At 40.9% G+C, this 288358-nt stretch overlaps 1 long non-coding RNA gene across 1 annotated transcript; it reads right to left on the reverse strand.

The window, feature by feature from the left end:
• Positions 1 to 109690: 109690 nt before the first annotated feature.
• On the reverse strand, positions 109691 to 226197 carry LOC140908143 (uncharacterized). Its single transcript, XR_012157776.1, has 3 exons — positions 226132 to 226197; positions 172869 to 172930; positions 109691 to 109832 (listed from the first exon to the last, which is right to left on the reverse strand). It is a non-coding gene; the product is annotated as an uncharacterized LOC140908143 (long non-coding RNA).
• Between the last annotated feature and the right edge of the window lie 62161 nt (positions 226198 to 288358).

Below are 288358 nucleotides of genomic sequence, written 5' to 3' on the forward strand. Positions count from 1 at the left end.
ATTGTCAGTGGATACACAGTCAAATCTTTGTTGTATGATCCCGTAAGACTGGAGTATGGGTAAGATATAAATTGCTGTCTTTCTTAGCAGAAAACCTCTTGTTCTTTTTCAAGAAAAATTTAAATGCATTTTTGCAGGTTTTTAGAGATTTTGTGGGACAGGAGAGAAATACTGTTAAGGACACAGAACAGTTTTGATACGTAAACTTTGGTACAATGCAATATGGCGTACTACTATAGATCTAGTACTAACTGTGCCCCAGTAATCTAATATTTCTGTGGGAAGACTGCTAGGTTGTGAGGGGATATTTGTCTTGTGATTTCTTTGTGGCAAATCAGAAATTAAAGCAGTGCTCAAAGGGAATAGAAATCCTAGATACTCATGACCTTCACTGAAACCCCTTTCCTCACTTGTCAGTTCTTTAAGGGGCGATTTAATTGTGACTCTGGTGGTGACAAGGTAAGTGCTGGCATTTTGGCACTGTCATTCATTAGCAGCATGCAATGTCAGCAGCAGAGCCTCAAATATGTCACTAGGGCCCCAGTGATGGCAAGCTGACTTTTAGGATATATGTTATTCCCGTGATGCCTCCTGCATGCCTGAATGCTTCACATTCTTATGTACTAGGGCATCATTTGTGAATTGTTTACGGAGTTGAAAAGCTTCAAGAGTGAAACCATCTTTTTCACATGCCATGAAAAGAAAATCATTCACATACCATGAGAAAAACATGCTTACATTATCACAGTCATAAAGAAAAAACTCTAGTCAGAAGGAAAGGCAACAAGGATCTATCAGCCATGGTGTCTGTATGTTCAGGGTAGTCATTTTATATGCACTTATCAAATTACCATGATACAAAATATAACAAATGCCAGTGTGTCAAGCACACAATATGCATTATTATTAATTTTGTGTTTCCAGCAGCAGTTTCCACCTATAAGAAAACCAGCCAATTAAAAATGGCTAGGTTGAGAGGCAAATGATTATCTATTGATAATAATTACAGATTAATATAAAAATTGCATATCTTTGATTGCATCCCTCCTCAACTCGCCCTTCAGTCAGACCCTGATCCTGACTGAGGACTCTGGACACTACTGTGATGTAAGTGTTAGTAACAACAATTACAATAATAATAAGACAAGTTTTGATTTGCAAATTTGACAGTTTGCAAAGTACACAGTGTGGAGTTTATAGATCAACTCAAAAATAATGTAGGTGTAACCCACACACCTCGTGGGAGTGGCCTTCTGTCCCATCTAGTGACACTGAGATCACTTAGAGATAAAATGAGTCTGCTCTATAGACTTAGCTAACAGCCAGTCAGATTTTAGCTCATGCAGTAGAGGCTCATGCACTAAGCTCCAGAGATCCCAGATTCAATCCCGCCCACTGATGAGCAGGGTGTGTTGGCATTACATAGGCATCATCTGAAGACACGAAATTTAGGTCTAGATTTCAAACACCTGAATTCAGATACAAAGTTTTGGTTCAGCCCACTTACAAAAGCCTTTTACAAAATTTGGATCTAAGCAGAGTTTGGATTTCAAACATTCCCAAAGTTCCAACCACTGCAAAAGCCCTGAGGCTGCTCTTATTTTTCCAACGGCCTGAATAAGCCCACTGGCACCAGGATCAGAGTGTAGAGTTGTGTGGGGCAGAATGTTGGCCCACACTTCCTACCAAATGTAGCAACATGTAGCGGTCTGGCACACCTGAGGATCAGACCCAATTTCTCCAGCTCTCTGTCCATAGAAGCTTGCAGGCTAAGTTGGCTTGGTACAATTACCCATAAAAGTGTGAGTGTGGGAGCACATAAAAACATAGGAAGGCTAGGTAAACTAAGGGCTTGTCTATACAGTGGGATGATGCATACTACAGGGGGTATGATTTCTAAAGCACATTAATTGGTCCATGCAGACCCTGCTGGTGTGCTTGAACATAGTGCTGTTTGAAATAATGCTATGTGAAAACTCACTAGGGAACCTTTTGTGTGCACCAGCAGGGTCTACATGGACCAATTAATGCGCAACACATTAACGCACCCGAGAAATCACATCCTCATAGTGCATTATCCCACCATGTAGACAAGCCCTAAGTGGTTAAGGAAAAGTTTGGCAATTCAGAGTGAGAATTATTACAACACAAGGAGAGGGAGGCTATTATAGGAATACTAGGTGTTTACTCTCAGGAGATAGCACTTTCTGCCATCAAGGGATCTCATATGTAGACAACACCTGATTTAGGGTAAACATACTATTAGATGTAGCTTGGAGGTGCAGCCAGAGGGATACATTTTAGCCATATCAGTTCTATTCAACAGTAATCATAAGAAAATGAATTTTCCATCCCATGAAAGATTGAGGGCTTTTTAAAAAATGTGGACCAAATAGGGACAAAGTAAAAGTTTCAATTTTTTGTGTGAAAAAATTCAAATAAATAATAATTTCAGATACATCAAAATATTTTGTTTCAATACATTTGAAACTGTTTGTTTTTCACAATTAAAAACGGTATGCAAAATAAATTACATTTTACAAATAGTTGTTGCATATAAATAATTGAAACTTTTTTCTGAAAATGTCAAAATACGATGTTTTCACATTTGAGACTTCTCCCACCAATTTTTTTTAAAAATTATATTCTCAAAATCAGTGATTTCATGAAAAAATAGTTTAATCAAAATGGTATTTTACAATGGAAAACTATTTCAATGACAATTTTCCAGCTCTCCTATTGGCTTAAATGGGAGTTATATGTTAAAAGCCAGAACACTGAAAATATACACTATAACTGACTATAGGCAGTATGTACAGAATGGTTAATTGAAACTCTAGGCTGATGGAAGTAAATTACAGAAGAATTGTACTGAATGTTCAGGGGCAAAAATTAACTCTTCAATCCACTGCTGTGGTATTCCCGATTAAGAAATAACAATGGTTTCTGACTATTTAGTTAGATGCAATGGTGTAAATTATACAGAATGCTACTCTGTAATCAGAATGCTATTCATTCTAAAAGAAATGTTTACAGAACGTTAGGATTATCATCATCTCTGAAGGTGCAATAGCTGTACTCAGAATTTCTGGCTCAGATGAACAGTGCTAGCCATTAAGAGAAATATGAAAAAAAGTGTTCAATTAGAGAGTTAGCATTCCATTCACCAGAATCAATTTCATGGTGATGAACAGAGCATTTGAATGGATTCCACTATTTTAAGAGATAGAATTCCACTAGATAGCTGCAACTTGGGCTCATAGAGAAAATTGCATATTGCTAGCCTACCATACGATGCCCGAAAGCAGGTTCTCGCCAGTCGCAATCATTGATCCCGAAATATTTGCTACAACAGTTTAAGACAATTTAAATTGTCTTTATTTTTTATTCTCCCCTAGGGTTGACAACTCTGATGAGTGATCTCCCTTCTGCTACACTGAGACTCAGAGACACTCCATTAATTGCTGTCATGGCAGTTCTCTTTTTGACCGAAGTGTGGGGGTGGGGAAATAAAGTGCAGGAACAATTTGACAGCTTATTATTATTTAATTTTTCAGTTTGTCTTATGCCTATCCACACCTTAGACAAGTTCCAGATTTTCAACAAATCATTAAAAAACACACTAACATTTACTGGTGTGAAATTTGAAGGAATATCTCCAGTTGCACAAATACCTATATATAAACTTTCTCACAAAAGAAAACCCAATCAGCCAAAACCCCATTTCATTATCCTTCAGTCTCAACCCTCCTAAACCTCGCCAATCTCCTAGACTGCCTGTGTTAAAAGAGGAGTTTGGCAGCATGCCCTCCGATCTCAGCTGTGTTATGAGGAATCAGGCGATACCTCGAGTAACCAATATCAAATCTTTCAGGGATTTGTATTAAGAGCAGCCCCTTAAATGCTATCTGGAAACCTAGGGCAATTCTTAGGGCTTGTCTAGACTGGCACTTTACAGCGCTGCAACTTTCTCACTTGGGGGTGTGAAAAAAAATCCCCGAGCACTGCAAGTTTCAGGGCTGTAAAGCACCAGTGTAGACAGTGCACCAGCTCCGAAGCCGCGCTCCCAGTACTGGTAGCTACGCCCCTCATAGAGGTGGGTTTTTTAGAGCACTGGGAGACCTCTCTCCCAGCGCTCTGCCGGGACTACACAAGCCACAAGTGGCAGCGCTTTAACGTTGCCAGTGAAGACATGTCCTTAAGGTATTTGTCAGGGTTCCTTCTCCACTCTGAACTTTAGGGTACAGATGTGGGGACCCGCATGAAGGACCCCCTACGCTTATTCTTACCAGCTTAGGTTAAAAACTTCCCCAAGGTGCAAACTTTGCCTTGGCCTTGACAGTATGCTGCCACCACCAAGCGTTTTAAACAAAGAACAGGGAAAGAGACCACTTGGAGATGTCTTCCCCCAAAATATCCCCCCAAGCCCTACACACCCTTTCCTGGAGAAGGCTTGATAAGAATCCTCACCAATTTGTACAGGTGAACACAGATCCAAACCCTTGGATCTTAGAGAACAATGAAAAAGCAATCAGGTTCTTAAAAGAAGAATTTTAATTAAAGAAAAGGTAAAAGAATCACCTCTGTAAATCAGGATGGAAAATACTTTTACAGGGTATTCTGATTCAAAACACAGAGGATCCCCCTCTGGGCAAAACTTTAAAGTTACGGAAAACAGGAATATACTTCCCTTTTAATACAGGGAAAATTCACATAAAACAAAAGATAAACTAAACTAATCTGCCTTGCCTGGCTTACCTATACTGGTTGCAATATTGGAGACTTGGATTAGGATGGGTTGGAGAAGATGGATTTCTGTCTGGCCTCTCTCAGTCCCAAGAGAGAACAACCACGTAAACAAAGAGCACAAACAAAAGTCTCCCCCCCCCCAGCCCCAAGATTTGAAAGTATCTTGTTCCCTTATTGGTCCTTTGGGTCAGGTGCCAGCCAGGTTAGCTGAGCTTCTTAACCCTTTACAGGTAACAGGATGTTGCCTCTGACCAGGAGGGATTTTATAGCACTGTATACAGAAAGGTGGTTATGCTTCCCTTTATATTTATGACAGTATTAGTATCTCAACAAGCGGGGAATCATATTCTGCTCTAGTTTACATTTCTTAATGATCCTACTGTGCAATCTTAATTAAAGGGCATTTTAGCAACCTAATCCTCAAGATACAAAGGCACAATTGAATTGGATTAAGGCCCACATTTCAAAGAAAACACCTCCCTCTTCTAGCTAGACATAGGCAAGAAATGATGTTTGGGCTGCTGCTAGTATTTTAAATCTTCTAAAAGCAGCAATAGACATAATAAAATTCAAGCATTGCAAACTTGGGTCACAAATGCAGGACACACTCCCTCAACCAGCAATGTATAAATCAACTTCCTGAATTTTGCCCACTTGCATCCCCAAACCTTCCAATTACTTCAGTCTTACCTGGGTTAAACCTCAGTGAACTCACCCTCATCCATCATTAAGCTTCAAAACAATATTGGGTTATATGTTCTATTGCACCAACTAGGTTGGATAAAAAATAAACAAAAGACAGAGCTTAGTACCATCAGTACAGTGAATACACTGCTGCCCATGTTTGGCCATGTCTACACTACTAAACACTGCAACCCAAAAATGTCAACACATACTACAGCGACAGAAGCTAGCTACAACATTGCTGTAGGAACTCCATCTCCATCTCCTTGAGAGCTGGTAGCTAGGTCGACTATCAAGCTAGCTGCATCTATACCTGGGGTTAGGTTGGCATAGTTATGATGCTCAGGGGTGGGAATTTTTCACACCCTTACGTGTTGTAGCTATGTTGACCTAAGTTTTAAGTGTAGACTAGGTCGAACTCTATTAGCAATCTCATATACATGTTGAGCTAGAAAGGTGATAAAAATCAGTCTATGAGGTATCCTGCATGAAAGAACTGGCAGGGCAGACGAACAACCATCCAAAACCACCCCTTGAGATATCCCCAAAAAAGAATGAACGGAACCGTTCAAGAGTTATTCCAGGCCTTCCAGGAAAGTCACAGTCAACAGTATCAACGCAACACTGGGCTTCTTACATGTGAGGAACTCAAGACATTTGACAAACATGAATTTGTTCATTCTCTCGATACCCCTGAGATGCAATAGGTGTTATTATTTCCATTTTACACATGAGGGGAGACAGAGCACTTCATTCCCATTTACACTAAGGCTCCTTTACTCCACCCTGTTAGTAAATATAGTGTATTCCCCCTTCAAGCTCCATTTAGACTGGCAGAATGGTGTAAAAGGGTCTTAATATAAATGGGACTTGGGGCTAGGGAGAGTAAGTGACTTGCCCAAGGTCAGACAGGATGTCCTTGATAGATCTAGCACTAGAATATCCTGCCTCATAACCTTGCACTTTAGGCAAAAGACCAACCATACTCTTATTATATCCCAGTTATACAAAAACTAACGTTTAAAAAAGGAATTGTACATATCCCATAAACAAAGATATATAGGAACTTCTACAGTTTAGTGCATATTAAAACTTTATGTAATGACTGAGTTTGAGAGCACTCAATAAATTCTAGAGTATCCACTCACTATCCCTCGAAAATGTTTTACTTTTATGCTGCAATGTCCAATCTCATTTTTCACCCATAAAAATCAATATACCATTTTTCTGAAGGTATCTTAAACCTATGAGATACAGAAGAAGACAGAGTCTTACTTGTAGGTTTGTGACAATGTGAGAAGATCCACCTCACAGGCAGCCTTCTTTAAAAGGGAAAGTCCTCATATTTGCTAAACTCCCATCATGAGCTTAGTTTGAGGTTCTCGCTGAAGAAGAAAATGGGTGTAGAGCTTACTGACCATAAACAACTCACAAAATACAAATAATAAACATTCTGTAATTTGCAATCATCACATTTTTCTTGTCAGTGTTGTTTTTACTCATTTCATGCTCTGTGTTTTAGTCTCTTGGATGTTTTTATTTTAAACTCACAAAGTGCTATGCTGGTGTTTAATCCACACTTCTCATTCTCTAGCATATGATCAAACAGAAACCCACTTTAGATTTTACATGTCCACTCAAACCTTTGCAATGAGCTCCTAATAATGCATCCTATTTGGAATGTAACTTTGTACTTCAGTAGCATTTGCTCTCTCCCATAGTGATGAAAGGCTGCACTTGATCTAAGAAAATATTGTGCAATACAGACAACCTGACATTCTCGCAGAGTTTATCTGAAATTCTTTTGTCCCCTGATTCCAAAAACATGTATAGAAACCTCACACTTGAAACCATATAGTTGAATATTTCCAGGGGAAGAGAGTTTACTTCATAACGGGCCAGATCCTCAACTAGTGCAAATCAATGTAGTTCCATTGAAATCAATGAAGGTATGTTGATTTACACCAGCTGAAGATTTGGCCCACTGTATGTAGTGCCTTTCACCTAAGGATCTCAAGGTACTTTGTAAACACTAAGCTCAATTAACTCTGACAGGGGCAAGGAGGTGCAATTCCCTGGGCTCCTGTGTCCTAAGAACCAATGTTTGCCTGGGGATGTGTTGAGGAAGGGCAGCTTTCAACCATGATTGGAGCTCAGTAGGAGGAAATTGCCATAGGCAATTGTTAAACCAACCAGTGTTGGCTGACTCCATGTCCCATGTAGGTTGCAGATATTTTGTAGTGCCACAACTCTCCCCCCACAGGTGAACTTTCTGCTGCCACTGTGAGCTTGTGTAAACACAAAGAGACCCTGGTTGTCGGCAGGCAGGATCGAACCTGGAACCTCTGGAGCTTAGTGCATGAGCCTCTACAGCATGAGCTAAAAGCCAACTGGCAGGTAGCTAATGCTGTAGAGCAAACTCATTTTCTCTCTCTCTCTCTCTCTCTCTAAGTGATCTCGGTGCCACTAGATGGGCAGAAGGTGTGTGGTTACACTTGCTCCATTTCTCTTTGCAGCTAGGCCTGAATCTACCCAGTCAACTAAGCTACAGAATACTTCATTTTACAACACACACACACAAACTGCCAGACTTCCCACTGTCTTCTGTAGTCACTACACCTACGCCATGCGAGGAGCAAACACTATGTATGAAAGCCTGGCCAAACTGAAGGAAATTGTAATTTGACTATTGACCTCTGTCAAATAGTCAAATTACAATTAGGGTTTGATCCTAGGAGTGTGAATGGAGAATACTGATCTGGTAACATTCTACACCCACTTTGCACAGATATAAATGACTATAGAAGGTACAAGGCAGTGGAGAATCAGGCCCAGAGTGGTTAAGTGACTTACCTAAGGTCATCCATTGATATTACCCAGAAGTCCCACTCATCAGGCTGGTGTTCTAGCTCTAGACTACATTGCCTCCAGCTATTTACCAATTGCATAATAATATTAGTCTTTTACCTATATTTATTATAATTTTCTCTTTGTTATGATGAACCCAATGGATAAATCAGGACTCACAGGCAGGGGTAACATTGGTGACATACCAACCCTGTAAATCTTGCTGCTTATAAGCTTTCAAAAAATCTCTTCCCTGGACTCTGGTGAACAGTTTGTTGAAACTCACTTGAAATTCATCTTAAATATTTTACCCTCAAGATGCTCAAAATTTAACACTCCAGTGGAAATATAAAGCAAACCATTTACTTTTAGTCCTCAACATCTCAGTTGTATTTTCTTTTCTCATATATATTTAGAATGTAAGACCAGCAAAGAATTTGACAGCTTTGTCCATTTAGGGAAAAAAGTATTTTAATTTGTTGTCCTTGACTAGATTCCATACACACATGGAATAATGTGCCTAGAATCTACAGGAAACAGGTCTTCCCAAAACTGTCTATTATTCTGCAATATCCTAGATGGCATTTTGTATTCAAGCCCAACTCGTCCTGATCTCTCTCGTTATTCACTGTTGAACTGCTTAATGCCTGAATTGTAGGCCTACTTGCAGGAAGAATGCAGGGAAAGAATTATTTTCTTATAACTTGAAATTGGATGTCTCGCTTTAACTGTTATCTTCCACACCCCAAATAAATCCTGCATTACATCACAATGGTCAGCACTGAAAGAAATCCTAAAAAGATATAGGCTACTGACAAGCTGCATAAGAGAAAACCAAGATACTCCAGGTTAAAAGTATCTACTCTATTACAATTCCAGGTATTTGTTAAAGGGTTAAAGAGAAATCCTGGTCCCAGTGAAGTCAATGGCAAATTTCCCAATAACTTCATCCTTAATACTCTTATCAAATCTTTTAAAATGACTTTTTGCTAATCAAGTACACAGCTTACAGGCAGTCCCTTGGCAATCAAGCAATGTACTGATGTGTCTAGCATACTGTGATGGTATATATTTCAATATTTTTTCCATGTTTATGTGCACCTGGGGCTTGATGCAACACAAGTGAAGGCAATGAGAGTTTTGCCATTGACTTCAATGGGAGCAGGATTACCCTGCTAGGCTCCTCAAGGAGCTTCTCCTCTCTGCCAGGCACACCTTTGAAACTTCAGACCAATGTTAAAAAAACAAAAACAAAACACAACAAAACAACAACAAACTTACTTCTGAATTCTATGAACAAAGATGACAGACTGAAACCTGAGTTGGCTCAGTATATTTGATTATTTGCATATAGCATATATAAGCATGGCTTTACACGTTAAATTAGGTGTATATTTTAATGGGAGTTTGATTTGTTTTCCGGCTTGCACTTAGTGTTGTCATCTATTCTCCAGCATGCTAATTAACATAGCCTCCATTTCTCCAGAATTCCTTTCTCCAATTTCCTGTACCTATGCTTGGATTCTTTCCCCGGATGCTTTAGTTCTAGACTTTTTCACTTCACTGTGACACTATGAACAGAAATCTGCCTTCAAATATTTTCCTCTTGTGATAGTCCTCTCTTGTCTAACATAACTTTGGCATTTATATGCAAGAAGTTGTCCCTTTCTTTCTCTTCGCTCACAGCGTTGATGTCATGGGGTGAGATGGTGGTGGTATATCCATTTGGATGTACTTGTGGTACAGTTACCAATAAAATTCTTCTACTTTTTACATGACCCTGATGTGTGCCATAATTATTGTTCCATCACTGTCCTGAAGAGTGAACATCTGCTGCTATCCTGTCACAGTTTTAATCTTTTAGTATCATAGAATCATAGAATCATAGAATATCAGGGTTGGAAGGGACCTCAGGAGGTCATCTAATCCAACCCCCTGCTCAAAGCAGGACCAATCCCCAATTAAATCATCCCAGCCAGGGCTTTGTCAAGCCTGACCTTAAAAACTTCTAAGGAAGGAGATTCTACCACCTCCCTAGGTAGTTCCTGTATCTTTGAAGAATAGCCCAAATGAGACTGACACCATCTTTTACTCTCCTCTAGGTTTTGAACAGCTTCCCCAACTCCACCAGAGCCAAGTGAATACCTCAAATACATTTCCCCATCAATATTCACTTAAATAAAAACCTGCATTCCCTTTTGCTGTGTCTATGCCTATGAGCAGCCAGGAGAGTGAGGTGTTAATCCAACTTGCTCACAGGCACAAACACAGCTACAGCAAATTCAATTAAATTGCTGTTTATTAATGAAACTCAAACTGCATAGTGAAATGAAGCATCAGTCATAACTTCACCCCCATAAATTAACCTTTCTGTGTAGTCAGCGGTGGCAGCTGTCTACACTTGGCAGGTCTCTGCGATGCTGCGGGGCACTTTACTATACTCTTTGGAATGATGTTTGTCTCTCGCCTCATGATAAATATTATACAACATGTTTAACAACTAGACAAAGAAATAATTCCATTGAATTTTTCATCATCAAAATCATTTGGTTTTGTAAAGATTGAATCCAAGGTGCCAGCCATTGTAAATTAGGAATAATTCCAGAGGTGTTTGTTTCTGAGGTAACTGGGCCTAAATTACCCACAAGAAAACTTACAGGAACCTGTTTGTTACTTGAAATTAAAAATGAACTGAAAAAGGTTTCCAAAGAAAAAAATCTATTTTTTAAAAAATTATTCTAGAAGAGGAAAATAAAGTGCTAAAGACAGTTTGGAGCCCTGAGATTGTAATGAGACCTGCACTTGGGGGCAGTTTGGCACAGCACTGCTCCAGGGGCAATTTAGCAAGACAACACATCTGATACTTCCTGTTTTCCCTACAACAGAGTGTCACATCACCAAACACCAGAAATCAGACCTTCAATTCCACATTAGAGCCCATCAGTAGTAATTGTAACTGTACGTTAAAACGTGCCTGATACTTAAGGAAACATTTCTCCCCTCTATTCTGCTGCTACTTGCAAATAATTTTTAACTGTTTCAGTGGCAACCACCTGTCAGATACCCAAGAGTCATTACAATAGCCAAGTTCTAGTACCTTTTATTTGGTGTAACTATGGTGCATATATAGTACAGGACATTACGTCAGGTCACATCAGAGCATGTTGTTAAGTCATGGCATAATCTGATGCAACATGACATCAGCATGATTTACTAATGATATTCTGCATATTTTTAAACATACTTGTAGAAATAAGTGCATCTCTGATAAGCAACCCATGTTGCCATGGTAAATGGTACATAGATAGTCACAGAACCTGAATTTCTAGAGGCTAGTTTTGTGATTAGTAAATAAAAGGATTTTAAATGCTCAGGAATAGATTCAGCTCTCCAATATGGTAGAATAAATCTAGAGTAACTGCAGTGATATCTTCTGAATTACTCTCTCATTACACCAACAATACCCTGGTCTTCAGACTAACATGGTCTTGATTTTACTAAACATTTTTCCTAAGGAATCATTCACAATGTCTGCAATTGACTGAAAGTGTCAAATTAATCTTAAAAGATTATTTTTTTCATATTGTAAACAAATGTCTTTTCCCCCCAATATTCAGACTATAAATGGAAGAATACACAGAGTATGGCCAAAGTACATCAATAGCTGCACAGAGAAAGCTTGTATTTCCCAATAGCCAACAAGCTACCCTAGTTTAAGAGGAAATCATCTGCTTATGATCCTAAAGTAAAGAATCCACAAAAATTGACATATTGTCAAAAATTTTACACAGTTACACTGAAATAATTGTGGAGCATTGACTTTCACTGAATTAGTCCATCTGTATACTAATATGAGAACAGGGTTTGTCTCATTGCGATTAAAATGGTTCACTATAGAGAAGACAGGAGAGTATACACATTTCATCAGTTTCACATTGGAACTAAAAAAGAGGGGGGGAAAAGTCAAATGATTAAATATTTACCTACATGTATGAAAAACTTGAATTTAGTTGAAGTCACAACATTTGGAGCTGTTTGGAACTGGATTTTGCTTGTGGCTCAACTCATGAAAATCCTGGCTTTCAATGGGCTAGATCAGAGGTTCTCAAACTGATCCACGAGCTCCATTCAGGTGGTCCGCGGACAGCTCCTTCTAAGATGCGTGCCTGGATGGCCACACACAAGAGAATGAAGGGCCACCCACCTAATTTGTGGAGCCACGCAGGCATGACTCCACTAATTAGGTGTCTGGACCTTGGAGAAGATGCACAAGTAAGGTGAGGTGGTGGCCTTTGGGGGGAATAGAGGGCAGGTGGGAGGAAGAAGTGGGGTGAGAAGAGGAGGTGGGGGGAATTTGGGATGTGCAGGGCTGTGGCGGACAGAGAAAGAAGCAACTTTCCCCAGCTCGGGTGCTGCCGCGGAGGGCAATCACATCCAATCTCATCAGAAAGGTAAGACTACGGATATTAAAATATGAGTTGTGTGCTTTTATTTGTAGAACAAAAAAAAATTATTAGTTTTTTTATATAGCGCTTTTATCCAGAGTGCTTTACAATTAGTTAGCTAACATTTGGAAAGATCATTAAAAAGTGGCCCTCAGCAATTTTCAAGTGGTCCATGAAAAAAAAGTTTGAGAACCATTGGGATAGATGATCAGCTATTATATACACAATCAGCCATTATCTCCATTCCTTAAACCCCCTTGCAAACATCAGAATACCCCCTTATTAATTTTTTTCACATTACATTTTAAAAAATATTCAGGGCATATTTAGTCTATCAGTAATTGGAATTAATGAAATATTCCTTCTGAGCGAAGTATCTATTACTAGCTGCACCAGATTTCAGACTAGTTGTGCCAGATTCATACCTACACATTCTACCAGGGCAATATAAAGGAGCAAGTGGGAATACTTCACTGAACAGCACAGCAACTACAGCAAGAAACAAACAAACAAACAAACACACACCTTCAAATGTGCCTTTAATTAACAAACATCTGTAAAGTGATGGAATATACATGGTCCCACCTGAAATTCTGACCGACATCCCCCCACTGCCAACAATGATTATCTCTTTGAAATTGCTGGAAATGGATTGTGCAGAATATATTTGTCTGATCCTAAGAGAAAATTTCCTCTACAATGCTGCAAAATGAGGGATAAAAATCCTCCCAAAAATCTTTTTCAACATGTCATGGGGAACAATACCTTCCTTCTTTCCTGATTACAAATTTGTTGATCAGTTTAAGTTGTTGTGTCTGAGGAACTAATAAATACACGATTTATGTATTTATTTTACATCAAGAAAAACATTTTAAAAATATAAAAAGAAATAATTTCAGATGCACACTTTTGGTTTAAAAAAACAAACAAGAATTCAAGGGAGGGATTGGTTATAGTGAAAGGCAAAGAGTAATGGTTGATGCCAAGGGAAAGGTAGTTATCAGAGATAATCAAAAGAAAAGGAGTACTTGTGGCACCTGGGAGACTAACAAATTTATTTGAGCATAAGCTTTCGTGAGCTACAGCTGTAGCTCACGAAAGCTTATGCTCAAATAAATTTGTTAGTCTCTAAGGTGAAACCAGAGATAATCAAGTTATCAAAAGAAAATGTGGGCAGAAAACAGATTTGTTGTGGCCATTCACTTCCTGTTCATCATGTGCTTGTATTCTACAATGGCTGACTATTATATACCAGTACATAGAACTGTCCAGAATGTGCCATGGCCATTTCACACTGAACAAGCCAGGGCTCATTTATTTTTAAACACATAAACATGTTGGATCTCTTTGATGCTCTCTAAATTATAGTCTGCAAAAGATTTGCTTGCTAAAGCTTACATGACGTGTAAGCCATCATGCTGGGTCTAACTGGGTAATGAAACTGGATTCTTAAATGTCTGCATGCTCTCTTAAAAATTGGGGCTATGGGGCAATAAAAATGTTCTTAAGTGTTATGTGTTACAGACAAACAAGCATTTGCCAAAGACTTCGGGCTTAGACCAGCTGAACTTAGCATAGACAAGCACGGCAAAAGCTAACTTTGAAAATTAGTGGTGCTTCACAGCATTGGAAACTAAATTAAATTCTATGAGAAAAATCCTGGTTTTAGAATATACACATTTCATGCCACATTCCCCTGAAACAGAGTTTTAGGCGTGATCTTTAACTAGTATAAGGGCTTGTCTACACTGGCACTTTACAGCGCTGCAACTTTCTCAGTCGGGGGTGTGAAAAAACATCCCCCTGAGCGCAGGAAGTTTCAGCGCTGGAAAGCGCCAGTGTAGACAGTGCACCAGCGCTGGGAGCTGCGCCCCTCGTGGAGGTGGGTTTTTGAGAGCGCTAGGAGAGCTCTCTCCCAGTGCTCTGCCGTGCCTACACAAGCCATGGCAAAGCACTGCCACTTTAACTAGCCCTAAATGGATGTAACTTTACTGAAGTTATTGTGCTGTGTCTACTTACCATAGTTAAGGATGAGAACTTCAGGTTCCCAGTGGCACAAAAGGATACAACTAATATAAACATGATGTGTTTGATTCTGGTTTTTTAGCCAACTGCATAATATTTAATGCACCCACATCAAGTTCTGGAGTAAGGGACTTGAGTTGAGATGGTTAAAAGAAAAAGAGTCAAGATAGATACAACATTATTTTCAGGAAACCCCTCTGGATCCAATGTTGTTCAAAACTTTGAAAGAGCTGCAAATATTTTGGTTGGTAGGATTATTATACAGTATAATTTAAAGGAAAAGTCTGCCCAGACAAATTGTTTAAAAGGTTCACCTTGCCATGTAACGTAATTGTTTCACAAAGAAAACCAAAACCCATTTGATTTAACTAGATGAAGACGAGCAATAAATTAGTAAATCAAGCATTTCCTTACCTTAAAATCCATCATAATCTGTGTGGATTGTAATTTAAAGGCTTTCACAGTTCAAAGACCAAGCATACATATGAATAGGCATAAGAGTAGCAAATGTAAGCTACAAAAAGTGACAGGTCCATAAAATATGCCTAAACATTCTCATGTCACAGAATTGTCCTGCACTTCAATTGAAATCTAAAACCTAACACCTGCTTCCTTTAGTCCCCTGTAGTTTTCTCTATATGCTGTGATAGGCTCTGTTCTTTTATCTCCAGAAACACTTCCCTTTTCCATGTATGCCCTACACTGAAGAGAAGTATCTGTCCATTCCCTCCCACATTTCCTTTTATAATACCTAGTATTAGTCTACATTAAATAGGGACAGGACGCACAGAATTGCACACTTGTTATATTATTTTAGCTAGTTTGTACCTAACAATTTAGTCCCTGATTAAGCAAGGTACTTTGATACCCTTTGCCTTCAAGGGGAACAATCATGTGCTGAATTGGAGGGTTTCTCTTTTCAGATTATTCAGTGTAGTCAGCCAAGCTTAGAAGGTTGTCCTGGTGAGCCAAAGAACTTTAGGGCTGTAAAAATACTACTGGCTAATGAGGGATTTAAATGGATCTGAGAATAATAATAATTGATTGATGTTATGATTATATAGTACCTTTCAGCCAGGAAGATCCCATTGTACTTTATGAGCCATCATTCCACTCACCAATGAAGAACAGCTGCTTTGGGGGAAGACTATAGCAATTATATACCACCAAACACCAAAGCGATACAACAGTTTAGGGTTGGAAGTGAGGGACCATATCACAATCATGTGAAATTATTGGGAGAATTTAGGTAATCTGTATGCAGTTAGCCAAATTAGACTTTGGTCAGGACATAGGAATAAACCTTATTCAATGCTATATGTAGAGATGGTCCCAAACCAAAACCTCCTATAATCTAGGAAAGTTTGGATTGTCATCCAGATTTACAGCTTGTCCATATATGTTTAAAAGAATGAACCAAAAGCATGGATCCCTTGCCCTGAATTTTGGGCAAGTTATGATTTATTATCATATTAATTATCATATCATACCTTGTATTAGAGGTACCTTTAAAAGTACCTGCACTGAATGATGTTCTATACTTACATTGACAAAATTTGTCAAATTTGCTCGTCTGTCAGTCTATGGCAGAGGCATTTGTATTGATGCTCAATGGCCACCCAGGATTAGTATCATCTCATGTGGCTTCTGGCCTTTGACCTATCTTCTCCCTGACCAGGATATCATGTCCTGTGTTCTTGAACTGATAGCACTCCAGCATTTCTGTGTTGTTTTACCAAGGCAAAGTAATATTCTGCTTTGATTAAATGAGGTTCCCCCATTCTCTCATGAGTTTAATATTAGAGACCTGTCAGAACTTTAAAGAAACCTGAACATTACTTCAGTGGTGAGATTGCATGGTGTGAAGTGCAGTGTCCCCATGAGACAGAAATAATATCATAAATCCTGTGGCAGGGCTTTGTGCCCCATAACCTTTAAGGGGCCTTCATAGAACATACACTTGGAGCTCATTGCAGGATTGGGGCCGTAGTTAGTTTGGAGAATTCTGCTAAATCCCCATCCTAAAAATAGGTTGATAGGTGTTCCTTGCCCAGTCAGCCGGGAACACAGAGTTTGTGTGGTTAGAGTAAGTGTGTGGTGGGGAAGTGAAAAACCAGGCTGATGGGTGGAAGGGGACTTGTAGAGGAATATAGAGTGATTCTTCCAGACATGTTAACAAAAAGGGGGTGCAAGGCTTCCTCACTCCCCACTCCAGAAACAAATTCCCCACCATTACAGGCGGATTGAGCATTGATGGCTCCTCAGTTTCTCCTGTTCTCTGCCTGAGTCCTACAACAGTTTAATCTCCTGAGGACTGAAATGCCTTAGTCTAACTAAAACCACTGGACTCAGAGGGATATTTGTTTGAAATTTAACGGCCTGTGATATACAGAAGGGCAGATTAGATTAATAGTCCCTTCTGGTCTTAAACTGTACAGAACTAAGAAGTCAGATTGGTTTCACATTGCCTGTATACTATACAGAAGGAATTCTTGACCCATTTCATATTCAATTTGGATTTGATTTTTTTTTCAGTCCAATTGTGAGACTTCTGGTCACTAAATTCCACTCTCACTGGGACTGGATTAATTAACTGATGGACTTTAGTCTGAAACTATATGGGCATGTATGTGGCAGATGCACATTTATGACTGGATGGTGTTACCAATCAAACTGCTGAGTCAATGGTTTGGAAAAACAGTAGGAAGTTGATGGAGAACATTGATGGTAGGGGGCTGTGTAGTTCCACACATAATTGAGCATAGAAAATGGTCTCCAAATTTCTTTTAAAAACAGCAACAGGAAGATAGTGATGTGTAAGGCTGGGTGAACGTTTTTTCCCCCTCAATGGAAAACTGGGGTTTTGAGAAAAAAAATTGTGAAAATTGTCAGCTTCCCATAGGAATTTTTTTTATTTAATAAAAACAAAAACTGAAATATTTTGATTCAAAATGACAATGTAGTGCTTCATCAGAGTTGTATTTCGGATGGTGCATACTCCCATTCTCCTCTACAGGTCCATTTCTGATTGGCTGTGATTCATTATGGGGGATGTAGACCTATCTCCTGTGATGCAACCGCTCTCCTCCCCAAGAGATGAGATAGGAATACATCACGGGAGAGGTTGTCCAGTGAGTAAGCCTGGCCCATAGAGGAAAAATAGGAGTATAAGGCACTCATACAATACCTCCCAGGAGGCACCGCAGCACCAGCTTGAATAGAAATATTTCATTTTGGCCCAATTATTTCATTGAAAATAAATCAACATTTTCTGCAGATAATTTTGACAAAAATGAAAAAAACCCTTAACTTTTTAATTTAAAAAATTCCCATTTTCTGACTAGTACTAGTGATGTGGCTGGAAATGATGGGGACGTTGTGTGCAAAATTGTCTGAAGCAAAACTCAGACCCAATGTTAGCTGTCAGTCCTACATGCTGCAGTAGAGTAGATGATAATCAGAACTAAAAATGCAATACTCTTCAAATCCCCAATATTCTCTAAATCTGAGTATTAAAAGCACACATGATATGAAGATACTACAGTCACTATTAGAAAAAAAATCAGCATTTAACAGTTGCGCCGTGTAAAAAGTTACACAAAAGAAGCCATGTTGCGCACCACTGCCATCTTTACTGGTCCTACAAAACTCATGAACAATGTTTTATGTTCTTGAGCACAATCTACTGGCACATTATTCATTAACTATTTATAGATAGTTACAGGAGTACTCTATAAAAAGAACTGTTACCACACACTGTTGTGGTATCGGATGCCAAATGCTAGCCTTTCTAATAGCACCTACTATAGGTCCATATGAATTACAGGAAAGGGTGATGACAATCAAATCAATTCTTCTAATTAGCAGTGGGATGTCCAAAGACTGACTTGCCATGCTTTCCATGTTTTACCACACACTGCTTTAGCGTGTGTCCATTCTGTCACCAAACATAATACACAGGGTACAGATGTGATTCTGCAGAACTCTGACAAAATTGTACTGGCCTTATGTTATATAAATTATATTTTCCTTTGCAGAAGTCAGCTGGAGCACTTCATTTTAGCTCACTAACCTTTCAGCTTTTGGAACATCTGGACCTCATCCTACTCTTGTTTAGATATTACCAAGGGGGTGGATAAAGCCCACACTGGGCCTGAAACGATTAAAGGACAGCAATGGGCCCAGATAGCCCTGCCTCTCCAGACCTGCACAGCATGCTCCAATTGGAGAAGAAGCTTAAAAGGGAGCAACCCAGCTCTGAAAAAAGAGGCTGGGGAAAAAGACAGACCTACCCTGAAGGATCCCTCCACACTTCAAATGTGCCAAAGAAGCCTCCCCGTGAGGACGCTGAGCCCAGTTGGGGCTGAAGGGTTAGTTGTCTTTGTTACCTTATATTGGTCTTGGAGCCATGGGGAGAGACAGATGGTAAAAAGTGACCCGGGGGGTAACTGATAAAAACTCCAAGGTGCCAGACCTTCTAGAGGAGCCTGTTAGAATGGAAGGGCCTGGACTCCCCTACCTACTGCCCCTGCTGCAGGAGTGGCATAAGCCTCATTCCTACCCCATCCTCCTCTGGGAGGACAAGGACGTTGCACACCTGAGGTGAAGCAAAGCCCATGTATGGGTAAGGAGCTAGACTGAAAGGCCTTCCAGCTGGAAGGTGAGGCTAAATACTGGATGTGCTACCCACTGGAACACCTGGCTCTCTGAGAGCTTTATTACAGGGATGGTCTTTCATTTCCTCTGGAAACTATTTTTAAAACAATGATAATCCCTTGCACTTAAGCCACAACTCAAAGTAAAACATTTTGAGACACCTCTATTCACCTTCTATTTGCACATTAAGACCCAGATCAGTGTCCTGCTGTTTGGTGAACTCAGCATCACTCTTCCCCTTTCTTCCCTGTGTCCACTGTTACAGAGCCTGGACTAGCCAACAAGCAGCAATTTACAGAAAGTTACATAGTAGTGTAAGTAAACAAAGGATCTTTTAAATGCTTCCTTCTGAGACCGATTTCCTGCTTCTGACGGAGTTTTCAGTTGTTGCACTTAATCTAGAGTCATTTAGTCTTGGTCTACGCTAACAATGTTGGTATCACTACATCGCTCAGGGGTGTGGAGGGTCATGTGAGGAGGTCATGTGCCCCCCATTAGCGGCTGCCTCTCCCTTCCCGTACCAGCAAGAAATGGATTCCACTTGCACCACTGATGGGAGGGCTCCTCCTGTCGACAAAGCTATAGCCTCTCGGGGAGGTGGAGTACCAACCCTGATGGGAGAAGCTCTCCCGTTGGCGTAGACCGCATCTTCACTAAGTTGCACCACTGCAGCATTGTAAGCGTAGACACATGTAGAATGAACTAGCAAGTGTAGAATGAACCAGTAAGCAAATTAAGTGGTCTAGTTTTCTTGTATTCTACAAAAGCATGTTATTAATTTGCTGACCTCGGTGATTTACTGCAGCTTTTGAATCAGATTCTCATCTCAGTTCCACCAGTTTAAATCTAGAGTAACTCCTCCCACTTCATGTTACAGCTGATCCCAATTACACCAATGAGCAATTACATCAACAAGCCTAATTCTCCATCCTGTTACCCAGTGCTGTGACAGTGTAACTCCGTTTAAACCAACTGATTACACCAGCGTCAAATGATGACTAGAACAGAATCAAGGCCACTGATGTTTTTCTGGGTTTATACTGGTATAACTGAGATCATTATCTGGCCCTTTTGTGATTCACATTATATTCAGTTGTATATTTAATAAACGATAAACCAGATTCTCTGGCATAAATTGACATTGCTCCGCTCATTTCTATTTGGCAATGGGCTCAATCCTCCCATGTGTTCAGAACTCTCAGCTTAAAATAGTGCTTAAAATAGTAAACTCTGAGGGGCAAGGACTGTCATTTATACTCAAAATATGTTTGTACAGTGCTTAATACATAGTAGCTCTTCTGGTTGAGGAGTCTAGGAACTGTTTTGATATAAATTTTGTAGCTTGGCCCATAACTCCTAAGTTAAGGACACCCCTAGATTGGTGGAACTGGCTGAATCTCAAACTCCAGCAATTCACCTGCCAGTTGAAGCAGTGTAGAGCAGCCTATAGGCAGCTCTAACCTGTGTCAGAGCTGGTGCAGAGAATTAGAGAATCATAACTGAAGGGTGCTGGACATGGCAGAGAGTCTGGCCCTTTATATTAATGGATATTGCATATAGGTACTAACTGGAGGATATTACATTTGCTTGGCTATAGTAGTGCATCTAACAAACCTGTGGGGTTTATTATGCTCAATAAGCTACATGGCAAAACTGGGTGCACTGCTCCTTGCAGACAAAGCCTCATTTAGAATAATTCATCTGTGCTTGTAAATTATTCATCTTTCAATTGATGAAAATATGCTAATTAAGGATTTGCTGTTAAAAAGGTATAAATATCTTTCATTGCTGAAAGTAATTAGAATAAGTAATTACTAAACATTATGATTCTGAAGCTAAATAATTTCTCTGAGAGCAAACTCAGTAAGGAGTAGATATAATTGAAACTACTAGCAGTATTTTTATGTTGTTTACATAAAATATACATAAGCATCGCAAGATTTGAGTGTTGATTTTTGTATTCTACAGGTTCATCTTTTGCTTTGTTTGCTCATCTTGGGCTCAGTCCTGCAAGGAGCAGAGTACTCTAGCCCTGGGCCAGGGAAGCAAGTAAACACATGCCTAGCTTTCAGCTTATGAGTTGTTTCATTGACTTTGACGGGATTACTCACATGCTTACAGTTAGGCACCCACTTAAGTGCTGGCTGGATCAGGGGTGGGGTGATCAGCACCTAGCAGGATCAGCACCTTTCAACCAATTAAAATATTGGCCTTTGCCATTCTCCCCCAGAATTTGCAAGAAAGTTCAGATTTTGTCAAGGATGTGTTCCATCCAGCAGGCAGGCAGGGTCCCCTTGCCTACCCTGACCTTGCAGCAACCTTCCTCACCCTGCAGAGGCCTCCATCTTCAATCAGGTGCAAAAAGGCTTTCTCCCCCAGTTCCATCCTAGGAGTCCCTTTATAGACTCCTGCTAAAGTCACCTGCTTCTTTTGTTTTTTTGTTCTACCTTTTGTTCAGCATGGATTCACCAAGGGCAAGTCATGTCTGACTAATCTAATTGCCTTCTATGACGAGATAACTGGCTCTGTGGATGAGTGGAAAGCGGTGGACGTGTTGTTCCTTGACTTTAGCAAAGCTTTTGACACAGTCTCCCACAGTATTCTTGCCAGCAAGTTAAAGAAGTATGGGCTGGATGAATGGACTATAAGGTGGACAGAAATTTGGCTAGATTGTAGGGCTTAACGGGTAGTGATCAATGGCTCCATGTCTAGTTGGCAGCTGGTATCAAGTGCAGTGCCCCAAGGGTCGGTCCTCGGGCCGGTTTTGTTCAATATCTTCATTAATGATCTGGAGGATGGTGTGGATTGCACCCTCAGCAAGTTTGCAGATGACACTAAACTGGGAGGAGAGGTAGATACGCTGGAGGATATAGCATACAGAGGGCCCTAGACAAATTAGAGGATTGGGCCAAAAGAAATCTGATGAGGTTCAACAAGGACAAGTGCAGAGTCCTGCACTTAGGACGGAAGAATCCCATGCACTGCTACAGACTAGGGACCGAATCGCTCGACAGCAGTTCTGCAGAAAAGGACCTAAGGGTTACAGTGGACGAGAAGCTGGGTATGAGTCAACAGTATGCCCTTGTTGCCAAGAAGGCCAATGGCATTTTGGGATGTATAAGTAGGAGCGTTGCCAGCAGATCGAGGGACGTGATCGTTCCCCTCTGTTCGACATTGGTGAGGCCTCATCTGGAGTACTGTGTCCAGTTTTGGGCCCCACACTACAAGAAGGATGTGGAAAATTGGAAAGAGTCCAGCGGAGGGCAACAAAAATGATTAGGGGACTGGAACACATGACTTATGAGGAGAGGCTGGGGGAACTGGGATTGTTTAGTCTGTGGAAGAGAAGAATGAGGGGGGATTTGATAGCTGCTTTCAACTACCTGAAAGGGGGTTCCAAAGAGGATGGATCTAGATTGTTCTCAGTGGTAGCTGATGACAGAACAAGGAGTAATGGTCTCAAGTTGCAGTGGGGGAGGTTTAGGTTGGATATTAGGAAAAACTTTTTCACTAGGAGGGTGGTGAAACACTGGAATGCGTTGCCTAGGGTGGTGGTGGTTCACCTTCCTTTGAAGTTTTTAAGGTCAGGCTTGACAAAGCCCTGGCTGTGATGATTTAGTTGAGGATTGGTCCTGTTTTGAGCAGGGGGTTGGACTAGATGACCTCCTGAGGTCCCTTCCAACCCTGATATTCTATGATTCTACCTTTTGGTAATTTCCCACTGCTGTGAAACCCTGTCCCTTCAGACAAGAGGAGGAAGTGTCTTCTCCCAGACAGAGAAAACCCATTGTCCCAAGGTGTTTTATTTTAAACAGATAACTGTTCAGTGCCACTCTGGCCTGGCAGAGACATGAGACAATCCTGTTAACTCAGGGTGAATCCACATATATACAAGCTTTTCATGACATGGGGATTTCATGATACAATTTCATAATATCATCCATCAGGCAGAAATGTTATAGACAGAACCCCCTATTTGTCACAGCCATGGCATCTAAAACGGGACTTAGGCACATAAGTACCTTTGTGGATCTGGGCCACCATGCCCAAAATTTACTCTGATCGTTTTATAGGATAAAAATTTCCTAAGCACCTAAGTAACTTAGGAGCCTAAGTCTCCCTGAAAGTCAATGAGACAGGCTCCCAAGGGCCTGACTTGAAGTCAATGGGAGTTAAGAACCTAACTTGCTTAGGAGTTTTTATAAATCCCACAAGGCACCTATCTGTATCTTTAGGCAGCAATGTAACTTTGTAAATCTGGCCGTAGGTGCCTAAGTCCCATTTGCCACATAGGCACTTTTGGAAATTCTATCCATAGTGGCCTATATGAAATGAGTGGGCAGACCCCATCCAGCTCCTAGAGAACAGGTGCCCACATCACTAAAGGAGGTATCATAACCGGCTGCACTTGAGTGAGTGAAATGATCTCTGTGGATATACTTTAAAAGTATCTGGTGATCAGCTGAGCCTGAAGATGTTATTTAAATGTAAGGTGCTATTATTCTCCAGCAGCATATAGGTTCTCTACGTCAACGATGAGTCAAAGGAAAATGCGGGTCAGGAGGGCAGAGCAGCACAGAACCATCTAACCACGTGAAATACTGCAAAGGCAACCACGAACCATCAGCAGAAATACCTGTGGAGCTAATGAGGCACAACGTCTTCATTCTGAATTACATTGGGGTTCCATGCTGGGTCACAATACTCTGCTACTGGTCAGAGAGCTGACCCTGCCTTTGAAAAGAGAAAACGGGATTTGCACTTGTCATCCATTAACTAGAACAATGCACACAGAATGCCCTGATAAAATCGGTTTGTAATTGCAAAAATTAATGAGGGATGGACCCTCAGCCAGAGTAAACCAGCACATATCTATGGATACAATATGGGAAATACAAAACATCTATTTTAGGTGCTAATAATAATAGCACAATGATCAAGGGAATCTGTATTTGCCTTATCTGCCTGTGTGGGGGCATTTTAATCTCCTAATACACACACACTTCCAGCTGTCCGTTAGGAATAGAATGAATATTGTTCTGCACCATACCTGTCTATTTAAGACTCCCTCCCCACCTGTCTGTCTCCACTCTCAACATTCTCTTTTGTCATTGTGGTGAAATTCACCATCTGCAGAGGGCCAGCCCAAGACTCTCACACAACTTCAATCCCTGTAGCTCTGATCCTGTAAAGGCTTACGAACATGTTTAATGTGACAATTGTTTATTTTGCTCTTCGTAATTGTCTCACCGTTATCTGATGCTTCATCGACCTGTTTCTTGTAGGCATGTGTTGTCTCTCATCCTGGACTGCAAGGTAGAAACCACCTTCTTTGTTCGGTGTGTAACCCCCACTTGGAATTAGCCAGCTGAGCTCTTGGAGTTCCAGACTGAGCCTTTAGTGGGCCTACCTGAGCGACTATGACAATAATGGCTATCAAAGCCCTCTGACATTTCCCAGCGTGCTTGGAATCAGGAGTAGAGTCAGAATGGACAAAAACCCCTGCTGATACCAACAGGGAGGAATTGCACGGGATGTTCTAGATAAGCAGTTTGCTGGCCCAATGATGAGACAGGGCTGTTTAGCCCCCTCAGTGGGAGGGGACAGCCTGACTCAAGTTTCAGATTTGAGCTGAGGATGGAGATGGGGCTGTAAGAAAGAAGCAGAACAGCTCAGGGAATCTGATTAACTTTTCCTTCCCACGCAGGGAGTCTATGAGTTGCTGTGGAATCTAGTGCATGGGTCAGGCAGTTCCAGCCCTGCAGAGACCAGTGTCAAGAGTGGTGGAGATCTGAACTGGTGCCAGCTACTGAGCCAGCTGAGACCTCTACAGGACTCCAGACCACAGAGTCAGGAAAGGACCCTGCCCCATCCAAGGGCAAAGACACAGTAAAGTTTAAGCTGAACAACAGTCACAACCCTGTAGCACTCCTCTCCAGACTCATCCACAGTGGGCCACTGAGAAGGTGCCAGAAAGGGAGCTCAAGGTTGGGAAGAGTTGTGAGTGCTGGGAGGTGGGCAATAGACTGATTTGTGAATGTGTTCGTACTTCTTCATCTTAACCCTTTCCTTCCCCAGATCTTATTTTCCTGCTCTCAATAAAGTCCCCTTGTTGTACTCCTATTTGGGGTAGGTGTCATTCTGTTGTTGGGGTTTGTGCTGATGTACTTTATCATGCCTTTTGTACCAGGTCTCACACTTCCTGCTGGTTAGTAGTACTAGTCTTTTTCCCCAGGGATAGCACTTGTGTCTTGGGCACAGTGAAGAATTACCTTGTGTGTGGAGGCACAAGGCATCACAAAAAGAATCCAGGACCCAGCCCACATGAGGAGAGGGGAGCAGCTGCTCCAAATAACAAGTGCCAGCACCAGGCAGTGAAAAGGCTTGAGCAACACCTTGGGGGTAGGGTTGCCAACTTTCTAATCCCTGAAAACCGAACACCGCTGCCCCACCCCTTCCTCCAGAGGCCCTACCCCCTGCCTCTTCCGCCGAGGCCCTGCCCCCTCTATCCCCCCTAATTGCTCGCTGTCCAGCCCTGCTGTCCTGCTCTCCCTGCCCCCCTCCCCCCCCAGACTCACCTGCCACTTGCAGAGCCAGGCTGGGAGGCGCTGACGTGGAGCCTGCCTGCCTGTCCAATTGGGACACAGCAGGGCACAGCAGGGGTCAATACCGAGAGTGAATCTGGACTGGGGAAATCGGGACACAGCGGGGTTGGTTCCTGGAATGAGTGGCTGGTGAGAGGAAATTGGGACATAGCGGGGGCGGCGGGGGGCAGATAGGTTACCTCCCTGCCTCCCCAGATGGTGCCAGTCCCTACTTTGGAGCCCAGTCTGGGAGCTAGCCAGTTCTCTCTGTCAGGCTGGGGGGTGGGAAGAGCAGCAGCTGCTAAGCAGAGCCACTCCTCCAGGCTCCATCAGCAGCTGCTGCTCTTCCCACCCCCTGATGGCAGAAGCTGGTTATTGCAGGTGACTGGACTTTTAGCATCCGGTCAGCTGAGCTGACTGGACGCTGCCAGTTTACCTTTTCAACCGGAATGTCTGGTCGAAAACCGGACACCTGGCAACACTACCTGGGGGAGGGGTTACATGTGTTGAACAGCACACAGCAAAACGTCCAGTCCCTATCTGGGGTTCCTAGGCATTACTGAAATGGTAATAGTATTGAACAAGACTGGGGTCTTTGAGTTTAAGTGGTGTATATGCCTTGTGCTGGCCTTAAATTTCCCCCCTGTGATATGTTCTCCTTTCGTGTTACATCAGCCTTTTAAATCTGTATGAGATATTTCATACATACTTCAAGACTGACAGGGTCACATTAACATGTTTTGTCAATTTCCTAAAAAGATGAACATTTTTGCCATGCAGCTGCTGTCATTAGACTGAGGTAACCATGAAAACTGAAGATTTACATGGCTTTTACTAGATAGCAGCTTAAAAATGGCAATTCTGATGGATATCTTCAGTCTGAGGTTTGTTGAAACCTGAAACTTAAGTCTTGAAAAAAAAAAAAAAAGCATACAAACCAAAACTGAGAAATGATTTCATAATCATTGGTAGCTAAATGACTGGGTTTTTCTGAAATCTAGTTGATACCCGCAAACATCTTGGGAACAACTTTGTTTCTAAAAAAACAAAAATTTAATTGTGATTTTAAAGGTTCATTTTTTTTCTCTATTGCAAACAGGAAACTAATTAATTTCTAAGCCCTTGCATGCTACTGAAGCATGTATCATTCAGTTATAGTCATCTTATATCCTGGTTCTACACAGACATTTTGTTAAGATTGAATCTTTCCTAACCTCTGAAACAGGATTTTCTCTTTCTAAATGAAACACTGATAGTGTTCGGTTTACCATAACACAGTTAGATTTAGAAAGTCACAGGTAATAAATATAAATGAGGGAATTCATAAAAAATGTACCAGCCACTGCTAAACTCCTAAGATATGTTAAAATTCTTGCTACAAAGCCATAATCGCACCTTTTTTTGTCCAGCATTGCGAAAAGCAGATCTACTCAGCAAACTACACTATCACCAACAATTAGAAGCAGTAATTAGACAAGCAGCTCTGGAACTGGTGACCACAGTAATCAAATGGCTTGCAGATGTTAATCATGCTGTAAATGATTTGCATTGTGACTGTTCTCTGTAGTTAAGAAAAGGATAAAAATGTGGGAGATAGTGTAGCTTTTCTTATAGAAATAGCTTTTAGAATAAACATCCGAAGAGACCTACTTTTTTTAAACAGCAGTGACATTGAACAGAGACATATATGGTCTCTTTGCCAGTAGGATATGACCATAAGAGTGAAGTTTTCTATAAAAGAGGGACACTGGATCCTTTGTAGGTATCATCACAATCATCATTGTACATTCTTATCTCCAGAAAGCCAAAACTTAAAGTTGTCAGCACTCCTCATAAACTGAGTGAGGTGAAAGATGGGCTAAAAACGTAAGAATGGCCATACTGGGTCAGACCAAAGGTCCATCTAGCCCAGTATCCTGTCTTCCGCCAGTGGCCAGTGCCAGGTGCCCCAGAGGGAGTGACTAAACCATCCAGTGATCCATCTCCTGTTGCCCATTCCCAGCTTCTGGCAAACAGAGGCTAGGGACACCATCCCAGCCCATTCTGGCTAATAGCCATTGATGGACCTAACCTCCATGAATTTGTCTAGTTCTTTTTTGAACCCTGTTATAGTCTTGGCCTTCATAACATCCTCTGGCAAAGAGTTCCACAGGTTGACTGTGCACTGTGTGAAGAACTTCCTTTTATTTGTTTTAAACCCGCTGCCCATTAATTTCATTTGCTGGCCCCTAGTTCTTATATTATGGGAACAAGTAAATAACTTTTCCTTATTCACTTTCTCCACACCACTCATGATTTTATATACCTCTATCATATCCCCCCTTAATCTCCTCTTTTCCAAGCTGAAAAGTCCTAACCTCTTTAATCTCTCCTCATATGGGACCCGTTCCAAACCCTTAATAGTTTTAGTTGCCCTTTTCTGAACCTTTTCTATTGCCAGTGTATTTTTTTTGAGATGAGGGCACCACATCTGTATGCAGTTTTCAAGATGTCGGAGTATCATGGATTTATATAAGGTCAATAAAATATTCTCCATCTTATTCTCTGTCCCTTTTTTAATGATTCCTAACATCCCGTTTGCCTTTTTGACTGCTGCTGCACACTGTGTGGACATCTTCAGAGAACTATGCACGATGACTCCAAGATCTGTCTCCTGATTAGTTGTAGCTAAATCAGCCCCCGTCATATTGTATGTGTAGTTGGGGCTATTTTTTTCAAATGTGCATTACTTTACATTTATCCACATGAAATTTCATTTGCCATTTTGTTGCCCAATCACTTAGTTTTGTGAAATCTTTTTGAAGTTCTTCACAGTCTGCTTTGGTCTTAACTATCTTGAGCAGTTTAGTATCATCTGCAAACTTTGCCACCTCACTTATTAATCTCTCCTCATATAGAAGCTGTTCCATACCCCCAATCACTTTTATTGCCCTTTTCTGAACCTTTTCCAATGCCAACACATCCCTCTTGAGATGGGGCAACCACATCCGCACACAGCATTCAAGATGTGGGTATACCATGGACCCACACAGAGGCAATATAACATCTTCCATCCCATTATCTATCCCTTTCTTAATGATTCCCAACATTCTGTTCGCTCTTTTGACTGCCACTGCACACTGAGTGGATGTTTTCAGAGAACGATCCACGATGACTCCAAGATCTCCCTTCTGAGTGGCAACAGCCAATCTAGACCCCAGCATTCTATATGTATGCTTGGGATGACGTTTTCCAGTGTGCATTACTTTGCATTCATCAACATTAAATTTCATCTGCCATTTTGGTGCCCAGTCAGCCAGCCTACATCCATTAGGCCTTTATCTGGTTTCACTGGCAAAAGCTAAAAGATGTTCAAGTCAAAAAAAGACACTGGGGGAGCTCAAAACAAAGTATTCTAGCTGAATAGTACCAAAGAAACTACATTTTCAGACAGACATTTTGGCTGGCTGCCTGCCCCAGTGTTTTAAAATGTTTCATTTTACTTTTGTTCAAATCTGTAGCTGAACTCTTGCATAATTGTCTTCTGTGCATTAGCTGGTTGCCTTTATCTCTTTTTTCCAGATCGTTCTGCTTATTCTCTGCAAATTCAGGAAAGCACTTAAGTACACATGCTTAAACTCTTTCCACAGTTGGCACTGAAAGGCAAGATCACTGTATGCCACTCTCGTGTGGGCTACTCACCATGCAGGGAAGGAGGAGAACAGCCTCAGCAAGGCAGCTACTTCTCACAAAGGTGAGCAAGGAGTGGGCAGAGCCTTGATTTCACCCCTTTAAACACACCAGTCAGCACAGCTGAGCCATGGCAGAGAGGGAAATTAGCAAATAGCTTAGGCATGCAGCAATTCTCCCCAAATGGCCATATTTTTGGAGTTTAATGTACCCACCCTACACACACCCACATCATATCATATGAAAGCTTTGTATTTATATTTAGATGAAGTAATGATGTGGAGTTGTCAAGTGGTGCTGTAATTCTTTAGGCGAGGTAAACTGATACCCAAAATGAGAGTCATTATTTGCACAGGTCTAGAAATACTGCAATGTGTAAAGTTGGAATTCATTTCAACACTTATTGTAATGTTTATTGACCAAACCTAACAAATGTTAATGTATTAAAGATGGCTTTGCTTGAGCAAGATTTGGTTTTTGCTTTTTTTAAATGATGAAGCTGTTGAGCATGTGGCAAAACAGCAACATTTTGCAGTACAGACACTTCCCAGGTTACGCAAGACCCGACTTACTCGAATTTGTCCTTACGGAAAAAGTTCCAGAAGCCAGAAATAGGATTTTCGAGTTGCAGAAATTTTTGCGTAACGTACAGGTATACGTTGCCGACTTACGCAAAACTCAAGTTACGCAAGGCTTTCCAGAATGGAATGATTGCATAAGTCGGGGGGGGTCTGTTTTCTTAATTGTCAAAGTTTCTCACCAGTGACCAGGTTTCTCACCAAAGTTTCTCACCAAATGTAACATCTCCATTCATAAGGTTTTGTACATGTAATATAGCACCTAGTCTGCCAGGTAGAAGGTGTTAATTTTTAATTGCCTCTGCATGCAGTACTAGCCTTTGAAATACTCTAGAAACTAGCTTTTTCATTCCGGGACGCTTATGCCTAGGACATTATTTGTGTTAGAGATAACAATAAACAGCATCATATTGGGCTTCAAAATGTCCACTAAATAAAAGTGGCAACCTAATTTAGCACAAGTCTGTATGCTTGTACAAAAATAAAAAATGGTGGTGGTGGTAATGCTAACAATATGCTTTGGGAATTTAACCTCTGCAGGGAAAGGAGGACTTGTGGCACCTTAGAGACTAACAAATTTATTTGAGCATAAGCTTTCATGAGCTACAGCTCACTTCATTGGATGCACACAGTGGAAAATACAGTGGGGAGATTTTATATACACAGACAACATGAAACAATGGTTGTTACCATATACACTGTAACAGTGATCAGGAAAGGTGAGCTATTACCAGCAGGAGAGAAGGGGCGGGGGTGGGGATAATCAAGGTAGGCGATTTCCAGCACTTAAGAAGAACGTGTGAGGAACAGTACGGGGGAAATAAACAAGGGGAAATAGTTTTACTTTGTGTAATGACACATCCACTCCCAGTCTTTATTCAAGCCTAAGTTAATTGTATCCAGTCTGCAAATTAATTCCAATTCAGCAGTCTCTCATTGGAGTCTGTTTTTGAAGTTTTTTTGTTGAAGAATTGCCACTTAGGTCTAATCAAGTGACCAAAGAGATTGAAGTGTTCTCCGATTGGTTTTTGAATGTTATAATTCTCAATGTCTTATTTGTGTTGATTCATTCTTTTACATAGAGATTGTCCGGTTTGGCCAATGTACATGGCAGAGGGGCATTGCTGGCACATGATGGCATATATCACATTGGTAGATGTGCAGGTGAACGAGCCTCTGATAGTGTGCCTGATGTGATTAGGCCCTGTGATGGTGTCCCATGAATAGATATGTGGACACAGTTAGCAACGGGCTTTGTTGCAAGGATAGGTTCTTGGGTTAGTGGTTTTGTTGTGTGGTGTGTCGTTGCTGGTGAGTATTTGCTTCAGGTTGGGCAACTGTCTGTAAGCAAGGACTGGCCTGTCTCCCAAGATCTGTGAGAGCGATGGGTCGTCCTTCAGGATAGGTTGTAGATCCTTGATGATGCGTTGGAGAGGTTTTAGTTGGGGGCTGAAGGTAACGGCTAGTGGTGTTCTGTTATTTTCTTCGTTGGCCCTGTCCTGTACAGGTAACTTCTGGGTACTCTTCTGGAGCTGTCAATCTGTTTCTTCACTTCAGCAGGTGGGTATTGTAGTTGTAAGAATGCTTGATAGAGATCTTGTAGGTGTTTGTCTCTGTCTGAGGGGTTGGAGCAAATGCGGTTGTATCGTAGAGCTTGGCTGTAGACAATGGATCGTGTGGTGTGGTCTGGATGTAAGCTGGAGGCATGTAGGTAAGTATAGAGGTCAGTAGGTTTCCGGTATAGGGTGGTGTTTATGTGACCATCGCTTATTAGTACCGTAGTGTCCAGGAAGTGGATCTCTTGTGTGGACTGGTCCAGGCTGAGGTTGATGGTGGGATGGAAATTGTTGAAATCATGGTGGAATTCCTCAAGGGCTTCTTCTCCATGCATCCAGATGATGAAGATGTCATCAATGTAGCGCAAGTAGAGTAGGGGCATTAGGGGACGAGAGCTGAGGAAGCACTGTTCTAAGCCAGCCATAAAAATGTTGGCATACTGTGGGGCCACGCGGGTACCCATAGCAGTGCCGCTGATCTGAAGGTATACATGGTCTCCAAATGTGAAATAGTTATGGGTGAGGACAGTCACAAAGTTCAGCCACCAGGTTAGCCATGACATTATCGGGGATACTGTTCCTGACAGCTTATAGTCCATCTTTGTGTGGAATGTTGGTGTAGAGGGCTTCTACATCCATAGTGGCTAGGATGGTGTTTTCAGGAAGATCACCGATGGATTGTAGTTTCCTCAGGAAGTCAGTGGTGTCTCGAAGATAGCTGGGAGTGCTGGTAGCGTAGGGCCTGAGGAGGAAGTCTACATAGCCAGACAATCCTGCTGTCAGGGTGCCAATGCCTGAGATGACGGGGTGTCCAGGATTTCCAGGTTTATGGATCTTGGGTAGCAGATAGAATACCCCTGGTCGGGCTTCCAGGGGTGTGTCTGTGCAGATTTGTTCTTGTGCTTTTTCAGGGAGTTTCTTGAGCAGATGGTGTAGTTTCTTTTGGTAACCCGCAGTGGGATCAGAGGGTAATGGCTTGTAGAATGCGGTGTTGGAGACCTGCCAAGCAGCCTCTCATTTATGCTCAAATAAATTTGTTTGTTAGTCTCTAAGGTGCCACAACTACTCCTTTTATTTTTGCGGATACAGACTAACATGGCTGCTACTCTGAACTCTGCAGGGAAGTTACCTTATATGAAAAGAGGGAGGATACAAGCCCCTTAAAACTTACATCAAAGAGAAACATTATTCAAAGTTTGCGGAGAGTTTGTTATTTGTCAACAAAAAAATCCAAAATGGAAAAAACTGTAAAAACCATCAGCACTGGACAGAATTAGGTTACAGTTTATCAGTCAATGTGTCTTTCTTCCTACTTGATTAAGACATATCTTAAAGCAAAACCATCTTGTAACACTACAACTGTAAGCACTGCATCTTATGACATGGTCTCTCTTTTCAATCGGCTGATAACATGCAATGATCGTAGGAACAAGAAAGCTCTTCTCCGGTCCAAGCTGCTACAAAGATATAACACGCTACTTCCTTCACATGTGGAAACTACAAGCTATTCCAGTAGCAAATTACAGACAAGATTAGAAAAACACTATGGTTCTGCAATTTCATTCCATGCACAGCATGGACAAGGCTAATCTACCATTGTTCTATGCAGTGCAATAACATTAGCTGATGCTATACAAGCTGCTAGTAATTTAAAGCCGGAACTTAAGTCATCAAAATGTTTTTTTGATATTCTTCAGGTGAGTGAGCCTGATGAACAGCTTTCAAGTGAACAAGTAGTTTCGTACAATACCACTTCAAGCCTTTGGTCTGTAATAGCCAAAAAGCAAGTGTCAGAATATTATACAAAACCAGATGATTATAGTTTACAGAGGTCAACTACTTTTGTTCCCCGGTTCATGCAGGAGTTTGTCCTTTGCTTGATTGATAAAGAAGCATCTAATTCAGCCAGCAAGGAGTATGATCCTTCAGAAGACATTTAAAGAAGGTGCCTCTCAACTGAAGTACAGAGTATTTAATAGTTCCAAAATGATCACACCATTCCATATTAGCTTTGATACACAGCTGCACCATAAGTTTGGGTCTCAATTTAGTTGACATACTGCACCTTCATGGATTTGCATCAGTTCTGATGAGGTGAGGTAGTTCAACACTAGTGCTGCAAACATTGAAATAGGAAGAGTCCAGGGAAGTATATGCATTCCAAATGGAATTGTACCACTTCATACTGGAGGAAATTTCATCCATAAAGGAGATTATAGTATAGTCAATGTAGAGACCATTGATGGAAAGTATAGTAGAACCTCAGAGTTATGAACACCAGAGTTACGAACTGACCAGTCAGCCACACACCTCATTTGGAACCAGAGGTACGCAAACAGGCAGCAGCAGAGACAACAACAAAAATACAGTACTGTGTTGACTACAAACTGCTAAAAAAATGGGGGGGAAGCAGTATTTTTCTTCTGCACAGTAAAGTTTCAAAGCTGTATTAAGTCAATGTTCAGTTGTAAACTTTTGAAAGAATAACCACAACATTTTGTTCAGCGTTACGAACATTTCAGAGTTACAACACCTGGGGAATGGAGGTTGTTTGTAACTCTGAGGCTCTACTGTATACCTTCCATTAAAGGGTTAGAGTAGTATTTCAAGAACAGTCTGCAGATAGTCCAGCATTACAAGAAATACCACTGAAGTACGGGAAGGGAAAGTCACTTACTCTCCCTGGACATTCAGAGTTTCATATGCAGTGTGTAGCATCTGAAAAACTTAGAACACCTCAGAGTTAACTTCCCATGAAAACGTACTTGAGAAAATCAACTCTGTAGTCAGAACAATCTTCCCTGCAAAGAACTGTGTACATGCCAAGGCAATGAAGACTGTGGTAATCCACTCACACTCGATACATCATAACGAAGAACAAGATTATGATGTTGACTGGAAGTGTCACCTGCACTATTACATTTCAATTATACCCATACAAATTTGCTAGATTGTTGTGATGCTCTGAGGTCACAAAGAAATCCAATTCTACATCTTGAAATAATAGTCGTTAAACAAACAAACTTATGCAAATATTTCCCAGTGATCATTTTAATGTGTTCATGGTATTATTTTTTATCCCTGTTTCTATGGTAACAGCACCATTTGACAACTTCACATCATACTTCATCTTAAACTATACATAATAAGCTTTCAAAATTATATATAATGTGAGTGCGCATAGAGCGTATATTACGTTGACCAAATCAGAGTTCCTTTTTTTTTTTTTTTAAAGGAAATGGGGCCTTTTTTGGGAAGAATGCATCTTGAGACTATGATTAACCCCTTGGGAGCTGCCCAGCTTTCACCCATATAACATACGTATCATCACTTCTGAAGAGGCTTTGTAAATTAAGGATACATGAGCCTGCCTTAAGCCACAGCCTACAGTTCTCTGTGTGGGTGCATGAAACCCTGAAATGCAGAGGAAATATTACATGTTCCATGGCACAAAGGAAGGGTTCACAAAGCAGAGAGCATATTCTGGGGATTGTGCAACCCACTGTGTTCTGCAGAGCAAAGGTCTGATGTGGCACTCCGTGCTGGAAAGTAGAAGGTGTAAAGAGAACAAGGGATCATTTGCAGTGCCAAACAACTATACGGAACCAAGTAATGAACAGATAATGCTAGATGTCCATGACTCTATACTGCTCTTTCTACATATTAGACATATTTTAGAGAACTCCCATAAGAGGAGAGAGTTCCAAGAGGGACACGGGCACAACAGGAAGATGGCCTGTTGTCTGCACTGTTCTGTTCTGCAGGGTTGACTGCCACTGTTAACCACTGAATGCCTCTGTCAAGGTTCCTCCCCCACTCTGAACTCTAGGGTACAGATGTGGGGACCTGCATGAAAACCTCCTAAGCTTACTTTCACCAGCTTAGGTTAAAACTGCCCCAAGGTACAAATTAATTTTATCCTTTGATCCTGGATTTCCACTGCCACCACCAAACTTTAACTGGGTTTACTGGGAAACGTAGTTTGGACACGTCTTTCCCCCCAAAATCCTACCAACCCTTGCACCCCACTTCCTGAGGAAGGTTTGGTAAAAATCCTCACCAATTTGCATAGGTGACCACAGACCCAAACTCTAGGATCTGAGAACAATGAAAAAGCATTCAGTTTTCTTACAAGAAGATTTTTAATAGAAGTAAAGGAATCACCTCTGTAAAATCAGGATGGTAGATACCTTACAGGGTAATTAGATTCAAAACATAGAGAATCCCTCTAGGCAAAACCTTAAGTTACAAAAAAGGTACACAGACAGGAATAGTCATTCTATTCAGCTCAGTTCTTTTCTCAGCCATTTAAAGAAATCATAATCTAACACATACCTAGCTAGATTACTTACTAAAAGTTCCAAGACTCCATTCCTGTTCTATCCCTGGCAAAAGCAGCATACAGACAGACACACAGACCCTTTGTTTCTCTCCCTCCTCCCAGCTTTTGAAAGTATCTTGTCTCCTCATTGGTCATTTGGTCAGATGCCAGCGAGGTTACCTTTAGCTTCTTAACCCTTTATAGGTGAGAGGATTTTTCATCTGGCCAGGAGAGATTTTAAAGGGGTTTACCCTTCCCTTTATATTTATGACAGCCTCCCAGTGAGGTGAACTAAAGTTGAGGGTGTGACGGGTTGGATCACAGAACCCTCCTGGGGGCTGCCAACTGATGTGCCAAGACTACCTCTGCTTTCCCTGCCAGCTTGGGACTCCAGAACCCTGCCTGGCTGTGCCAGACATGCTTGCCAGCCAAAAACACAGACCCAGGTCTGAACCACATCCCATAAATTGCAAGCTTAACTGAAAGCAGTTTAAGAAGTGCTCCTGTCTTTAACACTCAGATGCCCAACTCCCAATGGGGTCTAAACCCCAAATAAATCCATTTTACCCTGTATAAGGCTTATACAGGGTAAACTCGTAAATAGTTCACCCTCTATAACACTGATAGAGAGATATGCACAGCTGTTTGCTGCCCCCCCCCCAGTATTAACACATACTCTGGGTTAATTAATAAGTAAAAAGTACAGAAAGTAGGATTTAAGTGGTTCCAAGTAGTAACAGAGAGAACAAAGTAAATTACCAAACAAAATAAAATAAAACACGCAAGTCTATGCCTAATACAGTAAGAAAACTGAATACAGATAAAACCTCACCCTCAGAGGTGTTCCAGTAAGCTTCCTTTTACAGACTAGTCTCCTGGTAGTCTGGGTCCAGCAATCACTCACACCCCATGTAGTTACTGTCCTTTGTTCCAGTTTCTTTCAGGTTTCCTTTGGGTGGAGAGGCTCTCTCTTGAGTCAGCTGAAGACAAAATGGAGGGGTCTCCCAGGGATTTAAATAGATTTTCTCTTGTGGGTGGACACCCCTCCCTCCCCCTGTGTAGAATCCAGCTACAAAATGGAGTTTGGGCAAGTCACATCTCCATGCAGGACTCAGTTTTTACAGGCAGCAGCCATTGCCCACATGCTATCTTGAATGTCTTCAGGAAGACTTCTTATGTAGATTGGAGCCTTCCAAGATCCATTGTTTGTTAAGTGTTTCTTGACTGGACACTTAAGTTGCACATTCCTTTCTCAAGAAGCTGACCAAATGCTTACTAAGGCTACTTAAAAATCAAGCAAGTACACAGCCAATATTCATAACTTTGAATATAAAATGATACATGCATACAAATAGGAGGAATAGATTCAGTGGATCATAACCTTTACAGAGATATGTTAAATGGCATATGTAGCATAAAACATATTCCAGTTATGTCATATATACATTCATAAGCATATTTCCATGAAGCCTTATGGGGTGCACCGTCACAGAGGGTTCTCAGCACCATGCAGGATCCTTTGCACATCCACTAGTTCAAAACCTTGCAAAGTGGGTGGAGCAGTAGGCCACGCCCTTTACTTCATCCCATAATCTGCATGGAACAGCCCTGCAAAATATAGTAGCTTGGGGCTGAGGAGTCCATTTTGCAGCCATGAGTACATTTCCCTGAGTACCCAGCCTGCTTAATTTGGACTGTATACCCTGTTGTAGAATTGGGCCCTAAATGTACAGGACCAGATCCTCAGGTCAAGATTCTTATTTACACTAATGCCCCCTTATGTGGCTAGAGTGGTATATAGGGGTGTTTGTGTTAATGAGAATTCAGGCCTTAGCTAGCATATATTGGTATAGCTCCATTGACTTCAGCGGAGATACTCTATTTTACACCAGTTGATGATTTGGTCCAGAATTGTGTATTTTAAAATGTGATTAAAATCATGTTGGGCCAAATCCTTGATTGGTATGGAGCTACACCAATTTACACTAGATAAGAACATGGCCCATTTTTGCCAAAATGTGGAGATCATATTTACATAGCAAAGAATAATCTAAGCTTTTCTATAATCACTGTGCTTGTATTACGGGTCCAATAAATCTCTTTTCCTCAACATTATGTTGTTAATTTTACTGCACAGCCACTAAACTGAACAGTACTTCAATAATTATATCAAAACCAGCATTTCAAAGGGAATAAAAACAAACATTGGATTTCCTCATAAATTGCCGTGTGACACGCTTTCAGCAATAAAAGTCACTAAACCCAAGAGGAGGCATGAAAAGACTTTTTTTGTTAAATACCTTTTTAAAAGAAAATTTAATTAAAATACGATATGAATGTAGTGGGTTTTCAAAAGTGTTTAAAGGACACTGGGGTATATTTAATGCAGAATAATTAAGACACTTACTAACTTGTGCCTAAATATTTGACTTTCAGATTCTGAAATGGATTCCTTGCCTAAAATGTATTCATTAAAAAAAACCCCACACACACACTTGGAGTTAGATTGAGGTTTTTAGCATGAGATTTGTGTGTGAGGCAGCATGTTGGTACATTGTGAACTGCTCCAGAGACAGGCATAAATCCCTTCTTTCACCAAAGGGGTAATAATCTGCTGCTGGTCCAAACCAGTAACAGTACTCGCTTCCTGGTCCATACTAGTAGAAAGTTATTCCTACCTCGGACATCTCTGTTGACTAGTGCCCATGGTGGGCGTTGGGGGCAGGCAGGAAGAATCCACCCTTTCCCAGACCCTCCCCACCCACCTACTCAGTGGCAATCAGAACTTGCTTACCTGTGTATGGCCAAAGCCAAGGTCTGGGCAGACAGTGCAGAAACGTAAGAAAGGTGCATAATCCAATCAAAATGTACCCATTAAAATACTGGGGCCCGATTCTGACACCCTGAGTCAGAGTAGTAACTTACTATGTAAGTAGTCTTATTCACTTCAGTGTAATTACTCATGGAGTAAGGTACAACTGAACATGAATCAGTGTAACAGATCCAGGCCCTTGGTGATTTGGCTTGACAACCCTGTATTCTGAAATAGTGAGTAATGGGAAATGAAGGATACGGGGGGCACCCAGCAATGACAAAGAGCAACTCACTATAAATTATTTCAGATATAGAGATTACCTTAAAATGTACTAATAAGCAATGTACACCAAATGGCAGTTACCAATAGAAAGACTTGATTTAGTCCTAGTAATAAAAGACATGATTTATATAATTCATGGTGTCGCTATCTCCTTGAAGTAATTTGTATTAGGTTTCCAAAATCTCTTTGGCTTAAAAACATTACTTCTAGTAGTCTTACAAAAAGGAACACAAAAGAGGTATTTTAAATGTACCTAGAATGCAGCTTCTGAAGGGGCTATGAACGATCTTCTGAGCCACCATGAAAACATATGCTATGTCCAAATCTATACTGATTTTCTGGGACAGAAATATGATTTGTTCTTGTTTTCTAAGATCTGTTTTCATATAGAAAAATATTCCATCATTTATGGGAATATGTCCTGGGAACATTCTTTTAAATTATGTAGTATTACTTTAAACAAGAGCATAAAAATCTTTGCCGTAGTGAGTGAGCCTGTACATAGTTAATTTTTCCAGACTTCATTATAATGTTTCCCATCAGACTACTGTATTCTCTAACACTTGCGAACTTTAAGGTTCTGCTCAAGGAAAGGATATAAACAATAGTAATTCTTTACTCAAGTCATTAGCATTATCAAGGATCTTTATATGCATGGAGGAAGGAAGGAATGTGCTAGAAGACACCCTTTACTTGTGTGACCTGTGCAAGGACTTATTCCAACAACAGTCTTTATTCTTCAGCTCAGCATGTCTCCAAAGGTAGCAAAAAGTATCAGGAAGAAGGTAGGGGTTGCAGCATCCTTTAGGATGATATAGCTGGTGCTGTTTCTCTGCATAGTGGGTTGTTTGAACTATCTAGTTACTGAGGGCCACCTAAGTATATTGGCAGAGCTCTCTTGGAGTCAATGGAATTAGATAGACTTATGCTGGAAAAGGAATCTAGTCCAATGATTTTAACTGAAGTGCCTCAAAGTATTTGAGAAACATGAATTAGTCCTCTCGAGACTGCCACAAGGTAGTTATGGCTATTTTACATACAGCAAAGAGCAGAGAAGTTATGTCGAGAATTGTCAAATTTGAGTGCATAAAATTAAGCACTTAAATCCATATTTAGGCAGAAAAATCAGAGGAGATGAGCACCTGCAGCTCTCATTGTGTTGCAGATGTTCATCAACTGAAAACTGTGCTTAATCACTTGATACACTCCTGTCAAGGCTGAATCCCCACTCTGGCACTTCGAGTACAGAAGATGGAGGCCCACAAGGATATTAAAAATTAATACTTGCCACTCCAGGCTTGTATTACACTCCCAAGGTTACAGCTTTTCTCTGATCTTGGCTTGGTAAATGCTGCCACCACCCAAATGCAAAAAAAAAAAACAAAAAAACCCACAACCCAAAAAACCCTTTGAAGACAGGAAGGAGCACTTGGGAATTCCTCCCTGTGGGGTACCCTCAAGCCCTTTCGCCGCTTTCAGGGAAGAGCTGAGAAAGAAAACAAAGGAAATTAGCTATGGCTACCAGCTAATGATACAACATTCACAAACCTCTTAGGACACCAAAAATCCAATCCTGTTTTTAAAAAAAGATAAATTTTATTAGAAAAAAATGAAGAAAATACATCTGGAATTTAGGCTTTTGCTAGATTTTAAAAGAACAATCCCAAAAATTAAGTACGAAGAATAGCTTTCTTGGGGTCCAGCTTAAAAGTTACAAGCAAACAAAAGCACCTGGGGTTTACCAAAGAGCCAAAATAAAGAAATAAACCTGATAACATCTATTTAAACATTCCCTGTCCAATGATTTCTTCTAGGTATGGAAGATGAATTTTCATACCTGGTTCAAGCCTTACAGAGCATTCCTGCTTATAGCATTGCTGCTCCATGTCTCCTTCTCCAGAGAACAACAGGCAAAGGGGAACTATTTCCCTGCCCATTTTAAAAAGTTCTAGCCTTCCCATTGGCTCTTTTGATCAGGTGCCCACTCCTTTTCTTTTACCTGTGGGCTTGTTAACCCTTTACAGGTAAAGCAAGCAGAGAACAGACACCAAGAGGGATTTTAAAGCTAACTGGCTGGCTGGGTGTCCATAAAAGGGAGCTCCCCGTCCCTTCTTTTATCATAACTCCATACAACATATGAAACTTCAAAATGAGTCACACAAATACTGCTCCACCCATATATGAAGGCAAGGTATCTTAGCTCTTTGACCCACCACAGTAGCATTTAACTTCAAAAAGGGGAACTACACGAACATGAGGAAGCTTGTTAAATGAAAATGAAAAGGAACGGTCATAAAAGTGAAATACTTGCAGGCTGCATGGAAACTATTTAAAAACACCATAATAGAGGCTCAAATTAATGTATACCCCAAACAAAAACAAAACACAGCAAGAGGACCAAAAAATGACACCTTGGCTAAAGAAGTAAAAGAGGCAGTTAGAGGCAAAAAGACATCCTTTAAAAACTAGAAGTCAAATCCTATGATGGATAATAGAAAGGAGCATAAACTCTGGCAGGTCAAGTGTAAAAGCATAATTAGACAGGGCCAAAAAAGAACTTAAACAGCAATAAGAGACAAACACTAACAGAAAGTTTTTTGTAATTACATCACAAGTAGGAAGCCTGCCATACAAGTAGTGGGACCACTGGATGATCAAGGTGCTAAAGGAGCACTCAAGGAAGACAAGGCTGATGTGGAGAAGCTAAATAAATTCTTTGCATCGGTTTTCACTGCAAGGGACGTAAGGGAGATTCCCACACTTGAGCTAATTTTTTTAAATCTGAGGAACTATTCCAGATTGAGGTGTCATAAGAGAAGGGTTTGGGACAAAGTAATAAATTAAACTGAAATAAGTCACCAGGACCAGATGGTATTAATCCAAGAGTCCTAAAGAAACTCAAACATGAAACTACAGAACTATTAGCTGTGGTATGTAACCTATTGCTTAAATCAGCCTCTGTTTCGGATCACTGAGGGGATAGCTAACATAACACTGTATTTAAAAAAGGCTCCAATGAGATCTTGACAATTACAGGCCAGTAAGCCTAACTTCAGTACCAGAAATATTGGTTGACACTACAGTAAAGAACAGAATTATCAGACACGTAGGTGAACACAATATGTTGGGGAAGAGTCAACACAGCTTTTGTAAAGGGAAATAATGCTTCACCATTCTATTAGAATTAGCTGAGGATGACGATGAGCAGGTGGACAAGGGTGATCTAATGGATATAGTGCACTTGGACTTTCACAAAGTCTTTGACAAGGTCCCTATAACAGGGTTGCACTCACCTCTCATGAGCGCCCCCTGGCTGAGCACGTGTGCCTGCTCACTCTCTCTACCTGTTTGTGGTAGGTCTTTGCTGACTCAGCCCTCCAGCCTAGTCACACAAGGTCTGTGTGAGATCAAAGTAACGCAAACCCCTTTCGGGCTACATGTCCAACAGGGGCCTCTCTCAGTGCCCTCTATAATGTCTCTCTGTTTGTCCCTGCTCCAGAATACAGCAGTCCCTCAGGGTTCCTTACCTGGAGGCAATGTCTTCACCCTTTCAGGGTTTTCTGGCTGTAGCTCTTCAGCTGGGCCATTACAGTTCAGTACCCCTTCTGGTGTGCCTCAAAGTCCAGGCCACTTTCCCAGTGGCTGGTGGAGGGGACCACAGCCCACCCTCTACTCCAGGTCCTAACCCAGGGACCCTATAGATAGCAGCCATCCACAATGTCCCTTTAAATAAACTGCATTGTAGCTATAATTCCTTGAACCACTTCCCCATGGCTTTCACACATTCTTCACCTTTGTCCTCATGGAGTCCCAGCAGCCAGACTGGAGCACCACCCACTGTCCTCCAGCTCTAGCAAGGAACTGCCCTCACTCTGGCCCTGCAGCTCTTCTTATACTAGCCTGCTGGGCCCTGATTGACTGCTGCCCACACGGATGCTCTAGGCAGCTCACAGGACCTCTGTACTGTCCTTTTCTAGGGCACGGTATAGCAGGGAGTGGCAGGGCCACCAGGCAACCAGCAGGGGGCCTCAGGGCCTGGTCCACACCATCACAGTCCTTCACCAAAAGCTCTTAAGAAAACTAAGCAGTCATGGGATGAGAGAGATGGTTCTGTCATGGATCAGTAACTGATTAAAAGATAGCAAACAAAGGCTAGAAATAAATGGTCAATTCTCACAAAGGAGACAGGTAAATAGCAGAAACTTTACTGGGACCTGTGTCTTTTAACATATTCACAAATGATCTTGAAAAGGGGATGAACAGTGAGTCCAAAGTGGACTATGAAGTGTTAGAAAGGGATCTCTCAAAACTGAGTAACTGGGCAACAAAATGGCAGATGAAATTCAGTGTTGAAAAGTGCAAAGTAATGCACATTAGAAAAACATAATCCCAATTATACATACAAAATAGTTGGGTCTAAATTAGCAATTACCACTCAAGAAAGAGCTCTTGGAGTCATTGCAAATAGTTCTCTGAAAGCATGTGTTCAATATGCAGCATCAGTCAAAAAGAATATTAGGAATCACTAGGAAAGGAAGAGATAATATATAGGGAGGAATAGAAGAGATAAATAATAAGAAAGAAAATATCATAAAGCCACTATATAAATCCATCATATGCTCTTCTTGAATACTACATGCAGATTAGGGGATGGCTCACTTCCATATGTATCAATATATAAATATATAGAGCCATACCATAAATAGCTAACTAATACAATAACATATGGTAGAGGAACTCTTGACACTGAGTGAACTCAATTGCATGTTATTTTTCTCTTTCATATGAAGTTTCCAATTCACTAAAGGTAAACATCAAGTCATTATTTCTAATGCAGTTATCAAAATTAATATCCGTTGAGTTACTAGTCATAGACGTTGATCTCCAGGAGTAATCACATTAATTCAGATATTTTGGATAGTTCATGAGTCCCAATTTAAATGCTGATGATGTTCATGGGGAAAATATTTGTCTGTGTGTGTGTTTTTAGGGAGGGCAAACCTTTAAAACAGTACTTTTCAATATTCCCAGCAGCCAGGATTTGGCCCTTTTGTGTTTTTATATCTAATGAGATAGATCAATAAGGGAATTTTTTTAAAAAAGAGTGAAACATGAAAGAGAGTAGGTTTATCATTTCTACTGGTATGTCTACACAAGGATAAAAACCCTACAACTGGCCCAGGTCAGTTGACCTGAGGTCATGAGGCTCGGGCTGTGGGGTTGAAAAATTGCTGTGTAGACATTCGGACGCAGGCTGGAGCCTGAGCTCTGGATCCTGAAAGGGCTGAAGGTCCCAGAACTTGGGCTGTGAGAATGAGTCAGCTGACCCAGGCCAGCCGTGGTCAGGCTGCATGGCTTTTACCACCGTGTAGACATACACTTAAAGGCCTTTGTTGGAAGGGCTTGGTTTCTTATGACATACTTTTGGTCTGGTGAGGTGGATCACTGCTGGTATCTCCGTTTTTTAAAATATCAACCCAGTACCTCTTCCACTACACTTTGTAATGTTATTATTACAGAAGACAGAGTGGCTTTTGAGATGCCATGACAGAGGAGTAGGTAACAGCAGGGTGCAGCACCTAAGTCCAGACTGCAGGAAGGCACATACCTCTGCTTGAGATCCACAGCCAGGAACTGCTCTCCTGGAGTCATACAGCTAAGACTTTTTTTTTTTTTTTTGCAAGAGATGTTTGAGGAGGCAGTGGTGGTTCACACTTTTAGCTCACTGGTTAGCACACTCACTCTTTCTGCTTGATGAGGAGAAAGAGACCTATGTTTGAATCCTCCCTCTCATCACTCGGCTATGGGATATTCTAATGCAGATGTCCTTCAAAACTCTTCTGTTGAAGTTGTTGCATTTTGGCTAATTGAGTCACTGGACCAGAAAGACAGTAAGAATGACCCTATAGCCTGGTGGCTAGAGGATTTATCTGTGAGGAGGTAGGAAACTCAGGATCCAGTCCCCCTGCTCCAATAAGTCCCAACCCTTTTCCTAGTGGGAAGATTCAGATGACTGGAATGTTGAAAAAATAAATGGTTAACCTATTGAGGAATAACCTATTTAGGAAGGATCAAGTGGGCAAAAGGAGAGTGGGTGTGGTACTCTATGTCAGAAATGGCTTTACCTTTTTCTGAGTTACTGGTAACTCAGAAGCAAATAATCTTGAATGCTAAATGGATAAATGTTCTAACAAATAAAGAAGACGATGGGGTACTAGTTTGTGTCTGCTACAGACCATCAAATCACACTAGGGAACAGGTTTACTGGCAGGTTAATTTGATCAGCTCTATTTTTCATAAATCCTTATCGATTGGCATTAATTATATTACCCTCCTTTGATTCTTTATTAATTGAGTCCCATACCAGTCCTTCCATTATTTTGTCAGGCAGGTTGAATTTTAAATTATTACCTTTCTTCCAGTCTTCTGGAACTTCCTCAGTGTTCCAAGACATATTGCAAAACGATATTAATTGTCCAGGTTGTTACTCAGCCATCTCTTTTAGAATACTTGCATATACCTGGACCTGCCGATTTAAAAATGTCTAGCTTTAATAGCTGCCATTTAACATACTATATAGTTACTGTAGGAATGGAGAGTATTTAATAGAATCATAGAAATGTAGGACTGGAAAGGACTTTGAGAGATCATCAAGTCTAGCCCTGCACTTGTCTTTATTGAATTTCATCTTGTTGATTTCAGATCATTTCTCTAATTTTCAAGGTTATTTTGAATTCTGACTCTGTTGTCCAAAGTCCTTCTAATCCCTCCCAACTTGGTGTCATCTGCAAATTCATAAGCATATTCTCCACTCCATTATCCACGTCCAATGAAAATATTGAATAGTATCAGATTCAGGACTGATCCCTGCAGGATCTAATTAGATATACCTGTGATGTGGTAAACCAGGTCCCAGCTCCTGTCAAGTCTGTAGGCATCAGCCAAGCACTGACAAATTCATAACTGGAAACCAGATCAGCTCACCTATATGCTATTATTATTTGGAATAGGTGTTAGACTTGTAAGGATGTTTTTATACTCTATAAAATTCTTCTAAATTGCTGAATGCATTAATCTGACTTCTAATGTCTGTATTTCATGCTACAAGGTAACATATACATTTGTTTTAAAATTGTAAAAATGCCTGCTCTGAATTTGTGAACTCAAACAGGAAGGGTGGCTCCCCACTGCCATCCCAGAGGACTATCAAAATTAAGTGTGGACGTTGTAGGACAAAAGTTTTGTTTATTGTCCCATCCACCCATGAAGAAGTATATGCAGAAGGCCTTGTTCCACCCATCTGAATTGTGGAAGAGGGAAATAAAGATAGTTGATATAAAGATTTGTTCTCTCTTTTGCTGTGTGGACTCTTAAAAGGGCTGGAACTAAGAAACAAAAAGCAGAGATCCCCAGGGTTGACCTGGGTAAAGCTGACAGATTACTACATCTCTGTCACCTTTTGTAACCATAGACTGAATTCTTTTGTGCATATGTGTTGCCTGCTTTACCCTGTAAATAACTAATTTCTTTTCCCTAGCTAATAAATCCTTAATTAGTTTACTGTAGGATTGGCTACACTGTCTTTGGTTGAGATCTGAGGTACAAACTGATTTGGGGTAAGTGACTGGACTCTTGGGAGAAATCTGAATATTTTGTGATCTTTGGTGTAAGAGACCATTTATCACTAAGTGCAGTTTTCCTGGGGAAGCAAGACAGACTGGAGAGCCTAAGGAGACTGTCAGTGACTCCCTGGTGAGACTATTACAGTGATGCAGGTGTTCACATCTGTTACTGGATTGGTGACATCTAATTAGAATTTGGGGTGTCTGCCCTACTTTGGACAGTCTGTTCTGAGGTTGGCACACATGGTTATGAGTCACTCCAGACAGCAAAAAGAAAAGGAGTACTTGTGGCACCTTAGAGACTAACCAATTTATTTGAGCATGAGCTTTCGTGAGCTACAGCTCACTTCATCGGATGCATACTGTGGAAACTGCAGAAGACATTATATACACAGAGACCATGAAACAATACCTCCTCCCACGGAATAATGAATATGAATAATGAATAAAGAATAATGTCTTCTGCAGTTTCCACAGTATGCATCCGATGAAGTGAGCTGTAGCTCACGAAAGCTCATGCTCAAATAAATTGGTTAGTCTCTAAGGTGCCACAAGTACTCCTTTTCTTTTTGCGAATACAGACTAACACGGCTATTACTCTGAAACTCCAGACAGCATGACAATGCCCTCCCAGTCTGCTGGTGAACCATTGATAACTACTACTCTTTGAGTATGTGTTTCACCCAGTTGTGCACCCACCTGACAGTAATTTCATCTAAACCACATTTCCCTAGTTTGCTTTTTAGACTCTTACACAGGACTGTGTCCAAAGACTTACTAAAATCAGTTTTCTCCTCTGTGCACTAGGCCAATAGACCTGTCAATGAAGGAAATTAGGTTAGTTTGGCATGAGTTGTCCTTGACTGGTTATTTCCTTATAACCCCTCTAGGTGCTTACAAGCTGATTGTTTAGTAATAATTTGTTCCAGTATCTTTCTGGGGACTAAAGTTAGTGTGACTGGCCTATAATTCTCTAGGTCTTCTTTGTTCCCCTTTTTAAATGAAAGATACTATGTTTGTCCTTCTCCAGTCCTCTGGGAACTCACCCATCCTCCATGAGTTCTCAAAGATAATTGCTAATGTGTCCAAGATTGCTTCAGCTACTTTCTTAAATATTCTAGGATAAAGTTTATCAGGCTCTACCAACTTGAATACATCTAACTTATTGAAATATTCTTTAACCTGTTCTTTCCCTCTTTTGACTTTTGTTCCTTCCCACTTGTTAATATTAATCGTGTTAAATATCTGGTTACCATTAATGTTTTCAGTTGACACAGAAGCAAAATAGGCACTAAACACCTCATCCTTCTTGATGTCATCCATTATTAGTTCTCCTTCCCTGCTGCATAGAGAAGGCCTACACTTTCCTTCATCTTTCTCTTGTTCCTAATGTATGTAAAGAACCTCTTCTTATTGGCGTTTATGTCCCTTGATAGGTATAACTCACTTTGTGCGTTAGCTCTCTGATTTTATACCTATATGCTTGTGTTATTCTTTTGTGCTCTTCCTTATCAATTTGTCCATGTTTCCACTTTTTGTAGGATTCCTTTTTGATTCTGAGGTCATTCAAGAGATCCTGATGGAGCCATATAGGCCTCTGACTATTCTTCCTATCTTTCCTTTGCATTGGGATAGTTTATAATTTTGCCCTTATTATTTCTTCCTTGAGAACCTGCCAATTCTCCTGACCTCCTTTATCCCTTAGACCCATAGACTTTAAGGTCAAAGGGACCATCGTGATCATCTAGTCTGACCTCCTGCACATTATCGGCCACAGAACCTCACCCACTCCTGAAACAGACACCTAAACTCTGGCTGAGTTATTGAATTCTTCAAATAATAGTTGAAAGACTTCAAGTAACAGAGAATTCACCATTTACACTAGTTTAAACCTGCAAGTGACCCATAACCCATGCTGCAGAGGAAGGTGAAAACCCCCAGGGTCTCTGCCAATCTGACTTCCAGACCCCAAATATGGAGATCAGTTAGAGGCTGAGCATGTGGGCAAGACCTGACAGGAAGCTCCCTGGGAAAAATTCTCTGTATTAACTCAGAGCCCTGCCCATCTAGAGTCCTGTCTCCAGCAGTGCAGATTTTTGCTACTGGCAGTCGCCAATAGATCACATTGCCAACAGTCTCATCATACCATCCCCTTCCATAAACTTATCAAGCTCAGTCATGAAGCCAGTTAGGTTTTTTGCCCCCACTGCTCTCCCTGGAAGGCTGTTCCAGAACTTCACTCCTCTGATGGTCAGAAACCTTCACCTAATTTTGAGCCTAAACTTGTTGATGGTCAGTTTATAGCCATTTGTTTTTATGTCCACACTGGCGCTTAACTTAAATAATTCCTCTCCCTCCCTGGTATTTATCTCTCTGAGGTATTTATAGAGAGCAGTCCTATCTCTCCATAGCTTTGTTTTGGTTAGGCTAAAGAAGCCAAGCTCTTTGAGTCTCCTTCACAAGGTAGGTTTTCCTTTCCTCGGATCATCCTAGTAGCTCTTCTCTGCACCTGTTCCAGTAAACAGTGGAGACCAGAATTGCACACACTATTCGAGCTAAGGTCTCATCAGTGCCTTGTATAATGGTACTAATACTTCCCTGTACCAACTGGAAATACCAAGCCTGAAGCATCCTAGGCATTAGCCTTTTTCACAGCTGTATCACATAGACGGTTCATAGTCATCTTGCCATCAACCAGTACACCCAGGTCTTTCTACTCCTTTAAAAAGAAAGGGAGTACTTGTGGCACCTTAGAGACTAACCAATTTATTTGAGCATAAGCTTTCGTGAGCTACAGCTCAAAGCTTTCATGAGCTACAGCGCACTTCATCGGATGAAGTGAGCTGTAGCTCACGAAAGCTTATGCTCAAATAAATTGGTTAGTCTCTAAGGTGCCACAAGTACTCCTTTTCTTTTTGCGAATACAGACTAACACGGCTGTTACTCTGAAACCTTTCTACTCCTTTGTCATTTCTAACTGATAAGTCCCCATCTTACAGCAAAAATTCTTATTGTTAGTCCCTAACTGCATAACCTTGCACTTTGCCCTATTAAATTTCATCTGATTTCTATTACTCCAGTTTACAAGGTCATCCAGATCTTCTTGTATGATATTCCGGTCCTCCTTTGTATTGGCAATACCTCCCTACTTTGTATCACCCACAAATTTTACTATTATACACTCACTTTTTGTGCTAAAATCAGTAATAAAAATGGTAAATAAGATTAATCTGAAGACGGATCCCTGAGTAACTTCACTAGTAACCTCCCTCCAGCCTGACAGTTCTCCTTTCAGTATGACCTATTGTAACCAATTAACCAATTCCTTATCCACCTTTCAATTCTCATATTAATCCCCATCTTCTCCAATTTAACTAATAATTTCCCATGTGGAACTGTATCAAATGCCTTACTAAAATCCACATATATAAGATCTACTGCAGTGGTCCCCAACCTTTCTGTGGGGATAGTATATTCCTATTCCCAGAAGACTGTGGCAGGTGCCAGACACCCCGCTGCCAAATTGCCGCCGAGAAGTGGCAGTAGCAAGAAGCGCCACCACTGAAATGCAGCCGAGAAACGGCAACGCTTCTCAGCGGCATTTCGGCTGTGCGGTGTCCTGCGGACGCACACAACTGCCCCGGCTGGTGCCATTGTGCCCGCTGGCACCGCGTTGGGGAACCCGATCTACTGCATTTCCTATGTCTAAAAAATCAGTTATCTTCTCAAAGAAGGATATCAGGATGGTCTGGCATGATTTACGTTTTGTAAAACCATGTTGTATTTTATCCCAATTACATTCAGCTCTATGTCCATAACTACTTTCTCTTTCAAAATGTGTTCCAAGACCTCACATACAATTGAGGTCAACCCAACAGGCCTGTATTTTCCTGGATCACTTTTTTTTCCCTTTCTTAAAAATAGGAACCATATTAGCAATTCTCCAGTGACAGGGTACGACCCCTGAGTTTACAGAGTCATTAAAAATCCTTGCTAATGGCCTTGCAATTTCATGTGCCAGTTCCTTTAATATTCTAGGATGGAGATTATCTGAGCCCACCAATTTAGTCTCATTGAGCTGTTTGAGTTTGACTTCCACTTCCACCTCAGATGTGGTAATTTCTGCCTCCATCTATATCCTTGTTGTCATTAGCTATCGTGCCACTACCCCTAAGCTCTTCATCAGCCTCATTAAAAAATGAGATAAAGTATTTGTTTAGGTGTTGGGCCATGCCTGGATTACCTTTAATCTCCACCCTATCTGTACAGGGAGATGCCAGCAAACCAGTAAAGTGCATGAAACTACTATGGCTTATTGCTAAAAGCAGCCAAGTCAAGAGGCTGTAGAGTGGCCATGTAGCAAACTTAGCTTGACCAAGTCAGGAGGGGAGGGGGTTTGGAGTGCCACAGAAAGGGCAGCTTGATCCCTCATCCTTCCTGATAAGAATTGTGTTGAAGTTGCTGATACATGCATTTTAGAAGAGCAGGATGTGCCCCAGGAATGTCTATTGGGGCCTCAAGGCTGCAAACTCTGGAAAAACCCACACCTGGTTAATCAATAATCAGAAGGAGCCTCTTGCTTGACCATTGGAACTGCTTGCTTAACAAGTTTTCTTTAAGGGACATGTCATTCTATTATTAAATGTAATGTATAAATAAGGGAGAAAAGTTTGAGGTAGGGGGACTCTTTGAGACTGGACTCACCCTCTGGATGCATCTTGTGTTCCCCACTGGCAGACGGGATGCCGCTGTGCCACTTGAGAGCCACACTCATCTTCAGTAATTATCGAGGGTTGGGGGTGTTTTACTAACTTGCTGCAGACATGTGTAAGTGCTTGTGACTAAGTAAAGTGTAGCTTTAAGTGAAAGCACTCTTGTGTTGTCCTGTTTGTGCCAGCCATCTATCAGTCGGACGGTCGTGTCTCCCCGGATTTATTTCCTGACACCACCTCGCACAGAGTAAAAGTTACCAAGAGCTTTGGGTTGAAAGAACCCAGATAACACATCCTCAGTGCTTTGTGGTCCCACTTCTTCTTTTCTTGTTTTCTTCTTATTTATATGACTGTCAAACCTTTTACTATTGGTTTTAATTTCCTTTGCAAGATCCAATTCTGCTTGACTTTTGGCAGTTCTCACTTTATCCCTGAACTTTCTGACCTCCAAGAAGTAGCTTTCCTTGCTGATCCATCCCATCTTCCATTCCTTACAGGCTTTCTGCTTTCTCTTAATCACCTGTTTGAGATGCTTGCTCATCCAGCTTGGTGCACAACCCTTCCCTACATTTTTTTTCTCCTTGCATGGCATGCAGGCTTCAGATAGCTTCTGCAACTTTGACTTAAAGTAATTCTAAGCCTCCTCCACATTCAGATCCTTGAGTTATTTGGTCCAGTCCACTTCCCTAACCAATTCCCTTAATTTTTTAAAATTAGTCTTTTGAAATCAAAGACCCTTTTTGCAGATCTATTTTTGTTTTTTCCTTCCATTTAGTTTAACTCCCTGATCACTAGAACCAAGGTTGTCCCCTACAACCAGTTTTTCTATGAGGTCCTCGCTACTCACAAATAACAAATCTAAAATGGCATCACCTCTTATTGGTTCAGCATCTATTTGGTGAAGAAATCTGTCAGCTATCACATCCAAGAAATTCTGGACTCTACCATTATTAGTAGCACTTGTCCTCCAATCTATATCTGGGAAGTTAAAGTCTCCTATAATCATACAATTCCCAGTAGTATTTATTTTATTAAAAACTTTATAAGTATAATATCCAATGGCTGAAAGTTGAAGCTAGACAAATTCAAGGTATAAATAAGGTACGCATTTTTAACTGTGAGCATACTTAACTATTAGAACCACATGCCACGGGTTGTGATGGATTCTTCATGACTGGAAACTTTTAAACCAAGATTTGATGTATTCTAAAAGATATACTCTAGTCCAAACAGGAATTAATTCAGGGAGGTCTTATGGCCTGTGTTATATCAGATCTCAGACTAGATGGTCGCAATAGTCCCTCCTGTCTTTATAATCTATGAATCTATAATGTATGAGATATCTTAAATCAGTACCGAGATTTAAATAGTTGACTGGGCTGAACAGAGAATTTAAGCAAGTGATTGAAAGTTATGTGACCAAACACCTACAATATTAGACACAAGCCAAATTTTGCTCTCTGTTATATGCATTCATTCCTGTTAAATTTTACATGGCAACAGGTATAAAGAGGTCAGAATTTGCTCCATAAGGGTGTCAATATTCCTAAAGACACTTTAAGGATGACAAATTTTGGTACCTAAGTAGTTATACATGATTTTGCACATGTCGACATGATTTAGCAACACACTAATATGAAATAATGTATATAAGTAAATATACTGGCTCTAATCCATGTTGCTAGATAAGATGAAGGGAATGAATCCTTGTAACGCCGTTATCTTAAAATGAATGCAGATGCAGACAAATAGCTCTACAAACAGTACAATTTCTCTTGGGTCTATCTAATTATAGTTCAATTCAGTTAAATTTTAATCTAAAATTATTTGCATTATGGATATATTTAAAATAACTTGTATGATATGATTAACTCATGTTCTACAACAAAACTGCTCTAGCAACAACAAATGTGATAAGCCTGTCTGTCATTCTCCCATCAAAACATGTCATTCATTTGCATAGTATTTTCCCTGCAGAGGTCTGAGATTGTTTCTTTCTGATCAATTTCAGAAAAGGAGAAACAGATCATGAATAGACTAATCACATACAATGAAAGTAACAAGGCGAAAAAGAAGCTATTTCAAAATTCTATAAAAAGAAATTGGCTTAGAATTACACTTTTGCAATAAAAAGGTAATTGAAAAATTAAAGCTTTTTAGCACTAGGAGAATACTGCAGACTATGAACAAATATAATTAAGTTTGGACAAACAATGGAGAATATTGGACATTTTGTAACGATCAGATATCAAACCCCATCTTTGGGATAGAACTGAGGTGACCCCATCACCCCAGTTATACACACAATGATATTCAGTTACCTAATTTCAACATAGGCTGTGGACTGCCGATGCTTCCTGCACAACAGCCCTTGGTAGAGATACCTAGAAAAGGGCAGTTCTGTTCATGCTTTACAGGATAATAAAACAATAAATGAAATAAAGAGGTTATCTGAGGGCATACATCTAGTATTGCTCTGCTAAGTCTTTAATCATAGGATCCAATGAAAATAACCATAGAGAAAATGTCTTGCTATAAACTCAAAACTTTAGAGTAGGGGAAAATCCTGCCAATAATTGAAGAGCAGAAATCCTTAGTACTGGCACAGTCCTCCTTTCCCTCAGCCCAGTACAAGCACAAACACATACCACCCATTTGCTACCAAATGATTTTCAAGTGGTGAATATTTAAGATTGGGGCCCAAGAGCTAACAGCTAAATTGTGGGAAGATAGGAACTGAAAGGAGAAAAAGGGCAAAAGTTGGTAAATGGCAACTAGAACAAAGAGAAAATCTGTAAAGATTCATAACAGGGCCTAACACACTTTTTTTAGGGCCTTTGGACTAAAGTTATATCACATATTCCACTGCCAGTCTACATAGCTTCAATTTTAAGAGGCAATAACTCTTTCCAACTATTCAGCTTCCTACACTTGACACTTCATCTCAATGTCAACAGGACACATTGACAACTACATTTTCCTCTCTCCATGACAAAACAACAGGAAAGGTGGAGCCCGAGCTCCAACAACTGAATGGCAGCATAAGGAAGCCATGGTGGACTGAAGATCGATGTCACCTATAAGGTCACAAACAACAGTGTCATGCAGTTCTAAGAGCCCTGCACCACATGCGCACACCAAACACACTAACCAGAGCACTTGCCTCAATTCTCCATATGCTTCCCTCTGATTGCTGCCAGCAGGCTGTAGCAGAGCTGCTTCCCCAACTGCTCCTACCCTATTCCCTCTGCTTGGGAAAACTGCACTAGGGTTACACCTGTTGGCCTCCCAGTCCATGTGGAGAATGGAAGTAAAAGGCAATGGAGTTGGAGGTTGGGACAGGACATCACAACCTGAGGAAAGCGGAAGGCAGGGCTTAGCACCCGGGATATATGGCAATGTGGGGATTTAATCATAGGTGGCAAAGGAGCCAGTTTGGACTTCATAAGTTTCATTTCATAGGGCCTGCAAAACCTAGAGCTGTCCCTTTAAGGAAGGATGTAGCTGGAGTGATGCAAAAGGAATTTAAAGAAAGTCTAAGGATGTGACCCTTGGTTTCAAATACCTATGATCCAGGCTATGCAGGAACATTTAATGTGTTAAGCACTGTCAAGGTTCCTTCCCCACTCTGAACTCTAGGGTACAGATGAGGGGACCTGCATGAAAGACCCCCTAAGCTTATTTTTACCAGCTTAGGTTAAAACTTCCCCAAGGTACAAACTTTGCCTTGGCCTTGAACAGTATGCTGCCACCACAAACATTTTAAAAAAGAACAGGGAAAGAGCCCACTTGGAGACGTCTTCCCCCAAAACATCCCCCTAAGCCCTACACCCCCTTTCCTGGGGAAGTCTTGATAAGAATCCACACCAATTTGTACATGTGAACACAGACCCAAATGCTTGGATCTGAAGAACAATGAAAAAGCAATCAGGTTCTTAAAAGAAGAATTTTAATTAAAGAAAAGATAAAAGAATCACCTCTGTAAAATCAGGATACCTTACAGGGTAATCAGATTCGAAACATAGAGAATCCCTCTAGGCAAAACCTTAAGTTACAAAAAGACACAAAAACAGGAATATAAATTCCATCCAGCACAACTTATTTTACCAGCCATTAAAAAAAAGGAAATCTAACGCATTTCTCGCTAGATTACTTACTAACTTTACAGGAGTTGTAAGGCTGCATTCCTGATCTGTTCCTGGCAAAAGCATCACACAGACAGACCAACCCTTTGTTCCCCCTCCTCCAGATTTGAAAGTATCTTGTCCGCTCATTGGTCATTTTGGGTCAGGTGCCAACTAGGTTACCTTAGCTTCTTAACCCTTTACAGGTGAAAGGGTTTTGCCTCTGGCCAGGAGGGATTTTATAGTTCTGTATACAGAAAGGTGGTTACCCTTCCCTTTATATTTATGACAAGCACCATGCAACAAGACCCATTAGCAAATATTTCTTTGAATTCATAGCAGCTCTCTCCGCACAAGGACTCTGAGATTTGATCTATAGTGAAGGCTCAAGATGACAATAAACAAATTCCTCACGATGATAAAAAGAAGGGCACTAAAATGTGTCTGTAGACCTGGTTTTGCTCCATGGGTGAGACGCTTGAGACGCTTATCTTTGCATCTAAGTTAACCCAGCTACAAAATGGGGATAATGATCCTTGACATCTTTTCTAAAGCCGTTTGCTGTCCTGGGATGAAATATGCCACAAACGTGTAAAATAGTATACATTATTTGGAGAGTGATTTCTAGTTAATGCAGTTGTGTTATCTGCACTTCACTAAGCAGCACTTACATGTAGTTGAACGGCATTAACCACACACGGAATGGCAGATGAATATATGAGGCCCAAGTCTTTTGTGCCTGCTACTGTACAATGACACCATTGCAATTTGCATATTCCTGGGGGTAGAAGAGACATTTAAGGAGGAACAAAATAACCTGGAGTGCACTGTGTGATGCCTTTAAAAAGAGATCTATTCTTTTTATTCAAAGATTTTCTTTCCAGTTAAAGTGTAAGTGGGTGGTGATTTTTTTTTTATTTTTTTTTAAAATAATGTAAGGAAGCTCTCAGAGGGTGCAGGGGTCAGGGAAAGAAAAGAGGCATCCAGAGACAGGACCTAAAGCAAACCTGACTAAATTATTTTTAAGTGAGTTTTTTTTCCCCACCCTAGTTATTTGACAGCTTCCAAATTTTCATCATCAGCACTGGAGAAATGAGAAGTTGTGGTTTTGCTGGGTTTTTTTAAAAAGAAAAACACTTGTTTAGAATACATATTCATAAGTGAGCAAAATATGATAAACACTAGCTCAAGCAGACTGCTGCTGCTGTTGTATATAAAAATACATAATCATACTATTTAAAGTAGCTGACTGCAAGCAGAAGAGAGTGGGTGTAAGCAAGATAAGAGGAACTGACATAGGACAACTTTTTTTTATATGCAGATTTCCCCTCCTCACAAATATATCTGTCCCTCCAAATATACTTAGTGTTTGATATTCCAGCTTTTCAGATTTCTCCATTATTTCCCTACCCATGTTGCAAATGGATCCCAGAACTCTAGATTCAATAGCATTGTTTTAAAGTTGAAATCTTTTAGTAAAATAGTCTATACCCTAGATATGGCCTGATTTCCTTTAGTGCTGGGCAATCCCTTCTCTCGTTAAGTCAACAAGAGTTGCAAACATTCAGCATCTTTATAAATCAAGCTACCAAGTCAATGGAACTGGTTGGAAAAAAACTAATGAAAAATCCAGGAATGTCAGAATTCTTTCCATTTGACAGGGTATGAAACATATCAATTTTTTCATTTTTTCTTGACATTTTTAATCGAAAATTCTAATTTTTTTACAAAATTATTGAAAGTTTTCATTTACTAACATTTTAATAACCATTTCAGTAACCATTTTGATGAGAATTTTGATAACCGTTGCTAAAATGTTATGAAACCATGCAGAAAACCTAAATGTCTCAGGAAAGTCAATTGTATTTTGTAAATTAAATTATTTTTCAGTGGAAAAAAACTTTGTTAGCAACTATTTGCTAAAGTATCCTCACAAGATAGAGCCCCATTGAGACTTATTTAGTAAGAGTACAAAGTAGCTTATATCTATTTAGGGTTTATCTAAATGGAAAAGTGATATCACTATAAATTGCTACAGTTCTACCTTTATAATCCCCCCTATGGGCACTTCTTAGTCTCAATTAAGAGGGACTTTTTTCCGTTTAGTTTAACCTCCTTCCAAAGCAACCTAAGCTACACAACAACAACAAAAGAGCCCTCTTATTCTGCAATAAGAATATCCACATGGGGAATTATATAATGCTATCAGTTTAACTTCACACCTTAGCTTATGCTGGTATTATTTTCCTGGGGTAGACAAGTCTTCTATAGCCCAATGTACTTTAAAGACTAGGTCCCTGATCCTGTAAATCACTGCACCAGTAGAGCCCCACTGAGTCATGTAGTGACTTGCAGGACCACAGCCTATATAGGAATCAATTTTCACCAATGAAAATCAGCCACTTCCCTGGTGGAATGTGGAGGATGTATAACAGTATTACAGAGCAGTATAACAAAGATTGAGAGATATACTATATCCCACTGGGCCTACTGAGTGTGGGGTTAAGGCAAGAATTTTAATAGTCATAATGCAAACAGAGTAGGTTTGGGGAGCTATTATCTTTGCTGAAGAAAAAAAAAAGGCTATGGGATCCACAAATAACAATGTTTTGTTTTATCTCTCATCTTAGAGACAAAAAGACTGTCCAGCCCACCAGAGCATTCATCCAGAATAGTGAAAGACTCAGCTAGGGCCAGACCAACCATTAAATATCCTAATTTTTCCCATCATGAAATTCATGCAATACGTTTTCCTGAACCAACACTTTGAAACTCCTTTTGGCAGGTATCATTTCTGAAAGGGTCCCCATCTTTAGTCACAGGTCTCTATGGTCTCAGAGATTCCTGAATTTACAATGTTCTGTCTCTGCATGGGGGCAGAGAGATGTTATTTCTGATTATGAGAAACAGTTGTTCCTCCAAAAAATAGCTCGTTTGCCAGGTTTTTGAAATCATATTTGCGTTGCTGGAATTTCATGAAAAATACTTATCTTGTATTTTTGCCAAAAATTCAGTGCAGCAAATCTGATTGATTTTTGCTCTCAGCTCTAATTCTCTGAGGATGTACTTCAGAGGGGAACAAGTATGATGTTGCAAATCGTATTCTTTTCTTCCCCCAAAGGATCTGTCTCTACGTATGTTATATATATAACATATTCCAACTTGAGGTACTGTTTCTTAAGTCCTGCAATAAAAATCACATGCTTATCCTAGAATCATACAAGCTAGGGACTGGAATTACCTATTCTAGTGTATGCCCCGTCCAAGTGCTGGCTGTTTCTTACTTTGTCCATCTTGCTTTAAACCTGAAATTGGATAGTCTCTCTTCTGGCTGCCATCAACTGCTCAGACATTTGTTACCTCTCCCCTGCCACAGTACTTGGCAAACTTTAACAATCACCATCTTGACCATCGTTATTGGTCCACAGAGAATATGAGTCTGCTCTAGCTGCCAGCCAGGGCCTTTAGTCCTTTAGCAGCTCATACTGTAGAGGCTTATGCTTTAGTTCTGAAAGTCCTGGGTTCAATCAGTAGAGTGGGTTATGTAACACACACTGAAGAGTGAATTACACCAGCTCTGTCAAGTATTTTATGTACCACTTATGGAGATGCTGATAGTTTAGGATCAAGCATATTCCCATTAGCCTGAAATGAAGTTCAGTGGTTTGAGCATTAGTCTGCTAAACCCAGGGTTGCAAGTTCAATCCTTGAGGGGACCATTTGGGATCTGGGGCAAAAATTGGGGATTGGTCCTTCTTTGAGCAGGGGGTTGGACTAGATGACCTCCTGAGATCCCTTCCAACCCTGGTATTCTATTCTATGAAATTTCTCCATTCTTTGCTATTGCTGCCAGTGCCCCTCACACTCCCTTCACTATCAAAACAAATGTGCAGTTAAGTTTTTCTAGCAGAAAATTCTATGCTGTTTGAATTAACCTTGAGCTGTGTGACCATAGGATCATTTCAGTAGTGTGGAATCCTTGTACAATCAATGAAGCAGATCATTTAAAAGCTGTCTGCATGCATTGTAATGCCAAAGTAAGCAGAGGCAGAAAAGAAGGACAATTGACAACTAGACGTGTAATTAAGAGGATCTGCCATCTGCAGTTCCAGGAAGAGCAATATACTTCTGATGGAAATAATTTTACTGGTATTGGAGGAGGGGAGCAATGGCAGGGCTGTGTGAAAGTATCAGATGGGATATACATGTTCTTATTCAAAGCCTGATTCTGCAACTCCTGGGCATGATTTGTTCTTGCCCTGCACCTCCTGTAGTCATTTACACAAGCGTGAAGTAACCAATATCAAAACAGAATAGTAGCATTTTACACACACTTTATATTGCTATAAGCAACTACACTGGGTGCAAGAAAATGATGAATCACACCTATTGAGCTGAGGATGATTAGTTTTGTGAGTACATAACTAATCAACATGAGTCGACCAACTAGAGGAAGAAAGGCTGAGGCTATATGTCTGCACTGCGGGCTCTACAGAGGCATAGCTAGTGTCATAGCTGTGCTCCTGTAACTTTGTAGGGTAGGCGCAGACTACAGCAACGGAAGGGGTTTTACTGTCACTGTAGGAACTGCACCTCCCCAAACAGCAGTACCTAGGTTGACAGAACCATCCTTCTGTCGACTTTACTGTATCTACACTGAGGGTTGGGTTGGCACCGCTACAGCACTCCAGGGTGTGGATTTTTCACTCCCGTGAGTGCCATAGCCATGTTAACCTAAGCTTTAAGTGTAGATCAGGCCTGAGTGGCGGTAGGGTTGGAGGAAAGAGACTCTGAACAAGGCAAAGAGGATGCCAGGGCAGAGGGGGAGGAACGCTGTGCAAGGCAATCTCCGATCCCGAAGACATCCTTAGATTGCTGTCCCTATTGCTGCTGCTCCACCCGAAAGGCATGCCTATATCACAGGGGAGCAAGGTTTTTTTGTTACGGTTAATTTGCTTGATAGAATGAAGTTCTGCTTTACTTTTGCCTGGAAATTTTTTTTGTACTTTTTGTGTGATGGGAACTAAGTAGCTTTGTCATTTATTACATTTTGCACAACAATGATCGATAAATCTCTTTAATGCATAATTTTGAAAGATGTGGTGTTCAAAACAAAGACTGCTTGGTTTTGGTCACAGCTCAGTGACATCTGATCAGGCCAGATACCAGTCTGTGAATGGCTGTCAGATTATAGATATCTGGAGTTTTCAAGCAGTTTCTGTGATCAGCATGCAGCTCCATTCATCTATCCCTTCCCATTCTTTTCATATGTCATATAATAATGATAATGAACCAGGAAGTGCATATTTGCAGCCTGCACAATAGACAAACAATTTATCATTTTCTATTTAATTAAAGAATAAAAAGAAAATTACCCATAACAGCCTAGAGTCTTCTGAAGGATTCATGATTAACACATGGCTGAATGACACTGAGGCCAGCAGTGCCTTCCACAGATGAGCACCAGGGGACAAATTTAGACATGGTGTAAGAGGGTGCAAAATCCCTTGGAAGTTTCTGGTCCAGTTTGACCAATAATGGATACAGTGGGGTAAACTGTGTGTCAGGCTGTTGATGTAAAGTGAGTATAACATAAATATTGAGTGGTAGAAGCGATACAGAGGAAAAGCAAATAGCAGAAGGTGTAAAATAAAGCAGCTCGTTTTTGCTTGGGAGAGCAGTTAGTTTCTTTAGCCCATACACATACAGGCTGCATTCTGTGAAGCAAATTAACCATTTGAACTAGAGATATTGAACACATTTTCCAGGCAGTTTAAGTGCAGGCACAAGCCTACTCTTTCTGATGACACCCTCCAATTGTTTTTAAGTGGGCTCCATTGTGTCTTGGAAGCACAGGCCTGGACTTGCATTAAGCTCAGTGTGGAGCCGTCTCTCACAGTGTGGAGGCATTTTGAAGAGGAGCATGCCTTCCCATTGGCCCCTATGCAGCTGGCCAGCACTGCTTGCTGGTGCATGTTAACAAACAATCTTAAAACAGCTGCAGGAAGGGGTGCTACTCTGGTTCTCTTCCAGAACATAATGTTCCATCTTCCCTCAGCAGGTGCTCAGCAGTAGGAATAGCATAGTTTTAAACTGAATTTATTTCAGCACCTCTTGGTTGAGCAGAACTTTATTTATAGCGTGCACCATGCAGTGAGGTTATACACCCCATGATGTATGGGAATGCAGAGCACAGTAGTAATGCTTAGATTTCCTGGACTTTCATGAGTCTTCAGTTCATTTCACTTGTATTTGCATTATATTTACCTTTGTACAGGCCACTTTCTACTGGGGGAAAAAATCACAGAAGAAATGATTAAACAAATTGTAAAAATAACATAGAAGAATGCATTAGTCTTCTGGCTGCTATGGTTTAAATTCAAATACACAGTTAACATAATGATCTATCATGAACTATTTCACCGAAAGAGAGAAGAGAGAGAGAGCGCTATGTAGCACAGAACATTGTAACAACATTAAGACAATTATTTCATGAACTTTCAATTAATTCACATTCAATTAATATTCCTTTCTAATTAAGAGGAAGGATGGTCTTGTGCTTAAGGCATAGGAATTGGACTCAGAAAATCTCTGTGACTTCAGATTTCACATTTTTGTGCTCGGTTTCCTCACCTGCAAAATAGGAATATTACTACACTACCTCCAGGGTAAATTCATGTTTTGTAAAGTGCTTTGAGAGTCTCTTGTAGAAAAACGAAATGTTTTTTTTATTAAAAATGTGTATCAGACAGAATAGAGACGGTTAAGAACTAACATGCTCTGAAGGACACGTACTTGGACAATTTCCCAAATGAGGCAAGGTCCCAGCAACATCCAATTAAAATGAAACCAATCATACCCACCTTCTCTATTGTCCTTAACTAGCTACAGAGTATCTTAATAAAATGACATTTAATGCACCTTTCCATTACACTTGAGCCAAGATTTTTATTTTTTCTCTTTTATTTTAAGTGAACACTTTCTGATCTTTCCCATGTCTTCTGCTTTCCCCATTGCCACAACATCTGTATTTCTTTCTCTTTTATCTTTTCTAGAGCTCTTCTCATCTCCAGCACTGAATTTCCTTGTAATCCCAAATATATGCTCTGACATCTTGGAGTTGTTTTACAATAATCTGCTTACTCTACTTTGCTTGTGATATACAAATTAGGGCAAAATTCATCACTATAATCTGTATTGCAGATCTCTTGTTTGGACTGTGAATCTTTCCTAGATATTCTACACTTGTTCCACACATGAAATAGCTCTTTGGAGCAAGAAATGTGCCTTGCTCTGTGTTTTGTAAAGCATCACATTTGGGCAGAATTTACAATGAAGACCCTTAGTGCATACCCGCAGAGAGATGTATTTCTCCCTAAAAATTCTCCTACCAAAGTTTTCCTTCTGGTTTGTTTTGTTTCCCAATCCCCAGACTTTTGAGACTACAATATTCCATTTTAGAATTAAATATGAGAACTTTTTTCTTTTTATATTCCATGAAATCAAGTTCAGCAAGATCCTTAACCTAGCTCTGAAAACATTGAGACTACATGAGCAGATTAAGAGAGCCCCAACAGCAGCTTATCCTGTAGCCCACTGACTACAGCACTGCCTTGTAATTAAGATTCACGTTCAAGTCCCTTCTCTGCAGATGGGAGGATTGAATGTGGGTCTCCTACATCTGAGGTGAGTGCCCTAACTACTGGGCCCTTTACGGAAACTACAAATTTCAGGACATATTAAACATTTTGTTCAGCCCAAAATGGACTTGGCTGAAATTTTTCAAGATTTTCAAATTCAGTTCAACCTGAACCAATTTTTCCCTGTTTTTTGGAACTGCCAGAGGACTGGGTGGGGGGAAATCAATTATTTTCCAAGCTCTACTCATAAGTTTAAAGTAAAGCAAATACCTTGTGGAATCAGGTCCTAAATCCTGAAATACTTGCTCTCTTAAAGTCAATGGGAGTTATTTTACCAGCGAAAAGGCTTCATAAGTTAGACCAAGTGGTATCTGTTGATCCCTGTTCTCCCTTCTGCTCAGTCTCGGCTGGTATAAAAATATCTTCCAGAATTTTTCTAGTTATACCAAGTTGGAACCAATGTTAGTTTACAAAAGCAGCTCTATTTTATTCTTTAAAATTTCAGTTTTACCTTTCATCATCTCAAGTATGTGGTCCATACAGATAGCCAATCATTAATTTGAAACTTAATTATGTCATGAATTTAACATCACTCTGTGTTTGCAAATTGCTTATGAAGTATTCCTGATTGCTTCTCATGGAATCTTTATTCTTATGTATCCAGTGGATAGTTTGTGATCAAATTCTAGCCTCAAAGTTGCTTGTATACTGTTTATTTTAACTCTGTTACCTGTGGTGTGTGATCACTAAAGTATGTAGTAATGTTTCTGCTCCCAAAATGGATAATTGTAACTGTAAGTGGGGGAATGGTAAATATCAGAAGATAAATAATACACTGTTATGAATAATCATTCATTCAAATCAGTGAAACTTTGGGAATTTGTGAACATTTTCACAAATAGTGGTCATTCAAATACAACTCTATGAAGAATGGCAGAGTTAAGATGAGTTAGTTTCTTCAGGAGCAAGCTACAGTTATACTATGACAAGGAAAACAATGCATTTTGAAAAATAAAATGTCCATTATAATCAAAATCAATAAAGCAGGAGACACCTGCATTTAAAAGGCTTGGCCAACACGTGCTGTTAAGTAGATTTAAAATTCTCCTAATGAACTAGGGAGGGAATGTACTTTAAATCCTCCAGTGTCCAAAGCTTTTACAGCTAGTGCACTCCTTCCTTTCCTTCTGCTTGCCTGAACTTAGCTATTTAGTGGTTCGGTCTTATAAATCAACTCCTATATATTCCTGTAAAGTCTACAGGGCTGATGCTACTTGGGGGACATTTCTCACTGTCTTCAAGAAAATAACTTTTAGCCAAAGTCCTAGATCACACAGCACAGCCTGAGTAAACAAATTAGGCATATGGGAAGCTTACTCAGGTTGGGGTGGAAGAAGTCCCCAGCACATTAGGGTGGAGGTCTGTGGTTCACAAAATGAAGATCCTTTATGCATGGCTCCCCATGCACCCAGTGCTGTGGAATCAGACTGTTCCCACTGCCTTCCATAGCAACAGTTTTGGGGATGGTGGTGGTACGATTTCGTTCTTTATTCTTCCACTTCTCTGAAAGAGCTTATTAAATAGAAAGGCGCAATAGTTTAAAAAAAATAGTTCAAATATCTTATTCCTTACGTCATTTTGAAAAAGTTAGTGCTAGAATGCTAGGAGAAGTGGCCCTGTAAAAATTCTAATATTAATCATAGTGTACATAGATTGCAAACCAATGGGGATTGGGGATAATGAAAACAATCACCTACAATGGGAATACTATCCCCTTAAAAATTACTGGAGTTTTATAGGAACAGAAATATGTTCCTCCAGTTTTCCTTTGAGTTTTGTTATAATTTGTCCCTATTACTAGCTAATAATATAAATGCAGACTATGCACATGCTGTGCTTGTTGTGTTGTTTAAAATACAGGTGATTTTGCAAAAACAATGACCATCAAAACATGCAAATAGATTGGCATTCAAATGTGGTATAGTCAATAGGATGCCCTCATATATTTCCTTTTCTACTTTGTATACTCCTTGACCATTCTGCAAGCTGAAACAGTAACTCTCTTTAGCATGCTGGGGATCATATTACAAAAGCATTACTTGGCTGCTTTCTTCCACAGGAGCATCTGCTCAACTGACAGTCTCTAGTGTACCAACTTTGTTTTGTCCAAGGCACCAAATGTGAGTAATGGATCTGGCTAAGCGTGATAATGAATGACGTAACTGTCAAATGGGTTTAATTATCAGAACATTACATGTGGGATTATTTTGTAGTACAGTTTTTTAGTTCACTTACAGGCAGTCTTGAATTTTCACAAATTACAGTGAATTGCATCCATCAAAGTAGTCACCATATAAACATATTTCTCCAATGTCCAGAAGAGTGGAAGGATGGCACTGAAGCACAGTTTGCAAATTCTAGAAGGAGATGATCTATATTGCTCTATAAAACGACCATCAAAGCACTTCTGGGGATAACGTATATCCAGATATCCTACAAGAAGCTTTTTAAATATCTAAGACTTCAAAACCACAAGGCACTCAAATGCGTAGTAAAAGTTTTACAGTTAGTGAAAGTGATGATTACTCAGTATCCCCTTACACAACTCTTCTTGGGTTCAGAGAAGTCTGAATAATATACAGTAGTCTGAGAACAGCTGTAACAAATGTGGGAAAGCCTCAAAGTGAGAATGCTCTATTGTGTTCTGGACCTGCCCTTGAAATAAGTATCCAAATACAAAGGCTTCTATCATACAGTAACTTCACAAGCCATACTTAGCCCAAAGGCTCTCTCTAGGCATTTTTTTCTCAGGAGCATGTTGTGAACATTGGTGGGCGGGGGGGGAGCATTCATAGGAGACATCACGAGTCACTGGATATATTTTCTGAGGGGCACAAAACCAGGCAAAATACAAACAGGGATGTTGAGCAGATAGTACACTTAATCATGGCTTCTGGGAAGCATCTAGCACAATGGCTCTCTGATAGCGGACTGTGGCCTTTAGTCATTACCACAATACAGATAAACAAACAAACAAATAAATAAATAAATCCGGTATGCTCCCCTTCCTCCCAGCCAGTGTGAATGAAAAGCAGAGCAATCGTTTATGAAGTATCTATTGTAGCTTGTTACACTAACACTCCCTTGGTTCTTATACTCAGGAAAATGCAACAGCTGGGATTGTGCCATCTCTTGCTCATGCATGTCAGCATGTGAAACAGCCCCAAGCAATCTTCTTCCTTTGATTAGATGGATTAGTACAGTAATTTGAGGGATATTCCATGGATGCAGTAGCATGTCTGGAAAAGGACAAAAAGAACGAGGAGTACATGTGGCACCTTAGAAACTAACAAATTTCTTTGGGCATAAGCTTTCGTGGGCTAAACCCACTTCATCAGATGCATGCAGTGGAAAATACAGTAGGAAGATAGATAGATATATACAGAGAACATGAAAAAATGGGGGTTGACATACCAACTCTAATGAGACTAATCAATTAAGGAGAGCTATTATCAGCAGGAGAAAAAAAACTTTTGTAGTGATAATCAGGATGGCCCATTTCAGATAGATGACAAGAAGGTGTGAGTAACAGTAGGGGAAAAATTAGCATGGGGAAATAGTTTTTAGTTTGTGTAATGACTCATCCACTCCCAGTCTTTATTCAAGCCTAATTTAATGGTGTCCAGTTTGCAAATTAATTCCAGTTCTGCAGTTTCTCATTGGAGTCTGTTTTTGAAGTTTTTTTGTTGAAGAATTGAAACTTTTAGGTCTGTAACTGAGTGTCCAGGAAGGTTGAAGTGTTCTCTGACTGGCTCTTGAATGTTACAATTCTTGACGTCTGATTTGTGTCCATTTATTCTTTTGTGTAGGTTTAGCAGTTATAGAAGGGGACGGGGAGTCAATTGTCTAGGGTTTCTTTCCAGCTCTGCCACAGACTCCCAGTATGATTTTGATCAACCAAATATATACTAAAAGTAAAACCATGAAGTGATCCTGCTGACACTGGTAGCCAGCATAGTCCAGAGATCACAGCTATCATTGGTTCTCCCAGGGGAAGGTCATACCCCTGTGTTCCGCAATGGGGCAGAATATGACTGGTTTTCAAGGTTACCTTCCAACAAAACACATACCAATAGCTGATCCTAAAGGTAAAAAAAAAAAGAAAAAAAAAAAGAAATGGATCTCCTGACAAGGTTTACATTCAGAAAGGACAACAAATTCTAAATCTTTTATATATATACAAGCCATCCTTGACGGCGTCTGAAAGCTACGCTTGCAGGATCAGCTCTTGGTCAAAATGACCTTCTTGTTTCAAAGCTTATCTTTCTGCCGAGGGTAGACTCCATCAAGAGATGGAGCTAAAAATGAACAGGCAATAGTCTCCACTGTCTTATCTGCATTTTGCTTCAACCTGCCAGGGTGGGCAATTTCCCAGAGAAAAAAACTAGCATCAGCGTCCAGCAAGTTCAGCAAGCATAGAACAAATCTTGTTAAACTTTAGATACATCCATTCAAAACTAAGGAATAGGCTTGGTCTATTCACTGCATCAGTGCTGGTCTTCTGCTACAGAATGCTGCATGGCCAAATGGACCTGGACTGGTAGACTGAAACTCTGCCTGCTTCTCATTGCTTAGTGTGTTAAGCCTACAACTCAGCCGTGTCATTTTCATATAATCGAATGTTTGTGACCTTTGTTTATAGAAGATTGAAAACTGAAATGAATCATGACATATATAACTTACTTGAGAAAATACCAAACCAATGTATATCAACATCCCAAAGTCCAATATTATAGTTACAGATATTAGCATTACACCCACTGCAGTTTTACTTTTTATCTGTAAATTAATGAATCTACAAATTCACTGCCTTATGTAACCACAATTTGAATATGTAACTAAAATTAAGTGTAAGGTGGTGCACATTATTGAACCAGCTTTTAAAACAAAAAATGCCTTAAACTGTGACTAACTAGTTTTTCCCAGGGTGGTAAAAACTGTAATTTTATCTGGTAAATACCATGCCATCCCTGCAGCAGGAGGCTGTAACTGACTCACCTACTTTATGGATTGGGCATAAAGGGGGGACACATGATACATACTTACCCGTAACATATATCCCTTGGACAGAGGAAACTCTTATCAAGTGTCTGAGGCCAACAGCAATTAAAATCCCAGACAAGCCCCCACTTATGTTGTGGCTAACAGACCAGAGATTCCCAGAGCTATAAACATAAACCTATGGCTAAGAAGCCAGGGTCTCAAAATGAGAGCTGTAACAGATCCACATCCTCTGTGGACTGGGCACAGAGGGGGACATGTAACTCAAACTGACCAATGCACTATACACACACACATGAAGCAACTAATAATGTGTGTAAATACTCCATGCATATGCTCACAAATTTGTCATGTTTTTTAATTGTGTACTCATTTTGTGGAAAATGTGTCATATTAATCCCTTGTCTAACTACTGACTTCAGAGAAGCTGCAGGAGAGCACATTTGGTCCAGTGTCATTACTTGGTTTTTGTTGTTAAAATTAAAATTTTGGATATATATGTGAAAAAATGACCCCTCCTTGCCTCTCTGAGCCATATGATATATTTTACTTCTTCTCAAAATAGGTCAGAATGAAAATTTCCATGTGCTTTATAGTTTGGGGCACAGCACTGACTTTTGTTTTTGCCAGTAGGTCGGGGTGGGCAAACTTTTTGGAACAAGGGCCACGTCAGGGTTCCAAAACTGTATGGAGAGCTGGATAGGGAAGGCTGTGCCTCCCCGAACAGCCTGGCCCCTGCCCCTATCCACCCCCTCCCACTTCTGCCCCCCTCAAAACTCCCAACCCATCCAACCCTCCCTGCTCCTTGTCCCCTGACCACCCCATCCCGGGACCCCCACCCCTAACCACCCCCCCCCAGACCCTACCCCCATCCAACCCCCCCTGCTCCCTGTCCCCTGACTGCCTCCCCTGACCCCTATCCACACCCCTGCTCCCTGACAGGCCCCCCCGGGACTCCCATGCCCTATCCAACTGCCCCCTGATCCCTGTCCCCTGACTGCCCCAACCCCTATCCAACCCCCCCGTTCCCTCTCCCATCCACCCCTCCGCAGAACCTCCGCCCCATCCAACCTCTCCCTCCTCCCTGACTGCCCGATGGGACTCCATGCCCCTTATCCAACCCCCCTGCTCCTCGCCCCCTTACCATGCCGCTCAGCCGCGCTGCCCGGCTGGAACAGAGCGCTGGTGGTGCAGCGAGCCGAGGCTGCAGGGGAGAGGGGACAGCGGAGGAGGGGCTAGGGGCTAGCGTCCTGGCCGGGAGCTCAAGGGCTGGGCAGGATGGTCCCGCGGGCCAGATGTGGCCTGCGGGCCGTAGTTTGCCCACCTCTGCAGTAGGTGCTCCTCTCTGCCCGCTCCCCCCCCATGTGGCAAGTGGTAGGGCCCTCGGGGGAAGAGACCGAGCAGGGGCGGGCCTTCAGGAGGGAGTGCAGGGGAAGCAGGGGGCAGTGTCACACAAAAGATTAATCCGGCCCTCCGGGTGCTGAGTACCCCCTATTTTTTTCAGTGGATGCTTGGGTCCCGGAGCACTCACGGAGTCCACGCCTATGGTTTGGGGGAAATAAATACATTGCTCAATCTTGCTTTTGCCCGCCTGCTCCATCTCACACTCACAAATTCATTGTCTTTCATACCACCGTAGAGTGGAAGAAGCTACTTGGAAGAGGCCTTGTTTGATCATCTGAAACTGTGCGACAGTGTCAATTTTGTATTATAGCTTAGCTCCCAGCCAGCAGAATGAAAATGAAGGAACAATTCAGAAGCTAAGACATAGTCCCCCAAACTGGGAGATCCTATTCTGAGTCAAACAACTATAAATATTACTTTGCATTTACACTGGTATATAGAACAGTGCTATTTGGCCCTTTCCCTTGCCCAGCATGGTTCAATGATTACGGCAGAGAACTAGGATTTAGGTTCTAGCTCTTGCCTCTGCACCTCAATTTACCCAGTGGTAAAGTGGACATCAGAAAGTTTACTCGTGTTTTTAGAGCTTAAAGTTGAGACATAAAGATTAAGCGAACTAAGTATTTTTAAGCATCATACATATAGCAAAATCATGAAGTCCATACTCATGCAAGACTCATTTCTTCCATAGGGCCTTGCCTGTGTAAGGGAATGAGTTATGATTTAAACCCCAGATTACAAACTCTTCTGGGGCAGGGAATACATGGCCCCAGTTCCGCAAGGTGCTGAGAGCCCTCAACTCTCACTGAAGCAAAGAGCACATAGCACCTTGCAGCAAGCATTGAACACCTGATGGGATCAGGCTCATTCTCCTTGCATTCTCTCCTCTGGAGTGCGCATCGAGGAGATACCCCATTCCCCCATTTTTTCATTTTTTTTCTCCACAAAATTATACTAGAAAATGAAAAATCACCAGTTCTGCAGTCAGTGCATTAGGAGAAAGCACCAGAACTAAACAGACAATCAAATCTGATAACACTTAACAGTAAAACACCCTCCCACTCACTCTCCCCGCACCTTCACCCAAGTTGTAGCAGTGGGGAGGGTGGGAATAAAATGGTTTTTAAGTGTTTTTCTCCTTCAAAGCTTTTACAAAAAGCTTTTAAAGTGAGCTTTATGGCTCTCCACTGACAGGAACATTATCTTTATCTGCTTCACCCTATTGAATGTAATAAATCACTGTACACCACTTTGGTGATTTCTAAACTCAGATTATGCCCTGTGAATTATGGGTAACCTCCTAAAAACACCCATACACACAGTTTCTTGGTGTAGATTTTGAATGCTAGCATACGTGAACATCTTTCAGAATGCTCTTCAAAATGAAGCAGCTTTGGATAGGCAGTGTCCTATGTACTTCTATTAGGTTTGTATAATTCAGAACACACTCGCTGTTACTAGATACTAGTTATGCTTATTCATCCGTGGTCTTGTGTGACACTTTTTTTTGTAGCCATTAGTAGAAGGCGGGAGTCATTGTTGACTATGAAACATGTATGGAGACATGCTGGATTTCTCAAATGACTGCTCTGACGAAGTGAGCTGTAGCTCACGAAAGCTTATGCTCAAATAAATTTGTTAGTCTCTAAGGTGCTACAAGTCCTCCTTTTCAAATGACTGTAACTGTGAATAAACACTAGAGTGTCAGTATCTGCTAGTCAGTGGATACTGGGCACCATGGACAGGCAGCTTGCTATCTACTTTGTGCCTCTGCTCCAGAAATGTCTCTGCTCAAATGATTCATGAAGCTATTCAAATTGGAATACCACAAATCTAATGCTAAAAAAGGAGTGATTCTCTCTAGGTTTCATTCACTCCATACTGCCAGCTGCTGATCTAATGTAATTTGATGTGACCCATGCAGTCAAGTGTGACATTTCATTTTTGGATCAGATACCTGCTAACAGAGGTGATAGTGGGTATCAAAATTGATCTTCTGCTAGAAGCAATTGCTATGTATGAGCTGTCAAAACAAGAACTGAGGATGGAAATTCCATTTTGTGAAGGATTTTGATGTTTGTCTTCATTCTGATTAGGTAAAACATCTGTAAAGCTAGAAGGTATCTGTAAAAGAAAGTCCCAGAAAAAAATATTTTAGGTCGACAGAAACGTTTTGTTTTGGCTTTTAAAATTTTTAAATTGTATTGCAATACAACATTTAAAAAAATGAAACGAGAAGTTCAAAAACAAACAAACCCAAAATATTTAATTCTACAAATATTGAAATGGAAATTTCGACATTGCCAGAACTTCCCCCCATCTCACCTCCCAATTTTTTTCTCCTAAATTACATTTTGGCAAATTCAACATGAGTGTTTTGACATCAAAGGAACTTCATTCCTTGATGAAAAATAATTGTATCAGAGTTTCTAACCCATTCTAGTCAACTGTATACTATTTCTCCTTATTGAGGCTCCAGTTCACCAAAATACGTAACCAACGCCTCCCTATTTAACAAACACTTAAATACATACTTAAAGTTAAGCATATGCTTATGTTCCTTTGTTGTCAATGGGACATAAACATGTTCCTAAAGTTAAGCATGTGCTTAGACAAATAGGGATGGACTGCTAAATCAGACATATTCAGTACTAGCTAACCTTGTACCCTTTGATAGCGTTATCCAGTAAGAGGGGAAATATTACATCATCATAACCTAATTTATTTATTTAGGCTCCTGAATTTAAATAAATATTTGTATGAATTAAATATTTTTGGAACAGGGACTTAAACCTGAGTCTCTCACTACTCAGGTGAGTACCCTAACCACTGGGTTAGAGAGTCATTCTCACTCTTCCTGGCAAATGAATATTTAAATTATGTATACAAAGTGGAACTACTTCAACAGGAGAAAGCAAAAGCCTGGTGGCTAGAGCATTCACTTGGGAAACCTAGATTCAAATTCCTGCTCCTCATCCGGCAGAGTGGGAAGACAGGCCTGCATCTCCTACATCCCAGATGATTGCCCTCACCTCAGTGCAATTGGCCACAATGAGGTTGTTGTCGTCACAAGAAAGGGCTGACCTGATTTAGGGAAACACTGCTCAAGACAATCTGCCACCCTCAGCAGAACACCAGTGTACTCCCCATTCTTATTTTTCCCTGAGAAGTTCCATAGCCTTAGTTTTAATGTGAGCATTGAATTTACCATAAAATGCCTACAGCATAAAATGCCTACAGCAAGCATGATACAGTAGTTTCTACTGATGCAAAGCTTTGGCACCTATCTGCATCTTTAGGTGCTAGATAGCTTTAAGAATCTGTGCCCCAGCCCCAGTAATGATTGGCATAAAGCATTTTGTTTTAAACACAAAAATAATAAATGGTGGGTTCATTGTCTTCTGGTTTCAGAGCCTTGCTCACGTTTACAAGCTGTTCTCTGTAAAAGGTGGGTTTTTTTTAAATGACAGCTGAAATTCTAACAAAATCACATGCTTCCAGGAGGTGGGGCTTTATAACCCCCACTAAATATCACAAGAGCTGACAAGACTGAGAGGCTCATGTTTTAGCTCTGGATTTCCTGGGTTCAGTCCCTAGCAAAAGACCAAGATGACTGTCATTACACATGCTTGAACTGTTCACACCTGATAGCAAAAGGTGAGGGAAATGCTTCTGGTAGCACATACTGTCAGATTCTGCCAGCTATACAAGGCCTCTGGTCAAGCTCTCATCCCAGCTAGCAATGCCCCTTGGTGATAAAAATAAAAACAACAACAAAGGAATGAGCTGCAGGAGTAAAAGAGAATGCAGGCAGAAATCTAGCAACAGAGTGGAGACTGCCCAGTTTATTGCACCCAATGCAGCATATGGGCAGGTGGCATATATGCACATTCAGCGCAAGGAGCTCCTGGCCCTCAGAGACAGTGTACGAGCTTTGGAGACCAGGTGGCTAAGCTGGAGGAGCTAAGGAAGACAGAGAGATACATACATGAGATTTTCCGGGACACAATAGAACAGTCCCATCTCCGGTCTGACAGCCTCTGTGCTGTTGAGGAGATTGAAAGTCTCAGGGAAGGAGAACATTCCACTGGAGCAGAGGGAAACGATCCCATAGTTGGGATCCTCCTTCCAGATGATGTTGTGGTATCCTTTTGCACTGAGGACACCTCTCCGGGGGAGGGAACTCCAGTTATTAGGAAAAGACAGGTATTAGTAATGGAAGATTCGATCATTAGAAACATAGATAGCTGGGTTTGCAATGACCGGGAGAATTGCAAGGTGACTTGCCTGCCTGGTACGAAGGTTGCAGATTTCTTGAGACCGCTAGATAGACTTATGTGTAGTGCTAGAGAGGAGCCAGTGGTCATGGTACATGTCGGTACAAGTGACATAGGTAAGGATTGGAGAAAAGTCCTGGAGACCAAATTTAGGCTGCTAGATAAGAGACTGAAGTTGACGACCTCCGTGGTAGAATTCTCGGAAATGCTTCCAGTTCCACATGCAGGGCCAGTTAGACAGGCAGAACTGCAGGGTCTCAATGCGTGGATGAGATGCTAGTGTAGGGAGGAGGGTTTTAGATTTATTAGGAAGTGGGGAAACTTTTGGGAAAGGGGGAGCCTATACAGTAAGGATGGGCTCCACATAAACCAAAATGGAACCAGATTGCTGGCACTTAAAATTAAAGAGGTCGTATAGTAGTTTTTAAACTAAAGGCTGGGGGAAAGCTGACAGGTGCAGAGGAGCACATGTCTCGGACAGAGACATCCCTTAGAGGAGGATCTACTAATGGAGATTCTCTATATCATAGTAAGGGGGAGAGTATGGATGATGATAAAATACAGGTAGGATCAAATGAAAAAAGAGTTTAATTCAATCACATGAAATGGGAGACAGCTAAAAAAGTGACAAGTTTTTGAAGTGCTTATATACCAGTGCTAGAAGTCTAAATAATAAGATTGGTGAACTAGAGTGCCTCATATTAAATGAAAATATTGATATAACAGGCAGTACAGAAACTTGGTGGAATGAGGATAATCAATGGGACACAGTAATACCAAGGTACAAAACATATCTGAAGGCAGAACAGGTCATGCTGGGGGGGGAGTGGCACTATATGTGAAAGAAAGCGTAGAATCAACTGAAGTAAAAATCTTAAATGAACCAAACTGTACCACAGCATCTCTATGGATAGTAATTCCATGCTTGAATAATAAAAAATATAGCAGTAGGGATATAATACTGACCACCTGACCAAGATGGTTCTAGTGACTGTGAAATTCTCAGGGAGATAAGAGAGGCTATTAAAATAAAAAACTCAGTAATAATGGGGGATTTCAACTATCCCCATATTGACTCAGTACATATCACCTCAGGATGGGATGCAGAGGTAGTTTCTTGACACCTTAAATGACTACTTCTTGGAGCAGCTAGTCCTGGATCCCACAAAAGGAGACAGGATCAGGTCCAAGAGGTGAATATAGCTGTACTGCTTGGTAATAGTGACCATAATATAATTAAATTTAACATCCCTGCAGCAGGAAAAACACCACAGCAACCTAACACTGTAGCACTTAATTTCAGAAAGGGGAACTACACAAAAATGAAGAGGTTAGTTAAACAGAAATTAAAAGGTACAGCACCAAAAGTAAAATTCCTGGAAGCTGCATGGAAACTTTTTAAAGACACCATAATAGAGGTTCAACTTAAATGTATACCCCAAATTAAAAAAACATAGTATCAGAACCAAAAAAGAGCCACCATGGCTAAACAACAAAGTAAGAGAACCAGTGAGAGGCAAAAAAGAGGTAAAAGTGGAAGTTAAATCCTAGTGAGGAAAACAGAAAGGAGCATAAACTCTGGCAAATGAAGTGTAAAAATATAATTAAGAAGGCCAAAAAAGAATTAGAAGAACAGCTAGCCAAAGACTCAAAAAGTAACAGCAAAAAAAAAAATATTAAGTATATCAGAAGTAGGAAGGTTACTAAACAACCACTGGACGATTGAGATGCTAAAGGAGCACTCAAGGAGAATAAGGCCATTGTGAAGAAACTAAATGAATTCTTTGCATTGGTCTTCATGGTTGAGGATATGAGGGAGATTCCCAAACCTGAGCCATTCTTTTTAGGTGACAAATCTGAGGAACTGTTCCCGATGGAGGTGTCATTAGAGGAGGTATTGGAACAAATTAATAAACTAAACAGTAATAAGTCACAAGGACCAGATGGTATTCACCCAAGAGTTCTGAAGGAACTCAAATGTGAAATTGCAGGACTCCTAACTGTAGTTTGTAACCTATCAAATGATGCCAATTATTATAAAGGGCTCCAGAGGTGACCCCGGCAATTACAGGCCAGTAAGCCTGACTTCAAGTACCGGGCAAACTGTTTGAAACTATACTAAAGAACAAAATTGTCAGACACACAGATGAACATAATTTGTTGGGGAAGAGTTAACATGGTTTTTGAAAAGGGAAATCATGCCTCACCAATCTACTAGAATTTTTTGAGGGGGGGTCAACAAATGTGTAGATAAAGGGAGATGCAATGGATACAGTGTATTTAGATTTCCAGAAAGCCTTTGACAAGGTCCCTCACCAAAGGCTCTTAAGCAAAGTAAGCAGTCATGGGATAAGAGGGAAGATCCTCTCATGGATTGGTAACTTGTTAAAAGATAGGAAACAAAGGGTAGGAATAAATGATCAGTTTTCAGAATGGAGAGAGCTAACTAGTGGTGTACTGTACTGGGCCCAGTCCTATTCAACATATTCATAAATGATCTGGAAAAAGGGGTAAATAGTGAGGTGGCAAAATTTGCAGATGATACAAAACTACTCAAGATAGTTAAGTCCCAGGCAGACTGTGAAGAGCTACAAAAGGATCTTGCAAAACTGGGTGACTGGGCAACAAAATGGCAGATGAAATTCAATGTTGATAAAAACAAAGTAATGTACATTGCAAAAACATAATCCCAACTATAGATATAAAATGATGGGGGCTAAATTAGCTGTTACCACTCAAGAAAGAGATCTTGGAGTCATTGTGGATAGTTCTCCGAAAACATCCACGCAATGTGTAGCGGCAGTCAAAAAAGTGAACCAAATGTTGGGAATCATGAAGAAAGCGATAGATAGTAAGACAGAAAATATCATATTGCCTCTCTGTAAATCCATGGTATGCCCACATTTTGAATACTGCGTGCAGACCTGGTCACCCCCATCTCAAAAAAGATCTACTGGAATTGGAAAAGGTTCAGAAAAGGGCAACAAAAATGATTAGGGGTATGGAACGGCTGCCATATGAGAATAGATTAATAAGACTGGAACTTTTCAGCTTGGAAAAGAGACAACTAAGGGGGGATATGATAGAGATTTATAAAATCATGACTGGTGTGGAGAAAGTAAATAAGGAAGTGTTATTTACTCCTTCTCAGAACACAAAAATTAGGGGTCACCAAAAGAAATTAATAGGCAGCAGATTTAAAACAAATAAAAGGAAGTATTTTTTCACACAACACACGTCAACCTGTGGAACTCCTTGCCAGAGGATGTTGTGAAAGCCAAGACTATAAGCTTATAATCTACTGAGCATGTTCATCCTATTTGTTTGCATGTATTATTTCTTTGTCTGGAGTTAGGAGAATAAGATATAGACTTGTATTACTGATGTAAACACAGTAAGTGGAAGCCATTAAGGGTGCTTCAGAATCAGTGAATTGTACATGGCTCTGTTTACTTGCAAATCTTCCTGTGTACGTGAAGGCCAACCCAGGAAGAATGGAGGCTGTGGTCTCACAGGACATGTGACCATGTCACCTGACAATGAAATCCATCTTAAATCTGGTACTTTTCCATTTAGAAGGAGGGGTGAGGACCAAGAGAGACAAAAGATTCCCGCCTTGTGCCAAAGCTATAAAAGGGGGTGGAGCAGAACAAAGAAGGCTGCCAGTCATGAAAAAAAAAAAACCTAGTTCCACCTGAGATGTCTGCTGGAACTAACAAGGACTGTACCAGGGGTAAGGATTGGGCCCAGACTAGGAAGGAAACTAGTCTGTGAAAGAAGCTTATTGGAACATCTCTGAGGGTGAGATATTACCTGTAATTAGCTTCTTAATGTATTAGACTTAGACTTGCGTGTTTTGTTTTATTCTGCTTTGTGACCTACTTTGTTCTGTCTGTTATTACTTGAAACTATGTAAATCCTACTTTTTATACTTAATAAAATCACTTTTGTTTATTAATGAACCCTGAGTAAGTGACTAATACCTAGGGGAGCAAAAAGCTGTGCATATCTCTCTATCAGTGATATAGAGGGTGAACAATTTGAGTTTACCCTGTATAAGCTTTATACAGAGTAAAACGGATTTATTTGGGGTTTGGATCCCATTGGGTGCTGGGTATCTGGGTGCTGGAGCTAGGTGACCTGCTGAGCTGTTTTCAGTTAAGTCTGCAGCTTTGGGAGCATGGGTCTGGGTCTGTGTTGCAGCAGGCTAGCGTGTCTGGCTCAACAAGATAGGCTCTGGAGTCCCAAGGTGGCAGGCAAAACAGGCTTAGAGGTAATCTCAGTACCGCAGGTGACAGTCCCAAGGGGATCTCTGTGACTGAACCCGTCGCCTGGCCATTCTTATGTTCTGATGTTTGTGGCTGCACAATACTAGCCAGACCTACAATGCTTAACCTGTGCTTATCCTAGGGGCGAGGTGCATGTGGGGGCACAGCACAATTTCCCTTGTATTCCCTTTCCCCAGCTTCATGGAATGAATTTTGCCTGCATAATGTTTCTCTTGCTTTTTGCCTCTTATAAACTGGGTGTGAACCAATACTCACAAGCCAAGATTTAGCTGTGAACCCCACAAGACCCAAGGGCAGAAACTCCCTATAAATAGCTGCCCTGTGCAGCCCTTAATCTTCCCATTCCCTTTCAATGATGTAGAAAGATCAGACTCACTGAGGGTCCTCATAGGAGTGGAGACAGAGCAAGGCTTGGTCCTGAGAGGCTCTACCAGCAGGACAGTGGGGTGGGAGGAGGTATTGTTTCATATTCTCTGTGTGTATATAAAGTCTGCTGCAGTTTCCACGGTATGCATCCGATGAAGTGAGCTGTAGCTCACGAAAGCTCATGCTCAAATAAATTGGTTAGTCTCTAAGGTGCCACAAGTACTCCTTTTCTTTTTGCGAATACAGACTAACACGGCTGTTACTCTGAAACATCTCCATTATAGGACATCCATAGGGTGTTGAGGGGCAGAGAGGGGATGAGGCAGGGGGAGGATTGGAATCCAGCTCTCCTGCCCACTGGGTCACACTGTGGGGTGTGACTCTCACTCCAGTGGGATGTGGCCCTGCCCAGGGGAAGGAATCTCCTCTGGGAAGACCTCCCACAGCAGCTGCCTGCCCCTACCAAATAGCCAGGAATGGGCCTGGGAGAGCAGGGAAAGGGACCACTATACTGTCTCAGGAATTCCTTTCTCTCAATACCAAGGAGGAGACCAGGATGCCACTGTGTAGTGCAATGCCTAAGTACCTTTGTGAATCTATCTCTTAGGAGCCTAAATCCCATTAGCTTAGGGTTTGTATGTAACGGTTAACTAGTGCATTTCTAAAGAATTGTAGGCCTGATTCTAAACTTCATTACCCTGCTGTTATACCAGTGCAATGCCACTGACTGGGAAGAAGTTACTCCTGATTTATTAGTATTGACCGTTATAATGAGATTAAATGCATGCCTTATGTGCATTAAAGACATCACCCTAAAATCATTCAAATCAATGCAAAAACTCCCATTGATTTCAGTGGGCTTTGGCTGAGGCCCTAACACAGCAGTTCCTAATTTTTTTTTTCAGACTGGTCCACATTTCAGTGGATGTTGTCCATGCACCACTTTCTCTGCAGTGCACAATCCATATGGAAGTTACAGCAGTTGTTTAAGGTAATAGTGCACAAAGAAATCAAAACAAAACACTTATCTTCTCTAAAGATTACATCTGTGTTCGCACTAAGATGGAGTATGCAAGAGAGAGCACCTTTGAGAAAGCTTAATTTGGTAGGGAACTGTAAAATGTTAAGTCCTCCCTATTTTATTAATGTTTAGTATAATTTTAAAGCAGGACAAAGGTACTGACATTGCTTTTTTACTAATAAATGATTATTGAAAATTGCAAATCTATCTACTAGTCGTCTTAACATTTTTATCCTAGGTTCTTTTTTTCCAACTAATTAGAACTTCAAATAGACCAGCTGCAAGTAATAAACATAACAAGTAGACTAGCATTATAAACCTGTGTAGTTGTAAATGTATGTGTAACACTGCTTTTTAATGCATCAAGTTTTAACCAAACTGTCTGGGAAAAATTAAAAATTTAGCAGATTACACACGAAGGAACCATGTACTTTGGAGTTTAATTTTAACACCACAAGGCTAATAGCACTCAATGTACTGTGTTACCTCTTCTCACTACAAATCTTTGAATGTATTATAGGTCATAAGAACCATAGAATTTAATTAATGTGATTCTGGCAATTTATACTGCATGATGCAGACACAACAATAATAAATATGAACTGAAAAAAGGCCCCTGAGTAAAAATACACCAAAAACAAGTAAACAAAATTTGCTAATAAACTAAACTGCATAGTTAAAATTAATATAATTGGGAACAGAGTATTGCCCTACCAAACCAGAACAATGGCTTATGAAGTCTGATAGCCTGCCTCCCTTTCACAGCATCCAGTTGATCAATAGTTTTGAAGAAAATGAACATCCCCCTAATAAATTGTGCATTAGGGGTTTAAATCACTGAGGGCAAGAGCTTAGTGGAGTTCAATATTTATACAGATAATGAGAATATCCATGATTCCACTACATAAATTAAAAAGATTTTTCATAAGAGATATAAACCCTATGGCTTTTCGGCAGAAGCCAACCACTAATTGAGGGGAGTTTGGACGACACCACTGGGCTAGACATGGGTGTTTTGCAGTATTAGGATGGAGAGATTCCTCTTTGTACAATGAGCTCTAGGACAGATCTCTAGCTCAGGAAAGTCACAAGATAACATCCATTTTAAACATGTCACAATTCATAAAAAATACTAACTCAGTCATAAAAAGAAAAGGAGTACTTGTGGCACCTCAGAGAGCTGTAGTTCACGAAAGCTTATGCTCAAATAAATTGGTTAGTCTCTAAGGTCCACAAGTACTCCTTTTCTTTGTGCAAAAACAGACTAACACAGCTGCTACTCTAACTCAGTCATGTGCACTTCGATAACCCTCAAAGAAGTGATGAGAGTGTAAAACAAAGATCTTCTGAAAAACAAATGAACATGCTGGACTGAATCAATAGCACCACTTCCTCCTCTGTGCTTTGCCTATACAATACAGCTATAGTCCATAAGCAACACCCCATGTGCTTTACATGGGGAAGAACTTTATTTTTATTGTATGGAGGATTTTGCATTTGTTAGAGAGGAGACAATGCCCAGTAATTAAAAAAAAAATCCAGCAAAAATCTCTTTTCAGATTGTTGGTTATGCCTGCAGGAAATTACACCTGATTGTTGTTCTCCTCGTTGATCTGCTTTAAATGTTGGATTAACCATCAGGCCAGCAGAGTTGTTGGGAGAGAAAAATAACTAGCTGAGATCAGCAACTTGTCTCATCATGCAAAGAACAGAGATTTTCCCTAAGGGGGCTTTGGTACTTGAGGCCCAGTTAAGCTGCACCCAGTGAATCGCTGAGACTTGGTAGGTATGCCTAACTTTAATCCACTCTGATTTCTGCACATCCAGCTGTGATACCTTGTTCTTTGACCTCCAATCCTCAGGATGTCCTGCCAGCCATTACTTAGAATTACCATCACTGTTCCTCAGACGTTCTTGTCAACTGCTGGAAATGGCCCACCTTGATTATCACTACAAAAGGTTTCCCCTCCCCACCCACCCACCCCGCTCTCCTGCTGGTAATAGCTCACCTTACCTGATCACTCTCCTTACAGTGTGTATAGTAACACCCATTCTTTCATGTTCTCTATGTATATAAATCTCCCCACTGTATTTTCCACTGAATGCATCCGATGAAGTGAGCTGTAGCTCACGAAAGCTTATGCTCCAATAAATTGGTTAGTCTCGAAGGTGCCACAAGTCCTCCTTTTTTTTTTTGCGAATACAGACTAACACGGCTGCTACTCTGAAACCTATTTAAGAATGAGACAGTGGAACGGCATTACCTTGAGTGCCTCACTTGCACTAACAATAGCACCCTACACATATGCTGTGCTTTTCATCTCACATTACAAACTCTCACGATCAATGTAGTGCATGTGTATCAGCACACACACACACCCCCCCTAAGAACCACTTCACCCACGGCTGAAACACAGCCTCCCATGTTGTGAAACAAAGCAGTGATTTTAACCATATGCAACTCTGCTTCTCCCCTCCCCCCCTACACACACACACAAACAGGTGGAAATATACCATTCATTTAAAGCTCAAGATCAATTTATTTTGCTAAAATGGAATGTAACTGAAATTTGGATAGGATTTTGGGGCTAAGACCTCTTCTTTTGAAAAAAAAAAAAAGATAGTGGATAATTAAGGACTGCACATTCACAACCTCAACTTAAGATCTCATCCAAAAGTCAGAAACCTCAGGGCCCAATCCTTTACTCAGGCAAAATTCTGAGGTCAGTATAACAGTCTTGACTTCACTGGGAGTTTTGCCTCTGCAACAATTAAAGGATCAGGCCCCTAATTAATTCCATGTAATAGTGTGAAACCACCTGCCCGGCATTTTAAATAATTCTGTGTTATCCTAACCTCACCCACTGGACTATGGTAACAGCCACTTTTGACAACCAGGCGTCATACTCTCCCCTCAGTTTCACCTGAGTAAATTCAAAGGATAACCACTACTGGAGTAAACCATGTTAATTCTAATGTGCCCAGACACCCCAAATGTACATTTTACATGGATTATCATGTGATTTTGAATGAATCTAATGCCCTTGTATTATAATCACTAATATCTTTCATTTGAAATAAATATTGCAAACTGCTATTTACCTTTAGCTGGTGTACGCTCTATGCAATTTTGTTTTCCTATAACAATACATAATTAAAGTATATTTCTCCTTTTCCCATAAACACTTCTGAAAAAGTAAGTGATGAGTTATCAGGAGGTATCATCTATTGTATACAGTGTTTAGAGTCTTCTGAAGTCTTATCTTTTATTCTCATTTTGCAGTCTCTTCCCTTTTTTGATCGGTACTGCTTGTCTCAGTTCCTTGTCTTGTGAATCTCATTTCACACATATCAAAGACACCATTTCAAAACAGCAATATTTTAACATTAGTTTGAGACTTCATGAGTGTGATGTTATATCTGCATCACAGGATTAAACACATCATTCTTAATTCATAAACATCTGTAAGTAACACACTTCCCCAGGGAAAGGTTAAAATAAAGGCACTTATTTTATGGATTTTTCCCCTCTAATACAGTGTTTCCCAAATTTGGGACGCCGCTTGTTCAGGGAAAGCCCCTGGCAGGCTGGGCCGGTTTGTTTACCTGCTGCGTCCTCTGGGTTGGCCGACCGCAGCTCCCACTGGCCGCAGTACGCCGCTGCAGAAAGCGGCGGCCGGTATGTCCCTTAGCCCACGCCACTTCCTGCAGCCCCCATTGGCCTGCAGCAGCAAGCCGCGGCCAGTGGGTGCCGTGACTGGCCGAACCTGCGGATGCGGCAGGTAAACAAACCGGCCCGGCCCAGCTGGGGCTTTCCCTGAACAAGCGGCGTCCCAAGTTTGGGTAACACTGTTCTAATATATCAGAAGTCTTAAACTTTGATTTTGGATTTTTATAAGATTACTATATATATGTTAATAATTAAATACTTTATGGGGACCCATCAAACAAATTTCAGGATGAAATTTTAAAATGGCAAAGCTTGCTTTTAACACTGAATTTTATCTTAATAAATAAATAAAGAAGAAGAAGAATGGAATCTGGACTACCTTACATTGAAGAGTCTGTCAGTAACTTGAAGGAGTTCTCCTCAACTATCATCATTGCAGATATTAAACATAATAATGGTTAGCTAATTTACAGTGCTTGTTCTGTCGCAAAGTCACTTATTAAGTATGTTAAGAGTATGATAGTGGTGTCATGTTACTGCTAAATCCACTCATACATCCAATAAATAATCTAATTTACGTGTTCATGGTTTCCCATGGACTGTAAAGAACTTTAGAATGAAAGAAGGCCAGAAATACAGCCTCGGTTTGTTCCTTCCTGTGAACAATAGTTCCCCCCTCCAGAAACATGTCTGATTTTACTTGCTGTCAGACTGAGTAAATTAATGCTAAACATTTTTTTTGCACAGTTGGTTGTGCATTGTACCATACATTAATACTCAGTGGCCATGACATTTGTCAGTTGTATATATATGGATAGGCAACATGCTACTCTTCTGCAAAAAAATCACTTGCCTTACCTGCTTCTACAACCCCATTCACTCCCTCCTACATTTCCTCTGCTGGCTCCTCCATTGTCTCATGCATCTAATTCAAACTCCTCATTCTCACCTTCAATGACATCCACCATTTAGCGTCCTTCTACCATTCTGCTCTTGCCTCCTTTTCCTTTTCCAGTCCACACCCTCTTTTCTTAGCACACATTGCTCATCGGGTTGCCCACCTAATGTCCTTCTTACTAACTAGCCTCTGTGCTTTCTTACACACAGCACCATATGTTTGCAACTCCCTTCCTGGCCCTATCCATCTTGGGGAGAGGGTATGTCAAATCCACCAGCTTCAGGTCCACCTAGAAAATAATAGCAAAAAGAAAAGGAGTACTTGTGGCACCTTAGAGACTAACCAATTTATTTGAGCATAAGCTTTTGTGAGCTACAGCTCACTTCATCGGATGCATCGGATGCTGTAGCTCACGAAGGCTTATGCTCAAATAAATTGGTTAGTCTCTAAGGTGCCACAAGTACTCCTTTTTCTTTTTGCGAATACAGACTAACACGGCTGTTACTCTGAAACCTAGAAAATAATAGGCAACCAGTAAAGTTCACAGAGTACTGATGTGAAATACTCCTGGTGAGATACACTGCTGTAGCGTACTTCACCAGCTGAAGTCACCATGTGGACTTTAGGTGTGACCTCATATAGGGTGCATTTGTAACACCGACAGACCCCGGTCATTGACAGGCGGGATCAAACCTGGGACCTCTGGCACTTAGTGCGTGAGCCTCTACCGCATGAGCTAAAAGCCAACTGCCTGCTAGCTAAGGCTGTAGAGCAGGCTCATCTCTCTCTCGCGCGCGCTCTTCCGTCACCACTAGATGGGACAGAACACCACACCCAGGAGGTGTGTGGGTTACACATTGCAGTGAAGGAATGAAACATGGTAGCAAGGTTCCCATCTGAGAGAAATAGGAACAATTTCCTAGCTAGATGAAGATGGGGGGAAAAAATATCTCTGATCACTGTCGTTATATGATCATCTGACAGGAGCTGGAAATCCAACAGCATTATGAATACAAGAAACAAAACACACCCTCTGTCAGAGGGGCAAGAATAACCCTCATCATATCTTATGGTGACTTCATCCAGCCAACCAGGAACAACTCAGTCTCAACCAGATATAACTTCAGTCAGATCATTCTCATCCATGCCTCAATTTCTGCAAACCCTGGCTTAATAATACAGATGTTCATGTCCCTAGGTTGACTGTGATGTTCAATGGTCCAAGATGCTGCTGATGCAGCCTGACATTTTTATTTGAAATATATGTATTTGGTGCAAAAATGTGACCCAAAGGCCTATTATCTTGTGTAACTTTTTCCAGCAGCTCTCCTGAGCAGGCATAATCTGACAGATATTATGAGTTCTATTTGTATGGTATGTTTCCTGCTTATGCGCGTCTTTCCTATTATCCAGTGGTCATCACATAGAGCTTGTTTGGCTGGTAGCTGAATGTTACGGTACAAGAGCAGCATAGGGACACTTTTGTATTTGGAATATGTGAGCACAACAATATTATTATTTATTATTTGCATTACAGTGGTACCTAGAGGTCCTGCCTGAGATCAGGGCACCACTGAAGAAAAGCTCAGTGAGCGTCTCTCCCCTGATCAATTTATGAAATAAATAGATAAAGGGTGTGAGGGCAAAGAGAGGAACAGAGAAGTGAAGTGATTTGCCCAAGTTCACACAGGAGGTCAGTGGCAGAACCAGGATCAGATCCCAGATCTGAGTCTCAGTTCAATGTGCTACCCCTTGGATAGTGTTGCCTTTCTGTATCATGGTATACTAACCGACTGGATAGCTGGCTCTTGGAAATCCTTGAAACTGAGCACTCCAGTGGTTTTAGAGCACCCAAGCAGCTGGGGCAGCTGAACAGGGATAATATTGTTGTAAATTTTGTGCTGCTCATATTCACCTTTGAAAGTCCCCTTGTATTCAGAGCACCTCGTATTGAATGTTCCAATTCCCTTCTGTATTTTTGGCATGGGGAGCTGCCCTCTAGCATGCCGATCATGGCCCTGCAGTTGCAATGCTCTCAGCACCTCCTTGGGTTCTTTCAATCAACTACCCAGAGTAGGTTGGCTCAAGGCACGTACCCACTTCTGTGAGGTCTGATTTATTAAATCTTTCTCCTAAGTGTATCTCACTTTGTTAGTCACCCCAGTTCACACCCAATCTGGCACCATATGAGTCCTAATTAGCTTCTTACCCCGTCAGTAGCTCTCCCAGCTCCCCTCCTGGAGCTGGAGTTGTACTTTAAATAAGTACGCACCATTTCTCTTAAAGCCAGGAGTCCCCAGCTCTCCTCCTTGGAGCTGGATTGTAATTTATGCAGTCACTTTCTCTCTCCTAAAGCCTGGAGTCCCCAGCTCTCCTGCTTGGAGTTGAATTGTAATTTAAATCAGCTGTAAGGACTCAGCCAGGCTATCCCTTTCCCCTCCTGTCACCTTCAGGCTTAGAAGGGTTCAGCACAGAGACCTTTTCCTGATGATATCTCCCTGTTTTGAAGGAAGAGGCAGAATATATACAGCCCATTCTTCAACCTCATTCCCAATTGATGGGGTGAGGGGAAGTCTTGCCCTACCCATTCTGTAAGGCTCCTGGTCCCAAGCCCTTAAAGAAACAGTAACTAACTTTCTCCCAGACACTACTTATTCCCAGAACCACTTCCTCCCCAACAATACCTTTTGTTCCCAGGGGGTTTGCATAAATCAAAACATCCCAAAATCTTGAAGGGCCATGCTATGTAATTGGTGTGGGTTGATCACAAGGCACCACTACCCTTACAGGGTCAGACTATCCCCCCTCCGAACTCCCAAAAGTCACCTTTGAAAATCATCCTGCATGTGCTTAGTGGTATGATTGTACAATCTGTTGGTGACAGTTCAACTAATTACTCTGAGGATTATGCCTTCAAACAACAAATAACTAGCAGATGAACCTCTAAGAAACAAGAATCCTGATTTCCTTTAAAGGATAGGGCTGGGCAGCTGGCAGAAAACAAATTCGCTTTTTATCTTCCCCCTAACACAGAAATTCGTTAATGAAATCTGAGAGCTAGTTAATTTGGCACATGTTCTCATTGCATTACCATATACAGGTGTCTACGCCTAAGAGAGACGTGCAATTAAAATCTACATTGGTTAGGAAGGGATCTACTGCAGACAGAGAGCTATGTGTTGAGTTGACTGTCAAGGTACCTAAATTTGCCCAATTAGCAAGATACCCCTGAAATTTTCAGCTCAAAATTCCTTCAGCGAATCATTATTCACCCATTCATAACAGAATCTGAGGGAACATCATTCCAGATTTTGTAGAGGCCAGGAAGCTCGTTCATTATCCCCAAAGGAAAAAGCTTTTAAGAATCACAGTAGAATGGCACACATCAGGAAATATTTTTGAGGGAATGGCAGTCTGATTTCTCCCGCACCTGTCCATTATGTCCTTGCGGGAGCAGGAGACTGGCACTCACAAGCCAGAGTGAGATCCATTCCCTGCAGATCTCTGAATATATTGAAGAATTTCTAAAAAATCTACTAGCAGAGCAAGTGAAACAAGCTTTATTTGAAAAGGCTATACGCCCTCCCTCCTAGCCACCATCTCCCCACACACACACACATCCACACAAAGGAGTCAAGAGTTTCCTTTAAAGAATCTCTTGGCCACGTTTTGAAAGTGGGGAGAATAGTGGAGGGGATCTCTGACTTCACTGTAAAAGCAGAGGGCAGATGGACATGGTATTTCACATAAGGGATTTAAGGATATCAAATCCAGATATGGTGCTCATCGGTTTGTGACTATTGCACATGCAGAAGGGCAATTAAGACACGTCTACAGATTTAAATATGGATGAACTCATAATTTTTTAATTGCTCGAGGTTATAAATGCTTAAAAGGTTGTTAAATGGGAACTTTGAAGAAGAATATTCTTCCCCCTGTATTTTTCCCTTCAGAGGCTAACATTTGCCTCTTAGACTATTTTGGGGCTTTCAGGCTGAGACTATGTCTCGACTGCAATCATTGGCTGTGATTGCAGCTCGAGCTACCACTCTTTAGCTACCTTTAATCTAGTTAGCTCTGGTCCTGGAACAGTGAGCTTCTTTGCAGCATGGGCTACACCTGAGAGTAATTACCCAGTGGCTTTGTACAGCCTACGCTGAAGCTCATTCACTGCAGCTTCACTGTTCCAGGATTAAAACTAACTCAGTTATGTCTGCACACCCAGTGACTACAGTCTTAATACACCTGTAGTCTTGAACGTTGAGGGCTAGCAGCAGTAGTTTGGCTGAGCTGGCCCTGGTGTAGGGGGCCTAAGGATGATTTTATGATACCCTGCTCCTGGGGTCAGCTAAAGGCCAGTCTGACCATTTGGCTGTAGAACCACCTGGAAGAAAACATAAAATCACCACTGATAAAGTTTGCAGAAGACACAAAAATTGGGAGAATGGTAAATAATTAATAGGACAGGTCACTAATTCAGAGTGATCTGCATCACTTGGTAAACTGGGTGTAAGCCAACAATATGTGTTTTAATACAGCTAAATGTAACAGATATATCTAGGAACAAAGCAAGTAGGCCATACTGATAGGATGGGGGCCTCTGTCCTTATCCTTTGAAAAATGTTTGGGGGTTGTAGTAGATACTCAGCTGAACGTGAGCTCCCAGTGTGACACTGTGGCCAAAAGAGCTCAAATGTGGTCCTGAGATGTAGCAAATGTGAAAAATTGGGACGGGGGTGGGGGGGTAATAGGAGCCTATATAAGAAAAAGACCCAAAAATCTGGACTGTCCCTATAAAATTGGGACATCTGGTCACCCTAAGGGGAATCATGAACAGGAATAGAGAGGTTATTTTACCTCCATATTTGTCACTTGTGTGACCGCTGCTTGAATATTTGCGTTAAGTTCTAGTGTCCACAAATCAAGAAGGATGTTGGTAAATCAGAGAGGGTTCAGAGAAAAGCCATGGGAATGATTAAAGGATTAGAAAACACCCCTTATAGTGACAGATTCAAGGAGCTCAATCTATTTAGCTTAACAAAGAGAATGTTAAGGAGTGATTTGATTACAGTCTGCAAGTATCTACGTGGGGAACAAATATTTAATAATGGGCTCTTCAATCTAGCCAACAGAGGCACAACATGATGCAATGGCTGGAAGATGAAGCTAGACAAATTCAGACTGGAAATAAGGCGTACATTTTTGAGAGGGAGGGTGATTAACCTTTGGAACAATTTACCAAGCAAGGGTCATGATGGATTCTCCATCACTGACAATTTTTTAATTGAGATTTGATGTTTTTCTAAAAGCTATGCTCTAGGATGGACTTAGGCAAAGCCCTATGACCTACAGTATACAAGAGGTCAGACTAGATGATCACAATGGTCCAGTCCCTTCTGGCCTTGGAATCTATGAATCTATTATGAGGCCATCTGAATGCTTCTCTTAATTATGCCTAGCTGTCCAAACCCAAGGGGCCATTTTGACAGCCAGGGGTTGCTGGTCATGCTCCCGTTGCCCAGGAGTGCCTACTGCAGTGGAGAGTAAGGGGGGATGGTGTAGAGAAGCTATTCTGGCTCTTTGCCATCTAAGCACTTCCTCTTACACTGTATGGCTGCTTGGTGCTGCTGGAGCTAGAGCAGGGCCTCGTATCTCTTATACTTCTTACAGTATTTAAAAATAAAATAGTTATGTGGTGGCAGCCATATGTTGTTGTTTTTTTAAAGCAGAGAATAGACCCGATTGTGTCGAGCCCCTGATCTGCTGTATAAGAAAGGACAGGCAGCAGGAGACTCTCCCTCTTCTTGTGAATTCCTAAGCAGAGTGACCCCACACAGCAGAGAATTCATGCTCAAGGAGGACATGGATTTGACAGCACTTCTGTCAGTGCTCAGATCCCCAAGGTGGTGAGGAGAGGGCCAGGCCAGGCCTTGTTCTCCCTTTGCATGGGCTAGCAGAGCTGGGCAAGCACAGAGGAAAATGGTACAATTCTATCTATGGTTTACACAGGCCACAAAGGGGGGCAGGAGAGGTCTACTATCAACCTCCACCCCAAACTGTGCTCCCATGAAAGGGACAAGCAGAATCTGGACTAAAAGAAAGATCCAAGCCACACTGAAATCAATAGGAGTGTTTCCATTGACCTCAGCTGGCTTTGGGTCATGTCCTATGAACATTCAAGTGGTATGTAAGAGATTTAACCTACACTTAGAATACTGGTCCTGGGAAATTAGTAATTAGGGCTTTAAAAATATATAATTATAGCAAGTGCTATCATAGCAGCTATTAACATGGCTACCTCACCACAACTATATAAAAATAAGCTTCCGTACGGAAACAATTGGGAAGCAGTATTTTAAAGGCCAAGGTTGTGACAATCAAAGGTCACTTATACCCAGGAAGAATTATACTCTAAATACATACAAATATTTTCATAACTGGTAGCCATGGGAAAGTTTAAAGGTAGTGCAGTTTAAAGGTAGTGCAGAAAAACTACTGACTGGTATGGGGATTTAGGTAGAAAATTTAATAGCTGGACATTCCATCATCTGCTAGGAATGATGGATCTGGCATTAGTTTTGATAGTTTTACTGTTTTGACTGTTTTACTCAAGCATCAATAGAATATAAATTTCCAGGAAGTTGCTAGTAAATACTAGCAGTTGGTTTTACAGTTTGAAATTGATTTTCCTAGAGGTGGAATGACCATTTTCCGACATCTATTCATTTATGTCTGTCCTCTAAATTTCTATTGCAATAAAGGAAAGATAGACTTTTAAAAGATTGACTGGATCTCTTTTTATTCTGTCCTATTTTAAGGAGGTTATGTAAACTGTCACTGACAATGTCGAGAGGCTTTTTATCTGGGTATTTCCATCACTTTTTTGGCTATTACTAACTTGCATGGGAAGAAAAGTAAGTCTCCCTTTCTAGAGTAAGAATTGTGAAAGGATAGTCAAAGAAAAAGGAAAGGCTTTGAATAAGGCGAGACATTCCTTAAAGTTAGAGGATTTGGTAGATTATGAAAGGAAGCAAGCTCAGGCTCAAAAGGTTATTAGAAGATCTAAGAAGCCCTGCTGCCAAAACCTCTATAGCACTATTAATAAAAATACTTCAGTGGGTAAAATATGAAATAAGATTATAAGGATCAACGTAAGAGAGCACAGATTCTTTGCAATACCTAGTTTAATTAAAAGTGGCATTACTGTTGATTCTAATATAGCGACGTTGAACATGGTGAGGGTTTTACTTAATGTTATTAAAAGCATGATGATATAAATTTCACGTTTTTTCTGTCAGGAATTTTTTTAAAAAAGGTTTCATGTTATTCTTTAAAACTGTGATGAAGAGGATACATATTTTTTGTTGCCAGTTAGTGAATTTAAAGAGGAGGTATTACCCAATTTTGAGATACTTTCCCTTGACTGGCTTAATTTGTTTTACAGAGTCTTTAATCATGTAACTGACAAATGTATTTGTTAATATTTTAATCTCAATTGAAGTAAGAGACAAGTTTCATATTTTTCCGAAGTCATATGAAATTACTACAGCTGGGTGAAAGATCCATAATAAACCTCATACCAGGCATATCTCACTTGCTTCCATGTTTTGTTATCAACCCCAAACTTCTCAGGTTAATCTGAGCCAGGTTCTGGCTGAACCCTAGGGATTCCCCCCCCCCCGCCCACAAATGGAAAACACATACACACAGGTGATGGTTTCACAGGATTTTGCTGTGAAACTAGGCAGAGATTTAGCTGAGTTTTGAGGGTTTGTTCAAAACTCAAAAAGGCAAGAGATATGAAACCACCAGGAATGAAGAGAGGACCAGCCCAGAATGGGGAGAAAGCACATGGTGATAGGAAGGGGGGCATAATAGGCTTCATTAATGAAGCTGAGGAGTGTAGGCATATGACTAAGCCCAGGACCGGGAGACTTGCTGGGAGCAGCAACTCCCTATCTTCCTTTATAGACAAAAAGGGAAAATAAATGGCGTGTTTGTAGTAGTATCTGAGGCCAAGTTCATTTGCATATTAAGCTCCCTGGCTCCCCCACGGGTAAAAAAATAAGGGTTTCCTATCTGCTGCCAAGTATGATTTGTGCATGAGCAAGCAGGGTCAGTGGGAGAGGTAGCTCCCTAAACACATTAGAGGAGATGTGAGGGGGAAACAGGCCTGCCAACCTCTGCCTAAAGATGCCAGAAGGAGGAATGGGCATGCCACCAGCTGCCATGAAGATGCTGGAGTGATTCAGGTTAGTCAGAAGGAACCACCAATAGGGTAGCAGACCACTAGCTTTCCCTTCCATGAAGATAACAAGTTGGGGAGTGATGGCAGAAAGGTTGTTGTGTGGGCCAGGGCTACGAGGCTGGGTTAGAGTCAACATTCTTTAGACATGCATCAAGTTCCTGCATTTCAAATCTTTAGGATCCTGGTATTGGAATTTTTTAATGTATTATCGCTATGTTGATGTTGGGGTTTTGTGGGGTCACATGATTTGCATTTATTTTGCAATGTTGTATTGTTGTGATGAAACGCCATTATATATGCATCCGATATCACAATACATAAGGCGGAGAACTCAGAGTTAGGGTGCCTTTTTTTGCTTGCTTTCTTTGTCCACCAGGAAGGAAGCTCTTTAGGCACAGCCTGAAAACTAGATCATTCTGGGACATAGTGAGCATTAGATCCCACCCCACTTATTAAAAAAAGAGTCCTGTGAAAAATGGAACAGTTGGAATTACTGTTATTTTAGATTGGGGGGTGCAGGGCAGAAACAAGAAAGAACAAAAATAAAGTCTCTGTAAGAGAGCACGGTGTATATGTCTCCTCTGTACCACGCTGCCTCATCTCTGCCTGATGAAATAGTTGTCCTCTGTAGCAGCAGACTCTTAAAAATGTAAAGGTATAGGGTGTGAGGAAAAAGTCATACCAGTACATAAGTACATATACAAAATAGGAGGGAAAGGGTGAAATTATAGGCAGGCTCCACTTCCACATTGACTGGTGGAGGAGGCTAGCATGGACAGGAATGCAAACTGCATCCTACATAAGCTGGTGATGGGCAATCTAAATACAACAGAAAGATGCTGCTACTGTGTGCATTCCCCAAACGTGTGGAAGACATGGGGCCTGCCTCACATGCAATGTCTCTGAGAGTTGCCATCATTTTGCCTTCCTTATCCTAACCATGACTACACTCAGCACAGGCAGGGGCTTAAAGGGCAACCTACCTCTAAAAGTGTAAGAATCTTCGGGCTTGTCCACACTGTGTGCTAGTCTGCACTAGAAGGCTGTACATTTTAGAGCACACTAGTGTGTAGCACACTCTCTGGCCTGTGCGGATCCTGCTGGTGCCCACTAAAAGTTCCCTAGTGCATGCTGACGTAATACAGTGTGACACAGGGCTACATTAATGTGTGCAAGGGACCTTTTCATACCATGTCAGCAGGGTCCACATGAGCCAGGGAGCGCGCAACACACCAGCGTGCACTAGAATTCACACCCCTCTAGCGTGGGCTAGTGTACAGGGTAGACAAGCCATTAGACTCTCTTTCTGTTGTTGATGTTCAGCTGTGTGCAATCAACTATTTGCTGTAATCAAGATCTAAGCCATGGCTAGAGGGGGTATCTCCAGAATTAAGTTTAAAATCCCAAGCTTCCGCATGGTCAGTATCAAATCCCAGTGGGATTGTCTCAGCTCTTCATCCTCCTTTATCCTTCAATAAAGGGCCAGACCCAGTGCTTAATTTGTAATGAAAGAGGTGCCCTAGCACAGATCAAGCACTGATGCACCCCCTTGCCCCACACACCCTATACACCCAATCCTGCCTATCCTTCATGCACCCCCCATCCCGCATGCACCCCCAACCCCGCCTAACCCCCAGGCACCCCAATCCCCCATGCACCCCAAGCTCAAACCCTATCACAAACACCCACCCAAACATATCCCCACGCCCTGTGCAATTATCCTGGGTGTGGGGCTGGTGCTTTGGTTTCCAAATGGGAAAGGGGGTGGGGGAGAGCAATGCTGCCCCTCCAACCGCCCCTGTCCCCATCACTCTCTCAGTGCTGGGATGGGGGTGTTAATTTTCCACCCTACCTGATCCATTGCTCCTGCACAAAGGGGCTGTGGGCTCCACCATCTGAACCTGGATTGCTCTGCTTTCAGCCTGGATCCGGGCACCTGCCCAGCTAGAATCCCCTGGGGGGGCAGAGAGCACCCCTCCCCTTGCGCAAGTGGGTCCAGGATTGGACCCAGCTCTCACCTCCTTCTGGTGTCGGTCTCTTTTGGGGGATGGGCTGGACAGTGCCCCTCCCCCCTGCTGAGCCTGGTTGCTGCTGGGGGCTGTGGCAATAGGATTGCAGGCACTAGGGAGGATCAGTGCCCCCTGGCTGGAGCACAGAACTGCCTCCCTGCCTGGTGCATCTTGTGCACCCTGCTCAGACTGCTCTGTGCGCCTACTCCACCACCCCCAGGGGGGCCCTGCCCACAGCTCTGCCTCCCGGAGCTTCCCTCCTGCCCTGGTGCCCAGCTACTCCTGCACCTCACTGCGCCCCAACTCCATAATCACCTCCACAGTCCCTGATGCCTCACCTCTTCCCTCGCTGCCAGCACTGGGGAGTCTCTGCCTCTCCTGGGCCTCCCAGAGGGCAGCAGCCTCCTTGCAGGAGCCCCCCCGCCTGCCTCCCAAAGGCAAGGGGGCACTGGCAGAAGCGCTGATGGGGGGTGGTGTTCCCAGCCCTGAAGGACTCGCTGTCCACGGCGTGGGAGCTCAGCTTGTTCCAGTATAGCCACAGCTGCACCCACTGGGCAGCGGGCAGGCTCAGTGTGCTGCTGGCCCTGCGCAGGGGTGCGGGTGAGGTGGAGATGCTGGGACCTGTGGACAAAGCGGCTGCAGCTCCAGTGCAGAAAGGGTGCTCTGTGGCCAGCATGAACCTTCTGCTGCCCACGCCAGGATGAGTAACATGCAGCAAGCCCAGAGGTGCCAAGTCTCAGCCCCAGCAAGCCCCAGCACAAATTAAGGACTGGCCAGATCCTATTTCTTTTGGAGTTGATGGAAATTTTACTATTGACTTTAATAGGTGCCGGAGCAGACCTAAAAGGCCAGATCCTCAAAGGCATTTAGGCACCTAACTCCTTTTGAGGGGTGTGTCTTAGGTCACACCTCTATCCTCAGCATTTCCTGTTGGCTAACTTAGGCTCCCTGCTTAGTGTGCTTGCTTTTTTTCGGAGTCCCTTTTTAGGTGCCTAACTCTTCCAGTGCCCGGTATAAGGAGACAGCAGTTGTGAATTGTACTAAGTGGCTGGGTACCTACGTCCCCCTTATGAATATCACCCTTTGTGTCTAACTTGGAGGAACTCCTCCATTTTGGCTAACTCACTTGGTGTTTGTGAGCTTGGTGGACACTCCCAAGAATCCTCCACCACTCATTAGTGATATCATTTCATGTCTGTCTGTGCCATGGGGGAGAGAGGTACAGTAATACCTCTAATAGAATTTATTCAAAACTTGGTTTCAGGCTTAGCTGGAATCATGGTGTAAATAGGAATTTTTCACCAAAGGCCAAGTGTGGTTCTGATTAAATTAAAAGTGATCTGGGTAAGAGGATAAATTACCTGAGTCACAGTCAAACTGGGTCAAAGATGACCTACACTTCCCTCCTTACCATGCTTTGACATTGGTATGCACATGCTAGACTATTTGTGAATGCATGATATTACATGCATGCAAGCTTTGATATCTATCAGTAGTTAAATTAGTGTTAAAGTCCTTTTGATAAGGAGTGAAACTGGGAGTCTGTGGAGAATTACCATTAAGCAAGTGGCAGAAGCAAAGGAAAAATGAATAATCCTCCATTCAGATCACATTTTAATTTCAATCCTATTTCATTACATAGTGGCAGGGTTCTTAATATTTGAGGATAAGAAAACCTTATTTTTTAGATTTCATACTGGGAATATTGCTCTCAGTCATACATTATGCCTTATTAGTAAACACGCATCTGAGTTTTGTTCTGAGTATTTTATTGTGAATGGTCAGAATTGTTCAAGCTACTTACCCAAAATGTTTATACATTGTGGTAGATTTTTTAAGGGCACTTTCCAATTTCCCCCTCCCCAATATCTTAAAATACAGATCAGCTAGACTAAACTTCTGCTTAATTCTGTTGCATAATGAAGCAGAGTGTCTATTGCTTTACATTACATATATACAACAGTGTCTGCAGAGAGTGCTTTTGCTGGTGACCTCAGCCTTTACAAGACAAAAAACACAGCTGGGAGCAGTATCACAAAGCAGACAACCAAGAGGAAGAGAGGGCTGCAAGCTGTGGCTCAGTAGGGCATGGACAGCTGCAGAAATGGAACTGGGATGCAGCCTGTTGGAGGAAGCCAAGCTGAGCTGCACTGTAGCTATGAAAAAGATGTGGGAAGCTTTTTTGAAGCTCTGCACAACTCCCCAGACAGCATGGCCAGCTGAAAGAAAAGCACTGCCCATGACATAGCGTCCAACAGAACTTCTGGGGAGAGGAGGTGAAGGGTGCGTGCTGCTGAGGGCAGCTAGGGGAAACGACATCCATGGAGAGAAATCACTAAATGGCTGCTGGCCCAAACAGAGAAAGAGTTCAACAGCCAAGAGGTGAGGCTAGAATTGGGCTGGAAGATAGGGCATAGTGGAAGTGAGTTAAACCACTCATGCAGCTGATGCATAGGACCCGGCATGCCAATTTTATGGGACAGTCCTGGAGGAAGTAACCCAATTCAAATTAAACATGAACTCTTTTAGGTGGGGAATGTATTTTCCCAGGAGATCAGTAAAACAGGCCGGATGGTGAATACAGACACAGTTCTGGAGGGAAACATGTCAGGAGCCAACATGACAGGATGTTAAAACGAAGTGTCAGCTCCCGCAGTATCATCATGTAATAAGGATCAGCCCAGAGTTGACAGCCATGTGAAAGACAGTCCAACCACCAGACACAAATCCTTGCAGCACAGAATTATGATAGGACCAGAAGGAAGCAGGTTAATCCCACCCTGTACAAGAAAGGAGAATCTGTACAATTGAACTCGACTTGCTTAAATAGAGAAAAGCCTGTGGCTTGCCTAAGGTTTTAGCCACCAAGGCAAACATATAGATGACCATATCCACATTGTCCAAAAAGAATAAAATTCAGTCCTGATGAGAAATTCAATATTAACATTCATTAAATAAAAAGTTCTTAAACATTCACTCTCCTGGGGCTCACTATATCTTGCTTAATTTATGTTTGTCTCATCCAGACTGTAAACTATTCAAAGCAAGGACAGTTTTTATTTTTGTTTATTGAACAATGCTAGAAAATTGATTGTGCTAAAGAAATAATGTTAACAAAGGAAAATTTTGAATTATATTAAATGCTTTTAGAGCACTAAAAATGTAAAGTGTTAAATTATTATTTGGAAGTATTAACCATTATGGTTCTAAAAAATAAATGAACAATAAGGACTAGATGGTTGGCTCAGCAAACTAGTAACATGATGCCAAGAAATGGCTACAGGCTCAAGGACAGCCTGGTCAGAATGGCTGAGCATTGTTACAATTTCAAAAGCAGTTCAGGAGCCTGCAGAAACTCAGCTGATGGTCTCCATCCAGTTCCTAGTGAACAGATGTCTACAACCGAAAAGCCACTATTAAAAATTAGCACTATATGGCACCTTTGGGTTGGAAATTTCAGAAGAAAGGCCAGTGAATAAATGGGCAGAAAGAATGCACTTCCTCCAGGTCATTTTTGAGGCATGTTGGGATGCATATATGGATAATAAATAAATGACTTCTCTCTACAAGGTGATAAACTGGAGCTGCTTCACCTCAATTTTTTAGTAAGCTCATTTTAACAAAGGGAAAAAGCGTGGACTAATGAATGTGTAGCAGTTGAAAATACTGGAGAGAGAGGTGAAATTGCTGCAGTCTCCTGTCTTCAGCATCTTGCTCTATGAGAGACGTGGACACTAAGGAAACAGGACATTCAGGGTAGACAGACTCCTGGGTAGACAGATGCATAATACTTCAAGCCCCAGTAGCTTGTCTACCACCCAGGATCTCAAGCCCACCTGATCCCCTAGTCGTGAGAGCCTGATCTCAAGCCCGAGCTGCAACATCCACATTTTTAGCAGCCGTGTTAGTTTCAGAGTAGCAGCCGTGTTAGTCTGTATCAACAAAAAGAAAAAGAGGACTTGTGGCACCTTAGAGACTAACAAATTTATTTGAGCCTAAGCTTTCATGAGCTACAGCTCCCACCCTATCTAACATCCCATGAATGCATCCGATGAAGTGAGCTGTAGCTCACGAAAGCTTAGGCTCAAATAAATTTGTTAGTCTCTAAAGTGCCATAAGTCCTCCTTTTATTTTTAGCACACTGTTTCAAGTCCCGCTATAGTGAATCAGTGTTACCTGGGATGGGAGTCTCACTCCCAGCTGCAGTGTAGACATACCCTTTGAATTAAAATGCTACTTGCAATTGTTTCACATTAGCTATACCTCGCACACCAAACTAACAAGGAGGTAATTGCCCGAATTTAACTGGAGTGATACTGGGTATTATCAAGATGATCAGAGAAAGAACACTGGCGTTTGTGGGACATGTGGGTCGGATGAGTGGAGAAAGATTGCCAAAGCAAGTTTTTCAGGAGCTGGTGCCAGATGCTAGAGCACAAGACATGGGGCCTGCCTCACATGCAATGTCTCTGAGAGTTGCCATCATTTTGCCTTCCTTATCCTAACCATGACTACACTCAACACGGGCAGTGGATTAAAGGGCAACCTAACTCTAAAAGTGTAAGAATCTTAGGGCTTGTCTACACTGTGTGCTAGTCTGCACTAGACTCAAATCCTTGCAGCACAGAATTATGATAGGACCAGAAGAAAGCAGGGTGCAGAATCTGAACTTGCAGTACTGCAAAGTAAATGATCAAACTAAAATTTCTGCCCTTTTCCTTTTTATAATTCCAAAGTATATTTTAGGTTTTAGAGTTATTTTGTTATCAGATTGACTTCAGATATCAGAAAATTATTTTTTGTTCATCTGATACAGATACCACATGATTTGGGACCCCATTTCATATGCTATTGTGTTAGTAAAAGAACTGGTTAGAAAATTTTCCATCCTGTGAATAAAATTGAGGTTTTGAAGGGGTTTTTTTTGTTTTGTTTTCTTTTTTTCTTTTTTTGTCTTAAATGGGGATGAAAAGCCAAAGTTTCTAAATTAGTAATGAGAAAAAATTCCCCCAAAATTTCGTTTCAGGTCAACTGAAAAGTTTCATTTTGATTTTGAGACCTTTTTTACAAAAATAAAGTACATTTTGAAATGACCATTTGTTTTAAAATGAAAAATTGAAATTTCTCATACAAAAATATCAAGACAGTATGTTTTGACATTTTCAAAACATTTTCCCTCATCTTCTTTTTTTCAAAATGAGATTGTTGAAATTGACACAATTATTAAAAAAAATTCATTTTAGTTTATCAAAGAAAATTGTTTCAACAAAAAATTTCTGACCAACTCTATTAGTAAATGCATGGACTACATATACTAGAAACATTTATCTTAGCGAGACTAAAGCACATATTGGGATTCTAGCACAGAATATGAATCAAGGCCTTTGCTTGGTGATAAAAATTCCATATAATTTCTCTTGTGAAATGAATTTCACACACACAAAAATACATAGTCTTCTTTTGTAATACTTTTAAAAATAAAAAAAATGTCCCTTTAATACCCATGCTGGGGAAAAAACAGCGAGGTTGATATGTATTGCAGTTTAGTCATGTTTAGAAAAAAATCCATTCTGGATGATGTAATCTAGTGTTATGTCTAATGGATAATGACAGGGCAAGCCATGCCAAGACCATATTGCACCAACTGAGCTAGGCAGCCAGTGTTTCACCAGTCTGTCTTTATTAGTGGTATCCTACTGAAAAGCATTCTTCTATTGTAGAGATATACAGGCAAAGATAATGCTCGTTGTTTTTCATACATAAAAATGACAAGTCATCATCATAGTTAAGTGGGGGGAGTACAGTTATGGGGGACAGGGTAACTATTCTGCATTATTGGATTTACCAATTCCAAAAAACAGTGTTTTCATAGGAAAATATTTTCTAAGGACTCTATACTCTAGGTTCAACAATCTATATAAGACAAATGTGCTTGACTGAGGAAATTAATGCTTTGTCATCATCTGAATTGTTGAAGGAAAACTGTGCCTGAAGAAAAATATTTTTTTGACGGATTCTCCCTCAAAATGGACACAGCCCCATAAATGCATTGGTTAGCAGTGAAGATGCTTGCATGTTATACAACTGCATCAAATATTTAATGGATAATTTGCCACAACAGTATGAGGGACAGTTTGCTCAAGCCTACCTTCTGTTTGTAAATCATGCAGCCTCTTCATAAATTATATGCTGGGTTTTCTTACCCTGAGATATCCCATTTTGCTTGGAAGATGTGGATGTATTTAACAGAACTGGTTTTTCATAATAAGTGAGCTGGGTCTTATGAACAATAACAACAACAGCTATTCTGCACAAGTTCATATCCTGTAACTGGCTAATTATAGCATTCTGTATATTGTAAAAAAAGTGTATATTGTAAAAAAGTCTTTCATTTAATGGTTTAATTGTGTGAAACTGTATGGCTTGTAAAATGGACTTCATGTCTGTGCAGGGGAGTAAAAAGGAGTCTGTCACACAAACACACTTATGCCCCTGCATGAACTACATGGATTTCAGGTAGGTCCCCAAAGCGTGGGACCATGCCAGCATGCCAACAGGGCTTAGTTGGCCAGCAGTAAACACACATATCAGACCAAGGGAGAAGCAGGGAGAGAACAGGGCCTTCAAAGAGGTATCTCAGATGTACAGTGCCTCCCAAGGCAGTTTACACACTACTCCTTGATCAGCACTGTCCCTGAAAGTCATGATCTACATGATAGCTACCTGAGACCAGGTGAGAATCAGATTTTTTCCACTCCTGCTCACACTGAGCAGTGTTTTATTCCATGAGAAGTCCCACTATAGGCCTAAATGCCAAGTAAGTTACTGGTCAACTTGGGTAGGGGTGGCAGCAGGCAACAAGATTGTGTTTTGTAATCATGTTAGCTCAATTGAGTTAGTTTAACACATTTAAAAAGCCCCTTCTAGGCTTCCTTCTGAAGGAACCCTAGGGCACAACGCAGCTAGGTAACATGGCTTCAGATGGGCTAGACTTTGTCTTCACAGGGTTCTTCATACATGTTAAGCTAACATAACTGGAAAACACACCGCCTTTTGCCTGTCAAGACAGAGTCAAAGTTTTACACTTGACTATTTTAGTCACATAGTTAACTTCTAATACCATACCAAGAGAATCATGTGAATATTTAGAAATGAAAAAAGTAGCCTTTTTAAGTAAGGGGTTACTGAGATTATTTAGTAAATTTTGAAGCATTGATGGTTATGAGGAGATATCAATCACTAACCAAAAAATGGAATGATTCCAAAAGCAAGTCTCCATTGAGACAATGATGTCCTCATTTACAAACATGTTAGCCTCTGCTATTATTTTTAATAGATGCAGCAGTTACAAAAACAAGATTATGGTAGCCCTGCATACACCCTGTGGCATCTGGTAAAGTGGTCCACAATCTGCCCTTTTTTTTGAATAAATACATTAACTATGTGCCCAGTTTATCTTTGTGTATCTTCTGTGCAGGTGGCTGGACTTAACATTTAAAAGCAGAATGGGATGTGAGCTAAATCCCAACAGGAGGAGTCCTTTGACCTCTTATTAATGTACAGACATGTTAAACAGTCTATGAGCTCTAGCTGGGAATCTGTCTGCCTATTTTTGAAAAGTAGCTTTTATTTCCATGCTCAATATTGTACTGCAGCTGTCATATGGCCATGCATTTTAAAGTTCTTTGCCTGTCAATCATTGCCAAATTAAAAAAACAAAAAACAAAAACACAAAACCCTAAAAGCACCAAGATTTCAAAAGAGCAGAGATTCCAGCATTTTGCAGGGTAACTGGGCTGTCTGCAGAAGAACATTTGCTATATATTATTTCTAGACCAAAGAACCACTGTATTTTTTACTGTAAATTATGTATTTTGTCATGTGTGGTGGTGGGGAAGCAGCAGATTAATTGTGAGTTTACTAGATATTCAAATTAATCTGGGAGTATAGCGCAGAACTGAGACAAAGTGGATATTAATTTAATTACAAAGGACTAAGCCTGGGCTCCCTTCAGTGTATGTAGATGCTTGGGATAAGGTACTGCTGGTGGGTGAGGGTTATTCTTTTAGTAGCTCATGTGACTCTAAGGCCTGAGATGTCTGAAGTCTGTATTAAAAGAAAAGACAGACACTGATGTAGGGACACTAAAGACAATGGCAAATCTCCTATTGACTTTAATGGGAGCAGGCGCAAGCCCATTTGTACGGTTTGATTCAAAAACTTTAACCAACCAACTACAGTGGGGTCCTCAGTAAGAAGAGTGACTGTTTCAGTGTTTGGGGATCACCAGTCTGCTAGTGACAGGAGTAGGCATTGCTACTTTTAGATCAAAATTTAAAGTGGAATCACCTGAAAGCAAAATATAAAAATATTGGTGTAAGCACCGTGCAATCATAAAACACTAAATACACCTGTTTTCTTTCCGACACAAAATGGACAAGTGTTTTGCATCCGTGAAGTTGGGATGCACACATTCAGTGCTCTGTGGGTGCCTCTGAACATAGAGAAAACCAGTGGAAGGGCCAGATGTATTACTGTGTTGGTCTCATTCATATGCCTGTTATTACTACTGACAGGTAACTTACATTCTCCTTTTGCCTGCAGCCTAACCACCTTAGGCTCTACTCTCATCAGATTTTGTATGCTAAGCAGAATTGGAAGACCTCCAAAGAAAATCATGTGTTATGGGTGTAATACCTTTTTCGCCACTGGCGTAGTACCTGTATGCTGTGATCTGATGTGGTTTGCTGCATTACAAAGATGTATATCTGAAAAGTGTATAAATCATCATTTTTTTTTCAAAGCAACATGGTGTGTACATAAACATAGTTTGCTAGGGTGAATATATTTGCAGAAGATGCAAGCTCTTGGCGGCTCAGCTTGAAGCAGGGAGTTGGAACACTTTATATACCCATTGTTTGGCATAGCACTGCTGCTTCTCCTGAAATCTTTGATTCTGATTCTCCCTTCTCCCGTTTCTTCTATTCCCCACCTCACCATCCTCTCCAGAATTGCTTATCGGGCAGCCATCCATTTCAGCAGCCCTGAGTGCTTCAGGAGATGGACCCTTTGGGAACAGAGCACCTCCTGGAAAGAGTATTAGACCAGTAGTGAGCATCTTGAACATCCCTTCAATTTCTGGTTAACCTGCACACCACATTTTTCACGAGCATATCAGTTAAAATAATTTTAGGTGTTATAACAATAGCAGGTGTAGGCACCCTTTACTAGAGGGGCCTCTGAACTTAATTTGGAGTGTTCCAAATTTGGGAAGATCCTGAGTGCTGCAATCCAGCCTTGAAGACTACAACTGCCATGATGCCTTGGGGAAAAGAGTGAAAGTGAGCGAGAGAGAGAGAGAGAGACTCTTCCTCTTCTAGGGAATTCAGGGAGAGCATGTGGTGAGCTCCATTTTGGGAGAGGAGCTGAGATCACTTTGTGGAGTTCTATCCAAATCAGGACTGGAGGTGCTGCTAAATTGCTGCTGGAAAGCCAGAAGCTTCTGACGAGAACCTGCTGGGGTTTTGATCAAGCAAGGAGCCTCAGAGGATGTTGATGGGCTTCACTGAAGCCAGAGCGGAGACTGATGCTGTGCCAGAGCTGGCGGTACATAGAGTTTCTCTCAGCAACCCTTCTAAAACCTCTCCTGCATTCTTGTGAGGAGATCCTGCTTCAGGAGGTAGATACCTGCTCCACAGGGGAGCAATAGATTAGGTACCTCTTCAACATCCAGGAAGAGTTTTATTCCAAATATTCTAGTCCCCCAAAAGACACGGGAGTGGAGACCCACCCTTGACCTGAAGCAACTCAATGTTTTTATTCACAAGCTAAACTTCTGCATGGTCACAATAGTATCAATACCATCCATAGAAAAAGATATATAGTGAACAGCTCTTGATATGAAAGAAACGTACTTTCCTGCCAATATTCCCCTTCCTGTAAAAGATTCCTCAGAGTTGTGGTGGGGCCTGACCACTATCAATATAAAGTACTCTCATTCAGTCTGCAACTGCACGCAGCGTCTTCATGAAAGTATTTTCCATAGTAGCAGCACAACTCAGACCGGCAGTTCCACCATCTTCCTGTATTTAGACAACTCGTTACAAGGATGGACATGTCCACAAGTCAGAGCAGCAATGAGGTCAATGCTATATCTCCTAGCATCCCTGGGAATCTCTGGGAACATGGAAAAGTCTACTCCGACTCTGACCCAGACCATAGTTTTCATAGAAGCAACCTTAGAGTCAGTCAGAACAAAGGTTTATCTCCCTTTGGACAGATTCCAAGTCATAGGCAGACCAACAGATCAGATTAAACACGACCGTTGGACATCGATTCAGATTTGCCTTATTCTCCTTGGTCACATGGCATCAAGTACTTATGTAACACTGTTCACCAGGCTTGGCTTTGGCATATATATATATGAGCAAACACAGAATGAATGTGTGGTGACAATCCCCATCAAGATAAGGTTTCAGAGTAACAGCCGTGTTAGTCTGTATTCGCAAAAAGAAAAGGAGTACTTGTGGCACCTTAGAGACTAACCAATTTATTTGAGCATGAGCTCATGCTCAAATAAATTGGTTAGTCTCTAAGGTGCCACAAGTACTCCTTTTCTTTTTATCAAGATAAAAGTCTCTCTGACTTGATGGGAAGATCCTGCACAAGAGTGCCTGGACATTCCTTTATTATCCCCTGCACCCAGAGTTGTCCCTTGGGTACGGCAAAATGGGGTGCCTGCCCTGGGCTTCGTGCTTTGGGGGGCCCCACGGGTGGGGAGGTGAGGCGGGTAGGTGAGTGGGGTGAGACGGCGAATGGGGAGGCGAGTGGCAGGCAGGAGGGCAGGGGGCAAGAAGGAGCCCCCCATGAGAACCTCCCCTTCCCCTCAGCATCTCCTGCCCACTGGCAGGCCCCACTGATCAGCACCTCCCACTCCCTCCCAGCGTCTACAGCCTGCTGCGGATCAGATGTTTTGCGGCATCAGGAGGCACTGGGAGGAGGAGGGGGAAGGAGTGAGGGCCCAGCATGCTCGGGGGAGGGGGTGGAACTGGGCAGGTGTAATGGGAAAGAGGCCGGGTGGGGAAGAGGTGGGGTGGGAAGAGGCAGGGTGGGAAGAAGCAGGGCAGGGGTGGGACCTTGGGGGAAGGGATGGAGTTGGGGCAGGGCCTGGGCAGAGCCAGGGACAGACCCCCAGCAAATAGGTGCTGAGTTTCTAATGTCCCAGGCCCCACACCCTCCTAGGGATGGCCCTGCCTGCACTTAACAGGAAAATAATCACAGATGCCTCTTTGTTAGGTTGGGAGGCTTGGTCTGACGGGTGCACAGCACAGTGCACTTGGATGCCCCAGAAACCAGGATCTCAGAGCAGTCCAAGAAGCATACAAGGCATTCTTACCATTAATCCAGTCTCACCACATTCTCATAACATCAGTCAATATGACAACTGTATTCTACATAAACAAATAAACAGAGAGGAGCAATATCCATTCCCCTGTGTATTGAAGTGGTCAGTCTATGGAACTGGTGTATCAGGAACCACTGTACCTTATTGGCAGCGTACCCCCCCAGGAACGCAGAATTTGCTGGCAGACAGCCTCAGCAAGCACTTTGCCACCAACTGCAAAGGGGAGTTACACAGAACAGTGGTGAAAAAGTATCTTCAATCAGTGGGGAACCCTACCCAGGAGCTGTTCGCCTCCCAGACAAACAGGAAGTGCAGCACATACAGTTCCTGGAAAGCTCAGGTCTTATTCTCCAGAGAAAATGATCTACTCCCTTTGAGGGTCCATTTGAACTATGCCTTTCTTTTATCACACTACTTCCTTGAGTACTGCAGAAGACCATGAGTTATTCTCATCACACCCAAATAATCCAAGAAGTTCTGGTTCACAGGTTTTCTGCTTATGTCAGCCTGGCCATCCATCGGCACGCACACCGGACATCTTGTCTCAAGAGAATGGCAGGGTCAGACATCCCAAGCCTGAAGCTCTTCACCTCACAATTTGGTATTTGGATGAGCATCAGACATAGAACACTGCTGTTCCAAAACTGTGCAAGCCATTCTTCCTAATAGCAGAAAGGACTCCAAAAGTAAATGTTACCTAGCAAAGAGGAAACATTTCTCTATCTGGATACACTGTATGTCTCCTGAGACAACAGGTGTTCCTGATATTTTAGATTACCTCCTTACGCTCAGGAAAATGGGTCTTTCCCCAGGTCAATATGGGTTGACCTGTTGGCAATCAGCACATTTCACCCACCAACGGATGGCTACTCTGTTTTTACTCACCAAACACCTCTAGGTTCCCAAAGGGCTTAATCTGAACAACCCCTCAATGGGACCTTAATTTAGTACTTTCAGCATTTACCAAGCCACCTTTTGAACCACTGGCCACTTGTTTAATGCTTCACCTGTCTATCTAGTTTGCCTTTCTTGTTGCCATCACCTTGGCCAGACAGGCAGGTGAACTGGGGGCCCTAATGGCAAACTCCCCCTTACACTCTATTTCATAAAGACAAGTTCTCGCTACAACTATATCCAAAATTCACCCCAAAGTACTTCTAGAATGTCATATAAACCAGACTGTCCTGAATTCCTCCCGAAGCCCTATATCTCCAGCGTAGAGAAGAGACTTCATTCCCTTGATGAGAGATAAGGTTTTGCATTTTGCCTACAGAGAACAAAACAGATCAGAAAGTCACCTAGGCTGTTTGTTGTCATAGCAGAATGAGTCCAAGGACAAGCTGCTTCTTTTCAGAGGATCTCCAAGTGGATCTCTGACCATCTGCTACTTTGTTATCAGCTGGCATACCTTCCTGCCCCACATGGGGAACAGGCTCACTCTATGACAGCACAGCCAGTCTCAGAAACGGAACTTCATGAAGTATCTCTGTTATTTGCAAGGCAGCAAGGTGGAGTTCTGTCCACACATTCACAAGACATTATGCTCTGGTCCAAGACTGCTCCACTGAAACAACCTTTGGAATGGCAGTTCTGCAAGCACCTGCATCCTCACACTCTCCTCTTCTTTAAAGTACTGCTCTCGGTTACCCAGAGTGGAATACACATAGGGTCCAGCATTTGAAGACAAAAGGGAAGTTACTTACCCTTCATAACTGGAGGTTTTTCAACTATGGTCCCTATCTGTATTCTACTACCCACTCTCCTTCATCTCGTCTTCAGATAATCTCTGATCTACAGTAAGAGGAGGAACTGGAGAAGCATCAGTCTCTTCAAGACCCAAAAAAGAGCTCTGAATAGGCTCAAAAACTTGTCTCTAAATAATAAGATGGGTGAACTAGAGTGCCTTGTGTTAAAGGAGGATATTGATATAATAGGCATCACAGAAACCAGGGTGGAGTGAGGACAATCAATGGGACACAATCATTCCGGGATATAAAATATATCAGAAGGACAGAACAGGTCATGCAGGGGGGGTGGGGGAGAGTGGCATTATATGTGAAAGAAAATGTAGAATCAAATGAAATAAAAATCTTAAATGAATCCACATGTTCCATAGAATCTCTATGGATAGTAATTCCATGCTCTAAGAAGAATATAACAGTAGGGATCTATTATCGACCACCTGACCAGGACAGTGATAGTGATGATGAAATGCTAAGGGAGATTAGAAAGGCTATCAAAATAAAGAACTCAATAGTAGTGGGAGATTTCAATTATCCCTATATTGACTGGGTACATGTCACCTCAGGACGAAATGCAGAGACAAAATTTCTCGATACTTTAAATGACTGCTTCTTGGAGTAGCTGGTACAAGAACCCACAAGGAGACAGGCAACTCTCGATCTAGTCCTGAGTGGAGCACAGGATCTGGTCTAAGAGGTAACTATAACAGGACCACTTGGAAATAGTGACCATAATATAATAACGTTTAACATTCCTGTGGTGGGAAGAACACCTCAAAAGCCCAACACTGTGGCATTTAGTTTCAGAAAGGGGAACTATGTTAAGTTCACTCCCTCATAGAATATCAGGGTTGGAAGGGACCCCAGAAGGTCATCTAGTCCAACCCTCTGCTCGAAGCAGGACCAATTCCCAGTTAAATCATCCCAGCCAGGGCTTTGTCAAGCCTGACCTTAAAAACCTCTAAGGAAGGAGATTCTACCACCTCCCTAGGTAACGCATTCCAGTGTTTCACCACCCTCTTAGTGAAAAAGTTTTTCCTAATATCCAATCTAAACCTCCCCCACTGCAACTTGAGACCATTACTCCTCGTTCTGTCATCTGCTACCATTGAGAACAGTCTAGAGCCATCCTCTTTGGAACCCCCTTTCAGGTAGTTGAAAGCAGCTATCAAATCCCCCCTCATTCTTCTCTTCTGCAAGCTAAACAATCCCAGCTCCCTCAGCCTCTCCTCATAACTCATGTGTTCCAGTCCCCTAATCATTTTTGTTGCCCTTCGCTGGACTCTCTCCAATTTATCCACATCCTTCTTGAAGTGTGGGGCCCAAAACTGGGCACAGTACTCCAGATGAGGCCTCACCAATGTCGAATAGAGGGGAACGATCACGTCCCTCGATCTGCTCGCTATGCCCCTACTTATACATGCCCTCTGGGGCACCTGGCATTGGCCACTGTCAGTAGACAGGATACAGGACTGGATGGACCTTTGGTCTGACCCAGTATGGCCATTCTTATGTTCTTAACAGAATATGGCCCAATAAAACATATTACCTCACCCACTTTGTCTCTCCAATATCCTGGGATCAATATGGCTACAACAACACTACAGTCCTACTAGCTCTTCTACAGTATGCATAATGCTATCCCAACAAGTAGCATGTTTTTTTAATTACTTTGCTGACCTGGGTTTATTTCCAAACATTGACATTGATCCTGCAATCAGAACATGCGTGGACCCTTGGACCCGCATGGGAATCTGACATCAATGACTCTCCAGGAGTCAGCCTATATGGCTCCATAATATATTGCTGCCAGTTCTTCCAACACCAGTTCTCATTCTCACCAGTGTCACCCCTCTGCCAAATGGTAGCAGATGTCTGTGGCCTTGCAGGTTGGCTTCCCAGTGGTGGCAAAATCAGCAACATGGAGTCTGGGTTTATTGTAAGGGTAAATTATTTTATTTACATACATACACAAGTCCTAGAACAGGGGTAGTCACAAACAGCATGCAGGAAATTGCCTCTGCTCTCACACCAATGTTTGGTTTCCAGGAATCCACATTGCATCACACATTTACAGTAACAGAGAACAAACCCATCTGCTGCTCTCCACAGCTTCTCTTTATACAGAAGACCCCTGCAACAACAAAACAACCAATTGAACCAACAACAACAACATAATGAAAAAATCCACAATGATACAGCATTTCTCCCGGGATTAAAAACTTGTTCACTTACTAAGAATACTTGGAAGATTATGTAACAGTGACATCTGGTAACATCTGCCATAACAATATCAGATTTATTTAAAGTGTATTTAAAAATAAAAGAGCATTAATACAATGATATGGGACATAAAGCACATCTCATTATATTATGCTGTGGTACCTCATAACGTTCAATTCATCCTAATTCCTCTTCCACTTTTTTTAAAATGATCATTTCTTCTATTAATTCTAATTTAAATTGCAAGCTTCTCTGAGCAGGGATCTGTCTTGTTGTTTGTCTATGATCTGTCACATATTCCCTAATACACATATAAATACTAAATAGTGAATGTGAATGCAGCAATGGTGCCACATGTGAATGCTATAATTTCACGAACTGTTTCTGTTCTGAGTTTTATTATCCTCACAAATAGCACACAGGGCTTTTGGTTGCTACCCCAATAATAAACAACAATAATAGAAAGAAAGGGTTTGGAAGGGAAAACCAATACAATGTGAAAACTTTCTGCCAAGGATTTCAATGTGAGTTATTAAAAAAAGGAAATGCATTACACTGAGGTTATTTGATTCTACCACAGTACCCACAATATAACCCATTCCAAGCAAAGGAAGAGTCAAATAATATGGCATTGTTGGATTCTTTTAACTGGTGCCCATTGCAGCCTTTGCAGAATTGTTCATGATGTGTGTCAGTTTTCTCTTCTGAACTCCATCTCTTTTCCATTTCAGCCACCACAGGTTACATATTTGCAAAAAGTGACTTTCAGCTCGGAATCTTATCACAGCCCTATTGGCTTGGCTTCTTTTGACCTTACCTGGCAAAGCAACTGCCTCAGAGCCCCAAAAGGCTGTTTTGTTTTGGTTTTTTTTTTGTTACAGCCTTGGCAACAATAATATGCAGCACACAAATACACAATAACTCCAGGCACCAGATGGGTTGGTTAAGTCTGTTCTAGTGTCTTGCCACCAGCTTGCAGACCCAACAGACTACAGATAACTGTCACTAAAACAAAAATACTTGTTGACTGTCAAATAACTGAACCAAATCTGTCACTGCAGTATGTTCTTGTTTGTCCATATCTGCACCAAACCTAGACTGCTCCTAGTTACAAACACTTGAAAGGATAACATAATAGAGTCTTCCTGAGGCATGAGCTTATACTCAACTGTCTTCACTTGTATGGGAGCTCACCTACAATGGCAGCATCTTGAAAGAGAAAGGTGAACAGTAGAATCATAATCAGGAGATGGTGACTTTGAAATAAATTTCTTTCCAAGTCTATCAAGGTGACTGCTACCTTATTTAAAGACTGCTGCATACAATAAGAGTAAAGAAGAGAGCAATATAGATACAGAGGAAGTTTTAATATCTGAGAGCCAAGGAAGAGGTAGGGGTAACAGAAGGCATAAAGCAATGGGCATTAAATAGGCAGGGGGCAAAAATCAGGGTTTCTCATATAAACCATTTACAGAAGTTAGGGTCTCTAACCTACTTAACTATCTTCATTCATATGATCTTCCAGAAAACACCATCCTGGCCACTGTCTATGTAGAAGCCCTCTACATCAACATTCCACACAAAGATGGACTACAAGCCATCAGGAACAGCATCCCCAATAACGTCACGGCAAACCTGGTGGCTGAACTTTGTGGCTTTGTCCTCACCCATAACTAGTTCACATTTGGGGACAATATATACCTTCAGATCAGCGGCACTGCTATGAGTACTCACATGGCCCCACAGTATGCCAACATTTTTATGGCTGACTTAGAACAACGCTTCCTCAGCTCTCGTCCCCTAATGCCCCTACTCTACTTGTGCTACATTGATGACATCTTCATCATCTGGACCCATGGTAAAGAAGCCCTTGAAGAATTCCACCATGATTTCAACAATTTCCATCCCACCATCAACCTCAGTCTGGACCAGTCCACACAAGAGATACACTTCCTGGACACTACAGTGCTAATAAGCGATGGTCAGATAAACACCACCCTGTACTGGAAACCTACTGACCTCTATACTTACTTACATGCCTCCACCTTTCATCCAGACCACACCACATGATCCATTGTCTACAGCCAAACTCTAAGATACAACTGCATTTGCTCTAACCTCCCAGACAGAGACAAACACCTACAAGATCTCTATCAAGCATTCTTACAACGACAATACCCACCTGCCGAAGTGAAGAAACAGATTGACAGAGCCAGAAGAGTACCCAGAAGTCACCTACTACAGGACAGGTCCAACAAAGAAAGTAACAGAACGCCACTAGCCATCACCTTCAGCCCCCAACTAAAACCTCCTCAGCGCATCATCAAAGATCTAAAACCTATCCTGAAGGACGATCCCTCACTCTCACAGATCTTGGGAGACAGGCCAGTCCTCGCTTGCAGACAGCCCCCCAACCTGAAGCAAATACTCTCCAGCAACCACACACCACACCATACAACAAAAACACTAACCCAAGAACCTATCCTTGCAACAAAGCCCGTTGCCAACTCTGTCCACATATCTATTCAAGGGACACCATCATAGGATCAGCCACACTATCAGAGGTTCTTTCACCTGCACATCTACCAATGTGATATATGCCATCAAGTGCCAGCAATGTCCCTCTGCCATTTACATTGGCCAAACCGGACAGTCTCTACACAAAAGAATAAATGGACACAAATCAGAGGTCAAGAATTATAACATTCAAAAACCAGTCGGAGAACACTTCAACCCCCCTGGACACTCAATTACAGACCTAAAAGTCGCAATTCTTCAACAAAAAAAACTTAAAAAACAGACTCCAACGAGAAACAGCATAACTGGAATTAATCTGCAAACTGGACACCATTAAATTAGGCTTGAATAAAGACTGGGAGTGGATGAGTCATTACACTAACTAAAAACGATTTCCCCATGCTAATTTTCCCCTTACTGTTAATCACGTCTTCTTATCAACTGTTTCAAACGGGCCATCCTGGTTATCCGTACAAAAGTTTTTTTTTTCTCCTGCTGATAATAGCCCACCTTAATCGATTGGTCCCATTAAGAGTCTGTATGGCAACCCCCATTTCTTCATGTTCTCTTATATATATCTTCCTATTGTATTTTCCATTGCATGCATCTGATGAAGTGGGCTTTAGCCCATGAAAACTTATGCTGAAATAAATTTGTTAGTCTCTAAGGTGCCAGAATTACTCCTCGTTCTTTCTGCTATCTTCATTCACAATACGCTACTTCACTTCTCTTAGACTCTCTGTCACTATATTATCTTTCTGGCCAAGTTGTGGATCCTACTTTTGTCTTCATGTGAAAGAACATCCAGGAGAGACACCAGCTTAGAAATTGCGTTGACCAACATCACAGAGAGCAGCTAATCCAAGTGATGAGTGGCAAATAATTGAGAAACCATTTCTCCCCACTCCCAAGCCCAGAATCTGATGACAGGTTGGAGAACCACTGCTCCCCAGGGAAAGTGAAGTGATGTGTTTTGGGCTATCCTATTCTGAGCCCCAGGGAATGAAGTCTGGTACCTTTTGATTTCAGCAACTCCCCTGCAGCTAAAGGACTGAATTCTCAGTTTCTCTTCACAGAGGGCTAGACGCCAGGATCTCCACAGAGACTGACATGCGTTCAGTCTATTGTCAGCTCCCTCTAGTGCACCACAGCTCAGGGAGGGATTGAGTCTTGAAAAGTGTGCAGGGCAGGCACTCCTCCAGCAAGTTAAGTCTGCTCTGTATACCAGTGTGGAAGCAGGGTAGCATCATGAGCTTGCCTTATCTATTAGGAGGAATGTGCAAAACAGGGACACATGCAGTGGGTGCATAAATCTCCTTGAGCCTGAGACTAAACAGGGAGATTACTTAATTTCCACATGCCTCAAAAGGTGTGGCTCCTCTGTATCACAGCACATGGCTTTCCCCTCCTCACCTCCTTCCCTAAACTACTAGGCCTGCTAAGCAGAACAGGCCACATCCCCAACTAGAGTAAATCAGCATCGCTCCATAAATGTCAGTGAAGCAACGCTGATTTATACCAGCTGAGGATTTTGCCCACACATCTGAACATTTTTCTTCTATTTTTAGATAAAAAAAATACAAGTTAGGAATATAATCTCTATAAAATTATAACACATATAAATGGTTTCCTCCCCCAACATTGTATGTCAGATGTGGAGAATCACATTGTTTTGAAAAGGATTACAAATTAAATTTAGGCTACAAGATGGTGTAGGAAGCTTAGTCTTAAAATAGGGTGTTTGTAGGGGAAAGAAAAAAATATCAGACAGCTTTGAAAAATGGGTTTATTATTCAGCCATCATGGGGCCTCTGAGGGCTAATCACTAGCTGCTTTTATTATGCAAAACTGCATCTGGTGTTCAGCTTCAACATTTGGAGTAAGTACTGTATAATAACCCTGCTAGTCTATGCTTATTTTCAAGTTCTAATATTTTTAATATCCTGTTAAGCACACCATTGGCTTATCTTCAGTAAGAATCAGGTTTTTAAAAGAATTTAATGAATTCATCAAAAGCTAAGAATATATAAATCAGTTATTAGTTAGGCTGTTGATGGCATTAGACTACATATTAGTGTGCTCTTTTAGGAACACACAAGATGTGCACTGTGAAAAGAAGGGAAAATGCATGTTTCAGTTTAGGTTCATTTCCACTACAATCTTCTTCATGCTTTCTGGCACATTTATTGGAGAAGGTACACTAGATTTTCCCTGTTCTCTCTCGTCAACGGCAGGGGTTGGAACCTAATTTCTTTAATAAAAGTTAGAGCTGTCATGGCCATGAAGGGAACAAGCTGGGTTAATTTAATCAGCCATCCTAGTTGAGTGTTTAATCCAACATGCACACTGTGTTCTACTTGGTGGACTTCTTAGAGAGCCCAAATCTCATATGGGCTGAGCCTGAGGTAGGTTGGGTCTGATAAGCCCATTTTCTACATCCGTCACTGAGGTCTGACCTGAAGACCTGGCTTGGCTTTGTGTGCTCTGACCCTAGCCTCAAGAGTCATTCAAGGATCAAAGTCTAGAGCTGCAAGCCAATAGGCACATGCAGGCTGCCATCAGGCACATTCATTCTGTTGCGTATGCCTTCTTCAGAGAAGGGAAGCAAACTCACCCTTTGCCCATTGGTTAACTGCCTGGTTACTTGCTGACCCGAATGGGGTGAAGGGAAAACAGAAAGTGAAAAACCCATAAACTAAGTGCCCTTTCTGCTCTGGAATGGAAAGTAGTTGAGTGGTTGCCTATTCTATGTAAAAACAAGTAAGAGAAAGTCTGGTCACTATAAACACTTTAATTCCAAAAGCTCCCAGAACCGAGTCTGGAGAGAGCTGGAAGAAAGCTAATTGGGCCCTTCCTAAATTCATGAAATCTTTACATCACTTAGAAATACAAACTTTTAATTACCAATCTACTGTACCTGTAAAATTCAGTTTCACATTCTAGATTGCCCATACACTTTAGCATATAGTCTGTGGGATTCCATATGCATCTCTGAGGATCATGCATAAAAATGCTGCTGGCTTCACTTGATGGATTATGCTCAAAGAAAATGTGAGCCAGGTCTTCAGGTGGAGTAAAAATCAGTATGTGATTTGACTTAGCAATATGCATATTTTAATTCATTTTTTGTACGTTTTAGTTTGTTCATGACAGAAGTGCTAGGAGCTGTGACAGCTGAAACAGTGTCAGATGACTTAGCCGGTTCCATTTTAGATTAATTATTCCTGGCTGAAAATTACCCGCACACTGGTGTTTAATTAAGAATAAAATAGCCTGTCAACCAATAAATAAGAGTTTTTTATTTGATTTCAGCTGTTTCATTCTCACAGTATTCCAGAATATGGGATGCCTGTTATTAATCATTTTGTGCTTTGGGGAGACCAGGCTAAAGTTATAAACCTTTTCTTGAGATATATCATATAAGACAATTCAGTTACTGATGAGGCATGAATGCATCTAATGGCATATTCTGTTGGGTGATTTATTTTAATTGTCACACTGGGACCTGTTATTACACAGCAGTAGAATGGGTCACTGCATTAAAAAAAATTAAAGCTGATGCAAGGCATTCATTTTTAGCCTGTTTGTAAATTCAGTATTTGGGGTAGAGATATGCTGACTACATAGATACTGTGTGGCAACATGCTCAGCAATGGCAAACTTCCCTTTATAATAAACAACTATTTGCATTCGAATGGTAAGGAAATTCAGTGACTGGCACACTAGGACTCTGTCATACGCATTGTGGCCTAAGAGCAGTTTGGGGAGAGTATCCGTGGATGGGAGGCATTTCTGTTAACAAAAGGTTGCTTCAAGGGAATCAAAAAATGCTGGGTCATATTTGGTACTTCAGTGCTTCCCAGGATACAAGATGTCAGCTAGAAAGGTTGAAGTTGATGGACAGACAAGTTCACAAGCTGTAGAGTTAAAATTACAAATATTGCTTTTCTCTAGAAGGTTTTGAAACTAATAGTTATAACTGGAACAGTGTCAAACAAACAGGTCTTTTCTGTGTCTAACGATTCTGTTCTGTTTTGTTACCTCACACAGAAGGGTATAGCTTCATTCATCCCAAAGCTCTTCATAAGTATAAAGGTCATTCCTAGACATACTTAATGCAATGAAAATTTGGCCATTAACTTTAAAAGAGCCCAATCCTGTATTTATTGAATATATATCCAATTTCCATACTTGGCAGCTCCCACTGAGGAAATGGAAGCTGCTGGGCACTATATATTCTGGTCAGAGATGAAGAAATTCTAGAAAGGATTACTTTGTGCCTGATTCTCTGAAACCTGAAATCAATGGGTCCACTGACTTCAGTGGGTCTTGGATCAGGCCCTTAATCCACCACCCAAAGATAACCACCTATCTGGTTGCTGTGGGGAAACACAGCAACCATTTTACAGTGTGTTAAATCAAACTAGCTACTATTCTTTGAGGTCCCTTTTGTTTGGACAGCTAGGAATTTTGTAATATTTGGGTCACATTCCCCTCTAAGCCCAGCATTGACCACTAGATAAGTTCCTGGTCCTTCTATGAATTGCTGCTGAGGAGCCAATTCAGTAGTTATCCCTGAACAACCTTGAGGATATGATGCAGACCAGCAGCATTATATGGGTCATGCAAGACATAACAGTCCTATCTCCCCACATCTCTTCACAATTGCATAAGAGCTGGCCACAACTTAACCCTTTATTAGGAATACCGAGACACCAGGCATCCTGCGACATCTGCTCATGAGTGCATACCGGGGAAAAGGAGGAGGGGAGAAGGGAGAGGGCTCCTGGAGTTTTCTCCTAGCCATATATATCTCTGCACGGGGTCTAGGTAAAAATTGAGCTGGGGATCAAATGCACAAGCCTGCTCCACTAGCCTTTCAAAAGTGGGAGAGGCATGGAGAACGCATGGCATGCTTGCAATCTAACACAGGGCGATGGGCTTGTGACTTCACTGTGAGAATTTTAGTGGAGTCAGCACAAATTACTTCTCTGAGCTCCTCCTACTCTAGCATGGTCCACAGCTTAATCTTTCATTATTTTATCATAGAATGTAAAGACTCATTCATTTAGCACTACTTTTTTCCCAGTAACAGCTCACCAGCAATGTTCCCTCTCATTTTTGACAGGCCATGTGTGCAAAAAATTTCTTGTGTGCAAATTTTTGTGCTTTTGTGCAAATTTTTGTGCGTTCAGTGTTTCGCCGCGTATGCGGGGTTTAGAATCTGTGTGCGCACGCCCATGCACACAGCTTAGAGGGAACAGTGCTCACCAGTTAATTAATCTTAAGTAGTATGAAGTTTGACACCACTTTGCAAGTGTTTAAAACTTTGTTATTAACATTTTTTCTGGGCTGAAGAGTAGCAAAGAATTTCCTGGTCTAAGAGCAAAAAGTTGTGAGGTAGGTGGGCCTGTATATGAAAACTGAACCCCCAAAAGAGTGTGATTTTAGGAGGAAAAGACTTTTTGCTCTGACTGGGTTAAAGTCTAACCTTTTGCCCAAATTTTGTGGGTTAGAAATGCTATTCAGAGCTGAAATACTGAACAACAAAATATAAAAAGGAAATTATAAGCATCTATCTGTAGAACAAGAACAGTCAAGGAATTATGACCTGTTCCTCTGTGTGTGTGTGTGTTGGGGGGGGAGGGGAGCAAGGGACTGAATGTATGAAATTAATATTTGTTTGCATTTTTTAAAGCTATCTTTGAGCTGGGACTTTTGTGCAGTGTTGGAAATAATACCTGTAGACCAATCCATGACCTCAAAAGTCTCAGAATACTGACTGGCCTGTTGATTGGCTATATTTTTGGATCCACAGAATTTCACACCATGCTTTTTTTGTTTGCATGAAGATGACTTAATCAAACTCCACTGGGTAATGAAAATGTCTTCAGAGGGGGTGTACCACATTCTGATTCACTAAAACTCCGGAAGAGGACCCAATCAGGCCACTATCTTCAAAAACTGAAACAAATGAAGGATTAGATTAATTTGATATTAACCCACTTTCATTTAATTTGCCTACATGTATTTCCAATATATGCTTTTTGTTAAGCTATTTAGTTTAGTTACTACAATACATGAAATTAGGAACCTGTCTGGTTCAGATGTTTCTTCCCTACCTGTCAGGGTTTCAAACCTGCTGAGTCCTGGTGCAGATAACAGAGGCAACTCTTTGACCCACCTATTGGTGGTCCAGAAAATTGCCTTAAGATCCTCCCATAACTGGTGCCCAAACAGGCTACTGTTAGCTTCTGAAGGAAAGTCAGCTTATGTATTGGCCTTTTTCCCCCCGAATAAGCAATGTGGGTTCCAGAAGCTTTCAGGGAGTAGTGGATACCAGCTCATCAACCTAAAAGTGACCAATTTAAAATGTGCCAATTTAAAAGAAAAATAAATATTTGTAAAAGGTATGATTTTAGAAGCACAGATCGCTGCTTTCATGGTTTCAGACACCACTTTTTCTTAAATGGTCTAATTCAGAAGAGATATTTTGTATCATGTATTGGGAAATAATATTAGCCCAATCCTGCATACATTGAAATCCATCCATTGCCTGGTGAAGGTTCAAACAATTTTAGCGTCATATTACATTTATTTGTAACTCAAATGAAATAAGAAAATTCACACAGAAGCCAATATTACAGAGAGTTCGGGTTTGAACCTCCCGAACACCACGCTCTACTTCCATCTTTAGCTCCTCTATCCACAGCATAGCTCTCACGGATATCGATGGTGTTGTCAATGTAGCATGCTGACAGTATTTTACATGGCCTCTTCTGTCTAGGAATTCTAGTGGCCTCAGATCTTCAAACCTGCATGTGAAATCCTACCCTTTGGAAGGGTGTTATGTTTGAGTGGGGGAGGGAAGATGATAAAGCAAATTCACCCATGGTCAAATACATGGACCATCCTGCTGTGCACATTTGGCAAGGAGTACAGTGTTTCTGCAGCTAACATGTATTGCAAACACTAGTGTACAGAATGGCCAATTAGTATGGACACATCTCCTGGTCAGCAGGCCACACTCCACAGTGACCACGATGAGCTGGCAGGCAGGGCAATAGGTCCTATTCCTGGAGCTCTCTCAAGAGCTCAGTAGTGATACTGCCCTGCTTCTTGAACAGAGAAAAGGGGAAGTAGTAGGTCCTTCTGCCTCAGGGAACCCAAATATGGAGTGGCTATTTCTAATTGTTTTGTCTTCACTGCCTCAGTTTCCCTCATCTGTTCAACATAGGTAGTGTAACTGAGGATCAATTAACATTTAAAGCACATTGAAGATCAAAAGGGGATAAAGATGGGTCTAGTTCTACAATCCTCATTCAGGCACCATTCCTATTGCCTTCTATATTTATTACTCTGTTCCAGAAGACACAGCACTATCTTTACATGTGTCTATTCTCCAAAAGTGCACCACAGTGAGATCCCAATTCCTGCCATTAATTCCTAAGATGCTATGTGAAGAGAAAGTTTAGAAATAAAAAAGCTTCCCTGTCCATATTTTATTAATAATTACTGGATCAATATGTATTTTGTAAATGCAAGTGAGAAAACAGGCACATGCCCCATGGAAGTTGGCAAGTTACCCAAATAATATTCAGTTAATTTAGCCATGTGACAATTTTGATATTGTTTAATTAAGGCAAAAGCATAAGAATAAGTTCACCTGCAAAACAACAGTCTGAATGAGAGCAATTGAGTTTAAAAGCTAGTAGACATGTTTTTTTAGAGATGAGCCTGAGCTATACACATCAGCCCCAAATTGAGGTGTGTTCAGATTCATGCCCATCTCTTTCTTGTGTGTTTCCTGTGTTCTTTTATGTAGATGCTAACCACAGCCCCAGTTTTATTTACTCTCACTGAAAGGCTGCTCTTGACTAACCAGGCTGATCTGTTGATTAATAGTCTCCACTGCTACCACCCAGTACTGACATCATTACAGAACCCATGCCTGTATTTATTCCTATTAACTACATTGAGGAAATGTTTATTTTTATGTCAGACACTTGGACCTGAATCTAGAGACCATTATTTTTCATAAATGTCAAACACCAAAGTTTCCTTGTTATAGTTATTAAACACTAGTGGCACAATAGCAGCAGAAGCCAAAGCTCCCATGAGAATTAGCAGCATCATTAGTACATTCCTCTTCTGGCTCACTCCTGGCTGTTGACACTTATTCTTCTGAATTTCCTAGTTTCATTTGCTTCACTCAGGATAGCTCATCAAATCATACAAGCTGTAGATGGGAAAGAAGAATTAGATCATCCAATCCATCTCCCTGCAAATGCAGAATTGTTCCCTGCAATTATTTTTTTGTTTTTTGGTAATCTAGTTTTAAATGTGCCTAACAATGGGGCTTCACCATTCCCTCTGAGAGACTACTCCACAGTTTCCAGATACTACTGTGCTATCAGATAGTAATTCCTACTAATGATGTTGAACCCCTGCACCAAGCTAAAATAATTCTCCCTCCTGCTAGTATTTGTAGATTATCAAATCTATTCCCTCTGTTCCCTGTGGAACTCTTTGCCAGGGGATGTTGTGAAGGCCAAGACTATAACAGGGTTCAAAAAATAACAAGATAAATTCATGGAGGATAGGTCCATCAATGGCTATTAGCCAGGATGTGCAGGGATGCTGTCCTTAGCCTCTGTTTGCCAGAAGCTGGGAATGGATCACTTGATGCTTACCTGTTCTTTGGCATTGGCCAAAGGTTAGAAGGCAGGATACAGGGCTAGACAGACCTTTGGTCTGACCCAGTACGGCCATTCTGATGTTCTCTTACAATTACCCCACCCCCTCATACAGCTATTTAGCTAATCTAACCTTCTCTCATAACTCAGCTTTTCTAGCCACCTGATTCTTTTTTCTTGTTCTACACTGAATTTCTTTCATTTAATTCAGTGGAAATTTCAGACTGTTTTCACTTCAGTCAACTGTATGTTATTGGAACTCTTATCTTCCGGTTCTCACAACTGCCTATTTGGTGATGACAATCGGTTTACGTGCTCACACAGATCTCTCAATTCAGATGGGAAACCAAATTTTTTTTTTTGTAATTTTCAGTAAACCATCATTTTAAGTGCTACGGTTGTGGTTCTACACAGATCCAAATGTTTCCCCTGACTTAATATCTGAATTATTTCTTGCAAGTATGCTTTTCATCTCTCTTTTCTGGAATCTATTCTCCGTTAGCATTAAAATCATGTGCCCCTCTGTTTTTTCAATGCCTTACAGTCTGAAAGTCAGCCTTTACACTAGTAATCTGTGTTCTTATACTACCTTCCTCACCATAGTATCCAAGCAATGTGACTAATATCTTTTCATGCAAGATATTGTCATTGTTCTTTCATCTGTGTGTACAGGCTCCTGAAATTGCTGTTCTTCTACATCAAAATATTTTCAATCTCGTCATTCATTGGTTCCAATCCAATGATCTTTCAACCTTGTTTTCCATTTAGCTCATTTATAATACCAAGAACTTCTTGCTGTAAGCTCACCTAATTTTCTGTCAGTTTCTGCTTTTTTATTTCCATGGCAGTTTCTCTGCTATGTCTAATCTCTGAAGCTATTACTGCATCGTAGCAATTTAGAAGATGTGGTATCTCACTTTCCTGTGTTTTTGAATTCTCACTGATAGATCAGAGAAAATTAAAGAAGGGAAGCTACTGATGATGAAAGCTATCTAAGATCTTAAGATAAAGTCACTTCTGCTTCTCATTTTGTATGGAACAACCAATTGCTGCCTGTTTTATAGGTGTCTGACAGCCTCTTTTTTTCCAAAACCAGGTCAACAAACAGGTCAATCTATTACTATCTTGAATTGAGTCTGCTTTGCTGGATCATTCATTGCACTGACATCCACATTTGAAGTCATTCTCTATGGCCTCTTCTCAGTTTCACTCACATTTCCTCAAAACAAGATGACAACTGGATTCAGATTCTCACTACATCATTGTTGTGCTCAAAAAAAATAAAGCTACACCTCAGACTACAATATAGTATACACTGCTTTAACTGATTGCTTTGTTTTAGGGAGCACCGTGTAAGCTGGTGACTCATTCTGATTGTACTGGGTGCCACAACTGGTTTAGAATATTTAAAATCAAGTTGGAGAAAAATAAAATATTTTCATCTATATTCTCTTGACAAAGAACTCTTCCTCACCTAGTAAAGTCTGCTGTTTCTAATCTAGGTATCAAACCCTCTGAAAAGCAAGAAACTGAGCACTCTATTTCATATTTTTCGCATCACCTTAATTATCTGTGTTGGAATATCGACACTAGCAATGTTGGGATTCCGCATATTGTTAAAATATTCTCATTATCAGTAAGAACTTGAACAATGTATTAGCCACTGCATTTTCACCAGCACTGCAAACTTCCCAACAGCTGCTGTGAGAACACGTGCCCCTCTATTTGTTTCAAATCAGTGTTACCAACCACATCTCACTGTTTCTAAAGGTTCCTGAAGCAATGTGCTCTTCAGGAGTAGATTGCATAGCAGGATTTTCCCCAGCATATTAAAAATTATGCAGTGGGTATTATCCCTTGTTTCAGATGCAAGCCCACCATTATGAAAGCTCCCAAAATATAAACACAGGAGGGCTTTAATTTAAAAAACAAACAAAAGTAATAAACAAAAACCTTTTAATTTAAAGAAAGGAAAAATGAACAGTGAGGTCTGGTGAGCAGGACTGACTTGAAACTATTAGACACAGTCACCCGTAAAGGTAAAAGACCTAGCAGGAGTGGATAGATTTGGATGTAAGCAAGCAAACATATCTCAGAGGACTTGATGGACAACTACTCACCTGTGAAATCCCACAAGACTCAGTCCCATTTCTTTCACCTGATTCAATGCATAGGTTATAGTCTTTTTGGGAAGTCATAACAAGCCACGGACTTCACAGCCAGCATTAAGTAGAGAATATCCCTCTACAGCCCCATCACCCAGCTCTTCAGGTGCTCAAACAAAATGAGCATTTGGATGAAAAAGATTCCTGAAACTTAATCCGGGCAAGATACAAGTAGTCCCGGTGGGCAGAGAAGTGTTTTGAAGCCTTACTCAAAACCATTATGTTGCTATTAATCTGATGTTCATCAAGGTTATATATTGCCCACACCTCTGCTTCTTGCCTCGCCTTTTCCTTGTTGCCCTTCCCAGGCTATGACCTCCTGTTAACATGAGAATGTAACACCATAATCTTTTGTTCTCCCCAGACTCAGTCAGCAGTCCTTTGTCCATGCCAGGCTAAATGATTTCTTACCTTGATAATGCAAGGTTGAAAGGGAGATTTCTCCCTCCTTCATTAAGAAGTCTTCAGCCTAGAACCCTTATATAAGTACTGGCCCAACACTGGCCTCCAGTGTTATACTGCTCAGACCTTTTCTTCTGGCCTCACCTCTCAGGGGAGTCCTCCTTTCTCCTACCAATCCACAGGCGTGTTGCCATTACTCCAGCTCCCTGCAGGTCTCTCTGCAAACTGAGCCACAAGCTTCCCCCATAGATAGTCTGCCAGTCACATGATTTTATCTTGGTCATGTGCTCTGGACCTGCCTTTCCCATCAGTCCCTTACAGGGAACTACATCTCCCAGAATCCCTCTCCAGTCCTTTCCTGGAAGGCCAGTTCTAGTCTTGCAAAAGGAAGCTGCAGAGAATTGTGTAAAATAGCTAGGGAAACACAGCTTCGCAGTATTTCATAACTAATGTGTCGGCTTATTTGGGGTAAGATTGAATCTGTTCAGAGAGAAAAATAGGTTAAAAAGTGTTAATAAATGTGCTAATCATCTAAAATACATATTGGATTTTTCCATAAAATGAACATGTATTCCAATATATTGTAGAACATAAATTAAGGTTCTCTGCTCTGGGCTATTTCTGGCATTTAAAGTAATTGCTGTAATGGATATGTTACAGCTATATCCAGATGTTACTATAGCTAAGATAAATGCTATTAAAAAAAATAACCCACCAGCAAATAGCCAGTGGATTTGCTTTATCATCTTACTGCCACTGAAATGAGCAGCATTCAGACTGAAGGTTTTCAGAGGGCTGAAGTGAAACTCACCATTGGATGACTCACAAATTAAATAAATAGTCTTCCCACCTGAAACTGACATTAAATAAATATTTTGTCATGTGCTCCCTATATTGGTAGGTCCACCCAAAAGGTAAGCTTTCCTTTTCCACTGAAGGATCCTCGGTTCACAAGAGACCATGAACCTGATATTCTCCTCTTGCATGGGCCTGTCTTTGAGGAGAGTAAACTAGGAGGAAAATCCACTGCCTTTTGATTATTGGTTGATTGGCACTGATTCTGTACCAGTTTAACTACCGTTTAACAGTGAACATTTGACATGCACATTTTCATCGATTGACTATACCATGATGATGGCTTACAGTATGCTAATCCTGTCACAAACTCTTTTGTCTAGATCACCAACTATATGGAGAGATTAATGGAGTATGACTAAACCAGACTGGTCTGTTCAAGTACTATGGCAGCTGGATTACAGAACATGGTGAGCTTGAATGTGAGATGCAGTGCTGAGGAGTGCTGGACCAGTGTGGAGTAGCCTCACAGGTATTGTGTACTACAAGCATATACCACTGAGATGGAAAGCCCAGCTGTATAGAAGAGTAGTGCACCTCCCGCAATGCTGTACAGTGCAGAAGCCTGGGCAGTATAGAGACGGCAGATTCAATGCCTACAGGTGTTGAGATGAGATGTCTTTGTGTAATAAAAAAAGAGTTTCAGGAAGGGGCAGATTTCAGAATCAAAGCATTAGGATGTCTGTGACATAATGTGTGTGACAATATTCAAGAAGTGTGGTTTCGCTGGTTTGGACACACAGAGGATGAGTGAATGAAGAGGACCTGGGGAAGAAAGCATGCAGGGAAGGTGGTAAGAAAGAAACCCCGAGGAAAGCTGAGGAAGAGCTGGATGGATTGCGTTAAAGAAGATGGTAAGCCTTAGACCCACTACAGGCAGACCAAGAGAGCAGATGCTTACATGAAGACCAGGCTCCAGATGATGTGATAAGATGAAGAAGTAGTTCACCAACTTTAAGTGAGCTACTGATTCTAGAGATCTCTTTAGTTCCTCAGTTCCTAAAGAGGAAGGACATCCCAGTGCTTAGAGTACTAACCTAGACTCTGGGATTTAATTCCCGCTCAGACACAGATCTCCTGTATGAACTTGGGCAAGTCAGTGGAATCAATGGAAGTTAGGAACCTAAATATCTTTGTAGATCTGGGCTTTAGTCTCTCCGTGCTTCAGTTCTCTATCTGTAAAATAGGTATAATTGCACTGCCCTACTTCTCATGAGGATATCTACATTAAAGATTGTGAGGTGCTCAGATACTATGGTGACTGGGCCATACAAGGACCTAAGAAAGACAGATTCCCAAAGAATCAGTTTTCAGTAGATAGCTAGAAGAAAATGTTTGGATCAAGTTATCCTACTCAGCTGTTCAAAAATAAATGGAGGGAAAAGACGGAAATCACAGATCTCAGCTAGACCCTGTCTTACATCCAACTGCAGACTCAACCTTACAAAGTGCTGAGTGTCTCCTGAAATGTCATGAATATTCAGCAGCACCTCTCAGGAAATATGGTACTTTGCAGGATTGTGTTCTGTATTGTTATCTGACAGTGATGGACATCTGGCAGACAAAGAAAAACAAGAAATGACTATGATCAAGGCTTCCTGGTTCTGTTCTCTACTCTATTTTTAGCTTATGATGTCACAAGCAGAAATTTCAGCTCTGCTTGTTTAGTATTAGTGACTGGCCACTGATTTTTGTGTCTTATCTACCTATCTTTTTGTGGCCATCATTTTCATTTGTCAGTTGCAGAGGTGTACACCTCTGCTCTTCCTCAGTAACCCATAACACATTATTCACAATAATAGAGTATCTTGTCTTGGGGACACTAGACTATATACTGTCTGTACTTTTTCTGTGGTCTGCCTGTTATAGGCTTGAGTGCCCCAATTTCAAAGCAAACACTTGCACTGAAGGAACTTTTGCTCTTGATGTTCAGGCCCTCACTCCCTCCTCTTAACCTCTGATAATAATAAATAATAAAATAAATAGTAATAATAATAATAATAAAATATTAAGAAATGTGTGTCCCAGTTTTCTATTGAAAACATCTCAATCTATGTCTTGCTCACTACTCTATCTTGAGTACATGTGCTTCAGTCATTCTGGAAATTTTGTTAATTCAAATTAAATAATGTTTCTCAAGCCACCTTTCTTCTCCCCAAAACAGGGTAACAGTTTATTTAGTCACCTACAATACACTTAAGATTTGATCCTGCATGGTGCTCACTACTTTTCACTCCCACTAAACTCAATGGAAGTATAGCATGGACTGGATCAGGCACAAGAAGTTCAGACAATTTGGAGAAGCTTTGGAGAATAATCCAAACTGTGAGTTCATGGTCTACCTACTTGAGACCCTCCATTTCTCCCAGACCATACTGTTGCAGATGCTGTAAGCAGAAGCTCTCAGTTGGAAGTATCTTGATTTAATAAAGAACTAAGATGCCCGTAGAGACTTCTCCATGAAGGGTCTTCAGCTATGGAACAAGTTTCTACTCCCAGTTCAAAATAGCCTGAGATTGTTGTCCATACTGTAAGGTCTATCTTCTTGGTGGGGTTCATAGAGGGTGGATCCTGATGGGGGAGGACTTTATAGAGGACAGGAGTTTTATTGGGGAAAGTCACATCCATAGGGATGTGTCAGGGACGGAGTTATGCATGGTGGACTTTGCTACTGATTTTGTTTTGGCTGTACGCTTTTTTTTAAATTATGTCAAAGGCTCCCAGAGTTGTAATCAGGTGTCTTTAATTATATTATTTAAAAGTGAATAAATAAAAATGCTATCCAAAGTGAACCTCCAAGGCCTTTTGATTAGTATAGTTCTTATTAATAAGCATGTAGATAGTCGAGATACAATTTATTGCATTGTATGGGACGCAAAATATCTGCTTCCCAGTCATGGACCAAATAATTAAAATAGGTAGCCTGAAAAAGTTTGGAAGTTCTGTTTGGCGAGACTAAGAGAATAAAAAAATGGGACATAGGCACTTTTGAAAATGTAACCCCATTTGAATGAATCACCTGCAAGTCTTCGGCTCCGCCCTTTGCCTCCATCTCTGTGACCTTCCCTTTTCTCAGTGACCATGTTGGACTGAAGGGAACCAAAGTCTTTTAGTGTGTTGTAGGCTGATTAGTCACAGTAAGGGAAGGATGTTTGGATTGATAATGTAGTGACAGTTGTTATATAAGAACCGAGATGGATGGATGGATGAATAGAGATGCTTTTGGAGGATTGCATAGGAAGAAGGAGCTGTTGACTTGCAGGCAGTTAGGCACATTGGTTCTTTATCTGAACCAATGTGAACATGAACAAATGTTTTTTTGAATCAGGCAAGTTCTCACTGGTTCCAAACTGGTTCATCCTTAAGGAAATCCCTCTTCCCTTTGTAATCTAACCAGCCAAACACTTGTGTGTATATATTGCAGAGAGGGGACAGAGAAGGAGAAATGCTAGTTCAACCACAAATAATGTACATAATCTATGTTTATAAACAATCTACATCACAAAGAAAAGAAACTGAACAAAATTCCTGACCTTGAAATCAAATAATTTTATCAAATGTCTTTTTACAAAGGCGGAATGCACAACAAATTAAGCGGAAATAATAAGCAGCAGTGAGAAATCACTGATTTGAATCATACATGACAGATAATTGTTTCACTTGAGTGAGGTTTTCACCCAAAACAATGCAGTTTAATAACTAAGCATTTTGTGTGATGTTCTATAAACACAACTAGAAAAGCCCAGCTGCTATAACTATTTTCACTCAAGATTGGGAAATATTTCTCTCACACCCCCAGATCTACAACTCTGGTCATTTTTGTAATGGTGGAGCAAAACCTGAACTTCTAAGCATGGTCAAAAAGGCTGCACCCTTAGAGGTGTTAAGCAATGTAGCAGCTGAGTAAATCACTCATTACTGATACTTCCCTGACCAAAGGGATAGCCTATAGTAATCAACAGGAGATAGCAGGGGTATGTAGTCTAGCTGCAGCTATAAATTTAGAGGCTTCCTGCAAGAGCCCGTTCTTGATCAGAAAGAACCTGTGACAGAGTGAGAAAGAGTTTAGTGACTGAGTGAGCTGCCAAGTTAAAGAGAATTTAGCTGCACTGAGAGCTTGGCTGCAGGAAGAGAAGTCTGAGGGATTTAACCAGTGATGAGGTGCCAAAATCTTAACGGGTTCCCTCCTCACCTCACAACAGGGTCGTTGCCCCCCCACAGGACCCCTGCCCCATCCAAACCCCTCCCGTGTCCCCTGACTGCCCCCAGAACTGGGCAGGAGGGTCTCGTGGGCCACCGTAGTGGGTGCCCACCCCACCCCTAAGAGCCAGAGGCACCTGCCAGAGGGCGAGGTGGGGAGTCCCAGAGGTGCTTACCTGGGGCAGCTCCCAGGAAGCATCCGGCAGGTCCCTCTGGCTCCTAGGGGCAGGGGAGCATAGCTAGCAGGGGTGCAGGGGGAGCGCCTGCTCCCCCACTGATCACATCAAAAGTGGTGCCTTAAGCGCCGACCTTCCCTGGGTGCTCCGGGGCTGGAGCACCTACAGGGAAAATTTGGTGGGTGCAGAGCACCCATCGGCAGCTCCCCGCCCCGCGCCCGGCCCCAGCTCACCTCACCTCCACTCTGCCTCCTCCCCTGAACACACCGCTCCGCTCTGCTTCTCCGCGCCACCCCTCCCACCCCCGGCTTCCCGCGAATCAGCTGTTCGGCGGGAAGCCTGGGAGGACTGAGAAGCAGGCAGCAGCTTCCCGCTCAGGCTGAGGGTGGTGGAGGTGAGCTGGGGTGGGGAGTGGTTCCCCTGCATGCCCCCCGCCAGGTTACCTGCTGCGGAGCGGGTGGCCCTGCTCACACCCCCTACCCCAACTCACCTCCGCCTCCCTGGGCCTGAGCGGGAAGATGCAGCCTGCTTCTCAGCCTGCCCCAGCTTCCCGCACGAACAGCTGATTCGTGGGAAGCCTGGGGGGGCAGAGAAGCAAAGCGGGGCGGCGCGTTCAGGGGAGGAGGCGGAGCAGAGATGAGCTGGGGCCAGGGGTGGGGTGGGGAGCTGCCGGTGGGTGCTCTGCACCCACCAAATTTTCCCCTTGGGTGCTCCCATGGAGTTGGTGCCTAAGGCGCCACTTTTGGCTGGTTAAATTTAGAAGCCCTTTTAGAACTGGTTGTCCCTCGCGGAACAACCGGTTCTAAAAGGGCTTCTAAATTTAACAACTGGTTCTAGCAAACCGGTGTGAACCGGCTCCAGCTCACCGCTGGATTTAACAATTAGAAAGGCACAAAGGCCCCAAGAAAACCAACTGACAGAATAAAGAAAACTCAATACACTTAACAAACATACCCTAAACTTAAGCTAAATAGAAAAGCCCCAAGAATAAAAATGCAGTCAGAAGAGCAGCAGCAGAGTGGGGCATACCCAGTTCTTTGCATTGTAATAAGTAAACATTTCTAATTACCTGCCTTGTGGGCAGGTGGCGTATGTACGCATATGGTGCAAACAACTCATGGCCCTCAGAGACAGAGTACAGACTCTGGAGGCCACTGTGGCTGAACAGGAGGGGGCAATGGGAGATAGAGTGTGCTGGGACCTACTTTCCAGATGATGTCATGATATCCTCTCACACTGAGGATATCCTTTTGTGGGCATGGACTCCAGTTATTAGGAAGAGACAGGCAATACTAGTGGGGATTTGATTATTAGAAATATAGAAAGATAGCTAGGTCTGTCATGACCAGGAGACCACCACAGTGAACCGCCTGCTCAGTGCAAAGATAATGGATCTCATAAGACATCTAGATACTCTTACAGTGTAGTCCTGTGGTCCTGGCACCTGTAGGCACCAATAACACAGGGAAAGTAGGAGAGAGGGACTGGAGGCCAAATTTAGGCAGGTAGATAAGAGATGAAAAATCCAGGACCGCCACGGTAGCATTCTCTAAAATGCTTCCAGATCCATGCATATGGCCAAAAAGACATGCAGAACTGCAAGGTCTCAGTGTATGCATGAGAAAATGGTGTAGGGAGGAGGGATTTAGATTTATTAGGAACTAGGGAAACTTTGGAGAAGTAATGGCCTATTCAGGAGGGATGAGCTTTTCACAGCTCCCATTGGCGAATGGCGAACCGCAGCCACTGGGAGCTGCGGGCGGCCGTACAAGTGTAAACAAACTGTCTGGTGGCCTGCCAGCGGATTACCCTGATGAGCCACAGGTTGCCCACCACTGTTTCAGAGGATTTTTTTTTAAAACTGAGGGATGGGGAAAGGCAGCAAGTATGGAGAAGCACATAGTCTGGGTGGAGATGTCCCTTAGGGATGAAATTATTAAAGGGGGAACTCTATCCTAGTAAAGAAGATAGGCAAGAAGTTGGTAAAGTATAGGTAGGAGCTAGAGAGGAACACTCAAACAAAACAGAGTCATATTTAAAAATAACTAATGAAGACAAGCAACTGAATATTGACAAAATGTACCAGTACTTACAAACAGGTGCTAGAAGTCTAAATACTAAGACTGGTGAACTAGAGTGCCTGGCACTAAATGAAGATATTGATATAATAGGCATTACAGAAACTTGGTGGAATGAGGATAATTAATAGGACACAGAAATACCAGGGTATAAAATATATATAAATGACAGAGTAGGTTGCCCTGAAGGGGGGAGTGGCATTATATGTAAAGAAGGCAGAGTGTCAAATAAGGTATACATCTTAAATCAAACAGAACCATTGAATCTCTATGGATAGAAATTCCATGCTTGAATAAAAAGTATAGCAGTAGGAATATACTGCCGACAACCTGACCAGGATGGTGACAGTGACAATGAAATGCTAAGGGAGGTTAGAAAAGATACAAAAAGCAGGAAGTGAAATAATACTGGGTGATTACCACTATTCTGATGTTTACTGGGTACACGTTACCCCAAGACGTGATGCAGAGATAAAATTTCTAGACATCATAAATGACGGCTTCTTGGAGTAGCTACTCCTGGAACCCACCTGTCTGGGGAGAGACAATTCTTGATTTAAACCTAAGTGGAGCACAAGATCTTGTCTAAGAGGTGAACATAGTTAAACCGCTTGTGAATACTGACCTAAGGTAATTAAATTTAAGATTCTTATTGGAGAATAATGCCAAAAGACCCCACCACAGTCACTTTAAAAAGGGGAAAACCATAAAAATGAGGATGCTTTTTTGATGGAAATTAAAAGGAACCATCACAAGGATTAAATGCAACATGAGGGCTATTTAAAATGCGACATGAGGGCTATTTAAAAACATGATAATAGAAATTCAGACTAACTGTATATCTGAAATCAAAGAAAATAAGAAGACCAAAAGAGTGCCACCATGGCTAAACAGCAGAGTAATGGACACTATTAGAGGCAAAAAGGTATCTTAAAATTTGGATGTCAAAACCTAGTAAGGATAATAGGAAGGAGCACAAATTTTGGCAGGTTAAGTGTAAAAGTATAATAAGGCAGGCCAAGAAAGAATGTGAGAAGCAAATTGTTAAAGATGCAAAAACTAACAGTAAGAAACAGTCATGGGGGCTACTAGATGACAAAGGTGCTAAAGGAGCACTCAAGGAAGACAAGGCCATTGTAGAGAAGCAAAATGAATTTTTTGCATTGGTCTTCACTGCAAAGGAGATGGGGGAGAGCACATGAGGCCTATACTTTTAAGGGTGACAAATCTGAAGTACTGTCCCACATTGCTGTTAGCAGAAGAGGTTTTAGAACAAATTGATAAATTTGTTATAAGTCACCAGGACCAGATGGCATTCACCCAAGAGTTCTGAAGGAACTCGAATAAGGAACTACTAACTATAGTGTAACCTATCATTGAAATAAGCCCCTGTAGCAGATGACAGGAAAATTACTAATGTAGTGCTGATTTTTCAAAAGGGCTCCAGAAGTGATCCTAACAATCACAGGCTAGTGAGTCTAATTTCAGTACCAGGAAAAGTGGTAGAAATTATAGTAAAGAACAGAATTATCAGATACATAGACAGACATGACTAGTCAGGGAAGAACCAACACAGTTTTTGTAAAGGGGAGTCATGCCTCACCAATATAAAAAAATTCTTTGAGGTGTCAACCAGCATGTGGATAAGGGAGATGCAATCAACATAGTGTACTTGGATATTCAGAAAGCCTTTGACAAGGTCCATTACCAATGGCTCTTAGTAGTCATGGGACAAGAGGGGAGAGCTATTCCTGTAACCCACAAGGGGAGACACAATTCTTGATTTAAACCTAAGTGGAGCACAAGATCTGGTCTAAGAGGTGAACATAGTTAAACTGCTTGCTAATAGTGACCTAAAGCTATTAAAAATAGTTAAGTCCAAAGCTCTGTGTGTAAAGAGTTACAAGGGAAATCTCATAAAACTGTCTGACTGGGCAACAAAATGGCAGATAAAATTCAATATAGATAAATGCAAAGTAATGCACATTGGAAAAAATAATCCCAACTATAGATATATACTGATGAGTTCTAAATTAGCTGTTACTGCTCAAGAAGCAGATCTTGGCATCATTGTGAATAGTTCTCTGAAAACTCCAACTCAGTGTTCAGCAGCAATGAAAAAAAAAGCTAACAATGTTAGGAACTGTTAGAAAAGGGATAGAAAATAAGACAGAAAATATCATAATGCCACTATATAAATTCTGTGTTCAGTTCTGGTTGCCCCATCTCAAAAAAGATATAGTGAGACTGGAAAAGGTTCAGAGAAGGGCAACAAAGATAATCAAGGGTATGAAATGGCTTCCATATGAGGAGAAATTAAAAGATATTTGGGCTGTTCATTTTAGAAAAGAGTTTACTACAAGGGGGATATGATAGAAGTCTATAAAATCATGAATGGTATGGAAAAAGTGTATAAAGATGTATCATTTATTCTTTCCCACAATACAAAAACCAGGGGTCACCAGAAATTAATCAGTAGCAGGTTTATTACAAATAAAAGGAAGTACTTTTTCACACAATGCATAATTAACCTGTGGAACTCATTCCCATGGGATGTTCTGATGGCCAAAAATATGACTGTGTTAAAAAAAGAACTCGATAAATTCATCAATGTCTATTAGCCAAGATGATAAGGGTCATACTCCCATGTTCGGGGTGACCATTAAATAAAAAAGCTTTCACAAATTGCCATATTCTATACATTTCCCCTGAAACTCCACTACTGGACACTGTCAGAAACAAGATACTAATACTAGTTGGATTATTGGTCTGACCCAGTATAGCAGTTCTTATGTTCTTAAAAACAAAGAATTTGAACAAACATGATCCACAAGAACAGATCATTAAAATGGAAAGACTATACAATTGCCTGTTAGTAAACAAGAGAAGGAAGGATTGCCCAGTGGTTAGGGCATTAACCTAGAAATTAGAAGACCAAGATTCAAGCCTCTATTCTGCCAGCAACTTTCTGTGTGATCTTGATCAAGTTACTTATGGCCAGATTTTTAAAGACACCTAAAGATGTAGATAGAAGCCTAAGTCCAAAAACACCTAGGCACCTAAGTCCCCTTGATTAAATATTGTAAGGCTCTTAAGTTTACATACCACAGTAATAGAGGCCATACAAGTACCTAAGATAGATAAACGGTGATGTCAAGCTGCCATAGCTGTGTCTATGGAGGAAATGCTTAAAATGCAGCACAGAGTTTTGGCTGAATGACATTTATGGACAGAAACCCAACATGTCCTGATTAAAAGGGTCTCAAAATTTTCCCCATCATGACCTCTTTTGTGAATGTCCATTTATATTGGATAGATAGGCACTCATATTAATTAATAACTATATCCATACACTTCCAAACACTGAGCCAAATTCAGCAAAACTGGTCCAGGGAGATGTAGATTGAATCTCCCTGATCTAGGTTAGCTCAATGTGCCAGCTGAGAGATTCACCTCTCTACAAGACAGCCTATGGTCTTGCTCTGCTTTAAAGGGTTATTTATGCTTATTTTGTGTGTCTCCATTATTATAATATGGTTGCTATTTTTTGCAATTTAAAAATAAAAGAAAATGAAATGCATAGGAGGGGGAATAAAAAGGCTGCTTTCAGGGTTCCCTCCCCACTCTGAACTCTAGGGTACAGACATGGGGACCCGCATGAAAGACCCCCTAAGCTTATTTCTACCAGTTTAGGTTAAAACTCCCCAAGGCACAAATTCTCCCTTGTACCTTGGATTAGGTAATGCTGCCACCACCAAGTGATTTAGACAAACTCAAGGAAAGGACCACTTGGAGTTCCTACTCCCTCCTAATATCCTCCCAAGCCCCCATGCCCCCTTTCCTGGGGAGGCTTGAGAATAAACAAGATGAGCACAGACCAACCTTGGGATTTTTTAGGACACTAAAAAAACCCAGTCAGATTCTAAAAGAAACAGAACTTTATTATCAAGGAAAAAAAAGGTAAAAGAAGCACCTCTGTAAAATTAGAGTGGAAGATAATCTTACAGGGCAATCAGATTAAAAAACACAGAGGATTTCCCTCTGGGCCAAACTTTAAAGTTACAAAAAGAAAACCAGGAATACACCTCTCAGCTTAGAGAAAATCACAAGCCAAAACAAAAATAAGATAACGCATTCCCTTGCTAGTACTTACTAATTCTAATGGAGTTGGATTGCTTGCTTCCTTGATCTGTGTCTGGCAAGCACACCGAACAGACAGACCAAAAACCTCCCCTCCCCCCAGATTTGGAAGTATCTTGTCCCCTTATTGGTCCTTTTGGTCAGGTGCCAGCCAGGTTACCTGAGCTTCTTAACCCTTTACAGGTAAAAGGATTTTGTGCCTCTGGCCAGGAGGGATATTATAGTATTGTATACAGGAAGGTTGTTACCCTTCCCTTTATGTTTATGATAGCTGCAGTCATGGTTATGGATCTAATAAGGTATGTCTACATTACATTGTAAACCCTAGTCTGTGGGACCTGCACTTGAAGATTGGTGTTTCCATGCCTGTGCTTGAGCATCCAAACTGCATTGTAAACCTGGGTCTCAACTGTGGTAATGTATCCATACTGTGCTCTGCAGAACTTCTGACTCAAAGGCTGGGTTTGCAGCTTGAGCTGTGTCCACATTGCAAAATGACAGGGCTTGGATCCAAATCTCAGTGGGAGTCAGGCTCAGGCCCTCCCTCCCCTCTGCCCAACTATGTCCTAGAACTCAGGTCCTGAATGCTTGCTGATCTGAGTCAGACATATTTGTGTGGGATGACAGGCAAGTTTGGGCTCAAACCTGAGTCTGAGTCCAGGTTTACCATGCTGTGTAGACATACCCAGAGAGTCCTCTCCTTTTTGTAAGGGTAATGCTGCAGTTCAGCACAGCCCACATGAAGTTCAAGTGGACATGCCATCCATTTGACTCACAAGCTACTGCCAGCGTTACAAGCAGTGCTCATTCTCACACCCTTGATTGGCCTGTTGCACTGAAATCAACAGGAGTCTTTCCACTGACTTCAATGGCCCTATGTGCCTAGGACATGCTCAGTTTCTCAATGAGGTACTGTTGAACATAGCATTAGGAAATGTTACCATTTTAAGCATTTAAGAATGTAAACCCAATAGTGCCCTCGACCCACTACAGCCTGTATGGGGTCACCACCCACAGTTTGGCAAATGCTGAATTAAAGGAAACAGCCCATAGAATAGTGATGAAACCAACAGAATTAAATTGAAGTTACTCTAAAATCCTATGTAACCCTTCTGCCCGTCAGAGTTGGCAGCAACAAGGGCCGGGTTCAATATCTAGGGGATCCATTCCAATAACACAATGCAAACCGGCTCGAGCCCCCACCCAGTGACCTGGGACAAATATATACCACCCCCGCTGGGCGCCTCCAAGAGGCAATACTTCCCCTCTCGCAAGCACATAGTCTGAGTGTAGCAAAAGCCTTTTAATAACAGAGAGAAACAATGTGGCATTATGTTGGGGAAACACCACCAACAGGATTCATAACAAAACCCATGAGCAAAAAACACACCACAAGCAAATTGGGGCGTGTCCTTTCCCTTGGGTTCTTGAGTCCAGCAACCCCAAATCACCCGAAGTCCCAAAAGTCCAATGCCCCAAAGTCTCTGTCCCTGGTCAGGGCAGCCCCAGAGTTCGAAAGTTTATCTGCGGAGCTTTATCTCCCAACCTGGGTGGAAATGGGACGGGGGTAAGAGGCACCTTACATGATCTGAAGCTGACTGCCCCACAGCTCCATAGCAGTGCTCCGCTCCGCCAGCCGCCCCACGAACTCCGTCGCTCAGCTGCGCGGCCCACAAGCAGCTCCTGCCATCCACAAACTGCTCCACCAGCCGGTCCGCAAGGCACTCCAGCCGGCCCGCCAACTGCTCCACAATATATCTTCAGGCTCCCCCACTACTTAACACAACACTCAGTGATTTCAGCTCTTAGGTGAAGTCAGCTTGTAGTAGGGAAGCCCCAGTGCTGGTGCACTGTCAGCCCAAAATGAGCTCAGCAGCCTATAACTAGACTTCTAATGAAATCAAAATTAGCTCTGATATTCCACAGTGGAGAGAGGAGGAAGCGCAATTAGCATGTAAGGCCCTCACCAAGGGGCCCATGCCACCAAGTATTAGTACTCGTCCCCAGCCTCTCTCCATTCACACAGTTTTGGAACCCATGACCCTTGCCTAGCGAGTGCTACTTAGTTGATGGTGAATCCCTCCATCATAACAAAAGGCCACGTGCAGTTCCAAGCACAGTTCCCATAATCAGGGTAATAACAATTTATTCTTCCTGCCCCAATAACAGAGACACTGGGGATCCCACAGCAGCCAAAGTGACCATTTGGGCAGCTATGGTCTCATTCTAGGCGTGGTGGGTGTGCCTATGCAAATGAGATCGGCCCCTGAAGTTCTTTTCCACAACTTGCCACACCTCACCACCAGATGTCAGGGTGGAGCTCATCCTGACACTGCTTACACCTATAGAATTTAACAGAGAATTATATCCTTTCTGTAGCTTTTCTTAATCATCCCACAGAATTGTACAACAGGGATAAAATTCTCTATCAAGTTCTACAGGATTTAAAAAACAAAAACAAAAACAAAAAACCACGTTAGAAAAGTGGTATTTTCAGTTCTGTAGGAACTTTCCATAAGGGAACTGAAGAGTCCCTGCATGACCATCACAACGTTGCTAATGTCCTATGTCCTAATCTGACCAAAGTAATTTAGTTATGATCACAGTCATAAATCCCATGAATAAAACATCTTCTACCTAGGTACTAAAGGAGTTATTACTGCATTATGGGAAGAATCTTCCCTTTTGAAGAAAGAACCGTACATTGCCTCTTTTTGATTTCCCAGGAAGGTTTAAATGTCATGGCAGTGTTGAGAGGAACAGAAGATATTTCTCTATGTCCCAGAGTATATCCTCACTCAGAAATTATACCACCAGTTACTAATTAGCAAAATCCACATCCTCACACCTGTAAACCAGATGTCGATGAGCATACAAATGCAGCCACAGTAATTCACACATTTTCTACCACATTAGAGGCTGGTAAATCATTATACTCTAATGTTAAAAAAAAAAGTAAGATAATAATAGAAAGTCTCTCAGCAGCTGTCATTGTGGTAGAAACAACACACCCCTGCTAGACAGCATTAACAATCCACTAAGTCTCATTGCCCTGGATCACTGCCAAAAGGCTTACATCACCACTAACATCAAATCTCATACTGTAATAATGTACTTTAAAATTCATCAACAGACCTCTTTAAAAAAAGAGGAGTAAAAAGCTGGCCATGCAATCTCTGAGATGCTTTGTATACTATAGCATGTAGTTAGTTAATAAGCTGACATTCAAATAGATAGAGCTAACCTAGAGAGACTATTATTAAATTACATTGTATCCCATGGTAGAGAATACAGTTGGACCTGAAATCCCTATTGTGGTGAATTGGGTTTCATTTAATGAAATCTTCTTCATTATATCCCAACTTGATGGAATGAAAGCGAAGTAAATCTCTCAGGCACACAGTCAAAAGTAATCTCTGATCTCCTAAGGTGACAATGCCCTCAACATGATTAACATTTTTAGATTTGCTAAATGTCTCATATGGTGAAGACTAGCGGTGGTCCCTGGGTATTTTAGTATCATCAATAGTGCAACCTTAAAGCAGCAGAGTTCTAACTAGGGAGGAATACACTGACTCTGAGCTGCAAATGGACCACCACACTCTGTGCCTACCAGGATAGGACAGTGAAGTAGGCCTGTGAGGATAAGTTCTCTGGTTGATCTGGGTCACCAAAATCCATCCTGTAGAACCATGCTATTTCAGTCTGATTCTGCATATGCTTTTTTTTCCCCTTCTGAAAGCATAGCACATGTATGTGGATCCTTCTTGGGCTCTCATCTAGTTTAACTCCATTCCTCCCAGCCTTAGATCAAAATGATAATGCTTTATGGGCACAGAAGATCAGATATATATTAGAAATGCATACTCCTTTCTGCAAGCATCAGGGGATTTACAGAATTACAAAATATGCATGCACTGTGCCTCTGCATCCCTGCACCCAATACTGAAATGTAATCATTTTTTTCTAAGTGGAGAGCCTAAAGGTAGGCATGTAAATGTATATTTAGGCACTTAATACTCAGTGATTGATATTCAAAATGTGGACATCAGTGAGAGCTCTGGGTGCTCAGCCCTTTTAAAACCAAGCCTTTTACTTAGGTGCCTAAACATGGTTGGAAAATGTTGGTCTATTCTCAGGCATGGGTGGGAGAGGAATTACTGCCCAATACAAGTCAATACGTGTTGCAGTGAATGATCTATATTGAAATAAGGGGCTTAATTCTCCAAAGGAGCAAACATCTTCAGCTCCTATTGGAATCAGAAGGGAATTCCAGGTACTCAGTACCTCACAGGGTTAGGCCCTAGAGCTGCTAGAAGAACAGGGGAAACAGATAGCTCAGTGGTTTGAGCATTGGCCTGCTAAACCCAGGGTTGTGAGCTCAATCCTTGAGGGGGCCATTTAGGGATCTGGGGCAAAAAATGGAGACTGGGGGTTGGACTAGATGATCCCCTGAGGTCCCTTGCAACCTTGATATTGTATGATTTTATCACAAAAATGTATATGAAAAGGTTCCCCCCTTTTTGTTACACAATTTGCATGTAACCTTAGCCCTGAGGCATAACTGCAGCTTTCCCGCTTTTCTCCTCAGAGTTACAGGTCCTGGGTTCACCTATAAGGGTGCCTGGTACCTCTGCCCAAGGAAACCCCTCTGGGTGCAGAAAACACAGAGGGCTTGTCCATTGGGGAAATATTTAACACAGTCTGTTACAGAGGAATGTCAGTCAGAGCACACACAAAAATAAAATATTTATCACAATTCCCAGAGTAATAAAACAGTAACCCAGGCTTTATTAGGTATGGTGAACTCAGGATGGGGGGAAATGGAAAAAGGGATCGGGATAATAGAAGTCAAACACAACAATACATAAACTCCACCTCTCCCAAATGTACAGCCAGTACAGCCCACCTTATGCTCCCTTCCAGCATCTTCCCGGGCAAATACACACTTTAGGCTCAGTCTTTGATAGGTGGTGCTGTGCTGAAGTCAGTGGCTGGCTTAATACAAAATAAACAAACAGGGGTGTTCTTACAAAGTATCCACACCAAGGATGATAAGCTCATCCTTCACAGTTTCTGGTCTGGCTGACCATTAGGTTGGCTCTTGGTAGCCTGATCATGACTCTACTCAGGCTCCTGGGTTTCTGGTCTCTGCTGAGATGACATGTTCAATATCCCAGAAATCCCAAAAGGTCTCAAAGTTTTCCCATACATAAGAATGTGGAGGGTAGACAGGTCACATCTGGCTGTGATCCTTCTCACCCCACTACGCTCCAAATACAATCACAACTGAAAGTGAAACCAAGCCCTTTGTCTCTGAGTTCTAGCTTATGATTGGTTCCGGGAGTGTTGCCAGCTGGCTCTATCTCCACCACAGACCCGAGGCCAGTGTTCTCAGACTTTTGTACTTTCACATAGCATGCCTCTGAATGCAACCCTCCCCCCCCCACACACACACACAAATTAAAAACACTTTTGTATATTTAACACCATTATAAATGTTGGATGCAAAGCAGGGTTTGGGGTGCAGGCTGACAGCTCATGACCCCCTAATAACCTCGCGACCCCCTGAGGGGTCCTGACCTTCAGTTTGAGAACCGCTGCCCTAGGCCAGGGGAATAGCATCCTGAGCCTCTGTAGCCACTGCTGCTGTAGTCTGGGATGAGTCCCCTTGAGCCTCACTGTGGTATTTCAGGAGTAGTATCTCCAAAGGGATTACACACAATTCTAAGTTTTTCAGTCAGTTCAGCTGGGCTCAGAGCAATGTGACTAGACACACACAGACAACAAATTTTCAAACTTGGCTGCATACATTGTGGGTATTGTGCATGTAAACCCTTCCATTTTGAAGACTAGCAAGCACTGATCTATGTCAAATACATAATTAAGAACTTATACTCACCTTTATCCTTTTGCTCATGCAGATGATAGCTCGTGGGTGCAATATAGAAAAACAGATTTAGTTTGTTTTGGTCCTGCTTTGAGCAGGAGGTTGGGCTAGATGACCTCCTGAGGTCTCTTCCAACCCTAATCTTCTATGATTCTATGAATATGGGTTTAGCATAACCAACGACTGCATGGGCAAGCTAGGTGGGAACAGGTTAGGGGGTGAGCTGCAAACACTTGGCTCACAGTGACACAAATTATTTCGGTGTTGTGTGAAAGAAGAGAACGTTTGACCTTCCTTGACTGTGATTAGCTGAAATCCTTCTCTTAGGATATAATATCACTTATTAGCTCTATGCCATCAGTTTAATACAGCCATAAAACATTTGTTTTGATTTTCTGGTTCATATATTCCCATCACCTATCAGGACACATTCAGAGGGTGGTTACAACTCTCATATACTGGAAAGACAGAGACTTTTTAGTAAATAACAATATTAAGCACTGTGATGGGATGTACAAACCCCACTCTGGGCCACACAGGCTTAACAAGCTAACATGTGCTCACGTAGTACCACCCCATCACACCTGAGAGAGAGGTCAGAACTGAAGGGAGACACTTAAGAGGGAAATCCCTGTTGATGACAGACGAGGGAACATAAGAATGGCCATACTGGGTCAGACCAAAGGTCCATCTAACCCAGTTTCCTGTCTTTCAACAGTGGCCAATGCCAGGTGCCCCAGAGGAGAGAGAGAAGACATTCATTCAGGGAAGAGAGCAGACATTCATTCCTCAGCCCCCAGAGAGGGGGTTAGCTAAAGACAGGAGCTTCTCAGATGCTGCCCGATGGTCCCTCCCTGAAGGAAGGAAAGGAGGTCCACGCTGACTCACCTTGAGAAGGCACCATTCCCCTCTATTACTTGCAAACTCGATTTAGGGCCACAGCCGGCAAGCACCCTCTGAAGGAAGCAAGCCTAAATCCAATTTTGGGATGATTCAGTTGCGTTAATTCCTTTTTATTCTATTCATTGACAACCCCAGAAGGGACAGGTTGTCTGGGGGCCAGTCGGAGGGCGAGCCTCTTTGGACTGGAACTGGAGTGGGAAAATCACCCAGACATCAGAACCTAGGGAGCACCATGGGGAAGGAATGCTGGTGACAAGTGCTCACACTTTACATCTTCAAAGCACTGTGAAAAATATTGATTAGGTTTTAGATTCACAAGCAGTGGAGTATTTTTAGCAGCCAAAATCTAACCATTTATGCAAGCACCATGAGCATACTTCACCCAAGCTGAAAAGATTCTTGCCATTTTGTTCCTTTGGGAAACCTGAGACAGGCAATGAAAAGAGAAAGGAAAGTAACCACACCAAAAAAAGGGAGCATTGGAGGTGTGATCAACAGTAATTAGCCAAATGTGAATAAAAATCAACCTTCCTCCCACTGAACTGGATCTGACCAAAGAATTCAATTCATGCATGTTTGCACCCTGGCGCATGTGAGCTTTTTGCACTCAGTCACTATAAACTACTAGAAAACGGAACAATCTGACATCAGAATAAAAAATAGACTGAAACCTATTATCCCATCACTTGTTCTCAACTTTACAATGAAAAATTCAATTGAACCCTGACAACTATCTACTTATTCAGACAGCAGTGAGCTGCAGAACACTTTATTAGCTTTAAATGTTTTGGTGAAGGGAATAGTTATAAAAAATAATAGGTGCAATTGATCATAGAACCATAGGGTTAGAAGGGACCCCAAGGGTCATCTAGTCTAACCCCCTGCCAAAATGCAGGATTTGTCGTTTCTGAACCATCCAAGACAGATGGTTACCCAGCCTCCTCTTGAAAACCTCCAGTGAAGAAGCTTCCACAGCCTCCCAAGGCATTCTGTTCCATTGTCCTACTGTTCTTACAGTTAGGAAGCTTTTCCTGAGATTTAATCTAAATGTGCTATGCTGTAGTTTGAACCCATTGCCTCTTATCCTGTTCTCTGTGGCAAAGAACAATTTTGCTATGTCCCTTTTTGGCATCCCTTTAGTTTTTCAAGCACCCAAGTTACTTTTTTACAGTGCAGCCAAACAGAAGCATTTAATTAATATACTTATAATGGTTAGAGGGGTTGCTTATGATATGAATTCAGTTTATGAATATTCACTTACATTGCTGAACAAGCCTACAATATGGCATGGCAGTCAGGTTTTGTTCACAACAAGGATACCAGTGGTAAGGAGTGCAGCAAATTGGCAGAGTGCTATGTGGAAGACTATGTAATGCTTGCTCACACTGAGCCAAATTGATTGCATTGACTTCAAAGGGTCCGGGATGAATTTACCCTACAGTGTCTGGTCTTTGATAATGCTGTGCCTTGCTCTTTTGAGCACTAAAAAATACACTATGGGCTGGATTGTGAAGTTACAACCCAGATGAAGTAAGTGATATTGCATAGGTGCCCTGTTTCACAACCAAGGCAGGAACAGGTCTGTGACTCACAATCTGGTTCCTTTTTGCTCTTGCTCTAGTTGAGACTTAAATATGCAGTAACGAAACAGCTGGCACAAATTATTTCCTCTCTGTAGCGGCTCATGTGCACATAATGGTGCATTAGGAGAAGTGGATCCAAGACTCCACCCACTCCCCAGCCCTGTTTGCCCATTCCCCACCCACCTACATGGGAAAGGGAGTAGCAAACTGGCTCTGGTTCCTACCCACCTACACAGGTTCCAGCTTCTTATGCCCCATTACTGCCTTATGTGGGTGCACAAGAAAGCTCACCATTGAGTCCTGAGTACTTGAATAAAAAGAGTAAATGGATCATTTTGCTGTCAATGATGAATGCTCTCTTCTTCTCCCTAACATTAAGGGCTTTGTTTTTATGTGACAGACCATTTATGGGGTAGATACAAGAAAGGTTGTGTAGGCTTTAAATATCAGCTACCATAAGGAAGAAGAGAACCATGAAAAATTCTTAGATTGTCAACACAACTAAAAAGCCAGCAAAAACCATTGTAATTTAAGCAACAAGCCTGACTTTTCCTCTGACAATGAAAGTAATGTTTAAGGAGACCCCTTATGGAGAAAATGTTCCCTCCACTATCTGATACACAGTCCTATCTACAGGTTACCTTTATGACAACCTGCAGAAGCAGCCAGCAGGCAGATGGACAGAAAACTGAATGCTCTGTTGGCTGCCTGCCATTCTCTGTATGGTGGCTGATAATAATACTTAATCAAATTCCTATCTGGGGTCTTTATCTCACACCAATGTATGCATGTATTCACTTGTTATTTGGATCACGTCTCCTCAGTGCTAGTAACAATTTGAAAATGATAACATTCACTGCTATTTTTATTTCTCTTGCAGTGAAAGACAGGATTCCACCCTCCCTATCCACCCCTCTCCCTCCCCCAAGACACATATATTGGATTATTGGCCTTCAGTTGAACTCTTTTACCAGGAGTCGTTTCCTTGCAGATTAACGCTCTAACAGAAAGCCTTCCTGTTTATGAAAATGAAGAATTCATATACAAAGCTGAACTTGGCTACAGTAGAGGATCAATGTTTAAGGGGCTGGTAGGAGAGAACACTGCATTACTGTTAATAAATCCTGGCCAGCGTGAAGATTCTGACAATTGTCCATCCTTGGGGCTCTAAAGAGGTGACCCAAGTCACACACAAATGAAGAGGTTAAAATCATTACACCACTGAAAAGAAGTGAATCTTTAAAAGGCATATTTTACTGATTGCTAACCTCTCCATTTTAAGGTTGAAGCCTTAACAGGTTTATTATGTCTTGTGAACTAAATTCTGCTCTCAGTTGCTCTTGTTTTACTCCAAATTTTATATTGATGTAGCAGAGCTCAGGATCTTTCCCACAGTTTAAGCCTCAAATGGCACAGAGGTTAGGGAGAGCAGAAACAAGAGCCCTTTATGTAAATGATGTTTTTAATATGGGAGTGTGACAATCAGGGTCGAAACACTCCAAGGGAAGAACTAGGGATCTGAAACCCAAAGAATAAGCAATTGAATCAACTGATAGTATACGATGTAACTCTGTATAAAAAAATATCAAGATAGATCTTTTATGAAAGCTTGTAATGTCCTAAACCTAACAATTATGAGATAGGTCTACAGGCTATGGTTATGAATTTATATAAATAGAGAACTAGCTCATAAAACTTTGCCTCTACCTCACAACAGGATGGCAGTCAGCCAGGCAGGGAGGGGTTGCCTCCCTACCCAGACAATACTAGCTCCAAGCACCTAGCATTGTACAACCCAAGAAAAGACAAATGATGGGCCATTAGGGTTAATGGGAAAACACAGACATCCTGGCTAGAATTTCCCCACCCTAAGTAATCATGAATCACCATGCCAGGAGAAAAGAAAAGAAAAAACCCTCTTTTAAAAGGAGGCTTGAAACTGAAGTCCTCATCCGGAACTGAGGGATAGTCTTAAAGGCAGGGGACTGTCTGTGAACACTGGATCCCACTTATGGTTAGGGGGCACATTCCGGCACCGATTCCGTGGGTGCTCTGGGGATGGAGCACCCATGGAAAAAAAATAGTGGTGCTCAGCACCCACCAGCCACCTGCAGATCAGCTGTTTGGCTGGGGGTGGGAGGCACTGGGGAGAGGGGGTGGAGTGGGGGCAGGAAGAAAAGGGAATTTATTCCATACAGAAGTGTAAAGCCTGAAGATGTGTCTGTGTGTGTATTTTCTGTGTAACTTGTATGTGTCTGTTTCCCTTACTTTTTCGTCTTTGAATCTGTGATTTTTCTATCAAAATAAATCTTTTATTTATTTTTACCCCAGCAGGTCTCCGACGTGCAAACTCTGTATGCCAAAGAGAGCTGATAACTGGGGGCTGTTTTCACATCTTCGGCAAATAACAAACCAGACGTGAAAAGTCTGAGTGCCTAGTAGTTAAGAATGGAGGATAAACCGATTTGGGGCATCTTGGGACCAGAAAGGCCGTTGGGTCACCCCGCAAAGGGGTAACTAGGCTGATGTAAGCCAGGCTAAAACCCTTATGCTTACAGGCTGACTACTGGTGTCAGGGCTTTGAGCCATAACATTAAGGCACCCAAAGTTAAAAGGCAGGTGGTGAGAACCCCTTGACTTGCCTGGGTGATCCCCAAACCGTCATAGGGAATGACTACTAATGCTTAGGTTAAGCCTTGGAGCATGCATAGCATGAATTAGATGTTGAAGCTGGCTGCCCATCCTTTTAATGGAAGTGTTGGGCCTGACACTGACTCCCAAGTGCTTACTAAATATACCCCAGAGCCAGCCAGGGGATAGGCAATGTGGGAATCAAGCATTTCAAATACCAGATGTTTCTTGGTGGGTACTGCAGCAACATCACTCATTCTGCCTGAGCCAGGACGGGTGACAGCAGAAAAGCACACCTCTCATATTGTGGTAACATGTGGCCTTCAGCGATCACTCAAGATATGTCTACACAGTATCAAGGAGCAAGCCTCCTGGTCTGGGTCCACAGACTTGCAGTAGCAGGGCCCAGGCTAGTGCACTAAAAGTAGCTGCGTAGACAGCACTTTGATGTTGTGGCTCAGGATGGAACTCAGGCTCTGAAGCCCACCCCCTACCGCAGGCTTCAGAGCCCAAGCTCCAGCCCTAGCTGTAACCACTACACAGGTACTTTTAGTGCACTAGTGCAAGGGGGGGGGGCTTGTGCCCAGATGCAGCATAGACATATCCATAATGATGATAGTAGATCTGCTACTGGTGAAAGGTGCCATATAAGGTTTAGATATTATCAATTATTATGTGTTCAGTTCCAACATGAGCTTCTGCAGCACCATGCCCAGACTTAAGGGCACAGTCAGGGGTGAAAGTGAGCTGGTCCGGGCCGGTACTGTGTACCGGTCAGAACCCGCACCAGCCCATACCCAGCCCACATTAAAGCGCTACCTCAAAGCGCTGCCGCGGCGGTGCTTTAACATTGCTGCCCCTTCTCCCCATCGGCTGCCCTGCAGGTAGGGTCCGTACCAGCGCCGCCACCAACAGGGGAGGCAAAAGAGGCAGGGACATTAAAGCGCTGCCATGGCAGCGCTCTATGGATGGTCCTTTGCCGCGGTGGCACTTTAATGTTGCTGCGCCCCCGCCCCCATTGGCGGGCCCCCGTTGGAGTTTGCTGGGGATCTGTGCTAGCCCTTTTTCAGCTATCTCAGATCAGAGGGTTTTCCTGTCTCTCTCATGTGTCATAGAGAATGGGAAGGGAGAGGTGGTTTCTATGAACCCTCCCTCAAATTATGTTTCTGAATTATGCCCATTTTTGGCTTCAAATGACCCTGACCCTCACATTTTCCATGAAGTTAGGGTTAGGGGGAGAGTGAGTACAACCCATGGCAGCCAGCAAAAGCAAGAGAGAAGAAACACATTGTTGGCAGGCATAGACAAACTAGCTGGAAAAGTCAACAAACCAGCATGAATGTAAGGCCTTGTCTACACTTCCTGGGGGTTCAATGCACGGCGATCAATGCATCAGCAGTTCATTTAGCAGGTGTAGTGAAGACCTGTTAAATCGACCGCAGATTGCTCTCCCAACGACTCCTGTACTCCACCTGAATGAGAAGCGCTAGGGGAGTTGACGGGAGAGCGTCTCCAGTCAACATCGTGTAGTATGGACCCCATGGTAAGTAGATCTAAGTATGTCAACTTCAGCTTTGTTATTCATGTAGCTGGAGTTGTGTAACTTAGATCGATCTCCCCCTTTAGTGTAGACAAGGCCTCAGGCTTTTGCCTCAAACCAAACACAAACTTTATTTTAGATTCAAATTGGTTTAAGCTAGCCCCATAGTGAGATTTGGGAATCCTGTCCCAGCAAAGTTTAAGAGTCACTGGCAGGTCAAATCTGGCCCAAATCAAAGGGTTTTACAAAAGCTTGGCCTATGAAAGCAAAAGTTACTAGAAACTGAATAGTGAAATGGCCTCATTTATTTTAACTGGTCAATCTGAGAGAAAAAACAAACAATATAAATACTAAACAGTAAACAAGATTTTAAAAATAGTCAGTTTAAATCATCTTAGGTGGGTAAGTGTGTATATATATATATATATGTGTGTGTGCGCGCACACACACACACACACTCATTTTTTCATGTTACAAAGAAAAGCATCCTTTGGTTACAACTCCACCCACCCCTCCCAAAACAGTACATTAAATATGAATGTAGCTTAACCACATTTTTATATTATTTTCATATAAATTAACAAAGTATCTTCTGTGTATGACAGGCAAAGATAAAAGGGTCTAATACCCTTATTGTCAGTATAGGGAATTAGTATCTAAACAGTCCCATCTCAAAATCAGCTAAACTGGGACAGAACAAAAACAGAATACTTCAACCTAAACCAACCATACCAGCAGCACTACCCTCAATTAAACAATCTTGAGGTTCTTCCCCTTCTTTCAGGGTAGCAGCCATGTTAGTCTGTATCCGCAAAAAGAACAGGAGTATTTGTGGCACCTTAGAGACCAACAAATTTATTCGAGCATAAGCTTTCTTGGGCTACAGCCCACTTCATCAGATGCATAGAATGGAACATATAGTAAGAAGATTATATATATATACACACACACATACACAGAGAACATGAAAAGGTAGAAGTTGCCACACCAATTCTAAGAGGCTAATTAATTAAGATGAGCTATTATCGGCAGGAGAAAAAAAAACTTTTGCAGAGACAATCAAGATGGCACATTTCAGACTGTTGACAAGAAGGTGTGAGGATACTTAACATGGGGAAATAGATTCAATTTGTGTAATGACCCAGCCACTCCCAGTCTCTATTCAAGCCCAAGTTAATGGTATCTAGTTTGAAAATTAATTCCAGTTCAGCAGTTTCTCATTGGAGTCTGTTTTTGAAGCTTTTCTGTTGCAAAATTGCCACCTTTAAGTCTGTTACTGAGTGACCAGAGAGGTTGAAGTGTTCTCCTACTGGTTTTTGAATGTTATGATTCCTGATGTCAGATTTGTGTTCATTTATTCTTTTACATAGAGACTGTCCAGTTTGGCCAATGTACATGGCAGAGGGGCATTGCTGGCACATGATGGCATATATCACATTGGTAGATGTGCAGGTGAACGAGCCCCTGATGGTGTGGCTGATGTGATTAGGTCCTATGATGGTATCACTTGAATAGATATGTGGACAGAGTTGGCATCGGGCTTTCTTGCAAGGATAGGTTCCTGGGTTAGTGTTTTTGTTGTGTGGTATGTGGTTGTTGGTGAGTATTTGCTTCAGGATGGGTGGCTGTCTGTAAGCGAGGACTGTGAGAGCGAGGGATCATCTGTCAAGATAGGTTGTTTTGTTAGTCTCTAAGGTGCCACAAGTACTCCTGTTCTTTTTCCCCTTTTTTCTGTCTAGAACACAAAGGTTCTACTTCCAAAATGCTTAGCCACAGCATAACAACTTGATCTCTGGGGCTGCCTTTTACACGATGTTCTTCTGTGATGTGCTGAGTATTCTTAGCTTCAGCTCACCGCAGTGAGACTTGAGGGAGTAACAAAATTAGGAAGACTGAACATAGCAGGAACATGAACAAGAATTTAAGAAAAGGAGTACTTGTGGCACCTTAGAGACTAACCAATTTATTAGAGCATAAGCTTTCGTGAGCTACAGCTCACTTCATCAGATGCATATCGTGGAAACTGCAGCAGACTTTATATATACACAGAGAATATGAACCAATACCTCCTCCCACCCCACTGTCCTGCTGGTAATAGCTTATCTAAAGTGATCATCAGGTGGGCCATTTCCAGCACAAATCCAGGTTTTCTCACCCTCCACCCCCCCCACACAAATTCACTCTCCTGCTGGTGATAGCCCATCCAAAGTGACAACTCTTTACACAATGTGCATGACAATCAAGTTGGGCTATTTCCTGCACAAATCCAGGTTCTCTCACATCCCCCCCCACCCCCATACACACACAAACTCACTCTTCTGCTGGTAATAGCTCATCCAAACTGACCACTCTTTCAGTTTGGATGAGCTATTACCAGCAGAAGAGTGAGTTTGTGTGTGTATGGGGGTGGGGGGGATGTGAGAAAACCTGGATTTGTGCAGGAAATAGCCCAACTTGATTGTCATGCACATTGTGTAAAGAGTTGTCACTTTGGATGGGCTATCACCAGCAGGAGAGTGAATTTGTGTGGGGGGGGTGGAGGGTGAGAAAACCTGGATTTGTGCTGGAAATGGCCCACCTGATGATCACTTTAGATAAGCTATTACCAGCAGGACAGTGGGGTGGGAGGAGGTATTGGTTCATATTCTCTGTGTATATATAAAGTCTGCTGCAGTTTCCACGATATGCATCTGATGAAGTGAGCTGTAGCTCACGAAAGCTTATGCTCTAATAAATTGGTTAGTCTCTAAGGTGCCACAAGTACTCCTTTTCTTTTTGCGAATACAGACTAACACGGCTGTTACTCTGAAACCTGTCAAGAATTTAAGAGAGATGCAGGGTATAGTGTAGTGTTAAAACTCCTTAGGTTGTGCAGAGTCCAATCACCATGATAGGAAACAGATGACTTGGGGTCAACTCAGAAGGTAGTTATCAGATTTGAGACAGAGCTTTGCAAAAGTAATGCTATCAAACATGGATGATAAGAACTGAGATTAGCCTCAATGGAAACCAGCTGGTTGAATAAGCCTTGGGGGCAAAACAGCTAAAGGGAGAGAATACATTCCTGTTAGTAAATTCTCAAACTTAGCTGCAAAATAAGTTTTAAAATATGAACAGTGAGTAACTTTCATAGTAAATATGTCTAAAGAAAGAGAAAAAACATTTCTATTTTGTGCCCAGATATCCTAACTTTTAAATAAGAAAAAAAAAAAACCTTGACAATGCTGAGCTCATCATTCATCAATACATATAGGAGAACTATCTGTAGCAGGTACATCAGAAAAATGGAGAGCCAAACTATAGGATCATTGCTATGTGGCCCATTCATTTAATTAATTTCATATAATAATTATTTTTGCCAGTTGTGCTGCAAAATCCTAGTTGTCTCTGGAGAAAGTTTATTGATTAGTTTTTCTGTTTTGGGATGAAGATGCTGTAGTCTGATTAGCATCTCTGCTTTGGGATGAAGATGGTGTTTCAGATGTCTGATAACATGATAGTGACCTACACATCAACACCATGAAAGATCTTGAAAAATCTTTTGCTCTCATAAGCCCTGTAGCAATCAAAGCCTTGAAGTCCTTGTACTTTAAAATACTAAGATTTTCAATTTTAAATAAACCAATTAAATCTTACTTGTAGCTCCCCATTAGAACCACATCATTACAATTTTAGTATTCTTAATCTCCTTAATTTAATTTGTGTTTTTTCAACTCAATAAACCATGGCAGTTATTGCAGGAGAAGTTTTCATCCTGCCTCCTTCTCATTTGCCTGGACCAAATACTTGGGTCAGGCCATCCCGAGTTGTACCACTAAGCAGAACCAATGAGAAGCTAAGGTCCAACCCTGACTATCAGCAGACAGGCATGTTGCAGCTGACCTTTGGGAGTGGCACGGGTAGGGTATTCACGCTAAGCAAAACCACTAGTCACAGTCAGTGGTATTTTACTCATAGGATGGACAAAGTGGGGTGATGTATGGGACACAGCAGCAGTATCACAGCTGGCAGGGAGGAATATATCACCAACCAATAATATGGTTGTACTTCTGGTTTTAACAGAACTCAGTGGGCCAGATTCTTACCCCCCCCCCCCCCAGTTCAATCACATTATTGTTGCCTGAGCAGTACAAGGCTGCATCTGGCCAACTGAGAATTGTCTGAGTAAAGGAGAATTCTCAACACATGTTAAACCTGGCTGAAGTGGCTTCAATGTCCATCTCTTCTCTCCAGAATACGGAGCATGTTGGGTTGAGGGGAAGGGCCTAATGAAACTGGAGAGGGATGGAAAAGGGACACATGTTCCCCTATGCAAATTAACAGTTGGTGTATGATCCTTTAGGTCAGGGCAGAAGCATCTAGAAAATCAAGGACCCATAGCTGATACCTCACTATTCTGTGCTGAATATATCTTGGCACAGGAGAAAATCTGGTCTATTGTGTGTAAGGCTGATACTGAGGCATGGTGTCCAGCTATGTAGATGTGATAGGTGGGGATGAATCAAGGAACCCTAAAAACCCACCACCACCAAGCTATGAGGACACTCATAAGGAGAATAAAATAGGGGTTCAGAAATGGAGTTAGACACACAATGTAACTTATTAGGATAATGAAATACAGAGACCAGAAGGTCTACACAGCAATGAAACAGCCCCGCAGCCTGAGCCCCATAAGCCCGTAAGCCCAGGCCAGCTGCAGGTTTTTCTTTGCTATGTAGACATACCCAGCATGAGAGGATCAGGCCCTTAATGAGTAAGTTACACAAGGCAGCATCATTTTAAGCATTCAATACCTGAATGCTTCATCGTAAAAAATAGGGGTGAAATGTTGGTCCCATTGAAGTCAATAGGAATTTTGCCATGGACTTTAGTGGAAGCAGGATTTCATCCTGTGCATGGAAATAATTTATGTCATGATCATGACTTAGGGATTTGCTTTAGTAAGGACTGAGTGACAAGAGCTTTCACTTGGAAATAGCAGTATGCATTATTACTTCTACTACTTTTGCCACTATTATTATCTTATATTCCTATAGTTCCTTTCATTCCAAAGTGCTTGTAAACATATTCAGGAGTCACTTCACCAATCACTGAAGTGTTGTCCTTTCAGATGCAGAAGATACTGCACAACAGGATAGACAATATCAATACAGTAAAATAATCTGAGACAGGAAATGAAGAATACTGTATCCAATTGAAACAGTAGGAATTTAGGCAAGTAGAATGGAATTTATTTACTCTGACTTTAGCCCAGACATGAGTAAACACCCCTATTCATCCAAACATTGATGTGCCCACAAAATAATAAGGACTACAGTTTCATGCCACATCTGAAAGACACCGGGGCTGGTCTGATCTGATATCACAGATGGTCTGATCTGATATTTCAACACTGGTGAAATGCCACATCTGAAAGACACCGGGGCTGGTCTGATGTGATATCACAGATGGTCTGATCTGATATTTCAACACTGGTGAAATCTGGAATAACTCAGTTAAGTTAATATTACCTCAATGTAAAAAGCAGTATAACATCAGAATCAGGCACAGTAACTCCAACACAGAGCCCTCTACCACCAAGTAGGTGCACCGGTTCAGTATTCACTCAAAGATTATCATCAAAATCACTTTCTGCGGCATTCAGGGATCCCCTTTGAGGTCTCCCATCTAACTACTCATCAGACTCCAATTTAATTAGCTTGTAAGAACTAAGATGAGCCCAGCCTAAGGTGCAGCTTTCAGTAATAAAAAGTCTCTTCTCTCTAACATGAAAACCCCACAAAGAAACCAAACCAAACAAATTTAAATCCAAGATGCTTGAAGTATGGCTTTTCTATTTATGGTTTTGATCCAACTTCATTAAAATTAATGAGAACTGAATTAGACTCTCATGGGTCTAATCCAAAACCCATCAACATCAATAAGAGATTTTTTTCTATTGAGTTGGACTTTGAATCAGGAGATATATATATATGCATGCAGTGGCATGATTCAAGAACTTGGAGCACTAATCCAGATATAATTCTGGTTCACTGTGTAATTCTGGATAGGGCATTTAATGTCTCCATGTGTATTTCCCCATTTGTAAAACAGAGATACTAATACTGTACCACCATTATGTCACAAGGGGGTCATGCAGATTATTAGTGAATGTTTGTACAGCATTTTAAAGATAAAAAGTGCTATATAAGTGCTAAACATTAGATGTGCTACTGCAAAATACAAAAGCATTTAGAAATACATTTTCAATGATATGTATGCTATTGTAGTCTGATTAGTAGTCAGTGATATTAGTAATGAGAGCTGTGTTGCTAAACAATATATCACATTGAAAATTAATTCAGTCATAAAAAAAATCTTGCCTGTTCCCATTAAAGGGTTAAAAACTTGAATTTAATTCTTGTTAAAAATTCCAACCACAACTAGACGGAGAGAATTTATTTAATATTATGCAACAGAATAAGATTTGACTAAAGGTTTTATGGGATTAGCTGTTTCAAAGTATCTGTCTCTTCATAAACTGCAGTAGATGGGGTTGTGACTGTTTAAGTAGATATTATTTAAACAATCTCCTGAAAACAAGCTTGCATAAACTAAGATGAGCAAGGGCAAAGAGGCTTATTCTGATCTTTTAGATTTAGATACAGAAACATGTATCTTGGATTTAACTAAATATCTCTTCCTGTAAGGAAAGATTATTAGGATTATCTACTTTTGCATGTTTTGATGGTGTAGTCAGGATTAGGTGATGGGGGAAGTTTGAGTTCAGTGGGTCAAATTCATCATTGGTTTAACTCCACAGACTTCAGTGGAGATTCACTAGGGAAGAATTTGACCCACAAAATCTGACTCTCTGTGCACATAATAAAACTGATCAAGATCAGTACTAATTAATAGGCTAAAATTCACCCAATATAACTACAGCCAAGGTAAGAGTTACAACAGGGATGAATTTGGCCTTACATCAGTTCCCCCCACCCCACCCCCAAATTGTCTGTTTTAGTTTCAACAAAAATAATATGTCTAATTTACTCCTTTTCCCTGTTCGTTGTCTGCTTTCAGATATGTGCAACCCCTCACCTCAACATATGTTATTACATGGACAGCAGGATATAGATTTCTATTTAAACAACGAGCATCAAACATATAATAGCACTCTTCATCTTAAATTACATGAAAATTAAAGATGCATAAAGCATAAGCAAGGATATGGCCCACTGGTTTCAGCAAAACAATCTTTCCTCTTTCTTATCTGTGAGCCAGATCCTCAGCTGGCATAGATTGGCATAGCTCCACTGAAATTGAAGGAGCCATATGGATTTACACCAGCTGAGAATACATGTGCAAATACACATATATCACACACATGCACAAATGGCCATTTTAACTAGGACTCTTCCCATTTCATGGAAATTATTAGAATTCAATCCATCTGATATATAAAAAGAAATCCTTTTTTAGCTTCACCTTTTTCTGTAAAGGCTGCAACGGCAGGTAGATATTTAAAGAGCTAATGCTGTAGAGAGTTGGGTATTTGTTTCCTTGTAAATTAAACTTTAAAAAACACATTTGAATTCAAAGTATTTTAAAGCTGAAACCTTTTTTTTTTTTGAAGGTGTAATTATATTTCCTACTATAACCATCCTTGTGTGATATGGTTCATGGAATAGCTAACAGCGAAAATGTTGTTTAATTTACACCTGCTATGTGCTAGGGGTATAAAAAGATCTTTTAAAGTCATTGTTATATCAGTTTGACAGCACCACATTTTCACACTGAAATGCTACTAGTTGGATACATTCTATTCCATTCTTCTCATGGAATATAAAAGCTTGTTGTAGTAGAGTTTATTTGTATATTGCTGGCTATCCCCATGTTGAAGAAAGTAACCAAAAAGTCCTTGTTTCCAATGCCTTGAAAATAATTATAAATCTCTTTTATGGACATTTCTTTCTTTCTTTCCATATATCGAAGCACAGTAGTGTGTTCCCAGAATGATAATAATCTATTTCTCTCCTCACACTACTGAGCTGGCAGTGACCTCACCTGACCCAATTGAAATTGATTTTGTTGTTGAACTCCTAGCTAGTGCAAATTAATCTTAGATCCATACAAGATCAGGGAAGCAAGACAGAGTACAAAGACTCAAGTAGTGAGGGGAAAAATTAGTTTGAGAGAAGGTATTTTAAGTTTGGAAAGATAAATGGCTACAATGACTTGCTTTGATAGAACATCTGTAGCAAAGGAGAGAGAATGACAAGGGCTCTGAGAAAAAGCTGTAATTTAATAGCCTAATTTCCTGCCTGGTCCTGCAGAAATATCTGTCTGTTTCTGACAGCTGATGAAAATGCACCAGGATTTGATTTGCTCTCCAGTGTGGGACAAGTTCAGTCCCATCTCTCCCTCAGGCTACATGGCTACAGCAGATGGGCACTATCTCTAGTTTCCACCTCCTTCATTGTGGATTCACCATTATCTTTTTTTTTTCTTAATTGTATTCACGGCCCTTAGTTCTCTAGTTTATTATTTATCTTCTTGTTTTCAAATATAACAATTAGTCTCTCCTTATTGATTTACTCCTTGCGCCTTTGTTCACTCTGCTTGCATGCTATATTCCTTTCCCTCACTCCATGTCTGTCTTATCTATTTAGTTTGTAAGCTTTTCAGGGCAAGAACTGTTCACTGACTGGTGTGCGTACATGGCCTAGCACAATGGTACCTCATTCTTAGTTGATCCTTAGCCACTACCATAATTAATCATTATGGATGCCTGAAACACTTTGAACACCAGTATTTTTTTAGTACCTTTAAGAAAAGTTGGTGACTAAAAACCAAACACAAACCACATCACTCCATTGTCCTTTAAAGAGTGGATTTCAATTATAACTAACACACTGACCTTATTTTTACAATCTGTAAAAGATCCCTGTGAACACTACAGTCTTTGACAGAACTCAAGGATATTTGATATTATAGGGACCCTGCAGCCCATATTATTAAAACCACCAATCCCTAATGCCTGATTTATCATGCTAAATAAGGTGAAACAGTGTAACAAATAACTTTTTGCCATGGAATTGAAAGAATTGCACCTACGAAACTCCATGCAAAAATTTATATCCTGAAATAAATGTTCTAATATTGTATAACTAGATGTTGAATAATTTAAGCAGAATAAATTGAAAAGACTTAATCAGCTACAATGCAGCAGAATTTAACCTACTGCAGACTTCAGAAAGATTTGAGGCAGAATAAATAACAGTCACCAAAGGCCTGAAACTCTCCTGTGCAGTCAGTATCCGAACCCATTCTTCCCCTCTTGATCAGCTGCTTTGGTTACAGTTATGGCCATTGACCTACTTTTCAATTCTTTTGCTGCTTTTGTGTTGCAAAGACCCATCTAGATTACCCCCTGCCTCCCCGCAAAAAACAACTTTACCAAAGTAATATTTTATTACCAATAAGTCATTTTAAAACTATTACATTTGGAATTTAAGTAGACTCTTAAATAAAGAAATGAATACGTCAGTGGCATTTCAACATCAAAGCTCTTAAGCCTTTGTCTAGACATGCGTTTAAAGGTGCGTGGTGAGAATGTGCAAGACAACATGTTTGTTCTAGAAGTTTAGTATCGACAAAACAGTGTGTACTTAAACATGCGCGATGCTGGCTGAGTTAAAGCGTAGAATGTATACATTGTCTTTTGTACACTAGACTTTTACAGCATGTTAGTTAGCATATTCTAAACACACCTTTAAATCTAAGTCTATACAAAGTCTAATTTATGGAGATGCAGCATGATATTGTCCAATGTGTAAGGCCATAGGACTGGGAGTCAGACCTAAACTCTACCACTGACCTCTTGTGTGACTTTGGGCAAGTCTCTGTGCCTCTGTTTCCCCTCCTACCCTTTGTCTCTCTTGTCTATTTAGATTGTAAGCTCTTAAAGGCAGCGGCTGACTTTCTCTTTCCATGTTTGTATTTCTACAACACCTAGCATAATTGGGCCCCAGTCTCACTTCTAGGTGCTACCATATTAAGATTACTATTACAAATAATAATAATTTATTGCAGAGGTCACAAACTGAAGATGGCTGCCATTATCCCATCATTTTAAAGATAGATTGTTTAAACAGATTATTAGAACATAGGAACGGCCCTACTGGGTCAGACCAAAAGTCCATCTAGCCCAGGATCCTGTCTTCTGACAGCGGCCAGTGCCAGGTGTCCCAGAGGGAATGAATTGAACCGGTCATCGTCAAGTGATCCGTCCCCTGTCGCCCATTCTGTGCACAGTGAGAAAAAATACCAACATACCAATACACAACACATTCCCTCCCATTGTTGTTATCATGCATTCAGGGGAACCAGTTTTGCTATTGATAATATGAAGTGCTGGGCTCGTTTGAAATACTTTTATCAACATTTTACAAAGCAGCGATATTTTACAGAGTGAAAACTAGAAGGAGAGAGATATGATGCCTGCTTTATTAAAAATATATAATCAAAGTTTGATCTTCTGCTGAATTTATGAATGGAAAGTACGGAAAGTTGCCTTAGCTTTTACAGATTAGGAAATTATTTACTGGATCTAACATATCTGCTTTTTATTTTCTAATACTTATTTGTATGCCATACTATTAGTCTTTGAAAGTGCCCCTATTCAAATGTTTTTAGAATCCTTTAATGTTGTGTCCACAGTGTTAACGCACCATCAGCACGTAGTTTGCTGTGCCCTCCCATCCCCTACATCAGGCTGGGGAGTGATGAATGGAACCATGTAGTCATGAATCTGCCAGCTTTGCCCTTCTCCTGTCCCAAGCCTACACTGCATGCTGTGGTTCAAGGAGACCTGAGGAGTTGTGCTTTGTAGTGTGCAGGCTCCCAAAATCCAGCCATGCTCCTCCTTGTTCTATTGTGATCAGAGCTGTTCTCACTCAGGTTTTAGCTCATAGTATGAAAGAAGGTTTTAGCAAGGATTTTACCAATAAGCCTATTCCCCTTTCCTCACCCAACGCAGCAGTTTTGCAGAAGGAAACTATTTTTGTACTCATAAAGCAATTTGTTTTGATGTTATGTGAACAAAATTATGGCCCAGACTTTACTGGTATAAGTTGGCAGACCTCTATTGACATCAGTGGAGCTGTGCCATTTTACATACTGACAATTTGGCTCAATAATTTCTTCTAACAAATGTATTTGCTACCTTTACATAACAGACGTAAAAGACTATTGTTAGCGAAATGCTGTACACATGAAAGACACTTTTAGAATGATTAGAAGCAAGGTGCATCTTTCAAAACAAAGTTGTTTGCAAATAGTGTCTAAACCAAAGAGGAAAACCTGAATATGAACACTGGTAGGAAAATCAAAGTTCAGAGATGATGGCTTAAAAAGTGCAAAGCCTCATTCAGTTGTAAGTGTTCTTAATGAACAGATTGGTCAGTTTTTTCAGAAAGGCTTTGTAATTTCAACTTGGTATTATTCTAGAAAACGATGTATAGAAATGATACTTAGTTCTAAGTCACACATATATCCCCTGGTGAAATAGTAAAGGGGTATTGAAATCTCTTGTAAAATTAGAAGACTGCATCATTTGAAGCAAGACAGGTTTTCAGGATGGACCAATTTCCAGTTTAGTGCCTTTCTACAGGTTGTATTCATCATCAGTCAAAGCCAGGATGTAACGACTAACCCAATGTCCTCTGAAATATACTAGCTGTTTTAGAGAAAATGAGCTTTAACATCTGAAGGCAGCACCCATAAATTCAGTATTTCTCAAGAAGTACCAAGTGATTTTTGTATAAGTTATTTTCTAATTACTACTTGGAACAAAATGCTCAAAAATCAATAGGCTGTTCTTGATTACTGATTTAACCAGGCAAAACAGGTTATGTTCACTAAGTCAAGGATCCAGAGTAGCAGCCGTGTTAGTCTGTATTCGCAAAAAGAAAAGGAGGACTTGTGGCACCTTAGAGACTAACAAACTTATTTGAGCATAAGCTTTTGTGAGCTACAGCTCACTTCATCGAATGCTCAAATAAATTTGTTAGTCTCTAAGGTGCCACAAGTACTCCTTTTCTTTTTAAGTCAAGGACTAATCTTACAGTGTTAACCAATACTGTAATTACAATTCATAAAGAAGCAAAGAGGAAAAGGAAGACAATTTAGTGCAAACATGTTTGTGTGTCTCTGGAACATTTCCCAAAACAATTACAGCTCATACTTTCAGTTCCATGTTTCACGCCTCAGATTTTGCATGTAAGACACTAAACACATGTGGTGATATCAAAGAATTACTGAAAAAATTACATTTCTTACATTTTGAAATGTGAAAGAAAAGTGCAATAATGTGAAACTGCACAAATTCTTGGAAGTGTAGTGATGTAGTATAGATTAGAGTCATGTATACAAATTCTTGAATGTAAAAATAACAGAAAATTCTCTTTACCAAGGAAATTCTCATCATGCTTTCTTTCAGCATTTGTAAAGCTCCCATCACTGTAGTGTCTAGATGTTGTACATAGGTTATAAAAAACAACTGAGTACTGTCCAGAGACCAATCACTTTTCCATCCTGTGGGCTGGATTGTGCATTTTGCACAGAGGCCTGAGCATGGAGCTGCACTGATCCAGTCGGAACTCCAGGAGAAACTGTGCTTGTAATACATGGAGACCCAAACCAGAGTAGAACTGAAAAAGGAGATCTTTGTTCTGGCACAGGTTCATAGAGAAAACTAATCAGTCTCCATCTTGGAAAAAACTTCCTTATTCCCTCCCTTCCCACAACCCGCTGGAGAATGCTCAGTACAGCATTTGGTCTTCCAACGGTCGTCAGCTATTGTCACATAAGTCACCATGAGACAATAAGCATAACAAAAATACCTACAACATTACAGTGCTACAGAATAGTAACATCAGATGGATGGAATGATGTCACTGTGGTCAGTGCACTACACTGCCTCAAGAAAGAGCCATGTTCAATTCCCAGGCCCATGTCTCACTTGTTGGCCATCACAAGTTAGGTGTACAGCAGAATCAGTATGTTCTGCCCCTCTAAAGGAGGAATCTAGCTCTGTAGCAATAACTTCACCCAGACTGGAACAGCTATGGAAAGTCTTTGTGGGGTCTCTGTGAACCAAAAATCCAAATTTCACCTGATATACTACACACCTATTTACATATTTTTTAAAAAAATCCCTGTTACTGTAGGATAACAGACATATCTATGTTATGCAACTTGTTGTACTGATTGTTTACTTCACTACTGGTCATTCAATGTGAGAACTGTACATAATTAGCAGTGTAAATGTGGGGGCATGGGCTTCAACATGGGCTAACAATACAAATATGTACCCAGGGTCCCCAGTGTTAGGGTGACCAGATAGCAACTGTGAAAAAATGGGACAGAGGGTGGGGAGTAATAGGCACCTATATAAGAAAAAGTCCCCAAAAATGCGACTATCCCTTTAAAAATGGGTCACCCTTTTGGTCACCCTTACCGAATGTGCTTGTTCAACCTGTGCTGAAGCCCGTGCCACTGCATCTTCAGTGCTACTTTTAGCCATGCTAGTGTGAGTAAAGCTAGTGCAGGTGTATCTACCCAAGCAGTCATCGTGCCTTGCATTGCAACGTAAGACACGCTTGTAATGTAGCAATGGCAATTAGTGAAAACATGGTCATACTATTAAGGTGTAGCTGCCATGTTGCTGTACAATGGATGTAGATTGGAAATACCATTAAACATGCATATTTGTTACTGCCTATAGGTATTTTCTCCTGACAAGGTTTTGGTGTATCAATGTCTGTTACACATATTTCTTCCAAGAACCAGCAAAGCATCGAAATGATGGTCATTGCCTAAAAGATTTTTTAAATATTAATGAATCAAGTAGCTAAATTACAAGCACAAGAAGATGCATGCACTTATTTTAGACAGGCCACAAAGAAAGGAATTACTAATACAGCTCACCTTGCAGCTTATGCTAAAATATGACATTTGTTTCTGTATTATACAAACACATAATCCAGCCCAACCTCATTACTGTTAGACAAAGTTGTGTGGGTGCCATATTATTGGACTCTGCTTTTTTTCAGCATCCATTCCTGTAGGCCTGTAATCCAGTGGAAAGCTGGCGTGTGCAAGGCAATGCACTTCTTTGACTCTCTAATCCTAGCATGGAAGCTGTGATCACAACTACCATGGGTACACACCATAACAGCCAACTAAATACACAGGTATGTAATCTTACTATACTATTAGTTTAGATCTGATTTTTCCCAGATCTGTCTCTTTATTTCACCATTTCTCTAGCATTTAAAGCAATTCCCTATCTAAAAGGACCTGTTCCATAATCATATGGAAATGTGGAATCAATTTGTTGATGAGGGACCTCAGATGTAAGTTTAGAGTTTTATGGTTGATTGATCATTAAAAATATTTCTGTAGATGACACAAAGGTCCAAAGCAATTATAAAATACTACAGGATTTCAATTTTTATAGTTATTTTGAGAGTCAGAGTCTCAAAATGCTTTATACTGTGAATGAACACAAGAAAATTTCCCCTGTACCAGCCAGAAGTAAGTATAAAGGAAAACATAGAGGAAAGATTGTTTATTCTCTTAAGATAAAACTGTTTTTATATTTGATTTTTAGAATAAAAAAGATGTTTGTTAATCACAGCTCAAGGGAATGTTCTAAGTGCTTCAGTGCTATGGGAATGGGTTCTATACAAAAGCCTAAGATAGAGAATGCTTGGGGGTAAGGGTAGAGGTGTGGGTGAGGGGGCAGAACCCACCTCACTCTCAGAAGCTACAGGTTAAAATTCCAGAAGAGTTGACTGACAACTTCAGTTGACTGACAACTTCAACTGACAAACCTTCAATTTGCACATGTAAATCAGATGCTTATCTGCAACCACAAAAAAGGGAAGTTTGGCTATGACTGGGCTGACAATCAGGCCATATCTATAAGATAGATAGATAGATAATATGTTATGGTATTATTGGTAACACAATGAATAATACTGTTGAGCACATAATAATGTCATTGGCTAAAAACTGTGAGATCCCTGGTGATCTAAGGGCATGTCTACACAACTGTGCAGTGTGAACTATGAGAGCGAGTTGCAGCACACAGCAGTGTTGCTAGCATGAAATAGATACCTTTTAGTTTGCACTAGCAGGGTCTACACAGGGCAGTTACAGCTCTACTCTTCAGTGTACTGCAACTCACACCCCTATGTTCCGCACTGCAGGGCTGTGTAAACAAGCCTTAAGTGTCAGATTTTCAAAAGTATTTAAGATCCTAAAGATGCAAATGGTGCCTGGTGGGATTTTCAGTAGATTAGGTGTCTAACTCCCATTTATTTCAATGGGATTTAGGTGCCTAATCTCTTTAGGCCCTTAGGGAAATCTCATCAGGTGACTAGCTGCATCTTTACACTCCTAAATGACTTTGAAAATCAGAAATGAAGGGTTCAGGATGTGGGAAGGGGCTCCGGGCTAGGGCAGGGGGTTGGGGTATGGGTGGTGGTGAGGGCTCTGGCTGGGGGTGCGGGCTCTGGGGGATTGGAGGGGGATCAGGGGTGGGGCAGGAGGTTTGGGCATGGAAGCTGGGCAGGGGTGCTGGCTCTGGCCAGCACTTACCTCAGGCAGCTCCCAGAAGCAGTGGCATGTTCTCTCTCTGGCTCCTGGCCAATGGGAGCTGCAGAGCTGGCACTTGGGGAAGGGGCAGCGCACAGAGCCCCCTGACTGCCCCTACACCTAGAAGCCAGAGGAGGGACAGACTGCTGCTTCTGGGAGCCACACAGAGCCACAGCAGTCAGGGAGCCTGCCTTAGCCCTGCTGCGCCACCGAGCGGTCTTTTAACTCTGGTGCTGACCGGAGCAGCCAGGGTCCCTTTTTGACTGGGTGTTCCAGTCAAAAACCAGACACCTGGCAACCCTAATTTCACTCCACCCATTCTGTGATCATTTGGCCAGTGCTCACAGAATGTTAGTGTTAGCTGGTAAATGCTTCTTTAATGTGTAATATTGTCATGTTCTCGTATGCATATGTGTAGAGGTTCTGCATGTTACATTGTAACAGGTGCATTATTGTGTCATAGCATTATATTAAAGCTTTATACTATGTATGAAGGGTCTCCTTGTACTATAAGTATTATATTGTAGATACTTTATATGGTCTGTGTATTCTATTGCCCTGCCTTAGTGTGTGATTTCTAAATAGAATGCAATTGTTATACTATATATAATATATTACAGTGTATTCTTTCCAATTAAGTGTAATTGTATCTGATTATTGCCTTTAAATAAATGTTGGTTTTCAAAGCACTACTGCATGAGGGAAAGCTTATATCTGTGTCCTCTCACAGATTAACAGAACACAGCTCTTCTGGGGAGTCCTCTGAGGCTCAGAAACAAACTCCCTGGTAAAACCCCAGCAACTCCTCTAGGCAGGCCACCCCTTATTACCCACTGAAGTAGGCCAAATTGACAATTGGCTAACAATTACAGACAGGCCACTGTTAGGGTGCCTTTCGTCCAAATTTTGGGGTAACACTGTCTACACCATGTTCCTAGTACTTTTACATGTTGCACCCATGAAAATGTCTTCCAGGAGCATGCTCATCCATATACACAAAGACAAACATTGCAGTTCCCGTGGTCTATAGGCCAGACAATTACAAAACAAACAAACAAACAAAAAACACAAGAAAGGTAGTGCAGGGAATGGAGCATAAAAAAAATTGGTCTAATCAATGGACATCAGCAGAAGGGCAATTGCAGAGCATAGAATGTGGAGATTACTGAGGGGGTTCTTTAATGATAGCTTATAGACTTTAAGGCCAGAAGGGACCATCATGATCATCTAGCCTGGCCTGCCCCATTGCATGTGACAACCTCACCCACTCACTCCTGTAATAGGCCCATAACCTCTGGTTCAGATACTGAAATCCTCAAATCTTGATTTAAAGATTTCAAGTTAAATAACATCCACCATTTGCTCTAGTTCAAACCAGCAAGTGATCTGTGCCCCCACACCATAGAGGAAGGCGAACCCTGTCCCCGAGTTTCTGCCAATATGACCATGGGAAATTTCCTTCCCTACCCCAAATCTGGTGATCAATTAGACCCTGAGCATGTGGTCAAGAACCACCAGACACAAACCTAGGAAAGAATTCTGTGCAGTAACTCAGAGCCCTCCCCATCAAGTGTCCCATCTCTAGCCATTAGAGATATTTGCTAAAAGCCATCATGGATGTGCCATATGTCATTGTAGGCAATACTATCATACTATCCCCTCCATAAGCTTATCAAGCTCAGCCTTAAAACAATTAGGATTTCCCCCCAACGACTTCCCTTGGAAGACTGTATTCCAGAACTTCATTTCTCTGATGGGTAGAAACTTTTGTCTAATTTCAAGCCTAAACTTACTGATGGCCAGTTTATATAAATTTGTTCTTGTACCAATATTGGCCCTTAACTTAAGTAACTCTTCTCCCTCCCAGGTGTTTATTCCTTTGATGTGTTTATAGAAACAATCATCTCTCCCTGCATCTGTTGTTTTGTTAATTAAACAAGCCAAGCTCTTGAAGATTCCTCTAATTCAGTAGGTTCTCCATTCCCCTGATCATCCTACTAGCCCTTCTTTGAACCTGTTCCAGTTTGGATTGAGCTCTCTTAAAACTGCACACAGCGTTTCAGACGAGGTCTCATTAGTGCCTCGTGTAATGGTAATACTTCCCTGTCTCTACTGGAAACACGTGACCTGATATATCCCAGGATTCCCTTAGCCTTTTCCACGGCTGCATCATATTGGTGACTCAGTCATCCTGTGATTGATCAATACACCCTGGTCTTTCTCCTCCTTTGTCACTTCTGATACATCCCCAGTTTATAGCAAAATTCTTCTTGTTACTTCCTAAATGCATGACTTTGCACTATTAAATTTTATTCCATTTCTATTACTCTAGTTTTCAAGGTTGTCCAAATCTCCTTGTCTGATATTCCGGTCTTACTCTGTATTGGCAATACCTTACAACTTTGTGTCATCCACAACTGTTACTGGCACACTCCCACTTTTTGTGCCACGATCATTAATGAAAATGTTAAATAAGATTGGTCCCAAGACAGATTCCTTAGGAACTCCACTAGTAACTTTCCTCCGGCCAGACAGTTCACCTTTCAGCATGACTTGTTGTAGTCTCACCTTTAACCAGTTCTTTACCCATCTTGCAACTCTCATATTAATCCCCATCTTCTCCAATTTAACTAGTAACTTTCCATGTGGCACTGTATCAAATGCTTTATAGTAATATAAGTAGAAGAGATCTACTGCATTTCCTTTGTCCAGAAAATTGGTGGTCTTTCCAAAGAAAGAGATCAGATTGGTTGGGCACAATCTACCTTTTGTAAAACCATGTTGTATTTTATCTCAATTACGGTTTACTACTATGTCCTTAACTTTTCTCTTTCAAAATTTGTTCTAAGACCTTGCATGCAACTGATGTCAAATTAATGAGCCCGTAGTTTCCCAGATCACTTTTTTTTGTCCTTTCTTAAATGTAGGTACTGTATCTGCAATTCTCCAGTTACTGTGATTATGGATTCATTAATAATTCTTGCTATTGAGCTTGTAATTCCATGTGCCAGTTCTTTTAATATTCTTGGATGGAGATTATCCAGGTTCCCTAGGTTGGTCCCCTTACACTGTTTGAGTTTGGCTTCCACCTTACATGTGGGAATTTCTGCTCCCATATCCTTGTTCCCATTAGCCACCCTGCCATTGCCCTCAAGCTCCTCATTAAGCTTATTAAAAACTGAGGCAAAGTAGTTGTTTAGGTCTTGGGCCACAGCTAGGTCATCTTTAATTCCACTCCATCCTCAGCACTTAGCAGTCCCACTTGTTCTATCCTTGTTTTCTTTTTATTTATATGGCCAATGAACCTTTTATTATTTTTTTAATTTCCTTTGCTATGTCCAACTCTGCTTGGCTTTTGGCAGTTCTCACTTTTTCCCTATACTTTCTGACCTCCAAGAAGTAGTTTTCCTCACTGATCCAGCCCTCCTTCTATTCCTCGTAGGCTTTCTGCTCTCTCTTAATAATCTGTTTGAGATACTTGTTCATCCAGTTTTGTCTGCAATCCTTCCCTATGAAATTTTCCCCCTTGTTTGGGATGCAGGTTTCAGGTAGTTTCTGCAGCTTTGACAAAGTAATTCCAAGCCTCTTCCACACTAAGATTCTTGAGTTCTTCGGTTGAGTCCACTTCCCTAACTACTTCCCTTACTTTTTAAAGTTTTCCCTTTTGAAATCAAGGACACTAGTTGCAAACCTATTTTAGTTTATCCTTTCATTTAATTTAAACTGAATTAACTCATGAACACTTGGTCCAAAATAGAACAACTCATTGTAGAGGCCAATGAGGTGCGCGCTACTTACCAATATCAAATCTAAAATGGCATCACCTTTGTTGGTTCAGTGTCTATTTGTTGAAGAAATCTGTCAGCTACCACATCCAGGAATATCTGGGCCCTATCATTATTAGTAGCTCTTGTCCTCTAATCTATATATGGGAAATTGAAGTCTCCCATAATCACACAATTCCCAGTAGTGTTTATTTCATTAAAATATTTAAGAAATCTCTCTCTATATTCTTAATAGGGAGCCTTCAGTCATGTAGACCTACCTCTTCCTGATATTGGTGCAATTCTGCAGCCTTCCCCCTTCTTTTCCTTCTGGCTGAAAATCTTCTGTTCTCATTAGCAGATGACTCTCAGAAGATAGCCAGAGTTCAGAGCCCCTGGAAGATTGCAGTCTCCATTCTCTTCCCCTCTTCTTGTAGGACTGTTCACTCTTTTCTTTTTTGCTCTTCCATCTTCTCTTATTGCCTGTGTCTCCCCTTCATTTTCCATTTCATCAAACCTGTTCCTCAGCAATCTTTGTTGTTCACTAGCCAGTCTTTTCCTCCACCTTTTGTTCTTGTAGTCACATGCTTCCTCTAGCCACTCTTCATCCAGCAGTCTACCCTCATATTGCTCTAGCCCCGCATGCATCTGCAAGTCTTTAGGTTTTCCCTTCAGCTTCTTCTCTCCTTCCCACCACCATCCTCTCAAATCCCCATCAAAACTCAACTGTCGTTTCTAGCTGCATCTCCAAACCTCGGATCTTCTCTTCCATTACACATTTATCATGCAGCACTTCATACAAAGAAAGCACCTTTCAGGTACTCTTCTCCAGGATAATGTACATCCCACAGCTTCAAGAAGGAAAAAAACCACACACACACTCTTCCCACCCCCCACCCCCCCAAAAAAACACACACACACTCCCCCAAACTCTCCTTTTAAACTCCCCTGTTTTCAGTTCTGTTTGATGTCTCCTGTGCCACTGGCTGGCTTTTTGGTTTTCTGCCTTTATAGGCCTGCTGATTAAGGAAGCCCTGGATCCTAATCAAGGTTCATCTGTGATCAAAGGCTCTGCTTCTCACACAACACACTGTCCCCTACCAGACTTTTCAAAGTGAAAACAAAACAGCGAGCGAGCAAGCAAACACACTCTGAAGAACTCACTCACTGCCCCTAAGGAACTGGGGCTTTCCTCCTTCTCTTCCAACAGATCTCTACTCCAACTCCCCTGTTTTTCATCTCTTTCTGCTGGCTCCTGGGCTGCTTCTCCTGATAAGAATTGCCACAATGTCTTTACCCAATGACTTACCCAGAGAATTGCCATGCCTATTCTTTTCTCTGCCACGTCTCCTTTGGACTTTACACCTTGCCTCCCAATGTATCTGCAAGTTATTTATACAACCAGAGAATTACCTCCAAAGTGCAGAGTTGGTACAACTCACTAGTGATAATTCAATGCCTGCATTACACCAATATTACACATGTGCAGCTGCCAACATGTAGTACAACATAGGAAAGAATTAAAAACGACATTAAAAACAAAAAGATCTTTTAGCAACAAGATCAGGAGGTCATTACAGCGATGCAGTTTCTTTGCTAAAGTAATTAGGGCCAGATCCCGAGGTTCTTATTCAGTTTTTACTCAGTCCTGATGCAGGCAAACCTGCCATGAAAATCAACAGGAGTTTTATCTGAGTAAAAGGACTATTTCAAACCTAAGTGATGAACATTGGGGTGTCCATCACCCTTATTGTATAGTTTGATCCATAAAGGAGTACAAGGAACAGACAGGAAGGCAGGCTTTCTGATAAGTTAGTAGCCCACCTTGTTCCCAAGCAGAGGAATGACTAGTATAAAGAGAGAAGGGGAATCTCCAGGAAGAGAGTGGGGGGAATGTTTGTAAAATGACAGGTTGATTGAGACTTCACTCTCAGCAGGCTGTTTTCAGGATACCTGACAATGGAGTGCTCTGTACTACAAATGCCTGAGGGCTTTCCTGTCAAACAATGGAGGAGGCCTGGGTCTTCATAATGGATTATACGTGCTAGAACTTTGCTTTTTCAGTCATGAGAACATAATACCATCCAATGTGAATACAGTGTAATGTTCTCATAGTTATACTGATACAATCTGCTGTCCCGCAGGTGAGCTACAAACCAACTTAAACAGGAACTTTGAAAATAAGCAGAAAACATCCCAATCAGTAGGTCAAGAGAAAAATGGGGATGCAAGTAAAAATATTTGCATATCTTCTGCACATGCAGAACTCTATATTTACATGCACAAAATGAGCAATTGTGCATACAAATAAATAGTGAGGATCTCTGGTTACCCATTTAATATGTGGAAATGCCTGTTTGTATGTACAAATATGGCAACTTGTGTTCACAACAGATGTGCATTCATTTGTGTTGTCATGTGCTGCGTTTGGACCTGAAAATTTGGCTCATGGTACATAATAGCAAAATATTTCACATTTTTAATTTTTACTTTCTGGAAAAGATAGTTGTTGTCTAAACAATGGTTCTTCCTTCCAGATGGCTGCAATACTGCATATGGTAGCAGAAACAGTTATATTACTGATGCGTGACATCACAGTCACGTCCAGAGCAATAGAGGGCTATGTCATAAACCACTGATTTATTATATCACTGCAGAGTCAAACAGAATTTGAATATAGGTGTTGAAGGGTGAATAGTTTATTCACACTGGCTTAGACAAATAGCAACCTGAGACTTCCATTTTTCAGTTAAACTGTTCATTTTGTCACCTCCTTTGCTCACCCAACCCTATACCATATGCAGTGTTTACTTTGTGCCAGGGCTTGCCAGGACCAAGCCCCAGAACCATGAGGCTTGGTAGTCCATCGCCCCGGCATCTCTGGGCTGCCACGTCAGTTATGAAAGTAAAAAGTTGCTTGAGCCACGGCACCTAATTGCTTGAGCAATTAAGCACTGCCCATATGTCTGCTTTGTGCACCTGTCATGTCTTATTTGACACCTAGGACTGTAAAGTCTCTGGGATGAGGACTCCTTTCTTTGTTATTTGTCTGTACAGCACCTAGCACAATGGGACTGTAAACTCTGATCCAAGTTTCTAGGTACTAACATAATACAAATAAAATAATAATAATAGGTTTTAGTTAGCAGAGAAACTGAGAACTTACTAAATAGAATGGAAGGACAATAGAAATACCTTTTACTATGAAAAGTTTCCAACTAAATATAGAGTAGAACAGAAAAAAAGTTTTACGTGTATCTTATCAATATTCTTGTTGGTTTGTCATCAAAATTTCAATTCAACAGAAATCTTCCACATTACTGGATTTGTTATGTACATTTGTGAAGTCACCAAGAAAAGTAAACAAAAAGGAAAAAATTTAATATTATGATTATTATTGTTTAGCTTTCCCAAGTGCAGTTTTCTAGCTCCCTTTGCTTTTAATTTGTTCTTCTCATTCTTCTGAGGTCTTATTTTTTTGCTATTCTTCCTAATATTCAGCCTGCTTCTGATACCTGTATACTCACTCTGAGTGATCCTTACTCTGGCAATTAGTCTCATTCAACCGAGTAACAACTGCAAGATTAGAGCTAAACTCACAGCCTTACTTACAGTGTAAGGCTATGTCTACACTACGCAGCTTATCACATTCCCTGCCCTCACCTCCATTCTGCTGACAAAGAACTTCCACCCCCGAGTGGCATTTGCGTTGTCAGCAGGAGAGTGCATAAGTCGACCTACGCTACACAAATCCAGCTATGTAAATAATGTAGCTGAAGTTGACGTATCTTAGGTTGTGTTACCATGGGGTCTACACTGTGTGGGGGGGATGGAGAAAATCTCCCATCGACTTACCTTACTCTTCTCATCAGGGGTAGAGTAAAGGGGTCGACTGGAAAGCGATCTGAAGTTGATTTGGCAGGTCTTTACTAGACTCGCTAAATTGATTGCCGGTGGATCAATCTCAGAGCGTCGATCCACGCAGTAGCATAGACCTGCCCTAATACTGGGTTCAGGGTTTAACCTCCTCAGAGCAGACACATTTGCCTAATTCTCCAGTCATTTACAATTATCTAACTCCATTGTCTTCAACTGAGATATTTCTGATTTACTCTGGTGTAAGAGGAAAACTAGTCCCCTTGTTTTCTTAAGTTTTTGTAATGGCCATGTACACACATTGTGCTTCTGTATATACCTTATAACAAAATAGAAGAGTAAAGAATAATAGGAATAGGGCAGATGACAGTGGAGCTACACTAGTAGTATAAATTAGAGCACCCCTTAGGCTACTGTAATTGACACAGAAAGCAGGCTGGTGAAGAATCAAGGAACCAGTACCAGCTCTCTAATGATACCCATACTTCCCTGCACCAGAAAGAGCTGTGGCCCAGGGGAGAATTCAGTCCTAAAGATACAGAATAACCTGCAAATATCAAAGGTAACAACTACTAGAGTTAAACCGTTCTAAATCTTCAGGACGGGATAGCTTGTACCCAAGAATTTTAAAAGAATACACGGGAACTTTCTGAGCCATTGATGTTGGTAATTAAAAAATCTCGGAGTACTGAAAAAAAGCTATTGTGCCGAAGGATGAACAAAATGACCCAGGTAACTATAGATTAGTTATCACATCAGTTTGGGGAAAAATCATGGAAATACCAAGATGAAGTCAGTACAGAATTAAAGGATGGCGGTATAATTTATACTAATCGACATAATTTTATGGAAAATAGATCGTCAAACAAAATTGTTATAACTCTTGGAAGAAACTACAAGATTAATTGACAAAGGTAATTGTATTCACAGACTTCTGTAAGTCATTTCACTTAGTACCTAATGACATTCTGGTTAAAAAAAATAGCACAATATAAATAAATGCAGCACACATTAAATGCATTAAAAACTGGCTAACTGACAGATCTCTAAAAAGTAGTTGTAAATGGGAAATCATCATTCTTTGGGGTTCCAGTGTGGGCCTAAAGACTAATTCTTGGCCCAGTTGTTTAAATAGTTTTATCAATGATTTGGAAGAAAATGTGTCATTACTGGTAAAGATTGCAGATGACACAAAAAGCAGCAGAGAGATACATAATAAAAGGACATGTCAGTCATATGGAGCAATCTCATATGGAGCAATATGCTAACCTGGGTTCATTTAAATAACATGCATTTCAATACAGTTAAATGCAAAATCATATCTAGGAACTAAAAATTTAGGTCACACTGATTGGATGACTATTCTGGAAAGCAATGACTCAGAAAAGAACTAGGGGTCAAGACAAATAAACTGAACATGAATTCCCATGCAATGTGGTGGCAAAGACAGCAAATGCAGTTCTTCAATATATAAGGAGAGAATTATTTAATAGAATGATGGAGATATTTTACTACAGTTCACAGAATTAATGAGACCATTACTAGAACACTGTGTCCAGTTCTGCTGCCCACACTTTGACAAAGATTTGACAAAGTGGAAAGGATTCAGAAAAGAGCTACAAGAATGAATCTGGAAAACCTGCCTTACAGTTAGACAAAAGAAACAATCTACTTCGCCCAGTATGCAGAAGTTTAACAGGTGCCTTCATCATAGCCTGTAATACCGACTTTGGGAAAGATTTTTTTATATTAGTGTGCTCTTTAATCTAGCAGATTAACAAAGGCATAAAAAGATTCAATGGCTGGAAGCTGGAGCCTCACAAATTCAGAGTAGAAATAAGGCTTGTTTTTAACAGTGATGGTAATTAACCAGTGGAACAACTTACCTGAGGATATGGTGGATGCTCTGTCACTCGAACTCCTTGCAATCAAATGTAAAGTCATACACCTAGGAACAAAGAATACAGGCTAAATTTACATGATAGGGGACTCTATTCTGGGAAGCAGTGACACTGAAAAAGATTTAAGGGCCATGCATTTTGGCTGCTGGTGCACTTATACCAATGCCCATCATTTTGACCTGTAGACTCATAGACTTAGATATCTAAGGTTAGAAGGGACCATTATGATCATCTAGTCTGACCTCCTGCACAATGCGGGCCACAGAATCTCACCCACCCACTCCTGCAATAAACCTCTTACCTATGTCTGAGCTATTGAAGTCCTCAAATCATGGTTTAAAGACTTTAAGGTGCAGAGAATCCTCCAGCAAGTGACCCGTGCCCCATGCTACAGAGGAAGGCAAAAAAACCCCAGGGCGTCTTCCAGTTTGCCCTGGAGGAAAATTCCTTCCCAACCCCAAATATGGCTATCAGCTGAACTCTGAGCATATGGGCAAGATTCACCAGCCAGATACCCAGGAAAGAATTCTCTGTAGTAACTCAGATCCCACCCCATCTAACATCCCATCACAGGCCATTGGGCCTATTTACCATGAATAGTTAAAGATCAATTAATTGCCAAAATCGTGTTATCCCATCATACCATCTCCTCCAAAAACTTATTGAGTTTAATCTTGAAGCCAGATAGGTCTTTTGCCCCCACTGCTTCCCTTGGAAGGCTGTTCCAGAACTTCACTCCTCTGATGGTTAGAAACCTTCGTCTAATTTCAAGTCTAAAACTTCCCGATGGCAAGTTTATATCCATTTGTTCTTGTGTCCACATTGGCACTGAGCTTAAATAATTCCTCTCCCTCTCTGGTATTTATCCCTCTGATATATTTATAGAGAGCCATCATCTCTCCCCTCAGCCTTCTTTTGGTTAGGCTAAACAAGCCAAGCTCCTTGAGTCTCCTTTCGTAAGACTGGTTTTCCATTCCTCGGATCATCCTAGTAGCCCTTCTCTGTACCTGTTCCAGTTTGAATTCATCCTTCTTAAACATGGGAGACCAGAACTGCACACAGTATTCCAGATGAGGTCTCACCAGTGCCCTGTATAAAGGTACTAACACCTCCTTATGTTTACTGGAAATACCTCGCCGGATGCATCCCATGACCACATTAGCTTATATGTGGTCATGGGATGCATCAGGCGAGGTATTTCCGGTAAACATAAGGAGGTGTTAGTACCTTTATACAGGGCACTGGTGAGACCTCATCTGGAATACAGCCATATCACATTGGTGGCTCATAGCCATCCTGTGGTCATCAATACTCCAAGGCCCTTCTCCTCCTCCGTTACTTCTAATTGATGCGTCCCCAGTTTATAACTTAAATTCTTGTTATTAATCCCTAAGTGCATGACCTTACACTTCTCACTATTAAATTTCATCCTATTACTATTACTCCAGTTTACAAGGTCATCCAGATCCTCCTGTATGATATCCCGGGGGTCCTTCTCTAAATTGGCAATACCTCCCAGCTTTGTATCAACCACAATTTGTTGTTAGCACACTCCCATTTTTTGTGCCGAGGTCAGTAATAAAAAGATTAAATAAGATTGGTCCCAAAACTGATCCCTGAGGAACTTCACTGGTAACCTCCCTCCAGCCTGATAGCTCAACTTTCAGTATGACCTGCTGTTGTCTCCCCTTTATCCTTATTCACTTTTCAATTTTCATATTGATCCCCATCTTTTCCAATTTAACTAATAATTCCCCATGTGGCACCGTATCAAACGCCTTACTGAAATCTAGGTAAATTAGATCCACTGCTTTTCCTTTGTCTAAAAAATCTGTTACTTTCTCAAAGAAGGAGATCAGGTTGGTTTGGCACCATCTACCTTGTGTAAAACCATGCTGTATTTTGTCCCATTTACCATTGACCTCAATGTCCTTAACTACTTTCTCTTTAAAAATTTTTTCCAAGACCTTGCATACTACAGATGTCAAACTAACAGGCCTGTAGTTACCCGGATCAATTTTTTTTCCTTTCTTAAAAATAGGAACTATGTTAGCAATTCTCCAGTCATATGGTACAACCCCTGAGTTTACAGATTCATTAAAAATTCTTGCTAATGGGCTTGCAATTTCATGTGCTAATTCCTTTAATATTCTTGGATGAAGATTATCCGGGCCCCCCCGATTTAGTCTCATTAAGCTGTTTGAGTTTCGCTTCTACCTCAGATATGGTAATATCTGCCTCGATATCCTCACTCCCATTTGTCATGCTACCATTATCCCTAAAATCCTCATTAGCCTCATTAAAGACTGAGACAAAGTATTTGTTTAGATATTGGGCCTAGATTATCCTTAACCTCCACTCCATCCTCAATGTTTAGTGATTCCACTTCTTCTTTATTTGTTTTCTTCTTATTTATATGGCTATGGAACCTTTTACTTTTGGTTTTAATTCCCTTTGCAAGGTCCAACTCTACTTGACTTTTAGCCTCTCACTTTATCCCTACATGTTTTGACCTCAATAACCTCAATTGCTGACCCCTCCCATCTTCCACTCCCTGTATGCTTTCTGCTTTTTCTTAATCACCTCTCTGAGATGCTTGCTCATCCAGCATGGTCTACAACTCCTGCCTATGAATTTTTTCCCCTTTCTTGGGATGCAGGCTTCTGATAGCTTCTGCAGCTTTGACTTGAAGTAATCCCAGGCCTCCTCTGCCTTTAGATCCATAAGTGCTTCAGTCCAATCCGCTTCCCTAACTAATTTCCTTAATTTTTGAAAGTCAGCCCTTTTGAAATCAAAAACCTTAGTTGCAGATTTTTGTTTATCCTTCCTTTAAGTTTGAACTGAATTAGCTCATGATCACTTGAACTAAGGTTGTCCCCTACAACCATTTCTTCTATGAGGTCCTCACTGCTCACCAAAACCAAATCTAAAATGGCATCCCTGCTTGTCGGTTCAGCAACTACTTGATGAAGGAATCCATCAGCTATCGCATCTAGGAAAATAGGAAAATCTGAGCCCTATGATTATTACTAGAACTTGTCCTCCAGTCTATATCGGGAAGTTAAAGTCTCCCATGATCATGCAGTTTCCATTAGTATTTACTTCCTTAAAAACATTAAAGGGGGCTCTATCCATATCCAAATTAGATCCCGGCGGTCTATTGCACACCCCAAGCACTATCCCAGGGGAGGCTCTATTAGCTTTCTTCCCCAATGTGATTTTTGCCCAGACGCACTCTATCTTATCCATTCCATTGTTTCTTATTTCTTTACATTCTACCTCATCACTGATATACAATGCTACTCTACCACCTTTACCTTTATTTCTGTCTTTCCTAAACAGCACATACCCTTCAATATGTGTAGTCCAGTCATGACTACTATACCACCTGTCACGGTTCCTCCCCCACTCTGAACTCTAGGGTACAGATGTGGGGACCTGCATGAAAAACCTCCTAAGCTTATCTTTACCAGCTTAGGTCAAAACTTCCCCAAGGTACAAAATATTACCCCCGTTATCCTTGGACTGGCCGCTACCACCACCAAACTAATACTGGTTACTGGGGAAGAGCTGTTTGGACGCGTCCTTCCCCCCAAAATACTTCCCAAAACCTTGCACCCCACTTCCTGGACAAGGTTTGGTAAAAAGCCTCACCAATTTGCATAGGTGACCACAGACCCAAACCCTTGGATCTGAAAACAATGAAAAAACATTCAGTGTTTTACAAGAAGACTTTTAATAAAAAATAGAAGTAAATAGAAATGAAGAAATCCCCCCTGTAAAATCAGGATGGTAGATATCTTACAGGGTAATTAGATTCAAAAACATAGAGAACCCCTCTAGGCAAAACCTTCAGTTACAAAAAAGATACACAGACAGAAATAGTTATTCTATTCAGCACAGTTCTTTTCTCAGCCATTTAAAGAAATCATAATCTAACGCATACCTAGCTAGATTACTTACTAAAAGTTCTAAGACTCCATTCCTGGTCTATCCCTGGCCAAGACGACTACAGACAGACACACAAACCCTTTGTTTCTCTCCCTCCTCCCAGCTTTTGAAAGTATCTTGTCTCCTCATTGGTCATTTTGGTCAGGTGCCAGCGAGGTTACCTTTAGCTTCTTAACCCTTTACAGGTGAGAGGAGCTTTCCCCTGGCCAGGAGGGATTTCAAAGGGGTTTACCCTTCCCTTTATATTTATGACACCACCATGTTTCTGTATCCCTATAGTATCTGGTTTCACTTCCTGCACCAGTAGCTCTAGTTCCTCCATTTTGTTACCTAGGCTCCTCGCATTGGTGTACAAACATCTTCATTTTTCCTCATTGTTTCCTTGTTATCCCCTCACCCCCCACTGTCTGTCTGGAGCTGTCCCTTGTTTTACACTTGAATTGTAAACTCTTTCAGGTGGGGATTATCTTTTTATAATCTTCGCCTAGCACAATGGGGACTTCGTCTCCCAGGCATTGATGATGATAATGGAAACATTTGTTAACCAAAACCCATTTTTTCCACCAAAATATTTTCACAGAACATTAGGGGAAAATCTATTTTTCAAAACTTTCCATGAAAAATAAACTGACAGTTTTAGATCATCTTGATTGTTGGGCATAGTACTTATGCCATAAGAAAACCCATTGATACCTGCATTTTTAAAGCACTATAATGGAATATGTCTGTTTTTCTTTATTAATAAAACAAGTGGATCTAGTGCTTCTGAAAGATACTACATTCACAGACTAGGAGAATGATGTTTTCAATATATTCCCAGAATAGGTGTAACAAGTGCAATGGAAATACACTTCAAAGTCTGGCCAACTTGCTTCAGTCTTGACCTATAGGGACCATCTCTAAGGGTGAATTCAGTATTTTTGCTCATTCTACTTGGCCTCGCTGCTGAAACTGCCAAGTTCAAGTTTTGTGATGTGGAAACCTGCCCTTAGGAAATGAACTGAGTTTTGTGTTAAAACATTTGCAAAGTAATAAAAAACTATGACTGATTTATTGTGAAATTGGTGCCAGAATTGAATCCAAAGGTTCATTACCTTTAGACAAATCTGACCTGATTTTTGAATACTTAATGAAACATAAAACCAGTGAAATTTTGCATAATTTCAGGATTAGTTGTGAATATATTACAGAGATATGTGCACAATCATTTTTGTCTTGTTTTTAAAATGGATCAAGGCAATGGAAATGGCCAATTAAATACATTTTTGAAAGATTTTGTTCAGGAAGGATTTTAATACAGAGCCAATGTAGAGTGATAGTAAAATACTTATTTTTCCCTCCAATATATAGTCAGGGGAGTAAATCTCAGTGATTGTTTTACTTAGTAATTATTCTGCCTCTTAATAAAGTAGACAATAAGATTGAAACTGCCTATAAGTCAGTAGAGCTGATCAGAAAATGTTGACCAAAAAACACCAAATAAATGTTTGAATCATTTTGTCAACATTTTCCCCCATTTTGGTTGTTGGAAAAAAATGATGTAACTTAAATTTCAAAGAGAAATGGAAGGGAAAATTTTGCAATTTTTTTTTTCTGTTTTGCCACCAGCTTTATACAATAGTTTCAAAGTCAGTTTAAAACAAATAAAGAACTCATATTAAAATGTTACAGTATATTTACTTTGGGAGGAAGGGATGGAGAAAATCCTGTGATTGCAAACTGAGGCCTTGATCGTGCACTGAGACTTTTGGGGGCGCACACTCAATTATATAGTCACCATCAAATATCTGGAGCTGAATCCTAGTTACTTTATTTGTGAAATCTGAGCAGAATTTGGCCCTTCACTTGAAGATGTAATGACCTCACTGGGGATTAGAATTTTCTTTTAAATCTACTGCTGTGCTGCTGACAAACAAACATGTCTAGCCACTATTTGCATGGACACAAACTCCTTAGCTAGGGACTACATCTTCATGGTATATGATTTTCAGAGATGTTGAACATCTAAAACTTGGACTTGTTGGTGATGAGCACCTTTGAAAGCCAGGCCATTTACTTACATAGGTACCTATAGAGAGGCATTTCTTGATAACCCTGAGGATTCCAGTGAATGTAGAGAGCCTGTTTAGTAAACATGCAAGCTCTCCATAAACATACAACAATCAATGGCAACAATCCATAGAAAAGTTAAAAAAATGACATGCTGCAATGGCTGCCAATGGAACAGGGAAACCTTAATAGGGAAAGAAACTTTATTTCTAGTTTGTAAAGGACATTTGAAACAACTAAATAAAAGGAAACATTAAAAAACTATTTAACTTTGTCTCATGCAATTAATTGTTCCAAGTTTCTTTAGAATTATGCAACCAATGAACAAGTGCTTGTCAAATCACTTTTTAATTACATTCATACATTTGTTCCTGTTTTAAAATGGCCACATACTCCATCTGCCCATGCAAAATGCTTTGGTATTTTCATCCAACTTTCTCACGTAAAGCTTTGCACCCATCAGAAGCAGCACACTTCGTTGTTACAAAGACCATGACTGCAGACTCTCTCTTTTGGTCCTGATGATTAATTATCTTTCTGCTGTTGTATATTATATTTCTATGTATCTTTTATGATGAACATTCAAAAATTGTACAAATGGTAATAGTCTTTTCATACTGGCAAAAGTGCCACTGACTCACGGATAATAGAAGGCTTGCAAGTTACTTTTCACAGATGGGCACCATTTTCTGGGTGCTCAGCTTGATACCCTAGGGTTTGATTGACAGAAGTGCTGGGCACTCACCGCTGGATCTGAAGGATAGATGTTCAAATCATAGCTTCCATTAAGTATTATAAGATGCTAACTACTTGGAAAAAAATCAGGTCCTAGGCATTCAAAATGGGCACTCAAACCTGGTGGACACTTTTGACCTTAATTTATCCCTGCCTCGGTTTCCCATCTGTAAAATGGGGATAGTAATACCCCTTTACCTTTATTGTGAAGATAAATTTATTAATGTTTGCGAAGGTACTACAGTGATGAGTACCATAAAAAAAGTCCATGACAAAATTAACAATTCTGTCTTCAGAGCAAGGTTTGGATATTGTGCAGTAAATGAAGGATGCACCACACATTTAACAATGAGGAGACAACAAAACATTGACTAATTTCTTATTAAGTGAGCACTGTCCATCCTGTGCACTGAATGAGGCATGGTTCTTGTGGAAAAACTGATACGTGATCATATAATTAAAAACTGTCTTGTAATGCATATGGATAACGGGGCAGAATTAAGGTTGACAGAGCAATCTTAATTCTGGCATTTCCTAACTTGCATGCTTGATTTTGCAATCTTAATGTTCTTTTAACATGGTTGATTTGGGTGAAATTATCATCACCTATATTGTGGCTGCCAATTCACAATCGGGCCCCATTGTACTAAGAACTCCACATACTGAAAAGACTATCTATCCCCCAAAGAACTTACGGTCTAGCCCCAGCTTTTTCAGTGAGTCATTTAATATTAATTTAACATGAAATACAGTGGGCAGCACCACAAAAATGGAGGTTTACAGGATCACTAAAGTTTTGGTGGACAGTAAGGAGATTTTTTAGGTACAAACTATTGGGTTGGCAAACTACTGGCAACAACAACAACAAAAAAATAAAGGGCTGTGGCTGGGGGGGTGGCAGACTGCAGAGGGAACGACAGACTGGGAAACAGACAGGCAGTACAACCTGACAACTGGCAAGGTTTTGAAGCGTGAAGGTTAGTCTCAAAATACCCATTCTAACACTCCAGTACTGCAAATACCAAATGCTGTCCCCTGGAGTCATCCTTCACTACCACTATGAGTTATCATTTTTGGAAATAATGAAAGTGTATTGCAACTCGAAGCCGCACAATAGACAGGTGTGACCCATCTGAAAGAGCTGAATGTCTGTAAAGACTATTAGGAAACAAATGAAAAATGAATGGCAGCAGTATAAAATATAACATTACTAATGCAATGCAGTAACATGAAATATTTTTACACCAGCATTGGCCCAGCTATTCAAAGAGAAAGAAAGACCATTGATGTAAAATAGACTCATTTCTCCTAATAGAATTGCAATGGACTGCTTTAGATTTGCAAGATATCAGCTGTATTTGGTATAAATTTAATGTTTAAGGAAGATAAACTCAGGATGGGAAAATGTCAGCTTAATATAAACGAAGTGACCATAGACAGCTCAGCTACAAGTCTTTATGGGCTTGATCCAAAGCCCATTAAAGTCAATAGGAGTCTATTGACTTTAGAAAGTATTGGATCAGGCCACAAATTACTGGGTTAGGTAACAGCATTAAACTGATGAAAAGTATGAATAAATTTAATTACTGTGATTGATTTTATCAAATATTGACAACAGTAACTAGGCATGGTTTAAAAAGGAGAGCCAGAGCTTCAGCGTGCATTAATCAGCATAGCTGTATTAACTTCAATGGAGCTACACCAGTTTAGACCTCCTGATGATCTGGCTCTGAATGTTTATATTATAGAATCCATGAAGTTCAAAGTTGGCCTGAAAAGATTTGTGATGAAAGTTAAATACCTGCTTGGAAGATCCCCATAGAAAAAATAGTAAAGAGATATTTGAAAGCTGTTGTATAAACCATTATATACACTGAAAATATTGCAACTCACTCCCCTCAACCCATCCAGCTCTAATTCCTAATATATCATCAATAAAAATTCTGATTTTGAACTCCTTAGACAGTACCAAGTTCTTCAGCCACCAAGCTCATTGTTTCAAAAGCTAAATGACATATTAGTATGTAAGAATTCCTTTCCAGTAGGCATAAACATCAGATAATGGATACAAATATGCCCCACAATTCTCCTGTAGCCCAACAAAAGTAATTTTGTGTTTAGTTAAGTTAAAACAAAGAATTTTCCCCTTGTGAAGAGTACAAAATATAATCATCATTTACATTATAAGTGAAGTGAGCTGTAGCTCACGAAAGCTTATGCTCAAATAAATTTGTTAGTCTCTAAGGTGCCACAAGTACTCCTTTTCTTTTTGCGGATACAGACTAACATGACTGCTACTCTGAAACCTGTCATTATAAATTCAAAATCTCCTTCATTCAAGGGTATCAACTGGGCATGTTTACAATGCAACAGTGATAGGTTAATCAAATCTCATGGATTTGGAAGTTTTGCACACTTTGCAAACTGTTTTGTTAGCAGGTGGTTTTTTTGGGAGGGGGGAGTCAGCAGATTTCACAAAAAGAGTTCAATTTTATGTTGTTGCTGCAATTTAAATCCAATAATTTGTTTTGGTTGATTCAGCTTAAAAAATGTTTCATGTTAAATAGAAACCTGTTCTAAGCACAAGGGATGAAAAAACCACATCACTTCAAAAAAATCATTCTGACACAATTTGTAAGTAAGGATGAACAATATACTGTATTCCTGGCCTGAGTCTCCTTTCCAGCTGTTTCAACCCACTCCAGTAAGGCAAACAGCCAGAAAAACAATGTAACTGGATTTCCTTTCTGTAAGATGAATCCCCAGGTGGCAAAGTTGCTGTCGTAGGAGGCATTCTGAAGAGAAAAGGAACATAACCAGGCCACCCATAAATCCTGGCAATCCAAACTTTCAGAGTGAAGCGTGTCCTCCCCATGCTCTGCTGCCCTGAGCATATCTCAGTAGCAGCTGAGGATCTTGCCCAATGTGTTTATTTCTTTTAGTACCATTCTCTCTCCTCTCTTTCTTTGTCAATGCCTCTGAGTATTTTTCATTCTGCTTGTTTGCTCTGCTCCTTTTTTCACTGGATATTTTTTCTCTGTGACCCATCTGCTTCTTTCTTAGCTTATTCTAAGCAGAATGTGAACCCAATAACTTTCTAGCTGGTAGAAACATGAATCCAGAGTGTTTGAATTAGGCAAGTCACACTTGTTCATCCTTACTTCCAGTTTATTGGAATAGCAAGTTTAATTATGAAATGAGTGTCTAAATGAATATAGATCAGATTATCAACAAGATGTGATGCCTCCTACAGAGATGTCAGCGGAGAGATGAACGTGATTCTTATCTCACATCTGTTTCAAACTGCTGTAACTCTTGGCTTCAGTGGAATTACACCTGATTTGCAGCAGTGTGACAGGAAAATCAGACCCACTGTGGATAGTGAACAGGTCATTAGTTATTTTATTTTCCTGGTAAGTGATCAGATGAAAGCATTTCAATGGGGAGAAATTCATCTTGGGAAGATAAATAAATGTGTTTGCTAGAGAGAGTGATTTTTCTATCTGTTTCACTCAAGTTAATACACTATAAAGGAGGGCAGGGTACCAGGAAGTATAGATTGCAAAATAAACAGATCTCTAATATTAGAGCTCTCCTCTATGATGGACAAAGAAACAACAGGTTCTAGAAAATTAAGTCTAACTTATTCAGTATAAATATTTTAAAAACTACACATTTGTTAAAAAGTAAAGCAACTCTCACAGCTCAGCTGACACTAAAATCCAGATGTGGTAGCCAATCATCTGTGGAAGCAAACTGTGCCAGAGATAATTATGAATGCTGTTGTTGGCTTTATTGGCCATCCATTATAAATATTTATTTTGAAGAAGGTACTTTTAACTTCTGATGGGCTTGATTCCATGTTTTGCAGTTCCTTCAGCCTTATTCCATCACAGTGCATTCTGTCACAAGGATAAAACTGAAAGTGAGTAGCAATGAGAAAATTTGGATTCACTAACAACGAGCTGCCATTATTACATCTGAAACAAACCTAGTAGATGGGAATGGATTGAACAGTGTAAAGTTCAAGCTTTCCATGAATCTGCACATACTACCAGTTGCAACTAATAGAACTGCTTTGGGGGAGCAAACCTCCTGTTTACTAGACATTAATTTGTTCTCCTTCCTCCTCCTAAATTAGTTTACTGTTTGTTCTAGTTTAATCCTTCGCCTATCCTTACAGTAGCTCTTAACAAAACATTTGGATGTGCTCTCCACTCATTTTGAAATGTTTATCTTAATAATTGATACAGCAGCACAGGTACCAACGACATCATTTTTTTTCCATGTTTACTGATCATTCTGAATAGTGAATTATACCAAATTTAGTGGGTTCAAAGACTATTAACTTATAAATGACAGCACCTCTCCTTCTAAAAAGCAGAAGGAACCTTTGTGTCCTATTAGCAATGTCTACCATACTGTGTTAGTCTAGTACAATTAATAAAATAAAACAGATATGTTGGCACATTGAATATCCTTTGCAGGAATCAGTTAGCCTTTAATCATGTTAGCCTAATTTAATCAAGTGCTAATCTGATATGAAGATGACATAACACTAACTTCAAGTACCCCTAATTTTGCATTCAGAATTAACTTTATACCTATTTGGTAATGTGCTCAGAGTAGAAAATAAATACACTATCAGACTTCAAAATGCTGGTTGTATTTTTTAAACTATTTGTCTGAATTTATAACCCATTATATTTAAAATACAGCTTCTGGGTCTGAATTACAGCCCTTTTTATTCAGAGATTGTTTAATATTTCAGGGGGAGGGATTCTCCCAGATTTTTATGAATGTTTGTTCTCTGTACACTTCTTCATATTCCTTGAATATTTTTATCCTTCTGTATCAGGCTGTAATGACACCGACTAATAGTAAAGGTCAGACAGTAAGGTTCTGGTAATAAAGATATGTTTCAAGAAAATACAAGAAGCACCCTTGGTTGAACTCTCTGTGAGGTCTGCACACTGCCATACTGGCAATGTGAAGTAGATACTGGCAAAGGGATACACTGAAATAGAAAGCAGTGAGTCTTATCAACCACACAAAACCATTGTGTACTTACCCTAAAAAATGGTAAATCACTGAAAAGGTCACAACCTAATGTGTACAATAGGGTATGAAATAAAAGGCCCTTTGTCACAGGATGTAAACAGAAATATTAAAGCCAGATTCTTGGGTGGTGTAAGCTGACAGCATAGTTCCATTGACTACACTGATTTACAGCAACGGCAGTTTTGGCCCAGACCTTCCAAATCTCTTGCTCTTAAAAAACACCTCAGGTTGCCTGTGGCAGGAAAAAAAAAAGGTAGGATACATTCATCCATATCCAATTAGCCCATAAGTGATTATTGCTTATTTATGCTGCGCCCAAAAGTGGGGTAGATGCTTTACAAAACCAAGACAAAAACTTGATTTGCAATGAAACTTTGGTGTGGTGATGCTGGGCGTCACTACACCTAATTTTAAGGCACCTAGAAAATCACTGGGAGTCACAAAGCCTGGGTTCGGCAGAGAGACTGGCACCTCAGAATGTGGTTCACACAGGCCAGCAGGCTATGAGGCTACTCACCTAAGATACTCAATGGGAGATGTCAAGACAAGGGGCTTGTGCTAAGTCTCGCCCCCTCTTAGAGATAGGTGCCTAAATCTGGGCCGAAGGGAGGCTTGGGATTCTCAGCTGCAACTCCTCTTTTGGTGTTAGGCACCTACACCATTTTTGCAAGAAGGCTGGGGGAGGAGGAGAACTTCCCTCATAACTTTTAGCCCAGACGTTAGAGTACTCTCCTGAGCTGAAGGAGACCGCTGCTCCTAGTACCCCGTGTGCCTGGGGGGGCAGAAGGGATTTGAACAGGCATCTGCCATCTCTCAGATGAATGCCCTAACCACTGGGCTACCTGGTATTCCGATGTGGGGCTCCCTCAGCCTCTCTTGGTGAAGCTGTTGCACTGTGGATCAATACTGAATGAATCATTGGGCCAGAGCGAGAGAGTGTGAGCCACAGCAAGCATGAGAACAACTCTGTAGCCTGGCAGTTATAGCACTCACATAGGTGACCAGGATCCAATCAACATGTGCACTTAGGTAACCAGGGGTCTCCCACATCCTAGGTGAGTACCCTAGCCAAGGGGCTAAAAATTAAGAGGGTGCGCCCAAGGGAAAAAAAATTAACTCACTTCCTGACAAGACAGAAGTTGATCAAAGCCAACACGCTGTGATCATCATAATCCAAAACCAGATGGTGCCTGTTAGGTTTATCCATTCACAGCTGATCGGCTGCAGGTGCTAACATGCCTAGCCTTTGGATGAAAGCCAGAGGCTCAGACTCTTTTGCCTCTACTCTCCAGCTCCCTGCTATCCTATCAGTTTCACCAGCTTGTTTTTAGTCTTTGCTTTCTGTCTGCTGCTAGTGGTGCCTGCTCTTTTGATAACTGGGTAGACAGGAAATGCTGAGATCCCTCTCCTTTCCCTGGCCAGTTGTCTACTCTGTTCCTCTATCCTTCCCATAAGCTGGGTGCAAGCGTACTGAGCAGCAAGATCTCTTCTGCAACACCCCTCCTCCTACCCTTCTCCTTGTTGGAAGCAGGTGAGTGGGTAGGACGCATGCTATATATACTGAGGGAGGAAGAAGTAAAGAGCAGGGGGAAATAGTGAAAATGAAAAAGGATGAAGGAAATGCAGAGGAGGGTTTCCACTCAAGGAGAGGTGCCTCCTGAAGATGAAGTGGAAACTAGGAAGCAAAAATAGGACGTAAGTGATATTTTAATTTACTGATTAAGGACAATGTGTGATTTATTTATTCATTTTAAATATCAGAGCAAGACCATGACTGAGGAGCGGGGCCGGGGGTTGACAGAGGAAAGGTGTGTTAGATGACCATCCATGTATGGCTAATCATACATCAGTACTCTCTGTAAGCAGCCTGTCTCCTATATCTCATGTCTTAATCTAAGGAATTATTAAAAGAGCTAGCTATATGTATAGCATGGATGAGAGATGACTGAGGGGAGAGATAATAAGTCTACAAATATTTAAAGGGCGTAAAAGCCATGAAGAGAGAGAGAAAGTACTTAGTGTAGTAATGGAATTAATTTAATATCAGTAAACTTGGGCTGAATACCAGCAAGTCTTCCTCAGAGTGGGCCACCTCATAGAATTCATTTTAAGCAAAAGGCCCTAAATCAATGAAGAGTTCTGCCTAAAAAAAATCTATGGCCCACACATGGTCCCTGTGACACACTCTCTTGAATGATGTAATGCAAGTGTTATCACTTGCAATATTTAAAATTAGACTGGACAAAGTGCTAGTAAGTAGACCATAGGGAAGAAGACAGACTTGGCAATTTAATACTGCCAAATGTTATGCTGGTGTAAACTGGCACATTGTCTCTGAAGTCCATTTACACCAGCAGAGAATTTGGCCCACAGTTTTTTCACATGATTCTGCTCTATTTGGGCAGGGAGGACAAAGCAGCTTGGTGGAAAAAGAAGGGGAAGGGATCAAGTAGTGGTGCATCTGTTCTCTGTAAAAGTGTGCCCTTTCAGTCTATTAACATAAAAACGACATTGTACTGTGTGTTTGCATGCAAGCATATGTGATAATCTTCCAGCATCTAGGCCACAGAAGAAGTTTAGAGACCTAATACTACTAATGCATAACTCATAGATTTCCTTTAGCTCAAGTGGTCATGGCCTATTTTTGTTGAACTGAAGAACTAGGGTTGTAGACCTGATTCCCTAGAGGAGCAGTGTGTGTGAGCCAGATAGCAACTGTGTCTCAGGTCTGCAACACATGAATTTGTTACAATATCAAAGTGAGGTTGAAAATCCTTTTTAACATGTTATTACTGTCTAGGAATCACAACATTTTATTAGTTAATATTTTCTGCATACCCCTGAGAATTATGTTAAAGTCTCAAGATTTTAAAAGTAAAATTAGTTTCTTATCCAATACCTATAAAGTTAGGGTCTGATTCCTATCTGGTCAAAGTTTCAATTTGCTTTGATTCTCTTCCATTCTGAGTCTGGACTTGACCAACATAACTGAACTGCCCTAAAATTATAGCATTATTTTACAGTAAATGTTTCAAGTCTGCCAAGGGAGACAGGAAAGGAATGTTTTAAAAATAAATGTTATGAAGGCCCAAAAGCTGCAGTTGAAATCATTCACAGAATTGCTTTACATTCAGAGAGGACAGAGGTTAAAAGTCTGAGGCCCCAATCCTGCAAAGACCCCCATGTGGCACTCATTGCAAAATCAGGCCTTTACTGAGCCATAATTATAGCAAAGGCAAGATTTAGTATCCCAGTCAAAATGAACAGCTGATGTCTCTCAAATAAAGAAGTAGTTAGGCAGCTCTTTTATAATGCATGCTGGGTAGATAGCCAACCAGGTCAATGCCATTATCATGCAATAGTTACTATAGAGCATACTACCAGTAGAAACAAACAAACACATTGTTCACTCTTACAAAAAGCTACTAGCGTATCCTAGAGTGAATTTCCAAAACACTGTTTAACATGGGAGATGTTGGAATTTTGACCCTTTACTATACAACCTTATAGTATTTTGTATAAGAGATAACTCATGAAAACATTTTTTCTACGTGAATTTGAGTGATTCCCCCCCCGCACACAAATAGCTCCCCAATATTTTCTAAAAAAAAAAAGGAGTACTTGTGGCACCTTAGAGATTAACAAATTTATTTGAGCATAAGTTTTCGTGCGCTACAGTTCACTTCATTGGATGCATTCATTTTCTGTTGAACCATGTAACAGCATGCCTGCCCCACCCTGAGGGTCTTACGATGCATGACACTGGACTCCAGCATAACAGACTGAAAGGGGCCTTTGTTTGCCTTCTATCAACCCTGAGTATAAGGATTAATGTTTTACTACTGATCCCTATCCTTCTACCCTGCAAATACTGTTCCAAGACAAAAAAGAAAAGTCCCAGAATAATTTACTTCTAAAAAGTCAATATCTAGAAACAATCAGCTTGTACTATAGACTCTGGTATATCATCTCAAAAGTCAGAATACTATATACAGTCCATGGGAATTGTATGTGCTATGTTTATTGTTATAAGTAAAGCTTGTTGGATATTGAAAACTACATATGAGAAGATGTTCTTGTGGTTAAAGCACTGGCCCAGAACTCAGGAAACCTGAGCTGAATTCCCTGCTCTGCCAAATACTTCCTGTGTGATCTCGGGCAAGTCATCATCTCCATTATATAGATGACCAACACTTTCCTTCTACTACATTTCCTCTCATCTATTCAGGTTGTACGCTTTTTGGGGGCAGAGACCAGAATGTGTGTACAGCACATAGCACAATTGGGCCCTCTAGAAACTTTTGTAATATACGTAATAATTATATCCATGAATAAAGAGGCCAAATTTTATTTACTTCCATTTGTGGTGCAATTTTATTTATTATTCACAAATATTCTGAGGACAGTTGCATATGCATGAATATGTTTGTGAACCCTGGCAGTTGCAATAATTCCTAACAGAAGTGATTACATTATTATGAATTATAAACTGTCATTCTTAATTTCCTATTGAAAAATTTGTCATCCAGTCAGGTGGCAGAAATAATCACACTTCAGTATAAGTAAATAGTTGAGATGAACAATTCACAAACAAGACACAGTCTGAAAGTTATTCATGTGAAATATAAAGCAAATATTTACAAATACCGCACAGATAATGGATATGATTGCAATTTTTTCCAGAACAAAATAAAAGTTGAAATTCATTACATTTTTTGGTTGGACTCAACTAATACTCAACTATTCTTTGAATAACTCTTGTTTTAAGTAGAATCATAGAATTTTAGGACTCAAAGGGACCTTGAGAGGTCATCTAGTCCAGTCCCCTGCACTCATGTCAGCATTAAGTATTATAGACCATCCCTAACAGGTGTTTGTCTAACCTGCTCTTAAAAATCTCCAGGGATGGAGATACCACAACCTCCCTGGCCAATTTATTCCAGTGCTTAACCACCTTAACAGTTAGGAAGTTTTTTCTAATGTCTAACCTAAACCACTCATGCTTCAATTTAAGCCCATTGCTTCTTGTCCTATCCTCAGATGTTAACAACAATTCTTCTCCCTCCTCCTTTTAACAACCTTTTATGTACTTCAAAACTGTTATGTCCCCTCTCAGTCTTCTCTTCTCCAGAGTAAACAAGCCTAGTTTTTTCAATCTTCCCTCATAGGTCATGTTTTCTAGACCTTTAATCATTTTTATTGCTCTTCTCTGGACTTTCTCCAATTTGTCCACATCTTTCCTGAAACGTGGTGCCCAGAACTGGACACAATACTCCAGCTGAGGCCTAATCAGCATGGACTAGAGTGGAAGAATTACTTCGAGTATTGCTTACAACACTCCTGCTAACACATCCCAGAATGATGTTTGCTTTTTTTTGTAACAGTGTTACACTGTGACTCATATTTAGCTTGTGATCCACTATGACCCCCAGATCTCTTTCTGCAGTACTCCTGCGTAGGCAGTCATTTCCCATTTTGTATGTGAGCCACTGATTGTTCCTTCCTAAATGGAGTACTTTGCATTTGTCCTTCTGAATGTTAATCCTATCCCCCAAAGCACTTGCAATGCCTCTCAGCTTGGTATCATCCTCAAACTTAAGTGTACTCTCTATGCCATTATCTAAATAATTGATGAAGATATTGAACAGAACCAGACCCAGAACTGATCTCTGCGGTACCCCATTTAGTATGCCCTTCCAGGTTGATTGTGACCCATTGATAACTACTCTCTAGGAACAGTTTTACAGCCAATTATGCACCTTCCCTATAGTAGCTCCATCTAGGTTGTATTTCCCTAGTTTTAAAAACCTTGAGTGTTGTGATTTATGTGTTTTCTTCCTCTTCTTTTTTTAAAGTCAAGTGAAGAATGGCAATTTGTCTCCTGGATAAAGCACAAGACTGGGAGATCTAATTCTGCCTTTTACTCTCTGCATGATCTTGCATGGATCACTTAATTCTCTGTGCTTCAATTTATCAATCTAGGTATAGCTTACCTCCATCATCATGTCCTCAAGAGTAATGTGGGAAACAATTTTGACATTCAGGGAAAAATTTGACATTTGAAAAAATTTCCTGTCCTGAATTGGGGCAAAAGGTTGAAATAATGAAAAATTACCATTTTAAAAAAAACCTCATGAGTATTTGGGTCGACTGAAACAATAATTAAAAAAAAAAATTGTTCTCAACTCTTAGTTTTTTATAATTAGCTTAAATTTCCAAGCAAAAAGAAATTTAGAATCCAAACGCTCAAAATTTTTCATTTAAAAAATGAAAAAAAAGATGTTTAAACAATTTTGATTTTTTTCTTTAAAAAAAAATGGTTTAAACCAAGATTTTTCAGAACAATCCCTTTCCTGCAAAGTTTCGGTTTCAATGAATTAGCATTTTCCAATGAAAAAGGATTTTGCTGAAAAATTCCCAACCAGCTCTCCTTAAGACTAATCAACCAGTGTTTAATAGGGTTAAAGATCCTCTGAAGAACAGTGCTATGAAATATTGTTGTTTCCATGCCATATGCTTCAGTGTCATGAAGACAGTTTTTCTTACTTGTAACTACCAATGAGAATTCCCTTTAAGAATCTATATTGAAATGTTCCTCCTCAGACCAACTATTGTGCAGAGTGTACTGTGCTGGTTGTTTCTGTTTCCTCCCCTTCAGCACTGAGAGCCAGATTTAACTGTTCTTCATGCTGAGTAGTACTTTCTGCTAGAGTTCATGGCACCATTCCCATTAGTGAGTCTGTACAATGACATCAGGGAAAGAGTTTGGGCAGCAGTATTTTGGATGGACTGGAACAGTGGTGGGCAACCTGTGGCCCATGGGCAGCCCACCAGGGTAATCTCATGGCGGGCCGCAAGACATTTTGCCGATGTTGAACATCCGCAGGCACAGCCCCCCGCAGCTCGCAATGACCACGGTTCACCATTCCCAGCCAATGGGAGCTGCAGGAAGTGGTGGGCTGCGGGAATGTGCTGCCCGTCACTTCCCGCAGCTCCCATTGTCTGGGATCAGAGAACTGTGGGCACTGGGAGCTGCGGGAGGCCATGCCTGTGGATGGTCAATGTCAGCAAAATGTCTCATGGCCTGCAATCAGATTACCCTGATGGGCCACAGGTTGCCCACCACTGGACTGGAAGGTGGATGAGGTTCATATAAAAAAGATCTGATGTCAACTGTCCCAGTGGAAAACGAGTAGGAGTGGACCACTCTAATAAGGAGAGTTCATTGGGACTGTTCTAGTGAGTGAGTACTACTTAAGATGTGTAAGGGTTGCAGATTTGAGCCCATAGTTTGTAAAGTATTTCAAGATGAAAAGCACACAACACTTGTAAGACCTTATTAGGGCTTGTCTATGTTAAGATATAGATATTCAGGCCTGCCTGTAAAGGCCTATACTTTAAGAATGTAGGTATATGTAGCTAGTAATTTAGCTAGTAATAGAGGTATACAAGAAAGAATCTGTGTAAGGGCCTTCTCTCATTGTGACAGTCTGAGGCCCTGTTCTTAGGCCAATGCCTTTGGCTAAGCAGCAGAGGCAGCCATAAGCTGGGAAGCGAACAGTTACATCCTCACATTTCAAACTAGTCAATATGGGGCTGTTAGGAAGGTGATCTGATCTATCACCTCCAGAGAAAGGGAAGAGCCTAGAAGATGTAAAAGTAAATTTAGGTTGATAGTTTTCTGTCTGGTAAGAATTCACTTATCATTAGACACAGCTGGGAAACCCTTATGTCTTTATAGATGTAATTGTGAAATCCTCACTTCTGTATTGTTTTGTCATTATAGTTTCCACTTTGCTACTGTTTATTTGCATGGTCTCCGTCTGGTTCTGTGATTGTTTCTGTCTGCTGTATAATTAATTTTGCTGGGTGTAAACTAATTAAGGTGGTGGGATATAATTGGTTAGCTAACCATGTTACAATATGTTAGGATTGGTTAGGTAAATTTCAGCAGAATGACTGGTTAAGGTATAGCTAAGAATATTACTATATAAATTAGGGGCAAACAGGAAGTAAATTGATATTTGAAAATAAGGAAAAAGGAACTTGGATGTAAGCTTGCTGGAAGTTCACCCCAATAACATTGAATTGTTTGCACCTTTGGACTTCGGGTATTGTTGCTCTTGGTTCATGCGAGAAGGACCAGGGAAGTGGGAGAGTGAAGGAATAAGCCCCCTAACAGTCTACATATACAATGCAGCATCAGCATAGCTGCACTGATCCATTTGTGCCACTGTAGCAACTAGTGAAGTCTCTACCTACGCCAATGATAGAACTTCTTTTGTCAACGCAGGTACTGCACCTTCCTGAGAGCAGGAGACGCCCGCTGATCAACATAGTGCTGTCTTTACCAGGGGTTCAGTCGGTATAAACTGCATCCATCTAGGAGCATGGGTTTTCCACACACCTCTGAGCAATGTAGTTATACAGATAGGCTTGGTCTACACAACAGACTCATTAGTCATTCTTTACAATAAAAACAGGACTCTTTGGCAAAGCTCACATTCCCATGTAATTTCTATTGGCTGATAAAATTCCTTTAATCAAACAGCACATATGAGTTCACATAAAGACTCGGACCTAAGTATAACTGGCGCTACGTATTTCATGGCAAACAATTCAAAGTACTAAGTAACGTACAATGTTAGAATCATAGAATCATAGAATATCAGGGTTGGAAGGGACCCCAGAAGGTCATCTAGTCCAACCCCCTGCTCAAAGCAGGACCAATTCCCAGTTAAATCATCCCAGCCAGGGCTTTGTCAAGCCTGACCTTAAAAACCTCTAAGGAAGGAGATTCTACCACCTCCCTAGGTAACGCATTCCAGTGTTTCACCACCCTCTTAGTGAAAAAGTTTTTCCTAATATCCAATCTAAACCTCCCCCACTGCAACTTGAGACCATTACTCCTCGTTCTGTCATCTGCTACCATTGAGAACAGTCTAGAGCCATCCTCTTTGGAACCCCCTTTCAGGTAGTTGAAAGCAGCTATCAAATCCCCCCTCATTCTTCTCTTCTGCAGGCTAAACAATCCCAGCTCCCTCAGCCTCTCCTCATAACTCATGTGTTCCAGTCCCCTAATCATTTTTGTTGCCCTTCGCTTGTTGTACCAATAAAATAAAAACCAGCAGGATCTTATTAAAGGGAAAAAGGCAAAATACCACATTTATTGTGAATACAGAAAGAATCATAGTAAGCAGTTAGTTATAGCTATAACATTCCATTCAATCTCATATTTATTCACACATTCATTCATACACACACACACACACAGGTTCTGCAAGGTTGTTATCATAGTTACCAGCCTTAGAGTTGCTCATGCCAAGCCACTGGCCAGGTGGCCTGGACATGAGGAGGGAGCAGGGCCTTGTCAGATGCTCATCTGATGCTCCTGGAAGTTGGTTTGCAGAATCAGACCCCCCAAAGTTCTCACTTTTTAGAGTCTATTTTTATAGGAATTTCTTCCTATGCCAGTCTATGGGAATTGCTTCATCATGCTGTTGCTGAATCAATCAGCAGATAGCACATTCCTGACGGCTCCAAGATGTTATCTTGTTCTTTGGTTCTCCCATCCTTGAGGCTGTTGGGTGGATTCCAGTCTGCCCTCCGGGGGGGGGGGGGGTCCCCTCTGGTTATTTCCAATTGACGCCTTCTTCAGCCGATGGACACTGGATTCTTAGGCTGGCACCTCCCTGATCATTCAGTTATTATCCACACCAAGCATCCATCCACATACATCCTCTATCTCTATTTTAATCACAATGGTTAATACAACAAAAGGGTGGGGAGTCTCTGGGTGCTGTTTCTGTTGTTAGAGTATTGCTTTGAGTCTCTCTCTCTGTGAATTGCTTTGAGAATAGACTCGGTCTTAGAATGTACTAACACAATTAGCAGCTTGCAAGTTTCACACATAGAGGGGAGAAACAGCACCAAAAACCAAGAGACCTCTTAATTAGTAATACCCTGGAATTTAAACTCTGGGGAATCAAACTCATTTGTGATTTTAATACAGAACTTCTTTAATATGATCCAACATAATCCCCCTTTTGACACTAAGATTTATAATCGTCAGTGTCACTTTCTATGTAGCCTATTCAAGAGAAAGTACTGTGAGACAATTTGAGTTTGTGATTCCGATTCATGCCACATACATGATCCTAGTGATGTATCTTTACTACAAGGTTCTGGGGCAAGGGGCAAGGTGAGGCACACCCACTTTTGAGGAGTCCATTCGGTACAACCTCTAGTGTCCAATAGCTTCCCTCCCTCCCCAGCCCACTGGCTCAAGGTCCAGGGTAGCCAAAAGGATCCCATGTGTAATATGGGGAGTGGGTTAACCTTCAATACCTTTGCCTCCAGGGACTGTTGGTGTGCAATTTTGACAACAATTTCTCCCATTAACAAGTCTGGTTTACAATAGTGGAAACATATTGCATCCATTCATATTGATAGGTGTCAAACAATGATCTCTTTCTTTTTTAACAAATGCATCAAACCCTTAATATTTCCCAATATGACCCAGAACATTTTGTGTTCCAAAGTAGCTAGTGCAAGTATCTGCATTTCAGTGCATCCCATAGCTATGGCTGTGTAGTTTCCTATTTCTAATATATATATTTTTTTCTTATGGATAAGCCATGTGGTAGTATTAAGCCATTACTAAAGATTCCATTGGCCTTTTAGGTTACCCAGACCAATTTGGACCAAGTCTACATTGGCATGTACTTGTTTTTGTATCAGGCTGTCCTGTAGCTGGGACAGAAAGCTTAATTTATTTTTAAGTTCCTGCAGGTCTTCAGTATTTTTTTTTTTTTAAACACACAACAGTGCTAGCAACAAGACAAAACAGAACGCAGAACACAATTTCTATTGTGACAGTAGATTCATGGTATTGGGTTGCTTTTCAGCTGGCATCAGCTTTTCCTGATTTTCTGAAAGACAAAAAGAACATGTTTCTACCCCTTTTGGGGTGGCAGATTATTGCTTAAAATATTTCTTTTACAAATACCCTTGCTGATTGCAGGCAAAACAGAGAAATTGCCCCCATATTTTCCTGTTTTTGTTCTATAGGCAGGCCAGGTTTCAAAGGCTTTTATCTTTTAAGGGTTATGGGGAAATTATCCCACTGTTTAGTCATTAAATCCCTGAGTTTTCCTTCTTATACAGCAGACCAAGTTTATAATGTTTTTCCTGCTGTGTTAAGCTTTAAGTTTTATTTACAGGTAATAACTGAGAAGCATCATTACCATACGACCTTAAAGGATTTTTTGTTACAGGGATACTTATTATCATTATTATCCCATGCCTTTTATTTAGACAATTTGTTTGCTGACCAGGTATGTCCTTTATCTGCAGCTCCTTTGTGCTGCTAGTTCTTTCCTTCCTTTATCATTTAGGTCATTTGCATTTTCACAGAAACTTCCTGCTTTTGGATTTAAAGCCATCAGCAGCTCAGAGACTCTATCTTAAAAGGGACACAATCAACTTTCACCAGAGTTTTGATTACTTTTAACTTCTGCTTCCAAAACACACAGCAATCTGAAAAAGAAAACCCAACCTATTGTGGCTCCCTTTGGAGCCCTAATAGCATTTTAATTAAGTAGCATGGTATGTTTGCATTTCTTTTGCCCCTTCTACAATATACCCTGCACATGTTCTGGGGCAAATGCACATTCCTTCCATAGTTTAATTTCTATAACATTATCCAGATCCATTTTTACATAAGGTGTCACTATTTCTTTTTTTGCTTACAGAGTTTTCATGTACCTTTATCAAAGTGACAGTCTGATTACTCAGAGCCATTTTAAGATTCAGTGTTTCTAACATTGCTTCTTTTTGTTTTGTGCACCTCACCCCTGCTGTTGCTTCAGAGAGGCACTGTCTTTTTTTAATTTTTTTTTTTACTACAACTCTCATCTGCTGTTTTGTTACAAAAACAAACAAACAAAAAACAAACAAACAAAAAGAATCCCAAATTTTTTTTTTTATATTCTCCTGATTTTGACTGCCCTGCTGCAGCCACAACTTAAAAACATTTTAAATTTTGTAAAGCATTGAGTTACCTTTTAAGGGTTAAATGCCAAATCCCAAAGCCAAACAACACTAATTACCTGTGTCTAGCAAAAAGGTCTGTCAGTTTTGCAACTTTGAATTAAAGAGTCAAATGGATTTTTAGTGGCATTAACAAAAACAAAACTAACTGGTCCTTAGAACTTTACATATTTACACACACAGACAGATACATACACATTTTCTTTTCCTTAACATCCCTTCCACACTGCTCTGTTTTTTACATCTTACATTCCCTTTATACATTTGAGGCAGTTAAGTTCCAATAGAACCCTCTTATGTTCTTTTAGCAAATTTGACTAAATTGTCCAGTCAAATGATTTTAATCAGATAGTTTATTTTTGCCTGGCTAATTTACAGACATTCCTTTGGAAAAGGGCCCATTTTTCTTTCAGAATGGCTGCAAAGAAACCAAGAATGCTCTAACACTTTTCCTTTTTAACATTTTCGGTTAAAAGTTGTTTGGGTGAAATACAAAGTTTAACTGCTTAATTCCCTCCAGCCTCTGCAGAGTTAACTTTTTTTTTTTTTAACTCTCTTTTCTCTTTGTAATTATGCCTGGGGGTGCCGTACATAGGACCTTCTCCCCCTTTACCTGCCTCCCTCCAGCCTCTGCAGAGTTAACTTTTTCACTCTTTTTGTATTCCTGGAGTGCCTCTTTCACTATTTTCAGCTGGCTTTGGATATTTGTAGCCAGCACCTTCCAATTGTCTGCTCCCTTTTCCATTTGTGCCTTTTCCTCTTTACATGAAGACAAGCGGAGGGAAGAATCCTTACATGCCTCCCACAACAACCAAATTGCTGCTGCATCTCTTTTGGCAGCACTAGAAGGTTTGTATATGAGGATATACTGAGCCAATCTATCCTCTAGGTCCGAAATAGTGCAGACATCAGCTAGGCCTTGTTTAGTCCAAGGACTGTGCCCAAATTTTTGAAGGATTTGTTTAAAAGGTGTAATTTCTTTAACAAAAGGTGAGGTTGGAGTTCCTTCTGACTCCATTCCTCCCTCTAGTACTGGCTTACCCTGTTTTCTTTTAAACATCTTAACATGGATATTTCAATCTCTTTGTCACTGCTGGTATTACTTAGCAAGTGACACAGCCTAGATTCTGAAATCATAGCTTAATCTATGCGTTTTTCCCCTGCTACCTTCCCGGAGGCCAGCAGGTCCCCTGCTACCTTCCCAGAGGCCAGCAGGTCCAGTTAACCTATTTCTCCCTGCTACCTTCTCGGAGGCCAGCAGGTCTGGTTAACCTGTTTCTCCCTGCTACCTTCTCGGAGGCCAGCAGGTCTAGTTTAATCTGTTTTCCCTGCTACCTTCTCGGAGGCCAGCAGGTCCTCTGCTACCTTCCCGGAGGCCAGCAGGTCTGGTTTAATCTGTTTTTCCTGCTACCTTCTCGGAGGCCAGCAGGTCCCCTGCTACCTTCTCGGAGGCCAGCAGGTCTGGTTAACCTAATAGAAATGCCTAGCTCACTAGAGCTGGCGGTGTGCACACCAATATTTACAATAACTGAGGTTTTTTACCAATATTCCCCCTTTCGCAATTCTCCACCAAAATGTTGTACCAATAAAATAAAAACCAGCAGGATCTTATTAAAGGGAAAAAGGCAAAATACCACATTTATTGTGAATACAGAAAGAATCATAGTAAGCAGTTAGTTATAGCTATAACATTCCATTCAATCTCATATTTATTCACACATTCATTCATACACACACACACACACAGGTTCTGCAAGGTTGTTATCATAGTTACCAGCCTTAGAGTTGCTCATGCCAAGCCACTGGCCAGGTGGCCTGGACATGAGGAGGGAGCAGGGCCTTGTCAGATGCTCATCTGATGCTCCTGGAAGTTGGTTTGCAGAATCAGACCCCCCAAAGTTCTCACTTTTTAGAGTCTATTTTTATAGGAATTTCTTCCTATGCCAGTCTATGGGAATTGCTTCATCATGCTGTTGCTGAATCAATCAGCAGATAGCACATTCCTGACGGCTCCAAGATGTTATCTTGTTCATCCTTGAGGCTGTTGGGTGGATTCCAGTCTGCCCTCCGGGGGGGGGGGGTCCCCTCTGGTTATTTCCAATTGACGCCTTCTTCAGCCGATGGACACTGGATTCTTAGGCTGGCACCTCCCTGATCATTCAGTTATTATCCACACCAAGCATCCATCCACATACATCCTCTATCTCTATTTTAATCACAATGGTTAATACAACAAAAGGGTGGGGAGTCTCTGGGTGCTGTTTCTGTTGTTAGAGTATTGCTTTGAGTCTCTCTCTCTGTGAATTGCTTTGAGAATAGACTCGGTCTTAGAATGTACTAACACAATTAGCAGCTTGCAAGTTTCACACATAGAGGGGAGAAACAGCACCAAAAACCAAGAGACCTCTTAATTAGTAATACCCTGGAATTTAAACTCTGGGGAATCAAACTCATTTGTGATTTTAATACAGAACTTCTTTAATATGATCCAACACGCTGGACTCTCTCCAGTTTATCCACATCCTTCTTGAAGTGTGGGGCCCAAAACTGGACACAGTACTCCAGATGAGGCCTCACCAATGTCGAATAGAGGGGAACGATCACGTCCCTCGATCTGCTCGCTATGCCCCTACTTATACATCCCAAAATGCCATTGGCCTTCTTGGCAACAAGGGCACACTGCTGACTCATATCCAGCTTCTCGTCCACTGTCACCCCTAGGTCCTTTTCTGCAGAACTGCTGCCTAGCCATTCGGTCCCTAGTCTGTAGCTGTGCATTGGGTTCTTCCGTCCTAAGTGCAGGACCCTGCACTTATCCTTATTGAACCTCATCAGATTCCTTTTGGCCCAATCTTCCAATTGGTCTAGGTCCTTCTGTATCCTATCCCTCCCCTCCAGCGTATCTACCACTCCTCCCAGTTTAGTATCATCCGCAAATTTGCTGAGAGTGCAATCCACACCATCCTCCAGATCATTTATGAAGATATTGAATAAAACCGGCCCCAGGACCGACCCTTGGGGCACTCCACTTGATACCGGCTGCCAACTAGACATGGAGCCATTGATCACTACCCGTTGAGCCCGACAATTTAGCCAGCTTTCTACCCACCTTATAGTGCATTCATCCAGCCCATACTTCCTTAACTTGCTGACAAGAATACTATGGGAGACCGTGTCAAAAGCTTTGCTAAAGTCAAGAAACAATACATCCACTGCTTTCCCTTCATCCACAGAACCAGTAATCTCATCATAAAAGGCGATTAGATTAGTCAGGCATGACCTTCCCTTGGTGAATCCATGCTGGCTGTTCCTGATCACTTTCCTCTCATGCAAGTGCTTCAGGATTGATTCTTTGAGGACCTGCTCCATGATTTTTCCTGTTCCTGTTCTTTTGTTGCCAAGGCCTTATCCAACAACAGACAGCCACCTCCAAGGTTGCTTACTCACAGCAGTTCTATGAGCCTTCCTTGTTCCATAGCTGTGCAGGTTGCTCCTTAGTCTGAAGGAAGGAGCAGTCCCCTAACAGTAGTGTCTACATAATGCATTAAGTGGCGAGCTTGGAAAAGAGGAGGAATCAGATGCTTTGACTAACCCAGTACCCAGGTAGCCCACTTACTCACGGGAATGACCTCAACATGCTTACAACATCCTCTGATATACTAATGCAGTGGTAAGTTCTCCTCTGACTGGCTTACAGTCAATTCAATCCAGACAGAGAAAAATTTTAAAGAGGTCATGTGGCCTAAAAACAGCTCTTTAGCTGACAGCTACCTCACATAGCAATGCCAGGAAAAAAAGAGGGGCCGTAATGGGTGATTCCACCTGCTATTACTGCTTTTTCATCAAATGTATGATTGGGACAAGGGACCCTCCATTTTAACGAGTGGGGGAGACTAACAACTCATGAGGGTAGGACTCTTTTCCACATCTGGCAAACAGGGAGTAGCAAACAGCAAATATCACAGATAATATTAATATATGTGATAATAATAATAATTAATTATTAATTAATTATTAATTAATAATATTTACAGATAGTCTACAGGCCAGACAAGAGCCTTCCCTTGTAGCTACAACTCAAAAAGAAAAAAGTAGGGGGAGGGTCCAGTGAAGACATTTTAGCCTCAGATGTGTATCATTAATGCGTGTGTCCATCTGTGTGTGCATTTGCCTATGCACGTGGGTATTGCATTCTGTGGTCCCCAGCAAAGTTGCTCTACCTACCCATGCAACCCTCATGTTCTGTGCTCCCACTGCTCTGTCCTCCTGGGTGTTCTGTGTGCCCTGTCCACTGTGCTTAAAGTAGATTGAATCAGGATGGGGAAGCTTTCACTGCATAAACTGAGGAGGAGAGGGAGGTGTGAAGGAGCAGTGCTGCTGGCCCGATCCAGGGAGGATTCCCATCTGGTTTTACCTGAATGGGAGTGTTGCTCCAGACTGCTCCCCCTTACTGCTTAACCCCTGTCTGCTCCCCACTGTGCTCTGATCCCTTCCCCCATACTTAGTGGTGATCATTCCCCATAATCTCTACATACACTCATACCCTCACCCCTGTTTTGGTCCAGTCTCCCAGATAGTGTCTATCCCTCTCCTGGCACTACAGTACTCTCCCCCAACATTAGTAGTGGGGCTAGCTGCTTCCTCCAACGTGCTCTGGGAATCTAGCACGGGGACTCTTCTTCCTATTCTTATTGTGAGTGCAATTTCCCAGAGCAAAGTTGAAGTCTTGCCTCTGGCTTCCCTTTCTGGCTGAGTCAGCCTCTGTAGTTCAGCTGCTGAGTGAGAATGAGCTCATCAGCTCTTTGGTGGCTCAACAATGGAGAGAGAAGGGAGTGCTGCATTAGCTGAGGCTGCTATATGTAGCAGCATTTTCAGGGTTGGTGTTGGGGCTGACCTGGTCTTCCCTTACCATAGGCTCAAAGTTGGGGAGTAGAGAGAGACATTGTGGACTCTGAAAATTGGAGCAGGAAGGAGAAACAGGGACCTCACCTCCCTGTTGTTTCACCTATTCTCTTCTCGCTGCTATGCATTTGGATTACTTCAGAAACATCCTCTGCTTTTAAAACTGCAGCAGGGGCATGAGGGTCAGAAGGGGAGTTGTAGAGCCAACTGCTCTAGTTTTACATTGATGGAGCTCCACAAGTACTCCTTTTGATTTTAAGGAAGTTATTTCTGATTAATACCAGTGTGAGTGACATTAGAATCAGGGTCCCTATGGGCATACAAAGGTGGGCAGCTCATCCATTATATTTACAAGTCAATAGACCTTTCCCCACATTAAGTCATCCTAATATAGGCTTCCAGAGTTCAGAAGACTTGTATATATTATCTTACACACTAATTATATGCATAGAAATTGTAAGCAAATCCCTGGCCGATGTAACTCTTCACTAGTGGCCATTACAGGTTGTGCTGAATAGTTTGAATATGCTAACTTGTTTTACTATCAACATTTCCATATTTTTAGAATCAAAACAATCTTTCAAAGTCACCTTATTTTCATTTTACAAAGTTCACTACAGAGTAAAAAGTGCTAGCAGCCTGTGGCTTCAAATTGGCCTTTGTTTTTAATAATTAAAAACAGTAAGTCAGAAAGTGATTTAATTTTCTGTAAAAAGAGAAATCAGTAGAGGAAATAACCTAGACTTATGTCATCAAAATTTGCCAGGAACTGAACTGAAGAGGACAGAACAAGAGTGTCATTGTTTCAAAAAGATTTCATTATGAATATGCTCAGATGGTTTTGATGACATCAGGCATAGTCAAGACAGAGCAAAAGCAGAGAGAAGCAATGGAAGGGAGGTGGGAGGGGAAATAGCTAGAAAGGTTTCTTTAAAACCAGAAATAATCCACTAATTAGTGGGTTTCTCTGAACTGGTGATTGCATAAATATCAGCTGATAGGTGTGATAAAAATCCCAGTGTGGCTGAGGGTCACCCAAAAATCTTCAAGGCCTTTTGCTCTTCTAAAAATGATTTCTAGAAAACAAATTGCTATGGCTCACAGAAGAATCTGTTTCACAAGCAAGCCCAGTATACATGGGTCATGCTTCCTTTTGAAGGGAAACACAGACTGAAAAATCAAACTAAAAATAAAGTAGTGTCAATGGTACTGAAAGCTATCAAGTGATTGCTGTAAGATCTTAACACAGCCCAGCTCCAAGTTTCAAAGGTCAGCTAAATGAAAGAGAACTTTACCGCCACAAAAACAGTCAGAAACCTCCTCCAGGGGGACAATAAAACCTAATTATGACAAAAAGCACTTACATGACATTTTTAAAAAACCACTGCAGAAAAATCATTAGATTAACCAGAGGGCATGATAACCCCAGAACTATTATTCATTCATTCATTGATGGTGACAACATGCTCACCAGCAAAATGATTACTCATCATGAATTTGAGGGTAGAAAGAGAAATGGAATACGTGTTTATATTCAAAACCTGTTTCAAAGGCTTCTATAATATTATAAAATTTATATCTTGACAGAAATTAAGGCTCTGATTCAGCAAGGTGCTTAAATACCTGACTAACTTCAAGCATGTGAGTAGTCCCAGTGAAGTCAGTATACTAGATTCTTACCTCAGCTATTCCAGTGCCATTCCAGACTAACTCCTCTGAAATCATCTGTGTTACTCTGAAAATGGCACTGGTAAGTGAGCTGAAAGTGGCCCTGTGATTCACAAGCTGAAAAAGTAGGATTACTCAGATGCACCAGGGGATACACCTGTTAGTTTGGAAACCCTTCTCTGTACACTATATGGGAAGAAGCAGCCTACAGTTTTAAAAACTGAAGGATGGAAGGGGGAATTTGAAGTAGCTTTAAGGGGAAAGCAAATCTGGCTATAAATAATACAAACAAATTAAAAGGATCCCACAAATCTAGAACATATCCATTCAAATGGGTTCATTTGATTCAGACAGCACAGATGAGAATCCCACATTTGTCCCCTCATGGCCAGGTAGGGACCTACAGCAATGACTTAAATCATTAGAGTTTTTGCAGTTACTCCTTTCCTTACTAGTGATTGTGCTAAGCAAGAGGGATTAAAAATATATTAAGAAACCCAAAACGAACAAGGTTGTACTAAATGAAAGGCAATGATGTTGCAAACAGTTATGCCTTTTTATTTACAGCTCCTGACATACATTTTCATTCATTCCAAAAGTATGAGAAAATGCTTACATGGTTTCAATTTTTTTTAAAGTGATACCGCGGTTGTTTCTTGTGTGTTGATCTGTCTGGATCACTGAAGCTTTACTCAACAGCCACCTGTTGATAACAGCTACCATGGCTACTATTCACCAGTTCAAATTTCCTGTTACTCATTATCTGAACATAGCTGCTTACATCCTCCTATATTGGTCTCTCATGCCTTTCTCTCTCAGTCAAAACAAGCTAACATATTGTCCTCTTTCAATTTCCTGCCCTAGGAAAAGTCAGTCTGCAGGATTATAGGGAAAACCTGAGAAGCAAGGAGAGTAAACAAAACCACTGGGCCTATTTTTAGTAAGGCAATAAGGAGAGAATGAGTCAGCCCACAACTGCTGATTTAGTCCCTCTTGCCTTACTCAGAAGACAGGTAATGTAATGATTCATGAGCTTGTGGCCTAAGGGAGTCAGAGGGAAGCTCAGAAGCAGGCGCCACAGTCTGAAAAACCTACAGCTACATAAAATACCTGTGGGAAATATTTTGATAAGAGGTGTCTGTAAAGCCAGTGTAATTGCTTGGACTCTTTTAAAGAGGAAATTGCCATCCTTTAAGAACAACTCTGAAGAGCTTAGATAAATATTGTAGAAGAACTATTCCCATATAAACTAGAGCAGTTAGTATCTGTTTTCCTCAGTTTGTTTTGGACTTCTTGAGTCAGATTTTATCTTTTGACGGCAAATCCACCAACCACCTGCCACCTGTATTTATAACTTTCTGCTGACACTACCTGTATTTGCATATGTTTACCCAATTTATTTTAGTTTGTCTAAACTTATTTTTAGCGAACCAACCACACCAGTTACACAAATGATGCCAATTTACATGGTGAATTGAAACTAAATTAAACAGGTTTTTCCCCCCCTAAAAGTTTACATAGATGAAACAATTTGTAATTTATTTACTTAATGTTACTGTTGTAGCAGGGACCCACAGTTCTGTTTAAACTGAAAAATATCAAATGTTGAGGTAATAGAACATTACAAAAAGGATGTGTCAAAAAGTTTAAATGACTCATTTTACATTTAGGATGGATGACTCTCAAAACATTCAGTCTGAAGTTTGAACCATAACTGAACTTCTTGAGACTACCTCCTCTCATTCTTTTACACCTTTCTCAGTCTCTACCAACAACTCCTTAACTTAGTCCTGGATCCACAACTCAAGCATTCATAGATTTTTACAGCTAGAAGGGACCATTACAATAATCTGTTCTGACCACCTGCACAAAGGCGGCCATGGAACCTCACAATAATTTCTGCATCAAGTCCATAATTTATGTTTGATCATTTTGACTTGTGCTGTAAATGCTTCTTGGGGCTTGAACTTAGGACTGCTGATACCATAAGTAAGCACTCATTTCCCCAGGCCATCTTTTGCATGTCTAAATACCTCCCTTCTCTCCCCCCAAATTTAAAAATTGATGATGGGCCTCTTTCCTGGGGCCTAAGAACTTCACTGATTTCAAGAGTTAATTTAATGTGGGTCACTGATGTGCCCCACAATACAATGTATAAGTAGGAGGGTCTACATTATTTCAAGTGGGAAGGTAAGGATTGTCATGGTGGACTCCAAATCAGGTCATAAGAGTCAGTGGAATAGAAGAGGTGATATGTTGAGGACAAGGCACCATTGATCAAGTGAAAGAAAGTGAGTGTTGTGAATTTTCAGGAAGCATGCTGTGAGTTACTGGAATGACGAGGAGTCAGGAGAAACCTGGAAACTAGTGGAAAGCAAACCAAGAAATGCAGTGAATGGCTAGAAGGATGCTCCTACTGGAGGCATGAACAGGAAGAAGTCATAGGTGTGGTTGTGCACATGAGAGATGCAGTGTGAGAAGGAGAGATCTAATTAACAGAACTTTTCCCAATCTTGCTCAGAACTAAATCAATGTAAAGACTGCTGTTACCTTGAAACATGAGCAGGCTTTGATTCAAAATCTTTAAAAGTGTTGCTAAACTGTGAATCAGATGCTAACTGCATAACCTGATTCCAGTTCACTATCTCACTATAGCCTGAATGCATCCGATGAAGTGAGCTGTATAAATGCTCAAATATATGAGCTCAAATAAATTTGTAAGTCTCTAAGGTGCCACAAGTACCCCTTTTCTTTTTATAGTAGGTAAAGTTTTCAACACCTTCAGATGAAGAGTTTCCAGCTATCTAGGGTACAACAGGGTCAAATCCTGCTTGTTTTACTAATTCTGAGCAGTACTACTGAAGTCAGCCTGACAAACTCCACTAAAGATAATGGAACTACTTGCATGCATACAGAAAGGCAAGATCTGACCCAATGAAATCAGTAGATTTGCAGCCACTTCCCTTTGGTTGCATTTATCCCAAAGATTCCTAGTTTGACAAAGAGGACTTCAGAAACGAACAAACAGTCTTATTAATTATGGGTTGCATTTTAAAAAAGACAGAGAATTGCATTAACATAACATTTCATATTTTGTATTCTATGTTTCCTTTTAAAATCTTTACATAAATACAAATAAACTTTAATTTGTGCTAAGACAGGAAATATTAAACATTTTGGCACAGCAAGATCAAAAAAGGTGTAAAGGTGTAAAGATCCTGTAATTTGTTCAGGTGGACCCCTATATGCTTGTGTGCACCCCATTAAATTTAATAGGGCCTCTCGAAGATGCAGGGGTCCACCCAGGCAGAACAAATTGTACCATGGGGGCTTTAATGTATAGTTTTTGAATATCATGAGAGGGAGGCTTTTCTTCCACTACTAAAGGAGATTGTCAGACCAAGTGAGATACAAACTAAGAGAAACCTATCTGTTTAAATATGACTTTAACATACTCTAACAGAAAGTTCTTCATAAAATTCTCTTAGCAATCAGAGTGATCTGTAATGGATGTTACAGATTTTACATTCCAGACTGCAAATCAATACTGAATGGATACATGAGGTTTTGTTAGACCTTAGTCTTGAGCCCTTCAGATCCTCCTAACCTGAAAAGATGCCCTTTTCAACAGTGAAAAATCCCACCAAATGGATTTGAACCCAAACTGGCTGAATGATAACATGATTAAACCATTGATCTTCCTGAATGATGTAAACCACTAAGAAAGAAACTACCATTGAATGAAATCAAACAAAACCCTTTAATTATTGATCAAAGATATAAACAGGTGATGGGGCTGTAATTTTTAGCCATGTCACTATATGGAATTATGTACTTCACTTTTTTAAAAAATACATAGTAATTTGGAAGATACTCTATAAATCTGTCTTTTTAATTATGCCCTTTAAAAAGATATTTTTGTAACCCTGTTTGAAATCAATTACTCCCTGGGCTTCCCACCATGTCCAGTAGTGGTGTTGGGTTTTTTTTAAACTGCCAATGGCTTTCGAAGTAATGCTACTTTAAAATGCCATATCCCCTTAGATTGCATCACTCTTTTCTAATTTCAAGCTACCACTGCACTATTTTGTGTTATAAATCTTTAACATTTGGATGCTTTCATCATTCTGAATTTAGTTGAATTAGTGAAAAATGTTCCTAGTTTCTTTTATGAGTCACATTATATATAAGAGAGGGAGACTAAAATACCCCAAATGTACTAGAATTAACTATTTCATCTTTAATATAAGAACAAGACAAATAACTCAACTGTAACTGGATTTTTTCCACCTAGAAAACCCATGAATATATACATTGAATGTTTGAAAAAGGACAGAAATAGATACATATTGTATTTTAACTGTAGTTAGAGAGTATCCGTACAAATTCTAGATCCAGCTAAAGCTACTCCAAAATCTGGTGGCATTTTGCTCCATGGTTTAAGATTGTCCTATTATAAAAACAGATGCTAGCTGCAAAGTTCAGAATTTCAGCCAAAGTTCAGATGTGTTTGGATCTGGAGTTTTGTTTAGTCCCATACCTAGTAGTCATGTATTAAAGATTGGTTTCAGAGTAACAGCCGTGTTAGTCTGTATTCACAAAAAGAAAAGGAGTACTTGTGGCACGTTAGAGACTAACCAATTTATTTGAGCATAAGCTTTCGTGAGCTACAGCTCACTTCATCGGATGCATACTGTGCAAAGTGTAGAAGATCTTTTTATACACACAAAGCATGAAAAAATACCTCCCTCCACCCCACTCTCCTGCTGGTAATAGCTTATCTAAAGTGATCACTCTCCTTACAATGTGTATGATAATCAAGGTGGGCCATTTCCAGCACAAATCCAGGGTTTAACGAGAACGTCTGAGGGGATCGGGGGGGGGGGGGTAGGAAAAAACAAGGGGAAATAGATTCATAGATTCATAGATATTTAGGTCAGAAGGGACCATTATGATCATCTAGTCTGACCTCCTGCACAATGCAGGCCACAGAACTTCACCCACCACTCCTAAAAAAGACCTCACACCTATATCTGTGCTATTGAAGTCCTCAAATTGTAGTTTGAAGACCTCAAGGAGCAGAGAATCCTCCAGCAAGTGACCCATGCCCCATGCTACAGAGGAAGGCGAAAAACCTCCAGGGCCTTCCAATCTGCCCTGGAGGAAAATTCCTTCCCGACCCCAAATATGGCGATCAGCTAAACCCTGAGCATATGGGCAAGATTCATCAGCCAGATACTACAGAAAATTCTTTCCCGGGTAACTTGGATCTTACCCCATCTAAAAACCCATCACAGGCCATTGGGCCTATTTACCATGAATATTTAATTACCAAAACCATGTTATCCCATCATACCATCTCCTCCATAAACTTATCGAGTTTAATCTTAAAGCAAGATAGATCTTTTGCCCCCACTACTTCCCTCGGAAGGCTATTCCAAAACTTCACTCCTCTGATGGTTAGAAACCTTCGTCTAATTTCTAATCTACATTTCCTAGTGGCCAGTTTATATCCATTTGTTCTTGTGTCCACATTGGTACTGAGTTTAAATAATTCCTCTCCCTCTCTGGTATTTATCCCTCTGATATATTTATAGAGAGCAATCATATCTCCCCTCAACCTTCTTTTAGTTAGGCTAAACAAGCCAAGCTCCCTGAGTCTCCTTTCATAAGACAAGTTTTCCATTCCTCGGATCATCCTAGTAGCCCTTCTCTGTACCTGTTCCAGTTTGAATTCATCCTTCTTAAACATGGGAGACCAGAACTGCACACAGTATTCCAGGTGAGGTCTCACCAGTGCCTTATATAACGGTACTAAAACCTCCTTATCCCTACTGGAAATACCTCTCCTGATGGTAGGTTACCTTGCATAATGACTTAGCCACTCCCAGTCTCTATTCAAGCCTAAGTTAATTGTATCCAATTTGCAAATGAATTCCAATTCAACAGTTTCTGGCTGGAATCTGGATTTGAAGTTTTTTTGTTGTAATATCGCAACTTTCATGTCTGTAATCGCGTGACCAGAGAGATTGAAGTGTTCTCCGACTGGTTTATGAATGTTATAATTCTTGACATCTGATTTGTGTCCATTTATTCTTTTACGTAGAGACTGTCCAGTTTGACCAATGTACATGGCAGAGGGGCATTGCTGGCACATGATGGCATATATCACATTGGTGGATGTGCAGGTGAATGAGCCTCTGATAGTGTGGCTGATGTTATTAGGCCCTGTGTTGGTGTCCCCTGAATAGATATGTGGGCACAGTTGGCAACGGGCTTTGTTGCAAGGATAGGTTCCTGGGTTAGTGGTTCTGTTGTGTGGTATGTGGTTGCTGGTGAGTTGCGCACGAAAGCTTATGCTCAAATAAATTGGTTAGTCTCTAAGGTGCCACAAGTATTAAAGATTATATATTTTTGATGGGGGGGAAGAGAGAACATTTTGTCCCAAGTTATATATTATTTTGCAATTATTCAGCCCTTTTCAATTCAAAGTATCACCATATAAGCATTATTTATTTAAGTCCCCACACCATGATGGATAAGCATTATTTAGCCCATTCTATAATGGAGAACTAAGGAGAATATAAATCTCACACAGCAAGAGAGTAGCAGAATTAGGACTAGATTCCAGTAATCCTGGCAACTAGTTTCCTGCTCAAGAAAACACATGGAGCTGAATCCTAAAAGGTACTGGGTCCACATAGTTAGGCATTCCATTGTGAAATTAATTTTATTTTGTTCACTTTAAGTCATTTATAGTTTGGTAAAACCACAAAATATTTTCTCTAAACTGGGGAATACTATAAAATACAAGGATACAGAAAATCATGAGAATTCAAAATCCTTTGAAAATGTTCTACACAGCAACAAAAATGGTCTCTTTCTACTCAGTAATAGATAAGGCTATCTGGACTAGATACAGTATAAAGAAGTCTCTGTTGGCATAAATTGAGTTGTTTTATTAGTTTAGTAGCACAGCACTAACTTTGAAAACTGCAGACTTTAGACCAGTCATTTCCCATATCGCTCATAATTACATTTTTGTCCTTGAATCCTTGGGGGAGGTATGTGTATAGCAAAACAAACAAACAAACAAAAAAACAAAACAAAACAAAAATAACCACACCTCTTGAAGGCTATTACCAGGCATTACACTATGGTGAGAGAATTTTTCCTCAGTTGCCCAGAATACCTTATCAGGCTCTGAATGGAGAGAATCTTCAGAAAAACCTCAGAAGGGGTTTAAATTTGCCAAAATTGTAAAATTTGCTTTAATAAAAGGAGTGGTGATGGTGTCAGGACCCTCTGACATCTTTAGAAGAGTAATTAGTTTTAAGAATAGGGCTTTAATTAAATTAGTACTAGTTTAAATTAGAAAATACAGTAATGGCGGCCATAGGAATACATGGGAGCTCATAGAAATGAATAGGGATGATGCAATCTAGACAAGGGATTACATTGTTTCCTGTGGGGAATGACTCAGCAAAATCCCATAGGAATACATTGTAGCCTATAGAAGCCAATGGGACTTCCAGACAGGAAATAGCTAGAGTTCATCTAAAGGTCATCTGAAAAACCCCATAGAAATGTATTAAGCCCATAGAAGTCCATGAGACAATGGAGGAACAGGGGAGGAGCTTTCTGTACACATTCGCATATGTGATCCAGTAATTAGCATACGCTAATATCTGGACGCTAATTGGCTGAGTTGACTGTCACGTCGGTACGTGCGATATAAATTAGCATATGCAAATCCTTGCATGCTGATTGGTCAAATGATAATAAATTATGTAATGAGCTGCAAAAATCATATATCATATATAAAGGCAGCAGCTAACTCTGCAGAGATAGTGATCAGCAAGAGAGCAGAACACTGCCGAACATCTATGAGATGATACCTGTGCAAGAGAAGCCACCTGTAAAGCTGAAGAACTGCTTGGAAGCCCAGCCACTAAAACAGCAGCCTTAGCAACGATTGCTCCTGGCACCCTGCCAGCAGGAGGTTTTTGCAGCAGCGGCCAGCAGGTTTCCCTCTCTCCTGCCTGAGAGGACACTTACCTCAGGGGAAGGCAGCAGTGAGCAACCCAGCAGGCAGCAGCACACAGACCACCAACAGACACCGCTCTCCAAAAGACTTGACAGAGCAGAAGGACCGTTCCAGGGACGAGTCAGAGAGATTTTATAAAAGCCTCTACATTTTAATTCTTTTCTATTTAACATCCCGAGGCATAGGGGGTTCCAACGTAAATAAAGCTGGATGCCTGTGGTTTGAGTGAGATCTCCCTACCCATCTGATAACTGCCTGATCAGCATTTATTGGATGTTTAGGGTTAAGTATTTAGTATTAAGTGTTAACTAATATATTGTTCTATGTATTTGACTTGATACATTGTTACGAAGTATAGTGTTAAGTAAATGATTATATTGTTATAGTTATGTGATAGTTAATTGTAACTTATTGCTGTGTTGTGTTTTTATCTATCATGCCACTTCCTTTATATTGTATCTGTAACCTTTACTGTTTGTTTTATTTATTTTTACCTCTATCTCCTCTTATTCAGAAGTGAAAGATTACAATAAAAGTTATTTTTGTTTTCAAAGAATTTACTGCTTGCTGCCTATTCTTGATAGGAGGGCTGTATCTGTGTCCTTTAAGGGGAAATTTAATTGGCCCTGGTCAATGGCTTTTCTCTGGAAAGTCCATAGGGTAGACCATAACCTTTAATACCAGAATAGAGGGTTTAAATTAAAAGCAGTGGTTTTAAGTAATATCATTGACCTGATAGAATTGGGTTCAAATCCTCCAGTAGCATATTTTGCATCCCTGGTGAATAGATAGGATAAAATAATAAGTTTCAAATCTTCCAGTAACAATACAGCCCAAATATTATTAAAGTGACATGCAGCTTGTGGCCCCAGCTCATGGCCTTAAGCATGGAAGATGAAGAAACTACTCTGGCTAAGTACCGTTGGTTGTATGGAGAAAGGATGTAGGAAAGTGGCACCAATTTAGCTCAAATAAGTACATATAATGAGAAGAGGTTGGGTTTTGTTTTGTTTTTTTTGGGGGTGGGGGGAGGGGGGTCTTGCATGTTCAATGAAAGAGACAAGCCAGGTGAGGTAATATCTTTTACTGGATCAGCTTCCCCCACGTTCTCTCTATTATACCCTGGGACTGACACAGCTACAACTACACAACATGGTCAATGAAATGCATTTAAAAATAACAATTAAAACTATCATTTCTGAGCTGATATCTTTCTAAAACTAATTTGTGATAGCCAGAATGTGGGAGCCTGACATAAAAGATTGCAAGTGTTTTTTTTTTTCCTTTCTGCTGAATTACTGGTTTAACAATCAGAAGAATGCTAATATTTAACTTCTTAAACAGAACTTTTTAACATTCACACTGCAGTGGCCTAAACATAGGCTAGAAATGGTAATTTTAATTAATCTTTATTTTTAAACACCATGTATTGCATATATGTGGCAATAAGCATTTCTCATCTGAACTTTCAGATGAGTGTTGAATTCAGTAAGATGAAAGTACTAAGGAGGGAAGTTCCTTTAGTAAGGTTGAGTCTGTTTAGTGATTGGCTAAAAGACGTGTGACGAAAGCACAGGCTATTACGGAAAAGGTTGTTGGTGATTCAATAGACCGTGCTCTTCTCTCCAAATCAGTACTAGGCCAAAGGCCCAGCAGAGTTTTAGAGGGAACTGTTCTTCTAAAGGTACTGTCTTGTTGGATGAGATTTAAATCTATGATTCTCCTGACTGCTCACAGTCACTAAACAACCCATGGCACTGTTCATGAGGCAGTCAGAAGGCATGTGGCCTAGTAAGTACAGCACTTGCCTGGCACTAGGGAGACCTGGATTCTCTTCTGTTCTCTACAGGTTCTTATACTGTGCTCTTCACCATAGCATATGAGTACCTTCCAGTAGTGCATTAAGCAATTTGATTAATATCTATCTCATGTGATTTCTCTCATCCACTTCTGAGGGGGAGAAGTGTGTATAATGAAGAGTTTTGTTTTAGAATTTTGTTTACAGAAAGAGAAGTAGAACTTGTATATTATATGTAACCCTTCTGCCAGGTGGAGTCAGCAGCACCGAGGGCCAGGTTCAATATCTAGAGGTTCTTCTTCATAATATAACACAGAACTGCCTCAAGACTCATTAATTTGGAAAAATATGAAAGTATGTGACCATGAGCAAACACCCACCCCTGGGTACATTGGGCAGTGTCCTTTGCCTCAGTTTCTCACCTTGAGATGTGAAAGTCTAACAAATGTTCTTTTAACCTGCCATTGCCCTCTCCCTCCCCTGCACCCCATGCACAGTTGCGGTCCTTGGTCAGCACAGGCCCCGAGTTCAGAGGTGCATTCACGTAAGTTCACCTCCCACCCCAAGAATGTGCACACATATGTTTCATCAAACCATGCCACCAATCACTTTGATGTCACATTCTGAAGTTCTACCATTTAAACCAGCTCTTAATGATTGCAGAAGGTATGGGGGAGCCTCAGTGGGCTGGGCAGTCTCTTTCACAGCAGCACTCACCCACACCAGGTCTAAAGCTCAGCAGCTAGACCTGGGGTTATCAGTGACTGCAGCTCTAGCAATCACTTAGCAAAATAAAGACCCTCAATTGAGTCTGATCATCTTTCTCTTTAAACAGTAGAATAGGGCAGGGTCAAATAGTGCCCAGAACTCTTAAGGCAGAGCCCACGCTACCAGGCACAAGCATCTGCCTGCAGTCCTCACTCTCTTTCATTAGGATTTGACATTCCCTACCCCTTCCTTAGCAAGTGAGGTTCAGCTTAGGGTGGCTCTCCTCAATCAGAGCAGGCTAAGTATAGTTTTTCTTCCCTTTACTCATACGATTAGGATAATATTCCATTACCCCGTACTCAAATACTAGAGTGATTTGTAACCCAACACCAGACAAAATCCATCATTTTGGCAGAAGAGTTCCCTCTGCTGAGGACTTTGGCAGAGTAGGGGTGTTCATGCAAATACAGTCTGCTCCTGAACTCTTTTCCCTCCAGCTCGTCACTAGATGTTAGGACAGAGCTCATTCAAAGCTTGCTTACATCTAGACACACTGTTATACGTTTCTACTAGATAAGGCAAGGTCAAAGAAACGTGCACTTAGAGCAGAAGGCGGTGACACAGGTGATGGTCATTAGTTCCCAGGGGAGTTGATTCCACAGTCTTAGAGCCATCCCCACGAAAGCTCTGGTCTCCTGCATAGACAAGCTTTACCCTATTGAAGAGCATTCTATTGTGCCAGAGGAGCATAATGGTTGACCAGTCTTCAACCTGCAATTTTAGTGCATTTCTTAGGTATCGTGGGCACAGTCAATGGAGCACTTTGAAGATAAGAGCCAAAATTCAATAGTCTATAGGAAGCCAGAGATGGGAGGGCAAGTCTGATATGTTTGCAGTAGCCTGTGTTACTGAAGAGATGCACTGCAGCATTCTTTACTAGTTGGAGTTTCCTAAGTACTGACAGCTTCATGCCCATGTATATCACATTGCAGTAGTCCAGCTGAGAAGTGACTAGGGATATGTCTACACTGCAGCTGGGAAGGATAATTCTCACCTTAGACAGATGTACACACTCTAGTTCTGCTCAAGCTAGCTTGCTAAACCTAGCCATGGGGCCACACAGGGACATGTGGCAGCTCAGGCTAGCCACACGAGTACAATCTTATCTGAGATCCTAGCCTGATTCATCGCCTGTTTCACCATATCCACACTAGTATATTTGGCATGCTAGCTTGAGTAGAGTTAGCATGTGTACCTCTACCTGAGCTGGGAATTACACCTCTTAGGTGAAGTATAGATGTACCCTGACATGTGAATAACTGAGGCCAGATCATCATCTGCCAAGATTGGACAGTCTCTCCTAGCCAACCAGCTGTAATAGAAAGCATTACTCACAGATGCTGTTCTGTTATACCTTAGCATCAATGAAGAATCCAAGAGCACTCCTAAATTATAGACTGAATTAAGCATTATGGGTGTCCGCCTTCAACCAAAGGAGTCTGCACCAGGGCTGCAAACTCTTCAGAAATGCTTTTGTCTGCTCACCAGCATCAACTCCATCCCACTCAGGTTCAGCTACAACAGCTGTTCTTCATCTATGAGCTGTTCTCATCTAAGCACTGTGCCATCTTGGTGGTATAGCTGTACATGGTGAAGGACAGGTAGAGCTGTCTGCCAGTCACATATTGCTGGTATTGTAGTCCATGTTGTGTGCCCAGTTCACCCAGTGACTGCATGTTGTTGAATGAGTAGGACTGGAGAGATAATTGATCCTTGTGGGACTGTACAAGTGAGGGAGTCTTGTTGTAGAGGTGCAGTTTCCCATCACTACACACCATGTGCAGCCCTCCAGGAAGGATTCAAGCCATTCCCAGCTCTGCCCCTGGCTTGACTGACTTGCCAGAGATCACCTATTTCCCTCATCTGTAAAATCGGGATAAAAGTGCTCCCTTCCTTTGGGAAGTGCTTTAAGGTCTATAGATCAGAAGTACTATAAAAGAGAATAATTATACAGGTGTTGTTGTTAATCCAGATAACCTGGGAAAATACTAATTTGCGTAAACATAGGCTACTCTCATAAATTACCCCTGCAGTTTCACTTGGATGTGTTATTTGTCAGGAGATCAGCATATGGGCAGTTTGGTCTAGCAAGGAGAGCAGGAGTCAGCATCAGAGCCCAAATGCCAGAGTCCAGGCAGAACAAGAACTAGAATTGAAAATCAGAACCAGATTACCTGGAGTCAGGGAAGGCAGGGTAGGGCCTGGGCTGGGCTGGAGAAGGGCAAGGGCAAAGGAAATAGAGAATCCACAGGCATATGCATTGAGCTACTGCTGGGCTTAAGAACAGGCCTGCTGGCTAATCAGGTGGGGCTGTCTGTTGGGCAGCTCAGCTGTGCTCATTAGGCCATCAGGAGACTGAGCAGCTGCAGCTGCAGGGCCTTATTCCTGGTAGTATTATGCTTTACGTCCTGCCCTAAACTGTTGTCTAGTTTCCCCTCAAAGGCATTTAGTAGCAAGTAGCACAATTCATGCATATATTACATACAAGCTGCTATGTCAAAAGATTACTATTATAGCAGTAAAATAAAAACTTAAAAAGTTAGGAATTGCTAATTCAGTCCCTTTGTATCTATAGTATAGGCTCTGGGATTGGGGGGGGCACAATCCTCAGGTGTGCCAAACCCATGCTTGGTATAGCTGAGGATGAGGGAAGCAAAGGCAGTTCTAATACTTTTGTTCCTCCCTGATCTTTAGTTGACTGGGGGCCACATCAGCCCCAGCACACACTTCTATGGGCAGAGGGCTGCACTAGCTTTTGCTAGTTAGAACAGTTCCTTACGGACCCTTCTGCAGATGGCAGATTAGTGGAATGCCTTGCGCTCCAGCCCCATGTCTTCCAGCTCTTGTAATGTCCTCTCTTCCCCATCCTGATAGCCTCAACATTCCCCCTGCTTTGGGTGTGGGGAATGGAAGTGTTGGCCCAAGTCAGACGGGATGGCTTTACACCAGCCCAGGATTCCCTCATGTTCAGGAAATCCTCACTTACCCCTTGACAGCAGATTTAAGGTGCCTTTACGCCTAGTGGTGCATGGGGACCTTAGAAGCAGTCTAGGATCTGGCCTCAGGAGTTTAAATCCAGACATTCATTGGCTGATATATTTTTATCACACTTGAAAGTCTCTCTCTCATCCCACCCCTCTTTTGGTATGCACACTCCCAAATATCCACATGCTGAATATTTTCTGACTGACACCCAGAAACAATCACCTCACTGTATATGGCTGATATTCATGGTGTTTTGCAGATTTCTGACTCAAGTCACCAGTCCCTACAAATTATATGAATTCTCTCACAATGACCCTTTGAACCTAAGGAAGAAACTTCCTCCCCTCTAGAATAAATTCTCTGGCTGGAAAGAAGAATTCCTTTGAAGTGTTCAGCAGGGAGGTATTGACACAGAATTGTGGTCTCTGTATTGCTTAAAAATGTAACAGTCCCCGGACCTCACAGTTAGAATCATTCTCCAGTTCATTTAAATTACAGTTTGAATATGTACCTTGATTTAAAATATTTTCTATTTTTAAACCTGGAAACCAAAATGAGTAACTGCACTAATGTCAGGCATAACTTAATGGCCCTAGAAGCAAAACAGATGCTGAGAATCATCAAGGGCTTCAGAGAAGCAGTTGGGCATCAACATCATTTTCTTTCCTTACACTCAGCAGTTAACAGGGTTTTTGCTGAAAGCATCTCGGAATGGTTGGTACTAACTGGCAGGAAGCTTACTGCACATTTGCACATTCCAAGTGTCCACTCATGTGGAGTGAGGTCACTGGTATAAGTTCATGAATTCTGGAAAGACATCTAAGAGAATTAAAGTAATCCCATAAACTGACATCATTTGAGAGGAATTAAAGAATACTCTGGAAGAGACAGGAAAAACCAAAGACATTGCTAGTGTTATAGAAAAGCCACACAAATAAAAATAAATATTTAAAAATGCCAGTAGGCAGCATAGATCACAGGCTAAGTGATATTTTATAATTGTGTATGTTTTTAAAATCATAATTTTATTTCAGCCAATTACAACACACCTCAGAAGGAAGGGCAGTAGGAAGTTAGTTTTAAATGTTTAACAGAAGATACAGGGGAACATGTGCATAATCAAAAGCTTAAAAGTGTCAAATTCATGCAAATTGCTGGAATTCATACTGTGGGCTATGTGCCCAGTATTTTCTTGACAAGACTCTGTATGACAGAGGTCTATGTTTTGTGTGCTACAATATATTAATACTTTTAAAAATGAAAGTAGCTGAGGGCAAATACATTTTCAAAATACCCATGTCATTGGGCTTATGCCTGACATTAGTGCAGTCATGTCTTAGTGATGCAGTTAGGTCTTTGTTTGGGACTTCCTAGACTAATCCAATTTAAAAAAACCACTTCCCTACATATGTCATATTGTGTACATATAATTTATTTATCTTTACATGAAAGACAACTTTTGTGTTTTATTACCCATTAAAAATAATCTTCAAGCAAAAATGAGGCATGTAATGGGATCTCAGTGGGGTGATAATGTGTTTTCACCAATAAGAGCACATAAACAAGGAAAAAACTAACATGTTTTGCAAAAAACTCGGGCCAAATTCCTAACCCTTCTGAAATTGTTATCTCCTGCTTCACCTGTCTGATAACTGTGCTTGATAGACATTTGGATTCATCCAGCAAAGGACAGGAGCTACCTGTTCTACTTCAAGGTTTCCACCAGATGAAGTCACTTTTTGTCACCACCCAGAATTCTCCACGGCAGAAGCTGCATAGGGGATGAACTGAAGTAACTCATTCCCCAGCCACCCTAATCATTGCCTGCTTCATGGTCCGTGCCACCTACCACTGAGGCAGTGAGGCTATGGGATGCAAGATTGCACAGATCTTGCACCAACTGGAATCTTGATGCAGACTTTCTGACTCCCAGTGCCTTCTCTCACCATTTCCCTTGGTCAAGAATTTAGACCCTGGGCACAAAATGTAGGTAAATTTCTTACCACAATGTCGTCACCAGTAAATATACCAAAATGTGCAATTTCACCAAATGGTTTTATATTTATTTTCTTGAGGATTATGCCTCATGGTTATTTATTGTGGTTATGTGGTTATTGTTTCATTCAAGTAAAGTACAATAACTGGTTATAAGTTTATCTGACAGGAAGAGGAAAAGGATGATAACAGTGCCCTGCATAACAGCACATTCAATCTAAGGATCTCCAAGTGTTTTACAAACATTAATAAGACAGGTATGTTTAATTAGTCCTACCTTAACCAGAAAAGTTAATCTTTTCTCATTAGAAGTGTCATTTTCATATAAAACATTTCCAGTGTTAGCAAAATAGAAACAGAAGGGGGAAAAATCCACAACAATTTGAAGTGTTTTTCAGTGTTTCCTGGCAATATTAAGTAATTTGGAAATGTTATCATCAACTTCTGGCCTACAGGCAAGATGGACAAGTGCTCTTCAGTTTTCAGTTTTGTACTGCCTTTACTGCTCAATTATTGTAACTCACTTTCTTGTCTTAATAAATAGTTTTCCCATCATCCATCTTACCATGTTAGAGATACTTGACCACACAGAATAATATTTTCTAGACTGTCACCTTTCTTCTATGTATGGAACTTAAATAAGTTCTGCCTGAATGTGTCTGAAGAACATCTGTTGCAAATACTCCTTTTGAAGTCCTCCTAATTCTTTCTGTGAGATGTGTAGGAGACACCAATACAACCACATCTTACGATCTCTGATCAGCAACTATCCTCTTGTTTCATTGCGTAACACTCACAACTACAGCTGGATCTATGCCAAATATATACTAATATTTGTCATTTTTTCATAAAGCCCAATAATTAAAATGTCCATTCTTTTAAACAAGACTAGTTCATCAAATGTGACAGTGTGTGGACTGGAATAACCTTTTGTTATATGGCCACCATTCCGTAATCTTAACATTTCACCTGAGCTGTAGGTAGGGAGAGGTTCCCTCCCACCACCCTGGAACTCAATGTTGTTCAATGGGGAGGAAATGGCAGATTTGAGTATGTCTATATAAATTGTCAAGTTAGATACTGCTGATCTACCAACCACCAAACAGACCCCTAAACTCACTATCTTAGAAGATGTAAGCATCCATGTCGATGATTTTGACACACAGGTGCAAAACCACATATTCACCTTATCTGACATGGTCTATCAGATGGTTTTTATTCCTTCACATAGAAGTACATACTCCAGATCTGATTTTTAGTATGTACCTAAGAAAAAATGCACAGGATCTCTGGGCTAGACCCACAAAGGAACTTAAGGGTGTTGCAGAGCTCAGTGTTGCAATACCTAACTTTTACGCACCTAATGGAATTCTCAGCCCTGGGTTAAGTGCCAAATCTCCCAAAGGAGAGAGAAAAGGATTCTCAGAAACCAGCAAGCTGAGCAGGGAGCTGCCTACACTAACGAGACTGTAGGAAATACCAAGGAGGGGGACAGGGCTTAAGCCCCAGGCCTCTCAACAAGAAGGTGGTAGTAGTGCCCCAAGGGTTGCCAGGTGTCCAGTTTTCAACCGAACACCCGGTCAAAAATGGACCACCCCCAGCCTTCCCCTTATACTTAATGGTCAGGGCACTTATCTGGGATGTGGGAGACCTGGGTTTGAATCTCTGTTCTACCTGGTATAGAACAGGGACTTGAATGCAGGCTATAGGGTATTCTAGGATGGATTGCTCTCAATTTCTTGTGTTGTAGCTGTCCCACTTTGTATTACTAATTACATATTCATTGTGCAAGAGTGAAAATGAGTCTATTGCCTAGTTGTTAAGGAACTCACCTGGGAAATCTGAGTCTTTGTTCTAATGATTATTTATATAAAGTGGAATATCTTCAACTGCAAAGATTGGAAGACCCACCATACCCTACAGCCTGGTATTTAAGTGCTTAAATACCTTTGAGGATCTGGGCCAGAGCAATTAAGGTATTTATCCAAGGAAACACAGGATGTTTGTGTCAGAGCCAGAAGTTAAACCCATGTTGTCTGAACCTCATCCATCATATGAAAGACATTTTTTCCCCAAATATATGTACAAGTTTAACCACTACTTAGCTCAGCATGGTTGTATGTAACTTTCTGCTTCAGGACATTCCAAATGAATGTGGTTACAAAGATAAGCCAGAGCTAAACTGGTATAAATTGGCCTTGCTCCATTGATTTCAGTGGAACTAGGCCAATTTACACCAGCTGAGGCTCTGGTCCTATAACTTTATTAGCAGCTGTGGCTGTTTATCATCTATCTGGACTGAGTACAACGTACAATATTTAATGTAACAGCTTAATTACAGAGTGTCCACAAGTACAGAGTAGCAATAATCAAATGTACAAAGGTTCTAACCTCATGACCAAATCTTAGCTGAACTAGAGAAAAGCTCTACTAATTATTCCATAATATAAGGGTGCATAATAGAAGACTGAGCTTCAGTTATGAGACAAGACATATCTTCTGCACTCACGTATTGAAAACACACTCTGTGGAAAAACATGTTTCAAATGAGGCACTTTCTCTACATACTCCTGTATAAGTGCTAACTGTGTAATTAAGATAGTGTTAGGTGATCCCTGATACTCCTTTTTAAATATAAAAGCATGGATTGTAAAGTAAATTGCCCCCTTTTAAAAAAAAAACCTCAAATGAGTACTGTTTGACTTCTCACCTTTTCACCGACAAAGTTCACCACTATGGATCTGCACATAGAAGAGAATTAAAGCTCTGCCTCAGCACAACCCCAAGCATTGGGTAAGGGTGGAAATCCAGTTCTGGATCCAAATCTAAATTTTGTGTATTGGGCCCATCTCTAATGTTAACACTGATCATAGCACGTGGGACATGCATTAAAAGTTACTTCAGTAAAGACAAAAATCCATGGGCCAGATCCGTAAATCAGCATAGCACCATTAACTCCAATGGCAATTGAATCAAGCATTGACTATTGCAACTGAGATCCTGGACCCATGTTTGTAATGTAAAATAATCCTTATTTTGCACATTATAAACATGCCGGAGGCTGTAAAAGGAAGAGTGAGCAATTCTCTAACGATGCTGACAGGTTCAAATGGATTCTAGTCAGAGTTGCTGTTAAGACAAATTTAATGCTTCAATAAACATGTACTGCTTTCAGTGAAGCAAAAGGGATCCTCACACTCAAATCTAGTGGCAGAATTTGACCTTTCAGCCCCACCAAAACATGGCCTAATCCTGCTGTCCTTACTCAGGCAAAGCTGGTTTATGTTGCAGGAACAAAATAAAACATAACTCACACTTTTAGACACATTTTTGGGGTTTTAGCCATTTTTTTTGTTTATTTTTAGCTTTTACCGCCTTTAAGGTTTTTTGCATAATGAACACGAGAGAGTTTTGTGGTTGGTAAAATGCTGGCCTAAATTATCTTCTTCCTAACATCCATGTAAACTCCTCTATAATCAGAGGAAGGGCAGAATTAGGTTCAATTAATTCAAGTAACTTTGATTGCAACTTCCTTGTGTAAATTATGTGTGAACATGAGATATGTGGGGCATATGTCAGAGCAATGCTCATGGCCTAAAGTGTCTTAGCTTCTGGAAATAAAAACAAAGGGCCTGCTTCTCCACTCACACAGGTGTAAATTAACAGTAACTCCAGTGAAGTTAGTGGAGTTATAATGGTGTAAAACCAGTGTAGAATAGAAGTAGATATAATTAACTTAATTCTCTTTTCACATTTACTAGCTTTACACCAGTGTAACCTTATTGACTTCAGCTGAATTACTTTTGATTTGCATCCAGGTGAGAGAGAGGAGAATCAAGCCTATTGTATCTAAAATGTAACAATAAACAGTGGACCATTTTTAAAAGGCCATGAAAAAGGTACAGCATGCAGGAAAATTGCTTTGTTTGCTTATTCATTTGCACCTTTGGAATGTTATTTTACTAATGCAACACATTCATGCAACTTGCCTTTTCAAACTTAACGGTAGAAGAGTGACACACCTGACTGAAAAGGTATCCACATTTCCATTTGAAATATTACCTGGAGTGGTTACAGCTTGCTAATTTGAGGTTGTGTGTTCATTATATTGAAGCATACAGGCAGGCACAGTGGTTTAATGTATTTTTAGGTTACTCTCAAGTGTGAGGAAAGCATCAGAACAATGCATTACAAAGAGAAAAGGTTGCATTTCTCTACGCTCACCCTCAAACTTCAAACTGAATATACAATAACAAATGGTTAGGTCCATTTTGCAAAGGCATCTCCCTGCAGATTTCCATTCTGACTAGTTTAAAATTTTAAAAATAGTTACTGTCGTCCTCTAGCATACATAAAAGTAACTGAAATAGAGCTGGAGTACTTGTGGCACCTTAGAGACTAACAAATTTATTTGAGCATAAGCTTTCGTGAGCTACAGCTCACTTCATCGGATGCATTCAGTGGAAAATACAGTGGGCAGATTTTATATACACAGAGAACATGAAACAATGGGTGTTACCATACACACTGTAAGGAGAGCGATCAGTTAAGATGAGCTAATACCAGCAGGAGAGCGGGCGGGGGAGGGGGGAGAAAACCTTTTGTTGTGATAATCAAGGTTGGCCATTTCCAGCAGTTGACAAGAACGTCTGAGGAACAGTGGGGAATGGGGGGGGATAAACATGGGGAAATAGTTTACTTTGTGTAATGACACATCCACTCCCAGTCTCTATTCAAGCCTAAGTTAATTGTATCCAGTTTGCAAATTAATTCCAATTCAGCAGTCTCTCGTTTGAGTCTGTTTTTGAAGTCTTTTTGTTGTAATATTGCGACTTTTAGGTCTGTAATCGAGTGACCAGACAGATTGAAGTGTTCTCCGACTGGTTTTTGAATGTTATAATTCTTGACATCTGATTTGTGTCCATTTATTCTTTTACGTAGAGACTGTCCAGTTTGACCAATGTACATAGAAGAGGGGAATTGCTGGCACATGATGGCATATATCACATTGGTGGATGTGCAGGTGAACGAGCCTCCGATAGTGTGGCTGATGTGATTAGGCCCTATGATGGTGTCCCCTGAATAGATATGTGGACACAGTTGGCAACGGGCTTTGTTGCAAGGATAGGTTCCTGGGTTAGTGTTTTTGTTGTGTGGTGTGTGGTTGCTGGTGAGTATTTGCTTCAGGTTGGGGGGCTGTCTGTAAGCAAGGACTGGCCTGTCTCCCAAGATCTGTGAGAGTGATGGATCGTCCTTCAGGATAGGCTGTAGATCCTTGAGGATGCGTTGGAGAGGTTTTAGTTGGGGGCTGAAGGTGATGGCTAGTGGCATTCTGTTACTTTCTTTGTTGGGCCTGTCCTGTAGTAGGTGACTTCTGGGTACTCTTCTGGCTCTGTCAATCTGTTTCTTCACTTCAGCAGGTGGGTATTGTAGTTGTAAGAATGCTTGATAGGGATCTTGTAGGTGTTTGTCTCTGTCTGAGGGGTTGGAGCAAATGCGGTTGTATCATAGAGCTTGGCTGTAGACAATGGATCGTGTGGTGTGATCTGGGTGAAAGCTGGAGGCATGTAGGTAGGAATAGCGGTCAGTAGGTTTCCGGTATAGGGTGGTGTTTATGTGACCATCGCTTATTAGCACCATAGTGTCCAGGAAGTGGATCTCTTGTGTGGACTGGTCCAGGCTGAGGTTGATGGTGGGATGGAAATTGTTGAAATCATGGTGGAATTCCTCAAGGGCTTCTTTTCCATGGGTCCAGATGATGAAGATGTCATCAATGTAGCGCAAGTAGAGTAGGGGCATTAGGGGATGAGAGCAGAGGAAGTGTTGTTCTAAGTCAGCCATAAAAATGTTGGCATAGTGTGGGACCATGTGGGTACCCATAGCAGATACAATTAACTTAGGCTTGAATCGAGACAGGGAGTGGATGGGTCATTACACAAAGTAAACTATTTCCCCATGTTTATTCTCCCCCACCCCCCACTGTTCCTCAGACGTTCTTGTCAACTGCTGGAAATGGCCCACCTTGATTATCAGTACAAAAGGTTTTATTCCTCTCCCCCACCCCCCGCTCTCCTGCTCATATTAGCTCATCTTAAGTGATCACTCTCCTTACAGTGTGTATTGTAACACCCATTGTTTCATGTTCTCTGTGTATATAAATATCCCCACTGTATTTTCCACTGAATGCATCCGATGAAGTGAGCTGTAGCTCACGAAAGCTTATGCTCAAATAAATTTGTTAGTCTCTAAGCTGCCACAAGTACTCCTTTTCTTTTTACGATTACAGACTAACACGGCTGCTACTCTGAAACCTGAAATAGAGCTGTCCACTGAAGTGGATTTTGCTCTTTAATCGTTAAATTTTATTTTATTTTTTCTATTCCATTTTCTGACTCATGCAAATCTAAAAACGTCGCTGTGTGCCACATTTTCAAATGTGGCCTCTTTCTTTGAGTTCATAATCATTTTTGTGTGCACTTTTTGTGCACTATTTTTCTGCATACTAGCATTCCCATGGATCAAGCAAATTTGCTTTTCCAAATCTAACACAAATCAGTTTTGTATGTATAAATTCTATTGTGTGTATATGCAATTAATGATGCACAGAAACCATGTATGACAGTGACTTGCATGTCTAATGTGGTAAATGCCGCAAATAGACAGACCTTTGAAAATTTGACCTTATTGATTTGTAGGACTTTATATGCTACAATCACTTTACTGAGGGCTTGTCTCCACTACCGGTGGGATTGACGCTGCAGCAATCGATCCAGTGGGGGTTGATTTAGCGGGTATAGTGAAGACCTACTAAATCAACTGCCTATCGCTTTCCTCTTGACTCCGGTACTCCACCGGAACAAGAAGAGTAAGGGGAGTCGACGGGAACATTTCTCCTGTCGACCCAGCAAGGTGTGGACCCCGCGGTAAGTAGATCTAAGCTACGTCGACTTGAGTTATGCTACTAACGTAACTCAAATTGCGTAGCTTAGATCGACTTTTCCACGTAGTGCAGACCTGCCCTATGTGAGACACTTGTATTTCTTGAGTCTTTCATCTCAAAATATATTTTCTAACATATGAAATAATAACCAGATAATTAGGCAAAACAATTTAAAATATGAACTGGCATAAGATAGAAAAGTGCAAGTTAAAGAATATTATTGGCATCAAAGTTTACTGATGCTATTAGTTTCTCCCTGTGAGCCATACTGTGCTAGCCTTATTTATATTAATAGTACCTTACTTCTTGAGCACTAGGACTAAAACCAACGGGACTAAGAGGAGGCAGTGTAGTCTAGTGGAAGGTGTAATGGAGTGGGACTCAGAAGACCTGTCTTCTATTCCTGGTTCTGCCATTAGCCACTTGGGTAAGTCAGTTTGACTTCCTGTGATGTAGTTTCCCCAGCTGGTCTTCTTTGTAATATGCTTTAAGATCTACTGATAGAAAGAGTATATGAATTCTTATGAAGTAAAGTATTATTCCATTTAAGCAAGGATATGACAATCTGTCCCTAAAATAGTATATCTCATTTTAATGATCATCTACTTAAAAATATCATGGTGTTTTGACTTAGATTGTACATATTATTTAATTCAGATTGTACATTCTTTGGGACAGAGGTTGTTCTTTTACGCATTGTTTGTCCAGCACCTAGAACAATGGGCCATCCATCCTGATGGAGGTGGGTGACTCTGGATGTTACTATACTACAAATAATACTTTTTAGAAGAATTTAAATAATCAATTCTTTGAGAATTTAAAAGCAATTGATCTTTGATTTTTCAAAAACAAATATAAATATGTCCTTAGATTTGACTATGGAATGGAATAAAAACTTATGGAAATAGCTATCCTAAATCAGAGCTGTTTAGTTACCTTCAGTGTGATTCCGGTTAGACATGTCATCCTGGCATCTCAGCAGGTCCAGTACTTCCACCAGAGCTGCGGTCTGATGAAATAGGCCTGAGAAAACAACATTTGGTCATTAAACAATTTATAGAGGTTATAATTTCCACTGGGCAAGTCTGCACAGTGTCCTTGGAAAACTCTGCTTTTTCTACCAGCTGTAATCAAATGCGCATGAATTAGGAACAGGCTGCCAGGTGGCGAAGGACATGATTTTTACAAAAAGAGAGCTTGTACTGAGCAGAAAAGTGCTTGGCACTCGATGCTATAGCAAAATGGGATTTTGAAATTTTATTACAGAATGCAGAATAAAATAACTAAATGCTATAAGCACAGGAAAGCAAAATAATGAAAGTTAAGAAATAAAATGGAATAAGGGATTTACCAACGTTAAGCACTTGGTAAATAACCTTTGAGATGTTTATTGCTTAAAATGGGATAAACCCCCTGTAAATCTGGTAACTGTGTATGCCTAGATTTATATCCAGAAAACATTTTCCCCTCACCCACAGTTTATTCATCCTCTTGCATACATGGAACACTGTACTATTGTAACCCAGTGGTTTAGCACATATATTACAGGTCCGTCTCCGTGACTGTTCTGCCGGAGATAACTGATACAGCCCCCTGCTGTGGAGCCTGGATCTTTAGCTGAAGCAACAGAGCCTTATCCTTTTGGCCCTGGTTCAATCCATACAGTGTAGGCTAAGATAGTGGCCATCATTAGGGGCAGCGCTTGTGGGGGGCTATAGCCACCCCCAAATTTGCCTTAGCCCCTCTGTATCCACCTCTCCTAGCACAAAGGTCAAATGTTACTTCTCCACTGCTGCTTTCTGATCTGAGCTCCCGGCCAGCAGCCGCCGCTCTCCAGCCGCCCAGCTCTTAAAACAGCGCTGCCGCCAGCAGCAGTGCAGAAGTAAGTCCAGGCAGGGGGCCGGAGAGCTGGTCCTGGCCCAGGTCCCTGCCCACTGGTTTGTGCCACCCAGGGCAGGTGGAGGGTCCGGGGCTCCCCACAGCAGCCCAGACTGACCCACTCCAGCCTGGGCTTCTGGGCCCAGTACTCTGTGGTTGCTGCTCTCTGCCAGCCCCAGAGCCGTATCCTCCTACCTGGGAGGCTGTTATGGGCTGTGAGCAGTCGAAGGGCGGCTGGGAGCTGAGGAGAAGCCACTCTCCTGCCCCAAGCAGCAACAACAGGAGGAGGAGATTGGGGAGTGCTGTGGATTCCCACACCATGGCATCAGCCAGTGCAGCAGCTTCCCCCCACTGCCCAGCTCTGGCTTCGAGATTCCAACCTGGCTAGGGGGCTGAGCCTTGGAGGAGGGAAAGGAGGGGCCAGCACTTACCTGAGGAGGAGCAAGGGGTAGGGTCACAGAAAGGGGTGGGGGCTTGTGGTGGGGGAGGGTGCATCTCCCCCCCAATTTTTTGTCTAACCAACCTCAGCCCCCGCATCAGGAAGAGGCTGGCGCCATCACACTATGTCACCAGTATGCACAGTTTATTTTTCAGGAACAAAATAAAAATATTTGCAGCAAATTTCATCTTAAAGTAGAAGTCTGTTTCCTTTGTCATGATTGTGCCTCCTTCCTTTGTTTTGAAATGGGAAAACAAGTGATAGATTCCCCATTCCTTCATACCTTGACTGCCCAAGCTCTCATGAACGCTGGCGGTACACGGTTTTATCACTGACTAATAGAGAGAATTTTCACGACACCTCTTGTTAAAACACTGACTGCACATCACTATCACTGTACTATGTTTCCACTAAGCGAATGAATTTAGTGTGCACTGGATGAAGGTAAACCATTTGATGACTCCCTGTTGCACATATCACTTCTTACTGGTCATAAGGTAAATAAAATAATTTTAGTAAAGCAAATCATAAAATCTTGGTAGTGCTATAAATAACATTTTCATATATGTAGCATCCAACCTTGCACACCACTGCACCATCATTGTAAGATTTTTTGTAACAGAAAAGGCAATCTGAGCAAATAACCCTCTTTTTCTTAGTCCTGCTTCCCTGCTTTTTCACCATACCCATAAATTATTGCAACGTGATGTGTAAAAGCACCTCATGAAAATGACTGGCCTACCCATATGAGAATACAGGTATTAAAGAGAATTATACATTTCACATGAAATAAATAGAACTGGTCTCTGGAGAGTTCTGATGAGACAGACAGGCCAGGAGACAGACAAATATTTTCATAAGAACTCATTTGAAGAGGTTGCACTGGTATTTCTTGCAAAGCTGTGAGCCCTTTATGGAATATCATCACAGTGCTACATTATTGGGGATAGAGGAAAGCAGTGACCATAAATATGGGTGCTCTAGCAAGGATAAGGGACGTGGGCTCAACGGGTAGTGATCAATGGCTCCATGTCTAGTTGGCAGCCGGTATCAAGTGGAGTACCCCAAGGGTCAGTCCTGGGGCCGGTTTTGTTCAATATCTTCATAAATGATCTGGAGGATGGTGTGGATTGCACTCTCAGCAAATTTGCGGATGATACTAAACTGGGAGGAGTGGTAGATACGCTGGAGGGGAGGGATAGGATACAGAAAGACCTAGACAAATTGGAGGATTGGGCCAAAAGAAATCTGATGAGGTTCAACAAGGATAAGTGCAGGGTCCTGCACTTAGGACGGAAGAACCCAATGCACAGCTACAGACTAGGGACCGAATGGCTAGGCAGCAGTTCTGCGGAAAAGGACCTAGGGGTGACAGTGGACGAGAAGCTGGATATGAGTCAGCAGTGTGCCCTTGTTGCCAAGAAGGCCAATGGCATTTTGGGATGTATAAGTAGGGGCATAGCGAGCAGATCGAGGGACGTGATCGTTCCCCTCTATTCGATATTGGTGAGGCCTCATCTGGAGTACTGTGTCCAGTTTTGGGCCCCACACTTCAAGAAGGATGTGGATAAATTGGAGAGAGTCCAGCGAAGGGCAACAAAAATGATTAGGGGACTGGAACACATGAGTTATGAGGAGAGGCTGAGGGAGCTGGGATTGTTTAGCCTGAAGAAGAGAAGAATGAGGGAGGATTTGATAGCTGCTTTCAACTACCTGAAAGGGGGTTCCAAAGAGGATGGCTCTAGACTGTTCTCAATGGTAGCAGATGACAGAACGAGGAGTAATGGTCTCAAGTTGCAGTGGGGGAGGTTTAGATTGGATATTAGGAAAAACTTTTTCACTAAGAGGGTGGTGAAACACTGGAATGCGTTACCTAGGGAGGTGGTAGAATCTCCTTCCTTAGAGGTTTTTAAGGTCAGGCTTGACAAAGCCCTGGCTGGGATGATTTAACTGGGAATTGGTCCTGCTTCGAGCAGGGGGTTGGACTAGATGACCTTCTGGGGTCCCTTCCAACCCTGATATTCTATGATTCTATGATGACCAGAGATGTTGATTTCATGGTCAAGAAAGTATTCCCCCCACCCATCCTGGCCCATGAAAACTTTTGATAAAAACAAAATTGTTTTTCCATAATATTTTTGAATCTTCTGATGAAAAAATATTTTGGTTTAAAATTGATCCCCCCTACCCCCCGATTTTGGTTGTCAAACATGAAGAAATGTTTGATTTTCCATGAAAATGGAAACAAGTGTCAGAATACCTGTTTAACTGAAGAGCCATTTTCCATCAAAAAGTTTTGATGGAACATTTTCAACAAGCTACAACAATTGGTCATCAGTAATTTTTCTGGACTATGCAGGGAAGTAGATATGCAGATACCAGTAGACAGAATGAGCATCTGATGCATTCTAAAAGGTGATGGCATTATTTAAAATAGGAAAATGGAAAGACGACAGGGCTAGTGGAGCGAAGTTTGGTGGTTTCACACATAAAAAAAAGTTTTGCACAGAAGATATGTGATGCTCAACTCTGACAAAAATGTAACCATTACATTACAGTCAGTAAGCATTTCAGAGTTACTGTGTGCAATATGAAATGATCGTGAATAGTGATTTTCAGCAGGACGTACATGCACTGCTGCTTTTTGTATTCATTATCATCTGCTACATTATAGGCAGGGAATTAAAAGAATGGGGGTTTTATATCAAGGTCACTGAACCAGGAGCATTGTTCAATTGCTCATGTAAATCTCAAAATGGGGAAGTGTTAATGTGATTAGCACAGACTTCTACTTGACTATAAGGTGGATAGAAAGCTGGTTAGATCGTCAGGCTCAGCGGGGTAGTGATCAATGGCTCCATGTCTAGTTGGCAGCCAGTATCAAGCGGAGTGCCCCAAGGGTCAGTCCTGGGGCCGGGTTTTGTTCAATATCTTCATTAATGATCTGGAGGATGGTGTGGACTGCACCCTCAGCAAGTTTGCAGATGCCACTAAACTGGGAGGAGTGGTAGATATGCTGGAGGGTAGGGATAGCATACAGAGGGACCTAGACAAATTAGAGGATTGGGCCAAAAGAAATCTGATGAGGTTCAACAAGGACAAGTGCAGAGTCCTGCACTTAGGACGGAAGAATCCAATGCACCGCTACAGACTAGGGACCGAATGGCTAGGCAGCAGTTCTGCAGAAAAGGACCTAGGGGTTACAGTGGACAAGAAGCTGGATGTGTGTCAACAGTGTGCCTTTGTTGCCAAGAAAGCTAATGGCATTTTGGGATGTATAAGTAGGGGCATTGCCAGCAGATCGAGGGACGTGATTGTTCCCCTCTATTCGACATTGGTAAGGCCTCATCTGGAGTACTGTGTTCAGTTTCGGGCCCCACACTACAAGAAGGATGTGAAAAAACTGGAAAATGTCCAGCAGAGGGCAACAAAAATGATATGGGGACTGGAACACATGACTTATGAGGAGAGGCTGAGGGAACTGGGATTGTTTAGTCTGCGGAAAAGAAGAATGAGGGGGGATTTGATAGCTGCTTTCAACTACCTGAAAAGGGGTTCCAAAGAGGATGGATCTAGACTGTTCTCAGTGGTACCAGATGACAGAACAAGGAGTAATGCTCTCAAGTTGAAGTGGGGGAGGTTTAGGTTGGATATTAGGATAAACTTTTTCACTAGGAGGGTGGTGAAGCACTGGAATGTGTTACCTAGGGAGGTGGTGGAATCTCCTTCCTTTGAGGTTTTTAAGATCAGGCTTGACAAAGCCCTGGCTGGATGATTTAGTTGGGGATTGGTCCTGCTTTGAGCAGGGGGTTGGACTAGATGACCTCCTGAGGTCCCTTCCAACCCCGATATTCTATGATTCTATGATATGTAGCGAATATCTTAGATGTTAGCCAGAGGCCAGTAGCTACTGTGTTCGTGAAAATGCTCGTTCTCAATAGAAAACATGTTACAGCATGTGAGTAAAATTTTTAGAAGAACCTAAACAACTGAAAATTTTACTCTATAGCCACAAGGTGATTATCTGTAGGTAAGAACTGATATTTATAGTGTAGCCATTGAGGCTTCACAAGAGATGCCACAGAGTCGCAAGATGTTACAGTGCATTCCTGCAGCTCTACTGCCACATACCATGTGGTGTTGGAGCACAGGCCTGTGATCTAAAATCAGTCCAAGATACTTAACTGGCAAATGGTTCTCATTTGCCAGGCAGCCAGAGAACATGAACAAGAGTCGCTTGTCTGTTAAAGCAGGGGTTCTCAAACTTTTCCACAGTGTAAACCAACATTACCTCTAATTTTCCACCTTGTGTGCAGACTCGAAAGCTGACAGTGCATGAGTTTAAATTTGTGCACAGCTACTTGTCAGGGTCGTGGGTGGGTGTGGGGAATGTACATGAAGCAGTGCTAGGTGTATGCATATGTATATCATACATCAAAAGCTGATTTGGGACACAATCAGTAAAGAACTAAAGGGTAGTAGCATAATTAATGCAAATCAACTTGGCTTAATGCAAAATAGGTTTGGTCAAACAAACCAACTTTTTTGGTGAGATCAGAAATTTAGTTGACAAAAGGTAACTGTTCGCATAATATACTAGATTTTGGTAAAGCGTTTAACTTAGTGTTGCACGACGTTCTGATTTAAACACATACAATTATAACAAATCAGAGTATAATTGAAAATACTGAATATATTATAATCATATTAAATGGATTCAAAACTGATGGTAGTCCCTGGGGAGGAGAATAACCCTGAGATTATTGTCGGGATGGGAGGAGAGTTCCAGGGGAAGGGGGAGATCCTGAAGCCCCACATCCAGCAGCTTCAGGTAGGGGCAGAGCATTGTGGGGAGGGGCTCACCTGCACACAAGTCAAGTCACACTATTGTGGGTGCCTCTGAATCTGCAAGTGGGAGACCTAACGAGTTGGAGTGGGGAGCCAGGCCCAGGCCCAGAGGACTGGAGCTGCCACTGTGGGGTGAATGCGGGGCAGGTTCAGCCCTCCCCCCCACCAGAATATTTTCACCAGCCAGTTGTATTTACTCCAGTAATGGAATCACACACACAGAGTAAGCAAGGCAATACGTGAAGAAATGATGGGAGTAAAAGTAATCTTCCTTAAATAATAAAAGATATTAAAAATGTAAAAGCTTATATGAGATTTACTTTGATCTCCATGACGAATATAGTATCCTCATTAATATTTATACAAACAATTCATGTGTTGTTATTTGTTGTTTGACAGATGTTATCACAGTGAAACTAGTAGGAGAGAAATAAACAAAGTGATCCTTTGTTATAATGTGTGCAAACATGCTGTAAAAATAGGTGTTTTATTGTCTGTATAAAACAGAAGCCCGTATCTCTTGGCAAATGAGCCACCACAATACCTGAACAGCCACATAAGACAATGTTGTCCATGAGATTCTGCTCTCTCACCTGGGAGGTGGGTCGGGGGGGCCAGGGTAATGTGCTAAAATAGTTTGCAACCTAAGTGGAGGGACACGCCCAGCGAGTAATGATGGGAAACCACCTCTACCACTAGACCCATCTTTTCAGTATCTACAGGCAACCAAATACATGAGCTGGCCAGACAATACTGACTTAAGTGCCAGCAAGATGCACGTGGCACACAGCTCTACTCATCCTTCACCACATACAACTATACCACTACCACAAAGATGGCCCCTTGCTTGGATGAGATTAACTCATAGATGAAAAGCAGCTGGCTGAATACGAACAAGAAAGAAATGATGTTGGTGGGCAAAGAAAAGCACTTTGAAGAGCTTGCAGTCTGCTTTGGTTGAAGATATACACTCACAATTGGTCAATTCGGTCTCTAGTTTAGGTATACTCTTGGATTCCTCGCTGATGTTAAGCTATCACATAGCAACATGCATGAGTAACACTTTCCACCGTCTCTGGTTGGCTAGGAAACTCCATCCCATCCTGGCAAATGATGCCTGGCCTTAATTATTCATGCCTTTGTCACCTCTCAGATGGACTGCAGTGATGTGATATACCTGGGCACAAAGACATCAGCACTAGGAAACTCCAAGTAGTATAGAATACTGTAGTGCATCTCCTCAGCTACTGCGAGCACATCACATCTATTCTCCACTCTCTACACCAGCTTCCCATAGAATTTCAAGTCAAGTTCAAGGTCTTGGTCCTGATCTTCAAGACACTCAGTGGCCTGGGCCCCAGATATCTAAAAGACCACGTAAAGCTCCAGGATGAAGATTGTAGTCAACAACTCTACTTTCTTGGGGACCAGTTTGAGACTGTGAAATGAACTCCGCAGGAATTAGGGACTATCACAAACCTCACCATATTCTGCTCTAGATGCAGGGTACATTTCGTTGACCTTACCTTCTCTTACACAAAGAAATAAAAAGATGTATATTTTTAAAAAATCCTCACCAAAACAAGACATGCCATTGTACACACTTCTCCCCCTGGGGAGGGAATGAGAAAACAAACCAACATATGACAGATGTGTAGTCACATTGCTTAAAGCAACTGAAAGGCATTCAAATACTATGATGTAAGTATGGTATTAGCACATCTATAAAATGTCAGACCACTCCCAAGTGACCATCCAAACATGAGCATATTCCAATAACATCTACCGGGCAATGAATACTAGAACATTGGTCAAAACTGATGACTTCGGTGTTAAAGTCCTAGTAAGCAGTTGCACAATGACTACTGTGGATACTGCAGGACCTAGCATTTACTCCCCAGTCACAGCAAACCAGTTGTTAGTGCGCATTAGTCTGAAGTTCTCATGGAAGGGTGTTTGGACCATTGATGGTACATGGAGCACTTGCTTTTGATCTGCTGAGAGCGAGCTGGTCACATGGCTCCTTATTTCTAGCTACTAAATTCCATTAACCTAATTAAATACTTTAATTGTTGTAGTTGATGCACAGATGTTTATTCCATCGCCAATGAAAGGAGTTGGTCCATGCAACTCTGAATGGGAGACTGGTTGGTCCACAAGACAAGTTCTTTATTAAAATGTGGTCCACTCTGGGGTTCCTTGGAGGCCATACACTCAGGAGCTGCTGTTAACTCAGCAGAATTAATCAGAAGAAAGAGGTGCATGAAGATCTCATTGTCACCACCCACCAATCAGTAACTCATCATCTCACTATTAATAAACAGATTCATAGTTTATAAGCCCAGAAGGAACTACCATGATCATCTAGTGCAAGGGTGGCCAACCTGAGCCCGAGAAGGAGCCAGAATTTACCAATGAACATTGCCAAACCGCCACAGTAATACATCAGCAGCCCGCCCATCAACTCTCCCACCCTGCTTCAAGCACCTCCCACCCACTGGCAGCCCCACCTGTGGGTGCAGGAGGCTCTGGGGGGAGGGAAAGGGGAGGAGTGAGGGCACGACAGGCTCAGGGGAGGGGTTAGGAAGGGGTGGAGTGGGGGCAGAGCCAGGGGTTGAGCAGTGAGCACCCCCATCACACTGGAAAGCTGGCGCCTATAGCTCCATTCCCAGAGTTGGTGCCTATACAAGGAGTCGCATATTAACTTCTGAAGAGCAGCATGTGGCTCCGGAGCCACAGGTTAGCCACCCCTGAATTCTAGTGTGAACTCCTGCATAAACAAGCCATAATGTTTTACCAAGTGATTCTTACAGCATGCCCATAACTTCTGTTTGACCTACAGCATATCTTTTAGAAAGGTAGCCAATCTGTGTTTAAAGACTTAATTACCCTCACCGTTTAAAAGTTGTACCTTATTTTAGACTGTATTTGTCTAGCTTCAGTTTCCAGCCATTGGATCTTGTTATGCCTTTGTCTGCGAAATGAAAGAGCCCTCTACTATCAGAAATCTTTTCCCCATGTAGAAATTTAAGACCACGATCAAGTCATCTTTTAATCTTCTCTTGGAAAATCCAGGTAGATTGAGTTTCATTAGTCTCTGACTGTGAGGCTGAGTGGCAGAGATCCCATGTCGGGGCAGCTTTCTATCCCCCTCAATGCAGTGGAAGAAGCCTCTTCAGCAGCCCTCCACTAGACACCATGGAAGAAGGAAAGCAAGCATGTTCAAGGTGAGACCACTGGGTTGTATACAGTCTGAATTTATTACACCCATAGCCAACATTGGGAGGAAGCAGCCAGACATCGGTGTTGCCAACGGTTGAAATTTTATCTTAAGACTCATGATAACTGGAGTTGTACTTAAAGCACCAACTACCAGAGACATGTGATTCCATAAGAATCTCAGCTTTCTTTTTTTTTTTTAAGTTAAATTTCTAGTCCCCATGGCTTCAGAGAAAATCTTGAAAACTTGACTTGTGGGAACCCTAAAAGGCTGAAAAACCTGAAGGCAAAATAATCAAAAATTTATTTCATGATTTGGGGGGATGAGACTCATGATTTTTGAGCCTTTCAAGTAACAAATACCTAAACAAGCATTGGTACTTCCCCAACAAGCCACTGACAGAAGGCAAAGGCAGCAATAGATTTTCTATATATATTTGTTTAAAAAAAACAAATTTAACTCTACTATGTTTGCTTTCCCCAAATACTCTAGTAAATGATATCCTGGCAGAAGCATTCACCTAAACAACTCATTTTAAACCAAATATCAAGGAATATTAATGAACAAAGAGTTTCAAATTGTAGAGTATTTGCCCTGGGAAACTGATTCAAAGAGTTACACTCAGATAAAGACGGAAGGTCCTAAGCACAGGTTTGCGCTGAAGAGTCTAAGCACTTGGTTGCTATGGTGACGGTGCTCCTAAGAAAGAGAGAGATTCTGCTGTGCTTTAGCTGACTTTCTTTTATTTGAGCCTTGCTTCAGCCTTCAGGACAATGATTGTTTCCATCACTTTTTAATACAGCTAAGGACATTTCTGCAATATGTAATTGTAGCAAACACCTCCTATTTTCTGTTTACATTATAAGCATGAGGCTACAACTATGATATGCCTAGGATAGGGAAGTTGTTGAGAATTGCTTCATGCTAGCACAATAATATTCAGCAGTGAAACTTGAAATTAAATATCTCCCTAGTCTCTTGCATATTGAAAAAATATAATCAAACTTGTCCAGACTTGACCTTGCATACCAGAATTAACTGATTAGCTCTACTTTCTTAGGAAAGACGGGGGGAAAGGATGCAATGTTGCCGACAGCTACTTCATTGGTATTGTCACAGCTGTGCTAAAAAAGATGCTTTTGTATGCGGTAATTACAATAACTGTCACCTCACTGAACACATGGAAAGTTAGATTGTGACCAAACAAGCTGCAGTTCAACACTGGTTATTCTATAGATGTGAATATGGCTCCTGTCATTTAGATAAAAATAAGGGAACCTGAAAGATTTAACTAATCATCATAAACTACGTTTTTCTCCCTGAAAGCTAGTTCTTATTTCAGTGTTTAATTGTGTATCTATCTATTTCCCTTTTTTACCTCACACACAGAGGTAAAATTCTGTGCCCAGAATTACGCTTCAGATTTTTATGTAGGGTTGGTTGAATAAGTTTGAAATGTCAATGAAAAATTGAAAGAAAAATAAAGAAGTCAGCAAAATCTTTGCTATTCTTCAACAGCTCTGTAGCTGATCAAGTGGTTGGTTTTTTTTAAAATTTCAACAAAAAATTGTGGAGGGGAGAACTGGGGTACACATCTTTCAGTTTTTATCCTAGTTCTACTTTCATGTCAGACATTTTTTTAATTTATTTTTCCAGATTTCATTTTAAAAGACTAAATTTTCATGTGAAATTAGAGTCTTCAAACACTGGGCCAGATCTTCACCTTTACTCCTGAGGGAATTCTGCGCAAAAAAAATTAAAAATTATGTGCACAATATTTTAAAATTCTGCAAATTTTATTTGTCAATAAATAAACGTGGCTCCAGCACAGCAGTGGCGAGCACAGGACACTGGCTGCACTAAGGTGGGAGATCACCCTGAAGCCCCCACCTCCCCGGCACAGGAACTCGTCAGTGAAGCTGCACCTGACCCTGACACAGTTCAAGGGCTGAGCCTGCCCCAGAAACACTCCAAGGCCCTGCTCCTCTGCGCCAGGTGTGGGCAGGCAGGCTCAGCCCAGCAGATCCAAGTTTGGAGGGGCTTAGTGTGGGGGGATCCGAGTGTGGGGAGAAAGGTTTCTGTGTGGGGCAATCTGGGTGTAGGTGGCTCAGAGGGAGATCTGGATGCAAGGGGTTCATTGCGGGGATGCAGGTGCAGGGGCCATGGGACTCTGCAGGGCTGGTCTGGGTGTGGGGAGATGGGGCTCAGCAGTGGGTCTGGGTGTGGGGGCTTAATGGGGGGTCCAGGTGCTGAGGCAGTGGGGCTTGATGGGGTGGGAGTCCAGGTGCAGCTGGTTGAGGATCAGTGGGGTGGGGGGCTTGTCATAGGGGTGGGGGGCTTGTCAGGATGAGGGTTTGACGGGCCTGCTTAATGGGGGAGCCCCAGCTGCTGCCAAGGGGACACTGCATACTGGGCTCTCGCTTCTCCCAGTGATTTCCCTATCCCCTTTTCTTCTCCATCCCTCTACCTTCACTCCCACATTCCCTCCCCCTGTCCCATTCCACCCCCTTCCTTCCCCACTGCCTCTTCCCCCCACTCCCTCACCCCTCTTCCCTCATTTTCCCCAACCACCCCTTACCCAGCCCCACCACAGGTACTCACTGTTGCTCAGAAAACGGGAAGGCTCCCAGCACACAGAAGGGGAGCATGACTAGCACTAGGACCCATCTGACTGTGGAGCCCAGACACAACCTCCTTCAGCTGGGCAGCTCTGCGCTTGCAGAAACGAGGGGGGCAGTGGCACATAACCCTGTGTGCCGCCCATGCCTCGCCTCTGTTTGGAGGGGGAAAATCCCCCCCAAACACTGCACCCATGGTGGGGGGGGGGCATTTTCTGCAAGCGCGCAGTCATGCAGAATCCCCACAGGAGTACACCTTGTATAAAATGGTGTAGCCTCACAGACTTTAATGGAGCTACATCCCTTTATAACAGCTGATGCAGCACAAAAAAGCATATAAAACAGACCACACATGAGCTACTTTATAAATATCAGATGTTGGTAGTTGTGACACTGTATCCCATAGTCTTCCAAGTGATATTATGATATGATTATGACTGTTAAATATTTTATGCAAGATAGGTTGTGTGAGATATCATTGAAAAGGTTATGTTTTGCTGAATATGATTATCCTATTTGTATTCACGTGTCATTTTTGTATCCAAATTTATGAATATTGACTATGTTTTTGTATTTCAAAATGTAGTTACACTGGGGCAACGCCCACTAGGCAGAATGCGCTGAGTCTAGATGGCTGGCTGGGAAGGGCACATTCAGGTTAATGAGCCATTAGGAAGAAACAATAGGCCTTAGGAGAAGCTTATCTCCCACCTAGGGAGCCTTCCTGAGGATGCTACAGACAGCTTCCGAGTAGTGGCTGCTGTGACACTACAGGGACATGTGACCACGTCACCTGGTGCCTGACTTCATCTTGGGATGTCAGTATATTTCCACTTAGTGGCGTGGGAACCAACCTTTGAAACAAAGGGTTCCCGCCCTATGCTAAAGCTGTATAAGGCAGGGGAGTGACATCATCTTGGTTCTTCACTGACTCCCCACCCAGGAAGACTCGCGGAAACATCTGAGGAACAAAGACTGAACTGGGGGAAGTGCTGGGCCCAGGCTAAAGGGATTTTTAGCCTGTGAATGGAACACGTGGGGATTCCAAGCTGTAAGCAAGTGCAGCTTGCTCCTTAAGAATCTGCAGCCTGCTTGTATCATTAGTTAAGGTGAGGATCTGCTATTTATATCCAATGTATTTAGTATATTAAACTTAGTTTGGGTTTTTTATTTCTTTGCTAAGTAATCTGCTTTGCTCTGGGTACTATCCCTTATAATCACTTAAAATCTATCTTTTGTTTCTGCTTTATCTAAAACCAGTGTGTGGCAATCTTTCATAGAATCATAGACTTTAAGGTCAGAAGGGACCATTATGTTCATCTAGTCTGACCTCCTGAAAAACGCAGGCCACAGAATCTCACCCACCAACTCCTGTAACAAACCCCTAACTTATGTCTGAACTACTGAAGTCCTCAAATCATGGTTTAAAGACTTCAAGGTGCAAAGAATACTCCAGCAAGTGACCCATGCCCCACGCTGCAGAGGAAGGTGAAAAACCCCCAGGGCCTCTGTCAATCTGCCTGGAGGGAAAATTCCTTCTTGACCCCAAATATGGCAATCAGCTAAACCCTGAGCATGTGGACAAGACTCACCAGTCAGACACCCAGAAAAGAATTCTCTGTAGTAACTCAGATCCCACCCCATCTCACATCCCATCACAGGCCACTGGCCATATCTACCACTAATAGTCGAAGATCAATTAATTGCCAACATTAGGCTATCCCATCATATCATCTCCTCCATAAACTTATCGAGCTTAGTCTTGAAGCCAGATATGTCTTTTTGCCCCCACTGCTTCCATTGGAAGGCTGTTCCAGAACTTCACTCCTCTGATGGTTAAAAACCATCGTCTAATTTCAAGTCTAAACTTCCTGATGGCCAGTTTATATCCATTTGTTCTTGTGTCCACATTGGTACTGATCTTAAATAATTCTTCTCCCTCCGTGGTATTTATCCCTCTGATATATTTATAGATAGCAATTATCTCTCCCCTCAGCCTTCTTTTGGTTAGGCTAAACAAGCCAAGCTCCTTGAGTCTCCTTTCATAAGACAGATTTTCCATTCCTTGGATCATCCTAGTAGCCCTTCTCTGTACCTGTTCCAGTTTGAATTCATCCTTCTTAAACATGGGAGACCAGAATTGCACACAGTACTCCAGATAAGATTTTACCAGTGCCTTGTATAACAGTTCTAACACCTCCTTAGCTCTACTGGAAATACCTCGCCTGATGCATCCCAAGACCACATTAGCTTTTTTCACATTGGCGGCTCATAGTCATCCTGTGGTCAATCAATACTCCAAGGTCCTTCTCCTCCTCTGTCACTTCTAATTGATGCATCCCCAGTTTATAATTTAAATTCTTGTTATTAATCCCTAAGTGCATGACCTTACACTTCTCACTATTAAATTTTATCCTATTACTATTACTCCAGTTTACAAGGTCATCCAGATACTCCGGTATGATATCCCGGTCCTTTTCTGTCCTCCCAGCTTTGTGTCATCCGCAAACTTTATTAGCACATTCCCGCTTTTTGTGCCGAGGTCAGTAATAAAAAGATTAAATAAGATTGGTCCCAAAACTGATCCCTAAGGAACTCCACTGGTAACCTCCCTCCAGCCTGACAGTTCACCTTTCAGTGTGACCCGCTGTAGTCTCCCCTTTAACCAGTTCCTTATCCACCTTCAATTTTCATATTGATCCCCATCTTTTTCAATTTAGCTAATAATTCTCCATGTGGAACCGTATCAAATGCCTTATTGAAATCAAATAAATTAGATCCACTGAATTCCCTTTGTCTAAAAAATCTGTTACCTTTTCAAAGAAGTAGATCAGATTGGTTTGACACGATCTACCTTTTGTAAAGCCATGTTGTATTTTGTCCCAGTTACCATTGACTTCAATGTCCTTAACTGCTTTCTCCTTCAAAAATTTTTCCAAGGCAATGCATACTACAGATGTCAAACTTAACAGGCCTGTAGTTACCCAGATTGTTTTTTTTACCTTTCTTAAAAATAGGAACTATGTTAGCAATTCTCCAGTCATAAGGTACAACCACTGAGTTTTATAGATTCATTAAAAATTCTTGCTAATGGGCTTGCAATTACATGTGCCAGTTCCTTTAATATTCCTGGATGAAGATTATCTGGGCCTCCCGATTTAGTCCCATTAAGATGTTCGAGTTTGGCTTTTCCCTCAGATATGGTAATATCTACCTCCATATCCTCATTCCCATTTGTCGTCCTGCCATTGTCCCTAAGCTCCTCATTAGCCTCATTAAAGACTGAGACAAAGTATTTGTTTAGATATTGGGCCATGCCTAGATTATCCTTAACCTCCACTCCATCCTCAATGTTAAGCGGTCCAACTTCTTCTTTCTTTGTTTTCTTCTTATTTATATAGCTATAGAATGTTTTACTATTGGTTTTAATTCCCTTTGCAAGGTCCAACTCTACATGGCTTTTGGCCTTTCTCACTTTATCCCTACATGTTCTGACATCAGTAAGGTAGCTTTCCTTGCTAATCCCTCCCATCTTCCACTCCTTGTAGGCTTTCTGCTTTTTCTTAATCACCTCTCTGAGATGCTGGCTCATCCAGTTTGGTCTATTACTCCTGCCTATGATTTTTTCCCCTTTCTTGGGATGCAGGCTTCCGATAGCTTCTGCAGCTTTGACTTGAAGTGATTCCAGGCCTCCTCCGCCTTTAGATCCACCCGTTTTTCTGTCCAATCCACTTCCCTAGCTAATTTCCTTAATTTTTCAAAGTTAGTCTTTTTGAAATCAAAAACCCTAGTCACAGATCTATTTTTGTTTATCCTTCCATTTAGTTTGAACTGAATTAGCTCATGATCACTTGAACCAACGTTGTCCCCTACAACCATTTCTTCTATGAGGTCCTCACTGCTCACCAAAACCAAATCTCAAATGGCATCCCCTCTTGTTGGTTCAGCAACCACTTGGTGAAGGAATCCATCAACTATCGTATCCAGGAAAATCTGAGCCCTATTATTATTTCTAGAACTTGTCCTCCAGTCTATACCTGGGAAGTTAAAGTCTCCCATGATCACACAATTCCCATTAGTATTTACTTCATTAAAAACATTAAAGAGGGCTCAATCCATACCCAAATCGGATCCAAATGTCTGAATATTGGTGGCATCATAGCAGAATTTGTGGAAGCCTTCTTGATCCATTATTAGGGAGCATTCATCAGCTTACCACCTAATGATCTGCTGCACACCATCTATCCATCTTTTTGCTGGTTGTCCCTGCTACAATGACCCACCACCATTCCTTCCATGACAATAACCTCAAGAAAGTTTCTATGTCTGCACCTGATGTGACTAAAGTACATCAGTTTGTGCCTGTTGGTTACCAACAGCAGGGTCTGTTTCTCTCCAATAATATTGTTGAGAAAATTACGTTGGTGCAAATCTTTGTAGTCTAGGCAAACCTTAGGGACTCTCAATGGGAGCACCGCAGCTAATTTCTCCAATTAGCATGCTTCACTGGATGCAAGGAGGTTTCAGATAGTCAAAAAACAGACTAAAGAGACTTTGTAGATTAATGATGATTATAGTGTTCTTTCCATTCCACTGGTATCTCAGGAGGATGTTAAATAGCAGCTACTAAAGTCAGACATTTTTAAAATCAAATAACTTGCATGCAAGAGTTTTAAAAGAGCTGACTGAGGAGCTCACTGAACTGTTAATGTTGATTTTCAATAAGTTTTAGAACACTGGGGAACTTCCAGAAGACTGTAAAAAAGCCAAATTGTGACAATTTGTAAGAAAGGAAATGGGATGACTTGGGTAATTATAGGTCTGTCAGTCTGACCTCGACCTCAGGCAATATAATGGATCTGATTCGGGACTCACTTAATAATGAATGAAGAAAAGGTAATAATTAATGCCAGTTAACATAGGTTTATGGACAATAGAACTTGTCAACCTAATTTCAATTTTTTATGATATCACAAGCTTGGTTGATAAAGGTTATTGTGTTGACATAATATACTTACACTTCTGTAAGGCATTTGACTTGGTACTGCATGACATTTTGATTAAAAAATGAGAATTACCTAAAATTAACATGGCACACATTAAATAAATTAAACTGGCTAATGGATAGATAATTGTAGAGAGGGCATCATCAATGAATGGCTGTGTTTATTGTTGGGTCCTACAGGGATCTGTTCTTGGCCCTACGCCATTTAACGTTTTTGTCAATGACCATGAAGAAAGCATAAAATCATCACTGATAAGGTTTGCAGATGTCACAAAAATTGAGGGAGTGGTAAATAATGAAGAAGGCAAGTCATTGATACAGAGCGATCTGAATCACATGGTAAACTGGGCACAAGCAAACTACACAATGGCAGACACTATCATGAGAAACAGTTACTGTGAAAAAGATTTGGGGGTCACGCTGGACAAACAGAGGAACATGAGCTCCTAGTGTGATGCTGTAGTCAAAAGTGCTAATGTTATCCTTGGATGCATAAACAGGAGAATCTCAAATAGGAATAAAAGCTTATTTTACCTCTGTATTTGGCACTGGTGTAACCGTTGCTGTAATGCTGTGTGCAGCTCTGGTGCCCACAATTTAAGAAGAATGTTGAAAAATTGAAGAGGGTTCAGAGAAGAGTCACAAGAATCATTAAAGCAATAGAAAATCTGTTTTATAGTGATAGAATCAAGGAGCTCAATCTATTTATCTTAACAAAGACGGCTGGGGATGATGTGATTACAAGCTACATGGGGAACAAATATTTAATAATACACTTTTCGATGTATGAGGAAAAGACTTAACACTGCCCAATGGTGGGAAGGTGAAGCGAAACAAACTCAAACTGTAAATAAAAGACATAACTTTTTATCAGTAAAAATAATTAACCATTAGAACAATTTACCAAGGGTAATGATGGATTCTCCATCACCGACAACTTTTAAATCAAGACTGGATATTTTTCTAAAAGATACCATCTAGGAATTATTTTGGGGAAGTTCAATAGCCTGTGCTATACAGGAGGTCAGACTAGATGATCACAATGGTCCCTTCTGGCCTTGGGAATCCATGAAAACCCACTACCTTGAATTGCACTCAAAAACAAACAAGAAGCCAAGAAAACAGAAGAACTGATGTATGCAATATTGAAATAATTCTCTATTTGAGTATGTAAACAGCTAATATAAAATGTCATCATAATGACAGTATTGCCAACCCTAAAGTCCCAAAAGTCATGAGATTGGCCTCCAAACCATGAGATTTTAAAAACATATACAGTGTGGGTTTTGGTCTGTCTTTGGATTTTCCCCTCCCCTCCCCTCTTTTGAAAATGGTGCTGGCTGCTTCTCTCCTTTCTCTCCCACCCAAAACCTCCTCTTGGCTCCTGAAAGGAGGAAGGGGAAAGACTTCTACCTGCCTCCTGCAGCAGCATCCACTGGGTGCTATGCTCCAAGGAGGCCAATCAGAAGGAGACTTCCCCTAGGCAGGGCTGAAATTCCCAAGGGGGCTGCAACATCTTTTGTCATGTGAAGACTGGCTCCATACCCAACCAAAAATCTTATTATTTGTGAGGAAATCATGAGAGTTGGCAACACTCATGAATATAAAATTGTCAGGTCCAAGCCTGCAAGCATTTTAACATGAGGTATTGATGCCTGTTTTCATGAGCAATCCCATTGCCATCAAGCAGGACAAGGGCCTACATTTATAATTACTTTTTTTAGTGCACAGTTATGTATCTCTACCCCTTTTTGCTATTTAATGTTTGTAAAACACAGTTTAGTCCTGCACATTGACTGCCTTATAAGGAATGACAATACGTGCTGTGATTCATGTATGATTTGTAGAGTTCATGTGTTTATCTTTTGACAGTAGAGGGTGCAGATACCTTGTGGGTCAGACCCTCAGCTTGTGTAAATCAGGATAGCTCCATTGCCTTCACTGGATCTATGCCAATTCACAGCAGATGAGGATCTTGCTGAATGCATGACTGGTATCCTAGCATTGCCCGTAATTATGGAGGAAGATGTAATTTCAATGCTCTTAGTTGTACAGTTCCACATTATCAGCCAGCAATAAGTAGGGGGAAGGGCCATGCAATACTGTAACAGGAAGGCTGAGTCTAAAACCTTGTTGACTGTAAATTACATATTTAATGCAGTGTTGTTGTAGCTGTGTTGGTCCCAGGATACTAGAGAGACAACTTGTTGGTCCAATAAAATACCTCATCCATATTTAATGCAAGCTTTCTGGCTACCAAGGATTTCTTTCCCGATTGCCATAGAGGCACAAAAGGGCTTGCATTCTTAGTTGTGAAAATAAAACCCAGTACTTAATGTGACTGCTAACAAACCCTGGACGCCTGAAAGTGTATCTGAGTAAAATGATCTGACAATGCTATCTAAAGCCAAAGTCAAGGTTTAAGCATAAACCACATTGTCTTCTAAGCTTGCTTTTTTTGCACCCACCAACTGGCTTGCAGCTGTGTTGTAAATGAGATTTCCAGTGCTTAGTGTTAGCCATGGATTAGACACAGATTCAGAGCACATGGAACCTGCTCTTGCTGATTTACTGTTGCCACTGACCTGAAATGTTTACAAATATTTTACATGGCTTTTTTTCCCCAAAGGCATTTACTACTGCTTTGTTTCTGTTCTGACAGCAGCTTGCAGATTTGTACCTTTCCATGCCTGCCACCCCCCTTTTTGATATTCCTTACCATATTGCAGCACAACAGGGAAATTAAGGACACTTTCATGCATGTGCCAGTGCCTTACTAGAAAACATGAACAATTTTATTACAGAAATAATTTTGTTTAGTAGGTTATTTAGGTCAAGATTGCGCTTTTAGGCAGAGCCCTGGGCATGATACATAGTTGCATCACAGCAGGAAGAACGCTTGAAAAGAATTCTGTCTGAAAGTCTTCTGGGACACAGTTCCTCCAGCTCTTCCCTTTTACACTTAAACGGAAGTATGCTATTGTGATGTTGCATTACAAAGCTTATAATCCACTGAGTTCATCCTATTTGTATGAATGTATCATTCTTGTATCTGAAGCTAGAAATATGAAGTATTACTCTGAAGTCCTACTGTAACTATGCGAAGTATGGGCCATTAATGGTGGCTTGGAATCTTGATGGCTCCCATTAACTAGGACAATTGGTTGTGAATTGCTCTGTTTACTTGCAAGCCTTCCTGTGTACCTGTGAGTCAGGCCAGAAAGAATGGAGGTTTGGCGATCTCACAGGACATGTGACCATGTCACCTGGTATTGGAATCCATCTTAAACCTGGTGCTCTTCCATTTAGAAGGAGGGGTGGGGACCAAGAGAGACAAAAGATTCCTGCCTTGTGCCAAAGCTATAAAAGGGGGTAGAACAGAACAAAGGGGGCTGCAGTCCTGAGAAATCCCCTAGTTACCACCTGAGCTGGAACTAACAAGAACTGTACCTGGGGAAAGGATTGCGCCCAGACTAAGAAGGAGTCTAGTCTGTGAAAGAAGCTTATTGGAACATCTCTGAGCGTGAGATTTACCTGCATTCCGTTTCTTAAATGTATTAGGCCTAGAGTTGCATGTTTTGTTTTATTTTGCTTGGTAACTTACTTTGTTCTGTCGGTTATTACTTGAAATCACTTAAATCCTACTTTTTATACTTAATAAAATCACTTCTGTTTATTAGTAAACCCAGAGTAAGTGGGGGAGCAAACAGCTGTGCATCTCTCTATATCTACTTTATACAGAGTGAAATGGATTTATTTGGAGTTTGGATCCCACTGGAAACTTGGTATCTGGGTGCTGGAGATAAGTGACTTGCTGAGCAGTTTTTGGTTAAAGTCTGTAGCACTGGGGGCGTGGACCAGAGCTGGGTCTAAGTTGCAGCAGACTAGCATGTCTGGCTCAACAAGGCAGGGTTCTGGAGTCCCAAGCTGGCAGTGGAAAACAGGCTCAGAGGTAATTCCAGCACGTTAGGTGACAGTCACAAGGGGGTCTCTGTGACCGAACCCGTCACAGCTGTGTCAGCCCTTTAAAAGCTATAATGTGTTGCTCTTCCCTCTGCGCAGAGCTTTGATCCAAGTAGATTCTATGTACCCACTTAGGTAGAGGACAGAGGATCCCTCACTCCCCAATGAAGTTGCTATAACCTGGTCCAGTTCCCCTCTGGCTGGACACCAGTCTGTAAAAGTAGACCCAGGCATGCAGTCCATGTGCTCCTAAGCCAACAAGGTCTTGGCTGGGATGCCTCACTGTTCCTAGCTCTTGGTCTGGGTGTCTAGGAGCTTGTCTATCTGGAGAGTTAGCACGTGGCAAGTCAGGTAGTAAATTTAGAGCACTTTAGCCTGCCATGCTCTAACTGGTCACGTGGGCATTGCTATCAAACCCTAAAAGCTGTATTAGATCCAGGCCCCTAGACCTAGTCCAGGCCCCCAATTGCTTATACATGTTTCTTCAGCATTTCACCTCATTGTGGACTATGAGCTTCTCAAATAATCACTTCAGGGACAACCACAGGATAAACGAACAAGGAATACAGGCTTAGCAGAGGAACTTCTTAACCACAGTCACTTTTACTCTTAAGAAAGCACTAGAGTTACAGTTCTTTGCAAAATAAACAATCCTGAGATGATCCCTTCTGAGTCTGATCTCACCCCTTCTGTGAGTCTGAGGTCTGATCAGCATACCAGGAAAGACAGAGTCCCTCCTGCCCCATCTCTCTCCAGCACAATCTTCTGACATATGGCAGTGGATGGCCCCCTTTGTCAGAGGAATTACCTCCCGCGCACCTTAAATAGTTTGTCCCATTTTGCCCATGTGTTCCAGCTGGGAAATTACAGCCCCTTCCCCCAGGCAGGCTTCTGTAGGGAGTCCATTGTCCCGTAATGATGGGCCAGTATTTGAGTGGCAAAGTTGATGGCCTTAGAGTTTTCTTTTATGGCTTCTCAGCCATAGCCATTCAGCTAGGTGCCAGGCCCCTAATGCAAAATGATGTACTAATTGAAAACGGAGGTTACACTATGACATGAACATTACAAGGAAGGTTACAATCCAAAATAGAGGTTACAATGTAAAATGGAGTTCACAATTTGATGTAGACCTATCCCATATCAGTCACAGTGACCACGCAGGACAGAACACAATCTAGTCCTGACTGGTAGTGAGTGATATCATGCACCTGTCACTGCTTTGCTAGATGCTTGCGTAATTATTGGAGTTCCACTGTAATACCAAGACCTATGGTGCTAGTGGTATTCCCCATGTACCACATCACAGAGGGAAGCACTGTAGATACATGAGCAGCTAGGCTGTATAGGTGATAGTTCTAGTGGGTCCCAATAACCACTCAGACACATGGCTATGGGAAAGGATTTTACTGCAGCTGGCAGGAAAGGGGAAGGTTGCAAATGCTCTAGGTACAAAGTAGGGCTGTCAAGCGATTGAAAAAATTAATCATGATTAATCGCACTGTTAAACAAATAATAGAATTCTATTTATTTAAATATTTTGGATGTTTTCTACATTTTCAAATGTATTGATTTCAATTATAACAGAATAAAAAGTGTACAGTGCTCACTTTACATTTATAAAATATTTGCACTGTAAAAAACAAAAATATTTTTCAATTCACATCATACAAGTACTGTAGTGCAATCTCTTTATCATGAAAGTTAATTCTACATTTGTAAGTTCATGTGCAAAAAAATAACTGCATTCAAAAATAAAACAATGTAAAACTTTAGAGCCTATGAGTCCATGCAATCCTATTTCTTGTTCAGCCAATTGCTCAGACAAACAAATTTGTTTACATTTGCAGGAGATAATGCTGCCCACTTCTAGTTCACAATGTCACCTGAAAGTGACAACAGGTGTTCTGATGTCACTGTTGTAGCTGGCGTCACAAGATATTTACATGCCAGATGCGCTAAAGATTCATATGTTCCTTCATGCTTCAACCACCATTCCAAAGGACATGCGTCCATGTTGATGATGGGTTCTGCTCGATAACAATCCAAAGCATGTTCATTTTCATCTGCGTCAGATGCCACCAGGAGAAAGCTGTTTTTCTTTTTTGGTGGTTCAGTTTTTGCATCTGAGTGTTGCTCTTTTAGGACTTCTGAAAGCATGTGCCACACCACATCCCTCTCAGATTTTGGAATGCACTTCAGATTCCTAAACCTTGGGTTAAGTGCCGTAGCTATCTTTAGAAATCTCACATTGCTACCTTCTTTGCATTTCATCAAATCTGCAGTGAAAGTGTTCTTAAAACGAACAACATGTACTGAGTCATCATCTGAGACTATTATAACATGAAATATATGGCAGAATGCAGGTAAAATAGAGCTGAAGACATACAGTTCTCCCCCCAAGAAGTTCAGTCACAAATGTAATTAAACTCATTTTTTTTAATGAGGGTCATCAGCCTGGAAGCATGTCCTCTGGAATGGTGGCTGAAGCAGGAAGGGGCATACAAATGTTTAGCACATCTGGCACATAAATACCTTGCAATGGCAGCTACAAAAGTCCCATGTGAACGCCTGTTCTCACTTTCTGGTGACATTGTAAATAAGAAGTGGGCAGCATTATCTCCTGTATATGTAAACAAACTTGTTTGTCTTAGCAATTGGCTGAACAAAAAGTAGGACTGAGTGGACTTGTAGGCTCTAAAGTTTTACACTGTTATTTTTGAATGCAGTTATTTTTGTACATGAACTTACAAATGTAGAATTAACTTTCATGATAAAGAGATTGCACTATAGTACTTATATGAGGTGAACTGAAAAATTCTGTTTCTTTAATCATTTTTACAGTGCAAATATTTGTAATAAAAATATAAAGTGAGCAGTGTACACTTTGTATTCTGTTTTATAAATGAAATAAATATATTTGAAAATGTAGAAAAACATCCAAAAATATTTAATAAATTTCAATTGGTATTCTATTGTTTAACAATGCGATTAAAACTGTGATTGATTGCAATTAATTTTTTTAATGATTAATTTTTTTGAGTTAATCGCATGAGTTAACTGTGATTAATCAACAGCCCTAGTACAGAGTCTTAAAAGTTACAGTTCAAAGTGAGCAATAGCAGTAAATGTTTCCGTCCCTGAGGCAGTTCAGTCAAGAGTCAGGGCTCTTCAGGTCTACTGCCTGGAGTGCCCTCTTCTGTCCACTCTCTAATCAAGCCAATAAGCATTTGTGAGTTTCCAAGACAGGTTCATTTGGTGTGTCTCACTGGGACTCCTCTTTGCTGGTTCCCTGCCCAGTTGCTTCTGCTTCCCCATACATCCCACACAGACCTACACCCATCTGTGTTGTCTGGCAGTCTCAGCCTGTTCCACGTGCAGCTGTGTCTACAGTTTCTGGGGGCTTCTCTCCAGCACCCTCCTGCCATACGACTCCCACTCCCAAATAGAGTTTGGCTACTTCCTGGTTCAAGACTTTTCCGCTTACTGGCCAGGTGAAGGGGAATGCAATGGAAAGGGGGCTGATGGGTCCCTGCATAGCCAGAGGAAGGAGATGTACAACGGGGAGGGGGCTGATCAGAGCTGTAATCCCCTGCTTTGAAGATCCACCACACATGTGTCACTTCCTCTCTTAATACCATGCCACAAGGTTATCAAAAACCAAAAGACCTCCACCTTGAGAAATCATGGCACTTTTCTAAGAGACAAATTCACTGCTGGCACAAGTACAACTATCAGCCACCAGGTCTTGAAATATAGAGGTAAAATAAATGAAGTCTGGAAATCCCACCAGATTCATGGCACTGTCTGTGTGGTCCTGATTCTGCTCTTCTGACACTGTTTTTACACTGCTGTAACCCTATTGGCTTAACCCCACTGGGCTGCAACCTCACTGACATGTATTTCTTGATTTTACACCAGCGTAAGTAAAAGCAGATGCAGGCCTATGAGCTCTCAGTGTGCCCATGATTATCTAGTGGTGGTGTGCCCTCAGTTCCTACTGATCCAAAACTTGTCCTAACCATTTGTGCAGAAGAACCATATTATTTTGCCCCACCACTTTCATACAAACAGGGGTAGGATTTAACCCTTAATGGATATTAACTGAGGGATGTCAAAAAGAATGCAAATTGGTAAACTCTGCAAATCAAGTAGTGACAAGAATGGAACCCCAGTCACAAAAACTGTAATCGTAGGACCTTGTGGATTAGTTTTGTCGGTACTGTGAAGAAGAACTGAAGAAGACTGGCTGCAAATCATGAAACTAAATATGGCAACACCTACTGTGAACACCTAGTATTTTCCAGGTAAGTATTTTTTCCCCTGTTAATACATGGTTGTCAGTTTTGAAAAGCAACAGTAGTTTTAATATACTGACATGATCAAAACAGTACCATGTATACCACACATGCACTCCATCGTTTATGGAGCATTTCATGTTATATTCCAAAATATATACATTCATTTCACATTTAAGACAGACATCACCTTATTTTAAATGTTGTACCCACTTTATTAGACATGGCAAATACAATAGCATTCAATGCATGTTTCTCCCTCCACTATTAAAACATGCAGTGACACCACAAGGTGCTACACGTGCATGGTGGATTGTAAGTCCTTCTCCTTATTGGCCAGATACAGTTCACGTTATGTGCCCATGTGCATAAGGCACTCCCCAGCATGGCTTGTTTATATTCTGGGTAATACCATAGAGGGTGGTAAGCAAACTGCACAGCCACTACTCCCCCTCCCATGTGAGATGGCAGACAAAAGTGGGTGAAGACAATGCACAGCTAAACCAGTGCAGCAGGAAAAGTTATCTGCATCAGATACAGATCTAGCGTAGATTATTTCCCTAACTGGCACAAACGTGTGGGGGAGGGGGAGGGAGAGGGGTGAAAATCAGGGACCAGACTTTGAGCAAAAGTCTAGTTTCTGAACTGCTCCCCCCGGAGAGTAGTTACACATTGGTCCTTACTCAGGGCTTGTGGCACAAGGCATAATCTAGCCCTTTCCTAGCAATTCAACAGGCTGAGAGGTAAAGGGCACATTTGTTATTATTGGGGAATTCCATAATTAATGAAAATTGCAGTAGTAGCACATGCACACACACCTGCTACAGTGTGGTCTGTGTGCTGTAAAGAATATTTCATTTTCTAGTCTTTTTATTTTTGGTCTCACCCGAGCAGTTAAACTTTCAGTTTTTCATAGTAGAATTTATTGTGAAAGCGGCAGGCAAATTTATGAACCAAGGTATATATATCTACAGCAAAAAGCTACCCATATTTGCTTCACTTCATAGTTTGCTCCGAACAGCCACAGACCCAGCCATCCTCACTGTTCAATGGGAAACCAGTAGTAGCAGCCAGGAGAGCAGACATGTGGTTAACAGTTAACATCACTGTTTCTGATCCATGAGTCTCCAGACGTTCATCAACAGCAGAAGAACTGTGGAATTATTCTCATAGTGCTCTCACACGACGAAACAATATATTGGAACAAACTTCACCTGACAGATTTTGCAATAGGGCTAAAAATGAGCTGTTCTGAACAGTCACCATCTCAAATCCAAGGGGCTGAGGCCCCTCTGGTTAATAACTGCTAGAGAGCAAGGGAAAAAAATAAAACAAAAAGGAGTATCTCCAATGTGTAACATATTGTTACTTTTGCCAGGAAATGCTCAAATAATTTTGAGAGATGGTGTAGCATACATTTATGGAAATGCCTGAGACTTAGTGAGTAGTGAGCAAATAATTCTCAAATCACTAATTCAATTAATTGATTCCCTTATTCTCTTGTCCACAAGCTAGTTGTGATTCCTCATATTTCTTAATTATTTGAAAATATTCCATGTTTTTTTGTGAATTTTAGTGCTATTGACTGTTCACAGTTTTTTGAGGGTATTTGATGTTCACTATTCCAGCTCTATTATTTGGTTGTGAATAGCCCAATTGATCACACAGTACTGGTTCTGTGCCTTCCTAGTGGTTGAAATTCATGACCGTTCAGATGACTGGCACAAGGCCTACACTTTAAGTGGGACTGAAGTGGCGCATAACCTTGGGCTAGTGTAGCCCACTGACAAATGAGAGTTACAGGGCTCTCTCTGTTTGGCTTTCACTCCCCCTTTTTCACCCATTCAGGGTAAATTTTACCCCAGACTGGTTTGTGTGAGAATTTAACATTTAGTTTTGGCAAATACTTTTAAATGTGACTTTGCAATTCCCTTTTCATAAATATATACATCAATAAAACTCAAATCTCACAACAAGGGAACAGCCTGGCGGAATTCATTTAAAAATTCAAGCAAATCTTAGCAAAACGCTGTTTGCCATAGTTGACTAGTCCTAGTGAAGACAACATTCTATTTTGCTATCCCAGTAAAGAACAACTGTTTGTAGCAGAAAGAGAGGGGCTTAGTGCGACGCCAGAATCAAAGTCAGGCCCCGCCATGAGGCAAACACCTGTTTATAAGTTTACTGTCCAGTACATGAACTTGGCAAAAACATGGCTGGCATTGCTAAAACACAGGCACTCTGAAGAAGTACTAGGCACTAGGTATTCACATAAACAGATTCTAGAAGGCTAGGACAGATACACCCCAACGTAGAGTTATGGTATAAATACAAACCTAGGAAATGGTACAGGAACACACCGACCCTGAGTAAAGAGGACGGGAGGAAAAATGACGACGGGTGGAGATGTTTTGTTCAAACCACCAGGTACAAGGTGTAGAGTCAGTAACTAACAATGTCAAGAATGTAATACTTTACTGGTTGGTGTCAATGAATAAAAGAGAAATCACAGGAGGGGCAACTTTGTCCAGCCTAGGGAACAGCAGAAAGTCCCGCTGCTGACTTAGCTGAGAGTCCATTGTAATGAGCATACATGTGTTAGTGTCCATTTAGACATTGATCTGGGGAGCTAAGACCATGCTGACAATAAACTTGGGTGAGAGCCTTCACCACCAAACCGAGTCTGTGGTTTTTCTGGGTAATAATATCAAGGTCTGCTGGGTTAGCTAATGCACAGAGCCGGGAAAGCACACGAGAGAAGACATATGCACACCAACTGATAACATTGTTATCATATCAGCTAACATCACAGTGGAATTTAAGGCCATTCAATAACATCTCTGTAATCTTTGCACAGAAATTACAGTTTGTGTAATGTTTCACGACACATCGTCTAAAAATAGCATTCTCTCTCTTCCCTTTCAATACATAAGGTGCAAATTAAAGCCCCCATTCCTGCAAACTATTTTGTATGTGCCTAACTTCACTTGCATGAGTAGTCTTACTGACTTCAGTGGGCTTTAAAATGTGGTCAGCCTGATCCTAGCTGAGGTAAATCAGTGACCTCAACAGTGCTCTGCCAGTTCATACCAGTTGAGGTTCTGGCCAATGATGCATATACTGCAAAATAATAAAATGATACTGAATATCAAAATGAATAATAAAATTATATCATCCTCAGCATTTATGCATCACTTTGTAGAACATGCTAAAAAAAATGTACCTAACAATCCCTCTCCTCTTTCCTACTTCCATTTACCTATTCCCTTCACATTAAATATATATATATATCAGACTAATATTTTAACATCAGTTAATGGTTTTGCTCCTCACAATGATGCAGTCTATGTTTTGTATTCTATTTTTTACAAGAAGGTAAAAATGAGGGTACACATTTCCTGTTATTCAAAGTGCTGGTGTTTACTTCCCATGAGTGCCTGATGATTAAGTACTGCTCTTAATAACAACATTTAGATGTTAGCCACGGTTGTGGTAAATAAGCACCCCTACTTTCACAATAAGCCAAAAAATCAAGCTAATCCCATTTCAAAACAAGCCAGTCCCTAACAACCCCAATGTTCTATGTGACTGGATCCCCACAGCGTGCAGCCTGGGACTGTGGTGGACCTGCTGTGCACCCCTGACTATCTCCCCACCTTGCCCCTGCTTGCTGGGAGCTGATCCAAAAAAAAAAAAAAAAAAAAGCAATAAGCTACAAGCCAAACAAGCAACAAGCCAAAAACTAGCCAACAAGCAACTCACAAGCTAATTAAGCCAAAAGGCAGCCCAATTTCGGTGTTTTTTTCCATAGGTTTGGCCTGTCTAGTTAGGACCTCATTCTGACAGGCCCTGAGCATCCACAACTTCAGTGGAAGTTGAGAACACTGTCACTCCTCAGGATCAATCCCTTTTGTATTAAATGATACAAACGTTTAATTAATCCTCACAACACACCTGTTGAAGTAAGCAAATATCAGCCCAGTTTTACAGATGGGGAAACTGTCTCAAAGGAGGGTAAGTGACTTTTCCAAGGCCATGTTGAGGCTGAAATAAGAACTCAGGGGTTCCTGGCTCTCAACCCTGCGTTCAGTCCACTAGACTATGCTGCCTGTGTTGCTATTGCGTTAGTTTCCAGACTGCTTTCAGAAGCAGTGTGACTACTTTACAAGCTGGCAGGAACAAGAAAATCTTGAAGTTCCCCATGGTGCAGAAAAAACAGATTGGAATATTGAAGATTGAAAAGTAGGTCAGACTTAATAAATGCATTTTTAAGTAATCCAGACTTTAAATTAAACCCTAATATCAAATGGAAGAATTTTCTGCTCTGTGCCAGTAACCAGAGATTCACCCTAGTGCTTTTATGATGTTAAAATTCTTGTTCACACAGAAATGGCTTATGCACATTTACATCAAAAAGGCCATGAGAGAATCTCCAAAATTAGACTTCCAATTCTAAATAAGAAAAAATGCAGAAAGAGGATGGGAATAGGGCCAAGATGTACTAAGAACAGCATCATTTACCTAGGAGATATTACATGTGGAAAAATCACTGCTTTGACTTGGAATACTGGAATTGTCTTGCCAACTACCTTCTGATTCCACTGCCCATTGCAAATTGAAAGAATTTCATCTATTATTTCCTCAGAACAATATTTTTCATTTGCTATTAGGCTATTTTTATGGGCTCTATTTTATGATTGAAACATAATGTGTGCTCAGCTGCTCTGCAATCTTGCCTTGTGCTCTGGAAAGGACTATAAATTGTAACAGCTCTCAGTGTTCCTTCTGCCACTGGGTGTTGACACTGGAGCTGATCCACCTACTGCCTAAACCTAATGCCAGATCTAATGGTGAGATAATGCCAGATACAAAAGAAGCAGATACATGAGGAGGACAGGAGCAGCTCATAAGTGGAAATTCAAAGGCTTGTAAGTTAACTGTGCGCCACACTGAGAAATATAATCTGATGAATTTTTACTCTTCCTACCTTCCCACATCCTCTGTTCTTTCAGCAGACCTCCCAAGTACTGTGAGAGGGTGTCCTGCAAAGGGTTTTGGCCCTCACGTCCCTAGGTGCATAACTGCACAGAACTGCTGCTGAGGATGTCTACTTTGCAGGACATGGGATGTCATAGATTCATAGATTCATAGATATTTAGGTCAGAAGGGACCATTATGATCATCTAGTCTGACCTCCTGCACAATGCAGGCCACAGAATTTCACCCACCACTCCTAAAAAAGACCTCACACCTATATCTGTGCTATTGAAGTCCTCAAATTGTAGTTTGAAGACCTCAAGGAGCAGAGAATCCTCCAGCAAGTGACCCGTGCCCCATGCTACAGAGGAAGGCGAAAAACCTCCAGGGCCTTCCAATCTGCCCTGGAGGAAAATTCCTTCCCGACCCCAAATATGGCGATCAGCTAAACCCTGAGCATATGGGCAAGATTCATCAGCCAGATACTACAGAAAATTCTTTCCCGGGTAACTTGGATCTTACCCCATCTAAAAACCCATCACAGGCCATTGGGCCTATTTACCATGAATATTTAATTACCAAAACCATGTTATCCCATCATACCATCTCCTCCATAAACTTATCGAGTTTAATCTTAAAGCAAGATAGATCTTTTGCCCCCACTACTTCCCTCGGAAGGCTATTCCAAAACTTCACTCCTCTGATGGTTAGAAACCTTCGTCTAATTTCTAATCTAAATTTCCTAGTGGCCAGTTTATATCCATTTGTTCTTGTGTCCACATTGGTATTGAGTTTAAATAATTCCTCTCCCTCTCTGGTATTTATCCCTCTGATATATTTATAGAGAGCAATCATATCTCCCCTCAACCTTCTTTTAGTTAGGCTAAACAAGCCAAGCTCCCTGAGTCTCCTTTCATAAGACAAGTTTTCCATTCCTCGGATCATCCTAGTAGCCCTTCTCTGTACCTGTTCCAGTTTGAATTCATCCTTCTTAAACATGGGAGACCAGAACTGCACACAGTATTCCAGGTGAGGTCTCACCAGTGCCTTATATAACGGTACTAAAACCTCCTTATCCCTACTGGAAATACCTCTCCTGATGCATCCCAAGACGACATTAGCTTTTTTCACAGCCATATCACATTGGCAGCTCATAGTCAACCTATGATCAACCAATACTCCAAGGTCCTTTTCCTCCTTGGAAAGCTGTCATTTGGGAAGCTGGCAGTAATAGGAATCTGAATGATAGAACCAATTCCCATTGCTTGTGATTGTCTGTCTCTCTCTGTTCTAGTTACTTACCTTAGACCTTAGTCCATCCCATGCTTTGCTGCAGACTGGGCTACCCACATTTGCCATCTTTGCCTGTGAACTGCCCTTTTCTCCAAATCTTCCCATTTCATGTTGTGGTGCTTGATGTCGTTCTGAACTGTTCTTTTCTATGTTATTCACAGTCTTCCTCTTTCTTCTTGCATTTTCTGGCTTCCATTCAAAGGCGGTATTTGGTAAACGTTCTTTTTCCATTCTTAGCACATACACCAGCCACTGATGTCTTCTCTTGTAAATTATTTGCGAGAGAGTGCCTTGTCCAGTAATTTTTCTGACTTCTTCATTCAACTTCCTATCTCTATAGGTTATTCCCAATAGTCTTCTCCAACACTTATGATGAAATGCATCCAGCTTTTGCATATCTTTCTTGGTAAATTGCCATGTCTCACTGCTATATGTTGTGATGGCGATAACAATTGCTTTGTACACATTCAGTTTTGTCTTGAGGGAGATGTTTTTGTGTTGCCAGATGTTTTTGAGTCTTCCAAATGCAGTGTTTGCCTTCCCGATTCTTCTTATTATTTCCTCAGAACTAGTACCATCTTGGCTGATGATACTTCCAAAATACATAACTGTACACCTTCTCCAGTTTCTCTTGTCCAATTTTGATTTCTGTTCCTGTAGTCGCCATTAACATGACTTTACATTTCTTTGCATTGTATCTTAAGCCTCCCACTATTGAGGGACGTGATCCTTCGGCATTGGTGAGGCCTCATCTGGAGTACTGTGTTCAGTTTTGGGCCCCACGCTACAAGAAGGATGTGAAAAAATTGGAAAGAGTCCAGTGGGGGGCAACAAAAATTATTAGGGAGCTGGAGCACATGACTTATGAGGAGAGGCTGAGGGAACTGGGATTGTTTAGTCTGCAGAAGAGAAGAATGAGGGGGGATTTGATAGCTGCTTTCAACTACCTGAAAGGGGGTTCCAAAGAGGATGAATCTAGACTGTTCTCAGTGGTACCAGATGACAGAACAAGGAGTAATGCTCTCAAGTTGAAGTGGGGGAGGTTTAGGTTGGATATTAGGAAAAACTTCACTAGGAGGGTGGTAAAGCACTGGAATGGGTTACCTAGGGTGGTGGTAGAATCTCCTTCCTTTGAAGTTTTTAAGGTCAGGCTTGACAAAGCCCTGGCTGGGATGATTTAATTGGGGATCGGTCCTGCTTTGAGCAGGGGGTTGGACTAGATGACCTCCTGAGGTCCCTTCCAACCCTGATATTCTATGATTTTATGAAACCTATCTTCTCCATTCTTCTTTTACTTGGTTTGTGCATTTTTTGTAGTCCGTTGACATCTTCATTGATCAGATCAATGTTGTCAGCAAAGTCTAGATCAAATAGTCTTGAATTGTTCCATTTTATGCCATATGGATCACTGTTGCATTGTTTTAAAATCCATAGTTGATGACTAGCATAAACAGAAAAGGAGACAGGACGCACCCTTACATGTGTCTTGATGCTGAATAGCTTACTCAATCCATTTTCCATTTTAATGCAGCATTTTGAGTTGGCATAGAATGCCTTCACAATGTTAGTTAATTTTGTTGGAATTCCATATTATTTCACAATTTTCCACATTGTTTCTCTGTTTACACTATCAAATGCCTTTTGAAAGTCCACAAAATTGATGGCAAGACTGCCTTGGAATTTAGTTATGTTCTCAGTAATCCATCTCAGGGTGAAAATAGCGTCTGTGCATGATCTCCATTGTCTAAATCTAGATTGTTGTTCATGTAGGATGATATCCATCTAGTTACTAGACCATCAGAAAGAACTGTGATATGCACAGAAAAGGACAGATTTACTCTTACTGGCAAATAGAGGTCCACACTGCACCAGCCTGCCCTGTAGCACCCCATCCATGACTGAATCCCAAGGAAGGCAGGGCATCTTCCACTGCCACCCTGCTCTACAGGTTTCACCCTTGAAGCTCTACTAGTGGTTTGAAAAGAGCCCTATTGACATGGGTGGCAGTAAGGACGGACTTAAGTACTGTATCCACCATAGCCTCTGTGCCGACCCCTTTCCCAGCCAGCCCTGCCCACTCTGGAGATTGTTCTGACTGGCGAAGGCCTCTTGGCAGTGTGGATACTTGCAGGCATTTTGCACATTCACAAGCCACCATGTTCCAATGGACTTTCCACTTTCTAGTGCCATTTTTCAGGGGCATGGAATTAAGTTGGTCCATGCTGTATAATTTATTTAGCTATTATTACTTTTCTATCAGTACTGAATCAGGCCAGATACTGACATCCAGTCACTGACATTGGGCTTACATCTTGCCAGATTCACAAATTGCCCTATCTGATTACTAGAATGAGTTCCAGAAATGCCAGTTATTCAATGTTTTAAAATATACACTTCACAGTTTACAAATGGTCAGAGTGCTTCCTGCTGTCATGATCAATGTTGGGAAAGCAATGCTGAAGAACAAGGTGTATTCAGGCACCCGATCTCATAAGATCAGCATGGTATAAACCAGATCTTCTTCAAGTGTAAAGCAGCATAACTCTACTGAAGCCAATGGATCTATGATTCTTAATTATGCCTGTGGCCCAATCCAAGTCACAATAAAGTCAATGCACTTTCTCATTAACTTTAACAAGCTTTGCATAAGATCTCCATTGAAGGTCAGTCCCACAGAGGGATAGCTATACACTGCAGCAGTTCTCAAACTTTTGTTTTGGTGATCCCTTTCACACAGCAAGCCTCTGAGTATGACCCCCCATCCTTATAAATTAAAAACACTTTTTAAAAAAAAACATTTAACACTATTATAAATGCTGGAGGCAAAGCGGAGTTTTGGGGGTGAACGCTGACAGCTCGTGACTCCCACGTAATAACCGGGTCATGTCCCCCAGTTTGAGAACCCCTGCTATCCAGTGTTCTTTTTAACCAACAAATGATATCAGCATTTCTAAAACTTGACACGCTTCATATTTTATCAGCAGACCTGTAAGTGATGAGGTTTTCAAGGGATTTAAAAACCTTCTTTGCCTTTTAGAATCATAAAAGTATTATAAAAGAATCATATGCTTGCAAATATAATTTATTGTTTAATACAAATATGACTCTATATAGTGAGATAAAGTTGCCATACAGGAAAAAAAAGTCTTTGATTTTAATAGTGTAAGTATGATTCACTAATGAAAAATTACAATACCAACACATGAAAATAAATAGCTGTCCGGTTGTTGCTGACAATCTTACTACAATAGCAAAGTTTAGGTTTGTTTTTTGCCATAATTTGTAAAATAGTTTTTTCTTGTTATTTATAAAAATACACCTTGGAAATCAGATTGAAATTGGTTTCCTTTCCAATTCTCTTTTTCCAGGTTCATGTGCACGCATCCAGTTATTTAAGGCTTGCATGTGCTGGATTGCAGGCATTGATTTTTGTTTAGAAATATCAATATTGACCACTAAAAGACTAAAGAATTTGTTTTTTTAAAAAAAGGGTACAATAAGAGAGAAACAAGGAAGATTGAACATTGGGCTTATGAATTATGCCAATGTCTTTTTAAACATGAATAATTCTGCAGCTGTTCAGGACTCAGACTGTGCTTCGGCCATATCAGGAAAGATCTTGAAATATAACACGAATTACAGCAGTTATATTTAAGGGGTAACGAGAATGGGACTGTGTTTTGTAAAAATGAAGCTTAGAGTCCTCAACAATGTGCAATCTTACATTACTATTAAAACTGTCTCCAGTTTTGCTAACAAAATAATGATTATTTTTTGCAATAACGAAACCGGATTTTAAAGTTCTTTAAATTGTTGACAACATTTGTGAGAGAAAGTATGTTATGACTACCACCATCACAAACAAGCCACTGCTGAGGTAATTTTTTTTTTTTAATGCACCCAATTACCAGTTAGGGTGACCCAATTTTGTCCCGATTTTACAGGGACAGTCCTGATTTTTGGGTCTTTTTCTTATATAGGCTCCTATTACCTTCCACCCCATCCCGATTTTTCACACTTGCTGTCTGGTCACCCTATTATCAGTGGAGGTGGTTATACCATGGAGTCATTGTTCAGAAAACATGCCATGTTCTGAGTGCAATCTCAAGCTGAATTTTTTTCCCCCTCTGTTCCTGATGTCATAAACTGTCCTTTTTGCAGAAGGCCCAGCAGGGGGCTGAGGACAGAGGCAGTTCTGACATTGCAGGCTGCTGCAGGGTGAAGTGTCATGCAGAGCTCAGAGACCATGGCTGTCACTCAAGGAATCATTAGCAATGAAAGGGAGGTGGTGTAGCTTGTTGTGTTGTCATCACACTGTAAGCAGGTTGGCTGCAGACCAAATTAGCTTGCTTGGGGAGTGTGAATCAAAATGACAAGAAATCTGAATGTTAATGAAAAGTTTCTCTTGCTTTAGGCTTCAGACTCCATCCAGCAAGCTGTCATCTGGAAGACATTATGTCTCTCTCTCTTTTGGGCATAAATTTTAAAGTTTACACAAATATGAAAATATGTTTTTCTTTTAAAAATCAGCAATGCTTGGATTTATTTTCCAGAATTCTGTACTGGAGTCAGAAATGGACCGATGACGTTTAAAGCTTATGTTTTAGGAAACTGAACAGGAGAGCAGTACAAAAAAAGCGTCCTGCCTTTCCTGAAGGTTAATTATGTGTATTTCACAAGACAATTAAAGTTATGACACTAAATGCCCTGCAGGTGCTGACTGGAGTGTAGCTGCACCAATTTGCACCAGCTTGCACCAGCAGAGAATTTGGCCCATCTGTCTGTAAACTGTTCAGGTGGTATTGCACTTTGTCCATGTTAAAATAAACCCACATAAAAATCAGGAGTAACTCCTCTGAAGTCAATGAAATCACATCCATGTAAAACCAATATGCAGTAACTGAAATTAGACAGAGAACCTTAATGTACATAATAGCTCATTTTCTAACATAGGCAGTCATATGTCTTGCCACTTGGTATGAAGTATAGTTCACTTTAATACACATCCTCTCTCTAATAGCTATTAGACAGCTCTAAGATAGCTGATTTCAAAAGGTTTCTTCCTTTCCACCCACCCCCCACCCCCGACTTGCACTGAAAGACACCTGGAAAATGGCATTTCCTGTCACCTGGCATACACTAAACATTTGAAGTCCTGTTCTTCACGATGCATTCCAAGGCAGGAAAGAAACTAAAGACACTTCTATCTAGCACAGTTACTATATATGCTACAAAGCAAATAGCAATTAATATTTTCTTTCCCTTGATTTAAAAGAAAAAGAAAAGAACAACCCATGAACAAGTTAAATTCTTCCTCACAAAATTCAGCCAGAACTAATAGTCTTGGAAACTGAATTCATGAAATGGTAAATGCTGATGTTCTAACTTATAATTTAATCAAGCAACCATGCAAGTGCCCTTTTCAAATCAACAGTCTGACAGACTCTAGCATAAAAGGGAATATAAATCTCTGCGCCCAGCACAGGAACGCTTTTCCAATTCGGACAGACATATTTCAGCGACACAGAAATGTGCATGCTATCACTGGGAGACAATTAAGACATTTGTAAAGCAGTTATGATAATTTATAAGTTTTTAAAACATGCAATTTAAGACACATGGTCCAAGAAGATACAGGTTCTTATGAAGAATATAATTAAAGTAGCTTTGGTGGAGGTTTGTTGTGTTTTTGAAAAACACATATCTGTGCAAGTGATTGGTTGTAGAATTTTTTTCCTGCATATCCGATAATAGACCAATAAGGATTGGTCCAAAGCCCACTGAAGTCAATAAAGGGCATTAGATCAGACTGTAAGACTCTGGTCCAGAAGACCACTACTCATCTGCTTCAAGTTAAGTCTGTACTTAAGTGTTTTGTTGGATCACTGCCTTAGTTGCCATGCTTTTAGATTTTGGATAAAAGACTTTGAACTCTTTACAAAATAAGGATATTGGTCAGTTAGGAACATAGGAATTGCCATACTGGATCGGACCTTAAGTCCACGTAGTCCAGTATCCTGTCTACCCCAGTGGCCAGAACCAAAGGTTTCAGAAGAATGAGTAAGAACCCTGGAGTAGTCAAATGTGGGATATTGTCCCCCCACATCAGGTCTCATCCTGAACTCCAACAGATAGATTAACTTAAAACCTGAAGCATGAGGTTTAATAGCCACATTTTTATTAATTTGATGATTCTGGAAATCCTTAAGATTATATAAATGTCCAATCCCTCTTTGAATCTTAAATTCTTAACCTCAACTACTGACTGTACCAAAGACGTCTACAGTTTAATTATATTTTTCCCTTTTTTACTTTTGAATCTCTCACTTTTAATTTCATTAAACGTCCTCTTGTTCTTGTGTGATGAGTAAGGCTTCTGTTTTGGGGGGGCTTATTAATTTAATTCTGGAGGGCTTATTTTTAGCAATCTTTTAGTTTTATGTAGATGTCCAAAAATTGGGGTGATTTGGTGCTCTCTTTTCATATACAGTAATAACTAATTATATACACATAACAGTAGTATATATCAGTGATTCTCAACCATGGGTATGCCTACCTCTGGGGGTATGCAGAGGTCTTCCAGGGAGTACACAACTCATCTAGATCAGTGTTTCTCACCTTGGGGGTCACAGCCCCCAGGGGCAGGGTGGGGCGACGGGACAGGTTTAGGGGGATCACAAGTGCAGGGCCACCATTGGGGGTGGCATGCTTCAGCCCTGCTTTGTAGGGCTCAGGCTTCAGACAACGCTCTCAACTGAAAACCAGGCTCAAGTATCACACTGAAATGTAAGTACAATATTTATATTCCAAATCAATTTCTTTTATAATTATATGACAAAAATGAGAAAGTAAGCAATTTTTCACTAATATTGGGCTGTGATACATTTGTATTTTTATGTTTGATTTTGTGAGCAAGTAGCTTTTAAGTGAGGCGAAAATTGAGGGTATGCAAGACAAATCAGACTCCTGAAAGGGGTACTGTAGTCTAGAAAGGCTGAGAACCACTTGTATATATTGTAATGCACTTATATGTGGTACTGTTACAAACAGCACTATGTTAAAGAGCACAAGGGAACCTTCAGTGTACAGCAGCAGGGTCTACATGGACCAGTTAATGTGCAGGACATTAAAACTCTTCAGAAATCATACCCCCGTAGTCCACATTTACTGCTCAGTATATACAAGTCCTTACATACAAATAATCATTTTTGATGTTTCTCTGATGTTTATTGGATAAATACCAATTTCTCTGTTTTTTCTAAATTGGGGTTATTTTTATCCATGTTTATTGTTTAAAACCAAAATCGGAAGCCCTAGTTCTGAGATAGTAAGAACAGAAGTTCCCAATCTGCCACATCTAGACCAATAAATATTTTATATATTCTGTATTATGTCCCCTCTTCTTCATCTCCTTGCTAAGGTAAGCAATCCCAGTCTTTTCTGTCACTTCATAGGAGATTTTTTTAGGCCCTTGATTATTCCCATCACCCTACTCCAAACCCTCTCTATTTCTGCAATATCATTTTTGAGACAGTTTGACCAGTACACCACACAGTATCCTTCATGAGGCCTCGCCATTGGACTTATATAAAGGCATTCTAACACTCTCCATTCCATTCTTTATGCAACCTAATATTCTGTTTGCTTTTTTGATGGCAGCTGCACACTTAGTGAAAGTTATCATTGAGCTGTCTAGAGTGATACCCAGCTCCCTTTCTTGAATTCATATAGTTGATTTAAAATCCGGTAAGGTGTCTGAGTAGTTTAAACTTTTCCCGCCAATGTACATTCCTTTGCATTTATCAACACTGAATTTCATTTGCCATTGTGTTCCCCCATTCACCAGTCTTTAGGTCTTGCTGAAGTTCCTAATGGTCCTCTCTACTCCTAACAAACCTAAATGATTTTGTGTCATCTGCAAATGTTGCTGAGATGCTGGCAGACCAAGTGCAAGTTTATGCCAAGGCCCCTAGGCCTCAGCTGAACACTGACAAATGCTTAGATGGAAACCAGTCTGGCTCTCTTGTGTGTTAGTATTGGAAAAATAGGTATTAGATTTATAAAAATGTGTTTAGACTTTATGAAATGCCTGTAAATTGCTGCATGCATTAATCTCACTTGTAATATCCGTATGCCATGTTATAAGAGTATATTAAATGTTCGCATTGTAAACCTCTAACTGTGTAACTCACCAACAGTCAAGAAAGAAACATTACCCAGTGTGAAATACTAGTTTGCTGCAGGAGGTATTATCTCCTGTCCAACAAAGAGAATGTCCATAAACACCGGACAAACCATTGTTGAATGTTAGAGGACAAAAGACTTTGTTCATTGCTTCCCCCAATACCCATGAAGAGGAGATGAGCATGAGGGCTTGGCCCATCAGCTTGATCTCGGGGGGAAAGGAAGAAAAATCCCTGACCGGGTGAAACTGAATCTTTATTCTGCTTGGATTCAGAGGGGCAAGGATTACTAAGTATAAGCAAAAGATCCCCAGTGCTTGGACTGGATTGGTCATAAAGGACATATAGAGCTTGCTTATTAAAGAAGTTTCTACCACCTTTTGGAACCTAACACTGTAATTTATCTATATGTATATGTTTACCTGCTTTAACCATGTAAAAACCTCATTTCTTTTTCTTCATTAGTAAATCTTTAGTTAATTTATTATAGGATTGGCTACAAACATTGTCTTTGGTGTAGGATTCAAGGTGCAATTGACTGGCGATAGGTGCAAGGTGCCAATTGACTGGTCTGGTCCTTTGGGACTGGGAGACCATCTGTCAGAAAGGCAAGCTTACCTAGGTGGCAAGATAGATTGCAGTACCCAAAATGTCTGTCTTTAACTCCACGTTAAGACTGCTGTAGTTCCTGAGTGTCACAACAGATAGTTAGCTGGTGAAATCTAAGTATAGAACTCACAGTTGATTTCTGGGGTATGCCCTGCTTAACAATCTGTCCTGAGGTTAGAATTCATGCCTGTGAGCCACTCCAGAGAGCTTAACAGTTGTTTCCTCACTACTCGCCCCTTTTATTATTATTAATGATAATAAATGCATTAAAGAACATGGGACTTAGCATGGAACCTTAAGGCCATTTAATCCTACTCTTTGCTTTCTGCCTCCTAACCAGTTTTTGACCGATGACTATATTTTGCCTCTCTCACCATGAGTACTTCGCTTCCTTAATAGCCTCTTGCGTGGGAACTTGTCAAAGGCCTTTTGGAATCTACATATATTGTGTCCACCAGTTCTCCTTTAACCACTACATTATAACACAGTGAAAGAATCCTAAGAGATTAGCGAGACATGATTTTCCTTTACGGAATTTGCATTGGTTAGTCCCTCATCAGATCACAATCTTCCATGTTTTGTTATTGGTTTAAATAATTGTTTCAACTAATTTTCCCAGGTACAGATGGTAAGGCTTACTTGTCTATAATTCCTCAGCTCACCCTCAGAACTTTTTTTTTTAAATATAGGTACAATATTTGCTTCCCTCCAGCCTTGTAGAACAGTGGCTGTTCTTAATGAAAGGTTACATTATATTTTTTTAACATCTCAGTTATCTCCTTCAGAACTCATGGATTCATAGCAACTACCACTTGTGATTTTTTGCTTTTTTAAACTATTGGCTTGTTTTAGCACCTTTTTCTTCAGATACCTCAAATCTCTGAGAATACCTCATCTTTTTTAACAGATAAGAGCAGATCCATGTTACGTATCTCCAGATCATCCTCTACAGTGAAGAATGATGCAAAATATAAATAAAATAAAACCAACCAACCCACCCTTTTCAACAGTCTCTATCTTCCTTAATTCCTCCATTTTATCCCTGCTATCAAGCAGACCTACAGCTTTTGAATCTCTGGCATGTTTTTACACCATTAGCTCTTCAAAATCTATTTTGGCCCTTCTCATTTTCCTTTTATTTCCTGCTGTAACTTACACTCCTGTTTATTGGCTTCACTAAGTGGATTCTGAAGAATTTTTATTTGGCTTAAACAGATTAACAAACTTTGCCATTTAGTCATTTGTTTATTCCTTGCGTTCCTTGTTCAGTGGTACATCTCCTGAGACTCCGATTTTTTTTTTAATTAGGCCATATTTAGTCCTCATTGTAAGTCACCTAATTTTCAGAGGTGCTGTGCACCCGTCGCTCCCATTGAATTTAGTAGGGTTTATGAGTGCTCAGCACCTCTGAAAATTGGGCCACTTAATGCCATATTTAGATGTAATGAAATGTTTTACTTTAGGCATCTAGGTTTGATAATTTTGGCCCAATCCCACAATCTGGGGCATGCAAAACTAAAACAAAAAACAAGTCTCATGTAAGAGTGTGTGTAATAATCTGTGATCATACGCATATACAACTAACAAGATATAGACACAATATAAGGGATTAAACAATTTACAGCACACAAACAAGCCTCTGCAATTCTCAAATCAATAGCTAATTCAAAGATTTTACAATATTTGTTCAAATACATTTGATATTTTTAACTTGACAGCTCCACTAGACAGTTAGTTAAAAGGAGAAGCTCCATTAGCTCTGCCAGTAGAGAGAGCTGGTAAACCACTCTGCAGGCTTGACTGCTGTTCAGGAACAGAGCACTGAGACTCAAGCACATAAACCAGTTTATTAGAATAACTTCCAAATATATGACAAAAATAATTAAATAGAGACTAAGGCCAAAATTTACAAAGCTGGAGTCTAACATGGGGTACATAAATCAGCATGTAGGAACCTACATAATCTAGAGAGTTATTGCCTAGAGGAGTACCTAAGTTTTTCCTGAAGTGGCACATAGTATAGCTGTGTCATAAGTGACAAAGTATAGGAAATATCAGGCATGAACATATGAAACAATCAAGCTGTGAGAGATTTTTTTGATACACGAGTTAAGTTTCCAGAAAGTGAGAGAGTACCACAAATTGAAACACACTTTACATAAAAGGTTAGTTTCCAGTGAGTTCTAACTCATGTTGTTTGAAGTCTTTTTTCCCTTAAAAAAAAATCTTTAGTTTTAAGTTGAATTTTTTTCCCTACTAACTCAACAATTGTTTCATATTACCCTGCAACAGCAATTCTGATGAACAGTAACATCAACTAGGGCAGTAGTGGCCCAATCTTATTACACAGGAGGGCCACGTAAACCTAAGTACAACCTTGTATGGGCCAAACAGGTTCTACATATTTTAAGACGATTTAAAGTCACCTGTATTGATTTATATTTTAGGTACAGCTTGTTTAGTATGTATTTAGATAGGTTGTTTCTAGGTACAGTATCGTCTGTTTACTCACTTGTGTAAATCAGCCGTTAGTATATTTGTTGAAGCAGACTGTGGACCTTATAAAATGCTCTGGTGGACAGTGCACAGCCTGTGGGCCATAGACTGGCACCCCTGGACTAGGGAATATAGCATATTTTACATTTTTTCAGTATCAAATGTCTTCTTTCCGTTTTAACTCTGAAAAATTTATTTTTGTTATGGTTAAAATATGGTCATATTGTTATTTGTTCCTCATTACTTACACACTGTCACTAGATGAAGTATTTTTAACAGACTTTTTCTCTTAACACACTAACGTACTTATGGCGGCAGGGGGAAGGGGTTGGTTTGTTTTGCTATACCTAAGGGGAAAACAATTATGTAATCCCTTTGGTACAGATCTTCCCCCTCATAACTCCTGTGCAATTTCTAGATACTGTAGCAGTATGTGGTTTAGACCTGCTGATTAGATAGAATTGATGGAGTGCCTAATTCAGAAGTGATGTGTGAGATACAATAATTTAGACTTGCTTCCACTCACTGAGAAGTAATTACAGCCACATTTTACTCATGTGAAAAGGAGTTTCAGTGGAATTTACAGGCTGAGAAGGTGAAAGAAGGAGTAACAAAGTATTGGTTGAGATACTTTAGCTTCCACCTTCCTGTGGCTCCTCAGCATGTAATTTACGGTAACAGACTTGTTCTACCAAAGTGTAAGAGAATCTTAATGAGTGGGAGAACGACTTTACTCCAGTTTACGTCACCTCTGAAATACAGCCATTGTATGCATCCACAGATAGAAAAACTATGGTAAGAGAATGCTGTTTAGGTTGCAAAGTCAGGACTCAAAAGTTAAGAAATTGCCAGATTTGTTGTTGCCTGGTCAACCTTTGTTCTGCCCCCTTGTGCATCCAACCTGTGCATTAAGTGAGGCAGGGCTCCAGTGGAAAAACCAATATATGATCATGTAACTAAGGATTAAGTCTGCACAAATATAAATCTGACATTTACGAACTTGCAAGTGCTTAACTTTGCAACTTAACTAACATTCTTAACAGATTTTTTGTAAGTAATTTCCTAACTTTTTACAAGAAAAACAAATCCTAGTACAATAATAATTATGTCTATCTCTTGAATAGCACTTTTCAATGTTAGATCTCAAAGCGTGTCACAGTCTCAACCCCCACACCCTAACAATGTATCAAAAGTAGGGCTTGAATCCTAAAGTTTTAGCCTTGCAACACAGCGTGGGTTACAGGACTTAAAAATTCATTAGTTGACAGCAGGAGAAGTTTGTTATCTGAGAGGACAGATAGGATGCTGAGTCCTAGGGGAGCCTAGCCCAGCTGTCCCTAGCCCCCTCCCTCCACCTCCCCACAAAGCTGTGGAGCACTCCAGCCCCATGTGGTACCTTCAGAGGGATCTGTAGACTGAAGGGGCCATGGTCTGGTTGAGGTCTGCTTCTTCCTCCCCACATTTGGGACAGGGGCGGTGAGTTGTATGGTCCTGTGGTTCCCGGGGTTCCAGCAATATTCAGGGACCAGGGGCCCGGCACCACCAATTTTTGGGGCTGGGTCTCTCTCCTGGCCCCGCCTGCCTCACCCAAGTGTCCCCCAACCTGCACTTGCTGCCCCCGCACGCCTCCCCTGGGCCCCAGAGTGTCCCTGCTTCTCCCCTGCAGCTCCCAGCTGCCTCTGTGTTGCTGGCTCCCGGCATCAACTACTGCCACAGGGTCCTAGTGCCCCCATTCACTAGTGGATGGGCAGGCTGCCCTGACCCTGCCCTTCCACCTTGGACCCTTCCCTTTTCTGGCGGGACCCTCCACCAGCACAGGGGCCCCCCTTGCCCACAGTCATCGCTCCTGCCTCATGCTGGGCAAGGGGCAGCCCCATCCTACACCTGCAGTGAGGCTACAGTGAGGGGCAGTAGCAGGAGAGGAGGTGCATGTGATAGTAGACCCCCCTTCCCCAGCACCCGCCACAGGGGAGGTGAGGGGGCTTCCTGGACATGAGAAGAGCCCTAGGAGCATGTGCAGTGACAGTAGTGCGAGGTGAGCGTGCTGCTGGGGGGCGAGAGGGGGCCCCCCTCCCCTGGAGCTTGCTGCTGCCAGAGGAGAGAGTGCTGGGGGGGGGGAAGTCCTCCTCTCTGGCCCTAGCCCTGGGGCAGCTTGCCTGCACCCCAAACTCATCCCCAGCCCTGCCCCAACCCAGAGCCTTCACCCCCAGCCAGAGCCCTCACCCCCCACACCCTAACCCTCTGCCCCAGCCCTGAGCCCCCTCCTACATAGTGAACCCCTCATCCCCGGCCCCACCCCACAGCCCTTATCCTGCACTCCAACTCTCTGCCTGAGCCCCTCCCACCCCCCCAAACCCCTCATCACCAGCCCCACCCCAGAGCCCTCAGATTTTTACATTTAAAATTATATTAAATAATATAGAGAAATCAGCTTCTGTTCTCTTCAAATTAGTCAAATGATTCAAAAAAATCAAATGATTTTTAAGCAAATCCTCTAACATAGGAATTTGAAGGAAATTAGCTTGAAATTTTGTTCTGAGAAGGACTTGTTAAGAGTGAACTGGAGTGTATCATTCCCCAAACCTTTCTAGAGCACAGATTGAAAGCAAAGATTTAAAAGATGTATGAAGGCTTTTTTGTTGTCGATATATTTAATTCAACATACTGTATAGTTAGTTTACATATAACCTTATAATGGCAGGATATTTCAGATTCAAATCCAACCTTAGTTCTCTGTAACTAATAGTGCAAATACCAAACATCAAACATGAGCCAGTCCTTTGGCTCAACAAGCTCAAAAAACCCTCCTAGGCTGAGTTCCAAAAAGGTCATTTAGGTTGTAACAATCTTTTACCTATCTGTAGCAGTTTCTAAAGCATCAGATAATATCTGAGATAAGAAGACTGGATTGCTACCTAGAAATTTTAGAATAATGATACCACACACACACATATACATATATTCTCCCTGACAAGAATAACCAGTTGGATGTTTTCACATCAAAATACAAGTGAGATATTGGTCCACTAGGAGTATTTCAGACCCACACAATTTCCAGGTAAAAATATCAAAGTATATCTTGTCTATTTTTTGTATCGTCTTATTTTATTGTTAGTTTGGGAAAAATCTCCCTTCCTCCCTCTCTTTCCTAATGTGCGTAAGTGATATAGGGGCCTAAGTCTCATTTTCAAAAGTGATTTAGGAACCATTTCTCATTAAAAGACAGTGGGATTTAGCGGGCTAAATCATGTAGGTAATTTTGAAAATTTTACCTGTAATCTCTTTAAAGGTTAGGGGAAAGGAGCTCTGATCAAGGGTTCTTTTTGGTATTAGAGATATGGAGTTGGGAAGTCAGGTGGTTCTTTCAAAGGCATCAGTTCTATTGCAGGTCAGAGGGTAGCAGTTAGAGTTCTGGAGATGTGAAGGAGCTGCAGACAGTTTTTGGAGAAAGAAGTGTAAGATTAAAAGAAAGGGAAACTATTTTAATTAAGTAGAAGAGAGGATAAGGTAGAACTCCCAAGAATCAAATTAGCATCCGCAGCTACATTCTTCATCACTAGCCATGCTTTCATAACTAGAGAGTCATATATTACCACTTTGTTAGGGGTACCCTGTAGGACTGGAAGAACTAAAATAGTCAAACATTCAGAGCATTATTCCTTGATAAGTAGGTATATTTATTGTATCCTATCCCTAAATCCTTCATACATCGGTTATGTCCTTAGTAGAGGTGGTCACTAAAATTGTGTGTTCTCATGAAAAATTTCCAAAAGAATTGTTTTTGTCAAAAAATGTCTTTGAAACTTCAGGTTTTTGCTAAAAAACCTAAAACAGGAAGGAGAAAAAAAAAAGAGTGAGAGGGAGGTTTGGCTAAAATTTTTCAGTTTTCTTAAGAAAAAAATAAAAATGAAGATTTCCCACATAAATTACTGTTTTTGACAAAAAAAAGCCATTTTTGATGAAGAATGTTTGACCAGATGTTTACTCCTCAGGCCTCTATCCTGTGTGCCCACATGCTTAATTTTAAACCTGTCAGTAGTCCCACTGAAATCAAACACAGACAGCAGCGTTTGCACGATCAATGCTACATGTAGTTCTGCAGGGATGCACAGTAAGAAAATTCCAATGCCTTTCCTCCTTCAAAAAATAAAAAACTCCTCATGACCAGTAAAACAAAGACAGAAAATATAAATAACTAGAAGTGTTAACAGAACCGATATGGAGAGAGCCCTTTCTCAGGACTTATACCTCTTGCCAGTCATTTTTATTTAACCAGTCTTCTTGCTTCAGTCTTCTGATTATTACACAAATACTTCATGCTCTGGTTGTTTTACAAGTGCACTAGCTCTTAGGAGAAGTGTAGTGCTACATGAGGCTGATATATTAAAAAATCCACCTGGGAGGTTTACATTTTATATCTTCAGCACTACTAATTATTCTCTAAGGGATTAATTACAGTAACTTTTTTAGCTTTTCAACAGGCTTATATTCACACTCAAGCTAATTTAAGAAACAGTTTGAATTGTGATCACAGAAAAATTCTGCTTGTTTCTTTAATGTATAATCTGCTGAATAGGTACCACAGGTGTTAAATTAAATCTACATATTGACCTGGAAATTTAAAAAAGACATACTATCAGTTCCACTTGTTTTTATGCTCTAGAGAAAGCTTGGCATGAATAAATTATGGGGGAATGAGATGAACATGCTGGAGGTCAGACCTATTTGTGATGTGTTCAGTTAAAGAGGTTCTGGTTACTCAATCAGTTTGAAAAGTTAGCACGCTATTTTCTCTAGTAGCTTTTGGTTAGTTTCTTCTCCCGTGTTCTCTATCTATTTAATAGAATGGGGTTTCCCACCACCAATTTAAAAACAAATCTTATCCTGGCCCAAATGACTAGACGACCCCAGCCAAGATTTTCAAAAAAAACTACTTAACCAGCTAGGCTCCTAAGTTTGGACTGAGGCACTTAAATTTGCCAGATTGCAAATCCCGTACATGCAACAAATACTTGTCTTTCTTCCCTACCCTAATCCCTGGGTATAAAGCTTCATGTCATATTTTCCTTGCTATTCTCATTTTTTCTTCCCCTGAAGTGGGTGTGGGGAGGGGAAAAGAGATTATGTGTATGATATAAGAAAGGGAAAGAAATCCCTTCTCCTATTGCAGTCAGCCTGGCAATTTAAATGCTGCTGAAACCTTCTGCAGAGTGCCTAAGACCTGGGATAACCTTTTGTTCACCAGCCAGGATTAATCTGTACCATATTGTGTACAGAAAACTTCCATATGATAACAATGAAGAAGGTGGTGAATTGTGATTGGCTAAGCATTGTGCCCTTAGCTAGCGTGTGCTAAAGCATTCTATTTTTATTATCGTTATCCTGGCCTCTGAATTGCCACCCTACCCACTTTGTCTCATCCACCTGTTTTGTCTTTTCTACTTGGGGCAGGGCAGGGCAGTGTCTTGCTATATATTTGTACAGTGCACTTTCGGGCCCCAACCTAATTGAGGCCTTAGGCATTACTGCCACACAAGTGTTAAATAGTAATTAACAATGCCAATCCAAGCCATCATACAGGATGCAGCAGACCTCTGGTATGACAATCACAGTATGTCAGGGTGGCTCTGGTAAATTAAAAATGGAACTTGGCCTTAAAGAAAAGGCAGGACTAAGTCAGATGGTCAAAACTAGATTTTTTGGTTAAATAGGGACCTTCTTCCATGGACAGACATTGTAGTTTAAGGGCATCATCAATATTCCTTAATTTATGGGCCTCCTGAATGGTAATCTCCAAGATCCTTCCCCCCTACACAGACACTTAGTCGCAATTTCCTTTTGGGGTTAAAACAAACAACAAACAAGAGGAGACCGAAACAAGACATTTCTTGAGACTAGCAAAGCACTTTGTTATAATGTGGGGTCCTATTTTTCAGAGATTAGCGCATTTTGAAGCTGACCATACATTTGAATTATGTTGTAGACTGCTAGCCATTGGCAAAACTATCAAAGGTTCTGCAAAATGTAATTCCATGATTTGCTATAGTACCCCCAGCAAATTATTGCAATTAACTATCATACAACAGCAACAAATGGAAATTTTACACTTGGCAAAGCTGGAAAAGCTAAAAATGATGTGCTTGCTCCACTGTAACTGAGCTTCATCCCTTTGGCAGTAGGGCTCATGGTGTTTAAATTTCATTTTTAAATGCAGTGCCTTTTAACCTGCTATGTTTAAAGCAATTTGAATAAATAATCCGTGCAACTCATTAAGGGCTCCTTTCTGTAGCCACTACACATGCAGAATTCCCTTTGAAGACCATTTCCTTTTTGTTAATTTCCTTAATCACTTGTTGAAGTTGTATATACTACTGGCTATTTTAAACACTATTAACTTAGAAAAAATTAAACAGAATATTTGAAAACAAACCAATATTTCCCCGTCATCCACAAAAACGTTTCAGGTACTTGACATGGCTAAGCAACACCTCCACTGCCACAGTGACACTCATATACACTCTTGCTAGCTCAGGGAGAGCTAGCGTGAATAGACACTACATGAGAAGAGGAGTCACACCACTAGCTTGTAGTGTAGACGTAGCCACAGACACCGTAGAGCAGGACGACAACAAGGCAACCATTCTGCATGTCTCAGAGGATGCTGCAGCAAATCCATTATCCCACTCTGCTGAGAGCAAGAGTTATATTAGGGCCTAGCCTCATGACAGCTGAAAAAGCTTTGTAGATTATAGTGAATCACAAATTGAATGAGTCAAAATATGACGGAGTTGCAAAGAATTCTAATATTCTGAGGTGTATTAACATAAGTGACATATGTAAGGCACTGGAAGTAATTATTCTGCTCTACTTGGAACTGGTGGGGCCTCAGATGATATACTATTTCTCTAATGTGGATAAGGTCTTATAATATGGAGTTGTTTTGTAAGGTTTCAAGGAAGGTAAAAATAGTGATGCCCAGAATGAAGAGACCCTGATTAACTTGTCTGGGCCAGCCTGTTATCACGAAAAAAAAAGGAGGACTTGTGGCACCTTAGAGACTAACAAATTTATTTGAGCATAAGCTTTCGTGAGCTACAGCTCACTTCATCGGAGCTCTAGTTAATATAGTTAACAGTGTGAATATAAAGCATCTAATTACTGACTAGACTCTTCACTGCAGTTCATTCTTCTTCAATTGTCAAATATCTGAGAATCTTGCTAGGATATCTCTCAGACTTTCATTAGTTCAGGATGTTATCACTTGGGATTTTAACCTTGTAAAGAGACAAGCATCTCCAGAAAGGTCTGACTGCCCTTATCTCCCTTTGACATCTGTGGAAATTTGTGGGTGCTCAGGATCTCCCAGATGCTCACTAAGCGGATTTCAGGATGAAGCCCCACTTCTGATTAATCTAAATGCCTTTAATTGTGCCATTTACACCCTACATGCTATATGTGTAGTTAATTATGATTCATGACTCAGTCTTGGAATGTTATTATTTGCTGCTTTAGCTTGAACCCAATATATTGGATTAATGAGCTATGTCTAATATTTGTGATTTTATATGGAAAACTTTAATACAATAGAGAATTTGTACCTTGTAGAATTCCATCCATGTCAGTCTCGTCAAATTCATTAGCAATTGTGTCAGTAGATCAAGAATATGACATGGCCCTTAGGATGAAACAGCTTAAACTAATAATACAAATCCCACTGAGTAGCTCTTAAATATAGATATCCTGTCTTAATCTCCAAATCTAGCAATTTATGAGTCACCCACACACATTTTTTGGGTAACTTAGTCAGCACAAAAATGTTATTACCATGAATTGAAACTCTGTATTAGGTGCCAAAAAGGTGTTTCATATATTGATACACATTGGAAAAGTTTTCTATTTGAACAGGAGTACTTGTGGCACCTTAGAGACTAACAAATTTATTTGAGCATAAGCTTTCGTGGACTACAGCCCATGTCATCAGATGCATAGAATGGAACAGATAGTATGCATACAGAGAACATGAAAAGGTGGAAGTTGGCATACCAACTCTAAGAGGCTAATTAATTAAGATGAGCTATTATCAGCAGGAGAAAAAAAAACCTTGTCGTGATAATCAAGATGGCCCATTTCAGACAGTTGACAAGAAGGTGTGAGGATACTTTACATGGGGAAATAGATCCAATTTGTGTAATGACCCATCCACTCCCAGTCTCTATTCAAGCCCAAGTTAACGGTATCTAGTTTGCAAATTAATTCTAGTTCAGCAGTTTCTTGTTGGAGTCTGTTTTTGAAGCTTTTCTGTTGCAAAATTGCCTCTTTTAAGTCTGGTACTGAGTGACCAGAGAGGTTGAAGTGTTCTTCTACTGGTTTTTGAATGTTATGATTCCTGATGTCAAAGATCTACAACGTGTCCTGAAAGACGATCCCTCACTTTTATGGATCTTGGGCAACAGACCAGTCCTCACATACAGACAGCCCCCTTACCTGAAGCAAATAGTCAAAAGCAACCACACACCACACAACAAAAACACTAACCCAGGAACCTATCCTTGCAACAAAGCCTGATGCCAACTCTGTCCACATATCTATTCAGGGGACACCATCATAGGACCTAATCACATCAGCCACACCAGAGGCTTGTTCACCTGCACATCTACCAATGTGATATATGCCATCATGTGCCAGCAATGCCCCTCTGCCATGTACAATGACCAAACGGGACAGTCTCTACGCAAAAGACTAAATGGACACAAATCTGACATCAGGAATCATAACATTCAAAATATCTTCTTACTATATGTTCCATTGTATGCGTCTGATGAAGTGGGCTGTAGCCCATGAAATCTTATGCTCTGTCACAAATATAAAGGGAAGGGTAACCCTGACATGCTCAAATAAATTTGTTAGTCTCTAAGGTGCCACAAATAGTCCTGTTCTTTTTGCGGATACAGACTAACACGGCTGCTACTCTGAAACCTGTCTATTTGAAAGCATCACCACCACCACTGGTAAGCACAAGGAATTTCTGCATATCTCCTTGTCTCTTAAACAATATGAGTCCTCCACTACCAAGCAATGAATTCCAGCCTAATTGAAACAATTAGGCTAATACTGTTATTAGGAAAATACTTCTTTATAAATCATGACACATTAAATATTAATTTCTTATCTAACTTGCAGTATGACTACACACAGTCCCATTCGAATGTTCACTGCTGACAATAGAAATGATGGCCCTAATCCAGCAAATCGATGAATGTGACCTTCATGTGGGTGCAGGGGTCTTTCTATGAGCATCACATTGTAGAATACAGTAATGAAACTGTGAGTGATATCAGAGAACAAATACCATATAACTGATCTATGGTGTGTCTGCCCAATTAGGGGAGTTTTCCTTGCACTCCACAGGCTCAGACTGAGCTTCATGAGACAGCACCCAGATTCATGTAAAAGTGACCTTTAAGGATAATACGCTATTTGATGCAAGCATATGATTCCTGCATTAAGCAGAAAGACTCTAGTAGATCATTATTGTTATTCTGATTTGAGAAGTGTCCCTTCATAACATTTAATTTTTAAAAAATTACCACGTGTGTCAGTGGCTCCTAGAGCTCCGAGCCACTATGTTAGATGATGCTCATAAGTATAAAAGAGAGTTCCTGCCCCAAATAGCGTGCAGACTGTATCTCTTACCTGTTTAAATGGCAGGGAAAATAGCATTATTAGTGTTGTTTTAGAGGGGTGGGAGGGAACGGAGGCACAAAGCGATAAGTGATTGCTCAAGGTCACACAGGAATTCTGAAGCAAAGCTGGGAGTTCCTTTCTGAAGAAAATCCATTATGATTTGATGTTCTGACAAAGCAGCAGTAAAACAGAGCAAGACAGACTTCCAGTTAGTCACAAACTACCCCCCTAACAAATATTCACAGAACACATATCATAGAATATTTTACAGTCACAGTGCACCTTTTATACAGAAGCATTTGACACATTCACAAAGATGGGCATACTGTACTTATATGCATAAGTTAATCACGTTACCTACCATCAATCACGCTACCTACACAGTAAATGCTTTGGGATGGAACACAATAGCTATTTTATAGCTCACAGTAAAGCTACACAATATTTTAGGACACAAAGTAGTGAGTACCATACTCTGGGGCTTTTCAAAGTATAACACACATCTCAATACCGAGACCCAGGTCAAGTTCCATTTGTGACCACACAGCTCACATTTCTTTCCCTTCAACATCTTTGTGGCAATTTCAGCAGCTGCTTACCTAGAAAAGTAAAGTAGTGGTTTTTTAGCTGTCATCTAAAATAAGTTTGGAAGAGGAAAGCTATGTTGACAAAAACAAGGAGAGCCTATGCCATCTCACCAGCAAGGTTTCTATGCATCACCAAAATGTTGTCCGCGGACCACAGTTTTAAAACTACTGCCTACGAAATTGCAGGAGAAAGGTGGGCAAATTGACACCAAGCTGGGAGGGGTTGCAAGCACTTTGGAGGCCAGAATTAGCATTCAAAATGATCTTGATAAATTGGAGAATTAGTCTGAAATCATGAAGATGTCTGTTGAATTTCAAGTGGAAGGAAGGAAAGAAAAAAAAAAAAACTTACCTGCACAAATACAAAATGGGAATAATTGGCTAGGCAGCAATACTGCAGAAAAAGATCTGGGGTTAGAGTGGACCATAAACTGAACCAGAGTCAACCATGTGATGCAATTGTGAAAAAGGCAAGTATTCTGGGATGTGTTAACAGGTGTCATGTAAGACACAGGAAGTGATTGTTCCACTCTACTCAGCACTGGTGATGCTGCAGTCAAGGATCTCATAGGAATGAGAATTTGATTCATATGTCCAGTTCTGAGGACCATGCTTTAAGATAGATGTGAACAAACTGGAGAGTCTCCAGAGGATAGCAATATAAATTATAAGAGGTTGAGAAATCGTGACCTATGGAAAAGGTGGGAAGAATTGGGCATGTTTAGGCTAAAGAGAAGAGAAGAAACGGTGAGGGAGGCAGGGAACAGGATAACAGTACTCAAGTATGTAAAAGCAATCAATTATTCTCCAGGTCCGTCAAGGGTTGGACAAGAAGTAATCAGCTTGGTTTGCAGCAAGAGAGATTTAGGTTACATAAGAAAACCTAACTATAAAAATAGTTGGACTAGAATAGCTTATCTAAGAAAGTTGTGGAATACCCATTGTTGGAGGTTTTTAAGAATGGGTAAAATGATCAACTGTCAGGGATGGTCTAGGTATACTTAATTCTGCCTCTTGAGGTCCCTTCCAGTCCTACATGTCTATGATTCTATAAGTGCAAGTAGAATGTGATTATCCAAACTGGATATTTTCCTGGACAGAGTACATCTCCATAATCTTGTGAAAAGTATCATGCTACTGTTAATGGACTACAGTAGCAAGATCTTTTGTGTCGTGTGTTCACCAAAAAATATCATTTCCATCAAAACAGTGACAACTAACATCATGCTGGGTCATTAGCTCAATCCTGACTTATGATGTGATCCTGAGCCATTCAAGTTAATGATAGTTTTGCCATGAAATCCAATAGCAACATGATCTGTCCCCTAGAAATCTAAGAATGCCCTACACTCATCCCCAAAAAAGTGGGCTTCTGTGGAATTCTGGGATTTCTATGTAGATTCCTTATCCTAGCTATGACCAGATCTGACCCCACTTAACTGGTGAGATATGAAAATCGATCAGCCGGAGTGGTATGGCAGTAGAATATGCACATGTACTAATGATGTCACCTAATGATAAAGTTAGGCAATCTCCTTTTCCTTGAGGCACTCTAGCCAAGACTGTCAAAAAGTAAGGATCCTAAATCTGTATTTAGGCACCGAAATAAGAGGTCCAATTTTAATCATCCAGTGCCCAATACCTCCCATGGAGCTCAATCTTCTTAGCGTATGCGCAACGTGCCTCAGGTGGAAGGTGACCAGGATTCATCACCAAATTTGGGCTGCTGGTTAGATCATTACCTTCCCTGGCTCAGGTCAGGTGCTGACAGGGTATGCAATGTGAACACTGACCAATGCCCCCTATAGAGCTCAATGAAAACTGTTGAGTGCAGTGCATTTTTGAAAATTGGCTCTCTTATTTAGGTGTTTGAATACAGATTTAGGGATAGATTTTCTAATGCATCTAAGGGTATGTCTACACTACCGGCCAGATTGTTGGGTAGTGATCAATCTATCAGGGATCGATTTATCACGTCTCGTGTAGATGCGATAAATCGATCCCCAATCGCTCTGCCATGGACTCCTGTACTCCACTGAGGCGAGAGGCAGAAGCTGAGTCAACGGGGGAGTGGCGGCAGTCAACCCTGCACCGTGAGGACACAAGATAAGTCAACCTAAGATACATCAACTTCAGCTACGTTATTCTCATAGCTGAAGTTGCATATCTTAGGTCGATCCCTCCACCACCACCACCACCCTCCCAGTGTAGACCAGGCCTTCGGGATCTGGAGCACAAGTCTGATTTCAAATTAATGAAATTTGTGATCCTAAATCATGGGGCCATGATGAAAAATCACATCCTGGGCCTCCATTTTAACAATTATGACAAACTGTTCTGCCTCATGTAACTGAAAATGAACTCTTGTCTTTCTTGATCTCTCCTCCAACAGCATTAATCCTTCAATTACAAATGCATTTAGGGTTCTCATCTTCTCTTGATGTGCAAACATACAATAGATCCTATTTATTTCCAAAGGGAATTTGATTCATATGTCAAGGGTCAATAGAACATGGTCTTTTCACCCTCTCTTTGTCCTTTACCTGGGGGGTTTGTGGGTGGGTGGGCAGGGGGGCCAGAAAAAAAAAGCGAGTTGCCTTCCTACATATACATAAATAAGAAAATGATAAAGAGGTATAGAATTATGTTTAAAAATATTAAGAATCCTTTTCTCCTTGGTCTTGACTGCACATAATTTATTTTTAACCATAAAAATTAAGTAATAGGATCAAAGAAAGACTTTAGTTGTTCTTGATGGGAAGTGAATTGTGCTTTTTATTATACAGTATGTGTCATTCCTCCATAACAAGTGTAGCAGGGTGAATAAGTGTTGTGAATCACAACCTAAACATTGAGTATAAGAAGCTTTCAGTTGTTTTTCTAAGACAAAAAATAATCAGATTCAGATAAAACCAGACGCATTAAAATAGCTGACTTGGGCCTTGTACACACTACTGCGGTAAGCTGATTTAAGTTACATTACTCCATCTACGTGAATGACATAGCTGGAGTAGACATAACTTAGGTCAACTTATTGTGGTGTCTAAACAGCACTGCGTCAATGGGAGAGCATCTCCCATTGACTTACCTTACTCCTCTCATTCCAGTGGAGTACTAGAGTTGACGAGAGAGAGCTCTGTGGTCGATTTAGCAGTTCTTCACTAGATCCGCTAATTGATCACAGCAGCGTCAATCCCTGGTAAGTGTAACCATGGTCTTGGACTGGAAATTAGAGGAGAAACAAGTAAGGGGACAAAAGTAAGAGAAGAGGATTCCTCGAGTCAACAAAGCAAGTGCACATCTTGATAGTTGTTTTTTTAATTTGCTTTCTTCACCCTCACCTTTTCAGGACTTACAATACTGATAGCAATCGCCTCAGTTTGTAGTTGGTCTGTTTAATGTGTATGGCACTTATAAATTAGTTGTAACTGTCTTGCAATAGTGTTGCCTTGAGTAAGATACAGACCTCTATGTAAATATACATAGCTCAGAGATGCTTAGTAATTCTGAAATAGTTGCTTGGGATATTTCTAAATTAATGTTACAAGTTTCAAAGCCTCATGAATATAGCTTGGCTGCTAGCAGCTAGTCATTAGGGTTTTTTTCCAACAATACTCTTTTCTCCTGTATTCAGCCTCTCCCAAGAAACAGTAATAGAAGGAGATACTAAAGCCTGATCATTCATAATGAATGTAGGCAAAAGCCCTAGAAGACTGGAAGATCAGGCTTTCACTAGACACACTGATCTATGTTGCAGGTTTAGGGCCTACCAGGTTGTGACTGAGCATCCTTAACTTTTTTTGACCTTTCTTCATGAGACATGAAGATAGTCACTCACAGGAAGAGCTCAGCACTTTGAAGGACTGGGACTATCAGATTGAGCATGGGAAAATAATCCATTTCCATGCTTCCCTCCTATGTTCCCAGAACATACAATGCAAAAGTTAAAAGCAGAGCAGTGAGTCAGAAGGTCATTGACAACACAGAAGCAAGCAGCATCAAGAAGATTTTATGCTCAAGGACACTTTAAAAGGCTAATAAATCCTAAACACTAGATCACAGGGAAATTATAACAGTCAGTTCATATGGAATTATAACAGTCAGTTCAGGAGTAAACACTGCTAAAATATTAATCCTCTCTCAATGAGAAGTACATTTTTTTTAAATTTACCCACAGCTGGCAACATTAAACAAATGCTCCCTGTAAACATCTGCAAAGCTACTTCATTATCCACCTTCAAAACGCTCCTTTCCCATGATGCCTACAAAAAACTTGACAATGCCTAGGCTGCTGGTGACTGATACCACTGCCTATCGGGCTGACTAATAAGATGCTATTTCCTTATACTCCCTCATCTGTCTGTGAAAACCCATCCATTATCTCCTGTTTATACTTAGGCTGAAAGCTCTTTGGGCAGTGACTGTCTTTTTGTTCAGTGTTTGTACAGCACCTAGCACAATGGTGTACTCATCCATGAATGAGATTCCTAGGCACTACAGTATAGACAAAGGAATGCTATGGCAGCAGAAAGCCATCACACCTCAAAAACTCTTAATAGCAAACAAGGAAATAGTTGATTTAAGAGTGTATATACCCAACTTGTCAATAGTAGATTATAAATAAATATTAAAAAAATAATTTAACTACTCAGTGTGCTCTGTAGTGGACAGTCCATAGAAGATCATAAAGGAAAAAGGCACATTTCTGTCTAAATGTTATTTTGATAGAAATGTGGCATATCAGCAGCCTAACTTAACATGAAAGTATCTTTACTGTGTTCCTTCCTAAGTGGAAGTTGTAGTCATTTTCCACAACCACAATCTCCTCTGTTGAGTATCCAGCATCAGAGTCCCTATACTTTAGTTTATCCCAGCAAAAGCCAGTAATATATACAATGTTTAGATAAACTATATGAAATATGAAAATATGCTATTTATGGAATATTTAACAAACCCAAGTAAATAGCTGCATCATCAGTTAATATACTGTAAACTAGAATCTAAGGCCTGAATCCTACAAATGCTTAAGCATGTATTTAACTTTATATTAAATCTAAGTTTGGGGGTCTCTTGTTCTCCTGCTGATAAAAGTTGAACACAGTGAAATGGAAGCTATCTTAAAAGGCAAGGAAGAGAGGCAAATACATAAATGTGATTAGACAAGGAAAGCATAATTTATAACAAAATATTCCAGTTTAAAGTAACAAATTACGGTAAGTGGATACTGTGTTGCCTAGCATCAATGGAACATTACCCTTAGTCCATGATAGAAGCAATTCTGAACTTTCAGAAAACCTTTGACAAAGTTTCACATGCTGGATTATTAATAACCCCCTCAATATGGGCTACGTAGTAAAACACTCAAATGGGTAAATAATCTGATAATGAGTGGAAAGCAGAGAGTTGGAGTTAAAGGTTGTATTCTTCAGGAATACTGATGAGGAAGGGAATCCCAGAAGGCTCTATACTAAAACTAGTAGATTATAGGGTTGTCTAAATCAGTTGCAGGTTATCTAAATCAATAGTAAAAATAAAGTGTCAAATAATTAAATCTGTAGAGACTACCACAACAGGCTATACTTTATAGGATAATCTTAATAAATTAAGCAAATGGATTCAGGGGTGGGATGTAAAATTTCATGTTTCTGATTCTAAAATAGTGGAGTTGTGTGGAAATACCCAAACTAAGTATAGTTTAAAATTCATTATTGGATTAGTTGATACAGTTGTGTAAAAGGATCTTAATGTGTCATTAGAACCATTGTTTACATTTTAAGTTTAATATTAAGCAACATTATGGAAGGAAGCTTAAATGTTGATTTTTCAAGATTGATGCAAGTCCAAGGACACTTTATGAAGAACAGCTAGACCTGCCTTACAATACTATCATGAACATTTATCATTCCAGGCACCAAATCTATTCATCTGCTTTTTATAATAACGAATAAAGAAACATTCACCACATTTGTCATCAAAAAGTTATTTTTCCCAGGTGAGTGGGTTAGTATAATTTCAAATGTGATATATCCCACAATTTTCAAGTCCTGGTCACCTATACAGTTCAGAATATATAGTTCAGAGAAAGTATAACATAGGACAACACAGGTGACAAAATGAAATACAGAGGTTTATATTCTCTCATTGTCATATACTGTGGCCTTTAAACTTGGTACATTTTGTCCTTGTGCATTAGAAATATTTGTATAATGTCCCATTCCCATTGAGCATATTCATAGTATCATATCAAGTAGTATTCATATCAAGTATTCATAATAGGAATACTTCATACCTGTGAGGCACCCATATCTCAGTAAATCATATAAGGTAGTGTCACACTGGAAGGGGTCACATCATAAAACATAATGATACAACTACTTGCGAGCCAAAAGCTTCTGAATATGACATTACATTGATCTTTTTGGAAAGAGATTCTAGGATAAATCTCTGAAATATTGGGGGAAAGGAACTGAAACACCTGAAAAAAGATCTGAACCAAACATTCATGATGACCCAAATCTTTCTGGTTAATTAGATCTCAGAGAACTGTTGTTTGCACAGATAACCAAAATAGTCACTACTAAAGGGGTAGCAGACAGCGTGGGAGATTCAGTATCTCTCTAAACTGTCACATCGGGAAAAGAAAAAACCTTGAAGATGTAACACTATCCAGCTCAAGTTGTTGGCAGACATTAAAGTAATTGAATAAGTGGGTAATTTTAAATTATCTTCAAATAATTCAACTTTCAGCTATCTCTGTCCATTGAATAATGCCATTGCCTCTGGTCCTTTCCATGCTCTCATACAATCTAAATTCGCAATTACTCTTCCCTCATCTCTGAATGAAATGACATTTCCTAATGTGACTGAGATCTTATAGCTTGCTGCTCTGGCTGAGGACTTTATAAAGGCTAGGGAACCTGTCTTCCAGCTTCATAATGACCAAACTCACATTAGCTTTCATCCGCTGAGTCACTACACTTGTATGATGACTTCTGTAACCTCCATTAAGGTGTCCATCCATTATCTCTCAGCTTTTTAACATCTTAATGTATAGGGAGGAATTCTTACAGGATGTACTTAATCCATAAAATACAATAAAACTGTTTAAATACAGATTTAGATTGAGACATAATTCAGGAGGCATAAAGAATCTGATGGTAATATTTTTCCTTCCACAAAAAATGGAAATTTTATAGGAGAACAGCTGAAATAGAAAAATGCAGATATTTATTAGAGGATCTATAGGACATGTAGTGTGTTTTTCTTCAGGTATCATTCAGATAACAATAGTTTATTTGTGCTGTATTTGAGACCAGTATTTGGCCCATTGTGAGATTTAATTAGTTAATGTTTAATGCTCTATATAACCTAAGTTAACTCCATTTTTTCCCCTCTCTGCTCAGATTGGCTGAAGTCAAATGCCGTACAAAATCAGGTACTATTAAATTCTTTGGACATACACAGTATAAACACACAATAAAATATTTTTATATGTAACTACTCCATGCAGAGGACTTCAGCAATGTATGCTCTGGCTTTGGAATAGCCTCATTGTTCATGAGCAGTGAAAACACAAGCAACCTCAAATGACATGCAACAAAACCATTTTATGACACTATTATTATTTACTTATTTATCTATCTTATGCAACACATTCTGGGCTGCAGTGCAGACCAGTGAAGGGTTGTGTGACCATTCGCCTTGCAATATTGGGTGCCTTACAAAGCTTTGCTGCTGTAGCTCTCAACCTTGGCCGCTCACAAACAGGTCAACCCAAAGCGTCTGTATAGTTGCAGCCCTGTAGCTACAGCTCTGACCCCAGCAACACTCTGGCTTCCACCAGCCTTGGTTACTAATTGTAGGGTGACCTCACACTCCCAGTCCCAAATTTCCCCCCAAAAATGTGTTTTGCACCATCCAGCCCTCTCCTGGGCAGTTCAGATATTAAAGATCATTTGCCGCTATAAGGGGTCAATATTCAAGAGTTTGCTATTTTAACTGGAGTTACCCAAACAGTGCAGTTTAAAACACAACATTGGACTAGTTTAGATTAAAAATAAAACAAGTTTATTTAGCTACAAAGAGGTATAGTTGTACCTAAAATCTAAGGTGTCAAAATTAGAAATGGTTACAAGAGAAATAAAGATAAAATGCTTTCTAGTAGCTAAAATTTACCAAGCAAGACTTGGTTCAAGGTAAAATCCTTACCACAGATTCCCAGCAACACTGCTGACCAAATTCTCAGGTCAGGATCTCTCCCAGAGTCAAAAGGCTGCTACCTTTGTTGTCTTAGCTGAAAAAGAAAGATGGGGAGAGATTTCTTGGGCTGTTTTTGCTCCTCACTTTTATAGTCCAGTCCCCCTTTTAAGTGGATTCTTCTGAGGGTTACCCCTCAAAGCAAAGTTTATTGAAACAGTAAAAAGGCAATGT

Source organism: Lepidochelys kempii, chromosome 3 (assembly GCF_965140285.1).
Source record: "Lepidochelys kempii isolate rLepKem1 chromosome 3, rLepKem1.hap1, whole genome shotgun sequence".
NCBI lineage: Eukaryota > Metazoa > Chordata > Testudines > Cheloniidae > Lepidochelys > Lepidochelys kempii.